Here is a 237,392-nt window from a genome sequence, read left to right on the forward strand (position 1 = left end):
GGGTAATTCTCTACAGTAGATGTTACATAGTTCATACATATTCATAGACGTTTGATGACTAATGGCTGTCATAAAGTGTTGCGGTAGAGACAACTGATGTTGCGGTAGAGACAGATGTGCTATGACATGTTACACAACAGCGAGGTGTTACTAGAACACTATCCTCATAATAGCTCAGGTAAGGGACGCTCTAATGCCCAAACACAGACTGCAGGGCCTAATTGCTCTGAGTGGGTAGATGTTCATAAACAATGTGCCTCCCACGGACATTACTGGAATCGATGGCCATTTTATTGTAAGACCCGTGGTAATTAAGTTAAAACCATATAAATGAAAATGCAACAAATGATGATGCCTCGTCAATGGAAATCTCATTTTCTCTGCCCCGGCTCGCTAGTCAGAAGTATGGATTCCTGGGGGGATTCTCAAAGCTGGTATTTGTTTAAGCTCACATTCAATTTAGATTCTTGTCATCGTCTTTCTCTTTCTCTTAAGTCCCTCTCTATATAACGCTCTTATCTTTATGGAATCACTTTCATTCATCTGTTGATGGCTTGATCTAGTTCAACTCACATCCATAAAGTCAAGTGTTATATACACACATGCACACACACACGCACTCACTCCTAACCTCCCACGAAAGAAAATGGGTGACTTGACAACCTTAATGATATGATGAGTTGTGTTTCATTTTTGTTGGAATTGAGACCACCTGAGACGAGGCAGAGATGAGATCCTCTCGTGTCCCCATCGTCCCTGTCAGGGCAGCGCTGGGAGGCCTTCTGTATGAGGGATACCAGACTGAAGTAATTGAATCCCTGCCCCGGTTTGGCCTGTTTGGTCACTCCATTACCCAGACAGCACATACACACACAAACACACACACAAACGCATATGCACACAGAGACACTCACTCTCAAATGCAACTTTATTAAATATAAACCACACCCCAGGGCTTTTTTCCTCTTCAAATTGAATTCTGTGTGAAATGAATGAAGTGAACGTTAAACAGTGATAACACTGAGAAACAGCTGTTAGTCATTACCTTTCATCTCCTATAGCCCTGACATAAACAATATGGAGGAAATGACAGAGAGGAGCGAGAGAGAAAGACCTGAGTTCATCTCCATTCCTCCAATAATATTCCATGTGAGTGTTGTTTGAAATGTGATCCAGGTGAACGTACTGTAAGTGAGTGGGTAGTGGTGTTTGGGACAGAGAGCAGAGGGAGGCAGAGCAGAGAAGACTTGGTCATGACCTACTCACAGATGAGAACAAGGCGTGTGGGTGCACCACATCTACAAGCTGCTCACAGACTGGTTATGTTGATGAACAATTTAACCTATAGAAGGTCATTATGAAGTTAGAGAGGGGTACATATTAGCTCTGTGACAGTAGGCCACTGTTGATATAGAGATCATCGTCTGTTTTATACCTAGTGTTATACTATGATTAAACATGAGGCTTTTTCAGTATACAAATGTGGCCACACATATAATTGAAAGAGTATTTGAATTAAGTTATGCCTATCTGATGTTTATGTTGCAGTACATTTCACAGTAGTTGGATGATGGCCTGTAGGTTTGACAAAGGAGCCAAGGAATAAACCACTAAGTTACGAGCTCCTGTCCAGACTGAAGAGAGGTAATAACTATTGCGGCTGGGGTCAGCACCAGTGTATTGTATGCCATTAACAACATTACCCCCTCTCCACCCTGTCGTCCCCCAGTGTGTCTGCCTCTGGGGTCACCATGTGTGTATTCTCACCCCTCTGGGCAGATATAACATGACATCATCGCATAGCACCCCAAACTCCCTCGCACCCCTGCCCTCTGGCCTGTGAATCTGTATAGAACGTCTCTGTCAGTAATAATATTTGGGTTGGCCCTGGGCGCCTCGGCAGCAACACATGATAAGTGGATAAGATGTTATTCATTTAGTAAAAGGACAGATTGATACCACTCATCTCAAAAGAAAGAGGGAGAGTCAGGGGGTGGGGGGTGTAAGAAATAGTGGGAATGGGAGAATAAGACAGGGAGAGGCGACTGGGGGTAAAAAAAAGAAATGGGTGAGTGGGAGAGAAATAAATTGAGGAGGAAAAGGCAACAGTTTATCTGTTCTGCACATTAATCGGAAATAACAATTTTACTAAGAGCATTGCTTCCCACTCTCCATCTCCCCTGCCTCCCCCCCCTCCACTTCTCTCTTCCTCCTCGTCTCCCTCCTCTTACTTTTTATTACTGCCAAGGGGATGGGTAGGGGGAGGGCAGACAGCTGGTGACTAGTTGCAAGGTGAGTGTGTGCTTTTGTGTGTGTGTGTGTGTATTGTGGGGAGGTATCAAAAGCAAAGACTATTTTTTGTTTTCCTCAGAACATCCCTTGGCGTTACTCTCTCTCTACTTTGCTGTGTCGCTTCATATTCCACACCTATTCCCTTCCTGTTACCATCCCTTGTCTCTGTTTTCTGCCCTCATGCAATAAGTGCTTGGGCCTGACTGGAGTTTTTTCTGATTTGAAATTCCCAATAGCGGTGACATTTCTCTTCTTTATTCATGGTCGCCAGTTCTGTTGTAGTTTTATTATGATGCGGTTTGCGGAGAGAGCAGAGAGATAAGTCGGGAACACAAAATGCATCTCTGATGGATGGTGTCATGTTTTTAATAGCTTGCCTCTACTCTAAATTCTCACACTGCCTGGGTGCCCAAGGCACACAACACTGGCCTGTGTCAGAGGCAAAGCCAGGGAAGAGTGTGAGTTTGTGTGTGTCTGGATGTGTGTATGCTATGTACAGACCTTTGTCTGTATAGGTGGGAGAGAAAATGAGTCTGAGAGTGTTTGAGGAAGATTGAAAGAGAACATTAATACTGTACTGTATATTGTCTATGTCTTAGACTGTGTCTTTATATATGTGTGTTTGTTTGTGTGTGGGCGTGGGCGTATGTATCTGCGTGTGTGTATCAATATATAACTTATTATGTATTTTATATGAGTGTGTATGTTCCCTGTTCTGCAACATGAGGGAGATTTGCTGAGTGAGAGAGTGGAGGGGGTTGGAGGAGAAGTGTACTGTATGTGTATGATAGGATACTTTCTCAGGTGTGGAGGAGAGCGGAGAAACAGTTTTAGATGGAAAATCTCAAACTGGAGAGGAGGGGGGTGGAGAGAGGGGACTGGCAGAGACAGGTGTGTGTGTGTGTGTGTGTGTGTGTGTGTGTGTGTGTGTGTGTGTGTGTGTGTGTGTGTGTGTGTGTGTGTGTGTGTGTGTGTGTGTGTGTGTGTGTGTGTGTGTGTGTGATAGACAGATACATGATAGAGGAAGTGGGGAGAGATAGAGGGGAGGAGGAGGGCGAGTGCATTGAGCGGTCAAGATATCTCCTGTTTACTGATTGGACTGACACGCTCACAATTAAATTGCGATAGAGGAGGGGGAGATATAGGAAGCTGGAGAGCGAGAAGAGGGTGTGCACAGATTAAGAGTGGTATTAATTCTGGCCCCTAATCTGCCTGCCTCTGTAATTGAGGTCGCACTCCAGGGGAGGCTGGGTTTGGAGTGAGACGAGCACTCTGATTCGCTGAGCACAGAAGAGAGCAAACAGCCACACATATGAATTAAGGAGATGAAGATGGAGTCCTCCCCAGACATACAGTGCAGAATGTGTTTACAGGAAAACTGGAGGGAAACTGAGTACTGCAATCCATACTTAGACTTTTGCTTCTTGGTCATATCAGATAACTCACCCTCACAGCCCACCCAAGCCCCACACACTGACTAATCCCCTTTGTACCTTACCCTCCTTCGATTGTGTGTTTTACTCCAATACCATCTATCCCACTCCCCCTCAGTAGCCCTGGCTCCTCCTCCCCCTCCAGAACTTCTTCCCTCTCCAGTCACACTCCTCTTCACCATCTGCCTGAGATCAATATTTGAATAACTGGAGAGATGAAGGCCTCATCATAATCAATAAGAGCTGCGTGAGGCATGGTGGGGGCAGACAGAGAGAAATCATTCTGGACGATGGCGAAGCTGAACAACTCTGACACCTCATTCATTTCACTAATGAATAACCCATCGGCCCTGTCCCGGACCCAGACAAGCAGAGAGCACGGCTCACATACACCTATCCTCACACTGGACCACTGCTGCGGGGACTGAGGCCAGGCAGCCACTCTCACTGTACTGGTGCCCTGGCATAGAGGGCACTGAGGTCAGGGGCACTGGTCGACTGGGTATGGAGTCTATACAGCCAGGGAGACCCATACAAGAAAGGGATACTTAAGTACCAGGCAGGTCAGATGGAGAGCTACTCTGTGTTATGAGTCAGTCATCCCCACAGAGCCATATATAGGCCTGACTGACAGTCAACAAGACACATTAATGATGCATGGCTCTTGGAAGTCTGGTGCCTGTCAGCTGACTTTGATGCACTTTCACCGCAGAGCCAATTAGGATGTGATGTTTTGTATGTGTCTGCATGTCAGCTAATCAGGGTGGGAGGAGGCGTTGATTAGCACCAGGATCAATGCAAAGGGAATCAGAGCACAGAGAGTGCAGTCACACACCAATATGACACACACACACACACACACACACACACACACACAAACACACACGTTTGTTTTACTATCCTTTACTATCTAAACAATTGATTCCTTTACCCTAAACCTAACCCTAACACTAACCCTTAACCTAACCCTAACCTTAACCCCAAACCCCTAACCCTAATTGTATCCCTAACCCTAATTGTAACACTAAACCTAACCCCTAAGCCTAAAATACAATTTTTCCTCGTGGGAACTGGGAAAATGTCCTCACTTCTCTGAATTTTAGTTGGACTTCTGGTTACTCACAAGTATAGTAAAACACGTCCACACACACACACACACACACACACACACACACACACACACACACACACACACACACACACACACACACACACACACACACACACACACACACAACCAAAGTACTTAATGACAATCACTGAGCCAGTACAAACACATTAATGAGCACACTCATGTAAGCACAAACACACACACACATAAACACACTAAAGTGCACACAAATTATTTTAATAATGACAGGCAATAACTTTACTTCCCTCATGTATATGGTGTTATTGACCTCCCCTTCGTCAGAGGTACAGTATATTGCCATGACCAGTTTATCTTTTGCCTAAATAATTGTCACACATTTACCAATTCTGCTGTTCAAGTGAATGAGTGAATGAATATAAACAACAACCCATGACAATAACACTCATGCATGACATTTTCATCACCTTCTACCTGCCCACATCAAGGTCTTTCTACTATGATGAATTGAAATACCACCTCTCTCTCTCTCTCTCTCTCTCTCTCTCTCTCTCTCTCTCTCTCTCTCTCTCTCTCTCTCTCTCTCTCTCTCTCTCTCTCTCTCTCTCTCTCTCTCTCTCTCTCTCTCTCTCTCTCTCTCTCTCTCTCTCTCAACCTCCATACCTCCTATCAATATAGAAATAAGGAGAACTGCACTAAACTTTTACATGCAATTTTACTAGAAAAGTTAAAAATGAATAAAGTGGACATTGTATGCATGCACGCCAGCATCATTCAGGAGATATAGGAAAGAGAGAACAAGTGACAAGATGACTAAGGAGGAGAGGGAGTATAGAGGGAGAGAGATTTCCCTTGGCAGTTCATTATTACTCATTGTGCTTGTAATGCATAAGGATTGTGCTGTTGTTTACACTCTCCATAGTTTCAACAGCAGCTGGCCAATGCAGGCAGACATGCAGCCAGTCACAATAAAGCATTTAGGGTTTTCCATTTTGGAGGAGGCTTTGGGACAGGTGGTTTTGGAGAGTAGTCTGGGGTGAGTTGGTTATCAGACCTCTAAGTGAGTGTTTTGTGTTGCAACAAGAGGAGAGAGAGAGAGAGAGAGAGAGAGAGAGAGAGAGAGAGAGAGAGAGAGAGAGAGAGAGAGAGAGAGAGAGAGAGAGAGAGAGAGAGAGAGAGAGAGAGAGAGAGAGAGAGAGAGAGAGAGAGAGAGAGAGAGAGAGAAAGAGAAATAGAGAGAGAAAATTGCAGACAAATAGGGAGGGTGTCAGGCCAGGAGGAGAGATGGGAAGAAAATGTACAACTAATAGAAAGGGGACAGAGCAGACTGATGGGACCATCTCAGGGCAGAGCCAAATGAGAATAAGAAAAATGAGGGCAAGTAGGTGAGTGAGAGATGATGAAATAAGGGAGGGATGGAGAGAGGAAAAAAGATGGGATGAACAGAAAAGAGGGAAAGTGGAAAAAGATAGTTAAGAAAAGAGCGCCCGGCCACTCCAAGAGATGGAGGGGCAAGATGAGAGGGCAGGGAATAATGGAGAGAGAGCGAGACTGAGAGGTTGAGGCAGAGAGAGACAGAGGGAGAGAGAAAAGAAGAGAGGAATGAGAGAGTGAGCAGGCCCTCAGCAATGAGAACATTACAGTGGGATAATGAAGAGGTTCCGCTCTGTCACACTCGACACTAGCCCAGCGTCAGCCTGACCCCAAAGTGTCAACAAGTTAATAGGCTGGATATCACCGGCACTGCTTGTCACCGTGCGTCGCCACGGACACCCTGATCACTTACACGGCCGCTGTGAATAAATAAACACTGATACTGGGAATAAGTAACACAGAGAGGTCAAGGTGGACAGCATCAGTACGCATGACGAGGGGGTGAGCAAGATTACAATGGCTTCATGTTATGGAATGAGAGTATTTGTGTTTGTCGGGAGATGTTTCTAAGGGATTGTGCATGTGTGCATCTGTGTCTGTGTGTTTCAGTGTGTTGTAAGGAGACATGTCAGACAATGTGTGTGTATGTGTGTTTGTGAGTGAGTGTCGGTGAGATCCAGAGGCACGAGAGTGGGGATTGGATGATGTCATGTGGGTTGGTACCTCAGTGAGTCAGTGTTGTGTTGCCAGGGCTCAGACAGACACAACGCTCCCCTGCTCTGCTCTGTTCAACCTCAACACACTGCAGGCACACTGTACTGTACACTGACCTGTGTATAAGGCCAGAGAGGTTAGCTGGACTTTTCAGTTCACTATGGAATAGCTAGGGGTCAGGGTAGAGGAAGGATTGAAAAGGTGCTTGGAGTTCTTCTCGTTCAATTATCAAAAGCCTATCTTTCTGACCATTGCTCCACTTCACATTTCTAGATTTCAAATTGTACAGATCTCTGCAACATTTCAGAGCAGGGATGAATCAACACTGGATTTCTCTCCCACTCCAGCCCACTGCCCCGATCTCCCTTCTATACACACACGTGCACACAACCTGCCAACCTTATACTACTCATGCAAAAGCTGTTGCCTCCACCTACAAGACTTGCCATCTCAAGTCACGATTTGTCATCTCAACACTTGAATTGAACTTGATAGCCTAGATTAATAAAATATATATGTGTGCAGAGCATGCATTCTGGTTAAATTCAGTGCACTCATGTTGTTAAAGGTGTAGGGGAGCAGAGAGGCTGTTGCTGGGCTCTGCTTTGAACCTTTTAGCCCCTATATCGTGGTGCTAAAATAAATGGAGGGGCCTGCAAGTTTATTTTCTACCAGCAGCAGCAAGCTCCTATCTATAGCAATTAGGAGGAGATGAGGCTGACGGTAATGGATCATATCAGCTGCTACTGGGGGAGGGGGGCAGATTTAGAGATGGGACAGGGAGGCAGGTAGCAGCAGCACACACTCCAGTGCAATACGATTAATGTTCCTAATGCACTGGCCGAGCGATAGCGTTCCAGATTAGCCAGGGGACGGTCCTATTTACACTAATTCAATCAGCCAGCTCTGCCTGGCCCCTCTTTTATTAGTGCACTCTTTACTAATTCACTCCACTGAGGCAGAAGGGACCCACTGGGCAAAAACTGGTCGAGTCAATGTTGTTTACACGTCATTTCAACCAAACAATTCAATGTGATGACGTTGAATCAATGTGGAAAACTGAATATGCAAAAAGTCATCAACGTAAGGGAATTTTGTCTTTTTTTCAGCCACATTTCACCTAAATCCAATGACAGGGTGACATTTTTGGGTGATTTCACGTTGAATTCACGTTAGTTGACAACTCAACCTAATGTACATCAAAACTAGATGTTGAACTGACATCTGTGCCCAGTGGGGAGGGATTCCAGGAAAAGACAAGAGAGGGAGGAGAGTGGCACAGATGGAAAAGGCATTTTGTAAAATATTTTTAAGGATGAAAAATGGATCGTCATATTCATTTGATCAAGGACCGACTCTTTCCTGTCGCTTAGGCTGCAGACAAGAGCCACATAAAAAATGGGCCACTGAATTTTACTGGAGCATTTTGACATATTGCACCCTATTAATTTGTCACGTCAGGAGTCTCATAGCTTCATTTGTCACACCAGAAGGTCTCCCAGGATTCTATCACTTCCCCATCTCTTCCTTTCCTTTACGTTTCATCAGCTCGGTTTAAATAGAGGCTTCAGCGGCCTCGTGCATTGACCAGACACAAACACATCCTCTTCACTATCAAACCCACAACTAAAGAGCTTTTGATTTGTATTAATTGTTGATGTCACGATCGCCAATAAAGTAGGACCAAAGCGCAGCGTTGGGAGTGAACATGATGACTTTAATGTTGAAAATAACGACAAAACAAAACACGATCCGTAACGTCCTCAGTACACCGACTGAACATAGAACAAAAACCCACCACTAACACAAGAAAACCTACATCTTAAATATGGCTCCCAATCAGAGATAACGAGCCGACAGCTGACACTCGTTACCTCCGATTGGGAGTCATTGAATACAAACAAGGAAACACAACCACAACCTAGAAATAGACACAACAGAACTCCCCACCTAGAAATAAACGTGACAGACATGCAACCATAAAACATCACCCAAAACCCAACAAAACAACATACACCCTGGCTCAAATACACAAGTCCTGGAGCCAGAGTGTGACAGTACCCCCCCCTAAAGGTGCGAACTCCGGGCGCACCAGCATACAGTCTAGGGGAGGGTCTGGGTGGGCGTCTGTCCACGGTGGCGGTTCTGCCCCTGGTCGTGGTCCCCATCCCACCTTAGTCACCACCCGCTTCCCTAGCCTCCTCCACATTACCACCCCCCAACTACACCCCACTGGGTTAAGGGGCGGCACCGGACTAAGGGGCAGCACCGGACTACGGGGAAGTACCGGACTAAGGGGCAGTACCGGACTAAGGGGCAGTACCAGGCTGAATGGCGGATACTGGCTGGACGGCTCTGGTGGCTCCTGGCTGGTCGGCTCTGGCGGATCCTGGCTGGACGGCTCTGGCGGATCCCGGCTGGACGGCTCTGGCGGATCCCGGCTGGACGGCTCTGGCGGATCCCGGCTGGACAGCTCTGGCGGATCCCGGCTGGACAGCTCTGGCGGATCCTGGCTGGACGGCTCTGGCGGATCCTGGCTGGACGGCTCTGGCGGATCCTGGCTGGACGGCTCATGGCTGGCTGATGGATCTGGCTGCTCATGGCTGGCTGACGGATCTGGCTGCTCATGGCTGGCTGACGGATCTGGCTGCTCATGGCTGGCTGACGGATCTGGCTGCTCATGGCTGGCTGACGGATCTGGCTGCTCATGGCTGGCTGACGGATCTGGCTGCTCATGGCCGGCTGACGGATCTGGCTGCTCATGGCTGGACGGCTCTGGCGGATCCTGGCTGGCGGAAGGCTCTGGCTGATCCTGTCTGGCAGAAGGCTCTGGCTGATCCTGTCTGGCGGAAGGCTCTGGCTGATCCCGTCTGGCGGAAGGCTCTGGCTGATCCCGTCTGGCGGAAGGCTCTGGCTGATCCTGTCTGGCGGACGGCTCTGGCTGGACAGGGCTGACGACGCACCCCGTAGGCTCGGGGCGTTGAGCAGGGACAGGCAGAACCGCACTGGGGACACACACCCCTGGCCCTACACGGGGATCAGGAACGGGCCGGACCGGACTGGAAACACCCCCCAGTACCTCTCGCCGTGCCTCCACACTTTCCATCCCCTTCGTAACCAGTGGCCCCCTTAAACTGGCGGCCATATCTGCCAACCTCTTGCACTCCTCCGGGCCGTACACCTTCTGCCCCGACGTCGTGAGCCCCCCCCTAAAAATTTTCTGGGGGTCTCTCCTTTCGGTGGACCAGGCCTCCATAGTCCTCTCCCAACCTTCGCTCTTCTGGCTCCACCACCCGTTATCCAACTGCTGCTTGGTCTCGTTGTGGTGGGTTTTTCTGTCACGATCGCCAATAAAGTAGGACCAAAGCGCAGCGTTGGGAGTGAACATGATGACTTTAATGTTGAAAATAACGACAAAACAAAACACGATCCGTAACGTCCTCAGTACACCGACTGAACATAGAACAAAAACCCACCACTAACACAAGAAAACCTACATCTTAAATATGGCTCCCAATCAGAGATAACGAGCCGACAGCTGACACTCGTTACCTCCGATTGGGAGTCATTGAATACAAACAAGGAAACACAACCACAACCTAGAAATAGACACAACAGAACTCCCCACCTAGAAATAAACGTGACAGACATGCAACCATAAAACATCACCCAAAACCCAACAAAACAACATACACCCTGGCTCAAATACACAAGTCCTGGAGCCAGAGTGTGACAGTTGAGCTATATTAGACTGTTAAATTGAAATTGTTTTCACCTTGATTCCATTTCTCTTGACTTTTAATCTCTGATTTCATCTCAACTGAGCTCAATTCTTCTTGCCTCTCTGTCTCCAATGTGTCTGCTGTTATATGACCAGTTTTCATCACTCAGGAACATTCACTTGCTTCTTTATGGTTTTGCAATCAGCTCCCATTGTGCTCTGTCATATAAATGTCTCTGTGGCAATTATGTTGTATGAGGCCACAGTAAATGTGTTGTTATTTATGTTTCTCTTTTATAGAAAAACAGCCAGACTTTCAAAGAGATAATGATGTTTACTTGCAAAACAAAACCTCAAAGCTGTCAGAAGATTGCATATACGCAGTCATCTTTTGAAAGCTTTTCACATGCCTTTGTTTTCCACATCGATCTTAGGACTTTTGTAAATTAGTTTTCCAACGTTACAAACAGCTTGGAAATGTCAGCATTAGTTCATGCTCTTATAAGATGTGAAAAATAACAGTTAATTCACTTGATTGAAGCATAACATTGAAGGGTAATCATATTCCTAAAGGAGAAGCAGTTGAATATGGAAATCATGTTTTGTAGTATTTTACTCAAAGTAAAATGTATTTCAAATACATGTAGAACAGTTGCGTCTTTGCTAAAATGCATGTAATGCCTTAAAATGTATTCCAGAAATGCATGTACATAAATTTGCATATTTGCGCAAATGCATGTAATACCTGACAATATTCCAGAAATGCATGGCTATGACATCTAGTCTACAGGGTGGCCAAAGTTCCTTATTCGGCTTCTTAAATTACTCTTTACGTATTGATCAATGGAGCCTGGGTCCTACCAGGACACACAGGATGCCCAGCAAGCCCTGCCACAGCAAGCCAGGCATCCTGTGTGACCCGGCATATGTTCCACTTCATAGAAAAATCATTTTCCTATCTCAACAGGGTAAAACAAAAATGACTATAGTAAGCACCTCTCTTCAGCTTGATAAATAATGAAACAAATCGGGCACTATATCGAGCACTAAGCTGTTAAAAAATATATATGTTTTTAGTTTTTATCGATTTATTGAATACATTGGACAATGCTCCACAATATGTCAAAGGGTAGGTCAAGGTCTTGTGCTTCCAATGACTGGTATTATACGGATCTACAGTGGATGGTTAGCGGTGTAATTAATGGTGCGTTCGTAACCAAGTGGGATGTGGGAATTTACCACATCTAGGAAAACTCCACTTGAACGGCCCACCAACTGGTAATACGGTGGGGAGAACAAGTATTTGATACACTGCCGATTTTGCAGGTTTTCCTACTTACGAAGCATGTAGAGGTCTGTAATTTCTATCATAGGTACACTTCAACTGTGAGAGACGGAATCTTAAAATCCTGAAAATCACATTGTATGATTTTTAAGTAATTAATTTGCATTTTATTGCATGACAGAAGTATTTGATACATCAGAAAAGCAGAACTTAATATTTGGTACAGAAACCTTTGTTTGCAATTACAGAGATCATACATTTCCTGTAGGTCTTGACCAGGTTTGCACACACTGCAGCAGGGATTTTGGCCCACTCCTCCATACAGACCTTTTCCAGATCCTTCAGGTTTCGGGGCTGTCGCTGGGCAATACGGATTTTCAGCTCCCTCCAAAGATCTCTATTGGGTTCAGGTCTGGAGACTGGCTAGGCCACTCCAGGACCTTGAGATGCTTCTTACGGAGCCACTCCTTAGTTGCCCTGGCTGTGTGTTTCGGGTCATTGTCATGCTGGAAGACCCAGCCACGACCCATCTTCAATGCTCTTACTGAGGGAAGGAGGTTGTTGGCCAAGATCTCGGGATACATGGCCCCATCCATCCTCCCCTCAATACGGTGCAGTCGTCCTGTCCCCTTTGCAGAAAAGCATCCCCAAAGAATGATGTTTCCACCTCCATGCTTCACGGTTGGGATGGTGTTCTTGGGGTTGTACTCATCCTTCTTCTTCCTCCAAACACAGCGAGTGGAGTTTAGACCAAAAAGCTATATTTTTGTCTCATCAGACCACATGACCTTCTCCCATTCCTCCTCTGGATCATCCAGATGGTCATTGGCAAACTTCAGACGGGCCTGGACATGCGCTGGCTTGAGCAGGGGGACCTTGCGTGCGCTGCAGGATTTTAATCCATGACAGTTTCTGTAAGTCTTCACAAGGTTTTCACACACTGTTGCTGGTATTCTGGCCCATTCCTCCATGCAGATCTCCTCTAGAGCAGTGATGTTTTGGGGCTGTCGCTGGGCAACACGGACTTTCAACTCCCTCCAAAGATTTTCTATGGGGTTGAGATCTGGAGACTGGCTAGGCCACTCCAGGACCTTGAAATGCTTCTTACGAAGCCACTCCTTCGTTGCCCGGGCGGTGTGTTTGGGATCATTGTCATGCTGAAAGACCCAGCCACGTTTCATCTTCAATGCCCTTGCTGATGGAAGGAGGTTTTCACTCAAAATCTCACGATACATGGCCCCATTCATTCTTTCCTTTACACGGATCAGTCGTCCTGGTCCCTTTGCAGAAAAACAGCCCCAAAGCAAGATGTTTCCACCCCCATGCTTCACAGTAGGTATGGTGTTCTTTGGATGCAACTCAGCATTCTTTGTCCTTCAAACACGACGAGTTGAGTTTTTACCAAAAAGTTATATTTTGGTTTCATCTGACCATATGACATTCTCCCAATCCTCTTCTGGATCATCCAAATGCACTCTAGCAAACTTCAGACGGGCCTGGACATGTACTGGCTTAAGCAGGGGGACACGTCTGGCACTGCAGGATTTGAGTCCCTGGCGGCGTAGTGTGTTACTGATGGTAGGCTTTGTTATTTTGGTCCCAGCTCTCTGCAGGTCATTCACTAGGTCCCCCCGTGTGGTTCTGGGATTTTTGCTCACCGTTCTTGTGATCATTTTGACCTCACGGGGTGAGATCTTGCGTGGAGCCCCAGATCGAGGGAGATTATCAGTGTTCTTGTATGTCTTCCATTTCCTAATAATAGCTCCCACAGTTGATTTCTTCAAACCAAGCTGCTTACCTATTGCAGATTCAGTCTTCCCAGCCTGGTGCAGGTCTACAATTTTGTTTCTGGTGTCCTTTGACAGCTCTTTGGTCTTGGCCATAGTGGAGTTTGGAGTGTGACTGTTTGAGGTTGTGGACAGGTGTCTTTTATACTGATAACAAGTTCAAATAGGTGCCATTAATCAGGTAACGAGTGGAGGACAGAGGAGCCTCTTAAAGAAGAAGTTACAGGTCTGTGAGAGCCAGAAATCTTGCTTGTTTGTAGGTGACCAAATACTTATTTTCCACCATAATTTGCAAATAAATTCATTAAAAATCCTACAATGTGATTTTCTGGATTTATTTTTCTAAATTTGTCTGTCATAGTTGACGTGTACCTATGATGAAAATTACAGGCCTCTCTCAACTTTTTAAGTGGGAGAACTTGCACAATTGGTGGCTGACTAAATACTTTTTTTCCCTACTGTAAATGAATTGTTTATCACATGAAATAAATAATAATTTTTAGAAATAACTTTGTCAAAGCAACAAAATAACTAGGGCTTTACAATGATGGTGAAAACTTTGAGTAGTTTGGGTGGTTAGTGGGGTTGGTGCGTTAGAAGTCACAAAGGGTGACAAATGTTGAATATTGGCACTTTATTCATATTGAAAACATGATTTATTAAATTCTCCATGTGGTCTATATTGAAGGGCACTTCAATTCATATAACTGTCTTTTAAAATTCAATATTGGTGCATCATTTTTACTTAACATATCAATTGGACGCAAAAGGATCTCATTTTGTGGAACAACCCAGTACACGTTAAGTTCTGCCCGTTGGACATTGGTTGCAATGCTCTCGTCAAGTTTGTTTGTCATATGCACAGGAGAGACATGGAGTCACTACATGACCAAAAATGTTTCTAGTAATCTTTGTAGTAATTTAAATGCATTTGAATGCCTGTTAGTGCTTTTGGTATGCTTTTGGTATGTGTCAAGTACAATGAAAATGCATTTTGACAAAACATATTATAGCGGCAGCAGCATATTAGAAGACTTGGAGGCGTGGGTTCTTGGGAGCATGGCTTTGTCTTGTTTTTTTTTATATTTGCCATCCATTTTTATTAAAAAATATATTTCTTACAAACACATTTAAATGCATGTTGGAATATATTTTATAAAAAATATCCCAATACATTTTCTAAAATATGTACCACATATATTGATAAATACATGTGAAAATATACTCTAAAATATTTCTGAATGTATTTTGAAATACATTAAATACATTTTGCGATGCATTTAACATATACATTTTAAATACATTCTGTAATATATGTTGGAATTTATTTAAAATGTATTAAATACATTGTTCTAATTACATTATTTGGCAAATGTTTTATATTTCACATGTATCCTAAAAAAACAATATCTAAAAATATACAGTGCATTCGAAAAGTATTCAGACCCCTTGACTTTATCCACATTTTGTTACGTTACAGCCTTATTTTAAAATTGATAAAATTAACTGTTTCCCTCATTAATCTACACACAATACCCCATAATGACATAGCAAAAACAGGTTTTTAGACATTTTTTTTTATTAAACATAAAAAACAGAAATACCTTATTTACATAATTATTCAGACCCTTTGCTATGAGACGCGAAATTGAGCTCAGGTGCATCCTGTTTCCATTCATCATCCTTGAGATGTTTCTGCAACTTGATTGGAGTCCACCTGTGGTAAATTCAATTGATTAGACATGATTTGGAAAGGTACACACCTGTCTATATAAGGCCCCACAGTTGACAGTGCATGTCAGAGCAAAAATCAAGCCATGAGGTCAAAGGAATTGTCCGTAGAGCTCTGAGACAGGATTGTGTCGACGCACAGATCTGGGGAAGGGTATACATTTGTTTTGCAGCATTGAAGGTCCCCAAGAACACACTGGCCTCCATCATTCCTAAATGGAAGAAGTTTGGAATCACCAAGACTCTTCGTAGAGCTGGCCGCCCGGCCAAACTGAGCAATCGGAGGAGAAGGGCCTTGTTCAGGGAGGTGACCAAGAACCCGATGGTCACTCTGACAGAGCTCCAGAATTCCTCTTTGGAGATGGGAGAACCTTCCAGAAGGACAACCATCTCTGCAGCACTCCACCAATCAGGCCTTTATGGTAGAGTGGCCAGACGGAAGCCACTCCTCAGTAAAAGGCACATGAAAGATCACTTATAGTTTGCCAAAAGGCACCTAAAGGACTCTCAGACCATGAGAAACAAGTTTCTCGGTTCTGATGAAACCAAGATTGAACTCTTTGGCCTGAATGCCAATCGTCACGTCTGGAGGAAATCTGACACCATCCCTACGGGGAATCATGGTGGTGGCAGCATCATGCTGTGGGGATGTTTTTCATCGGCAGGGACTGAGGGACTAGTCAGGAATGAGGGAAAGATGTGTTGTGGAAATTTGAATCAATAATGAGGAGAGACAGGGTCAATCACCAATCAGGATATTGCTTTATTCAAAACGTATTAATAAAGCAATAACCGTGGCTGGTCGGCTCAATTTAAAATAACAAATCCATAATAACTCCATAAAGAATTTTTTTTACCCATACGGTCATAGGAAAATAGACTTAAGACAGCCTACCCTCATTCAAGGGCAGCCCTCTCTGACCTCCGTGGACCGAATCACAAATAGGGCTATGAACTATAAACTTCATCATGAGTATCAGTATTACAAATAACCTTCAAATCAGTATCACATATGACCTTTAAATCATCACCCAATGTCTCTCTGCTTTCCAGTGAGGGTGATCAAACCACACTAGAAAGTCAGGATAGAGGTCAGAGGTCATTCAAACCCTTCAAAGAAGTGTTTCATTCTATATAGTAGACTAATTATTTAAAAACAGTCAAACATTTCATACATTTCGTATCCCAGGTTTACAGTAAGTCTTCAGTACAGTTCTTATCAAAAGAAATCACGTGTTTAATTAAAACTCAGAAAATAAAAACTTCTGAAAATTCCGTGTGTGCGTGCCCCTTTAAGATACCTCGGCACTAACCCATAGACATAACCCGTAAATTGTGTGTGCGTACTGGTGTGTGTGTATGGTAAACTGTAGGTTGAAAACACACACATGAACCTGGCCTTACTTATCTGGGAGCCCCTTCTACGGACTAATCCGGATACTTGTATATTTATAATACTGCCGAATTTAACTAACAGCTCTCCCCAAGACCACAGACACGGGAACATTCCAAAGAGAGATAATGAAAAAAAGTGTACATGTCGTTAACATTCCCTATAGCACATCTTAATCAGCAACCCAAAAATTGTAATTACAAACAAAACATGATTAAAATAATTCCACTGTACTCCCTCAAATCATTAATAGTTTGTTTCAATCTAATTCCTCGTGACTACTCCAGAATAAGACGACATAAAATCTCTCACGAGATGAAAAACACCCAAGGTTCTCTGAGTTTGCAAGGAGTATTATTAATTGATTACCCTTTAGACTCCATTGTCTTTAATTCTCGCAAGGATTATCCAACCCCAAAATCGGCTCCATTTGCTTCCATGTCAAATGATCCTGGTATCGTTACTGGATCAATGTCCAACACCATAAGTAATAGCTGTTTCACCTTAGATTGTTCCTCTTTCTGGTAATGTTATAATTTTAACCCATTGCATTGATTTAGTAAAAATATAAACCTGTTGTTTAACAAATCTAGAACCTTCAAAAAGTTGGTGCTGTCCCATCAGCCTAATAGTCAAAACTAACTGCAATCTACTTCAATTACTTCACACTGTTCCACGTAATGGAAACAGATTATCGGTTTAGAATACATTAACTTTCTGCTCAAATTCACTGGTGTTACCCAAACTATAGAATTGAGTAATAATAATTAGAAATTGTCAAAGAACAATTCAACTTAGTCATACCTCTACACCAAATCCCACTGGAGTTCAGCGAGCCCAAGTCGCTTACACCCGCAGACTAAAACATGGAAACTCTTCTATTCTTACTAGTAGAAGAAAAGAAAAAACATTCTCAAACAATGTTCTGCGTTTACCTCTATCGTAAGGTAAAAAAAAACTAACTTGACAACTTTCACAATACTAGATTGCTGTTGTAGCCTTGTATTATCATGTAATAATTAACACCCATCTCCAGCTCTATCACAGCTCTATCTCAATTGCCTATGCGCTATTATTAGAATGCATTAGATATAGGTAACAGTCCCTTCTGAGTAGACTACAGGTAATAAAACAAACACTTGCTGTAGTTGACAAGCATATTTCAATTAATATCCATATTCCAGCAAACCGTTAGGCCACACAAAAAATGATTACCTCCAAATCGTTCCGCTATTCATGTTGAATAAATGAGTCTTTAAATTTGAACTAAGCAAACTGCTAAATCGTTCAGTTTACATGTTAAAACAAACACTGGTTGCTGTATGTACAATCAGAAACCCATATTTTAGCCAGTAACACAGACCCTATGCCTATTTAAATGACAAGTAAAACACCAGTCTCAACGTCAACAGTGAAGAGGCGACTCCGGGATGCTGACCTTCTAGGCAGAGTTGCAAAGAAAAAGCCATATCTCAGACTGGCCAATAAAAAGAAAATATGAAGGGCAGTCTGAGATATGGCTTTTTCTTTGCAACTCTGCCTAGAAGGTCAGCATCCCGGAGTCGCCTCTTCACTGTTGACGTTGAGACTGGTGTTTTGCGGGTACTATTTAATGAAGCTGCCAGTTGAGGACCTGTGAGGCGCCTGTTTCTCAAACTAGACACTCTAATGTATTTGTCCTCTTGCTCTGTTGTGCACTGGGGCCTCCCACTCCTCTTTCTATTCTGGTTAGAGCCAGTTTGCGCTATTCTGTGAAGGGAGTAGTACACAACGTTGTACAAGATCTTCAGTTTCTTGGCAATTTCTCGCATGGAATAGCCTTCATTTCTCAGAACAAGAATAGACTGACGAGTTTCAGAAGCAAGTTCTTTGTTTCTGGACATTTTGAGCCTGTAATCGAACCCACAATTGCTGATGCTCCAGATACTCAACTAGTCTCAAGAAGGCCCATTTTATTGCTTCTTTAATCAGCACAACAGTTTTCAGCTGTGCTAACATAATTGCAAAAGGGTTTTCTAATGATCAATTAGCCTTTTAAAATGATAAACTTGGATTAGCAAACACAACGTGCCATTGGAACACAGGACTGATGGTTGCTGATAATGGGCCTCTGTACGCCTACAGTGGGGAAAAAATGTATTTAGTCAGCCACCAATTGTGCAAGTTCTCCCACTTAAAAAGATGAGAGAGGCCTGTCATTTTCATCATAGGTACACGTCAACTATGACAGACAAATTGAGAAAAGAAAATCCAGAAAATCACATTGTAGGATTTTTAATGAATTTATTTGCAAATTATGGTGGAAAATAAGTATTTGGTCACCTACAAACAAGCAAGATTTCTGGCTCTCACAGACCTGTAACTTCTTATTGAAGAAGCTCCTCTGTCCTCCACTCGTTACCTGTATTAATGGCACCTGTTTGAACTTGTTATCAGTATAAAAGACACCTGTCCACAACCTCAAACAGTCACACTCCAAACTCCACTATGGCCAAGACCAAAGAGCTGTCAAAGGACACCAGAAACAAAATTGTAGACCTGCACCAGGCTGGGAAGACTGAATCTGCAATAGGTAAGCAGCTTGGTTTGAAGAAATCAACTGTGAGAGCAATTATTAGGAAATGGAAGACAAACAAGACCACTGATAATCTCCCTCGATCTGGGGCTCCACGCAAGATCTCACCCCGTGGGGTCAAAATGATCACAAGAACGGTGAGCAAAAATCCCAGAACCACACAGGGGGACCTAGTGAATGACCTGCAGAGAGCTGGGACCAAAGTAACAAAGCCTACCATCAGTAACACACTACGCCGCCAGGGACTCAAATCCTGCAGTGCCAGACGTGTCCCCCTGCTTAAGCCAGTACATGTCCAGGCCCGTCTGAAGTTTGCTAGAGTGCATTTGGATGATCCAGAAGAGGATTGGGAGAATGTCATATGGTCAGATGAAACCAAAATATAACTTTTTGGTAAAAACTCAACTCGTCATGTTTGGAGGACAAAGAATGCTGAGTTGCATCCAAAGAACACCATACCTACTGTGAAGCATGGGGGTGGAAACATTATGCTTTGGGGCTGTTTTTCTGCAAAGGGACCAGGACGACTGATCCGTGTAAAGGAAAGAATGAATGGGGCCATGTATCGTGAGATTTTGAGTGAAAACCTCCTTCCATCAGCAAGGGCATTGAAGATGAAACGTGGCTGGGTCTTTCAGCATGACAATGATCCCAAACACACCGCCCGGGCAACGAAGGAGTGGCTTCGTAAGAAGCATTTCAAGGTCCTGGAGTGGCCTAGCCAGTCTCCAGATCTCAACCCCATAGAAAATCTTTGGAGGGAGTTGAAAGTCCGTGTTGCCCAGCGACATCCCCAAAACATCACTGCTCTAGAGGAGATCTGCATGGAGGAATGGGCCAAAATACCAGCAACAGTGTGAGAAAACCTTGTGAAGACTTACAGAAATCGTTTGACCTGTGTCATTGCCAACAAAGGGTATATAACAAAGTATTGAGAAACTTTTGTTATTGACCAATTACTTATTTTCCACCATAATTTGCAAATAAATTCATTAAAAATCCTACAATGTGATTTTCTGTATTTTTTTTTCTCACTTTGTCTGTCATAGTTGACGTGTACCTATGATGAAAATTACAGGCCTCTCTCATCTTTTTAAGTGGGAGAACTTGCACAATTGGTGACTGACTAAATACTTTTTTTCCCCACTGTATGTAGATATTCCATTAAAAATCAGCAGTTTCGAGCTACAATAGCCATTTACAACATTAACAATGTCTACACTGTATTTCTGATCAATTTGATGTTATTTTAATGGACAAAAAAATTGCTTTTCTTTCGAAAACAAGGACATTTCTAAGTGACCCCAAACCTTTGAACGGTAGTGTAAATAACGTCAATAATTTCCAGGCCTTATGGGCAGTTTTTTTCTTACATGTTGTACCCGGACGGAGAAAATCCCATAAGCCTTTTATAGTTACATCGTTAGGGTAAGTCAATTCCCCATATTTTCCAAAAGTGGACATACGCCAATCAGTTTCTGAGACTTTTGCCCAGACTTAGTAGACAGTCATATAACGCTTATCCTTATCTCTATCAAATGTCCATAAACGGCACCAACTCAGAAAACGTTTATTTATTGTTTCCCACCCCTGACGTACGTCTACGTTTGGGTGCGCAAGTTAGTATATGAATATTATTCCAATTATTACTTTATCAAATCTCTAGTAATCGATTCCACACACATAGAATTCATCATATTTTCATATATTCACAGAATCCATATAGAACGTTAGAAATTCTTAGGTACTCACATCCACCACTCCATGTGCTCTCCATCAGAACCCAAAAACGTCGGTTTACCGGATGCTGCCCAGCGGCACATGGGAATAATGCTCCACACGTATCCTCAACGGTTCTCTAGCCTCCCAGAAGTCCAGCCTCCCAATGCTATAGACCTGCCGCTACTTTCTAAAACAACATCCTTGCGCTCAATACCACCCCGTGATATTCTATGATGGGCAGTGATGGACGGAATCCCTAAACAACGCTATATATCGAAACATATTATCCCAATTTAAATAATCATTTTATGCAAATTGCTATATCTTATTATCCAAATGTAAGATTAGCACTTATTTTTACACTCACAATAACATCTAACCATAGTAACCCAGGGCATACCTGGCTAGCACATTTACAATAATTGGATTTCACCACTTCTGGGGCTCATACCCTTCAGACAGAGGTATTTCATCCAATGGGACTTCACCAGGTACCGTGTTCCAAAAATAACCCACAGTCACCCTGGCCCCTCGCCCGCAACCGACCAGTGCCAGAGTATCTTTGAGTCTGCAAACTCTCAGATTATTTTCCTCTGACTTGGCCCTGCAAGGTGCCCCCTCACAGGAATACACACTCAGAGCCCACGTAACAGAGGCTTTTCTTAAAAACTCGACTTTGTGTGGTTCACTCACCTTTTTTTATTAAAATGTTTTATTACTATGTTCGGGATGTGGTATCCACTCGGCTCGCTTCCTCTCAGATTTTAGGCGGATCCAGCTGCTCCGTTCATGGAGTGTGGTCTCCCTGAGATCCCAAGTTTGAGGGATCCCTCGTGCACGATTTATCCTGGTCGTCAGGAGCGCTCACCAAGTGAAGATTCACATCCCATCCTCCTCGCCAAATATAGGGGACATTTTTATCAGAAATGAGGAGAGACAGGGTCAATCACCAATCAGGATATCACTTTATTCAAAACGTATTAATAAAGCAATAACCGAGGCTGGTCGGCTCAACAGTCTTGACTGTTGGCTGAGAGCCCCGACACAAAGAATACAAATATATTTTATAGCAAAGATACACCCTCTTAGTCTACATGACAAATAACAGATGAATGGAATGGGTCACAAGGTGAGACTTGATATATGAGAAAGGAGTATCCCCCAGCCAGATAGCATTTGCTATGAAGACTGTTCTTATTGTACAGAAACCAGATTTTGGCCCCCAAACCAAGGTTCCTCTCATCATTATCCATACCCGAGCCATCTCTCCCTGGTACCTCATTATACAACACCAATTCATTCTATGGAATGAATGCTGTAGGTTTTATTTTTATTTTTACATTTTAGTCATTTAGCAGACGCTCTTATCCAGAGCGACTTACAGTTAGTGAATATATATATATTTTTTATATTGGCCCCCCGTGGGAATCGAACCCACAACCCTGGCGTTGCAAACGCCATGCTCTATCAACTGAGCTACATCCCTGCCGGCCATTCCCTCCCCTACCCTGGACGACGCTGGGCCAATTGTGCGCCGCCCATGAGTCTCCCGGTCGCGGCCGGCTGCGACAGAGCCTGGATTCAAACCAGGATCTCTAGTGGCACAGTTAGCACTGCGATGCAGTGCTTTAGACCACTGCGCCACTCAGGAGTCAAAGGCATCGTAAATCTACTGTCAGTGTTAACACAGAAACATGAGAGTTTCTAAGAACCCTATTATATTGCAGAAAACAACCATCTGATGCAATAACAGCATTATAACATCATCTTGTCATTTTTGCTCTCACAGATGAACGGAGCAAAATACAGAGAGATCCTTGATGAAAACCTGCTCTAGAGCGCTCAGGACCTCAGGCTGGGGTGATTGTTCACCTTCCAACAGGACAACGACCCTATGCACACAGCCAAGACAACGCAGGAGTGGCTTCGGGACAAGTCCCTGAATGTCCTTGAGTGGCCCAGCCAGAGCCCGGACTTGAACCCGATCGAGAGACCTGAAAATAGCTGTGCAGCGACGCTCCCCATCCAACCCGACAGAGCTTGAGAGGGTCTGCAGAGAAGAATGGGAGAAACTCCCCAAATATAGGTTTGCCAAGCTTGTAGCGTCATACCAAAGAAGACTCAAGGCTGTAATCGCTGCCAAAGGTGCTTCAACAATGTACTGAGTAAAGGGTCTGAACACTTATGTAAATGTGATATTTTGGTTGTTTGGTTGTAAACATTTCTATAAACCTGTTTTTGCTTTGTCATTATGGGGTATTGTGTGTGGATTGATGAGGGGGAAAAAACATTTAAATCCTTTTTAGAATAAGGCTGTAACGTAACAAAATGTGGAAAAAGTCAAGGGATCTGAATACTTTCCGAATGCACTGCATTTAAATGTATTTTTTTTCCGTATGGGCTGTAATTCTCTCTGCTGAGCAGTGAATAAGTGGCTCTGCTGGATTTGAGTAATGCTAGGTTAGGGTTCTTTAAATGAGGAGAAATCCCAAGACTAGATTTGCTCCGGAAAACTATTAGTATACATTATGAACGTTTACACAACCTTTAATGTCCTAGATTATTCAACAATCGTTGTGATTCGGTAATGTGAGAATGTTGTGCCAAACCTCCATCTGTTTCAGTGGAACATTCAGACAGCCTTCCAAGAATCTCTCTCTTTTTCTCTCTCTCCCCTCAATCTTTTCCCCCTCTTTCCTTCCCCCTCTCTCTAGATCTATGTTCATGCTGTCATTATGGAGGATGGGATACATCGAAAGAGCGGCAGGGCAGGGACAGAAGTTCAAGGATGATGACTCCTCTCTCACCCTGTTCTGCTGTCTCTCTCTCTCTGCTCTCTCTCTCTCGCTGTGCAGCTTGCCTCCTGGCTTTGGACTCCTCGGTAAGTTAAAGTGGGCTGTCGCGCTGCTAGTCTTACACACAAGACCCAGTGAGTTACGTACAATATGAAATTACCAAAGACTGGGTTTAATCAAATCTGAGGGGAAAGGTTCGCCTTCTTTCACTTAAATTGTGACGAGCTGACTGATTTAATGTCATGTATAGCCAGGAATGTATTCCATGATTCCTTATTTTCACCACCAGACAACCTCTAAGCTGCACGGCCATCTGGGAGCAGCCTTTCATAACTCCATACCCAAACCCCACAGTGCTCAACAAGGGACCAAAACAAGGGAGTGTAAATAATAACCTTGGGGTAAAACAGGGTGTTGACTGAGGTTTGCATATGAATGTGATGCATTTCTTGGCAATTTTCTGCTACTTCATATTTACAGGAAAATCAGTGATATACTTAATTGATACCCAACCCCCATCAGATGTTCAGGTTAGGCTTGCAATTATGTTTTCCCCCTGTTAACTCAGGTTAATACTCAAACACACTTCTCCTCTAACTCCACCCCCATCCACCCCCACCACCAACTGTCCCATGGGGCATATTAATCACATGCCCTAAATACGGCCCCCTTCCCTCCCTGGCTGCCTCAATGGCCAGACATTAGACATCTGTCTCAGTCATTATCCACAGCCTGTCACCTCTCTGGAAGACATCATACAGCACCTTGTTATAAAGGATGTGTCCACTGCCTCTCGCCAAGTGTGTGTGTGTGTGTGTGTGTGTGTGTGTGGGGGGGTAATTAGGGTTAGGAGTTAAGGTTAGGGTAAGGGTTAGGGTTGTGTTAGGGGTTAGGGAAAATAGGTTTCTGAATGGAAATCAATTGTTGGTCCCCAAAAAGTCCCCACAAGTATAGTAAGACATTTTTCAGTTGATATCTTAAATGTATGTCGTTCACATCTTTGTATGCTAAATATAAAATACAACCATAACTACAGTAGAACCCATCTCTGGGCTGCAGTCAGTCAGGCAGTCAGTCAGTATGCCGGCCAGGCTCTGGCTGTGTCTGTGGTTCAGCCAGGGGCTCAGGTGGTGGCTGCCCTAATGAGGCCAGGCTGCTGGCTGCTGTCCTCAATCCAATGTGACTACATCATCACAACCTCATCACAGAGTCCTGCACCTGGCCTCCGAGTACTGAGGTCTGGCTGAGACGGACTGTGCCAATTCAGTAGGAGCTCACTCATACATACGCAAACACATTCACAACGCTCAGCGATGAGGTGGCATAGAACATACTGCATTCTTTGTGCCCTCTGCCCACACAAACAACCGGAAGAGAAGAAGAGGTGAGGATACAGAGCTGCATTAGATGAAGACGGGAAGACAAATTTGATCTGAAGTGAAAGAGTATAGGTAGGTGTAATGAAAGAGAGTGTGACTGAGAGAGGTGGAGGTGACAGGGGAGACTATCTCTGTGTACACAGCTTTGGAGCACACAAATAGAGCCAGGCACACCAGTGGGATATTGTCCCTTTTAATTACGCAGCAGTCGCAAAAGTCTTTGAGCAACTTCCTCACACAGTTCACTGCTCTACCTGCAGGGCACGAGTGTGTGTGTGTGTTTGTGTGTGTGTGTGTGTGTGTGTGTGTGTGAGATAGAAGCAGAGATAGAGAGAGATAGAAATAGAGAGAGAAAGAGAGAGAGTGAGAGGAGGAGGGGGGGGGGGGGAGGAGGAGGAGGAGGAGGAGGAAGAGGAAGAGGAGGATGATGAGGAGGAGGAGAGGGGATGGGGTATATAACCTGTCTTATTGTGCATCTTTCAACCTGCTCAGTGAGCCATGTGGTTGCACTTGTAAACTCTCTGACAATACTTGACTACCTTGTCAGTCTATTAAAGCGGATTTTACACTGGAGGAAAGATAGGGAAAGGGAGAGAGAGAGAGGAGCAACTGAGGGGAGGTGGACTTAGGGGATGCAGGAAAAATTAATTGCCCACGCTGAAGGTCTATATCGGTCCACTAATACAAGACTAGTAAAGGCCCAGTGCACTACTTTTGTGAAAAATATTTAACTAAATGTATTTCAAATCAAATCAAATCAAATTGTATTGGCCACATGCGCCGAATACAACAGGTGCAGACATTACAGTGAAATGCTTACTTACAGCCCTTAACCAAAAGTGCATTTATTTTTAACAAAAAAGTAAAAATAAAACAACAACAAAAAAAGTGTTGAGAAAAAAAGAGCAGAAGTAAAATAAAATAACAGTAGGGAGGCTATATATACAGGGGGGTACCGGTGCAGAGTCAATGTGCGGGGGCACCGGCTAGTTGAGGTAGTTGAAGTAATATGTACATGTGGGTAGAGTTAAAGTGACTATGCATAAATAATTAACAGAGTAGCAGCAGCATAAAAGGATGGGGTAGGGGGGCAGTGCAAATAGTCCGGGTAGCCATGATTAGCTGTTCAGGAGTCTTATGGCTTGGGGGTAGAAGCTGTTGAGAAGTCTTTTGGACCTAGACTTGGCACTCCGGTACCGCTTGCCGTGCGGTAGCAGAGAGAACAGTCTATGACTAGGGTGGCTGGAGTCTTTGACAATTTTGAGGGCCTTCCTCTGACACCGCCTGGTATAGAGGTCCTGGATGGCAGGAAGCTTGGCCCCAGTGATGTACTGGGCCGTACGCACTACCCTCTGTAGTGCCTTGCGGTCGGAGGCCAAGCAGTTGCCATACCAGGCGGTGATGCAACCAGTTAGGATGCTCTCGATGGTGCAGCTGTAGAATTTTTTGAGGATCTGAGGACCCATGCCAAACCTTTTCAGTCTCCTGAGGGGGAATAGGCTTTGTCGTGCCCTCTTCACGACTGTCTTGGTGTGTTTGGACCATGATAGTTTGTTGGTGATGTGGACACCAAGGAACTTGAAGCTCTCAACCTGTTCCACTACAGCCCCGTCGATGAGAATGGGGGCGTGCTCAGTTCTCTTTTTTTTCCTGTAGTCCACAATCATCTCCTTTGTCACGTTTAGGGAGAGGTTGTTATCCTGGCACCACACGGCCAGGTCTCTGACCTCCTCCCTATAGGCTGTCTCATCGTTGTCGGTGATCAGGCCTACCACTGTTGTGTCGTCGGCAAACTTAATGATGGTGTTGGAGTCGTGCCTGGCCATGCAGTCATGGGTGAACAGGGAGTACAGGAGGGGACTGAGCACGCACCCCTGAGGGGCCCCCGTGTTGAGGATCAGTGTGGCAGATGTGTTGTTACCTACCCTTACCACCTGGGGGCGGCCCGTCAAGAAGTCCAGGATCCAGTTGCAGAGGGAGGTGTTTAGTCCCAGGATCCTTAGCTTAGTGATGAGCTTTGAGGGCACTATGGTGTTGAATGCTGAGCTGTAGTCAATGAATAGCATTCTCACGTAGGTGTTCCTCTTGTCCAGGTGGGAAAGGGCAGTGTGGAGTGCAATAGAGATTGCATCATCTGTGGATCTGTTGGGGCGGTATGCAAATTGGAGTGGGTCTAGGATTTCTGGGATAATGCTGTTGATGTGAGCCATGACCAGCCTTTCAAAGCACTTCATGTTTGAGTGTTTACCAGCATTTGTAACTTGAGTCTGATAATTATCTGTACAAAACAGTTAATCTGATAATAATTGTGGAATATAAAAACACTTGCTTGATATGTTTTCCAGTTTCTTGAAATACTTTGCAAATGCAACTTATTTCTATGAGAAAACTAAAATGCTCTATTCATTCCTTTTCCATTTTAGTAGACGCTCTTATCCAGAACAACTTACGCTTTGAACACACCGACTGTGTCATTGCGTTTTGGTACACCAGAAGTACATTCATTTCCAATGGAACGCTACGTTTGCCTTGCAGCATTGCGTTGCAGAGCAGTTGCAGTGCGTTCTGTGTGGTGCATATGTTGGATTTATCGAAAGTAGGTGTCAAACTGTATGCGTAAACGGGTTGACAGAAATGGTAGCAGAAGGTGAATGTTGAACTTTTGATGCACACATATCTAGATTATGCTGCATACTATTTTGCGCAATGACGCAGTCAGTGTGTTCAAAGCATTACAGCAGTGAGTGCATACATTTTCATACTTTTTTATACTGGTCCCCCGTGGAAATCAAACCCACAACCCTAGCATTGCAAGCTCCATGCTCTACCAACTGAGCCACATCTTCACATCACATCAGCACAAACCACTTGATGTCTCAATGTATTCAGTTACTGTATTGTGCGTTGTTTTTCTTCATGGTGTTGGAAAGTCTACAGGTACAAACCTAGATGACCAGCCTATGTACAATACAGTAATGTACATTTACATTAAGTGGTTTGTAAGGATGGTAAATGAATACTGCACAACAAAATGTGGTTGTTTTCCATGTTATTTGATCAAGAAAAATATTTAATTTGATGTGGATGCTTTGTGTCTTTGCCCATAAATTTGCACCTTTTGATGTAATTGTTTGAGGACAGGATTTTGTTCTTTCTGGATTCCATTCTAATGATAATCGCAGAGAAAGGGACAGGGCAACAACTCTTGCAATTCCAACTATTGAATCCTGCAAGATACTGTTCTTAATGATACTTAACTGCCTTTTTTGCTAAAGCTGAGATGCTGACATTTTTTCTTACCAGTGCTACAGAGGTTTATATTGGTCCACTAATACTAGTAAAGGCCCAGTGCACTACTTTTGTGAAAACATACAGCACAAGTCAAAAGTTTGGACACGCCTACTCATTCCAAGGTTTTCCTTTATTTTTACTATTTTCTACATTGTCGAATAATAGTGAAGACATCAAAACTATGAAATAACACATATGGAATCATGTAGTAACCAAAAAAGTGTTAAACAAATCAAAAATATATGTTATATTTGAGATTCTTCAAATAGCCACCCTTTGCCTTAATGACAGCTTTGCACACTCATGGCATTCTCTCAACCAGCTTTACCTGGAATGCTTTTCCAACTGTCTTGAAGGAGTTCCCACATATGCTGAGCACTTGTTGGCTGCTTTTCCTTCACTCTGTGGTCCGACTCATCCCAAACCATCTCAATTGGGTTGAGGTCGGGGGATTGTAGAGGCCAGGTCATCTGATGCAGCACTCCATCACTCTCTTTCTTGGTAAAATAGCCCTTACACAGCCTGGAGGTGTGTTGGCTCATTGTCCTGTTGAAAAACAAATGATAGTCCCACTAAGCCCAAACCAGATGGGATGGTGTATCACTGCAGAATGCTGTGGTAGCCATGCTGGTTAAGTGTGCCTTGAATTCTAAATAAATCACAGACAGTGTTACCCGTTCACCCACACTGCGTCTCACAAAGCCACGCCGGTTGGAACCAAAAATCTCCAATTTGGACTCCAGACCAAAGGACACATTTCCATCGGTCTAATGTCCATTGCTCGTGTTTCTTGGCCCAAGCAAGTCCCTTCTTCTTATTGGTGTCCTTTAGTAGTGGTTTCTTTGCAGCAATTTGACCATGAAGGCCTGACAGTTGATGTTGAGATGTGTCTGTTACTTGAAATCTGTGAGGTGCAATCTGAGGTGCAGTTAGTTGCCGATTTCTGAGGCTGGTAACTCTAATGAACTTATTCTCTGCAGAAGAGGTAACTCTGGGTCTTCCATTCCTGTGGTGGTCCTCATGAGAGCCAGTTTCATCATAGCACTTGATGGTTTTTGCGACTGCACTTGAAGAAATGTTCCGTATTGACTGACCTTCATGTCTTAAAGTAATGATGGACTTGGTCTTTTACCAAATAGGGCTCCCGAGTGGCGCAGCAGTCTAAGGCACTGCATCTCAGTGCTTGAGGTGTCACTACAGACCCCCTGGTTCGATTCCAGGCTGTATCACAACCAGCCGTGATTGGGAGTCCCAGCGTCGTCCGGGTTTGGCCGGTGTAGGCCGTCATTGTAAATAAGCATTTGTTCTAAACTGACTTGCCTAGTTAAATAAAGGTTTAAAATATATATATACACTTCTCAAAAAAATAAAGGGAACACTTAAACAACACATCCTAGATCTGAATGAATGAAATAATCTTATTAAATACTTTTTTCTTTACATACAGTGAGGGAAAAAAGTATTTGATCCCCTGCTGATTTTGTACGTTTGCCCACTGACAAAGACATGATCAGTCTATAATTTTAATGGTAGGTTTATTTGAACAGTGAGAGACAGAATCACAACAAAAACATCCAGAAAAACGCATGTCAAAAATGTTATAAATTGATTTGCATTTTAATGAGGGAAATAAGTATTTGACCCCTCTGCAAAACATGACTTAGTACTTGGTGGCAAAACCCTTGTTGGCAATCACAGAGGTCAGACATTTCTTGTAGTTGGCCACCAGGTTTGCTCACATCTCAGGAGGGATTTTGTCCCACTCCTCTTTGCAGATCTTCTCCAAGTCATTAAGGTTTCGAGGCTGACATTTGGCAACTCGAACCTTCAGCTCCCTCCACAGATTTTCTATGGGATTAAGGTCTGGAGACTGGCTAGGCCACTCCAGGACCTTAATGTGCTTCTTCTTGAGCCACTCCTTTGTTGCCTTGGCCGTGTTTTTTGGGTCATTGTCATGCTGGAATACCCATCCACGACCCATTTTCAATGCCCTGGCTGAGGGAAGGAGGTTCTCACCCAAGATTTGACGGTACATGGCCCGTCCATCGTCCCTTTGATGCAGTGAAGTTGTCCTGTCCCCTTAGCAGAAAAACACCCCCAAAGCATAATGTTTCCACCTCCATGTTTGACGGTGGGGATGGTGTTCTTGGGGTCATAAGCTGCATTCCTCCTCCTCCAAACGTGGTGAGTTGAGTTGATGCCAAAGAGCTCGATTTTGGTCTTATCTGACCACAACACTTTCACCCAGTTCTCCTCTGAATCATTCAGATGTTCATTGGCAAACTTCAGACGGACCTGTATATGTGCTTTCTTGAGCAGGGGGACCTTACGGGCACTGCAGGATTTCAGTCCTTCACGGCGTAGTGTGTTAGCAATTGTTTTCTTGGTGACTATGGTCCCAGCTGCCTTGAGATCATTGACAAGATCCTCCCGTGTAGTTCTGGGCTGATTCCTCACCGTTCTCATGATCATTGCAACTCCACGAGGTGAGATCTTGCATGGAGCCCCAGGCCAAGGGAGATTGACAGTTCTTTTGTGTTTCTTCCATTTGTGAATAATCGCACCAACTGTTGTCACCTTCTCACCAAGCTGCTTGGCGATGGTCTTGTAGCCCATTCCAGCCTTGTGTAGGTCTACAATCTTGTCCCTGACATCCTTGGAGAGCTCTTTGGTCTTGGCCATGGTGGAGAGTTTGGAATCTGATTGTTTGATTGCTTCTGTGGACAGGTGTCTTTTATACAGGTAACAACCTGAGATTAGGAGCACTCCCTATAAGAGTTTGCTCCTAATCTCAGCTCGTTACCTGTATAAAAGACACCTGGGAGCCAGAAATCTTTCTGATTGAGAGGGGGTCAAATACTTATTTCCCTCATTAAAATGAAAATCGATTTATAACATTTTTGACATGTGTTTTTCAGAATGTTTTTGTTGTTATTCTGTCTCTTACTGTTCAAATAAACCTACCATTAAAATTATAGACTGATCATTTCTTTGTCAGTGGGCAAACGTACAAAATCAGCAGGGGATCAAATACTTTTTTCCCTCACTGTAGTTGAATGTGCTGGCAACAAAATCACACAAAAAGTATCAATGGAAATAATAATAAAAATAATAATAATCAAATGTATCAACCCATGGAGGTCTGGATTTGGAGTCACCCTCAAAATTAAAGTGGAAAACCACACTACAGGCTGATCCAACTTTGATGTAATGTCCTTAAAACAAGTCAAAATGAGGCTCAGTAGTGTGTGTGGCCTCCACGTGCCTGTATGACCTCCCTACAACGCCTGGGCATGCTCCTGATGAGGTGGCGGATGGTCTCCTGAGGGATCTCCTCCCAGACCTGGACTAAAGCATCCGCCAACTCCTGGACAGTCTGTGGTGCAACGTAGCATTGGTGGATGGAGCGAGACATGATGTCCCAGATGTGCTCAATTGGACTCAGGTCTGGGGAACGGGCGGGCCAGTCCATAGCATCAATGCCTTCCTCTTGCAGGAACTGCTGACACACTCCAGCCACATGAGGTCTAGCATTGTCTTGCATTAGGAGGAACCCAGGGCCAACCGCACCAGCATATGGTCTCACAAGGGGTCTGAGGATCTCATCTCGGTACCTGATGGCAGTCAGGCTACCTCTGGCGAGCACATGGAGGGCTGTGCGGCCCCCCAAAGAAATGCCACCCCACACCATGACTGACCCACCGCCAAACCGGTCATGCTGGAGGATGTTGCAGGCAGCAGAACGTTCTCCACGGCGTCTCCAGACTCTGTCACGTCTGTCACATGTGCTCAGTGTGAACCTGCTTTCATCTGTGAAGAGCACAGGGCGCCAGTGGCGAATTTGCCAATCTTGGTGTTCTCTGGCAAATGCCAAACGTCCTGCACGTGTTGGGCTGTTAGCACAACCCCCACCTGTGGACGTCGGGCCCTCATACCACCCTCATGGAGTCTGTTTCTGACCGTTTGAGTAGACACATGCACATTTGTGGCCTGCTGGAGGTCATTTTGCAGGGCTCTGGCAGTGCTCCTCCTGCTCCTCCTTGCACAAAGGAGGAGGTAGCGGTCCTGCTGCTGGGTTGTTGCCCTCCTACGGCCTCCTCCACGTCTCCTGATGTACTGGCCTGTCTCCTGGTAGCGCCTCCATGCTCTGGACCCTACGCTGACAGACACAGCAAACCTTCTTGCCACAGCTCGCATTGATGTGCCATCCTGGATGAGCTGCACTACCTGAGCCACTTGTGTGGGTTGTAGACTCCGTCTCATGCTACCACTAGAGTGAAAGCACCGCCAGCATTCAAAAGTGACCAAAACATCAGCCAGGAAGCAAAGGAACTGAGAAGTGGTCTGTGGTCACCACCTGCAGAACCATTCCTTTATTGGGGGTGTCTTGCTAATTGCCTATAATTTCCACCTGTTGTCTATTCCATTTGCACAACAGCATGTGAAATGTATTGTCAATCAGTGTGTCACGATCGTTAACGGAAGATACGGACCATGGCGCAGCGTGATAAGCGTACATTTTATTAAGTACTTAACACGACACAAAACAACAAACAAACAATACGTGAAGTCCTAGGTTACACAAAACAAACCTTTACGGAACAAGATCCCACACCGACTAGTGCCAAACAGGCTGCCTAAGTATGGTCCCCAATCAGAGACAACGAGATACAGCTGCCTCTGATTGGGAACCACCCTGGCCAACATCTAAACGATCTAGCACATCAACATAGAAAATATAACACAGAAACTACACACCCTGGCCAACATAGATCTAAACGATCTAGCACATCAACATAGAAAATATAACACAGAAACTACACACCCTGGCTCAACATTTCAGAGTCCCCAGAGCCAGGGCGTGACAGTACCCCCCCCCCCCCCCCCCCCCCCCCCCCTAAAGGCGCAGACTGCGACCACGCCACACAAACACAACACAGGGTAGGGGCCGGGTGGGCATTCCGCTTTGGAGGCGGATCCGGCTCTGGGCGTGACCACCACTTTCTCTCCACCTCCCCGTTGCGCCCCTGATCTGGTCTGGCACCGCTGACTGGAGCTGGACCCGACGACGGTGGATCAAACCGTACAGGCTCCGGACTGGAGCCGCTGGCCGGAGCTGGACTGGACACCGGTGGAGCGGATTGCTCTGGCTCCGGAGTGGATCCGCTGACTGGAGTTGGACCGGACCCCGGTGGAGCGGATTGCTCTGGCTCCGGAGTGGAGCAGCTGACCGGTGCCGGACCAGGCACCGGTGGAACATGCACGGGCCGTGCCGGACTGGACACACGCACCACTGGCTTGGTGCGGGGAGCAGGAACGGACCGGACCGGGCTGACGACGCGCACCACTGGCTTGGTGCGGGGAGCAGAAACGGGCCGGACCGGGCTGACGACGCGCACCACTGGCTTGGTGCGGGGAGCAGGAACGGGCCGGACCGGGCTGACGACGCGCACCACTGGCTTGGTGCGGGGAGCAGGAACAGGCCGGACCGGGCTGGCGACGCGCACCACTGGCTTGGTGCGAGGGGCAGGAACAGGCCGGACCGGGCTGGCGACGCGCACCACTGGCTTGGTGCGAGGGGCAGGAACAGGCCGGACCGGGCTGGCGACGCGCACCACTGGCTTGGTGCGAGGGGCAGGAACAGGCCGGACCGGGCTGGCGACGCGCACCACTGGCTTGGTGCGAGGGGCAGGAACAGGCCGGACCGGGCTGGCGACGCGCACCACTGGCTTGGTGCGAGGGGCAGGAACAGGCCGGACCGGGCTGGCGACGCGCACCACTGGCTTGGTGCGAGGGGCAGGAACAGGCCGGACCGGGCTGGCGACACGCAACCCTGGCTTGGCGCGAGGGACAGGAACAGGCCGGACCGGGCTGGCGACACGCACCACTGGCTTGGCGCGAGGGACAGGAACAGGCCGGATCGGACTGGGAACACGCACCACTGGCTTGGTGCGGGGAGCAGGAACAGGCCGGGCTGGACTGGGAACACGCACCACTGGCTTGGTGCGGGGAGCCGGAACGGGCCGGGCCGGACTGTGGAGGCGGACTGGAGGTCTGGAGTGGAGAGCTGACACAACCCATCCTGGCTGAATGCCTACTTCCACACAATACGTGTGAGGCATCAGCACAGGATGTACGGGGCTGTGCACTCGTACTGGTGCTACAGCACGTGGCACTGGTGCAGGATATACGGGACCGAGGAGGCGTACTGGAGACCACGAGCGTTGAGCCGGCACACCCCGTCCTGGCTGATTGTCCATCTTTGCACGACACGTGCGTGGTGCTAGCACAGGACGTACAGGACTGTGTCGGAACACTCGCGGCACAGTACGTGGCTCCGCATAACACGGAGCCTGCCCAGTCACACGCTTCCTAGCCTGAGTACGGGGAGTTGGCTCTGCTCTAACCCTAGGTTCCGCCAACCACCCTTTTAGCCCCCCCCAAAAAAAATATTGGGGCTGTCTCTCGGGCTTCCTCCTCGGCCGGTACCCTCTGCGTTGCCGCTGCTCCTCTCTATAGCGCGCCTCCACAGTCTCCTCCCAAGCACGGCGATCCATTCCGGCCTGAATCTCCTCCCAAGTCCAGGATCCCTTCCCGTCCAGGATCTCCTCCCAGGTCAAGGCCGTCTGTTCCTGGACACGCTGCTTGGTCCTCTTTAGGTGGGATCTTCTGTCACGATCGTTAACGGAAGATACGGACCAAGGCGCAGCGTGATAAGCATACATTTTATTAAGTACTTAACATGACACAAAACAACAAACAAACGATACGTGAAGTCCTAGGTTACACAAAACAAACCTTTACGGAACAAGATCCCACACCGACTAGTGCCAAACAGGCTGCCTAAGTATGGTCCCCAATCAGAGACAACGAGATACAGCTGCCTCTGATTGGGAACCACCCTGGCCAACGTAGATCTAAACGATCTAGCACATCAACATAGAAAATATAACACAGAAACTACACACCCTGGCTCAACATTTCAGAGTCCCCAGAGCCAGGGCGTGACACAGTGTTGCTTCCTAAGTGGACAGTTTGATTTCACAGAAGTGTGATTGACTTGGAGTTACATTGTGTTGTTTAAGTGTTCCCTTTATTTTTTTGAGCAGTGTATAATAATAATATTCTGTATACCACCCCTACATTGTCACAACACAACTGATTGGCTCAAACGCATTAAGTTCCACAAATTAACTTTTAACAAGGCACACCTGTTAAATGTAATGCATTCCAGGTGACTCCCTCATGAAGCTGGTTGAGAGAAGGCCAAGAGTGTGCAAAGCTGTCATCAAGGCAAAAGGTGGCTACTTTGAAGAATCTCAAATATAAAGTATATTTTGATTTGTTTAACACTTTTTTGGTTACTACATGATTCCATATATGTTATTTCATAGTTTTGATGTCTTCACTATTATTCTACAATGTAGAAAATAGCAAAAATAAAGAAAAACCCTTGAATGAGTAGGTGTGTCCAAACGTTTGACTGGTACTGTATATATAATGAATGTGTACATTACCCATTATGACAACTTAAACCTCCTTGCCATCCAAGTTGGAGGATAAACACACTAGTACACCACAGAGTATATTTAATATCTGCCTAAGTACAATGTAATTACTAGGTGTTACACAGGATTTAGCTAGTTAGAATGAAGTGTATCTTGAGGGGTACTTGTAATTATTGTGTACCTACATAGTAAGTTACTTACATATACAGTGGGGGAAAAAAGTATTTAGTCAGCCACCAATTGTGCAAGTTCTCCCACTTAAAAAGATGAGAGAGGCCTGTAATTTTCATCATAGGTACACGTCAACTATGACAGACAAAATGAGAAAAAAAATCCAGAAAATCACATTGTAGGATTTTTAATGATTTTATTTGCAAATTATGGTGGAAAATAAGTATTTGGTCAATAACAAAAGTTTCTCAATACTTTGTTATATACCCTTTGTTGGCAATGACACAGGTCAAACGTTTTCTGTAAGTCTTCACAAGGTTTTCACACACTGTTGCTGGTATTTTGTCCCATTCCTCCATGCAGATCTCCTCTAGAGCAGTGATGTTTTGGGGCTGTCGCTGGGCAACACGGACTTTCAACTCCCTCCAAAGATTTTCTATGGGGTTGAGATCTGGAGACTGGCTAGGCCACTCCAGGACCTTGAAATGCTTCTTACGAAGCCACTCCTTCGTTGCCGGGCGGTGTGTTTGGGATCATTGTCATGCTGAAAGACCCAGCCACGTTTCATCTTCAATGCCCTTGCTGATGGAAGGAGGTTTTCACTCAAAATCTCACGATACATGGCCCCATTCATTCTTTCCTTTACACAGATCAGTCGTCCTGGTCTCTTTGCAGAAAAACAGCCCCAAAGCATGATGTTTCCACCCCCATGCTTCACAGTAGGTATGGTGTTCTTTGGATGCAACTCAGCATTCTTTGTCCTCCAAACACGACGAGTTGAGTTTTTACCAAAAAGTTATATTTTGGTTTCATCTGACCATATGACATTCTCCCAATCCTCTTCTGGATCATCCAAATGCACTCTAGCAAACTTCAGACGGGCCTGGACGTGTACTGGCTTAAGCAGGGGGACACGTCTGGCACTGCAGGTTTTGAGTCCCTGGCGGCGTAGTGTGTTACTGATGGTAGGCTTTGTTACTTTGGTCCCAGCTCTCTGCAGGTCATTCACTAGGTCCCCCCGTGTGGTTCTGGGATTTTTGCTCACCGTTCTTGTGATCATTTTGACCCCACGGGGTGAGATCTTGCGTGGAGCCCCAGATCGAGGGAGATTATCAGTGGTCTTGTATGTCTTCCATTTCCTAACAATTGCTCCCACAGTTGATTTCTTCAAACCAAGCTGCTTACCTATTGCAGATTCAGTATTCCCAGCCTGGTGCAGGTCTACAATTTTGTTTCTGGTGTCCTTTGACAGCTCTTTGGTCTTGGCCATAGTGGAGTTTGGAGTGTGACTGTTTGAGGTTGTGGACAGGTGTCTTTTATACTGATAACAAGTTCAAAGAGGTGCCATTAATACAGGTAACGAGTGGAGGACAGAGGAGCCTCTTAAAGAAGAAGTTACAGGTCTGTGAGAGCCAGAAATCTTGCTTGTTTGTAGGTGACCAAATACTTATTTTCCACCATAATTTGCAAATAATTCATTAAAAATCCTACAATGTGATTTTCTGGAATTTTTTTTCTCAATTTGTCTGTCATAGTTGACGTGTACCTATGATGAAAATTACAGGCCTCTCTCATCTTTTTAAGTGGGAGAACTTGCACAATTGGTGGCTGACTAAATACTTTTTTCCCCCACTGTATAGCAATTAACATATACTTACTTACTACTCATTACCAAGTGAAAATACTAGCTAGCTAATTCAGAGAAAACAGGAAATCCACATTACAAGTAACAATGGAAATCGACAACATCTGTGACTTCATCTGTTTCTTTCTTGTAAGCATTTTCCCATCCTGGAGTCTGAGACCTTGTGGGACTCTGTGGTAGAGAAGAAGAATGTATGGGAATTTAGCAAAGACACTGCACAATTAGCCTACTAGCTAGCTATCAACAGAGACAATATAGAAACCTTCCTCCAATATCTCTTCTATCATCATTAGCTATCATGATTTCTATCATTTAGGGTTCAGGCCTATAGCTAGGCCTAGCTATCTAGTTGTTGTGTTATCCAGCTAGCATTATACTAATAATGGTGCTTGCTAACACTAAGAAGATAGCTAGTGTTTCATTGGCGAACGTGCATAAAGATTCAGATATAACGTCATTGTTTTAGCACTATCCACTGAGTTTTTAAACTACGGCGCGTGACATTGTTCAACATGCCAAAAAAACAATCACAATCAAAGCATTCCTCATGTAGCTGATTGAGAGAATGCCAAGAGTGTGCAAAGCTGTCATCAAGGCAAAGGGTGGCTATTTGAAGAATATCAAATATAACATATATTTTGATTTGTTTAACACTTTTTTGTTTACTACATGATTCCATATGTGTTATTTAATAGTTTTGATGTCTTCACTATTATTCTACAATGTAAAAAATGTGTACAAATAAAGAAAAATGCTTGAATGAGTAGGTGTGTCCAAACTTTTGACTGGTAGTGTATATATTTTTTTAGAATATATATATTTTTTTTCTCCAGATTTTTCAGGGGATGCTACAGCACCCTCAGCGCCCCTACTTCCATCGGCTATGGTTGCAGATGTAAATATTACAAATAGAGCTTACATTCCTTATTCTACATGTCAGAGATGCATGTTTGTTCTACCTAGCATATTTATATCTGAACATTCCAAAACCTTGCGTCCTGCTAAACGCGCTTAAGGTCTTCCAGAGGAGGCTTCCAGGGAGAACAATGCCGCTGTAGCATGCCACAAACCCAAGATCTATGCTCCACATAGCAAACTACAGATTTGCAGCATCAGACACAGTGGGTAGAACATACTCCCACAAGATGTTATCAAAGCAACATTCTGTTCAGAAAGCAACAACGGCAAATATGTTTTGCGTCATGTTTAAACCTAAAATGCATTATAATCTTGCTCTCAACCAGTCAGCCATGTTTGTGAAGGGCCAATTCATATGTAAAGTTCAGAGTGCACAGCATGAGCAGACACAACAGGGGTGCATTCAGTAAGACAAAACGGTGTGTTCAATGTTTAATTCAACGGAAAAGGTACTGTACTGAACGACCAGTCGATGAATGCTGTGATTATGGTGGCCCAGAGGAAGTTGTGTGCTGCACGAGTTTTGCCATTTCAAATGGACACACCCATATTGATGAGGCCACATTTTACCACACCCATCAAACGGGAGTAAACGGACCTCAAAGGCTGTTGAAGAACTGTGCGCACCGTTTTGGGGAAACATTTCGTTCAAATCGTCACGCAACGTAGCAAACGTTGAATCGAACTGAACGCACCCCAAGTGTACCTTGATTGGCTTTGAAGCTCACTGTACTCAATGCAAGAGCCAATCAATGTGCCAGGTTCTGGCACAGGTACTGGCACATTTATTGAACCTTGAATTGAGGACAGTAAGTATTAGAGGGTGAATTGGGATTTTGTGATTGCTTACTTTCTCTCATTTTATCCTACCGGTACACAGTCTAGCTGTCTTTGAAAGTAGTCTACGGTAAAGTTAATCGTGTTTTGTGGTATATGCTGCCACCCTCTGGATAAAGGATTAACTGCATTGTAGTTGAATTCCATCTCATTATTTAGGTAGCCTATTATTGAAATACTTCCACAAATTTCTAAAACTGTTTGACATTGTTAAAAGTAAAAACTATGTACTGAATCAATTCAGCTAAAAAGCAGAAAAGCTGGTGCTAATATTTGATTGGTCAAAATGCTGTCCAATCGCAACTTGTGTTTTCATGACGTACCAATTATGGTATGAAAAATGGCGGCCTTGTGTAGTGAGTTTGGTGATTTAGTTCAATTAAAAAAAGAACTGATAGCTGTAATATCGCTTTGTAAAGAAAGAGGACTTGTACATAGCGTGAAGTGGTAAGTAGCGTTCTTCTTGATGTTATTATGATCACTGTATTCCTTTCAGTGTATAATAGCTAGATTTGGTGATCTCACCGTTGTTAGCCAGCTAGCCAAAAGGATCAACATTGTCGTTAATTTCTCTCTTGTCTTGTCTCTTGACTTGAGTCGGAACGGTGCTATTTCATGTCTGATGTGGACAGCCAGAGCCCGGAGCTGTATAGGGCTAGGAAAACGTACCTCAATCCAGGGATGGAATATGTTAGTGTACTCCTAATCATTTTGAAATTATGAAAGGTGAATTGAGAATATTGAAATACTGCTCGTTTTTAATTAAACTGCCGTTTTCGTAAGCATACTAGGCTAGTTAATGCTAAGAAACCCAGTGGATTTAACAACACTTCCACTCCAACACTAAGCGTCGCATTTTTTAAAACATTTTTAGTCATTTAGCAGACGCTCTTATCCAGAGCGACTTACAGTTAGTGAGTGCATACATTATTTTTATATTTTTCATACTGGCCCCCCGTGGGAAACGAACCCACAACCCTGGCGTTGCAAACGCCATGCTCTACCAACGTCCCTGCCGGCCATTCCCTCCCCTACCGTGGACGACGATGGGCCAATTGTGCGCCGCCCCATGGGTCTCCCGGTCACGGCCGGCTACGACAGAGCCTGGATTCGAACCAGGATCTCTAGTGGTATATGGCTGGGAAAACGTACATCAATCCAGGGATGGAATATGTCCTTATACTCATAATCATCCCTAAATGATTAAAGGTTAATTGAGAAGACTGAAATACTGTTCGTTTTTTTTATTAAACTGCCGTTTTCACCAGCATGCTAGCGTAGCTAATGCTATAGCAGCCCATTAGATTCCATGAAAATGGAATCTCCCGAGTGGTGCAGAGGTCTAAGGCACGTGCATTTTTATGGAATCTAATGGGCTGCTATAGCATTAGCTACGCTAGCATGCTGGTGAAAACGGCAGTTTAATAAAAAAAACGAACAGTATTTCAGTCTTCTCAATTAACCTTTAATCATTTAGGGATGATTATGAGTATAAGGACATATTCCATCCCTGGATTGATGTACGTTTTCCCAGCCATATACCACTCCGGGCTTTGGCTGTCCACATTCCGGCATAGTACCATTCTGACTCCATAAAGAGAAGGGAACGAGAGGCGGATCCTTTTGGCTGACTAGCTAGCTAATGATAATTTGCAAGTCTGGCCAAATCTATTTTGTTCAGACATGAAGCCTTTTTATTTTCTTAATACAGGTTCATATTGAATTAGATAACACATAACATTAACCACGTTAGTGATATCACCGATGTTTGTGTGACATTATTTCAGGGCATCAGAGTTGGCATTTGCCCTGGACCCCCTTCCCAAGAATGGCCTACCCCCACTGGCATTTCTTACTGAGGTTTGTGTCCGGTAATAGATAGTTCACAATAATATTGTCCGTACAAATGCATGAACAAGCTGCTGATCTTTTTGAATTGATCACCGTTGAATTGGAGGCCATTTGAATGTTTGTTTTGCTTTACTCTGTCTGACCTCCTGGTTGTAGGAGGATGCTCAGGACCTGGATGCTCTTGGCCTGGCCAAGTCCTACTTTGACCTGAAAGAGTATGACCGCGCTGCCTACTTCCTTCGGGGCTGCCGCAGCCAGAAAGCATACTTCCTGTACATGTACTCCCGCTATCTGGTGAGATGGGGTTTCAACATTCACAGTAACATCGCCTTTTTAAAATGAGAATAGAGAATTTTGCCTGAATCCTTGTAGCTCCTCCATGATGGCCATCCAATTCTGACAAGCTCTCTTATTTTCCTTTGTTTCCAGTCTGGGGAAAAGAAAAAAGATGATGAGACAGTGGACAGCCTGGGTGAGGAGCTAAGCTTTCTATGCCACCTCAGTCAAAACGTTTGTCTCTAGACAGAGTTCAATGTCTTGATTGGTTATAGTTGTTTTGGTCTGTGATTGACTGCAGGGCCTCTGGAGAAAGGTCAGGTACGGAACGAGGCTCTGCGGGAGCTGAGGGTGGAGCTGAGTAAGAAGCACAGTGCTGGAGAGTTAGACGGATTCGCTCTGTACCTGTAAGCCCCTCCCACAGTATCACACACACCCACCCAGTGGACTTGGACATGCCTCACATACATGTCTAGTGAGTCTTTAACCTCTTAAACCTGTAATATGAGTGTGTGTGTGTGTGTGTGTGTGTGTGTGTGTGTGTGTGTGTGTGTGTGTGTGTGTGTGTGTGTTTACAGGTATGGGGTGGTGCTGCGGAAGCTGGATCTGCTGAAGGAGGCAGTGGATGTGTTTGTGGAGGCGACCCATGCCTTACCTCTACACTGGGGAGCATGGTTGGAGCTCTGTAATCTCATCACTAACATTGAAATGGTACTACACACGTACTCAACTTAAGCAGATGAATGATCTTTTGAACCCACTACAGTAGTTCCCAGATCTACTAGACTACATAACATGGAATATTCCACTGATACTTGCGCCTCCTCTTCATTTCGTCAGCTGAAGTCCCTGTCTCTGCCAGACTGCTGGATCAGAGACTTCTTCATGGCCCACATGTACACAGAGCTGCAGATGATCAAAGAGGCCCTGCAGAAATACCAGAGCTTGATAGAGGCAGGCTTCTCCAAGAGCACTTATATCATGTCACAGATTGCTGTGGCCTACCACAACATCAGAGGTGGGTTTATTTCATACTTTGCTTTGTCAATTAAATGAGCAATATGAAGAAACACTTATTATTAACCTTCTCAAGCAGTTCGCACGTATTCTATTCATTTTCAGGTCTGTGCTTCTCTTTGTCATAGATATTGACCAGGCTCTGGCTCTGTTCAATGAGTTACGGGAGCAGGATCCCTTTCGCATTGAGAACATGGACACATTCTCCAACCTGCTCTATGTTAGGGTGAGACCCCACTGCTGCACCACAGTAATGACTGTCTCCATCTGGAGGTCTCTCTGTCTTTATGAACCTGTGTCTGTTGTTTCCACAGAGCATGAAGCCAGAGCTCAGCTACCTGGCCCACAACCTGGTGGAGATAGACAAGTACAGGGTAGAGACCTGCTGTGTTATCGGTAAGGGTCCCGCCACCACACAGCGGACTGAAAGCCACACCTCTCGCAAGTCAACTCCAGACATAAACCCATATCAAAACTCTTACTACGTTCAGTGCAAGACTCAGACCAAACAATGAGACTGAAACCAGACCTTCTAAGAGTCTCTAACCAGCTCTCTAGCAAGTGCTGTGTCTATCCTGTGTGTAGGTAACTACTACAGTTTGCGGTCGCAGCATGAAAAGGCAGCGCTGTACTTCCAGAGAGCTCTGAAGCTGAACCCTCGCTGCCTGGGGGCCTGGACTCTGATGGGCCACGAGTACATGGAGATGAAGAACACCTCCGCTGCCATCCAGGCCTACAGGTCAGACTGGCACTCCACTATGGCATGGCTCATCCTATGGGTATCGGGGGAGTTCAGCCCCATGTTTTTATAGTTCTGTGTTTATTTCATTTGTTCAGGCACGCTATAGAAGTGAACAAGCGAGACTACCGTGCCTGGTATGGCCTGGGTCAGACTTATGAGATCCTCAAGATGCCCTTCTACTGCCTGTACTACTATCGAAAGGCCCACCAGCTCAGGTGTGTGTTTGAGTAAAAACCAAGGGAGAGGGTTCTCATGTGGGTGCTTCTTATCGTGTAGTTAAGTGTATTACCAAATTGTCACACACTGTATTGTGAATGATGCGTCACTGTGACTCCTCAGGCCCAATGACTCTCGTATGCTGGTTGCTCTGGGAGAGAGCTACGAGAAACTCTCACAGCAAGTAGAGGCCAAGAAGGTTAGCAAGAGCACCATTGTATCTCTGTCACTAGTTTTCCTTTTTCCTGTATATTTCAATGTAATATTTTGTCACTCCCTGTAAATTGTCAATAACTTCTATTCTTCCTTTTTGGCCAGTGTTACTGGAGGGCTTACTCTGTGGGGGACGTGGAGAGGATGGCCCTACTGAAACTGGCAAAGTAAGGAGATCTTAGCGCGTACTTGTGTGTACCCACTTAATTATGTGTTTTTGAGACTTGGGCCGGGATTCAATCCAGTTGCGCTTTTATTTTTTAAAGGTAATGATTCTGTGTTTGTACAGACCACATTCACTGTAAACGCTGCATATGTTGGCTCACTTAGAAATTACTTTTAAATGTAAAGCGCACTATAACGTGGATCTACCGCTGATCGGGTTGAATCCCGACCACACATTCCCTAACATGTTTTTTGTTGACAGACTTTACGAGCAGCTTAATGAATCTGATGACGCGGCCCAGTGTTACATCATATACATCCAAGACATCTTCTCCTGTGGGGTGAGCAACCTAACTGTCCTCTGTGTGTATATACAGTCAGGTCCACAATTATTGGCACCCTTGATAAAGATGAGCAAAAAATACTAAAATAAATAATACAAATACTGAGCTATATTGTATGTTCCAAAAAATTGGGAAATGTATATAATTTTATAGTAATACAATTGCTCTGAGAAATAGAGTAATAAAACAAATCTTAAACATAGGGGTCAAAATTATTGGCACCCCTGTTTTCAATACAGGGATGGACAACTTTGATGGGGGTGGGGGCCATAGAAAATCAGAACTCGTCATGAGGGGCTGTTGCAGTTTTAAAGCAAGTATATTCTATTGTTCCAACTCGCAACAGACCCCCCCCCCCCCCCCCCCTCAGTCTCTTGAGGATTGACCACGAGTTCTCAATGGGATTAAGGTCTGGGGAGTTTCCTGGCCATGGACCCAAAATTTCGATGTTTTGTTCCCCGAGCCACTTAGTTATCACTTTTGCCTTATGGCAAGGTGCTCCATCATGCTGGAAAAGGCATTGTTCGTCATCAAACTTTTCTTGGATGGTTGGGAGAAGTTGCTCTCGGAGGATGTGTTGGTACCATTCTTTATTGTTAGGCAAAATTGTGAGTGAGCCCACTCCCTTGGCTGAGAAGCAACCCCACACATGAATGGTCTCAGGATGTTTTACTGTTGGCATGACACAGGACTGATGGTAGCGCTCACCTTGTCTTCTCCAGACAAGCTTTTTCCGGATGCCCCAAACAATCGGATAGGGGATTCATCAGAGAAAATGACTTTACCCCAGTCCTCAGCAGTCCAATCCCTGTACCTTTTGCAGAATATCAGTCTGCCCCTGATGTTTTTCCTGGAGAGAAGTGGCTTCCTCGCTGCCCTTCTTGACACCAGGCCATCCTCCAAAAGTCTTTGCCTCACTGTGTGTGCAGATGCACTCACACCTGCCTGCTGCCATTCCTGAGCAAGCTCTGCACTGGTAGTGCCCCGATCCTGCAGCTGAATCAACTTTAGGAGACGGTCCTGGCACTTGCTGGACTTTCTTGGGCGCCCTGAAGCCTTCTTCACAACAATTGAACCTCTCTCCTTGAAGTTCTTGATGATCCGATAAATGGTTGATTTAGGTGCAATCTTACTAGCAGCAATATCCTTGCCTGTGAAGCCCTTTTTGTGCAAAGCAATGATGACGGCACGTGTTTCCTTGCAGGTAACCATGGTTAACAGAGGAAGAACAATGATTTCAAGCACCACCCTCCTTTTAAAGCTTCCAGTCTGTTATTCTAACTCAATCAGCATGACAGAGTGATCTCCAGCCTTTGTCCTCGTCAACACTCTCACCTGTGTTAACGAGAGAATCACTGACATGTCAGCTGGTCCTTTTGTGGCAGGGCTGAAATGCAGTGGAAATGTTTTTGGGGGATTAAGTTCATTTTCATGGCAAAGAGGGACTTTGCAATTGATTGCAATTCATCTGATCACTCTTCATAACATTCTGGAGTATATGCAAATTGCCTTCATAAAAACTGAGGCAGCAGACTTGGTGAAAATTAATATTTGTGTCATTCTCAAAACTTTTAACCATGACTGTAATACACACGTTGTTTACATGCTCAAATGCCCATGTGGGCTTGTTTACGTTGAAATTCTGGGGAATTGAAAGTTGTTAGAGGCACTTTGGATCGACTGCTTAGATTGTGTCGAGCCCAAGGGTCTGAATGAACAGCTCTCTTTATCATATTCTTTGTAAATGTTTTTCTTTGTTTATTTCTGTCTTTTGCTATTCAAGTGGAATGTTTGTGTAGGAATCTCGAATGATGGTCATACTCTTGCTTGAATAACCTGTGTAGTTGCTACTACTACTACTACTGACCGTATTGACATGATCCTCCATTTTTCCTATTCAAGGCTCTGATGAAGGCGATTCATGCCGAAACGTAAGCCTATTGTTTGTTTGTCCCGTCAATAAATCTATCAGATTTACCCGGCAACAGTGCTCCTTTTTCTTTATTCTCCCGGATAGTCACCAGTTGAAGTATCCTAGGGTAAGGAATGTTTTGGGGATTTCCTTTTTCTAAAATGTTTTGAGGTTGGGAGGGATCTTAGACCATTCCTCCATACAGAATCTTTCCAGATCCTTGATACTCTTCTGTCTGCGCTTATGGACTGCCCTTTTCAATTCAAACCACAGGTTTTCAATGGGCTTCAAGTCCGGAGACTGAGATGGCCATTGCAAAATGTTTATTTTTGTGGTCAATTAACCATTTATTTGTGGATTTTGATTAGTGCTTGGGGTTATTGTCTTGCTGGAAGATTCACTTGCGGCCAAATGTCAGCCTCGATCAAGTTGTCTAAAATGTCCTGGTAGTTGTAAGAGTTCATGATGCCCTTGACAAGGGCCCCAGGGACAGTGGACCCCTATCTTTTTAGATTTTTAAAAAAATAACTTGTTTAATAAAAATAATCTCTTCCTCTGAGCAATTGTATAAAATACTTTTTTGATCATCTTAATCAAGGGTGGCAATCATTATGGACCTGACTGATAGGGATGTTTTTGAGGGTTGTTTTTTAGTCCCCTGTAGCTCAGTTGGTAGAGCATGGCGCTTGCAACGCCAGGGTTGTGGGTTCGTTTCCCACGGGGGGCCAGTATGAAAAATGTATGCACTCACTAACTGTAAGTCGCTCTGGATAAGAGCGTCTGCTAAATGACTAAAATGTAAATGGTTGTACTATTGAATCGGTCTCTATGGCAAAGCCCCCGCTGTGGTTGGAGTTTGTGTGCATATCTTCCTACAGGAGCAGCTGGAGCATGCAGAGGTGAGCACAGCCCTGCGTTACCTGGGCCAGTACTACTTCAAAAACCAGCTCTATGACGAGGCGTCACTCTGTGCGCAACGCTGCTGTGACTACAACGACGTAAGTACTGCCTGTACAACCTCGCACTCTTCAAGTTGAACAGTTGTTCTTTACCTGTAAAGTATGTATGTTGATAAGATAGATACACGCACACTGCCTGTCCTGTATAGCTAAAGTGTCAGTCCTGTCTGAGGTACGGTGCTGAGTGAGTGATTGGTGTCCTTCCACCAGGCTCGTGAGGAAGGCAAGGCTCTGCTCAGACAGATCTCCCAGGTCAGAGACCAGACGGAGTCCTCAACCACAGACCTGTTTGGACCGCTCTCCTCCAACAACACTCCCATCAGGAGGGTGTCCCCCCTCGACCTGTCCTTCAACCCCTGACACGCTACCTTCACTGTCTAGCAAAAAGCCCTGCCTCACTTTGACTCCATAATGGGACCACCTCAACCTTATGTCATCTAAGAGATTGTTTGCAAATGTCGACCCTTTCTCGCATATATATGCAAATAGCTGTATGTTTACGTAGTGAGGTGCAGGAGTTGCTACCTTACTTTTGAATACGAAAGAATTCTCTGAACCATTAACAGTCTGGAGTGTCATTAGATCAATGGAAACTGCATGGAGAATAAATTGATTTCTTTACAAGATTGAGGAACAATACTGTTGCACCAGTCAACAAAAGCTTTTGGGGGGGGATATAAAGATATAAAAGCTGTATTAAGACATTTAAATTGACAAACAATATGTAAGCAAGACATTGACATGCGAGAATGTGATTTAAAATGGATATAAATTTGTAATATGCAATGGCGCAAGAGTTAATGTGCAAAAAACAAGACACCAGTAGTGTGCATCAGTCCTCATTCAACCTCATCTACAACTAGAATCTCAAACGTTACCCTGCAATTTGACAAACATTACTCAATTATTTATTCTCAATCATAATTGTAAGTTATACTCAAACAAGATATGAGAAGTCCTCTCAAACCTCTCATCAGGGACCCCCAGCTGTTCCACGTATATGAACTATTCCAGAGTTAGCACACCTCATTCCACTTGTCAACTAATTAAGACACTTGAATCAGGTGTGCTAGTTCAGGGTTACAACTAAAATTTGAAATGTCTGGGGGTCCACGAGGAGAGTTGAGAAGCACTGCTCTACAAAAACACATTTTTGCATTGTATAGGAAGACAGCTTAGTAGTGCATATACTGTAACAACATTTGGAATAAAATAAGTGACAAATATTTGAAACATGCCATTACAAGTAAGCAAAATAGTACACATTTACAGTTGTTTGATTTGCATAATGTTATAGAATATAAATACAGCATCCTGATTTTTCAGCTCTCAAGTCAGCACTTTGTGACCCTGTACCTTCCAGAGGGGCAGGGACCTGGGGGAGGAGTCAGACGGGAGCGCAGGATCCGTGAGTAGTGTATGGTTTGATCCTCACGGGGGCGTCCCGGTTGGTTGTTTCGTGACGGGGTGCGTTGTGGGAAAAATGAGTGGAAGAAGGGTCGTTTCTCTGGGGGCTGGTTCTCAGTGTTGCCTGCTGCTGCCCCTGCCCCACATCCCCTCTTCTTACAGGAGCCGGGCGTAGCAGAGGGGGGCATCTGCTGCATCTGGGCCAGGCACTCCGCCTTCCTCCTCAGGTCAGCCTTGACCAGCAGCAGGGCATTCTGCAGCTCCACCAGGGTCTGGTCCTGAGGGGAGGGCCAGGAGGAGACGGACAGGAGTGGACAGGGTTAGAGAGGATGGGGTGAGGGTGAGTGAAAGGAGGGATAGTGGAAGAAAGAAATGATACCTGGTGCAGTTGTTAGTCCCCTTTAGTTTAGTCTTAAACCTGACAGTGGTTTGAGTAACAGGTAGGAAGAAGGGAGAGGGAGAAACAATGAAAAGGTTTTGGTCTAGAGAAGTGTCTACAGATTTAAACATATCTTCACACTGTGGGGAATCATAAATGGTAGGGGAAACTAATGCTATCTCCCACCTGGATTTCCAGTTGAATAAGTGCCCTTTCAGAGTAACAAAAACTTCCGATGCAAAGACACAAACTAGCAGCAGCCCAACCCTAGCTCTCTACCTCGCTGCCTAGCAACAAAGTCCCACCCTGGCTTGAGGGAGAATTATATACTTGAATAGACATGTACCTGTTTGGCCAGTGTGCCGTCTGCAGCTGCGAGCGCATGGCGCAGCCTCTCCCCGCCCGTGTTGCGGCAGCATGCCCTCTCTCCAGACTGCAAGTTCAAACCCAGCTTCTGCAGGTCCAGACGCAACTGACGCATGTTCTGCAGGAGAGGCACAAACATGTTCAAACCCCAGCAACCAAACCTGGTTATAGTGTTTAATACAGAGTGTCTGGGGCAATGTGTGAGGGGAGACTAGGCCCCTGGCTGGAGTACTGACCCTCTGGCCCTCCACCAGCTTGCGGTTGGCAGTGTTGGTCAGGGCGTCTGAGGGCTCTGGTGGAGTGAGCTGCCCCTGGATACACCTTAGCTCTGGGAGAGAAAAGAGAGTTCTAGTTAGAAAGACCCAGGTCATGCTCCAATCAACCCTCTTGTTCCCACACTCCCAATCGTCCTGTCCCTCCCTCCTAACCTTGTTTTTTCTGCAGCAGCTCGGCGCGACACTGGTCCAGCTCAGCCCTCACTCTGCTCAGCTCTCCTGTGGTTGTGGAGGCCAGGCGCTGGGAGCGACGGGGGTTGGGCCCCTCCGACTCTCCCAGGGCCAGGGGTGTGAAGAGGGGAAGGGGGGCTGGCTCTGCTAGGGCTACCCCTCCCTTCTCCAAGGCAGCAGTCAGAGCCACTACCTGTTCATCCCGCACCTAGGATGGGTGGGAAGATGGAAAATAATCAACCTTCTGTAGCATGAGAACTCCACTATTTTAAACCAACTGAAATAGCTGATAACTCATCATCTAAAGACTGTCCTATCCCGCTCACCTCTATTTCCTGGTTGTAGTATCTCTTGAGGCTTTTCTGCAGGTTGTTGATCTTGTCCTCAAACCTCTCCTCCAACAGAGCCCTCTCTGTCTCCAGGGTCTGGCTGAAGTCATTCTCCATACCAGAGATCACCTCCATCATCTCAGAGAACACCTGCTCCCTGATGGTGGCCTCCAGCACCTCCTTCTCCTCCCGCTGCCGCTGCACCTCCCTCTTCAGCACCTCGATGGCCCGCAGCAGAGCCTGAACACAGCACAGACATGACTCAGGCATGCACACTGGTTTAAAGACAGTTTATTTACAGGTCTTCACATGCAAACCAGTTCACTGTATCTTCACGGGGGGGACATACATCTGAATCGAACATGGTGATGTCCCCCTCTTCACCATCACTGTCATCGTCTTCCTCCATCAGAGTGCTGTCATTGGAGTGAGGCTGGGGCTCCCGCAGCAGGGCCAGAATGTAGGCCACCCGGGTCTTAGTGGACGGCCCATGGACCAGCTGAGAGAGGAGACAGACAACACCCACGCAGGGGGCACAATAGCTTTCAGAAATCTGCATTTTCAAAATGCAGACCATCAAAACAATCGGTGTTTTAAACCATTTCACTTGCGTTTTATCGAAATACGTTTTTTTTTTTCTTTGAGAGAGATGAGGGATGTGCAACTATAGTTTCTCTTCACACAAAATACATTAGTGCAACACATTTGGCAGAAAATAGTTTATCAGATGAAAGAAGTGCAATGCTATTTGACTAGCAGCCACACAAGTAAATTAGATTAGACTGAAAAAGCAAGGTATTTTTTGCAAAAATGATGCATGGCCATCATATTTCTAATGCTTATCATAGTAAGAATGTAGCCAGTTACATTTCTAAATGTTTGCTTGAAATTAATCTAGCATTTTAACTTGCTACTGGAGAAAAACTACACCGGAGGGAGGTACCGGAGAAAAGTAGCCTACACATCAGTCAGAGCCCTGTCTGGTAATTCAATGACAAGAACAAATATATGTTATCAGAGTGGAGAGGTGCAACTGAAGCATGAAATTAGTCCTTCTACATTCATGATTTGGAGCGACCCCTGACTGAAGCCGAGCAGATAGTACAATAAGAAGCATATTAGATCTGCGTTTAACAAAACGTAGCAAGATATTTTTTTCCTGCATTTTCTTTCCTTTTCTGCGCACAAAACCCTACATTAACACGACCCCTGCAAACGTCACAACTACACCCACTGACCAGCTCTCTCTGAAGCTAGGGCTGTGTAACTGCAAAGGTAAGGTGAGATGGGTTTGTACCTGTGTGGCGATGGCAGAGAACTTGAGGGCCTGGAGGGTCTCGTCGTAGGTCGAAGCACAGGGGTTGATGTTGACCACCATACTGGAGCGCCCGCGGCCGCAGAAGAAGCCCTGCAGCACTCGGGTCAGTTTACAGTCTCTGAACGGCACCACCTGAGGGGCTCGTGACCTGTAGGGACAGGAGAATGGGTTCATCAGAACAGCACATTTCATTTCATGTATTTGATGAATTCCTGTTGTTTTGGCATAGTGTGAGTGTAGCCTACTTCTTGCTCTGGTTGTGCCTCATAGCAGCGATACAGCGGCCCAGGGTGTGGAGGGAGGTGTTGATATTGTTAGCCTCCTTCATCCGCTCCCCGTTGCGCTGGTCCTTACAACGCTCTGAGCCAGCCAGATCACAGACAGACAACCTAGTGGGAGAGAATCACTATTACTAATGCCAGGTCACGGACACTCAGGATAAGACAGTGGGCCAGAGAATGAGAGCCCTGGATGGGACGTACTCGCTGATGTGTGTGGCCTGGCCCTGGTCTGCCTCTGGGTGGACGTGCAGGATCCGGATGGAGAAGATGCTGTGGCTGCGGCTGGAGTTGTGGTTGAGATGAGTGCTGGCAAAGCTCTGGTTCCTCCGGCCAGCCCTGAGCACTCTCCAAGCCTCCTCGGCACTGCAGACCTGTACCCAGGTGAGGTCTGCACAACACAAACAGCAGCAAAACTGTCAGTAATGTGAACAAACTACAACAAAAAGCTCTCCAATATGATCTGCATAATATAATCACGATTAGAGACCGTTCTCTTTGTGAATATGAATGTGTGTGTGTGTGTGTGTTACCTTTCACGTAGGGGTTCCCCTGCTTGTCATCACTCAGCCGCAGAGTGGCCCTCTTCTTGGGCTGCAGGGAGGGCGGAGCATCCAGCAGGTCGTACAGGAATTCGTTGTAGATCTCGTAGAAGGCCACCCACACAGAGAACTGCACCCCCTCCTCCAGCTCCTCCCCTCCACTGTGGGACAGGCTGTCGGGCTCCAGACACACACTGTCAGAGTCTGCTGGGAGCGAGAGACAAGGGCATGTAGAGCAATGGCCACGCAACCTCCAGGATTATACAAAAGGAAAACACTACATATTCCCAATGCCTATATAATAAGCAGCTTTGTAATGCTGTGTACATGTTTTATAGGCCTAACTCTAGACTTCGCTTCAGGGCCCACCAGGCGCCAGAAAGCCAAGTTATGTTACATTCAGAACATTACCCTCTAGCTGGGTGGCGATGTGGCTGGTTATAGAGAGTCCACCGATGCCGCTGTCCCAGGTACTGGTGCCGTCACGCATCCGAGAAGTCATGCCATCCTCCTGTGATAGAGACACAGGGAGTAGTGCACGTGTCATCACGTGACTTACAGCAACCTGACCGTAAAAGAACGCTCATCTAATGCTTTCACACTTCAATTTCTGACCTGTGCTCCCAGTCTCCCTCCCTCACCTCTTTGAGCAGAGAGTCTCTGCGGATCTCCTCAGCCCGGACCTCACCGACGTTCAGCTGGCGTACCTCTTGGTAGAGGACAGGCTTGAGGTCCATGGCCCTGTAGAGGCGGCCCTGCAGTTTCCTGAACACAAACACCAGGGCTCTGGGCAGGAGACCCGCCTCTCGACCCACTCCTACAGGGGAAAGGTCACGTCAGTGCTCTGTGATATCTCCACTGTTAATATGGTCATATACTTACCAAACAGATAAACACACTGCAGTAAAAACCATTTGCCTTTCTGTAGTACATCAACAATCCAATCTCACCCTGAACAGTGTAGGTCTTGCCAGAGTTGGTGACGCCGTATGTGTAGAGGAGACGGCTCTCTCCACGAAGAACGTCTCGCACCATCTCCTTCATGGTGCTCTCAAAGAAGTCCTGTTGGGTGGTCTCCGGACCAAAGATCTGCAGAGGTGCATATGAAAAGACGTCAGTGAGCATTGTGAACGTGTATATTACAACGCATTATGTGTGTCATAGTAAAAGTCTTTCATCGCTCAAGGCGTTTATGAACGTGAATCTGTTACCTGTGAGAAGCTGAACTTGTGCATGCTCTGGGCGACTCCCCTCTCTGCACTCTTCATGTTCTGGGAGTCTTTGGGGGCTTTGAGCATCAGGCTCTCTTCGTTTAGCACACACACACAGCCCTGAAATGAGAGGAAGGAAAATGACACGTCTTGACTTGGAGAATGTCATAATGACAATAGAACAATATGTAATGATGAAGGGCAGATCTTACCTCTTCCTCTCCCCTTTCCTTTTCTCCCTCAGTCAGAGGGCGGATACGCAGAAACACCCTCACTTTGTCAGTGCTCCCCTCATCACCGTTGCCTTGTCTGGCCACTCCAGGCTTCACCGACGCTTTCTAAATATTGGACAGATATTTGTGACAGTACTGAACTTCTGTGATGAACAATTGGGTCGTATGTATTGTTGAACATTTTCATACTATAGACCTATCACTGATCCCCTTTGTGTAAATGAGCGACACACTTTGAAAGTATCAATGGAAATTGTGTTTGAGGTGCAAAAATGTTTATGAATGAACAAATGACAAGCAAAAATTACATATAGGATTGATAGGTCAGGCAGAGGGTCAGTATGGCTCTGAGCATTTCAGAGAGAATGGTCACTAAGCAAATAGTTTGTGTAACTTCTGACCAGAGGATAAAGGATTAGTGTTTGTGTGTTATAAAGCTCTTATTGTGAAAAGATGGCCTCTCTCATTGCTATGTGACAAATCACTGGAGGGCATCACACCCAATAAATAACTGTCTAGCATCTACCCTAAAGCCTTTTGCAAAGAAAGGGTCACAGTCTGGGAAAACTCAAACACTCACAAATACTGTCCAACTTCACAAACTTATTAACAGCTGTATCAACTGTAGCAGAAGATTCAGTGACAAAAGCAGTCACCAGAAACAAGCAGTCACCACAATGTAGTGTTACTTTCACTGATGTACAGGTAGGCCTGTAATAAAGGAACCTTAGATATCTTTTGAGTGCAGTGTTATTACTTCAGAGTTAAGGCCTCTCACCTCTCTGATGGATGGCCGATGTTCTAGCCCCGGGGAGATGATGGAGATCTCAGGCAGAGTGACTCCATTCAGTCGGCCTCCGATGTCAGCTGCCGTGGATTCAAACACAGCAATGCCATCTTCCTCATTAGACAGGACTCCACACGGAGATGCCATAGACAACGCCATAACAACCTGTTGGGTGACTGAATTAAGATTACGGGATCACAGAGCTGTCAAGGGTGAATGAAATCTACATCAACACGTTTTCCAGGTTTACTTAACTAGTTGGTGCAAAGGATCCACTTTCATATATACAAGGCAATCTGATTAGAAGGGGACCTTGCATAAATTGAGGGCCAAAAGTCAAGACTGGTGTTTATTTTAGAGGGTTGTTATCCCAGTTTGTTCTCAAAAGTGGTTTAAATGTCCAACTAAGTCCCACCTCATATGTTGTGTAGTTATTTCCATGCCTCAATCCCAAATGAAAGGATGGCATTATTACTTTTAGACATCTGAATAATGTAGCTACAGGCCTGTTGCTGCAGAGCTGAAAACGTAGCCAAGATTTTTGAACCCACATAAAGCAATCCATTGGCTGGCTTTGTTATTGGCAGGTACACGCAAGCAGACTTACTGGTTTGTTTAGCTAGCTAACGTTGTAAGTCCCCCGGTAGCTAACATTAATAGTTAACGTTAGGTAGTTAATCGTTTCTTAATAAAAATTACACTAATTAGCTATGTGTTGCATCTAATTTACAAATTTAATGTAACTAGCTAGCTAGGTTACATTCCATTTTTTTCAATTTGTCTCGCTAGCTAGCGGATTAGCAAAAACAAGCTATCCTAGTAGTTGCGACCGTAGAACGTTTTGTTAGCTAGTTAGCAAAGCCAAGGACCTTCGCTTCAGGCAGCTTTATCAAGTCAATGCTGAATTATTTACCTCGTCAGTCGCGGGGATGTAACTGTTTGAGCGGCGTCTGTGAGTTATCCTCGTAAATGCAAAAATCTAACTTTTTAAACAGAAACAACTTACTCTATCTAGCCATGAAACTCCACCTGGCAATGCCCATTGCTAGCCTTTGTGCACAGCCACTTCCCTCAAGGCGTCCACTGATTAAACCAATTCAAACATCGCGCTTCACGTGCACAACCAATCACAGGAGAAAGGTTACACAGATGCTGACCAATACGAAGTTCGTGGCTACAGACATAGTATTCTATTGGTCAACTAAAATTACTCAAGAATGCGAATTTAGAAAGTGTTTATTTTATCATTTGAATGTTTTAGTTATTTGTGGGTTATGCTATATCTACAAATGTTCTAGTACTGTTATCTAGGAAAATGCCATTGCATGGACACTTGTCCGGACCGGTTGTAGTCCAGGACTATGACTAGGTTTAGTCTGGTCTGGGTCCGAAACTAGCCCTATCAAATCTAAGGGGGAACTGCTGAAAGGGGGAAAACAGTGATTGTGTGGTTAGCGAGCAAGAACACTATGTGCTGTGAGTACAGGGATGGGATTTCTGCCACAAATGTAGCAATTAGGGTTTGAACAGAAAACTTGAACCAGGCAGCATCCCTGTAGGCAAATAATAAGCACACGGCCCCTGTAGGCAAATAATAAGCACACGGCCACACACCACCTGTGCCATATGTCCCGACTCCCGACCTCTTCCATACAGAGAGGAATAAAAAAAAAACAATATTCATTGTACACAGGCCAGGGTATCTATCTAATTAAAATGGAAATAATTTCAAGAAGATGGAATATCAATACAAGGTGAGCATTTATTTAATTCACAAAAGATTGGAGGATGCGGGCATCGATCCCGCTACCTCTCGCATGCTAAGCGAGCGCTCTACCATTTGAGCTAATCCCCCGATGTGTCGGTAGGGGACCACACGAGGTTATAAACGTATAATTCTCAGATACATCACTATGGCGCTGTATATAGTTCAGTTAATGTACATATTAGTTCTACACAGCGGCATCCGCAGTGAGTCTACGCAAAATCAATATTTCCCTTTTTCATCTGAATGATCTAATTTGGTTTATACTGTACTGAGTCAGATTGGGTGGGTGGAGTAATTGTATGACAAGAAGATGGCGAGCGGGGTTGGAAGTGAGTAAATGAGCCTGCTGTCAAATTAGATACTGTAAATGCTTTTTAATGCATGGCAACCAAGTGTTCATGAACCGTTTGCACACGATAGTCATGTGATTGATCTAAAGTTAGACGGCTTTGCAAATCGGTGAATTCTTACTAGCCTACCCCTGCTAGCACGAGCTTTGAATGAATGGCTCACTCTTCTCTTCGTTAGCTGACCAGTTAGCAGAAGCTCGCTAGTTAGCTATAGTAAGTCACCAGCAAAACATTGCTAGTAGGTGCTTGTGCGTATTTGTGCGGAAGTTCATTGTTTCATATGTCCGCTTAGAAAGGTGTTGATATGGGTGCTTCATGACTTTTGAAACATTCGTAGGGCATTTCGTAACACTGCTCTCAAGGTGGTAGCTAGGTCTAGCTAGCGCAACATTTATTTTCAACCCCCCGTACATGGGGTAGAGTCTTGGTATTCAGTGTGGCCTAACCTGCTTAGTTATTTATCTGAGAGCTTCTTTCATAATTGTTAGTTGACACAATGGGATTTGTTTTGCAGGCTCTTGGGACATGCTGACCTGTAAAATATTATGTGATTACCATAAATTGTATTTTTTTTTTATATTACCTGTCCTGACTAATAAGTGCCCCCCCCATCCACTCCTTATCTGCAGAACACAAGTTGCTTGCGATGGGGCCAACGGAGCCATGGTCGGTGAGGGAGAAGCTGTGCTTGGCCACCTCTGTCATGAAGAGTGGGGACCAGAACTGGTAATGCAGCAGGCTTGTCTACCTACATCATGTTACTGTACCAATTTTTTTGGACAGACCAGTCGAATCTTAGCCAGCCACCAACTTTCACTGAGTAAGACTTCCATGAATGGAAACAAGCAATAGGCTAATTGTCCCCAATTGATTATGTGAGGAAAGATTTTGGAATAGCACTGGTCAGTCGAATAGGAATTGTGATGATGCAATAATAGGATATCTACACCCACAGGGTGTCTGTCAGTCGAGCCATCAAACCATTTGCAGAGCCAGGAAGACCCCCTGACTGGTTCTCACAGAAGGTAGGATATGCTTCTAGATGAACACCATGGACAAACAAGAACCTGATGATAGCATCTGAAAGATATTTGTCTTTGGTGCCCACAATGCAGTAACCTTATGGACTCTTGCCGAAAGGGTTGATTGAGTGAGATAGGTGGCATGGGTCCTTCAACGTTTCCCCTGCATTTAACAGCAGCACACCACTATATATAATTTTGTATTTTTTGATAATAATTTTTGGGATGGTTAAATGTTTTCAGTGTAAAGTTAAACAACTAAAACCAGATAAAAGTATGTAGAAAATGTAATTGAGCAATATATTTTTTTAAACAAGATCATCTTTGAGAACTAACAATCAGCAAAAGAAATACTAGACAGTCAGGGAGATTCTAAAATATAAAAAAAAATGTGCAACTCAATATTAGAAAGGTGTTCTTAATATTTTGTACACTCAGTGTAAATGCAGCCTGTTGAATTAAAGGAAATAACTGCCTTATTCTTCTCTCTCCCTATCTCTCTTTTCATATAGCACTGTGCCTCCCAGTACTCAGAACTCCTGGAGACGACAGAGACTCCAAAGTGAGCACAGCAGTAACTGTTATGTTGATGTATTTTCCTGTGTGTGGCTGGATCTGTGATGATTCTTCTGGTGCATTTCCTATGTTCAGAGGGGGTTGGAGAACATGGATAGTGTGTTAGTCTGAAGGGGGCAGGCATTGGTTTATGGATGACACGATCTTGTCTGGATGGTTTATGTTTATGACACGGTATCTCTCACCAGACGGAAGCGTGGTGAGAAAGGTGAGGTGGTGGAGACAGTGGAGGATGTGATAGTCCGCAGGCTCACGGCAGAGAGGATTGATGAGCTGAAGAGACTGATCAAAGACACACAGGAGAAGCACAGGTACACAGACTTTGTGCAATCTCTGATAGAAGTGGGACTATCTACTCAAGAGACTCATGGCCTTTAGTAGATCTTTGCTGCTACTTTATTGACCCAACTCTGACTGTCAGTTGTTGATCTGCTGCATTCACAGGAAGCTGAAGAAAGAGGCAGAGCTGATCCAAGCTGGGCACCTGGACTCCAAACTAGAGGAGCTATGGGGAGAGATTGTGCAGTATGAGACTTTCTGTTACTATTTCTGTATCTAATTACCTGTCTATTTGTATTTTTCTGAAAAATACTTTCTGTGCCTGTCAGGAAGAAGAAACAGGAAGAGGAGGAGGCAGACATGAAAAGAAAGGCCACAGATACAGCCTATCTAGGTAAAAGATAACCCACTTCATGCACACCACAAGCTGCTTTTGCCTGTAGCTTTTCTTTATCTACTCAGTAAATATAACAGTATTTCCTGCTATTGCTCCTTGGGCACCCCTTTGGATCAGTCTTATTGCAAACCTTGTAGAACTCAATATACCAGGTAGTATACAGGTTGATTCAGATTTATTTTGTGTTTCTTCAATGATTCAATATACCCACAGGGGATGTTGAAATACAAATCATACCAAGGGGTTTGGATGAGGAGCTCTATCAGAAAGTATATCTAAGGCTGAGATAGATTTGTACACAGCCACAAAAGGTGGTCAAAGTAATTAGTGGATCAACTGTAGTGTGATTGGTCAAACTAAGAACAGTCTCACCCCGCCGCCCCACCCCCCTTCCAGCCAGACAGGCGGTGAAGAACACCCCTAAACGAGTGCCCAGTGTGACCGTGCGCTCTCCCCCGGGGTGCGGCTCGCCAAGCCTCGAGTTCTGCCAAGGGGACACACCCCAGAACACACCCGAGGACCCCAGCACCTCAGTGACTGTGAGTCCCTGTCAGCTACAGGGGAACGGGGCAGGGGCAGGGGCAGGTAGAGAGATGATTGGAGTTCAGTAAAAACATTCTGTTTTTGTCCATGTCAATTTGATGTGCTGCCACATGCTACACAAAATGCCTTTTCCTCGGTCTGCCTGCCTCTCTCCCATGTTATATCCCTCCTTTTCCCTTTTCCCAACTTTCATTTTCTCCCCTCCTCTCCGTAGGCCCCAGAAGCAGCAGGGTTCATGCCCCTGACTGAGGCCTGTGGGCTGGGTGGTGCAGAGTCAGGCCTGGGCACTCTTCTGGATGACTCCCCACAAAAGAAGATCTTGGGTCAGAAAGCCACGCCACCACCATCCCCTCTCCTCTCTGAGCTACTGAAGAAAGGCAGTCTCATACCCACAAGCCCCAGACTGGTATGTCTGAGAGGAAACACTGTATTATGCCATAGGGATTGTTCACTTCCATAATATTTAAAAACGTCCAAACCCATAGCCATTTCAACATCTTAGACTCATCGTCAGATGATTCCTGTTGCAGTTACAGAGTGCTGTGTTTGTCTCATAGGTTGGAGATGGTGACCTGCCTGGTAATATGACAATAGCACATGACCTACAGCTCACAGCCTCCATTCTCCCTGGCTGTCTAGCAACAGGTACACATACCCACTCACACTTATGCTTTTGCATAAACACCCAGCAGAAAGCTTGCTTCTAGAATGTTTGCAGATGTGTACCGGTTTGTGTTTGCTAGGTAGTCAAATAGTTAAAATGTAGTATTGCTTAGCGTGGCATTTGTGACTAGATCAAGGCTCTGTACGCTGTGTGTGTGTGTCCGTGTGCGCTAGGTGCCCCTACACTTTCTCGTCTGCTGGAGGCTGGGCCTCAGTTCTCAGCTCCGCTGGGCTCCTTGGCCAGCAGCACAGACTCCTCCAGTGCCCTTCTCACAGCTGCTGCACCCCCCACTATGGACTCCCCCGCCTCACTACACACAGGTCTCTCCCGTTCCCTCCCTCCCTCTCTCTGCTTCTACACTGTACAATCACAGATCCTCTTCATTCTTTCTTCGCTACTTCCTCCCCAGCATCTTTTCTGTGTCTGTCAGCTGACCGTCACACTACTGTACGTGACGTCTCAGTCCATCTCATCTCCGACATGAACGTGAAGCACATCACCATGATCATGTCCTCCATCTGTTGTCTTTACGCAGAGATTGAATATGGATCATGTTATAAGGCTGTTAATACTACCTGTGTGTGTGTGTGCGTGTGTGTGTGTATAGGAGGGGATGAGGTAGAGGCCTCCCAGCCTGGCCCAGGGGAGGGTACAGAAGAGGGTCTAGTGACGGTGCCCTACATGGGAGATGAACTGGACCTGGAGACAGTGGGGGACATCATCGCCATCATCGAGGATAAGGTGCTCGTCCTCCGCCTCACACACCTAAAAACATTGATTGATACCTGTTTTGCAGGTAGCCTAGCGTTTAAGAGTGTTGGGCCAGTAACCAAAAGGTCACTGGTTTGAATCCTCGAGCTGACTAGGTGAAAAATCTGTCTGTGCCCTTGAGGAAGGCACTTAACCCTAATTGCTCCTGTAAGTCACTCTGGATAAGAGCGTCTGCTAAATGACTAAAAATATAAAAATCAAGTGACAGGCTCTGACCTCTTTTGTCCTATAGGGTGATGAGAATGCAGAGGCTCTGGATGCGGCTGCAGTGGAGGCCGCTCTGTCCCTGTGTGAGGAGACGGGCCACGCCCTGTCTGGCCCCTGGGAGCCAGGCCCCTTCAAGCCCCCTGAGTCTAACCCTGCCACCCCTACCAGGGCCCCACAAGCCTCCTCATACCCCTCCCTCCACGGCAGTCTGGAGGTGAAGAGGGAGGTCCTGGAGATACGGGGTGGGGCCTTTGCATGTGACAGCCAGGACAACTGTACCTCAGGGTACCCACACCCCCTGGGCATCAGTGGCCTTCCTCCCTCCTCCTGCTCTTCTATGATGCTGGAGCACAGCCAGGCTATTGGCGCACGTCTGCAGCATGGGGTCATGGGCGGGGCCGATGGGGAGGGAAGCCCCGTCTCTCCCCATGCTACCATCAAGTGTGAGAGTGAAGAGTGGACGCAGCAAGGAGCTGATACACCACATGCAGGTATACACCCACTCATAGCCCTGGCACATCAAACTGACAGTCATACAGGTGCCAACACCAACCTGTTATGTTCTTAGCATGACTTCCTGTTTCTCTCTTTTCACTTTCACTTTCTCCCTCAGACTCTGAGGGTGACCCCATGACAAGAGGACACTCCAAGGTACACGTCCCACTGAGGAGAGAACAGGGGTCTTGTGCTGAGACCTGTTATTCTTGTGTTAGAACAGGGGTCTTCAACCTTTTCTTGCCAAGGGACCCCCGCCAAGGCAAACCGGCGACCCAGGGACCCCCATCATAAGTTAGCAAAAAAAACGTTTTTCCACATGTCCTGTCTTATCATCAATCAATCAATCAAATGTATTTATAAAGCCCTTTTTACATCAGCAGATGTCACAAAGTGCTTATACGGAAACCCAGCCTAAAACCCCAAACATAAGCAATGCAGATGTAGAAGCACGGTGGCTAGGAAAAACTCCCTAGAAAGGCACTAACCTAGGAAGAAACCTAGAGAGAAGCCAGGCTCTGAGGGGTGGCCAGTCCTGTTCTGGCTGTGCCGGGTGGAGATTATAAGAGTACAAGGCCATTACGGCCAAATTGTTCTTCAAGATGTTCAAACGTTCATAGATGACCAGCATGGTCAAAGAATAATCACAGTGGTTGTAGAGGGTGCAACAGGTCAGTACATCAGGTATAAATGGTGAATCATCAGATAATGATAATGGCAAGGAGAAGTAATCAGATAGTTTTTTCATTAATTTGACATCCCACACATGATAATTGGAAGAGGAAGTGTAATCTCATAACACTTGCAGGTGCTTTTTCAAATCCAGTGTGAGATACTCCAATGAGTGTAATTTGCTAAATAGTAGGAAGACAAAGGATTCTCCTCTTTTCTACTGTAGGTATCTAACTCAGTCTCTCTCCCCATCTCTCTGTACCTGTGTTGCATGTGAAGGAGGAAGAGGAGGGGGTGAGCGACGGAGAGGAGAGGAGTGCCTCAGAGACTAAAGAGGGCCTGGATGGGGGGGATGAGGAGGGGGACGGAGACGAGCCGGAGGCCTTCCTGTCGGAGGCAGAAGGGGAGACGGAGCTGGAGCCCCCAGCCAGTGAGAGTGAGGACAGCTATAGTCTGCACACAGCCTCTTCCTCTCTGCAGCTCCACACCACCGCAGACTCTATCCCCAGCAGCCCTGCCTCCTCCCAGTTGTGAGTCTCACACACACACACACACACACACACACACACACACACACACACACACACACACACACACACACACACACACACACACAAACCACCAAGCATGTGTATATCATGTCAAAACTCCTCTCTTTCTCTCTCCCCTTCTTCCTTTGCTATGCAGTTCAATGTGCAGTGAGGACCAGGAGGCCATACAGGCACAGAAGATCTGGAAGAAAGCTATCATGCTGGTATGGCGAGCAGCCGCCAATCATAGGTAACAATCTCACTCATGAAACCCAGGTCTACAACAGGACCCTGCCTGCACCATGCACCCTGCCTCTCATTTCAGCTTCTGAAAGTGATGTCCATGCTGTTTTCCTGGTGCAGGTATGCTAATGTCTTCCTGCAGCCTGTGACTGATGACATTGCCCCGGGGTACCACAGTATTGTGCACAGGTAAGCACTGACCACTGACACAGGGGACAGGTGCTTTCTCTGCTGGCTTGGTCTCCCCATTTAGTGTATCTGTTGGACAATCTGACCCCTCCTTTCTCCTCCACCCCAGGCCCATGGACCTGTCCACCATTAAGAAAAACATTGAGACAGGTCTGATCCGCACCACGGCAGAGTTCCAGCGGGACATCATGCTGATGTTCCAGAACGCGGTGATGTACAACAGCTGTGACCACGACGTGTTCCACATGGCCCTGGAGATGCAGAGGGACGTCCTGGAACAGGTCCAGCAGTACCTGGCCACACAGCTCATCATGCAGACCTCCGAGTCGGGCATCAGCGCCAAGAGCCTGAGGGGCCGGGAGAGCACCCGCAAACAGGACCCCTCGGACAAGGTGCTCCTCTCAGTGGGACCGCACGGGATAGAGGGTCTTTAGATAGGAATGAGAGGAGAGAGTAGGGGGAATGGAGAGTCTAGGAGAGGAAAGGAAAGTGAGGATTTGGGGATGAAAGAAGAGACGGATTAGGGATCCGTTTAACTGTAAAAGGAAATGACATAAGTCTCTTACCTTTGGAAGGCAGCTAGACCCTCTCCTAGATTTTATAGGAGGGTACATGTATGTCAGCCATGGTGTCTTCCTAACGCATGATCATGTGCTTTGGTGTTCATTTGATCCATTTCACCACTGACATCCTTCACTATTCTCCATTCTGAGTTGCCATGGATGGAGACCATACTGTTGGTGGGCTTCATGGGCTTAGATGGTGATAAACTCATGATAGTAGATAGGAACCTGACTCCCTCAGATAATACTGCTAATACTGTTGAATTGCATTACAGACAAGAACACAAAATAGTCAAACACATGCACTGCACCCATACCTGTGCAGATATAGCGACAACGCGAGACAAAGATCATTGCGAGTCCACGCAGTTGAAATCAAATCAAAGTTGATTTCTCACGGGCACAGGATACAGCAGGTGTAAACAGTGCAGTGAAATGCTTGCTTGCAAGCTCTTCCTCAACAATGCAGTAATACTAAGTCATATGAAAGAAATACACACCAGAAACTACACTATATACAAGATCAGTACCAGTACAGTGCGAATCAATGTCAGAGATACTAGTGACAGTTGAGGGAAGGCAATGCATATGTAATCCGGTTCAATTTCTCTCAACTCTCTCAACTGGCAATCTGATACACACACACACACTGATATTTTCTTTCTTTCTTTCTCATCCTTCATCCTTTCACGGCCTCTGTGTCTACACTTGTGTGTGTTGGCTTCATTGATCTGTGTGTGTATCTGTGTTGTTTGTGTGGGTGTATGTGTGTGCGGTGTGTGTGTGTGTGTACCCCACTTCATTGCATCAATGTGTGTAAAGACATAGCCATGGCAGCACTCCAACCTTGTGTTCCTCTCCAGTGTCTCTGGCTGGTAGATAGTCTCTAAGCAGGAGAGAGGGTCAAGGTTTAGGGGGGTTTAGAATGAGTTATTTTGGATTTAGTGCAACAGATCCAATTTGTATTATAGTATTTTTAAAATATTTATTTTAGGGGGTGGATCATCTTTAATATTGCATATAGATTGTGGCTTCTATCAGAGTAGTTGTCTGCATCATTTCCAATCCCCCTTATGTTTAAAAATAATAATATATATATTATTTTAAATATGTATTTTTTAAATATATTTTCCTTCCTTATTATTTGCCCGTAACCCTACCACCCCTCCCTTAATTGGAGTAAACTAATGGACAACAACACTTAGGCTTCTACTTCCAGTTTATACATACTATATGCATTTTACAGACACAGTATATTTTACATTAGTTATCTTTTGTTTGTTTTTAGTCCCATCCTTCAGCTACCCTCAACCCCTCCCATCCAGGTTTGATTTCTAGCTGCCATATATTTTCTCACTGTGCTGTGATGTTTCACAAAAGTTCTGAACCTTTCTATTCGCATAGTTTCTACAGATTGTAAATTAAAGAGAAACATTTTTGGTAAGAGTATTATATTATAGTATTTCAAACTCAAGTATTTTTGCAATGCTACAGAATTTCACATATGGCCAAAAGTCACATGATACATGTTGTTGCATATTGCAGTTCAAGTTTTAAGATGGGATGCTTATATTTAGTTCATCACAAAGGCTCCAACGATATCTTCACAATCCAAGTGAGGAATTGGTTCCCCACCTGTATTTAAGTAAAGGAGTTGGGTCAGTTCTTGGACCACTCCTGTGAGAAGATGGGTCCTGCTTCATTATGTGTTCCAACAGGTTTATATTTTATACGGTATTTAGTGTCCATGAGTAGTGGTGTTCACTTATTTTATACCCTCATGTTTTTTCTGTATACGATAGACCCATCAGAGAAATTAGGTGCATCTTTCTTTAATGCAGTTCTCTTTTGGAGTGTGTTGTCAGTGTGTCGTCAGTGTGTCGTCAGTGTGTGTGCTCCACTGCTCCTCTTCTTTCCTTGTTCTGTGTCTTTGTTCCCTCTCTCTGACTATCCTCTGTCCTCTCACAGGACAGTGTCCCCATGGCCTCTCCTGCCTTCCTTCTCTCTCTCTTTGTAAGTACCCAGTCTGCAGGTTATGACCTGTCAAGACTACAGCTAGGGTATTTGCATTCTGGCCCCAGGTCAGATTGAATACTTGCCTGACGACTCATCCTGAATTTGATTTCGCTGCTCTATCGATCGCTCCATGCGTCATTCTGAACCTGCTACCCTGGAAGTCATTTGTGCTGATGTCAAAATGACGTGATTCGTGTAGGCCGGCTCTGGCCCAGCCCAGCCCATCGGTTTCTGGGACCAATCAGAGTGGTCAGAATGTGTTTGCATTCGAGAAGCAAATCCAGACTCATCGTGGAGGAGAAACGTTAGTGGGCGTGGCGTTTGGCCGGAGCGATATGGATGGGTAGGCAGGCAAATTGAATACCCCTGCTCTATAGTATTCTCTTTTTTACATTTCCTCTCTTTCTCTCCCTCTTTCTCTCTCTCACACACACACACTCCTACAAACACATGCAGACATAGATACAAATTGGCTTGCTTACTTTCATGCACACAAGCTAATTGACACGTGTTTGCAAGTTGCATTGAATCTAAATGTTGAACCATGTTTCCTATCATGTTCAAACAAACACTAAATATGAGGGCCAGTCTGTCCGGTGTTGTCTAGGGTGATGGCTAGTTTTTCTAGCTTCTGATGGCTTTGGACCAGAGTTAACCCGTCTCCTCTCTTTGCCTTTACAGGATGGGGGCACCAGGGGGCGCCGTTGTGCCATAGAAGCTGACCTGAAGATGAAGAAATGAGCTGCAGGGAGCACCTGCAGATGACTCTGGATGGAGGATCCTCTATCCATGGTCATGTCCCAGTTGATTAAGGTACTGAAGGACACCACAGTCGGGGTCAATGTCGTTTCATGTCCTCTCACTTCAACTGGACATGGTATGTCTCGCTGAGAGCAATACAATTCCTGAATTGCAGTTTAGAGTAAACGCAACCCCAGCACTGAGAAACACAAACTCCAACTCCTGAATCGAGTCCCCTCTTAAAATGAGCAGGGCATTGTGACGTAGATAAACTGAGCGAGGAACCGTTGACTGGATGAGATGATTAGGGTCGTACTGTACGTGTCTGTCAACACAACTTATATACCTTGCATTGTGTATGTGTTTCATGTTTTTAAGTTCTTTGTATAGTATTGTACAGGCATGTCCCTTTGTGTACATATGGTGCCTTTTTAAAGGCAATGAATGTTTCAAAACAATAAATATTTGTTGCAAGATTGTGGTCCCCCAACTTAGCAAACCAGGTAGTGTGTGGTTTTTGTTTTAAAGAAATCCAACAAAAAGGACTAAGGCCGGAGATTCTAAGGCAATCTGTTCGAGCACTGTCGACAATAAGCTATTTAAAGGCAATATTCCCAAGTTCGTGGAGACCGCATTTATGGTAAACGCTGCATGTCAGCTCAAGCGAAAATTACCTTTTAAAATGGCACATTGTCGACAAGGTATGAACTAACTGAATCCCGGCATAAGCTCGGGTGTAACACCAGTGTATATACAGTGCATTCGGAAAGTATTCAGACCCCAGCGTCGCTGCACAGCTATTTTCAGGTCTCTCCAGAGATGTTAGATCGAGTTCAAGTCCGGGCTCTGGCTGGGCCACTCAAGGACATTCAGAGACTTGTCCCAAAGCCACTCCTGCGTTGTCTTGGCTGTGTGCTTAGGGTCGTTGTCCTGTTGGAAGGTGAACCTTCGCCTCAGTCTGAGGTCCTGAGCGCTCTGGAGCAGGTTTTCATCAAGGATGTCTGTACTTTGCTCCTTTCATCTTTACCTCGATCCTGACTAGTCTCCCAGTCCCTGCCACTGAAAAACATCCCCACAGCATGATACTGCCACCACCATGCTTCACCGTAGGGATGGTGCCAGGTTTCCTCCAGACGTAACGCTTGGCATTCAGGCCAAAGAGTCCATCATGGTTTCATCAGACCAGAGAATCTTGTTTCTCATGGTCAGAGTCCTTTAGGTGCCTTTTGGCAAACTCCAACCGGGCTGTCCTGTGCCTTTTACTGAGGAGTGGCTTCTGTCTTGCCACTATCATAAAGGCCTGATTGGTGGAGTGCTGCAGAGATGGTTGTCCTTCTGGAAGGTTCTCCCTTTCTCCACAGAGGAACTCTAGAGCTCTGTCAGAGTGACCATTGGGTTCTTGGTCACCTCTCTGACCAAGGTCCTTCTCCCCCGATTGCTCAGTTTGGCCGGGCGGCCAGCTCTAGGAAGAGGCTTGGTGGTTCCAAACTTCTTCCATTTAAGAATGATGGAGGCCACTGTGTTCTTGGGGACCTTCAATGCTGCAGACATCTTTTGGTACCCTTCCCCAGATCTGTGCCTCAACACAATCCTGTCTCGGAGCTCTACGGACAATTCCTTCGACCTCATGGCTTGGTTTTTGCTCTGACATGCACTGTCAACTGTGGGACCTAATATAGACAGGTGTGTGCCTTTCCAAATTATGTCTAATCAATTGAATTTACCACAGGTGGACTCCAATCAAGTTGTAGAAACATCAAGGATGATCAATGGAAACAGGATGCACCTGAGCGCAATTGAGTCTCATAGCAAAGGGTCTGAATACTTATGTAATAAGGTATCTGTTTTATTTGTAATAAATTTGCAAACATTTCTAAAAACCTGTTTTCGCTTTGTCATTATGCGGTATTGTGTATAGATTGAGGACATTTTTATTTATTTAATCAATTTTAGAATAAGGCTGTAACATAGCATTTGGAAAAAGGGAAGGGGGTCTGAATACTTTCCAAATGCACTGTGTGTGTATATACAGTGGGGAGAACAAGTATTTGATACACTGCCGATTTTGCAGGTTTTCCTACTTACAAAGCATGTAGAGGTCTGCAATTTTTATCATAGGTACACTTCAACTGTGAGAGACGGAATCTAAAACAAAAATCCAGAAAATCACATTGTATGATTTTTAAGTAATTAATTTGCATTTTATTGCATGACATAAGTATTTGATCACCTACCAACCAGTAAGAATTCCGGCTCTCACAGACCTGTTAGTTTTTCTTTAAGAAGCCCTCCTGTTCTCCACTCATTACCTCTATTAACTGTACCTGTTTGAACTCGTTACCTGTATAAAAGACACCTGTCCACACACTCAATCAAACAGACTCCAACCTCTCCACAATGGCCAAGACCAGAGAGCTATGTAAGGACATCAGGGATAAAATTGTAGACCTGCACAAGGCTGGGATGGGCTACAGGACAATAGGCAAGCAGCTTGGTGAGAAGGCAACAACTGTTGGCGCAATTATTAGAAAATGGAAGAAGTTCAAGATGACGGTCGATCACCCTCTGTCTGGGGCTCCATGCAAGATCTCACCTTGTGGGGCATCAATGATCATGAGGAAGGTGAGGGATCAGCCCAGAACTACACGGCAGGACCTGGTCAATGACCTGAAGAGAGCTGGGACCACAGTCTCAAAGAAAACCATTAGTAACACACTACGCCATCATGGATTAAAATCCTGCAGCGCACGCAAGGTCCCCCTGCTCAAGCCAGCGCATGTCCAGGCCCATCTGAAGTTTGCCAATGACCATCTGGATGATCCAGAGGAGGAATGGGAGAAGGTCATGTGGTCTGATGAGACAAAAATAGAGCTTTTTGGTCTAAACTCCACTCGCCGTGTTTGGAGGAAGAAGAAGGATGAGTACAACCTCAAGAACACCATCCCAACTGTGAAGCATGGAGGTGGAAACATCATTCTTTGGGGATGCATTTCTGCAAAGGGGACAGGACGACTGCACCGTATTGAGGGGAGGATGGATGGGGCCATGTATCGCGAGATCTTGGCCAACAACCTCCTTCCCTCAGTAAGAGCATTGAAGATGGGTCATGGCTGGTTCTTCCAGAATGACAACGACCCGAAACACACAGCCAGGGCAACTAAGGAGTGGCTCCGTAAGAAGCATCTCAAGGTCCTGGAGTGGCCTAGCCAGTCTCCAGACCTGAACCCAATAGAAAATCTTTGGAGGGAGCTGAAAGTCCGTATTGCCCAGCGACAGCCCCGAAACCTGAAGGATCTGGAGAAGGTCTGTATGGAGGAGTGGGCCAAAATCCCTGCTGCAGTGTGTGCAAACCTGGTCAAGACCTACAGGAAATGTATGATCTCTGTAATTGCAAACAAAGGTTTCTGTACCAAATATTAAGTTCTGCTTTTCTGATGTATCAAATACTTATGTCATGCAATAAAATGCAAATTAATTACTTAAAAATCATACAATGTGATTTTCAGGATTTTTGTTTTAGATTCCGTCTCGCACAGTTGAAGTGTACCTATGATAAAAATGACAGACTTCTACATGCTTTGTAAGTAGGAAAACCTGCAAAATCGGCAGTGTATCAAATACTTGTTCTCCCCACTGTATATGTATATATATATATAATAGAGTTCTATTACCATTTTCATTGTTTTATTTTACTAGTCCTGCATGTTGGAGCTCAAAGCCTAAGATTTTCACTGTACCCTGCAATCACACCTGTAACCCTGTACATGTGACTCTTAAACACTGAATCAGTATGAAAAAATGTATGCACTCACTAAGTGTAAGTCGCTCTGGATAAGAGCGTCTGCTAAATAACTAAAATGTAAATGAATCTGAATTAGTAGGAAATGGGTGAGAGTAATAGCATCAGGAACCAAAACAAAAGCTCCCCAGAGACACCAAGGGATTTTTTAACATTTTATTAAACCAGCTTGAAAACCTGCTCTGGCAGCACAAATCAACTGGACACCAGAGTTTAGCCAAGAGGCCACTGGGTCTCCAGTTAGCATCAGGTCTATTCTGTAATCCATTACTGCCCCATCCCCATCCTGCTGGTCTGCCACTAGTCATTAGTGTCGCTGTTAACCCTCCGTCTGCTGGATTTATGATCTGACTAAAGGAAGGTCAAGCGTTAGAAGATTTAAATTATTACTGAACAAACCCTAAACATGTTTAAAGGATCTTAGTAAAGTAAGTCGATTACATGAATAGGGAGGATGTGTGGATTGCTCAATAGTCCTTTACAGTGTAGCTGTTGACTGAGCACCTGATGTTTAACACAAGGACATGGATAAAATATGCATGCATCAGGGACGTAGGGTGGCAGGTTCAAAATAAAACAGCATCAAAATGTGCTCGAATGAACCAAAATGACCAATGGACAATAAATACAACTACAGCAACGCTGTTTGGCAAAGTCTTAATGCACAGCAAAATCAAATAAAAACAGATCAATGCATCAGTCTTCACATAAAACAGACATCCGCAGTTAAATTGTAAGTGGATCTAATATGCTAGATATATAGCTCTTGCCATGCTTTGTTTCTCTAAACAGCACAGCAAATCTACACATTTTCCTTCACGGTTTAAGACAATATAGATCTGTCTTTTCAAATAGAATCTCACGTCGTTTGCCTCTCTATCTGAACCTTTTCTAGAAGTTAGTGGCTTTCAGGTCCTTGCCTTCTTTCTTCACAATTAAAACGTTATTTCCAATTAAAAATTAACTCACTGCTCTAGCTATGTTCTTTCCCAAGACCTACTCAATATACTCCAATTTAACTCACGCCACAGAAACCAAGATCAAAATAAATGAGTAACCACCAATGCTAAACATGCTTCAAATAGGTGACTAACAGAAAGTGTACATGTGAACAGAACCATATTCTCAAACCTTGTAAGCAAGCCCATATTCCTTAATGTAAGGAAGTAGAAACAAGGCTCCCGTACATCAATACAACAATCCCAGAGCCAGCCAGGCTGGGCTTCATGTTATCTACACAGAGCCAGGGTTGGCAGCTTACAGTATATGCGCCTCCACTTTCTTCAATCCGAGAGGAGGCGGCACAATGTTTCAATTCAAAACGGCTTTGGCTGCTACTGTGCTCTAACCAGAGAGAAGAGACAATTCTTCAAAAAAGTGACCCGATTAAATAAATAAAATAAATAAACAATATTAAATGAGTAAAGTGTAGAATTCCCAGCTGGAAAGAGATGCCTCCCTCTCCTCCTGTCTAAGCCCCTCATTCTCCTCTCTGCCGGCCCACAAAGCGGTACAGCTTGTCACAGTTGTCCAGCTTCAGAGACTCAGCCTTCGCCTTCAGTCTGTCATCACGGTACAGTTGTGCAAGGTTCGCCAAGTCTGACTCTGAACGAGGATGGAGAAAAACATATCAGCTAATATATGGATAAAATTCATACTCTGCAACATGAATAAACCATGCGTGGCTGTCTCAGTCAACATGTCTCCAGTTGGGCCAGCACCAAGCTGCCAGGATCTGACTGCAGCTGGACTTACTCTGCTGTTTCTCCTTCCAGCAGGTGCTCTGCAGGTGTTCAATGTAGTCACTCTCTATGGTCTTCTCCAGCTCCTCCAGGGACTCCCCATGGTACTCCTTCTGGAAGCCCTTGTCCACATAGTAGGGCACACCCATATTCTGGGTCTCCCGGGAGACCACCAGGCCCATGGCCCTGAAAGACAAACATACAATCAGTCCCACTACAGGCAGACTTATAGAGGGTAATCCCCATCACACCTCACCCTCTTAAGGGTCCTCATGCACTCTGCACCCAGCAGATACCATGGAACTAGTCTGAATGAGGTTCATATGCAGTCTACTTTAGAGACAAACATGTCATCAAGAAGCTTGGTTGATGTGGTGGACTCACGGTTTGTAGAAGAGACTGTAGGGAGGGTTGGTGGCCATCAGTTGGGTCACAACAGATATGAGGATCAGCACCAGAACAGGAAGAAGCTGCAGGAAGGCTGTGAAGGTGTTCTGCTGAGGAAAGGTAAAACCAGAAGAAAATGTTCAAGCAAAAGTTCATAACACACCATATACCAGTACCTGTAAATACATTTAAATCAATCTGCAGTAATGTTTCTAGGACCCTCTTGGAGCAGCATACGGTTCTCATTTCTATTGCAGCACTGCATAGAGGGAAATAATATCTAATGGCACAAACGATCAAAAACCCAACCTTAAGGAATGGTGGCTTTAAATTTAAAGCCCAGCATTCATTGTGAGCACATAGGAAATACATACGCTGTAGCCATGTGGGTTAAACTGTACGCCCATAGAAAATCAGCTGTAGCCCTGTTGGTTAATCACACAGCTACAGAACATCTATGATGTGAACTGGTGGGAGTTTCTAGGAGATTCCTCATGTGGGCACTGACTGACCGGACTGCGGTTCTCCTCCACCTCCTCCTCGCGCCTCTCATATGCACGTCGCCGACGAGGCTGGTAGAAGTTAGAGTAGGTGGCTCCTCGGTTTGTGTACACATGGATGTTGCCTGAGGGAGCAGAACATACTCTTAACTACTATGAAACAACTGCCAATCCAAAATTAAAGCAACAAGAGAGAAACGTACACAAACACCAGCTCTCTCTTTCAGACACATACATGCACACACTTCCACCAAGGTTATTATAGTTGTGTTTTTAATTTTTATTGATATTCGTTTTTACATTTTAGTCATTTAGCAGACGCTCTTATCCAGAGCGACTTACAGTTAGTGAGTGCATACATTTTTGTTTTGTTCATACTGGTCCCCCGTGGGAATCGAACCCACAACCCTGGCATTGCAAACGCCATACTCTACCAACTGAGCTACACTGGACTTTTCAATGTTTATTAGAAATTTGAGTTCAGTTTTAGTTTGTTTTCAGACTCGATTTACTAGTTTTAGTTTTAAGGACAGAAAGTAGACTAGTCGTAGGAGGCTAAGAGACGTTTCTGTTTTGTATGCCTATCATTTGTGGGGATGTCTCTTCTTGCCACTTGGGGGCAGTAATACAAATTGATATGTTAGGTTTAAATTATAAAGTCAATCTCATTGTGATTTTAAATAATTAGTGCCTAGACTGGTGCAAGAAATATGGAAGAAAACTTGCCCATGTTTACAATAATCCAATGCTTTTTCAACTTTAGTAGTATATGTAAGAAGAATCAAGTACCTTTATCTGAAAGAGAGGAAAAACTAAACAAATGAAGTCATGGCACATTTGTTAGCTATAGTGATGCACTAGTCTCGGAAATCCCAGACCTAGGCAACAGCAGCGCTAGGTCTGGGGAGGATGTCGGATTCTCTTGGACATTTTGAAAGGGGGAGAAGAAAAAAAAATTCAGGGGAGGGTCCTCTTCAGACAGACAACTCTCCCAACAAATCACGAGTTTGGGTAGACAGGCCAGAATGTCACAATTAGAAACCAAAGTTTGCAGGCAAAGCCTTTGCACTGGTTTTAGTGAAGGTAGATGACGCAAACTAGCCATTTGCTAAATGCACTCATTAAAAATAACCTTTGCATTCTCCAGCTTGCTAGCTAGATACTATGTTGTGTCTGGCGGGGATGTTTTACACTTGGGCAACAAGCGGATACGGCGGTGATGTCACTGGTGACACTTCGTCCCATTTCCGACTCCTCCTCTCTGTCCCAACTGATGCAGGCACTTCTACAGAGGTGTATGCAGGAACATTGGTACACTGTGGGTGGCTACCTGTCCGTCTAGAGAGACTAGTGATGCACAAGCTAGGTCTATTTGAAACATCGCCATCTCCTGGCAGCATTTACCCGCCAGATTCAGAAGCTTGAAAACCCCACTGAAGAAAAAAAGCTTAAACCCTATTCGATTTGTGCCCAAAGTTTAGAAGAAAATAAACTAAAACTGAACATAATTTGATGTTTCTTTAATTTTACTTAGTTTCAGTAGTTAAAAAAATGAGTTTCTTAATTTTATTTAAGTTACAAACGTTTTTATGATTAGTTTTAGGGCTCTATTTAATCTGTATCGTTGAAGCGTTACAGATTACGCAATATAAATGTAAAGGTAATTTCCGATTGAGCTGACATATGCAGCATTTCCCGTGAATGCAGTCTCTGCTAACGTGGGAACATTGCCTTTAAATTTCAATCACGCTGTAAAGCTGAACTGCAGCGATACGGAATTAATCAATCCCTTAGTTTCAGTTTACTATAATAACATTGACTTCCACACAAACACACATATCTTACCTGTGGGAAATCTTCCTCCAAAGAAGATGTTGAAAAGTTCTTCAGGGGAGATGTCAGCCTCAAAGTCCCTGTTGAAGTTGCGGTAGTGTCCGTGGCGAGCGTGAGCGCTGCCCTCAGAGGGAGCCTGCTCTCCGTACTGGTCATACTTATGACGCTGCTCAGCATTGCTCAGCACCGCATACGCATTGCCTATGGCTGCAGAGAACCAAAATACTTATCAGGCCTATGATTGATGCTCTTGGTGTGGTGTTGTCTGACTCGATGCACAATAGCATGATAATTAAGGAGCTAGTTATCTGCACCAGCAGTTCCACAATGTACAGTGGCCCTATTTATTCATCTATTTTTTTATAATATTTTTTTTAGCTCACAAGATCATCTAATTTGACCAGAGGAGGAGGAAGATGTGAATCAGATGAGTCCTGGATCAGGTCAGGGGAAACACAGCAGTAACAGAGGCATCCCTTTACCTTTAAATGCATCTGTGGCTCCCGGGGCACAGTTCTTGTCAGGGTGGAACTTCAGTGCCAGCTTCCTGTATGCCTTCTTCAGATCTTCATCACTAGAGTCTTTGGGAACGCCAAGGATCTCATAGAAGTCCTTGCATTTCTTTATCCTGCATGGATCAAACACCACAAAGATGAGCATGACATCTGATACCACAAAGGTACAATGTGCAGTTGCACTTTCACTTGGTGGACATCTTGACAAATGTAGCGAAGATCTATAAGTGCTCAAAATGAATGTAGGCCTTATCACGCAGGTACCTGAGAACACCCTGACGCTGATCCTCTGTGTAGGTCTTCTTCTCCTCGTTGCATGCTTCCTCTCGATCCCCGCCCTCGTCATTGGATCGAAAGCCACGCGGCGGGGGTATGTGGGGCTCCTCTGGAGCAGCAGAGCTCCCGTTCCTCACTATGGCATCAATCAGCACTGAGGGAAGACGGAGAGGTCAGGCATGGGGGTAAATATCAATAGAAGAAACAGCCAGTCTGGTTAGGCCTAACTGTTGGTGTGTAAGTAACATTATGTACCTGAAACATGTATTTCCCTAACCTAATACCTTCTTGTCTTCAGAAGATGAGTTACTTACACTGTGTGTACAAAACATTAGGAACAACTTCCTAATATTGAGTTGCACCCCCTTTTGCCCTTAGAACAGCCTCAATTTGTCAGGGCATGGCAAGGTGTCAAAAGCGTTCCACTGGGATGCTGGCCCATGTTGACTCCCGCAGTTGTGTCAAGTTGGCTGAATGTCCTTTGGGTGGTGGACCATTCTTGATACATGCAGGAAACTGTTGAGCGTGAAAAACCTAGCAGCGTTATAGTTCTTGACACACACACCGGTGCACCTACTACCATACCCCATTCAAAGGCAATTAAATATGTTGTCTTGCCCATTCACCCTCTGAATGTCACACATACACAATCCATGTCTCAAGTCGCTCTGGATAAGAGCGTCTGCTAAAATGACTAAAATTTAAAAAAATTGTCTCAAGGCTTAAAAATCCTTCTTTAACCAGTCTCCTTCCCTTCATCTAAACCAGTGGTCACCAACTGGTCCATCACCAAACATTTCTGTAAAAAAAAAAACACGATAAAGCCTTACGCTCCTATTTTTTTTATTCGTTTCGCGCTGTCGCCGGGAAGGCAGTGTTCCCATTTTGAACCATTTCATGTTTCTGAAGGTAGAACTCCCTCTACCCGGCAGGCCCAGAGAGCAAATCAAGTGCACCTATAGGGCTACCGCTGGCCAATCAAATAGCTCAGATCCCCGTGTCTGCACAGTTTTCAAGCCTTAGACTGTAAAAAAATAAAAATAAAGGGAAAAAAAAGCCTTGAACGCGCAGCAAAGTTGATACTGTGCGATTTCAAAACCATCACTAGAGAATACAGCAAAGAGCTGCTGTTTTTATGAGTAAGTTCATGTTTAAGTTGTTATTCAGCACTGTCAACACTTTGTTCAACACTTTTATAAGACATAAAATGCTACAACCAGCACTGCAGCTGCGATTAATGAGTATAGCAAACAGCCAATTTATGCTTGATCCGAAAATATCGGAGGCGCCATATTGATGGTGTGACGCAATTGCGAAGCCTCCGGATGCACGCAGAGGCCTAATTGAGCTCCTGTACTGCATGCCGTGCGCCTCTCAAATGTTGGAACAAAGTGGAGGGCTCTGTATAGCTCCGCATTGACATGATTGGTTGATTGTAGGTGAGAGCGGGAGGTCCTGTATAAACACAACAGCTCTGCTGCCGCTTGGCAAAGCACAAGAAGTAGGAATGCCCTGAGTTCTGCAGAGGCCATACCACCATGAATGCTGCACGGCCAATGCAGATGTCAGAATGACCATGCATAGCCTTAATTGTTCTGATAAGCTTATGTTGTTATTATTAGCAGCTTGTGTCTTTTTTAATATCCAGGAATATTTCACTTTCTCTGGTCATAGGAGTAACATGAATTGGTACATGAGGCTATACAGAGCTCTCAGCATTGTTACAACATTTGGGAGGTGCACGGCAATGCGCACTCTATTTGGCCTCTGCGTCACACCATCCCATACAGCGCCTCTGACCACATTTTCGGATCAGGCATAAATTGGCTCTTATGTTTCGCCATCAGCTGGAAGACTGTCTCCTTTTCTCAGCAGAGGGAGGGAGAGACGGTGAGAGGCAGCCTCACTACTGCTCCCTCCCCTCAGATGCAGGCCATCAGTCCAGTAAACTAAAAAAGCATTATGCTCAGTTAGCTGTGCCTTACACGTAACATACAACAAATTATCTATTACCCGTGTGATCAAATTTTTTTTGAAATATAATTTCAAAATGGTTTTTAAATGATTAATGTTGCATAGGCTTACGTTTAAGTCATGTTAAAATGCGTTTGACTCTGTGATCTTCACTCAAAAGGTTGGTGACCAATGATCTACACTGATTTAAGTCGATTTAACAAGTGACATCAATAAAGGACCATACCATTCACCTGGTCAGTCTGTCATGGAAAGAGCAGGTGCTCCAAATGTTTTGTACACTCAGTGTATGTTAATAATAACTAACCAGTTTGGCTGGCTGACAGCTGCACCTCCAGGTTGAGTAATAACACGGCAAGTTAATGAAAGAAACATGACTAGTTACAATAGCTATACATTGTAGTGTGGCCTACAGGTTAGTAAAAGTACATCCACTTACAGGCACAAACACGCTATCAAAAAATATTATTTATATTATAAGCCTTACCATGTTGTAAATATTCAGATGACATGCATAACAAATTTGCTGATTCGAGTATACATTATGCAATTCACATTCACAAGATACAGACGTTGCACTTTCTATTTTAACATTCAAGTTGGCAAGCAAGGCTAACAAGACGGCCATTACGGGACATTTACCTCTGGCCCGAGTGCTGGGAAATATTTTCTGGGCTTCATACAACAGTTGAAGGGCTTTTTCTCTCCGCCCTGACCGCAAGCACAGCTTTGCTTTCTCTATCAAACGATCTGATTCCGCTTTATCCATTTTGACAGCTGTTCGATGGCTAGCTACTGTAGCTAGCTTGTTACCGTTAGTTTATTCTCAGAGGCCTGCAACCCCAATTAGCTACAGTCGCTCGCTACACAAATGCAGTTGACTGCCTGCAATTTTAAGAATTTAGCTAAGCTAGCTATCTTATGTTCGGAAGTACCTCTACGTTGTAACTTATGTCAACTCAATTAACGGTAACTAGCTAGCTTTGTTTACATCCAGATAACAAGCTAACGTTAGCTAAGCTAGCTAGCAATCGGTTAGCTACGAGATTTCGCCGTAACTATCAGGTATCATAGCGATGATGACGACTGCAACAAGTCGACAGACAAAACGGAACTAGTAAAAATCCATGCATGACTGAGAGAAATGAAATAACGACATTATTCAACTGGCTTGGTCTGTTTCAGGTTCTTTACCACGACACTAACCAATCACTTCCGGGTCACGGAATTTTGGAAACGTTCTAAATAAAAGTCCCCAGGTAAAAGTAGAAAAGTGCCAATAACCTGTATTTAATAATTGTCTGAACAGTCATTCATATTTGTTCATATGTAAGTGAAATGTACTGGGGGGGGGGGGGGACTGGTCCAACTCAACGTGTCATTAAAAAAAATGCGGCCGCCTCCCCAACGTAAAACCTACTGTATATCTGGCTTTCGGGGTCACCTTATTTTTCAAAATAGCTACATCTATGGGCTTTTATGTTTTTCTGTCGCGCGTAATGTGCGGCAGCCTATATCATAGGCTATGTATTGGATAAGTGAACAATCATTTGTGTTTTTTTGGACTTGGGCTCATAAAATGTATTTAATGTAGGGCTCATAAAATGTATTTAATGTATGGCTCATCAGGCTCAGGTAGCATTAGACTTAAATTTCATGCCGATCAAAGCTCTAATCAAATCCAGACATGTGCTTTATATGCTTTAGAATTACACTTCCGGTTTGGGCGGGAAAAACAGGGTTACCCTGGAGAAAAGTGATTATTTTCCGGATGGAACATTTGCAAAATACTGGGAAAATATTCAACCCTAGTCTGTAGTTTATTCTTTACATGTTTGGGGCTGCTGATGAACCATGATGTGCAGGCATAATCAAAGTGTCACTGGACTAGCGCACTTGCCATAGTCTTTAGGGTGTCAATAGATTTCCATCCAATTGGCGACAGATTTTCATGCGAATATTCTAAAATCTGCATAAAAACAATATGCACATTTAAGGGTTTCCTTTAAGAATATTTGACGCTGGACAACGTGACCGGAAATATTTTATTTTACCAGACATTTGGTAAACGAGGAATATTGGCCAAATGAACCACATTTACGTGTCCTTAAGAACGGACTATAACAAAGAAAATAAAACACTATTCCTTGTGTTTCGATGTGTAGCATATGCAAAACTTTATAGCCTATTTTTTAAAATAGTTTTTTTGGCTACTTTCCTAAACAATAATTGTCATTTCGTGGTTCAGCTGTCGGAGATTTGAGCACTACGTGCATCAGGGCATTGCATGCATAGGCCTATAGGCTTAGATGTCCACTGTATGATAACGCCAAGGTAGTGGGTTCGATCCCCGGGACCACCCATACACAAAAACATGTATGCACGCATGACTGTAAGTCGCTTTGGATAAAAGCGTCTGCTAAATGGCATTATTATTATTATTATTATTATTATTAGATAGACAGAGAGATATAGATATGCAGGCGGCATGCTAAGACACCGACATGCATTTCTTTATGTCAGATGGCTAACGTTACTGTGTCTGCTATACAGATATAGACTTACAGAAGGAGGTTCATTCGTTAGTTTTCGATCAGAATATTTTGTATAAAGATAAGCATTATACTGTTAGATTATAGGAGTAACTCTGGTAGGCCTGAAACGTTTTTCCTCACCTCAAATTCAGCGCCAGTGCATACTGCCTTCATATCATAGGCTTGCAGTAGCCAAATCTTAACAATAGCCACACCACACCAAACGTTCACAAACGTTTTTATACTTTATTAGGGTAATATCAAAAGTAAGTCAAGCCATTGTTTATATGGAATATATCAGCAGGCTATTATATTGCGGAAAACACAGCATTAAACATAATTTGGCCAAAGAAAATGGCTCAACAGAATGAAATAAAACAATTGCGAACACGTTTAAACCTTCACAAAAGTTTTGAACAGGCTATATTGCAGCAATTACCAACAACGGCAAGGGCCTACCATACCCAACAAATGACAGAAATAGGCTAATTTTATTTATTTTACAACAGACCTACTTATAACCTATCTTAAACTAAATATGGATCACACTATTAAAAAGACAGATCGAATTTAATTTAGCCAATGAAAATGTCTCAACAGAATTAAACCTTTTACTGCAGTTGGCTAAATCAGAGTCACACAGAGTCTTTAAAAAAAAACTACTTTGAAACCAAAGTATACACCACACACACATGGTTATGGGCTTTTAAAAAAGAAGACACCTGTAACATGTCAAATATAGAGTAGAATTTTGTATTATTTTTTTTTATTTAGTTTGCAACCCAATATTACACTTTATATACATCACATAAGACTGAAATATAACAAAACAGTTTGACATAGAAACACCAGATTTCCGTCTGGTAAAAAAAAAAAATATGTTTATTAATTATGAAATTATGAAAAATATGAATAACATTCCACCCATGAGGCCACTAGTCATTTGACCGCAGGAAAGGGTTACACAAAACAGGTGTTGCATATATATATATATTTATTTATTTATTATTAATAAATCGGCTGACAATAATAACAATGATATACAATAATAATAATAATAATAATGATAAAACAACTGATTATAAATAAGTTCCAAAATTGCATCCTACCTGAATAGGGAGTTGCACAGTAGCCTGTATTTGGCCATGCCAATGTTCTTCTCATCTTCCACTACAATATTACAACTAAGATTAATTTCCCCTTGTAGGCTTTTCACTATAGGCATGCTCTTTTTCCTCTAACTTTTGTTTTACTTCAATGAAAAAGGCCTCCATCTTCACAATCAACAGTAGTCTAGGACGAGGCTCCTATCTTGCTCTCTCTCTCCTCAGCAGCAGGCTCACTTGCCCGCAAGGCATGAGATAATGGTGCTGAAGCACACATTCGGGGTGTAGGCTATGATAGAGAGCCTCTCCTGGACAATTTGGCCAACTACAATTGTATTTATTGGCTTTTAATTTTTTAATTGGCTAAATTCCGCAATTACCCGCAAAGGGAAACCCTGGCGATTTTTTTTTTTTTTTTTTTAGTCATTTAGCAGACGCTCTTATCCAGAGCGACCTACAGTTAGTGAGTTATTATTATTTTTATTTCTATTTTCACCATCAGAGTTGTGTTTCCATCAAATGTACATGTTGCAGATAAAAGTCTGTGCATAAATATGACATCATGGGAAAGCATGCAGTTTGTTTGGCTACAGATTAAATAAATGATGATGAACTTCACAGGGTGGTGAAAGTGCAAGGTGATGAGCTTGATGACCCTTTCCAATAAATATCGAGGGTCTTATTCTGGTGACATGATAATCGATGCTTGGCTGCCTTTTGACAAATAAAAATCATCTCGTTCTTTTGTCCATAATAATAATCTAATCAGGAAGGCCAGTGGTTCCCAAACAAGGGGTCGTGACCCCATGTGGGGTCGCCTGATATGAAAATGGGGTCACAGGAGAATTTCCAAAATCTTGAAAAAATATACATATATTGCCTAAAAATACATATGTACAGTACGAGTCAAAAGTTTGGACACACCTACTCATTCAAGGTTTTTCTCTATTTTTACTATTTTCTATATTGTAGAATAATAGTGAGGACATCAAAACTATGAAATTACATTTTACATACAGTGGGGGAAAAAAGTATTTAGTCAGCCACCAATTTTGCAAGTTCTCCCACTTAAAAAGATGAGAGAGGCCTGTAATTTTCATCATAGGTACACGTCAACTATGACAGACAAATTGAGAAAAAAAAATCCATAAAATTACATTGTAGGATTTTTAATGAATTTATTTGCAAATTAAGGTGGAAAATAAGTATTTGGTCACCTACAAACAAGCAAGATTTCTGGCTCTCACAGACCTGTAACTTATTCTTTAAGAGGCTCCTCTGTCCTCCACTCGTTACCTGTATTAATGGCACCTGTTTGAACTTGTTATCAGTATAAAAGACACCTGTCCACAACCTCAAACAGTCACACTCCAAACTCCACTATGGCCAAGACCAAAGAGCTGTCAAAGGACACCAGAAACAAAAGTGTAGACCTGCACCAGGCTGGGAAGACTGAATCTGCAATAGGTAAGCAGCTTGGTTTAAAGAAATCAAATGTGGGAGCAATTATTAGGAAATGGAAGACATACAAGACCACTGATAATCTCCCTCGATCTGGGGCTCCACGCAAGATCTCACCCCGTGGGGTCAAAATGATCACAAGAACGGTGAGCAAAAATCCCAGAACCACACGGGGGGACCTAGTGAATGACCTGCAGAGAGCTGGGACCAAAGTAACAAAGCCTACCATCAGTAACACACTACGCCTCCAGACACTCAAATCCTGCAGTGTCAGACGTGTCCCCCTGCTTAAGCCAGTACATGTCCAGGCCCGTCTGAAGATTGCTAGAGTGCATTTGGATTATCCAGAAGAGGATTGGGAGAATGTCATATGGTCAGATGAAACCAAAATATAACTTTTTGGTAAAAACTCAACTCGTCGTGTTTGGAGGACAAAGAATGCTGAGTTGCATCCAAAGAACACCATACCTACTGTGAAGCATGGGGGTGGAAACATCATGCTTTGGGGCTGTTTTTCTGCAAAGGGACCAGGACGACTGATCCGTGTAAAGGAAAGAATGAATGGGGCCATGTATCGTGAGATTTTGAGTGAAAACCTCCTTCCATCAGCAAGGGCATTGAAGATGGAACGTGGCTGGGTCTTTCAGCATGACAATGATCCCAAACACACCGCCCGGGCAATGAAGGAGTGGCTTCGTAAGAAGCATTTCAAGGTCCTGGAGTGGCCTAGCCAGTCTCCAGATCTCAATCCCATAGAACATCTTTGGAGGGAGTTGAAAGTCCGTGTTGCCCAGCGACAGCCCCAAAACATCACTGCCCTAGAGGAGATCTGCATGGAGGAATGGGCCAAAATACCAGCAACAGTGTGTGAAAACTTTGTGAAGACTTACAAAAAACGTTTGACCTTTGTCATTGCAAACAAAGGGTATATAACAAAGTATTGAGAAACTTTTGTTATTGACCAAATACTTATTTTCCACCATCATTTCAAAATAAATTCATAAAAAATCCTACAATGTGATTTTCTGGATATTTTTTTCTCATTTTGTCTGTCATAGTTGACGTGTACCTATGATGAAAATTACAGGCCTCTCTCATCTTTTTAAGTGGGAGAACTTGCACAATTGGTGGCTGACTAAATACTTTTTTTCCCCACTGTATTTAGCAGACACTCTTATCCAGAGCGACTTACAGTTAGTGAGTGCATACATTATTTTTTTCATACCAGCCCCCCATGGGAATCGAACCCACAACCCTGGCATTGCAAACGCCATCCCTGCCGGCCAAACCCTCCCCTACCTTGGACAACGTTGGGCCAATTGTGCGCCGCCACATGTCTCCCGGTCGCGGCCGGCTACGACAGAGCCTGGATTCGAACCAGGATCTCTAGTGGCACAGTTAGCACTGCGATGCAGTGCCTTAGACCACTGCGCCACTCGGGAGGTTATAACACATATGGAATCATGTAGTAACCAAAAAACTGTTAAACAAATCAAAATATATTTTATATTTGAGATTCTTCAAAGTAGTCACTCTTTCCCTTGATGACAGCTTTGCACACTCTTGGCATTCTCTCAACCAGCTTCACCTGGAATGCTTTTTCAACAGTCTTGAAGGAGTTCCCACATATGCTGAGCACTTGTTGGTTGCTTTTCCTTCACTCTGCGGTCCAACTCATCCCAAACCATCTCAATTGGGTTGAGGTCGGTTGATTGTGGAGGCCAGGTCATCTGATGCAGCACTCCATCACTCTCCTTCTTGGTAAAAAAGACCTTACACAGCCTGGAGGTGTGTTGGGTCATTGTCCTATTGAAAACAAATGACAGTCCCACTAAGCGCAAACCAGATAGGATGGCGTATCGCTGCAGAATGCTGTGGTAGCTATGCTGGTTAAGTGTGCCTTGAATTCTAAATAAATCACAGACAGTGTCGCCAGCAAAGCACCATCACACCTCCTCCATGCTTCACGGTGGGACCCACACATGCGGAGATCATCTGTTCTCCTACGCTGCGTCTCACAAAGACACGGCGGTTGGAACCAAAAATCTCAAATTTGGACTCATCAGACCAAAGGACAGATTTCCACTGGTCTAATGTCCATTGCTCGTGTTTCTTGGCCCAAGCTAGTCTCTTCTTATTATTGGTGTCCTTTAGTAGTGGTTTCTTTGCAGCAATTCGACCACGAAGGCCTGATTCTCCTCTGAACAGTTGATGTTGAGATGTGTCTGTTACTTGAACTCTGTGAAGCATTTATTTGGGCTACAATTTCTGAGGCTGGTAACTCTAACGAACTTATCCTCTGCTGCAGAAGTAACTCTGGGTCTTCATTTCCTGTGGCGGTCGTCATGACAGCCAGTTACATCATAGCGCTTGATGGTTTTTGAGACTGCATTTTACAAAGTTCTTGAAATTTTCCGGATTGACTGACCTTCATGTCTTAAAGTAATGATGGACTGTCGTTTCTCTTTGCTTATTTGAGCTGTTCTTACTATAATATGGACTTGGTCTTTTACCAGATAGGGCTATCTTCTGTATACCACCCCTACCTTTTCACAACACAATTGATTGGCTCAAACGCATTTAGAAGGAAATTCACTTTTAAGAAGGCACACCTGTTAATTGAAATGCATTCCAGGTGACTACCTCATGAAGCTGGTTGAGAGAATGCCAAGAGTGTGCAAAGCTGTCATCAAGGCAAATGGTGGCTACTTTGAAGAATCTCAAATATAAAATATTTTGATTTGTTTAATACTTTCTTGGTTACTACATGATTCCCTATGTGTTATTTCATATTTCTGATGTCTTCACTATTATTCTACAATGTAGAAAATAGTAAAAATAAAGAAAAACCCTTCAATGAGTAGGTGTGTCAAAACTTTAACAGGTACGGTATATACACTGAACAAAAATATGAACGCAACATGCAACAATTTCTAAGATTTTACTGAGTTACAGTTCATATAAGGAAATAAGTACATTAAAATAAATTCATTAGGCCCTAATCTATGGATTTCACATGACTGAGAATACAGATATGCATCTGTTGGTCACAGATACCTTAAAAAAAGGTTGGGGCGTGGATCAGAAAACCAGTCAGTATCTGATGTGACTACCATTTGCCTCATGCAGAGCGACACAACTCCTTCGCATAGAGTTGATCAGGCTGTTGATTGTGGCCTGTGGAATGTTGTCCCACTCATCTTCAATGGCTGTGTGAAGTTGCTGGATATTGGCGGGAACTGGAACACGCTGTCCTACACGTTGATCCAAACATCCAAAACATGCTCAATGGGTGGTGAGTATGCAGGCCATGGAAGAACTTGGAAATTTTCAGCTTCCAGGAATTGTGCACAGATCCTTGCAACATGGGGCTGTGCATTATCATGCTGAAACATGAGGTGATGGTGGCGGATGAATGGCACGACATTGGTCGTCAGGATCTCTTCACAGTACCTCTGTGCATTCAAATTGCCATCGATAAAATGCAATTGTGTTAATTGGGCTCCCGAGTGGCGCAGCAGTCTAAGGCACTGCATCTCAGTGCTTGAGGCGTCACTACAGACCCCCTGGTTCAATTTCAGGCTGTATCACAACCGGCCGTGATTGGGAGTCCCATAGGGCGGCGCACAATTGGCCCAGCGTTGTCTGGGTTTGGCCGGTGTAGGCCGTCATTGTAAATAAGAATTTGTTCTTAACTGACTTGCCTAGTTAAATAAAGGTAAAATAAATTTTAAAAAATTGTCCGTAGATTAAACCTGCCCATACCATAACCCCAACGCCATCTGTGGCATTGTGTGACAAAACTGCACAGTTTAGAGTGGCCTTTCATTGTTCCCAGCAGAAGGTGCACCTGTGTAACGATCATGCTGTTTAATCAGATTTTTCATATGCCAAATCTGTCAGGTGAATGGATTATCTTGGCAAATGAGAAATGCTCACTAGCAGGGATGTAAACAAATTTGTGCACAGAATTTGAGAGAAATAAGCTTTTTTGTGCTGACGAAATATGTCAAGAATCTTTTATTTCAGCTCATGAAACATGGGACCAACACTTTACTTGTTGCATATATATTTTTGTTCAGCATATATATTTTATGTGTCTGGGGGGTTTATGTGTGTGTGTGTGTGTGTCTACACATATACAGTGGCTTGCGAAAGTATTCACCCCCTTGGCATTTTTCCTATTTTGTTGCCTTACAACCTGGAATAAAAAATGTTGGGGGGTTTGTATCATTTGATTTACACAACATGCCTACCACTTTGAAGATGCAACATATTTTTTATTGTGAAACAAACAAGAAATAAGACAAAAAAAAACAGAAAACTTGAGCGTGCATAACTATTCACCCCCCCTAAAGTCAATACTTTGTAGAGCCACCTTTTGCAGCAATTACAGCTGCAAGTCTCTTGGGGTATGTCTCTATAAGCTTGGCACATCTAGCCACTGGGATTTTTGCCCATTCTTCAAGGCAAAACTGCTCCAGCTCCTTCAAGTTGGATAGTTTCCACTGCTGTACAGCAATCTTTAAGTCATACCACAGATTCTCAATTGGATTGAGGTCTGGGCTTTGACTATGCCATTCCAAGACATTTCAATGTTTCCCCTTAAACCTCTCAAGTGTTGCTTTAGCAGTATGCTTAGGGTCATTGTCCTGCTGGAAGGGGAACCTCCGTCCCAGTCTCAAATCTCTGGAAGACTGAAACAGGTTTCCCTCAAGAATTTCCCTGTATTTAGCGCCATCCATCATTCCTTCAATTCGGACCAGTTTCCCAGTCCCTGCCGATGAAAAACATCCCCACAGCATGATGCTGCCACCACCATGCTTCACTGTGGGGATGGTGTTCTCGGGGTGATAAGAGGTGTTGGGTTTGCGCCAGACATAGCGTTTTCCTTGATGGCCAAATAGCTCAATTTTAGTCTCATCTGACCAGAGTACCTTCTTCCATATGTTTGGGGAGTCTCCCACATGCATTTTGACGAACACCAAAGATGTTTGCTTATTTTTTTCTATAAGCAATGGCTTTTTTTTGCCACTCTTCCGTAAAGCCCAGCTCTGTGGAGTGTATGGCTTAAAGTGGTCCTATGGACAGATACTCCAATCTCTGCTCTGGAGCTTCATAGCAAAGGGGGTGAATAAATATGCACGCACCACTTTTCCGTTATTTATTTTTTAGAATTCTTTGAAACAAGTAATTTTTTTCATTTCACTTCACCAATTTGGACTATTTTGTGAATGTCCATTACATGAAATCCAAATAAAAATCAATTTAAATTACAGGTTGTAATGCAACAAAATAGGAAAAACGCCAAGGGGGCTGAATACTTTTGCAAGGCACTGTATACATTTTTGGGTTTTGGGGGGGGGCACCCAAATTTCTGCAGTCCCACCCACCAACGAATTTCTGGCTACACTACTGGGCTAAATTACTGCTATTTGACAACACCATGAGAGTCATCAACGTTGACCTTTACGATGTCTGAATACAAAGTTATATGTTATATAATCCTCCAACTTTTTTCAGTGCAACTATATGGATATGTGTTAAATGGAAGAGCAAAAACTTTTAATTTGGTCATATATGTGAAAACCTTTTTGATTTTTGTATGACGTCAGGTGCCTAGTTAAGGAAGCATCATGCAAAAATATATTGGCACACTCCACTTAGACCATGGGTAACAAATTAAACCAAGCAGTTGGATGGTTTAACAATCTCCCTCTGGTGGCCAAATTGACCTGTTGAACAAATGCAATTGGATGATGGCCGTTTAAGGTCTCTGATAGGCTCATTCATTATTTCGTTACCGGATATAATTATCTGCTCAGCTGGTCATCAACATCATGGCTAATTTGGCCAGGTTGGCATATGAGAAAAGCTAGCAGCTAGCCATTTTAGACCAATGGTTTAAACCATGGTCCAAGCATAAGTTCACAAGTATGGCCCCTCTATATTAAAACAGCTTTTGTCTCTTAGTAGGTAATTAAATAAGACCACTAAATGTAGCACTTTATGATATGATATCAATGTCATTTCTTTCTAGCATGAGACAGCTTGACGTACAAGTACACTTTCTATCAGAGAGGAAATTAATCAATGTAATTGAAGCTTCATTTAACTGTGTTCAACTCTGACAAGATATCAACGTATATGTTAAACAAATTGGATGGCAAACAGAGAGTTAAAAGACTGTTCAAGCAATATCTGTAAGTACCTGTAATCTGGCTGCGCTGCCTTTATTTGAACCTACCTGCTGGAATGAGGAGACGCTCTTATCCAGAGCGATTTATAGGAGCAATTAGGGTTAAGTGCCTTGCTCAAGGGCACATCGGCAGATTTTTCACCTAGTCGGCTCGGGATTAGAACCAGCGACCTTTCGGTTACTGGCACTACGCTCTTAACCACTAAGCTACCTGTCATGAGTGTAAGAGAGAGTATGGAGACTCTCTGAGTAGTATGTGTGTCTGTGTATGGTAGCTGGCTCAACTTATGGCCTGAGTCCCAGTGACGTACGGCCCAGTACATCACTGGGGCAAAGCTTCCTGCCATCCAGGACCTCTATACCAGGCGGTGTCAGAGGAAGGCCCTCAAAATTGTCAAAGACTCCAGCCACCCTAGTCATAGACTGTTCTCTCTGCTACCGCACGGCAAGCGGTACCGGAGTGCCAAGTCTAGGTCCAAAAGACTTCTCAACAGCTTCTACCCCCAAGCCATAAGACTCCTGAACAGCTAATCATGGCTACCCGGACTATTTGCACTGCCCCCCCACCCCATCCTTTTTACGCTGCTGCTACTCTGTTAAGTATTTATGCATAGTCACTTTAACTCTACCCACATGTACATATTACCTCAACTACCTCAACTAGCCGGTGCCCCCGCACATTGACTCTGCAACGGTACCCCCCTGTATATATAGCCTCCCTACTGTCACTTTATTTTACTTCTGCTCTTTTTTTTCTCAACACTTTTTTTGTTGTTGTTTTATTCTTACTTTTTTTGTTTAAAATAAATGCACTGTTGGTTAAGGGCTGTAAGTAAGCATTTCACTGTAATGTCTGCACCTGTTGTATTCGGCGCATGTGACCAATAAAATTTGATTTGATTTGATTTGAGTCTGTGTCTGTGCGTGTTAATGAGAGAGTATGGTTAAGGTCCTGGTAGCGAGATGTTACCGTCTTGTTCCATAGAGTAGTGGTTAGTAGTTACTTGCCCCCTACAGTGGGTTCAGTGTGAGGTGAGAGTGGTTGCCATGGACTGTGTGACGCTGTTCCCAGAGTTTCCTTTGGAAGAATGACAGGAAGCAGACGTAATGCCCTCATGGAAACTGGAGAGGGAAGCACATTCGCCCACTGTATGGGATCCAGGTTGGCTGTGAAAAGCAGTTCCCTTGAAAAGCATACTGTTTAGGCATGACTTAAATTGTGAAAAGGCATCTTATTTACATCATGTTGCACAATGTGAGAATATATTTCCTATCTATCGATGAGAAACTGGAAGCCACACTATTAGTTCATGCATATTTTATTCAAGAGTAAAAAATGTGATTTGTCCCATAGGGCATGCTTACAATGTGTGCATCGTTTAGGAAGTCAAATGCCAAAACTTAGTTCCAGAGAAAATTACAAGAAAAATTGTCACAAGTTAAAATCCATGAAATTCCTTCTTCGAAATAAACCATGTCTAGACCAAACAAGGATCAGAAAACTGTGGGGGAAAAACTTTAAGCTTAATCGTTAGAATCATAAGAATAAGAATTTCATCAAGAATTATAATGAGAATATATATTTTTCCTTTTAAAAGAAAGTGAGAAACAGGATTTTCCTTATGTCCAATTTGTTTACATTTGAACAAACCATGCGATCATGCTTTGGTAGCCTGAATGTTGCTTATCACTGAGTAATACGTTCATTCACACTATTGAACAACTTCTGTACACCAACAGAACAGAAAAAAAGAAGGCTTCACACCTTAAAATGAGCATCTGTGCCTGTGGAGCAAAACAATATAAAAATACAAATCAACAGTAATAACATTTAAAATAATATTGATGAAAAACAAATCAAAGGAAGCAAGAATGAAAAATGATATATAAAAAACAAAAGACAACTTTGAAGAGGGAAATAATTCAAGTCTACTATATTGAAACACATCACAATAAAAATTTCACATATCAATAAGGAACTTAATTGCATGCATTGATGCGTTCCATAACGTAGATGCTGTTAAAAATCATTGTCTTTGTTATCGTCCATCTTTATAATTCATTATATATATTAGATTTTTTTTTTACTGCGACAGCAGATTTGACGTACCATGTGCATTCTCTCTCTTTAGTTACAGGCAAGTGAAAACCAATCAGGTACGGGGTGACAGAAGGTAGACCCGAGCTGGGACTGCAGCACCTAAACAAGACAGACTGTGGCTTTGGTTGGTGGAGAGGCCACAGCCCACGTTCCACCCCTACCCCCTTCCCCTGCAGGCTCATGGCGTCTTACCACAAAATAAATCAGGAAAGAAAAGTTATCAGGTAAGATTGCATTGCAAGTAGTAAAATGTACATCTTTTTTCTTTTCAAATGCCCTTTCTTACAAACAACATTTTGTCTTTTTGTATTTGTATACATTACTACTAGTAGCAAAACATGTTGAGTAGCGAGATTATTTCTGTATGAGATGAGTTCATGAGTGAAACTCTCAATCAAAATAGTAAAATGTGTGTGTGGCATGGGTACTGTACTGGAGTGTCTCGTATCAGACCCTTTGAGGATGTAGCAGACATGGGAGAGAGTTCGGGACTCTAAACCTCGCCCACTCGGTCTGTGATTGGACTGAGAGAGGGAACAGCAGACACACCCACAGGACCACAACCCTGGTTCTCATCCCTACAAGGTCCCCTGCATCCTGCCCCACTCGCCTCTCCTCTCCTCCTCCATGTCCCTTCCCTAAACTCTGACCCCACTAGCCCCTCCCAATCCACAGACCAAAGAGCGGGAAAACCTCCCCTTCTGAGCTCAGTTCCCCCATGTGGTGACCTGGCGTCAAAAAATATACCACCTTACCCATTTGTACAAGAGATTTAACATTTGATTAGTTTCTCTAATTGGATGTAGGAGCAGCAGCGGCTGATGCAGATGTTGTGTTGTGTCTGTGGGTGTGTTTTGTTGTATCTTTATTCTGAGGCCTGATATCACGATTTGGCGATGTCTTGCCGCACAGCGCAGCAGTGGCATGGGCTCTGGGGCAGGCCTCAGCATCACTGGATGTTGCTGGTGTCATTGTCATTGTCGTCCGTGCCGTTGGCCTCGGACATGTTCATCTTGCCCATGGACTGTCCCACATGGTTGACCCCGACTCTGCGGGGGGGCATGCGCTCGTTGATACGGTCTAGCCCCTTGGCTTCTTCGAAGCTAGCGATCTTATGCTGGGGAGAGAATCCACGGATGGCTGAGGGAGGGACAGGTGGGAGGAGAGAGGGGACACACAGGGGATGTCAATAATAAACCTTGATTTTAAATCCTTTGAAATACCTCTTTGTGCACGCTCAAATGATAAAATATTATTGGTAAGTACCATACTTGGCCCAAACGTAATAGAACATTACACAATATTTCAGTCACTTAAACATAGCGTTCTCATGTCACACAGCAGTAAAAGTTAGCATTGTGAATTCAAAGATCATTTGACACAAGTCTAGAAAGACAACATCCGAACACAGCTTAGAGTAAGATAAAGAATAGATAATGAATAGATTTAATTGTGGACAGAGTGATACCAGAACCCTTTGGATATTCACAGGCTCATCTAAGAGAAACATCTGAGAGAATGAATCAACGACTCTCACACAGCCACTCAGAGAAACCATGGCTATAATAGCACCCTCCTGTCCTGTATTAGAATGACACCCTTGTTTACTACAATAGCACCCAGCACCCTCCTTTACTAAAATGGCACCCTTGTTTACTAGAATAGCACATTCGTTTATTAGAATAGCACCCTCGTTTACTAGAATATCACATTTGTTTATTAGAATTGCACCCTCGTTTACTAGAATAGCACATTCGTTTATTAGAATGGCACCCTCCTTTACTAAAATGGGACCCTTGTTTACCATAATAGCGCCCTCCTTTACCCGAAGGGCACCCTTCTTTTACTGTTGTTATTATTATGCATCATGAAGCCAACATGACATTACACTAGCAGCTACATGGCATAAGCATGACATACTACATACCAGAGGAGGCTGGTGAGGGGAGGACGGCTCATAATAATAGCTGGAATGGAGTCAATGGAATGGTATCAAACACATCAAAGACTTGGTTTCCATGTGATTGATACCACTCCATTGACTCCATTCCAGCCATTATTATGAGCCGTCCTCCCCTCAGCCGCCTCCACTGCTACATACGTAGTCCTGATAGTTTGTTAGTTCATGCCCGTTCACTTAACCCTGTCGTGATGCAGGCAGTTGTTTAACTGCAGCTGTCAAATGGGCATTAAGTCTCCAGGGACTCTATGGTTCACACAGATAGCATCACGCTCATGATACCATTCAGTTGACATCATGATGCATACTGTATTTCAGCCATTGCGCTCGCCTGTGTCCTGTTCTCCCTGCATGCGATGCATCTTCGAACCAGATGGGGGCGGAAGATAAGCCAAATCCCAGAAATTAAAGAAGGAATCATGCCTGAGCATAAAAAGGTACCCAAAACCATCATGCAGCTCTTGGTAGCACCTCACGTTGCATGGCTTAAATTACATGCATACAAATCCATGTGTTTATATGTACCGGTATATTTGTTCATATATGTGTGTTTGTATTTTTATGTAAGGTATCAAACAATCAAACTTGTGAAAAAGCTTTGTTTTTCATGAGCACACCATGTAATTATTGTAAGTTATATATCTTGACCCTTACATCATAATTTATATAGTTGAGATATTTACATTGATATCTCTTGTAATCAAGGTACTGCAAAGTTCCGTGCTACCCATTCTAAATCCAACTGTCCCCCTGAGATGTTTGATGCAGGCTGAATATGAACTGCTATTGTCACTGATGGGTAGTTGACCCAATGCATGTCCTGCAGGCAAGCCTGCTGAGAGGGGTGGGGTGGGGGACGCAGCTTTACCTTCTCCATCCTCAGTTTCTGTGTCGATGGCTTCGATGGCCTCGGTGGTGGCTGGGGGGGGAAAGGAGGGGAGCAGGTTACTTCTGACAAAGCCATGCAGATGCAGAATGCAGCCCCTGGCGGTAGGTAGGCAGCTAGCGAGAGACCAGCGAGAGACACATTTAACCCAGCAACACAGCCAGGCAGGCTGGATCAGAGGAGTGCCATGGACCAGCAGCCCACTCCAGTCTCTGTAGCACACAACAGACTGAGTGACCAAAGGACTGGGGAACAGCCCAGGGCTGGGCTAGAGTGACTCTGGAGGGCCACAGACACCTCACCCAGCTTTTCAAAGGGCAACTCGATGGGAGTAAATACAGGTGAGATTACTGTCTGTCTCTCTCTAGTGTCGAGCTATAGCTAAAGGGGGCAGAATCCGCAGTCCTGCAGAGTCACGGGTGGCTGCCCAAACCTGGGTCAGAAACAAAGGGACCAGAGGACGGATACGAAGACAAAGACCCAGGGAGAGACGGAGAGCGACGGAGACTGTGACAGAAAGAGAGTAAGAGTCACAGTGAAAGAAAGAGGAACGGATAGACTGGGGAGGAGGGGAGGAGAGAAGGATAGAAAAGCCCTGGCCTGGCTTGGGCCTCTTCCTCACCACTCTGTAGAGTCTGTTTGCCCCCGGAGAGCACCCCGCTGGGCAGCATGCCAGTAGGCGTCAGACCCTTCAGTGTCAACACGTTCTCGCTCTCCTCCCTGCAGGGCACACATCACCACACACAGGTCAGAGGGCATCCACAAAGTTCACTCATTTAGGCTTCTACTGTATAGCCACTCGATTGTAATAACTCTATATTCCATATTAGAGATATGTTCATGTATAACAGCTCATGTGACGTGAGGTGAAGAACGTTCTCACCGAAGCACTTTGAACATCGTGGCCATTTTCCCAATGGCGCGGATCTTGTTCCTGATCACCTCCTTCCGAGCTGCAGCTGCGTTGGCTAGAAAGAGGGAACACTCATTTTCAGATATCAGGAGTGAAGTCTGTGGGCCACATTGAAGTGATACATTTATATTCTTTACAGGTAATTCAAAGAGCCCCTCATAACAAACAAATACCCAGAGGACATTTAATATACGAATAACATGTTTTTAATTGTTTATCAGGATCTATGCCAGGGAGGGGAATGTGAGACACTATAGCGCTAATGGATTCTTAAAGGCCCAGTGCAGTCAAAAACTAGATTTTCCTGGTTTTATATATATTTCCACACTATGAGGTTGGAATAATACTGTGAAATTGTGAAAATTATGATGCCCTTTTAGTGTAAGAGCTATATGAAAAGACTGCCTGAATTCAATTCAATTAGTTAATAGACCAATAAGAAAGAGAGTTCCAAACCTTTCAGTTTTCCCCTCCCAGACAGTCCTAGCAAAATTCTTGCTTGAGAAATTGCTCTTTGCTAAGAAGCTATTTTTGTTTCTTTTTGACCAGTAAGGTACTTAATTGTTACCCAGAAATGATTTGATATCGAGATAAAAACGGCTGCATTGGACTCTTAACAGTACAGTATATGAGTGACTCACCGTCGAGGATCTCTTGGTCGTCTCCGTCATTCATGAGCTCGTCGTCAGAGCAGATGCTCAACACGTTCACCAGCATCTCTGTGACTGGAGAAGGGTCAAAGGTTCTCAGATGAGGGTGCTGCCATACATATTTGTTTATGATAAAATGTAGTAAGAGGGTAAATATTGAAGGACAAAGTCATCGCTTAGCGTATCAGTCTGAGAGCCCTGCCAGTGTCATGCTTAATGTTGGTATAGACTATGTTTGTATAGACTATCAAATTAAGATGATTCTCAACACAAACTTGGGGTCAGGAAATACATTTAAAAAATCAAAATGGGGTCCTCTGCATTTTCTAGTGTCAATTTGGGGTTGTGTGCAGAAAAGGTTGGGGAACCCCTAACTTAGGTCAATGTGATTAACCAGTATTAATCAGCACAGCACAGCACAGCAATTAGTCATTACACAAATACATGTGCTACTAATGAATGAGAAAAGGTGGTAGTGGTACCCTTCTCCCCCACAAAGGGCAGTGACCAGGTGAACACGTCCATGAAGTTGGGCAGCCAGTAGGGATGAGGGGAGCAGTTGAACTGCCGGATGTTCATCACATTGTTCTCATACTTCAGTACTGCAGCTGTGGAGGGAGAACAACAGAGAGGGTCACGTTAACATAAACATGTCTGCATCTACATGGATACACACATACTACACAAAATAATAATAAAATAAAATGGTATTTGTCACATGCGCCGAATACAACATGTGTAGACCTTACAGTGAAATGCTTACTTACAAGCCCTTAACCAACAATGCAGTTTTAAGAAAGAATACCAAAAAAAAATCACACAAGAAACTACAATATAATATAATACAAAATAAAAGTAACAAATAATTAAAGAGCAGCAGTAAAATAACAATAGTGAGGCTATATACAGGGGGTACCGGTACCAAGTCAATGTGCGGGGGCACCGGTTAGTCGAGGTAATTGAGGTAATAAATGATGTACATGTAGGTAGAGTTATTAAAGTGACTATGCATGGATAATAAACAGAGAGTAGCAGCAGTGTAAAAGGGGGGGGGGGGGGGTAGTAGTCCCTTGCGGTCGGAGGCCGAGCAGTTGCCATACCAGGCAGTGATGCAACCAGTCAGGATGCTCTCGATGGTGCAGCTGTAGAACCTTTTGAGGATCTGAAGACCCATGCCAAATCTTTTCAGTCTCCTTAGGGGGAATAGGTTTTGTCGTGCCCACTTCACGACTGTCTTGGTGTGCTTGGACCATGTTAGTTTGTTGGCGATGTGGACACCAAGGAACATGAAGCTCTCAACCTGCTCCACTACAGCCCCGTCGATGAGAATGGGGGTGTGCTCGGTCCTCTTCTTTTTCCTGTAGTCCACAATCATCTCCTTTGTCTTGATCACGTTGAGGGAGAGGTTGTTGTCCTGGCACCACATGGCCAGGTCTCTGACCTCCTCCCTATAGGCTGTCTCGTCGTTGTCGGTGATCAGGCCTACCACTGTTGTGTCATCGACAAACTTAATGATGGTCTTGGAGTCGTGCCTGGCCATGCAGTAATGAGTGAACAGGGAATACAGGAGGGGAATGAGTACGCACCCCTGAGGGGCCCCCGTGTTGAGGATCAGCGTGGCGGATGTGTTGTTACCTACCCTTACCACCTGGGGCGGCCCGTCAGGAAGTCCAGGATCCAGTTACAGAGGGAGGTGTTTAGTCCCAGGGTCCTTAGCTTAGTGATGAGCTTTGAGGGCACTATGGTGTTGAACGCTGAGCTGTAGTCAATGAATAGCATTCTCACATAGGTGTTCCTTTTGTCCAGGTGTGAAATGGCAGTGTGGAGCGCAATAGAGATTGCATCAGCTGTGGATCTGTTGGGGCGGTATGCAAATTGGAGTGGGTCTAGGGTTTCTGGGATAATGGTGTTGATGTGAGCCATGACCAGCCTTTCAAAGCACTTCATGGCTACAGACGTGAGTGCTACGGGTCAGTAGTCATTTAGGCAGGTTACCTTAGTGTTCTTGAGCACAGGGACTATGGTGGTCTGCTTGAAACATGTAGATATACAGAAACAATACAGTAAAAATGACCATCAGTGTGTTGAGTGATACATTATTAAAGCCCTGTATGTCTTCCAGCTCACTGTTCAATATCAACATTCTCCATTTTGAGCCCACTTCTATATGAATGACGCAGCATGCGTTATTTTGCTGCAAGCATATGCATGAAAATAAGTTTGAAATCCTGTCAATTCCCAAGACGGCATAGTTTTTTCCCTCTCACACCAACGTTTCATGTCTTCAGTTGCAGACAGAACACGGAGCATCTGATGTGCTTCTTCCCCAGGCATATTCACAGAGATTTTTGTAAATTTTTTTAAAGCATGTATTTGAAACAGCAGTGGCTGATGCTAGCTAGCTCTAGGATAAGTATGACAATGCTTCCCTATGCTACTTCCACTATCTACAGTATAAGCATGATATTTTAGTTTATTCTCTTGACAAACAGATGCTATAGGCTATAGGAAGAAACCTTTTTACTAAAAGATGTAACACAATCCATGACATCTAAAAACACACCATTTCTTTTAATAACTTTATAAAACACCACCACAATGAAAAATATGTAATAATCATAAAATCATACCAAGAGCAGAGCTCTTATAACACACTGGCTCGTCAGTGGCAAGGAGATACTAGGCTGGAGCAACATGGGGGTGCAGATCTTGATATATTTGTGTGGGTGTGTGTGAGAAAGAGACAGACACAGAAACACAGAAACAGACAGAGGCAGAGACAGAAACACACACAGACAGAGGCAGAGACCGACAGAGGCAGAGACCGACAGAGGCAGAGACCGACAGAGGCAGAGACCGACAGAGGCAGAGACCGACAGAGACCGACAGAGGCAGAGACCGACAGAGACCGACAGAGACCGACAGAGACCGACAGAGACCGACAGAGGCAGAGACCGACAGAGGCAGAGACCGACAGAGGCAGAGACCGACAGAGGCAGAGACCGACAGAGGCAGAGACCGACAGAGGCAGAGACCGACAGAGGCAGAGACAGACAGAGGCAGAGACAGACACAGAAACACAGAGACAGACAGAGGCAGAGACAGACCGAGACAGACACAGAAACAGACAGAGGCAGAGACAGACAGAGGCAGAGACAGACACAGAAACACAGAGACAGACAGAGGCAGAGGAAGAGACAGAGTGAGAGGGAAACAGAGGCACAAGAAGAAACAGAGACAGGCAGAGACACATAGAGAGAAAGGAGATGAGAGGATCAACCACTAGGTGCCCCTCTTGAGCCCCAGAAGTGCTATTACAGTTCCATCAGGAGAGATAAAGCCACATGGAGATAGTCAGTCATACCGACAGTCCCTCCCACGCTCTCCCCATGTCCCACTATCCATCTCCACAAGCCACACATTGAACACCACCCACCAACAAACACTTGTTCCAGCATACATTCACTACAAGTATTTACTGGTTCACATAGACTCATACAGTAGCACTACAAATACATGGAGCAGATAGACTGACCTTTGTTGTTGTAAACATCAAGGTAATTTGGCGCTGAGAAGATGGTGATGAGGGAGGGGAAGCCGGTGGTCTGGCTCTTCCGGTACATCCGGTAGCTATAGGACACCAACAGATAGAGAGTGAGAGGTGTTTTCAAGTTAATAATCTGGATAAATCATGAATTGTATCAAAGCTACTGAAAAGTGTGAGAGAGAGCGAGAGAGCGAGAGAGCGAGAGAGCGAGAGAGCGAGAGATGTAGGGGTACATACCCAGCATCTTGTGCTTCATGTGCTCGGATGACTGATAATAAGTTATTGTTCTGTAGGAAATCACATACAGCTGGATAACTACAAGGCAGAAAAGAGAGCGATAGAGGGTTTAGGGATGTCATATATACATTCACACTTTTTTACACATATCACAGAGCAACACAGCCTGACCTATGGAACCGAACAACATGCCGAACGCAGAAGTATTGTGTAACAGAGCATACACATTCAATTCAACTGAATACACAGTGCCAAAACATTATTTTCTGCATATTACATTCACGAAACAGAGCATGACTGAGCATGACACCCCTGGTCCAGACACAGAGTAGAACATTGACATTGTCCTACAACAAAACAGTGCAGAGCATCACTGCTCAGCATGATGTAAGACGTACCAGCCCATCCCAGCCCATCCCAGCCCAGCACATGGCTCACAGATCGCCCAAAGCAACTTAATGCCACTCACTGGGCCTTAAAAAACACAACAAACCATCATGTCAGCTCTCATTTGACGGCTAACTGGCTGTCAGTTCTACCCGATAGGAAATGTGTTAGGATTGGTACATTTTCCCCTCCTGTAGGCATACTGTTAACGAGATGGCCTGCTTGACGGCATTGGTCCTCCACCTCTCTCTCTTCCCTCTACACAGATCACTCCTTCCCTTGTAGCTCCCCCTCTTCCTATCACTCGCTCCAGTTTGGGCTGGAGGAGTGAGTTGTCATAGCAACAGCTCATTGCAGCGCCCCAGGGGGATTGTGGGATAGATGGCAGTGTTGAGTTGATACTGGCCCTTCTTTTATTCCACGCTCGACTCGGCTCACCCACGGTGCATTTCAACCGCCTGGTTTGGAGTAGGAGATCCCTGTGTACTTGTCTACTCCCCCTCTCATCTCCTCTACATTACTCTCCTTTAACCTCACAACCCCCACTAGCACTGATACAGATTCAGCTTGATTCCATTCCAATTCCTGAAGCTCCAATTGTACCTCTCAATCTATGAGCTTAACAGATGTTAAGAAGCCAGGATGTGTATATGGTTAATAATCATAGTATGTGTAGGCTTATAGTAAAATCTATTTAAATCAATTTCCCAAGACTTCATTGTTTTTTCCCTCTCACACCAACGTTTCATGCCTCCAGTTGCAGACACAAAACGGAGCATCCAATGTGTTTCTTCTGCAGGCATATTCACAGGGATTGAAAGAACCAAACAAGGTGCCAATTTTGAAAAAAGCATGTCTTTGAAACAGCAGTGGTTGATGTTAGAAGGGCACGATTAATGTAGGAGCTTCCTGGGGCTGACGCCCTTGGGCCCAGGTCCGTGGGGAGCCCAAGAGGCAGAAAAAAAGAAGAAATTATTAAGGAAAGATATACTGTATATATTATATGTACAGTATATATTATATACAGTGCCTTCGGAAAGTATTCAGACCCCTTGACTTTTTCCACATTTTGTTACGTTATTATTTTGTTACGTTATTATACATTTTGTTACGTTATATTATTATTCTAAAATGGATTACATTTATTTTTCAATCTACACACAAAACCCCATAATGACAAAGCGAAAACGTTTATTTTTTAATGTTTGCAAATTTATTAAAAATAAAAAACTTAAATACCTTATTTACATAAGTATTCAGACCCTTTGCTATGAGACTCGAAATTGAGATCAGGTGCATCCTCCAACTTGATTGGAGTCCACCTGTGGTAAATTCAATTGATTGGACATGATTTGGAAAGGCACACACCTGTCTATTGAAGATCCCACAGTTGACAGTGCATGTCAGAGCAAAAACCAAGCCATGAGGTCGAAGGAATTGTCTGTAGAGCTTCGAGATAGGATTGTGTCGAGGCACAGATCTGGGGATGGTATGAAAACAATTCTGCAGCAATGAAGGTCCCCAAGAACACAGTGGCCTCCATCATTCTTAAATGGAAGAAGACTCTTCCTAGTGCTGGCCTCCCGGCCAAACTGAGCAATCGGGGAAGAAGGGCCTTGGTCAGGGAGGTGACCAAGAACCCGACGGTCTCTCTGATAGAGCTCCAGAGTTCCTCTGTGGAGATGGGAGAACCTTTCAGAAGGACAACCATCTCTGCAGCACTCCACCAGTCAGGCCATTATGGTAAAGTGGCCAGATGGAAGCCACTCCTCAGTAAAAGGCACATGACAGCCCACTTGGAGTTTGCCAAAAGGCACCTAAAGACTCACAGACCATGAGAAACAAGATTCTCTGGTCCGCTGAAACCAAGATTGAACTCTTTGGCCTGAATACCAAGCGTTACGTCTGGAGGAAACCTGGTTCCATCCCTACTGTGAAACATGGTAGTGGCAACATCATGCTGTGGGGGTGTTTTTCAGCAGCAGGGACTGGGAGACTAGTCAGGATCAAGGGAAAGATGAACGGAGCAAAGTACAGAGAGATCCTTGATGAAAACCTTCTCCAGAGCGCTCAGGACCTCAGACTGGGGCGAAGGTTCACCTTCCAACAGGACAACAACCCTAAGCACACAGCCAAGACAACGCAGGAGTGGCTTTGGGACAAGTCTCTGAATGTCCTTGAGTGGCCCAGCCAGAGCCTGGACTTGAACCCGATCGAACATCTCTGGAGAGACCTGAAAATAGCTTTGCAGCGATGCTCCCCATCAAACCTGACAGAGCTTGAGAGGATCTGCAGAGAATGGGAGAAACTCCCCAAATACAGGTGTGCCAAGCTTGTAGCGTCATACCCAAGAAGACTTGAGGCTGTAATCGCTGTCAAAGGTGCTTCAACAAAGTACTGAGTAAAGGGTCTGAATACTTATGTAAATGTGATATTTCCGTTTTTATTATTTTTATACATTTGCAAAAAAATCTAAAAACCTGCTTTTGCTTTGTCATTATGGGGTATTGTGTGTAGATTGATGAACGATTTAATCAATTTTAGAATAAGGCTGTAACGTAACAAAATGTGGAAAAAGTCTAGGGGTCTGAATAATTTCCGAATGCACTGTATGTAGTATATCTTTTTAATTTTTTCACTGCAACTGCCAACCACAGGAAGACTCAGGAGCCCGATCTCAATGAGTGTAGACAGCCTGGGGCCTATGATTTCTTAATCCGGCCTTGGATGCTAGCTAGCTCTCTGATCATTATGACAGTGCTTCCCTATGCTACTTCCACTATATACAATAATATGCCATTTAATAATAATATGCCATTTAGCAGACACTTTTATCCAAAGCGACTTACAGTCATGCGTGCATACATATTTGTGTATGGGTGGTCCCGGGGATCGAACCCACTACCTTGGCGTTACAAGCACCGTGCTCTACCAGCTGAGCTACAGAGGACCACAATGAGATCATCAACAGAAAAAAGAGAGACTACAATCAGCATGAATAAAACATGCAAATTGCTGTTGTAAATGAGCAAAATCTGAAAATAAAATATTACTTTCACAATGGTTATAAACTATTGTTATGCACACACTGATGACTCAAGCCTATTGATTGACCCAAATGTGCTGCAGTTTTTTAATCCATGGCTCAGTTGGTCAGAGAAGGGGGTCTCTCATTCCTGTGTCAGATTTGGCTACTGAGGTGTTTCTCTGGACCACTGTAGTGATAAAACCTTCAGGTGCTGAAACCTTAGCGTTACAGAGGGACTGATGAGACGCATTACTGAACTGTTCCCCGAAGACACTATTGTCCTCACTGACAAACCAGACCATAGGGCTTTCACCTCATCATATCAAAACAAGCTCAGTCCACCACCTAACAACAAGGATGCTGGGTGGGACTACATTCAGTGTTATGTGGCTGTCTGATAGTTCCCTTAATGTATTGCTGTGGTCAGTCAGAATGATACAGTCCACAAAAGGACACAAAGCCTTTAAAACATGGACATAAGTTAGCTGAGATCCACAAATACCACCTACCATCACCAAGGATACTATATGCCCCCTCTCAAACTGACAGACCAATGACCTGAGGTGTGCACTTGTTTCTGTGTGTAAAAAAAGCCTCTAATGAGTATTCACCTTCCACAGCCATGTATTATACCAAAATCTCCATCCATTCCATCCTACCACCACCATCCCCTCTACCCCTCCCCACAGCCACGCCCCATCTAAGTTGTCATCAGCGTGTGAAATATTTAAGTGTTCAAAGATTTGCGCAGGAAAGAAAAAAACCAGAATAATGGCCGTGCCCTGAGCTCCTGGAGAGCCTACGGTATGCAGCCCCTATACATCCAAGGCTTTCCGCCCAAATTCCCTCGGCACCCAGAAAGTAGGTCAGTGCAGCGGCTGCATCTCACACAGACATGACATATGATGCCACACACTATGGCTGACAGGATACAGAACCACGGCAACACAGATGCACATTGGGGGTGTGTATTGTGTGTACGTGCTGTATGTCCCTGTGTGTGTACAATTTGAGATAGGATTCATGCTGTTTGGTTTGGAGGTAATTGTTTGGTCGACAGATCCAGAGAGTGATAATTGATGGCTTAAAAACATGAGGAATAGTTATGAAAGAAATAAAGTGTTGAGGTGGAGAGAGAGAGAGCTGACCTGTAGAAGTAGGAGCAGCCTCGGACTGTGTTGTGGCTGAAGTACTCCTGGGTTTTCTCATTGCCAAAGTCCTCCAGAGGGTCAGACCACAGTAGGTCACACATGGGCCCAAACGCTGGAGGCTCCTTGAACCGGTCTATCTACAGCAGAGAGAAACATACTGAATTCAAACACAAGCAAACACGCAAATATTCGAACACAAAAACAACAATCACTCACGCACACAGGTAAGCACGCTCGCAGGTACGCACGCATGCACACACACAAAGTGCTGTACTCAAGTATACAAAGACATGAAACACAGTTCATGTAATTTTCCTATGCATGGCTTGTCAGTGCCATGGTGCTGGTTCAGTACCTTCTTTATGTCATCTAAGGTGTGTATTTCTGGTGAGAGTCCTCCGTGGACACACAGAAACTGCTGGTTCATGAGGGCAGCCAGGGGAAGGCAGTCAAAAGCGTCCATGCATGAGTCATACACCTGCTCCGAGTACTTGATTTTACCTGTCCACCACAGAGAGCGACAGACAGAAACAACTGGATCAGTACAATGATACAGACAGGGACCTCAGGGACCACATTCATCATCCATCAAGGTGGAATCCTGATGTGAGATACGGGCTAATAACTTCAATTGTTACATAAGCTGTCCATTGACAGTAATGCATGATTCACACGTAAGAGAGATTTCAGCCTGGAATAGATACTCCAAGTAAGAACAAACACAAGATCTCACACTCAATAACTTTTACATTTTAGTCATTTAGCAGGCACTTTGATCCAGAGCGACTTACAGTAGTGAGTGCATACATTTTTGTACTTTTTTCATAATAACATCCAACCATCCTCTCTCAAGAAGATATACTGTATTGTGTGATCCAACTGAGCAGAGAAGAACAAGATGACTCCCATCATGCACTTCTCCGTGGATGTATCGAGACCCAGAGAACACCTCTACCTTCTGTCCTATTCCTTCCCATCTCAGGGATCTCTGATATTCATCACAACACCTTCTTACCCTTCTCCCAAGGCTCGCTCTGTTTCATCTTTGTTTGTGTGTGTGTGTGCATGTATGCCATGCAGTGTTTTTTCATTAACTCCTAATCCCCAACCTTTCACAGCATTGGTAACCATGGTGATGTGCCACCGGAGAAGATACAGAAATAGGTTCCAGTCAACTCTGCTGCAACTCTCTCAGGTATACATGTCCTTGAAGCCTCCTGCCTGCTCCTCCTCATGGGAGACCTCCACTCTAACCACCCATCCACTACTTATCTCTAATGTGGCATGCTTTCGTTTTTCAAGAATCATTTCATAGCCTCTCAAGGAACAATGCATGAGATGACACAGAAAGAAATAGAACATCTCTGGAGAGTACTCACATTCTTGTTTGAAGGTGAAGTATTCTGTCAAATGTCTACATTCGTGGTTTCCTCGCAGTAAAAATAGCGTCTTTGGGTAGAGGATTTTCAGCGACCAAAGGTACAAAACACACTGTCAAGAGAGTAGATAAAGGGTTATTAGCTAGGGTTATTAGCTCAGTTTACATACACACAAATACGCACAATGATCAAATACACAGTTCGGGACCTAAGAAAAAAGGCCTGCACCAGGCTGCAGCTTGACGATAACAAAATTAACATTATATAACATGACATGGGATATAAAATCAGACTGTATCACGATCAATGACTGCCTTGAGCTCAAACCAGAAAAGGCCTAAAATTGACCTTTATTTGAAAAATATAAACGCAACACGCAACCATTTCAACGATTTTACTGAGTTACAGTTCATATAAGTAAATCAGTCAATTGAAATAAATTATTTAGGCCCTAATCTATTGATTTCACATGACTGGGCAGGGGCGCAGCCATGGGTGGGCATAGGCCCACCCACTTGGAGCCAGGCCAACCCACTGGGGAGCCAGGCCTAGCCAATCAGAATGAGTTTTTCCCCACAAAAGGGCTTTATTACAGACAGAAATACTCGGCTGTCTGGGTGGCTGGTTTCAGACGATTCCGTAATTGAAGAAGCTGGATGTGGAGGTCCTGGGCTGGCGTGGTTACACGTGGTCTGCAGTTGTGAGGCCGGTTGGAGATACTGCCAAATTCTCTAAAACGACGTTGGAGGCAGCTTATGGTAGAGAAATGAACATTAAATTCTCTGCCAACAGCTCTGGTGGACATTCCTGCAGTCAGCATGCCAATTGCACGCTCCCTCAAAACTTGAGACATCTGTGGCATTGTGTGACAAACTGCACATTTTAGAGTGGCCTTTTATTGTCCCCAGCACAAGGTGAACCTATGTAATGATCATGCTGTTTAATCAGCTTCTTGATTTGCCACACCTGTCAGGTGGATGGATTATCTTGGCAAAGGAGAAATGCTCACTAACAGCGATGTAAACAAATTTGTGCACAAAATCTGAGAGAAATAAGCTTTCTGTGCGTACGGAACATTTCTGGTATCTGTTATTTCAGCTCATGAAACATCGGACCAACACTTTACATGTTGCGTTTATATTGTTGTTCAGTATATATCAGATGAGGACCCCCAGCCATTGATTTGCTGACAGCTGATAAAGATAGTGTGCTAATCATGAGAATTAGTGTGGAGCCAGTCTATTTGGGGATAATCAACCCTTCAGACCAGCGGGAGAGCCTTCCTTTATGCAAAGACAACGTGTCAGCATTGATTGCATGTGATTGGATGATTCCTCCTTCCTCCTCACGGCAGATTCCGGGGGAAGCGCTGGTGTTTTTGCGGCGTTTCAGTGCACTATAGCTCCTCCTCACGCAGCGCAGGGAAGCAGCACAGCACACGGAGAGGCACAGGTAGGGAGGCAGCAGGACAGAGATGCCATTCGTCTCATTCCATGTGGAAACGGCAGGAATACCTCCAGTCTAAAGGCAGCCTATGCCTCAGCAGAGAGAATGAGTTCCTAATGGCTCCTATTAGGAAAGCCCTCCAGTCACAACCAACCAGGTAGAGAGATAATATAGGGGATTTATAACCTGGGGCAGAAGTCATCATAACCAGCTCCAGAGCGTGTGTCTTGTGTATCTCTGCAGTGTGTATTTGGTATATCTGTCTCTGTGCATTGGTTTAAATTGAGGTGTTGGATTAAACACTGATATAAGTACAGACAAAGATAGTTTGTGAGCACTAAGGGAAGAGGGTGTTTGGTGGGTGTCTCTTACCTCGATACTGAAGTATCCCCGGTCCACATAGTCTCCCAGGAATAGGTACCGCGTCGTGGCCGGCGAGCCACCCACCTCAAACAGCTTCATAAGGTCAAAGAACTGCCCATGGATATCCCCGCACACTGCAAAACATCACATCCCACACCATGAGAACACATGAACACATTATCACTGGGTCTGTTAGCAGTACATATAGTACACAGCAGGCATTTTATATATGATAAAGTGTGTGTGTGGTACTGAGAAAAAGAGAGTGCCTGTGTGATGCATGCTTTTCCTGTGTAAGTCAGACAGTAGAAGATTCATGCTGTTTCTCGGCTCAGTGATTTTCTCTGAGTGAGAGAGAGCGAGAGAGACAGAAAGAAAGAGAGAGAGAGAGAGAGAGAGCGATGAGAAAAGTTGCAAACTCCTGTTGCCACGGTGATATGATTTTTATGAGAATAAATAATGAAATAAATGGGAGTTTTTGTTTATCTCGCCCTCATGCGGTGTTGGCATGGAGATGCTGCCTGGGTGTTTGCCCCCAGAGGCCCCTCTCTCTACCCCAGTAGGAGGTGGGTGTGGCTCAGGGACCCTGGGCCTGGGGGAGGGAGCCTGGGAGGCTGGGACTCTGGCTGGCTGGCTCCAATCCCCTGGAGACAATAACAACTGGACTTTACAGCACCAACCTGCATCTAATTTCCCAATCTTTCCCCATCTCCTCTCTTTCATCATCACTCTATTTCCCTCACTCTCCTCCATCTGTCTGCCTCTGTCTCCCTCTATCAGCTCCACTGTGGCCTTCGCCCACTCAAAGCTCAGAGCAACGCGAGTGGGAGCCTCTGCTTGTGTGAGTAAAGCAATCAACACACACACACACGCTTGCACGCACGAATAGTATTTGCGCACCGCACATACAGTAGTACATGAATGCATAAATACACACACACATGCATTCATGCACACGTAAGACTAAGCACAGACATTCAAACACAGTGCTAGCAATAGCAAGGATACAGTAGTCTTACATAGAGATCCACACTTGCAACTCTATTCTTAAGAATGTCTATGCACTGATACACACATCATCCATATTTCATGCTAAATAAATAAAGCATATGACCCTCATTTTTGTGGCACTTGTTCACCAGAGGGTCAAAGGACTACTCCTGTACTCTAACTAAGGTATCCTGTCTCCATTTACCATCTCCCACCAATCAATCAACCATTTCATCAGTCTGTCCACCAATCACTCAGTCCCAGTTGGAGGAGCCATCTGTACAGTGGGCTATGTCTATTCATCATGTTTACAACTCCTAGTATACCTTGAAAACTAACACATGCTGCACAATGGCAACCAATGCCTTTCTCAGAGCAGGAATTAAATTAAAATGGGTACTGATACCAAATGAAACAAAAATATTTATAAGAACCTATGGCCCCTAATGTCGGTGATACACAGTGTTCCTATTTTAAACTCAATTATAGCACACAAACAAGGACAGGCAGGTACCCCCCATGTACAAATAGATTTCTAATCTCAATGGCATCACCTGTATAAACACAGGATAAATATACAATTGGCAGTTATCTGACAAAGCAAATTGGTCAGGTCTCACATTACAGCCCAGTCTAAGTGAACACTAGCTACTGATGTAATATGGTAAACTGTGAGTTCCTGTGTCCTCTACTGCCTTACTCCAGCCCTCCTCTTCCTCCATGGCCTTAGTATGGCAGGGGATTCAGACATGGGGGAGGGTAGAAAAGGCTGATGTGCACAGAACAGAACCTCTACTTCCACCCCCTCCTCTGTCTCTCTCTCTCTCACTCGCTCTCTTCCATTATCTCTCCATCTTTTTCTCTCTACTCCCATTATTTTCTTTCACTCGTTTCCCAGCCCATGATTACTATTTCTATCCCTTTCTCTTTCCCTCTATTTCTTTCCCTTTTCTGTAACTCTCTCACACCATTCTTCAATACCTTCCTTTCTGGAGGCAGTATTATGTAAGTTAGTCTGCATCTAGCATCCCATGAATACTGGTCTAATGACAGAGGCAAGATTAAATCCGATCACAATAAGGATGTGTATCTGAATGAACCAGCAATGTCCAATGAGTGAGTGTGCCTATGCTGTGCTGTTGTGTTTTCAGGTTTGTCTATGCGTGCGTGCGTGAGACTCGTGCCTTTGTGTGCGAGTTGTTTGTGTGCACGTGTTGTGAGTTAGTCTAACCCTCTGTTCATAATGACTTGGTAAGATAAGCCAAAATGAAGACGAAAAATGTATGCCTGAAAATTGTCTATTATTAATTTCAAGACCGTATCATAAAAGCAAGAAGCTTTGTGCATGCTTTAGTAACTGTCATGGTAAATAGGTCTACTTGCTATGTGATTAGACGTAATGGTAAATAGGTCTACTTGCTATGTGATTAGACGTAATGGTAAATAGGTCTACTTGCTATGTGATTAGACGTAATGGTAAATAGTTCTACTTGCTATGTGATTAGACGTAATGGTAAATAGGTCTACCTGCTATGTGATTAGACATCATGGTAAATAGGTCTACCTGCTATGTGATTAGACGCAATGGTAAATACTATTACTTGAATCATTGTTCCCCAGTACCATCAGAAAGCTATTTCACATGTCTATCTACAGCAAACACACACATAAACGCTCTCCGTCCTTCCGTCTCTCCGTCCCTCGCAATTGCTTCTAAACGGCTTCCCACGTTTACAATATCCAAAAGGTGCCTAGCATTTTGAAAGGTTATCTTAGTCCATTTGAGCCACCTGGGTGCTCCAGCAGGCAGGCAGCTGTGGCTGGGATGTGCTCATGCTCAGTGGTGTGGATGAGTCCGGACTGTCGGGGTGTTCAGCTCTACCATCACTGTGGGCTGGGTGGAGTCACTGTACAGTTCTGAATATAACTGTTCTTCCCAGAAGGAGGGAACGAGGTTTAACATACTATGGGGAATCAACAACCAATCATATTCACCTGAAGAAAACTGAAATCACTCCCAACGGGCCAATGGATGCTGAGCCCGCCTTCGGAAGCCCCGCCTTCCTGGCTATAATACCGGGGCTCGCATTCATTTCCTCAATTCAGTGAGCCCAAATATGTGGGGACAAAATATGTTATACCTCGTTCCCTCCTTCAGGAAACAGTAATTATATTCATAACTTCACGTTCCCTTTCAGTCGGTCACTCGGAATAACATACTAGGGGACATACAGCTCAGAGGGTACCAAACTAGGAGGCCCACGGCAGCTCAAGCATACACAGGTTTCACCGACTCCAAAAAGGGGTTACAGAAGCCACCTTTTTCCCTAATACTTAACCAAGAAGCCTGAACTGTCAGAGCCTGATGAGGCCTGAACTGTCAGAGCCCCATATAGGGAACCAGAACCTGCTGCAACTTGGCTATGTGCACTGACACGCTGCCACTGCAGCCCAAGTCCATACACCCCATGGTTCCAAGAACAATACTTACCTTGTAAGCCTGAAATGTCAGAACTCGTACAAGGAATCGCAAGTCCAAAACAACAGAACACTGCATAGCATCAAACAGAGTCGATGAACCACGGCAGCCCGAGGCTCAAACCCAGAGGAAAACTGTGGTAACCCTGATAAATGTACAACCTCCACACTGCCTAACACCCACTCCCGGACACAGCCATAAGAACACCATGAGCCACACTGGGAGCAGTTACAGCCAAGCGATAAAACCTCACAAAGGTATGTGGGGAACCTAACTCGCTGCAGCACAGATATCACCAATCATCATGCACCTGAACAATGCGCAAGAAGCTGCCACACCCCTAGTGGAGTGAGCATGCATATCGCTAGGCAACCATTGTGGGGTGTAGCTCAGTTGATAGAGCATGGCGTTTGCAACGCCAGGGTTGTGGGTTCGATTTCCACGGGAGGGCCAGTATGAATAATAATATGTATTCACTAACTGTAAGTCGCTCTGGATAAGAGCGTCTGCTAAATGACTAAAATGTAAATGTAATAGCCTCCACAATGCAATGAGAAAGACGCTGCTTAGAAAGCGCCCTACCCTGAGCTGGATTAGCAAAAGCTGCTCACAATGCGGATATCCTTGGTCCTATCCATTTACACTATATATACAAAAGTTTGTGGACACCCCTTCAAATGAGTGGATTCGGCTATTTCAGCCACACCCGTTGCTAACAGGTGTATAAAATTGAGCACACAGCCATGCAATCTCCATGGACAAACATTGGCAGTAGAATGGCCTTACTGAAGAGCTCAGTGACTTTCAACGTGGCACCATCATAAGATGCCACCTTTCCAAGTCAGTTCGTCAAATTTCTGCCCTGCTAGAGCTGCCCCGGTCAACTGTAAGTGCTGTTATTGTGAAGTGGAAACGTCTAGGAGCAACAACGGCTCAGCCGTGAAGTGGTAGGCCACACATGCTCACAGAACGGCACCGCTGAGTGCTGAAGCGTGTAGCGCCTAAATAATCGTCTGTCCTCAGTTGCAACACTCACTACCGAGTTCCAAACTGCCTCTGGAAGCAATGTCAGCACAAGAACTGTTCGTCAGGAGCTTCATGAAATGGGTTTCCATGGCCGAGCAGCTGCACACAAGCCTAAGATCACCATGTGCAATGCCAAGCGTCGGCTGGTGGTGTAAATCTCGCCGCCATTGGAGAAACGCGTCTGGAGTGATGAATCACGCTTCACCATCTGGCAGTCCGACGGATGAATCTGGGTTTGGATGATGCCAGGAGAACACTACCTGCCCGAATGCATAGTGCCAACTGTAAAATTTGGTGGAGGAAGAATAATGGTCTGGGGCTGTTTTTCATGGTTCAGGCTAGGCCCCTTAGTTCCAGTGAAGGGAAATCTTAACGCTACAGCATATAATGACATTCTAGACGATTCTGTGCTTCCAACATTGTGGCAAAAGTTTGGGGAAGGCCCTTTCCTCTTTTAGCATGACAATGCCCCGTGCACAAACCGAGGTCCATACAGAAATGGTTTGTCGAGAACGGTGTGGAAGAACTTGACTGGCCTGCACAGAGCCCTGACCTCAACCCCATCGAACACCTTAGGGATGAATTGGAACGCCGACTGCGAGCCAAGCCTAATCGCCCAACATCAATGCCCGACCTCACTAATGCTCTTGTGGCTGAATGGAAGCAAGTCCCCGCAGCAATGTTCCAACATCTAGTGGAAAGCCTTCCCAAAAGAGTGGAGGCTGTTATAGCAGCAAAGGGGGAACCAACTCCATATTAATGCTCATGATTTTGGAATGAGATGTTCGACGAGCAGGTGTCTAATGTAGTGTACATTTGGAAAGCGCACACCGGACACAGGCCATGCAACCTCTGTTGTTCACTGGAAGAAAGCGGAGGAGGTGAGAAAGGCAACTGCTCGGAAGCCAGGGACCTGTAAGAAATACAATAACCTTGGGAGCAAAAGCGGCATTAGGATGTAACATCACTTTGGAGTCGCCAGGCGCAAACTCCAAACAGGAAGGGAGTACTGCGATGCCAAGGAAGGGAGTACTGCGATGCCAAGGCCATGAGCAGGGCAGTCTTGTAGGAAAGGACATTCAGGTCCACACTCCAGTGGTTCACACAGAGGCTCACACAGAGCATCCAGGACCAAAGCCAGGTCCCAGGTCGGTGCCATAGGCTTAGACACTGGTCTGAGCCGACGTACGCCTTTCAGGATCCGCACCACCAGTGGTGAGACCCCGGGGTAGAGCCGTCAATCCATACATGACATGCCGAGATGGCTGCCATATAAACCTTCAAAGTGGAAAAAGAAAGACCCTGCTCAAAAATCTCTTTCAAAAACATCAACATGTCCACCAAAGATCTCTGAAAAGGAGAAACTGCTTTCACCTGACACCAACCCTCAAACACGTGCCACTTATATGTATACATCCCTCTCGTAGAGGGCGCACGTGCCAACTGTATAGTCGTAATCACGTTCGAGGGTAAACCCCTAGCCGTCAAATTCAACCTTTCAGGGGCCAAACCCACAGATCCCATATCTGCGGTTGTGGGTGCCAAACTCTCCCGTGCACCAACAACAGATCCTCCTGACGGACCCTCTCCACGTTGGCCTGGATCAGGTCCACCGGAGGAAACGTATAGAGCAGGGTCAGAGGTCACTAATACGCCAAAGCATCCATTCCCAACAGATCCTTCATTGAGAAGAACAGACGACAATGCACGTTTTCTCGCGATGCGTAAAGATCTACGTCGGACCTGCCGAACTGGTCCCATATCTGGGCAACCACCGAGGGGTGCAGTCTCCACTCTGTAGAGATAGGACCCCCCTGGAAAGTAGATCCGCACTCACGTTGAGAGACCCGGGAAGATACGTCAACCTGAGCGATAGGAAATGCGCACTGCTCCATGCGAGCGGATAATGGGCCAGGTGTAGGAGAGAGAGAGACCGAGTTAGAGGTCTTCACAGGTCCAAAAAGTTGGAAATGGATCCGTGGCTCTCCCACCCGACCCAATATGCAGAAATACATTTTCAAAAAACGGAGACCCGTTCCAAATGGACCCGAGGACAGTCAGACCCGTTCCGAAAAGGACAGTGGAAAACAGACCCAAACAGACCCGTGCTGTTTCAGAACCTCCAACTGGGCCCTGCCAACGCCATCAATAAAGAAGCGATATTGGCCAAATGATCCACAGTTACGTGTCCTTAAAAACAAACAAAACAAATTGTAAAAATAATATTTGTGTGCCGGTGCGCACTGCCTTTAGAACTTAATTTAGCTAACAAAAATGTCTCAACAAAATCAAACTATTTAAAGAACTGGTTTAGATTATTAAATAGGCCTACAATTATAATTATAATAATAATAACAATGATTTACAATAATAATAATGACTAAACAATTGATAATAAATACAAAAATAAATAAAAGGTAGAAAATTGCATCCAACCTCAATAGCGAGTGGCACATAGTCCATTTGGCCACCCAGTGTTCTTCACATCTTTGTCCACTGCTATATCAAAACTTGTCCCCGAGGACATTCCCCTTGTCGTCCCCGAGGACCTTCCCCTTGTCAGCTTCGTTTCACTATGCTCTTTCTCCTCTAACTTTTGTTTTACTTCAACAAAAAAGGACTCCATCTTCGCAATCAACAGTAGCCTAGGCCAAGGCTCCTTTTACTCACTCTCTCTCTCTCTCTCTCTCTCCCTCTCTCTCTCTCCTCAGCAGCAGGCGTAAGTGAGGTGAGCAGCCGGAACCAGTTTCAGCTGGACATAAGCTGTATGTTTTATTGAGTTTCAATTGGCTGACACAGATAACAAGCTCGCGCAGTTCTCGTCACACAAATACTACATTAACAGAGGACGTCCAATCGGGTCCAGTCGGTAAATCAATTTTAATTGCACATGCCCGAGACCTGTGGCAATTATATCAGACCCGACCCAGATCCGAGACAAAAGTCTGAATTTAGGACCCGGATCCGCCCGGGTCCCAGGTCAGATCTCTGAATTTCGGGTCTGTTGAAACCGTGAAGACCTTTAGACCGCCTCCCTCCCTACCTGTTGATGCACGCCACCGCCAACACGGGTCCTTCCAAGGAGTCAACGCCCTTTGACACGATGGGGATACCTTGAGCAACTGATGGCAGTAGCGAGATGCATCCAGATGCGTAGCAATCAACCAGCGCTGACACAGACGCATCAACAGAAGTCCAAGAGGCACCACAGCTATCATAGAGGTCATCAGACCCAATAATCACTGGCACAAATGAAAATGCACAGAGTGCCCCAGCTGAAACTGTGCCAGACAGAGCCAGAATGCGACTCTCCACTGTTCAGACAAAACACATGATTCAGAACCAAGTCCAGAATGAGACCCAGAAACTGAATGTGTTGAGCCGGAGTCAAACAACTTTTCTCGTGATTCACTATGAACCCCTGAGTCTGAATATGGGAAATCAGTGTAGCAGTGTGGAGCTCTACCTGTTCCCTCGACTCCGCTATGACCAGCCAATCATTCAGATAGGTCAATACGCAGATCCCCTGGTACCACACCGGTGTCAAAGCCACGTCCACTACCATAGAAAAGGTGCGGGGTGATAGGGAGAGCCCGAAAGGCAGGACCAGAAACTCGGTGGCCACACACTTGAAATTAAACCTCAGAAACATTCTGTGGGGAGGATGTATAGCCACATAGAAATACGCATCCTTCAGATCTATGAACGTGAACCAATCGCTGGGATGCAACGACTGCAATAGCGGCGAAGTGTGAGCAAAGCGAAGAGCTCAAAGCTAACGTAACGCTAGGTAGCCAGCTGGCTAACAGCTGAGAGTGACAGCTGTCTATCACCACATCTGGATGACTAAGTTCCTAAGTGTGGAAAATATATTTAGAGAAAACTAACTTACGACTGAACAGACAAATATAATGGAAATGATTCGCTAAATGACTGACTTTTGCGCCAGCGACAAAAACCATATGGAATGTTCCATGCATCTGGACAGTGGATATAGCCAGAGCCATATACATTATTTAGAGAGTTTGGCCAACTTTTTGAATTTGTAATATTGTTGTAATATTGTTTTTTAATAAATGCCATGTGTAATGTTAATGGGGTGCTAACACGGCTGAAGTGTTTGAAGTGTCATGTAGGCTAAATGCATCATAATGCTCATTCTGTTAACGGGAGCTATCATGGCTGCCATAGAATGTGGTAGTGTCATGTAAATGCATCATAATGCAGAAACCTCAATGTCCCAACTGTCTAAACACATGGCTCAGGACATAGCGCAGTGTCGGAAATCACGTTTTGCAACAAAACACATTCTAAAGCACATCTGAAGTAAATGTCCATAGAAAGAGACCCATGAGCATTAATTTCAGATGAAAAAATGCAAATGTGAAAAATGTGCGTTTATCGCGTTTTGGAATCAAACCCTTCATATGCAGGTGAGGTGACAAACAGCTGCATTTCTATGATTGGTTGAACAAGCCTCAATATACTGTGGTCCTCATCATGTATAAGCGCCTGCCCATCCCTGTCTGAGAGGTATCTTCAAACAACACTCAACATTGATGCTCTGATACTTGAAAAGAAAGATAAAGAGAGATACAGAGCGCTTGACGTGCTTGAAAAATATATTATTCGTCCATGACTATAATACAGATAATACTTGAAAGTGACAGCTACCTGCTATGGGACTCTGCATATAGAGAGTCTCTTCATCTTAATTTCAACTCGTCAGGTGCTTTGGAGTTTATTTTTGTATTTCAGGTCATTCATTTGCACACTCACTCCCAGTCTCTTGTCTTTCTGTTTCACTTTCAGGCACTCTACTTGCCTACTAGTTTTTGCTCATAGACATAGTACAGTCATACACCTTCATACATACACACAGACATACATGTATACATCAATCTAAAGTACATTCTCCCAGATAGCCAAAATACCAACTATTCTACAGTGCAGGTTTACTCTAGAGCTCAGACTCACTCTTACGCTAACCTGCTTATAAAAGAGTCCCTCAGTATGAAGCACTTTAAGCCCACAGACCCACTCTCACAGCAACCTAGTCATTCATAATACTCTTTCTCACTCGCCACTGGACCAAATAACCAGAATAAATCATATCTATTCTGACAGTTCTGTCTTCAACATTTTGACTCTCTTCCTTCCTTCACGCTGTTGGACCATGATATGAACGCTGTGAATGTTAGTCAACATTTGTCTCACCAAAGTCTAATGTAAAGGTGATCTCTATTCCTCACCTGTGACTGGTGCTTCTATGTCCAGCATGGTTTTCTCCTGGCGCAAGATGGCGGCGCCCTCGTTGACGATGCGTAGTGCCACGGCCTCCTCCACGCGGCCCTCCTTGGTGAGGTGGGCTTTGAGCAGGTCCACCCTGGGCTTCCCCTCACTGTCAAACACCTCCTTCAATGTGAGGCGATGACTCAGGGGGAAGGGCACGGCTGAGGAGAAAACAGAGACAACACAGTGAGACAGCACAGTGAGACAACACACCCCAATGGGACGAGAAGACAGATCGTAATCACCTGCTCTGAGACTAGGACACAAATACTTCACACCTAAAGTTAAGCACTGGGAACAGATCCCAAAGAATTCTAATCGCATAATGTCTTGTTAAAAAAATTATAATAGCTGGCCAATTACTTTATGTGATAATGTTTGCAAGCTACTTTAAACTCTGGTCCAGATTGATGATGCAGAGGTTTATTCTACATTGGCTAGCTTGTCCTTCCTATGACGTTAGTTCCCTCTGCGGGATGTATTGTACAGGGAACATGACTTCATGTAGTACAGTACAATCCTATCCAAATGCTGAGGGACCTGGATATAGGAGGTGGGGTAGATGAGAGCCAATGAGAAGAAGAAACAGACTCATCAAATCAAACCATCATGAGACAGGAAACAAAGACCACTCCCCTTAGAGACCCTCACACTGTATATCAGCACACTGTATATCAGTTGAACACCGAGCATCAATTGTACAGCTCACAGGGGGAAACCGGATACCAAATAGCCTGAGAGCAGTATTGCAATAAAAGCATTGCAGAGTGTCTATCAGCAGACCTGCACAGAGCCCAACACAGCAACACAGGTGCGTTGAAACATTTCATTAGGAGCTGCCTGGTGTGGCGCTGTTCAACGGCCGTGGTGCTGAATCGGGCGACCAGTCCCTTGTTTTAGTTCGTGCTGGTGCTGAATGTTTGTGTGCCACTATGAGGACACAACAAGGGATCGCCACAGGTTAGTTAGATGTCTTCATTGTACCGGCTTCTACAATTCAAGTTACAACAAATGCCTAATACAGATACTCTATCCTCCAATACTTTGGTTACAACTGCTCAGCCCGTTCAGTTTTGGTGCTTATATGCATAAAGCTTACACCGCCCTTCAAGACACCTTAAAGAAAGTCAAACTCTTTTTTCTTTATGCATAAATTGCAGAGCGGAAAGTTCTGTCTCAGAATGCATGACAGAATGCTGTCAAGCTGAAACAAATCCTCCCAAATTGTGACCTACTTTAATTATGGATGCGTCCACAGTTTATTATAATTTATTAATCGCTGTAAATTTACAATCTATAAAAATCAAAAATCCATATTCTGAAGTATGTATAAACAGTTTAACAAAAGTCTGCTCAACATAGAGTAAAATGGGCATTATTTACCACTACTATCTGAGTAGTTACTGTATGTATTTCCAATCCCTAAAAAGAGGGAACTGATGGTATTGTATTCCAACAGGGGGTGCAGTAATTTTTGATGTGAAAGCCAATATTACTGTAATACGACAGGAAACAAAACTTTAATTTGAAGGAATAACTTCACTGGGTCGTTAATACAAATCTAACACCATGAATAAGACAGTACCTATCTAGCAGACATCCTCTGAAAACATCACATCCATTGCTTTGGGAGCAACAAAGGGACTTTTCTGCATAGAAGCTGATCTGTGTATGTCAGTGGGCGAAGACTTTGGTGTTGGCTTTGCATGCTGCATAATATAAAAGGTTTAAACCAAAATAATTTAGCCCTGCTTACTGATGCAGCAGCCTTTCTCATTGCTGGACCTGCAGCCTTACTATGAAAGAAGGTTTGCATTCCAATCAATCGGTCATAGACAATTATGTTTGATTCAGATTGGATACTAAATCCAACACCGTTGTGCTCTTATATCACGGACCAGTTAGAATGAAAACCAGCACACACCAGGCAGGTCCTTTGACCCATAGGACAATGCAACTGTGAACTCACAACTATATAGACCTGGGGTTGTCATCACCCAGTAACACTACTGTACAAACCTATACAAGTATTTGATTGGATAGAGATTCCCTCATCAGTGTCTCGGCTCTAAACCTGTTGCTGACTGAAATGTAATAATAAATGCCAGCTGATACCATGACCTAAAGCAGAGTGGTGCTCCACCCCCTTCAATATGGTTGTCTGAGACAAACACACACACACAGAGCAATATAGCAATATGGCCAAGTTTGTCGGCTAGAGATGTGTGTTGCTCAGTGCATGTGGCTATGGGGAGCTGCTGAGCTGAGCGCTGGTGGAATGGAAGAGAGCGAGCAGAGAGATCTCCGAGCTGAGGCTCAATGTAATCAACATGTTGCTAAATAATGGATGCTTGACTAGAGGGGGAAAAGAGAGAACTCTCATGTTCCTGCTGCTGGGATAATGAGCCCTGGCCTGGCATGAGATTTTCACTGGGGTAAATGAATCCCAGTCAACAGTGTGTGTGTGTGTGTGCGTGTGTGTTTGTTTTATCTGTGCACTGTGTCTGTGCATGTGTGTGAAAGTCCATGTTAGTGTATGTCTGTGTGCGTTTGTGTTTTGGGCTAGTGTATTTGCCTGAACGGTGAATGTTAATGTGTTTGTCTCTGTGCTTACATATACTGTAGGTGTGTATACCTGACTGTATTGTGTTTCCAAATATACACTGAGTGTACAAAACACTCGATGCCAGACTAACCAGGTGAATCCAGGTGAAAGCTATGATCCCTTATTGATTTCACTTGTTAAATCCACTTCAAATCAGTATAGATGAAGGGGAGGAGACAGGTTAAAGAAGGATTTCTTAGCCTTGAGACAATTGAGACATGGATTGTGTAAGTGAGCCATTCAGAGGGTGAATGGGCAAGACAAAAGATTTAAGTGCCTTTGAAAGGGGTATGGTAGTAGGTGACAGGCGCAACGGTTTGTGTCAAGAACTGCAACACTGCTGGGTGATTCACGCTCAACAGTTTCCTGTGTGTATCAAGAATGGTCCACCACCCAAAGGACATCCAGCCAACTTGACACAACCGTGTGAAGCATTGGAGTCAATATGGGCCAGCATCCCTGTGGAATGCTTTCCACACCTTGTAGTCCATGCCCTGATGAATTGAGGCTGTTCTGAGTGCAACTCAATATTAGCAAGGTGTTCCTATTGCTTTGTACACTCAGTATATGTACGAGTTTGTGCAATTACTTGGAGCAAATAAATGTGCCTGTTTCTTCATGTTTGTAAAAGGACACACTATATGTGCTAGTGAATTTTGAGGCTCCTAAGTGTTCCCCCTCAACGCTATAAACCAGATAGTGTTCTCACTGCTAGCAGGAGCGAGATGAGGCATATCTGTGTGATCAAGAGAACGTGTCACAATCTCAGTGGCCTGTCTGGTGCGTTTGTGACTCAGTCTAACCGACAGACGTCACTGAACAGCCACTCAAATAGACTCAAAGAGCCCTAATGGTAGAACCGCAGTGGTAGGTGCTGTGCCTAATAAAGAGACTAGAGATCCTGCATGCCCTGTGTGTTTGTAGACATGTCTGTATGTGTTTGTTAGTGTGCATAATTCCCTTAGTGTATGTATTATCACAACAGACAGTACTGTCCTTCTGATACTCTCTAACGCTAAAAGACTGAGAAGTCAGGGAGATACTGGTGGACATTAGAGAGGGGGAGAGAGAGAGGGATGAGAGAGTAGAGGAGAGCAAGAGATAAAGAAACATTTGAAGAAACTGAGAAAAGGAGGGAGGATTTAGAGGGAGAGAAATGGAAGGCAGTAATGAGGGAGAGAATACCAGGCATGGTGAAAACACACTAGAGAGAGAGAGAGAGAGAGAGAGAGAGAGAGGGGGGGGTGAGATGGGAGCTCACTTCGACTGGGTGCCCAAGCTGAGTTGAACTGTGGTGTATGTTGCCGGGCAACAGCAGCTAACTATTGGAGTACAGCCAGTGCCAGCGCGAAATACTGTGATTTGCAAGGTAGGATCACATCGATGCAGATCTATAGGGGCTTCACATACTGTACAGAGACATACTGTACAGAGACACATACTGTACAGAGTCATACTGTACAGAGACATACTGTACAGAGACATACTGTACAGAGACACATACTGTACAGAGACACATACTGTACAGAGACATACTGTACAGAGACATACTGTACAGAGACACATACTGTACAGAGACACACTGTACAGAGACACATACTGTATTCACTTGTTCTCTCCTTTTATGAAGCACAATTTCCCCAGGACAACGCTGAAAGGGCAGGAAGCTTATATTTGCAATTACAATAAATTGAATAAGGATTTCAATAAACAGGAGACTAACAACACAAATATAGCTTTTCACCCATTCTGCTGTTCCATGGACTTATCATTATTGTATAGCCTACACTAATTACCACCAGATAGATTTCTTTGAAAAAGAAACATGTACTGTACCTTCATTAATGAATGGTAATATATGCCTTCCTGCCCTTTTCTTTTATTACAGCCAGTCTACTGTATATCACCCTGTCCAGCTGCCATTAAACATTACCAGGCTGGATGCGGCAGAGGGGGGGGGGGGGGGGGGGGGGGGGGGGGGGGGGGGGGGGTTGGTTGAACACTGCCCATGTTTCTGCCTAACTACTACAACAGCAGCAGTGACAGTGATATACATTAATACTCTCCATCCAGCCCTGGCATCCTGTCAATCTGTCCACACGTCCAGCACACTACCCCTCCTCTAGATGTTTAGCTACTGTCTGTCTGTCTGTCACGTCTCTGGCCCAGGCTTGTGTTAGCTAGCTGCACCTGTCACTTGTCTCAGCCCTGCTTCTACCAAACCTGCTGTCCCCCTTCTGTCTGGGCCTGTGACCGTCTTCATTACCACACAGGAATATGTGGCAGGGAGGGATGTTGCTCCAGGACTAGAGCTCTTGTGGTTTATGTCATCTTAACGTTGTAATGGACCTTGTACATAACTAAGAGTAGAATTTTAAACCTCAATGCACTCTGCAAACAATTGTGGGAACATGTGGGACATTGTGGAAACGTGCAATATGCTTACTATTACAAGTTGCTAAATCATACTCTACTTAGGTACAGATTCCCGCCTAAGCCATATGCAGTGTTGCCAGCAAGCGTTTATTTTACTAAATAGACAAGACTAGAGACACATGGAAATATTATAAATAACATGGCAAACAATGTTGCATAATCATTTGGGTGACAAGAGGTTTTGTTGTGGTTCCATCTCTTGTGTGCACTGTGAATAACTCTGACCTTAAAGAGTCCAGACAATACCAATTTTGATGTTCCATCTATTTTGTTCGGTCTGTTATTATTGTTGTGATTATCACCGTACTCCATTTAATTGGGATTGTGTAGCTGTTGGGATGACTGAAGGGTTTGTTATCATAGCACTCAACAGCCTGAGATGCAAATGTTTGAAATGTCTAAATGAGTGTGTTCACTGATTGGACCTACGTTGACCCTGTTTCTTTCCTGTGCAAAACCCCAAATGTGCAGAGCCCTAAAGTGCATTCTGCCTGCTTGCACGGAGTCTGCCTGGCCGTATGGCAGCTTGCGGCCCTCAGATCAGCCCATGCATGAAAACCCAATATGCGAAAGACTGGGAAGAGAAGGAGCCAAGGAGGAAGCCATGTTAGCGGGGATCTGAACAGAGCAGCCAGGGCAGGCACTGGGCAGTGTGTGTTTGACCAGTCTACATGATGTCCCACAACCACAACAGGTAAACTCAGTTGAATTAGAGCAGCACATGGCTCTTCAATTATGCATAGAGCATACATTTGGACATTTACAAAATGACAGAACTCAGTCATCGGTTCATGTCTCTTTTTGTCACCACCCCATGATGGTTCTAGGAGATGGTTCTATGACCTATCTTCTAGGTGCTATGTTCTATGTGTTCCTTTAGTGTTCTGTCCCCTACTAAACCATGTAGTGTAGGCTATGTCCACTGGCCATAATCCATGTCTCCCCCTCCAACTGTATACTTTAAGTAGCAACGCACATTTCAGCTATCTATTTCCTGTGTTTGAGGGGTGCAAAATCCACTTGTCACTTAAATCTCGCTGGATTGATTGCTTTCATTTTACTCCTGCGACTCTTTCATACTCTTGCTTGTGCCTGTCATTTTCCCCCGTTAACGTTACGGCCGCGTAAATGTTTATAATGACCTGTCAAACACACCCCGGTAATGGCTGAAATGGGCCCAATTAAATACATTGTCTTTCCGTTACATCTATAAGAATGCTAAAACTTTGTCGGGTATTTAACGCATCATCTCGACACTTACATCACAAGAAAGAGAAGAAAGATAACTTTATTTTGGGTGTTCATTTTTTGTAAAAAAAATAACATAAATGTAATACAGTTCAAATGTTTCCAAATTAGATGCGTTGAAATGAAAGCAACTTCCCAAAATGAACACACAGATATAGTGATATTATCTCAGATTTTACAAACAATGTAAAGTATGTATAGATAGGTGTAATATGGAGCCAAGCTTGTTGATTTTTAATCCGAGGGTATCCTGCTATTGACACACTTGTTGAATTATGCAACAGAACGTGACAACAACAGTAATTAATGAGGCAGTCTAGAAAGCACAGGTGTGTGCCGGTTGTCATGCGAAAATCTTCCCAGCGTGAAATAGTTCCCAATCGTTCTGATTGTGTTGTGATTGTGACGTCATGTTGTAAACATTCTCACAGCGTTCCCAGTCAATAATTGCATGTATAGATAGGTGTGGATGGCTGAGCTCTTGCAGATGTTTCTCTCACACCTCCTCGCCCTTGATTTATCTAGCTAACTAGCATAATTAGCTGTAAACTGGTCGAGATGGCTTGTTCTAAGAGGTGTGCAGTTTTAACTTGTTTGTATAGCTAACTAACTAACTAACAAACATACATACAAATACAGTATATATATATGCTGTCAATCGATATATACTGTCAATCGAAGACGTAGCGCCCAAGTCTTTGCAATCACAAAAAAACTCTCCTCACATCAACCCTCAGCACTTCGACGTGCGAGTCCGGGAATTTATATGCTGACCTCACGCCTCAACAAGCATCTGATTGGTCAGAGTCAATAGTCCTGGCCACCATTGATTGGCAGATGTGTGAAGCAAATGCGCGTGCGCACAGTTTTTCGAGGTGGAGGGAGGGCGTGAGGGAAACATTCGCATGAGCTCAGCCATCCACATAAAGAGATGCGCGTGCAATTATTCAACTGGGAACACTTTCACGCTGGGAGAAATTTTACAGCATGGCGTCACAATCAGAACACAGTCAGAACAATCATAATGACTGGGAACTATTTCACCCTGGGAAGACTTTTACATGACACAGGTAGGCCTAGACCAGTGGACAACAACCTTTTCTGAGTCAAGTCAAGATCACTTTCAAAATGCAAGCCGATATCTACTGTTCAGATTTATTTTTAACATGACTTAAAACATTTAAGCATATGCAACATTAATCGACTTAAAACAGTACTGTAGTAATGAGGTTTGTGCAGTAGGCTATAGGCCCAAAACATTATCACCGCATATTGGCTTTGCTTGAATTGCCCTGCTAATGCATTGTTGTTCATCTCAGACCATTAACAAATATACAGTACCAGTCAAAGGTTTGGACACACCTACTCATTCAAGGGTTTTTCTTTATTTTTACTATTTTCTACATTGTAGAATAATAGTGAAGACATCAAAGCTATGAAATAACACATATGAAATCATGTTGTAACCAAAAAAGTGTTAAACAAATCAAAATATATTTTATATTTTAGATTCTTCAAAGTAGCCACCCTTTGCCTTGATGACAGCTTTGTACACTCTTGGCATTCTCTCAACCAGCTTCATGAGGTAGTCACCTGGAATCCATTTCAATTAACAGGTGTGCCTTGTTAAAAGTTGGAACCAAAAATCTAAAATTTGGACTCATCAGACCAAAGGACAGATTTCCACTGGTCTAATGTCCATTGCTAGTGTTTCTTGGCCCAAGCAGGTCACTTCTTCTTATTGGTGTCCTTTATTTATTTGGGCTGCAATCTGAGGTGCAGTTAACTCTAATTAACTTATCCTCTGCAGCAGAGGTAACTCTGGGTCTTCCTTTCCTGTGGCGGTCCTCATGAGAGCCAGTTTCATCATAGCGCTTGATGGTTTTTGCGACTGCACTCGAAGAAACTTTCAAAGTTCTTGACATTTTCCGGATTGACTGACTTTCATGTCTTAAAGTAATGATGGACTGTCGTTTCTCTTTGCTTATTTGAGCTGTTCTTGCCATAATATAGACTTGGTCTTTTACCAAATAGGGCTATCTTCTGTATACCACCCCTACCTTGTCACAACACAACTGATTGGCTCAAACGCATTAAGAAGGAAAGAAATTCCACAAATTAACTTTTAACAAGGCACACCTGTTAATTGAAATGGATTCCAGGTGACTACCTCATGAAGCTGGTTGAGAGAATGCCAAGAGTGTGCAAAGCTGTCATCAAGGCAAAGAGTGGCTACTTTGAAGAATCTAAAATCTAAAATATAGTTTGATTTGTTTAACACTTTTTTGGTTACTACATGATTCCATATGTGTTATTTCATAGTTTTGATGTCTTCACTATTATTCTACAATGTAGAAAGAAAAACCCTTGAATGAGTAGGTGTGTCCAAACTTTTGACTGGTATTGTATACATTTCAATATTTGAGGTAGGCTACATGATCACACCAGTTGTTGTATTACTTGTGAGGCACAGCTGAGTGAGAAGAAATTGTAATAATTAGCTCTTTTTAAAAATCTTACTGGGCTGATGGAGCCTGCATCTGATGGTCAGTCTCAGCAGAGGGAGAGGGCAGCAATAGTGTGCAACTGCAGCCACCCCCCCACGAGCATCCCATTGGTTCCTGCATGAACGCACCCCCTTGAGCACCTCATTGGTTCCTGCATGAATACTCCCCCTCCATCGAGCACGACATCTTCATGCTTGTGACACTTTTGAATGTGGGTCAAAAGGGAAATAAAAGTATTATCTGAGTTATTTTGCAGTGTCCAGTAGACAGTGTCCTTCGCGCCCGCCTGCCGAACACCCGCCCTCACCGTCATTAACAGAACTGCAGGAAAACAGTGCCTGACAGCTAGCTAAAGAAACAGTACCGGTGTACGGCTAGCTAGCTGCCGTTGTCGCCTCCGCTCCTTCTTCTGCTTCTGTGGGTTTATCGGCGGCTGGCATCCAACATTATTGTGCATTAACGCCACCTACTGTACTGGAGCGCCACTGCCTCCTGCCTGTCCTAGCTTAAAAAGTTACCAATAGAAGTATAAAGAGGGGTTACCGGAGATGCAGGAATACCCACATGCAGGAACGGCCACATGCAGGAACGGCCACATGCAGGAACGCCCACACGCAGGAACGCCCACACGCAGGAACGCCCACACGCAGGAACGCCCACACGCAGGAACGCACCGAATTGCAGGCCTCAATTGCATTCTTCTCGAGGGTAGCAGACTGAGCCTCTCGTCCCTCTGCTCTCCCTTTCCTCCACTGGCACTGACCAAAAAGGGACACCGTCTTCCAGCTAATGGCGAAGCTCGAGTCGCACCTCATTATGTCTGCCTCATGCACAAATTAATGTTGTTACTCCTATGACCAGAGAAAGTGAAATATTCCTTTATTTAAAAAAAGACCCAACCCGCTAATAATAACAACGCAAGCCAATGCATACACTTTGCTACTCATTCAGTGCAACTGCACTGCTGGTTGTAGCACGAGTGGAAGTAGGTAGAACGCACATTTTATGGTTTATAAAAGTGTTGAATAGAAAGTATTGACAGTGCTGAGTAAGAACTTAAACATGAACTCATACAGCAGCTCTTTGCTGTATTCGTTAACAGTCTCTTCTTAGTCATGGTTTTAAAAGTTTTGAAATCTCACAGTCTCAATTTTGCTGTAGCTTTCTTTTACGCCTGCTACGTTACTGAAGACACGGTAATCTGAGCCATCCAATTGGCCATTGGTAGGCCTATAGTGCATTTGATTTGCTCCCCCCGAGAAGGCAGAGTTTGTACCTTCAGACATATTAAATGGTTCAAAATGGGAGCACGTCGCCTACCCAGCGTGCAAGGCAGCTGAATCGGGTGCACCTACCATCAACGGCGCGAGACTAATTAAAAAAATAGGAAAGTTTTTTTTTTACATACATGTTTGGTGATCGACTAGGAATGCGATCAACCGGTTGGTGACCACTGGCCTAGACAGAGCAAGTTTTTGGTGGTTGCAGCCATGTTCTACCCCTTTACGTTAATGTATTCATACAGTATATGCAAATACACCCAGTGTATTTATAATAATAATAATAATAATAATAATATGCCATTTAGCAGACGCTTTTATCCAAAGCGACTTACAGTCATGCGTGCATACATTTTTGTGTATGGGTGGTCCCGGGGATTGAACCCACTACCTTGGCGTTACAAGCGCCGTGCTCTACCAGCTGAGCTACAGAGGACCATTTATACAAATGAGGAACATATTATTTTCTTTATTTTAACAGAAAATATTTACAAAATACATGATACCATTACACAATGTATACAGTGCATTCGGAAAGTATTCAGACCCCTTGACTTTTTCCACATTTTGTTACGTTACAGCCGTATTCTAAAATTGATTAAATTGTTTTTTCCCTCATCAATCTACACACAATACCCAATAATGACAAAGCTAAAACAGGTTATTATAATTTTTTTTGCAAAATAATACAAAAACAAAAAATGTAATATCACATTTACATAAGTATACAGACCCTTTACGCAGTACTTTGTTGAAGCACCTTCAACAGCGATTACAGCCTCGAGTCTCCTTGGGTATGACGCTACAAACTTGGCACACCTGTATTTGGGGCGTTTCTCTAATTCTTCTCTGCAGATCCTCTCAAGCTCTGTCAGGTTGGATGGGGAGTGTTGCAGCACAGCTATTTTCAGGTCTTTCCAGAGATGTTAGATCGTGTTCAAGTCCGGCCTCTGGCTGGGCCACTCAAGGACATTCAGAGACTTGTCCCGAAGCCACTCCTGTGTTGTCTTGGCTGTGTGCTTAGGGTCGTTGTTCTGTTGGAAGGTGAACCTTCGGCCCTGTCTGAGGTCCTGAGCACTCTGGAGCAGGTTTTCATCAAGGTTCTCTCTGTACTTTCCTCCGTTCATCTTTCCCTCTATCCTGACTCGTCTCCCAGTCCCTGCCACTGAAAAACATCCCCACAGCATGATGCTGCCACCACCATGCTTCACCGTAGGGATGGTGCCAGGTGTCCTCCAGACGTGACGCTTGGCATTCAGGCCAAAGAGTTCAATCTTGGTTTCATCAGACTAGAGAATCTTGTTTCTCATGGCCTGAATCCTTTAGGTGCCTTTTGGCAAACTCCAAGCGGGCTGTCATGTGCCTTTTACTGAGGAATGGCTTCCGTCTGGCCACTCTACCATAAAGGCTTGATTGGTGGAGTGCTGCAGAGATGGTTGTCCTTCTGGAAGGTTCTCCCATCTCCACAGAGGAACTCTGGAGCTCTGTCAGAGTGACCATCGGGTTCTTGGTCACCTCCCTGACCAAGGCCCTTCTCCCCCGATTGCTCGGTTTGGCCGGGCGGCCAGCTCTACGAAGAGTCTTGGTGGTTCCAAACTTCTTCCATTTAAGAATGATGGAGGCCACTGTGTTCTTGGGGACCTTCAATGCTGCAGAAATGTTTTGGTACCCTTCCCCAGATCTGTGCCTCGACACAATCCTGTCTCTGAGTTCTACGGACAATTCTTCGACCTCATGGCTTGGTTTTTGCTCTGACATGCACTGTCAACTCTGGGACCTTATATAGACAGGTGTGTGACTTTCCAAATCATGTCCAATCAATTGCATTTACCACAGGTGGACTCCAATCCAGTTGTAAAAACATCTCAAGGATGATTAATGGAAACAGGATGCACCGGAGCTCAATTTCAAGTCTCATAGCTAAGGGTCTGAATACTTATGTAAATAAGGTATTTCCGTTTTTTATTTTTTATAAATTAGCAAACGTTTCTAAAAACCTGTTTTCGCTTTGTCATTATGGGGTATTGTGTGTAGATTGATGAGGACATAAATAAAAAAAAGTAGAATAAGGCTGTAACGTAAAACAATGTTGGAAAAAGTTAAGGGGTCTGAATACTTTCCGAATGCACTGTATATGAGTGAATTCTAAGAACAAAAATGAAATTTGACAGTAAATTTAATACCTAAATTCCCACCAAAATTCCTGAACTCCATTCATTATTTGTACGCGCCGGTAAAATGTTTTAAATAAAATAAAATTATTTGCCACATGCGCCGAATACAACAGGTGTAGTAGACCTTACAGTGAAATGTTTACTTACTAGGCCTTAACCAACAATGCAGTTTTAAGAAAAATAAGTGTTAAGTTAAAAATAGAGAAGTACAAAATATTAAAGAGCAGCAGTAAAATAAAATAACAGTAGGGAGGCTATATACAGGGGGCACAGGTTAGTGGAATATGCTATAATTCAATCAATATCTGATGGATAAAATAAAATACACTTTTTAAAATGTTAGAATGTTGTAAGACCTGTCATGCGTGTGTGCAATCATGTGCGAGTGTGTCTCTCTCTCTTCTCCACCTTTCCCCCTCTCCCTCACTCTATCCTTTAGCGTTCTCCTCTCCAATACATCCCTTCTTTTCCTTTTCTCTGTGTCTCTCCATTTCCTCCTCCTTCTTTCTCCCTCCTTTCCTATATCCATGCTCTTTCAATCGTTTCTCTTTCATTCCCTTCCGTCTCCATCCCTCCCTTCAGTTCCTCTGCCTCTCCCTCTCTCCATCTCCCTCCTCTGCCCCCTCTCTCTCTTCGCTAGACCTCAGGGAAGTTTCATTATGTCAGAGGCCTGTGTGCAGTAAAACACTGCTGCAAACCAATGCTTAAATAATTCACCCACACTGCTAAATAAAGCTTGTGAGTACATATCGTGCAGGCAGATACCCTGCGCCCAGCTCAGCCCCTCTCTCCCTCTGAAGGCTATCACACCATCAAGATCCACCAGGTCCACGCCCACACATCTCAGGGGGTGGGCTCTACGCTGTCTGGCCAATGAGCCACTGTGTCACTGATATTATTCTCAAAAACAAACGCATGATAAAAACAGACCTACACACATCCCAAACATATCCACACACACCCTCTTATATAGCATCCATCATTGTAATAAACACACAAATGCTTATGAGAACAGGACCCGTCAATAAACCCACCAACCTTCCACAGAAAATATTTCAACAAAGAGTGACACATTTCCATGGATACAGACACCTAGCAGAATCATACCAACATTATTGTCACGCCCTGGCTCTGGGGACTCATGTATGTTGAGCCAGGGTGTGAGTTTTCATTGTTTTGTGTTCTAGTTTGGTATTTCTATGTTGGCCAGGGTGGTTCCCAATCAGAGACGGCTGTAGCTCGTTGTCTCTGATTGGGAGCCATACTTAGGTAGCCGTTTGGCATTGTTTTGGTGTGGTATCTTGTTCCGTTTGGTTTGTGTAACCGTAGGACTTCACGTTTCGTATCGTTTGTTGTTTTGTTCGTTGTGTTGTACATTCAATAAATATTATGTACGCATATCACGCTGCGCCTTGGCCCGCTTCTTCTCAGGACGATCGTGACAATTATACTACATCTAAAAGTGAAACTCATTTCTCAAGCATAGGCATAGCAGAATGCTGAAAGACCTCTTCTCCCACAGACCCTTACACGTGAACCCGATCTGACCCATAACACACTATCCCACTACTTTCACAAACAGTGGGAACACAAACACACAACAACTGGCTGTGCATTTCACAGTGAATGTCCGAAATCAAATTGTGGGTGTAGAGAAATTGATCAGAAATGGCTGAATGTTTACTGTAAATATGGATGTCCAAAGGAGGGTCACCATTTTTAGAAAGATCTCTATCCAGCCTGAGCTTTGGGAGAGAAAAACTGAGCTACTGCATATGTCATAATCATATTTCAGAAGAGAGATTCCCCCTGTGTGCTGACTGACTGGCTGTCTAAATCCAGAAGTGCCTTTACTGATTGGTCAGCCCATGATTGTCTCTGTTTTGTTCTGAAAATAAATCTGGTATTGTGCGGGACCCCTCTCTCAGACAAAAGGCATTAGATCCGCAGGATCCACAGTGATTCACCGAGCCCCACCCGAACTAACACAGATAATGTCCTAGAATCACTAAGAGAAAGTAGACCGCTCGGAGCCTAGCTTGTTCGCGTTCTCCAGAGATGCCCTGACATGGGACCAGGCCAAGTGGCAGACACAGTCTCCTGTCCTCCAATAGCCAGTTCCTGTCCTGGTCACAACAACCCTACTCATAGGCATCACTAACATCATCATTCAAATCACCATGATCCCTGGTGGCCACCCACCCTCCAACACAGAGAAGGTACAGTAGTCCAGCTGTGTGACAGAGAAGAACAGCACCTAGGACAGCTTTTTCAATGAATCCTCTTCCCTCTCTGTTACATTTCCTGTGTGGGCCAATCATGTATCACAGTGCTGAAGAGTGAGGTCAATTCACACTTCTGAGACCCTACTTGTAAATAGAGGGCTCTGCTTGAACCAATAAAACAGTACTCATACCACAGTGAATGTAGCACATGTCATCGTGACGCTGTCCCGTTATGTGGAAGGATGTAGCAAGTGGACATATGATAGAATCCATCAGTGAGTACCAGAGGGAAATCATGTGACAACATCTGTGAAGAGGTTAACATCTTACCACCTGATATATAACTGTAAGAGAACATAAGAGTAAGTGTGACGTTGTAAAAATAAGCCCTGAGTAGGCAATTCCACGTTAACAGAATGACGCTTAGACTCTGATTTTTCAATGTAACACTCTGCCAAACAAAAAGTATGAATTGCAAAGTTAAACAAACCACACAACTCCATGCACAAGGACTGCCTTTAACAATTTCCACAGCACATTTTACAAAAACACATTTACTCGAAGAACAGTGCAGATGTAAGGTTTGGTAACAGAATGACGGTCAAATTTCCCTCCGTTTTTTATGTGACCATGTTTTTCAAATACTCTGTTAAATATCTACTCCGAATTAAGATTCAAAGATATCAGCAGAAAGAATGGGTATTATTCTACACACTGGCTATTATTCTAATGAACTCCACCCCCAAAAAAGACAACATTTGGTTGGTCCAGAGCGGATCAAATCTTTACCAATCATAGAGGTCTATGTTTCACAAGTTTGGACATCACAGTACAGCACAGTATACAGTAGAGTACAGTACAGCACAGTAGAGTATAGTTCAGTACAGTAAAGTATAGTAGAGTTCAGTACAGTACAGTATAATTCAGTATACAGTAAAGTACAGTACAGTACAATACAGTAAATTCTACTGTACTCTATTCTAGTGTGAAAACAGCACCCTGCCCTCCAGCTGCCAGGGAATATGTAAAAATGGACACACTTGTGATGGCACCCTTTACATATGTAATCGAAAGGGGTCCATTGCGCTCTCCCAGAAGCTTGACTGGTGCGTAAACCTGCAAATTCAGACAAACAAAAGCTTACTTCATTTTCAACAAAAAAATTTTTTCACTGCATCAGGGATAGTGCACACAGCCGTTTTGGCTTTGCAGCCTTCTTCAGTGTGTAGGTGGAAGAAGGCTGCAAAGCCGAAACGGCTGTGTACGCTATCCCTGATGTAGTGAAGAGTAAAAAAATGAAGGAAGCTTTAAGCGACATCTTTTTGAGTGTGGACCCTTTACATATTTGCCACAGCTGTAGCTGTGTAGGGTATCCGGATCTCTAAGCAAGCACCAAGTAGTACCACAACGCATCAATCTTCAGCCACCTCAAAATATATGTTTTTGTGAGCAGCATGAAGATATTGCTCCAATTAATTGATCGGTTAATCAATTTCTAGTGCTATGAGATTGCTGCATTTACCAGTCCCACCAGGGATGGCACAGGCATTGATCTGGCTGTGGCCATCCTGAAATCCCTTCACATTCAACACACAGTTGCAGTAGTTCATCCATCATATCCCTCCTCCCTTCCGATGCAACGGACCCACGGAAGATGGGATCTTCCTTCGAGAGAATGGTGCTCCGTGTTACCAACAACTACCGTCAACTTTGAGTGAACCCATTCTACTGTCAACCCCTCCTTCTTCTCTCTGCACAAATACTCACTCGTTGAGATGCTGCACAGAAAACACACAGCTGTCTGCTGTCTCTGTACTGTCAGCTGTTCAAAACAGTCTCTTTCCAAAAATATGTAGCTATACCCTCAGAATGGAGTACTAAGGGATCCATCCTTGCAATGCTTGCTAACTTACTATCCTCCTGCACATTATTTTGCTAACTCATTATGACTTAAATATGCTCTGCTTCTAAAGCGCTTATTAAACTCCCCTATTGGCAAAAGCCCTAAAAAGATTAAACATAAGACCAATAAATTATGATGATGTCTTCAATGGTTACTTACTGTACTAACAATAAGTGAGATAGTATGCAGGAATCCATTACAAGACAGCCTATGCATATTCACCCCAGAAGTAGATTTATCCTATACCAGTCATTTATTTCCAGGTACCTGTAGGCAATATTAATGTGTGGGAGCGATCTAAAAACTGTATAGACCTGAGCCTGTCTGTGAAAAATGATTATAGGCTACATCTGTTGTGTTTTTGTAGCTTTGACCTATTGGATGTGTGGGTGGGGATGGTCCCATCATACCATCATCATCAGATCATTTTGCCCTGCTCATTGTAGTTCTGTGGGTGACTGGGACGGTTTGAAGAACCCGCTCATTCTGAAACAAATCCAAACACTACACCTACCATTCCTGCATGAGGGGAGCGAACTGAGGCAAGATCCAAGGCTGGCAATTATTCCCATGTTGTATAGGCCTATCAGTTTATATCAGAGGAGGCTGGTGGGAGGAGCTATAGGAGGACAGGCTCATTGTAATGGCTGGAATGGAATATATGAAACGGAGTCAAATGTGGTTTCAATATGTTTGATAATGTTATATTTATTCCATTACAGCCATTACAATGAACCTGTCCTCCTATAGCTCCTCCCACCAGCCTCCTATGGTGTATATGTAATCTCGGTTAACCCAGGACTAAAGTCTTATGTAATTGGTCAGCTGCTCGATTAAGTTCTGGGTCCATACATATTAAGAGAAGAGATCAAGAAATGCTAGAACGAGGAGCTCCACCCTCTCTCTTTGCAAGTTATGCGCCCCCTTCCCTTCCCAAACTCGAATTTTGACACTCAACCATTGGTTGATGCATGCAACTTCTGAGCATGGGCACACGCCCTGTATGTGACAGCTGTCAGGGACTTGGTGGGTCTACCAGGCAGTGATTGTCTTGATTTTATACTTTTCACATGTTCTGCACTAATTAGAGTCCCCTATGAAACACAGACCACAAATATGGTTCCCACCCTCACATTATGATAAACCAAAGAGTAGATGTATAGCCTATAGCCCTATTTTCAATCTGATGCTACAGTATTTTATTTTAAACAATGCATCTTCAATATATCACAATGCTGCTGTCCGGGCCTGGATAGCTACAGCCCCAAACTCAGGTTTACATTAGATTCAACCTCGTCTGCGATTGCAGACAAGTGCAATAGGATTGCAGACAAGTGCAATAGGGTTGGGTGTGCAATTGAGACTCGAATAGTAAATAAAATGCGTCAGAAATAAACTATTCCGATATTGGAAAACGGCAACCCGAAGGAGGAGCCCTGACGCACACCGTAAAATGACCAAAACTGTCATAAATCCCATGGGATGACACATTTATAATGAAACGCCATTTAACATGAATGAGACAGTGACTTATTATTGAAGCTCAGTCGACACTCTTTTACTTGTGGCATAGCCCCTATACTTACTTAATTGCAGACGACCGTACTTTTGACGTTAGAAAATGATATTGTACAGACAATAGGGCTAGTGAAAGAAAAGACTACAGGCCTACATTATGTGATATTTTCTATGAAATGTAGCCTACATCATAGCGACATAGACGTTATTGGCACACGTGCCAAAGAAACGTGAATATAGGCCTAATCGAAATGAGTGCGTAGTTTCAAACTCAAGATCCAAGAAAAGATAGCCTATATGGTTTACTCATTGACAGTGAAAACTGCCACACACAATTCCAATATAGATTGCAACCCACCCCCTCCGCCCAGTGAGTAGATCCACGTATTCACCAAGCGCCCTCTTATCACAGTGCCAGCGAAATCCTGCTGCATCACTGCCTCAACCGCAAAGACCTCCACGGCAACTCTTCCTCAATTAGTCTCTTCTTCTACATGTCCATGACTAAATTCAATCACATTGGGACAGTGAAAAACATATTGCCGGAACACGATTATGAAGAGTATCCCCACCCCCCACAGTCTGTTGGCTATAGCTATAAACACAGTCACTGCCTTTCACTGTTTATCAACATCACAGGTCCAGAGCAAAATACAATTATTTATATAGCACATCAGACATCCACATGACGCAATACCCAACCCTAAACGAGATCTTAAACTGCACACAATGATGAGCATATAGCTCTTAATAGCCTATAAAATAAATAAAAAACGGTAAGAAAATGCACTCACTTTTTACTACCCGATCCGTGGCGTTTAAGACCATGTCAACGTTAGACATCTTCATGGGCAGTTGCGGTCTCGAGGCAAACTCGTCTGTAGTCCTCCTTGCGGAAGTGACTGTTTATTCTCGGTGTGTTTTCGCGGTTGCGAGATTTGGTTGGTGCAGTGGCATCACTTGGATGCGTCCCTCAGTGTATCACTGCCTGCGCTTGGGATGACAACTGCTACCCAGTTAGGGTGGATGCTGCTGAGGAGGGTGCTGCGCTGTGCTAAGCTGTCGTGTGGGGAAGGATGGAGGGAACGAATTGGGAGGGGGTGGCAGAGAGAGAGAGAGAGAGCTCTGCTCAGGAGATCCTCACTGCGCGCTGCACCACCCCGACATGGCGTTGAGGGGAACTCCTACGCAAATGTTTCACGGGGCTGCCTGATGCTGCCATCAGGTGGAGGCAAAGCCGGGGTTTCCCAAAAACACGCACGCGCCATGTTTTTGTATTCTATGCACTTGCTGAAGGGGTGGGGAAGTGGCCTGAGACGCATAGGTCTGTACTGTATTTAGTATGGCTGTATCAGTGAAGGTTCCTGGGGTAAAACATTGTGTCATTGATTTTTGTGTGAGATGTTATTTCTCCAACATTTTCAAATATTCAGAGAGACCTATGGGAGAACAAGTGACATCAATAGATGAGATGACAAACCAAAAATGTGTGTGTGTGTGTGTGTGTGTGTGTGTGTTTGTGACAAGAACACAATGAATACCTAACCAATCAACACAGCAAATTTCCTGGAAATGTTCAAAGAACCATGGCATGTGGTTGCACAAACTGTTCTGTCTCAGACCAAATGTGTCTGGATGCCAAATAATCTGGGATCAGTAGGCCTATCAGCGGAAAGGGGAAGTCTAACAGAAGAAGGCTTTCCTGCAGCCACAGCCCAACAACAGGTGCATTGAATGAATCTTCTCATTATATGAGCTGCCAGAGCGCGGCGCTGTTCAGTGGCGGTGGTTCTGAAACCAGCGACCATTTCGCGCTCATCGCAGCGCTGTGCATAAGCTGAATGTTTGCGCGCAGGTAGGGCACCTTCCCGCAGGCTAGATTTACTGCGGATTCTAAAATGTAAGTTACAAAAGACAGACAACTTGTTTTGCCACCTCAACAACACACTGGGCTGTGGTGTCACAAGCACTGGAAGACTATTTTTTATTTATCCCAACTATCTTTTAAGCAGGCCAGAGACAGGTAGCCTATGATTCGATCATGAACATTGAAGGTCTACCCTAATTTAGCCTATAGACCTACCTGTATATTGAGGACACGCTTTACAATAGCATTTACAATTTACATTATAGGCAGGTGGTAGACATACAGTGCAGCCTATAATGTGGCCATATTGGCCATTACATTTTATTTTTGTTCCAGTCATTTCTACAATTTGTAACTCATAAGAATCCATCTAATGAAACGAATTTTGATGACTTAGCTCAAACAACTTGGCTGGGATGCCTTACTCATTCCCAGTGTTGTAAAGTACTTAAGTAGAAAGTACTTAAAAGTACTACCTAAGTAGTTTTTTTGGGTGTATCTGTACTTAACTATTTATATATTTTTTTACAACTTTTACTTTTACTTCACTACATTCCTAAAGAGAATAATTTACTTTTTACTCCATACATTTTCCTTGACACCCAAAAGTACCCGTTACATTTTGAATGCTTAGCAGGACAGGAAAATGGTCAAATTCATGCACTTATCAATAGAACGAACCTGGTCATCCCCCCTAATGCGTCTGATCTTGTGGACTCACTAAACACAAATGCTTCGTTTGTAAATGATGTCTGAGTGTTGGAGTCTGCCCGTCGCTATCAGTACATAAAAATAAAATAAAATTGTGTCGTCTGATTTGCTTAATATAAGGAATTTGAAATGACTTATCCTTTTATTTTTACTTTCGATACTTAGGTATATTTAAAACCAAATACTTTTAGACTTTTACTGAAGTAGTATTTTACTGGGTGACTTTCACTTTTACTTGAGTCATTTTCTATTAAGGTATCTTTACTTTTACTCAAGTATGATTATTGGGTATTTTTTCCACTACTGCTCATTCCCATGTAGGCCTATGTCTACAACAGAAGTCGCTCATTGGTGGGTCTTCTCTTCACCTGTGATTTTTCAGGCATGATGGGCTAGGACTTTGTGATAGTTATAGAAATGTGTGTGCTTGGCAAAATGTTCTATGATGTAACCTTATGCATACTACATGAACAATAGAAAGCGCTGAAACCAATGAAACAATCTCTATAGGCCTATTTCTTTTAGACAGCTATGAGGTTGCAGGTCCATGCCTTGCACATATGGTTCCACAGTTATTATATCTGAATATAAAGTTGACAATGACATGGGTAGGCCTACGTATGGATTTATTTTATTTTTATTTTATTTCACCTTTATTTAACCAGGTAAGCCAGTTGAGAACAAGTTCTCATTTACAACTGCGACCTGGCCAAGATAAAGCAAAGCAGTGCGATAAAAAACAACAACACAGAGTTACATATGGGGTAAAACAAAACATAATGTCCAAAATACAACAGAAAATATATATACAGTGTGTGCAAATGTAGTAAGTTATGGAGGTAAGGCAATAAATAGGCCATAGTGCAAAATAATTACAATGTAGTATTAACACTGGAATGATATATGTGCAAGAGATGATGTGCAAATAGAGATACTGGGGTGCAAATTAGCAAAATAAATAACAATATGGGGATGAGGTAGTTGGGTGGGCTACAGGATGCAAATTTCTGTTTTAAAAAGCTAGCCTTTGCTTTCCTAACTGCTTGTGTATATTGGTTCCTAACTTCCCTGAAAAGTTGCATATCGCGGGGGCTATTCGATGCTAATGCAGTACGCCACAGGATGTTTTTGTGCTGGTCAAGGGCAGTCAAGTCTGAGGAGAACCAGGTGCTATATCTGTTTTTAGTTCTGAATTTTTTGAATGGGGCATGCTTATTTAAGATTGAGAGGAAAGCACTTTTAAAGAACAACCAGGCATCCTCTACTGACGGAATGAGATTGATATCCACCCAGGATACCTGGGCCAGGTCAATTAGGAAGGTCTGCTCGCTAAAGTGTTTTAGGGAGCGTTTGACAGTGATGAGGGGTGGTCGTTTGACCGCGGACCCGTTAAGGACGCAGGCAATAAGGCAGTGATCGCTGAGATCCTGGTTGAAGACAGCGGAGGATAAAAGTAGGCTATCCTATTTAGACATATAGCTAATCATTAGAAAATATAGCACAAATTAATCAAATGATGGAGTCATATTCCACATAAATGGGAGGAACTAGTGGAGTTATGTAGCCTAAATACTCCGAAATTATGTCAGTTGCATAGCTCTAACCTGTCTCATGGTTTCCAGCGGATGTGGCGTGTCGCAAGCAGACGATTGCATCACAGCCTACCGAGAAGTGATGCGGTGCCCACTGCCCACAGCTGCTAGGAGGAACCGGGTGAAGCGCACTGTATTTCAGTTTCGCTAGACTACTCCGCTACTCAGTCGCCGCATTGTACTGTAAGACAACAATTAAAAAACTTAGCTAGCTCATTTTAACTCAGGGGGTAAAATCTGTGTGGAGGGGCAATAATAGTTATTTCGCAGAAGGAAACCGACCATACATTGACAGCGGCACGAACAAAACAATGGCCCTGAAAAGAATTCATAAGGTAAGGAAGTACGGTTATTGCTTCTCTAGCTAGCTAGCTTCCGTGCTAACTAATAGTTAGCCGCTTTTGGCCTCCGCTTTTTAGGCACATTTACGAGCTAGGCTACTACAGCAAGACAGCATGTTAGCCCAAATTTAGACCACTTTCCTAATCGACCGCCTGCTCAGTGGCTAACTTCTAATCAGATTAATTTGCTTTTGAAAACTAGCGTTAGTTAGCTGACTACTAGCCAGTTAGCTAGCACAGTTAAGCGGCAGATGACATCGATAACAGTGCGCTATGCTAGCTGGCTAACAAGCTAACTAACGACGTTAACTAGGAGTTATTGGCTACTAGCTAGCTAGGGAACGACGTTAGCTAGTTTGATTAGCAAGCTACCTTTAGCTTACTAACGTTAGCTAATGATGTAGCTAGCTAGTTAGGTAGCATACTGGCGGTGGTAGCTAGTTAAATATATATAGGTAGTTTGGCTAAATAGTAAGCTAGCTTTAATCATAGCTTGCCAAGTGTAACTAGCTAGCTAACGTTTTTCGGGAATGTCCATAGCTAGACCTGTTATTTCCTTGCTAGCTAGTACTACCTACTACTTCCTTGTAGTAAACAAATGAACATCAGCTGCCGGTATCGTTCACTTTATGCAAATAAAATCATGTTTGGCATACCTACCATGGTCCTGACCTGTCTCATGCCAGTAGCTACTTCAGCAACTTAACTTGGAACAAACCAGTTAGCTACTGTAACTAGCTATAAAACTGTTTTACCATTGTCTTCAGGTTCAAAATGAAGTTACTGTATGCTCTTTTGCCTTCATCTGACACTGGCTGATCAATGATCCATGAAAACGATTGATGTTGACAGATTGTTAGACTTCTTTGAAAGGAAAATATTTATCCGTCAATGCTATTCTAAATCTAGTACTATTTCTGTTTCAATAAGGACATTACACTGATTTTCAGTTATGTTTGTGGCGGAAACGATGCTCAGTAGTAAACAGGAATCCCACTATCCCAGACTAGACAGATCTGACCACAATGTTGTTTGTAGTCCTTGAAATTAGTTACATCTTGATAGATTTGTTGCCAGAAGATATATATGAGCCTAGCCTACTACTTACCAGCCCACATTCAGCATTGGAAACATGGTATGCAGTTTGTCTGAATTACTGATACAATACAGGAACTGTTCATGGAAGTATTATACTTTTTGGGAAGAAATTACAACTCTCTTATTTTTCCCTAGGAGTTAAATGATTTGGCTCGTGACCCTCCAGCACAGTGCTCCGCAGGCCCAGTGGGAGATGACAGTAAGTAACCTCAACCTCTCACTCAACACCACCACCCACAAATGACTTTCACCATCCAAAGTAGATCTTTAACGCCACCTATTTCAATCAATATTCTTGATGGTTCATATCCTTTTTAATAATAGAAAACAGGATTTGACTCCAAGAATACCGTTGACAATGAAATGTAGCCTATAGATGGGAGCCAATAAAGATTGATGCTGGTATTCATCAATGACACCAGTTGTCATTTGCATCTTGGCACGGAAATTGAATTGAAAAACGATTTACTTGTAATGGTGCTCATAGTGTAGTAAAACAGTTTTCTCCTCTCATACCTAGTGTTTCACTGGCAGGCTACAATAATGGGACCTGTAAGTATACCCTCCTGTTCTGCTCTTTAAAGTTTAGGGGTTCACCGCCTTTACTCTGGGTCATATGGTAACCATCTATTTTCCTTTCTACAGAATGACAGTCCGTATCAGGGCGGCGTGTTCTTCTTGACCATTCACTTCCCCACTGACTATCCCTTCAAACCACCAAAGGTAAGGACGTCTCCTGGAACTCAGAATTGCGTTAAACTTGTGGGCAGACTTTTAATGTAGCTGTGAGCTAGACCTACATTGATCATAAAATTCCATAATTCATGACTGTTTGTTTTGTTTTCAGTACATGAGATGTCTCGTCAGTGTGGTAAAGGAGATGGTGTAAATGTAATACATTTGCAAGATACAGTAAAAACATGTGTCCTCTCTAAAGGTTGCATTCACCACAAGAATCTACCACCCAAACATCAACAGCAATGGCAGCATCTGCTTGGACATCCTGAGGTCGCAGTGGTCGCCAGCACTCACCATCTCCAAAGGTAAGTCCAAAATGGTACTCTTGGTTTATGTTTGTATGTGGGTCAATATCATTTGTTTTGGTTGGTTTAAACCAGTATGGTTTGAGTTTTCACAACAGATTCTGGTAAGTATGTCCCAAACTATGCTCAGTAAGAGGTCAGAGATTTACATTGATTGTCAGAATAGATTGTAAGAACTGTGGTGACTCTTGTTGTTGGTTGTCCTACAGTCCTCCTGTCCATCTGCTCACTTCTCTGTGACCCAAACCCAGACGACCCACTAGTGCCTGAGATCGCCCGCATCTACAAGACAGACAGGGAAAAGTAGGTCTTACACACTTTCAACATTCAACAAATGTTTGTACAACCTATCTGCTACAAGGAAAGTGACTTTTATCCTCCTGTCATTCCAGATACAACAGAATAGCCCGGGAATGGACACAGAAATATGCAATGTAGTCTCAAGGCATAACAGCAGAGAATCTGCCTTTATATTCAAAGGCTTGGGGAGCTTTGAACGAAAAGAGGAAAAAAGTCTTGTTGGTTCCCATTGGAGTGATTTCTTTGAGCCACACCCTCCCTCTCCCTACGCACTTCACCTCCTTCCCCCTGCCTCACCCCCTTCAAAACCTGTTCAACTGCGGTGTTGTACATATTTCAGACTGCATATTATATACCCCATTGTCTGTTTCTGCCAGTATGTCCACCAGCACCCATGTAGGACCACTCTTATTTGATTCCAAGAAGCATTCCTTATTTTTTATGAACCCGAGGTTTGCTTTCCCAAGATTGAGGGATTTTATGTCTTCTTTTTTTTTCTACCTCTGTGCTTCCAGCTATCCCGTGAGATGATGGTAAGGGTGGGTAGAGATGGGGCTTGGAGAGTGTTTTTGGCTATGATAAGAAATAGCTTTCAATCTGTCACTATGGTTCTGGAAGCCTCTAGGGTACTTTCTCTGTTTGGCAACCGGATGCCCAGGATCCTGCCTCACAGCCCCACCACAATATTAATCACTATCATTAAGATGGTAGTTAAGTACCCGTGGACCCATCCACACTGTATGAAGTGGGACAATAGAATAATGAGACATATCTATTGATAGTATCTGAATATAACATCCAAATTACTGTTTTCCCTCAACTTAGTCAAATGAAATACACCTTGTTTTTGCTAAAGAAAGAAAATAGTCCCCTTTTAGATCGCCCTTTGAGCCTTCATCAAATTATTTTTCTCTCAATGGTGGCAAATCTTTATTTTTGGTGTAGGTCTGATTTGGAAACAGCCAAAGTTAGTTTTCATCCAAGTTAGGCAGATAAGGTACAAGTAGTTGAAATGGTATTAATCCAGCATGATGATCCATTTTATCTACTTTCTCTTTGGTTTCAAGTCCAGCCTGAAAGGACAAAGATTTGACATTAGTAATAAAGAATGTTTGAAGGCAACTCTGAAAAACGAGCTCTACATATTTTAAGCATCAGTAGCATTAGACTAGACAAATATGATAGTTGAACTGTCTACCCTCAAGTGGGCTAAGTTGAAGGAAACGATCTGATTGGGGTGTATTTTCAGTTATTTTCATTAATAAAAAATGTGACCTCATTATTCTATATTCACACTTTGTATATTTGAGCTGCCATTGTTGACTTAGCTCAAATGACTCATTGGCTGGATCTCAGAACCCTAGACTCAAGGACTTGAGTTCCAGACCGACAAACTTCTGTATATTTAATTACCCGAGAGCTCATGGAGCTTGTGTTAATTAAACTGTGTAATAAACATGATTATTAAAGTTGTGGGTTTCACTGTTTTATTTCATTTTGATGCTCGAATATGTGCTTTTACAATTCATCTGAAGGCTTTGAAATGTTAACAATAAGAATATCTTATACAGTTTTAGTCTTGCATGTATCCTATTCATGTCAGAGATTTTTGCTGATGTTTTGATAGCAACAATGAAACCTACTAAATGCACCTTTTAATACAACTGTGGAACATTTTTAATTCCTATTATTCCACCTGATTCGTACCATCATGTTGGCTCACCCAGGTCCCTTTTTACAGCAAACTGTACATTAAAGCTGTTGTTCTTATTGCTGCCAACCAATTCAAATATTTATTACATTATTTGAAGCAGTTACAGAACCTGCAACTACACTAGCCTAGAATTCCAGTCTTATATATTTGTGCTACGCTGCTCTAAAAGTTGTATGGGATATTTCAGAAACAACTGTCTGACTTGTGAGACAACGCTGTCCTGATTTTAAGGACAGAGCTGGGCCAAGATCAGCATAATATACTTGCACCAATTCAGTGGTCTCACCATGATGCTCAATTATGGTTTGTTTGTCTTTGGGAGGGGTTGGACCTTGTGTACAATATACAAATAAAGGTATCTTAATCTTATTTCCCGGCAACAAATTAGATTTGTATTCTCCCACTAGATGGAGCTCTATCATTGGGTTTGGCTATAATGTTAGCGTTAGATATTTCATAATGTAGGTTTAACGGCTTGTGCCATTCATTTGAGGGCCACAATCAGCTAGTCACTGTGGCATGTACAGTGGATGTAGTCAATTAAGAGGTGGATGAGCTTTGTTAGTTAAATGCCATTAGATACCGTAAACATACACTACTGTTCAAAAGTTTGGGGTCACTTAGAAATGTCCTTGATCAGAAATACAGTGTAGACATTGTAAATGTTGTTAATGGCAATTGTAGCTGGAAACGGCTGATTTTTTATGGAATATCTACGTAGGCATACAGAGGCCCATTATCAGCAACCATCAGTCCTGTGTTCCAATGGCACGTTGTGTTTGCTAATCCAAGTTTATCATTTTAAAAGGCTAATTGATCATTAGAAAACCCTTTTGCAATTATGTTAGCACAGCTGAAAACTGTTGTGCTGATTAAAGAAGCAGTCAAACTGGCCTTCTTGAGACTAGTTGAGTATTTGGAGCATCAGCAATTGTGGGTTCGATTACAGGCTCAAAATTGCCAGAAACAAATAACTTTCTTCTGAAACTCGTCAGTCTGTTCTTGTTCTGAGAAATGAAGGCTATTCCATGCGAGAAATTGCCAAGAAACTGAAGATCTCGTACAATGCTGTGTACTACTCCCTTCACAGAACAGCGCAAACTGGCTCTAACCAGAATAGAAAGAGGAGTGGGAGGCCCTGGTGCACATCTGAGCAAGAGGACAAATACATTAGTGAGTGTCTAGTTTGAGAAACAGACGCCTCACAGGTCCTCAACTGGCAGCTTCATTAAATAGTACCAGCAAAACACCAGTCTCAACGTCAACAGTGAAGAGGCGACTCCGGGATGCTGACCTTCTAGGCAGAGTTGCAAAGAACAAGCCATATCTCAGACTGGCCAATAAAAATAAAAGATTAAGATGGGCAAAAGAACACAGACACTGGACAGAGGAAGATTGGAAAAAGTGTTATGGACAGACAAATCGAAGTTTGAGGTGTTCGGATCACAAAGAGGAACATTTGTGAGACGCAGACTAAATGAAAAGATGCTGGAGGAGTACTTGATGCCATCTGTCAAGCATGGTGGAGGCAATGTGATGTTCTGGGGGTGCTTTGGTGATGGTAAAGGGGGAGATTTGTACAGGGTAAAGGGGATCTTGAATAAGGAAGGCTATCACTCCATTTTGCAACACCATGCCATACCCTGTGGATGCCGCTTGATTGGAGCCAATTTCCTCCTACAACAGGACAATGACCCAAAGCACAGCTCCAAACTATGCAATAACTATTTAGGGAAGAAGCAGTCAGCTGGTATTCTGTCTTTAATGGAGTGGCCAGCACAGTCACCGGATCTCAACCCTATTGAGCTGTTGTGGGAGCAGCTTGACGTATGGTACGTAAGAAGTGCCCATCAAGCCAATCCAATTTGTGGGAGGTGCTTCAGGAAGCATGGGGTGAAATCTCTTCAGATTACCTCAACAAATTGACAACTGGAATGCCAAAGGTCTGCAAGGCTGTAATTGCTGCAAATGGAGGATTATTTGACGAAAGCTAAGTTTGAAGGACACAATTATTATTTCAATTAAAAATCATTATTTCTAACCTTGTCAATGACTACATTTCCTATTCATTTTGCTATATTTCCTATTCAAACTCATTTCATGTATGGTTTCATGGAAAACAAGGAAATGTCTAAGTGACCCCAAACTTTTGAATGGGAGTGTATGTTATATCTAGATAATGACTATGTCCATTTGCCTTGTATCCCAAGGGTAGTTTGCGGCCTATCACATTCTGAGTGCAGAGAATGAACATGTGATTGGTTGCTGCCTGAACAGCAAATCATTGAAATCCTGCCAGTGTTGACCGCCAGCAGCCCACTGCAGCTTGGAGCAATGAGGCATAGGTATAGTCTACTATAGTCTACTCTACTGCACGTTTAACTCATATACCTTGTGATGAGGAAATGTACCCACACCGAGAACCCATATCACCTACAAAACTCTGGTTCTTTCATTCACTACATGAGCTTGAGGCAGGGCCCAATACCCTTCCACATTTTGTGCCCTTGAATTTGTCAATACTGAGGGGACTGAAGAGTGGAGGGAGGCGTGAATCACAAGCAGCCAGAGAGAGGGGGGAGGCCAGCCAGATGAAAGGGATGAGCCTCTGGACTAAGAAGGAGGTGTAAGGTGGGGAAGACAACCGCACAGGGAGGTGAGGTAGTGTGGTGCTGTCTTCTCATAAGGGTGTGTGGGAGTGAGAAAGAGGAGCTGCACTGTGATGTTTGGAGAACTTGCGTGGCTTGCAACATTCCTCACTGTGTGAGAAACCGGACGTTCATCTCTCTCTCTCCCTTCCTCTCACCCCTCACTCCTCTTTTAGGCTGTCTTTAGAGGCTCTCATGTGGCGCTGGTCATGTGTGCAGCTGGAGAAAGAGGCCGTGTAACACTAATCCCCCGGCCGGCTCAGGAAAGTACTCTGCCTCGCTTCGCACAGAGAGAAAACAACAAAGAGCTGAGTGTGGCTGCAGCCCCAGGGCTCAGCGCGCCCACAAGAACGTCTCCTGTGTCACAGCTTGCTGCTGCCTCCTACCCATGGCCACTCTCTCACTCATTACTCTCTCGATGTAACACTCTCTCTGAATCACCCCCACCCGTGAAAAAATATCCTTTTGGAAACCATGATGCCTAACCTATGTGTGTGTGTGTGTGTGTGCACGTGCGTGCGTGTGTATATGAGTGTGTGTGAGAGAGAGATTGACTTCTGAGGATCCAGATCAGGAATGTAGACAAGCCTAGAGCAGACAGGAAATCGGTGGTCAGTCTGGGCATTGTAAAATAACAAGGATGCACGGGAGCGCCTCTGCACTATATATCAAATCAAAGTGAGGGACTCATGTCTGCGTGCTTTTAATCAATTTGAAATGAGTAGGCCCATGTGACAAATTACAAGAGTTCATTGATAATAGTGTTATAACACATATTTTGGTAACGTGGTAAATATTGACCCCTTGCAGTGCACACGCCAACGCGCCGTTTCTATAATTTCGTGCACACCCTACTCCACTATGCACATGCCTCAGAGCTTGGAGTTGGTATGGCCGATGGTCGGCATGAAAGTGATTTCCAAAGGCGCAAGGGATGACGAGGGGATTGACGCCTGCTTAATATAAGATAGGGTGAGACCAGGCATGTTGCCAGAGCCATGCTAGACACTCCAGGGATTACGGAGCAATGCGTGTCCAATTTATGCACGGCAGTGCGTCTTGGGGGAATGGATGCGACCATTGTGCACTTACCTAGAACGGAACCCTTGGTTTTTATCCCACGGCCACTCTCAGTAAACACAGGATCCTAGAGGTAAAAATGATAATAATAATTTTCGAATGATAATAAACCGAATGGTGGAACTGCGCTATTAATTGAATAGATGAATGGTCCGTTTTGGCCCTACAGGTAGTCTAGCAGAACCAACATATAGCCTATATTCTACGGACATGGAGAGAAGATAAACGTTTGGCTTGGCTAAATTACAACAAATGGCATGTTGAGTTAACCAAACAGGGAGATAAGTAATCACAAGAAACCAAACCAAGCGATTCACAGGGCCACATGAGGTGGTCATCCATGTGCTTACCTGTCACATTAGTGATTCATCCATAGAACATGAGGTGTGAATTGGGCATAATAACAATTCAACTTTGGTTTCAAACCCAGTAATTAAGTCAATGTTTGGCGCTTCAATGGATAGCTCTTAGGTGCCCAAATGTACCTTTTTTTTTGCAGATTATGCAATGCTTCATCATTGATGATAAGTTGGTCATTTTAATAGGTAATGTCCTGGACATGTCAATTACAATTAGTGTTTACCAACGTGATCAATGTGATCAAGACAAAGGGGATGATTGTGGACTACAGGAAAAAGAAGAGGACTGAGCACGCCCCCATTCTCATCTACGGGGCTGTAGTGGAGCAGGTTGAGAGCTTCAAGTTCCTTGGTGTCCACATCACCAACAAACTATCATGGTCCAAACACACCATGACAGTCGTAAAGAGGGCACGACAAAACCTATTCCCCCTAAGGAGACTGAAAAGATTTGGCATGGGTCCTCAGATCCTCAAAAGGTTCTACAGCTGCACCATCGAGAGCATCCTGACTGGTTGCATCACTGCCTGGTATGGCAACTGCTCGGCCTCCAACCGCAAGGGACTACAGAGGGTAGTGCGTACGGCCCAGTACATCACTGGGGCCAAGCTTCCTGCCATCCAGGACCTCTATACCAGGCGGTGTCAGAGGAAGGCCCTACAAATGGTCAAAGACTCCAGCCACCCTAGTCATAGACTGTTCTCTCTGCTACCGTACGGCAAGCAGTACCGGAGCGCCAAGTCTAGGTCCAAGAGGCTTCTAAACAGCTTCTACCCCCAAGCCATAAGACTCCTGAACATCTAATCACATGGCTACCCAGACTATTTGCGTTGCCACCCCCCACCCCCCTCCCCTCTTTTACACTGCTGCTACTCTCTGTTTATTATCTATGCATTGTCACTTTAATAACTCTACCTACATGTACATATTACCTCAATTACGTCGACTAACCGGTTCCCCAGCACATTGACTCGGTACCAGTACCCCCTGTATATAGCCTCACTATTGTTATTTTACTGCTGCTCTTTAATGATTCGTTACTTTTATTTCGTATTATTTTATATTCTATTTTTGTGTGTGATTTTTAAAAATTATTTCTTAAAACTGCATTGTTGGTTAAGGGCTTGTAAGTAAGCATTCCACTGTAAGGTCTACACCTGTTGTATTCGGCCATGTGACAAATACAATTTTATTTTATTTTATTTGAATTACATTATTTATTTTTGAGGATGTGAACACAATTACCCATTAATGCATCACTCATTACGCATGAAATTGCTCTGCGTAATAGTGAGCGCAAGGCTGCGTTTGGTGACAGATAAAGGTTTACAATTCACTGTGTGTGTGTATATTTGTGTGTCCAAGTGAGAGGGTGTTTTTGTGTGCGGGAGATGGGTTGGCTGGCTGGCTGGCTACTGCCAGTGTTGAACACCCCTCCCTCTCTCTCCCTCTCTCGAGCTGCCGCGTTATTTTCCGGCTCGGAGCCTCAACCGCACGGCTCGATCGATTCGCATTGATTGTCCCTGACGAGCTGCTCCACTTTCTAGCCAATGTCAGCCCGTCTGCAATTGGGAAGGAGAGAAATGAAGGAAAATCTCTGCCGCCCTGGCAGTGTCATTTCCACACACTTCGGTTGGCCGCCTGCCAGCAGACAGGACATACGAAAGAGGTGGAGTGGACTCTTGGTTTGAGTGAGAAGAGGAGCCGAGCGCACCGGTCATGGGCGGTAACATAGCGAGTAGCGACTGAGGACCGTGTGGCCACTCCTGCGCGCACACACCGCAACGAGTGTGAAAAACAACCCATCGCCTAATTACCTAATTATGCACCGTCGGCCGCTGCATAAAATAAACATGGTTACTATCAGAAACCACCAGTGACATGCCACATGAACGTGTTATCATCCTAAATTAGAACATTAAAATGTTAATGAAAGACAACATGATGTCAATTTATAATAATTAAGTAAATATATTGTTTTGCAAATCAGTCTCCTTGCTACTGGAAAGGGGAATTGCAATAGCGCATCTTGCCATACTTTGATGCCATTAATCGAATTTTTGAATAAGGTAATAGCCTAGGCCTTGATACTTCATATAAACAGTCTAGGTAGATTAATCACACAAATGTGGATGTCCATCACTGAAAATCAAATAAGAGAAAAATATTCGTTTTTGTCCGTGCAATATTAACCGTTGGATATCTTTCCATATTGTTGGATTGCACTGTAAAAGTTATTTGTAAGCATGAATGTGTTAAAGGAAAGTTTAGTCTTAAAGAGGTATGACGAAATATCAACTTGCGCTCATACAGAGAGAAACAAATCATATTGTGCATACAGCCAGCACTGAAGGGAGCCACAACAAACAGTAAAATGCATCTCAACGGCATAAACATGTAAAGCTTTAATAACAAACATGTTCTTCATTACACGCCCCTTGAATATTCAAAGTCGAGCACATAAAAGCCTCGAGAAGGGCAATACATCTCTACATTTTAAAAGGTTTTGGCGATATATTATTTTCTGTCTCCACGCTGCCGAAAGTCCAGTTCGGTTTTTCCGAGAAGCTCCAAAAATCGATGAAATGTGTTTGCATGTTCTTCTCCGCGAGCAGGGATGTAGGTGGGATTGCGAGAATCGAAAATGTTGGAGAGCCCACACGCTCAGCTTCCGAGAAAGTACGTTTTACAATCATTTATTATTATATTTCCCTCTTGTTCTATACAGGCGAGGACTATATTAATTCAATTGGTTTAGTGTAAGGTTTTTTTCATTTCTTTTTTACATCAATCTCTACGGTAGGCTTGGAGACGGACCGCTTGGACAGTGGGAGCCCTCCCCTCCACTCGGAACCGCTTTGGTAGGTGCGAACAAAAAAGAGCCCGTGTTTGCAAATATGCAGATACATAGGAGGGAGGGGGGATCATACTTTGTTGAAGTCTGCTGAAAGTTGGGATGTCATCTTCCTAACGATCAAGTTAACTGGGAGAATGGGAGAATGGTTCTTCTCAAACGTGCTGGTGCAGACCATACGCTGGCACCGCAGAGACCGGGGTTTCAGATCATTGAGTCCAGACAAAAGGTATTTTTTTGTGCTGCTTTAATGTTAGATCAAATTAGGATTCGCGGCTCTCAGATGCATGTGATGCATGCACGGTTATTGGCTTGTTATTTTTGAATGGCCATAATGCTCATTCTGCTGTCACATTCTATCCTCATTTGTTAATTTTTCTCGGATAATTTTGTCAATGCTCTAGAGGTTTGTAGAATTGTGGAGAGCTGTTCTTTAATTCAAAGGTTTTTGGGGTGAATATTGAAAGTGTGAACAATTTGCTAATGACATGCGCTCCAAGAAACTTGACGCTCTCCATAAATATTTTCCATTGAAATTATGGCAGTTTGCATTGGATCTTGATGACGTTTATGATTGTAATCCTTTTAATGACAGGTGGTGATGAGGCATCTCTTTACCAAGAGATACAGTTAAACGGAACTTTTATTTTATGCAGTGTTTCCTTGAATCATCAACAAATGCTTTTGTGAAAATGCATAGCTGAATGGATGAAAAACGAGCAAGATTGTATTTATTTGTTTTCGATTTAACTTGTGCATAGCCTATAGCCGACTCATCCGAAGAACAGTATGCCAGTTGTTCTCAGAGTGATTTTATTGTAGAGCGAACGTGTTTGTTCTTCATTGTTCCGCATGCGACGATCAGCCAGTCTCTTGCGCGCGATGTCTCTGTGCTGTATCGCCGCTGTAAACCTGGATTTACTGCGACCCCCCTGGTACTGCCGCAATCCGCCACGGGTAGTGGCGCTCGTATAGGCTGCATGTTTATGCAAATAATTAGTCACGATTTAACATACCATCGCATGGATATACTTTTGTCTATTTTAACTCAGGAATGGGAAAAAAACAGAGAGGCGCAGCAGGTTGTGGGATATTTAATTCTGGTACTTGTAAACTTCCTTGGGTCTCGTGCACAAATGTGACTGATCGCGTGTGTGCGTGCGTGTGCGTGTGTGTGTGCTCGTGTGTGTGCCAGAGAGCAGGGAGGGGGTGGTTGAGACTGAGAGAGGGGGTTAGAAAGATAGGTGTGAGTGTCTGCGTGATCGTGCGTCTGGAGGGAAGTGTTGCATTTGGTTCTGCATTACCTGAACTAATAAGTAGCCTCTAGCTGAGCTACCTTGCAGCGTCCCACAACAAAGACTTGGCATGGCTTGTTGTCAGATGTTATGGTGTGTTATTGATGACGAAAATGAATATGTATTTATTAATAGGCCTACATATTATTTTTACACTGACCGAAAATATTGACCGAAAACTATTGCAATAAAGGTCCTACTATGCCATATTGACAGTATTATCTAGCACAATTTTAAAACCAAAAATAGTTTAGCCCTATCTGTTTATTTGCTAGCCTACTAGGCCCGCTCTTTTTACAAGCTGTGTTTATTTTTCATAGGCCTAATGAAGATTTAATGAAAACATAAAATACTTTGAAGAATATTATGCTATGTTCTAAAAATCGAAATGAGTCATTAGGCATATATCATACAAACTTCAGTTTGACTTTTTCCACTTGCAGATTTCAAATATGGTTCGAATCTGATAGTGGGTTAGTGCATATTTTTTTAATATTCCATACAGCTCCCTTTCTCGTTGGCCTTGCCGAGTCTGTATGGTCAGTCTGTTCGGGATGGTTTATTCAGCAGAGAGGGGCCAATTACCGCCGCGCGCTGACCTCCAGGGATGAAGCACGAGCCATGTCTCTAGCAGCTCCCCCCTGACGTAATCAGTGTAGACCTATATGAGCCGGAAGAGTGGGTGCTTCAGTCAAAGCATAGTGGGAAAGTATTATTATGTTTTATAGTGGCAGTCCTATTTGCGATGCTATTAGGAGAAGTTGAGCGAGTGGAAGAAGCTGTGGTAAAAGTCATAACTGTAGAAAGTATAGCCATTACAGATCCTAAGGCTACCATTGGCATGATGGGTAATGACGTCATTGATGAAGATAACCTTTTCCCAGTAATATACGTTTTTTTTGCACCAACCTGTTCCTCATTATGCATTCATCCTTGCTTTTCTAATCACCATAATCATCATCATCATCATCATCATCAGCATCTCAACAGTAGCAGCATTTGGGATAATTCTATTCAGAGAGAATACTTTGGTTACAGAAACTGGGGGACTGTTGAGTGACAGTAGAGCGACAGAGAAGAGACTATAAAGTTCACTCTAGGGTCTGGAAGAGATATCATTTGAATGCACAGGGGGAGTGTGTGAATGACATGGTGGAGGAGCAGAATGAGAGTGATATTAGTGAAAACAAGAAGGAATGTGGTCAAGGGGCTGGGAGAGACTGTGACTGATATGGAGGAGGGACATAGACTATTATAAAGCCATGGCCTTGACATTGGTAGAGGAATGGTAGAGTGAAAAAGAGGGACTGAGATGGTTGGGAAAGATAGATTGTGAATGACATGTTCATGTTTGATGGAGATGGAGGGAGTGTGAATGATATGGGTCAGACAGAGAGACACTCTTAGCATAGACGGAGTGAGACTAGGACACCAGGAAGAGAGAGAGAGAGACACACACAGACATAGATGTTAGTGGAGCAGGCGGGAGGCCCTGCAGCAGCAGTGAGAGAGAGCAGAGCCCTGGTCAGACTCAGAGCAGGAGAGCGAGGAGAGGAGCTGAGGGGCTGAGTGGCTGGCTCCGGTCCGCTGGCGCCACGGACCCCTGAGCTGGTGAGAATGCGGGGGCTGCGCTCCTGCCTTTGAAGCTTTACCTCCCACTAATTTTGGCCTTCCAATTTCCACACACTGCGCAGACCCCATCCTGTCTCCTCCCCTTCCTTTTGTTTCCCTTATAAGGACTGGCCCGGCCATTTCCTCAGCTTTTCTCAGGGAAGTGCTTGTTTGTGAGTGGTGACAGGTCAGTGGGATAGTGTGTCTCTTCATATGAGGTTGGCCATTGGGATCTGTCAGCTGTACACACTCTGGATAAAGTATTGGAGTCAAATCCATTTCAGCCCATTTTAATTTATGAATGAATTGGAAAAAATACCCATCCAGCAAATTGATTGTTTTTCAATTCTTGGATTGTGCAAATTAAATTGACTCATAGTGAATAATAACATGTTCCCCAAGAGAGACTGTCAAGCAGCATTTAAAAGAGCCAACCAACTTGATCAATGACATGCCATAGTAAGTGGTGATAACTAGTTTAATTGATAGACATGATCAATTATGTTTTGGTCACCCTACACATAGGAACATTTATAATAGAGAGTCTAGAACAGTGAACTTCTGGCAAAAATTATTCAAGTGAGATGAAATATCAACCAATCAGGCTCATACCTGCCATGACACTTTCCTCCACTATCTGTGCACATTCTCCATTCTTTTTGAACACAACATTATTGATTATCATAGGCTATACCACCATTATATGTGAATACAGGTAATTGGACAGAAAGTAGGGCATCCACAAGGCATAATGATGAGTTCAGATTACAACATTAGCACCTTATCTTCTGTACATGTTATTTGGTTGGAGGGTTGATGAAGTCATGAAGTATGGCAACCAACACACTTACAGTGTTGTAAGTGGTCAACCTGTGTTTGTTTATTTTTCTAAACGGCTGTTTGTGTGTTATTTATCTCCAAATATTTGATGAATGCCTATATACATAAGATATGCAAACTATGTCAACATCTTTGCTATAGTCAATTGAAGAGTTTTGTTCCAAAACGCTATATCCACACATTTTTCACATTTGTGTTATTTCATTAGAAATGATTGCTTATGGGTACCTTCATGTGTGTGTAAAATATTACTGTTCTCATATTTTTCATTCATGGATTTTAGTATTTAAAATGGGTTTTGTTGCAAAACGCTATATATCCATTGTTTAGCTGGAATGGAATGTTCGTATCCTGTGTATTTGACTGTGATATGTGGTTGTCTCTTAAGATGAATGGACTAATTGTATGTCAATCTGGATAAGAGCATCTGCTAAATGACTAATGGTCCTCTGTAGCTCAATTGGTAGAGCATGGCGCTTGTAACGCCAGGGAAGTGGGTTCGTTCCCCGGGACCACCCATACGTAAAAATGTATGCGCACATGACTGTAAGTCGCTTTGGATAAAAGCGTCTGCTAAATGGCAAATTATTTAATTATTACTAAAATGTCAAATGTAAATATTTTACATACAGATTCCATATTACTTTATTGATACATAAAACAAAAAATTGTTCACGCAAATGTATCATTTGTACAGTTCTTTATTAAAAATGTAGTTATTTGTCACATTTTACTGTGTAAAACCTAGCAAAATTTCTCTGAGAGTGAGGTGGATATATAGCGTTTTGCAACAGAACATGATTATTTGTCTCTCTGAAATGAATCCATCAAGTGATAGATTTCAAACAAGCACATTTGAACAATCCCTTGCCATGATTAGATAAAAACACACCACTCTCTTTCATAAGTTCTTTAAACAATATAAGCTTATTTACCCGTATTTCTAAAACTGGATATATTGAATTTTGGAATCAAACTCTTCAATTAAATAAATAAATAAACAAATTTTTAACATTGTCACATGTCAGGATATCCTTCAAAAACACGAAGTGTGACCCTGACCAGCAGTGGCACCACCACTAAAACTAAGTCAACATTTCTGTGAGTAGGAGAGAGTGATGGCAAAATGGGGATTGTTCATGGTCTGAAGTCTTGATTCATGTGAAATGGATTAAAATTTTGTCTGCATGTAGCATGTGGTAATTATTGTTACAAATCCCTTTGATGGAAAGAGTGAGTCTCCACAGGCCAGCTCCTCTTGGTTTTCTTGTGGGAAATACTATGGCTGCATTCAACCTAGCCCTAAAGGGTGGGAATTAGCTCATACATTGGTCAAATTGGGAGGAGAATACATAGCTAGCAGCTAGTCTGTACTCTTCTGTCACTGTCATTTAGTACTTTCATGTTTTGCTGTGTTCTGAATGTTCCTGTGTGTGTTATTGTGTATTGTAGCTGGGGGGGGGGGGGGGGGGGGGTCTTCATTACACTGTGGTCATGAGATGTTTGGATACATACTCTCTGATTGAGATGTCTCATTTGCTTTTTGTTTTTTGTAGCTTTTTTTTCAGTAGCTGTGTTCAATCTAATAAACAGGTAACATTAAGGAATGGCAGAGTTGCTGTCCTATTTATGTCAATGGAGTCTGTTGTTTACTAAGATGGTGTCTAGGTCCAACACTGAGCCTGTTATTGAAGGACCCTTCTCTCTCTTTCCTCTCTCCCTGTGTCAGTTTGTAGGTTGCCAGTGAAAGGATGTGGATGAGGGCTGAGGTTTAGAGCGAGAACAAGGGCTCTAGGGCCTGCCTGTGGTTGGCTGGCCGATTCGTCCACAGCGAGGAGGCGCCACCTCACCTGGGCTCAGAGCAGACTGTGAGAACCTCTCGGCTCCCCCTCCCCTGCTCGCCCCTGTCCCCCTCTCGCCCCGACCCCCCAGCCCTGCACGTACTGGACCATGTCTAGCGGACGGTCGGAGGGAAGCCGAGACCGGACAGCCGAGGCCCTGGAGCGGAACAGCTGCACGGATGATGTCCCTGTCATCGAGCGCAGGAACCGCAGTGGCATCATCAGTGAGCCCCTGAGTAAGAGCCTTAAGAGGTCCCGCACCCTCTCCCAGTACACAGCAGCCTGCCCCACCAACGCTAATGGACACGCACACCACAATAGAGAGGCCAAGAGCCACCCGGCCAAGCCCCAGCCGCCCCCACAGCCCCAGCCCACCGTCTCAGCGCTTGCGGCAGCCAAGCTGGACCGGACCCTGGAGCAGGTCCTGGAGGGACAGAACGGCCTGCTGCACTTTGCCCAGGCGGCGGAGCTGTTAAAGAGGGCTGGGATGGAGCACATGCTGCTGCCGGGGGGCATGGGGATGGGGATGGGGATGGGGGGTAGCGATTCAGGCTCGGGGGCAAGCGACTTGGAGGGTGCGTCTGCTGTGGACTCTGTTGGTGGTGTTGCGGACTTCCCGTACGGTGTTGGAGGCGGCTTCCCGTTCAACCCGGGGCTGTTCATCATGACACCGGCAGGAGTGTTCCTGGCCGACAGCGCGCTGCACATGGCCGGCCTGGCCGAGTACCCGGCACAGAGCGAGCTGGCCTCGGCCATCAACTCCGGCAAAAAGAAGCGGAAACGCTGCGGCATGTGCCCGCCCTGCCGCCGGCGGATTAACTGCGAGACGTGCAGCAGCTGCCGGAACCGCAAAACGGGCCACCAGATCTGCAAGTTCCGCAAATGTGAGGAGCTGAAAAAGAAGCCGTCTGCCGCTCTGGAGGTAAGAGCCCAGTGGGGAGTTAGAGCTAGAGATGACATAGAGCGTCATAGAGCGTCATAGAGGGGTCAGGGAGGATGGGACATACACAAAAATATGCTATCTAGAACCTAAAAGGGTTCTTCGGCTGTCCCCATAGGAGCCCTTTGAAGAACAATTTTTTGGTTCCAGGTAGAACCCTTTCCACAGAGGGTTCTATATGGAACCCAAAAGGGTTCTACATGGAACCAAAAAGGGTTCTCCTTGGAACCAAAAAAGTGTTCTCCCATGGGGACAGCCGAAGAAACCTTTTGGAACCCTTTTTTCTAAGAGTGTAGGGACGGAAAGAGTGTTTGGAGCTTACTATAACCACACACACTTACAACTCAACTTTATGTGTGGATGTATAGTGTGACACTGCTCTGATTTCTTTGCACAGTGTGGCTAGAGCTCCAAAGTGAAGGGTTAAGGAGAAGGGTGTGGAGCGACTTTTTGATGGGGCGAGGCTTTGAGCAGGACAGGGGAATAACAGTTGGTGAGGAGGGGGAGGGTGTGTGTGGGGGGGGGGGGGGGGTAGACATGCCCCATGGGGTCTCTTTAATCTGTCCTCCACACGCACTGAACGAACCCCTCTCCACACCCACCATGATGCACAGCTCTCATTTTACGGCCTCACAAAACAGGTAGATTGTGCTTTCTCAATTGGGGGTCATTGCATGTTCCGTTAACACAAATGTGTGTGTGATGTGTTGTGTGATATGTTGCTAAATTAGTGTGGCCTTGTGAGTATGTGTGTAAGGAAGAATGAGGGGATAGAGAGAGAGAGGGTGTGTAACCATTATGCCAGAGTGTGTGATGGGCTTTTTAGGAGTGTAAGAGTTTGTGTAGATGTTTGACAGAGACCATGTGTGCGGCAGTGCGTAATATTGTGTTTGTGTTTGTGTGTATATGTTTTGGATGGGTAGTATGTGTGGCAGAGCATATGCGTGTGTGTGTGTGCGTGCGTGTGTGTGTGACATGGTCCATCTGGCCATGGGGTTGTCATCTGGAGCACCAGGTGTCAGTGTGGCACAGGCGCCCCCCTCTCGACCGATCTCTCGCTCTTCTGTGGCACGCCCATTTTGGCTAAATTGCCTCCAAACTTCTCATCTGGGTCACCTCAGTGGCGCTGGGCCCAAACTCAAATCAGTGTTGTCCTTTTGTGACCTCAGTGAAGTTCATGTGGCATATCAGATCCTGTTTTTAGAGCACCTTATTTGACAACTACATTCATGATGTCAGTACTGTACAAAAGCTCCGATAAACATGCCATGACAAATGACATAACATCCCTGACAATATTTTGGTATATTACCTCAATTGTCATGATGACATTATGCAGTATTTAATTACCGTTAAGAGGGGTAAATCAATTGATCTCCGTTAATTATACAAAAGAGGTGAGCATCACATAAAAAAGTGTAGGATTCATTTGTGGTTCCTTTTTAAGATGTAAATACAATGATGATGTCTTTAGGTTCTGCTGCTTGAGCATCAACATTTCTTCTCTTTCGGCGTCCTGTTTTCCAATAGTGACGCAGACGGTATCTTACACAGATACTGTATATGTGCTATGCTAGTAAACAATAGTGTAATGATCATAACAAGTGGGCTCTCTAACAATTTATGTTACAGTCTGAAGAATACAGTGATCCTGAATATCCCCTATTGTTATGAATATACTACAACACTTACAGTTGAAGTCGGAAGTTTACATACACTTAGGTTGGAGTCATTAAAACTCGTTTTTCAACCACTCCACAAATGTCTTGTTAAAAAACTATAGTTTTGGCAAGTCGGTTAGGACATCTACTTTGTGCATGACACAAGTCATTTTTCCAACAATTGTTTACAGACAGATTATTTCACTTATAATTCACTGTATCACAATTCCAGTGGGTCAGAAGTTTACATACACTAAGTTGACTGTGCCTTTAAACAGCTTGAAAAATTCCAGAAAAGGATGTCATGGCTTTAGAAGCTTCTAATGGGCTAATTGACATCATTTGAGTCAATTCGAGGTGTACCTGTGGATGTATTTCAAGGCCTACCTTCAATCTCTGTGCCTCTTTGCTTGACATCATGGGAAAATCAAAAGAAATCAGCCAAGACCTCAGAAAATCTTTTGTAGACCTCCACATGTCTGGTTCATCCTTGGGAGCAATTTCCAAACGCCTGAAGGTACCACGTTCATCTGTACAAACAATAGTACGCAAGTTTAAACACCATGGGACCCCGCAGCCATCATACCGCTCAGGAAGGAGACGCGTTCTGGCCATAATGACCATTGTTATGTTTGGAGGAAAAAGGGGGCTGCTTGCAAGCCGAAGAACACCATCCCAACCGTGAAGCAGGGGGGTGGCAGCATCATGCTGTGGGGGTGCTTTGCTGCAGGAGGGACTGGTGCACTTCACAAAATAGATGGCATCATGAGGAAGGAAAATTATGTGGATATATTGAAGCACCATCTCAAGACATTAGTCAGGAAGTTAAAGTTTGGTCGCAAATGGGTCTTCCAAATGGACCCCAAGCATACTTCCAAAGTTGTGGCAAAATGGCTTAAGGACAACAAAGTCAAGGTATTGGAGTGGCCATCACAAAGCCCTGACCTCAATCCTATAGAAAATTTGTGGGCAGAACTGAAAAAGCGTGTGTGAGCAAGGAGGCCTACAAACCTGACTCAGTTACACCAGCTCTGTCAGGAGGAATGGGCCAAAATTCACCCAACTTATTGTGGGAAGCTTGTGGAAGGCTACGCTTGTGGAAGGCTAAGTTTGACCCAAGTTAAAACATTTAAAGGCAATGCTACCAAATACTAATTGAGTGTATGTAAACTTCTGACCCACTGGGAATGTGATGAAATAAATAAAAGCTTAAATAAATCATTCTCTCTACTATTATTCTGACATTTCACATTCTTAAAATAAAGTGGTGATCCTAACTGACCTAAGACAGGGAATTCTTACTAGGATTAAATGTCAGGAATTGTGAAAAACTGAGTTTAACTGTATTTGGCTAAGGTGTATGTAAACTTCCGACTTCAACTGTATGTTCATGAGACAGTGGGTGATCATTGTGTGTAATCTGGTTGTGTAGAGTTGTGCTCCAAGCAGACATGCAACAACTCTGATTAATCAGGGCTTGACCTGCATGTTCACTGATCGTCACTTTTGTGATCAACACAGGATTCCATTTCAGATGTCAAATCATATGGTTTCACTGTGAACAATCCTAACCTTACTCTGAAAGCGTTCTCTTAAGTAATCAGATGCTTGTGAATGTGTGTTGGTAATAGGACTTCCTGTATGTTATTGATTTATAGTATACTATCAATGGTCACATGGTAGCAATGACCACCAATTGTTCACAGTATCAGATCAACAACAAGTGATTGAATATTCATGACTGCAGCCTTTACTATGAAGTAAATGTCTGCGTTTGATCTCCTAAACCACAAGAGAGAATCACACAAACTAATCTTAGTTTCCCATTGATTGATGTCACATAGTTTTAGGATTTTATGCTGCTAATAAAATCAGATTGTTTGTCGTTGTGTTTTCCACACGCAGCACATCAGCAGTTTAGCCATAGCAGGGGACTTGATGTGATATGAACGGGACAAATACGTACATCTGTTTAGCATTTCCATTTGGAATACCTTAGCTTGAAATTAACTGTTGACCTCTCCTTCAGATTGGGTTAGTTCTTCTCTCTGTCTAAAATGGTGTGCCTGATCTAAACTGGCCATTAGCAGGCCAATGCTGGCTAGAACTGTTCTGTGTTATGGCCAGCCTTGGTCCACAGGCCAGTAGGTCAGAGTAGACTCGCACAGTCAGTCAGTAGGTCAGACAGAGTGATGTCATCATAGTACTGAAGGTCAAAGGTGAGAATAATGGCACAAAACATATTTTGTACAATAACACGTCTGATATTTGGCCCCAGTATCCTACTCTGATCTTCCAGATTTGTGTGTTTATAATTTATTAGGGCTTGTCTGAGAGGACTGCCATTCATGTTGTCAATGGAGGGTGTTCTTTCAGGCTTTACAGTAGATTACACTGCTTGTACTATCAATCTATATTTCCCTATCAAGTATCATCACACTGTAAACAGTACAGATAGCATTATCTAGGTTACTCTGTTTTATGTTCTGTTAACTGGGGAATTATGGAATGGTTAAAAATATTGCCGAACCCACTCATTACTCTTGGTCACTGAGGTTAGGACATGTTCAGGGACACCTGGGCAGCACCTGGGACAAAATGGAGGGCCATGGTCATCCTGTCCGGCTCGTAAGAAGCATGCCACAGACAGTCATCTGCTGTTATCTTCAGCTGGAGTGTAGTGGAAACAGCCCTAGAGTGTCACATCTCACATGCACACAGCCCTCTGTCTAACGGGGATGCTAATGGAGGGTATCACTTAGCGAGGCTGCATAGACCCGTTAGCCATAGTGCTTATAGTGTGTGTGTGTGTTTCTGTGTGTGTGTGAGTGAGTGCGTGTGTTTGTGTGTGTGTATTTGGTTGTAAAGATGTAAAGATGTGTCGTGGTTCAATAAGTATTTTAATGCTTGGTTTGTTTTGACCTCTTCAGAAGCCCGAAATCTGTGAAAAACAGGTTGTTTTTGTGTTTTGTATACATTTTTTCAGAGACCTCAACTGATATCAATGCTTTTGATAACATATTTATAATTCCTTTATAACAAATTTGCACCAGATTTATTACAGGTTTTAATTGTTGTCTTGTTTTTGATACATGTGAGTGGACATTGGTAGAAGTTTATAGATGTGGTCTGTGTATGTGAGAATAGAAAGAGAGGCCGGTGGCTCTGTGCTTTGAGGGTGTTGAAGGTTTCCGTTGAAACCTCATGGCAGATTAAAGATGGCCGTAAAAACAGAGTTAGGGGGAGGTAGCGTGCCGAAGCCCTTGCCACCTCACACCTCGCTGGCTGGAGTTGTCTGGATGTATTTTGGGAACGCTACATTTGAACAGAAATAAATGGAGCCCAGGAGAAATAGGCTCTTTCTGCTGCATGCTGAGTTCTCACCAGCAGGCTCAGTCTCACTGTTGCTATTTTCTGTCGAGGTGAGAAAAGTATAGGTTTTATGTCAAGATATGTGTTTATATTGTGTAGTCATTTTAATGCTAGTGTGTTTCTGTACTCTAGTCTGTTGTTTGGATTTGTTTGTCAGGGTCACTTGGGGCCTGGGTAATTGTTTTGGTTTTTGTGAATGTTTGATTGAGTGTATATATCACTGCTTGATGAACATTCTGTTATGTCTGCGTGTTTACCAATAACTGTGTGTCTGTGTTGGTGTGTTTCAAGTATCATAGTCAGATGACAGATCAAGCCGACCCACTACAGGCATTAGATGTGTGGTGACATGGCCAGTTTGAGGCATGCAGACACTGAGCCAGAGAGTTTTCACTGAGTGGTGTGACCCCCCTCCGTCCTCTCAGAAACCAAACTGGGAGAGCAGACTGACACAGAGACACACAGGCATGCAGACTGACACAGAGACACACAGGCATGCAGACTGACATAGAGACACACAGGCATGCAGACTGACATAGAGACACACAGGCATGCAGACTGACATAGAGACACACAGGCATGCAGACTGACATTGAGGCACACAGATCAGTAGACACATTGCCAGCCAGACACAGAAACTACTAGGAGTAGGACAGACAGGTACGGACAGACAGACAGACATACTTGCAGACAGACATCTAAACCCACATACAGCAGGGGAGTCATTAACTCCCATAGCCTACCTACGAGAGGGGAGAGATGACATCACGGTCTAAAACTGTCTGAGGTCACTCAGCATCAAGGGTCAGGGTGAAAGGGCTCTTGTGACAAGTGGACCTGGGGCTGTCCAGTGGGAAGTGATTGATGGGAGTGTTTAGCCTAATGCTCTGCTCTAAAGAGAATGTTCCCCTATGGGCAGGTCCTGGATCATCTGTCCCCACCACAGTCAAACTGTGCCAGGACAAATAAGATAACAAATGAGATACTGGAGCCATTTCAGAGTATGACCTGTTCTGCTAGCCAATTCTCTCAGTATGTATGCTAGAGCAAGGCTAGCAGGCACCTTGGTGGGGGAAAGCATAGGCTATATGCAGTGTCCATTGAGGAAAGTAGCAGTAACATATTCATAGTTAAATCAATAAACAGAGATTAAGATGCTGGACAGTGAAATGGACGCCTGGAATGGATTGTGACCTTGGGAGCCCCCTCTCCCTTGGCCAGACATGACAAACAACCGTGTTTATGCAGAGTGGAGGTCACAGGTGTTGGCTCAGAGTTTTTTCCTTTTTAAATGCACTGGTTCCCAGTGAAAAAGGCCTTGAGGTTAGCATCTATGTGCATGTGTGTCATAGGTGAAAGGTCATTAGTGAGGTACTTATGGCCCTTGCACCATCTTGACCTCCTTGCTTCTTTAGTGTCCAACATTTATGGAATTTGGCTCTGGTTGTAAATATTCCAAAGTTAAAATGACATTTTCAGAATTTCTCTGTGTGTGTGTTTATGTGTGAATAGTGTGTATGCTGTCTGTGTGTATGACTGACAGGTGAGCAATTGCAACTGTCTATCTATCTGTAGAATCTGTATGTCATTTAGATTATGTCTGAATCATGTGTTTTTTGTGTGGTTGTGATTTGTGTCTGGGTGACGATTTTGGTTCTGGGTGTGTATATGAGTAAGGGTGAGAGTGTGTTTGAGGGATTGTCAGTTAATGTGCCTGTGGGTGTGGAGATGTGTGACTACATGTTAATGTGTGTGAGTGGAGGTGTGTATGTGTGAGTGTGTGTGAAGGACAGTGCTTGACTTGGGCAGGAGCTCACTGGAGCTGAGTACCAGCACCTCATATTTTCTACTGCTTGAGCTCCTGTTCCTCTTATAGAATATTAGCTCCAAATTATTGTGGAGCTCCTGCACCTAAATATAAACGGTACCGGCACCCAAATTGAGTACTGGCACCTATTTCAGTCCAAGTCAAGCACTGGTGAGGGAATGAGTGCGTGTGGGTGCGTAAGTGTTTGTCGAGCTACTTCTGACTGGCAGTCCTAGCTAACGTGAGATTCTGTGCCGCAGTAGAGTTGTGCTTTTCAGAACGCTAGCCGTGCTGCAGCTCTGGGGACTGAGCCGAGCCTGAGCCCCAGTGGTCCTCTGTCTTATGACTAGCAGGCGACCACTCAACCCCTGCAGCTGCATGCATTGGTGCCTGCCCTGCCTAGTGCAATGCAATCAGAGCTAGAGATCCCACACTGAGAGGGGAGTGAGGGAGGAACAGAGAGAGCAGTGTCACCCGTGAGAGCGGTGTGGTGTGATGGGATATGGACGTGACTGCATGGTGACTAAATAATAAATGTGCCATATCGAGTTTCGCGTGGAGCCAAGGCCATTGCCCATGGCTGATGAGGGTGGAGGGTGGGGTGTGGGCCGGAAGGCCAGAGAGAGGTGAGGGAGGAGGGAAGGGCTGGGGATATGTCTGTGTGGGACGCAGTGATTTCACTGATAGAGTCTGGGCAGGGGGGGGAAAGGTGGAGCAGAAGAGAGGAGTGGGCAGATAGGGAGGGAGGGAGGGAGGGAGGGAGGGAGGGAGGGAGGGTTATGGTGTCCGTAAATGTTTTTGATGTGGAGATTTGATGAGCATGTTGTTGTCTGAATCTATTCAATCATTAGTCTGGGGGAGAAAAATGTCCACAGAGAGAGAGAGAATGAAAGAGAGAGAGAATACAAACTGCAGATGTTGCTGTTTAGAATGGGTCTAGGGATGTATTGTCTTCTTCAAGCTGTATCTACTAACCCTCTCCTTGTCTCTTCTCTCTCTTTGTTTTTTGTTTCTCTAAGAAGGTGATGCTTCCTACAGGAGCAGCATTCCGATGGTTCCAGTAAGACTCTGACCCTCCTCCACCCTTACCCCTACCTACCCAAACCCAAAGCTCTGCGATCAAGTGCAATGCCAACTCTCGCTTGGATTGTCTCAGCACGGACACTGGCTGACAAGCAAACAAACAAACAACAAAAATATACAAAAAAACAAATCAGAAATTATACAAAATAATCAATTGAGTAATGGATGCACCTGCTTATTCCTTGAACCAAAAATTTAACATAAAGAAAAAAATCTATGGCAACTTTCATTCCCTTTTATATGTTTCCATTTTGGTACCTTTTGTCCTTTTCCAGCAGGTTTTTTCTGTCGCTTAGACATGGAACTGTTCATTGCCAAACAGAAATGACGGACTGAGTGTGGACAATCAACTAATTTCTGTGTTTGGTGTTAATGTTGTTCACGTGTGGAAAGATACAGTACTTGTGTAGAGAATGTACATTTACGGCTATATTTTAAAACTAGTGGCTAATGGCAAGCACTATTGTAATTTAGCACCATTGTTCTTACTTAAACTCTTGTCTATTTTATGATTTGTTTTGTTTTAAGAATATAGTTTTGAAACGGAACAATGGTTGTCTTTTAAAAGAAAAAGGAAATGTTTCAAAATGTAAAAATACAGATTTCTGATTGAAATGATAAAGCAACTCTCATCCCATCGGGCAGAAGTCCAGGGGACTCTTTAGCACGATGATGCTATCCTCCAGAGAACTCACTGGAATCTCCCCAATCTCCCCAACCAACCAACCAACCGTGTTTTCCTTGCCTGTATTTCCAAGCTTTTATTTTGTGAAACTGGCAGCCTTACGTTCCTGTGGCCCAAATGAGTGTGTGTGTCATGAGGATCTCAGCACAGAGGGTGACAGCACTAGGAGACAGCACTTGCTCTGGGTCTGCCCATTTGAACGCACTGAAACAAGATTTCTTTATGTTTTTTTCATTTTTTTCTCATTACGTTGCTGGTAGCTACATCTTTTAAAACAACAGCGATGTTTGTATTCATTTAGAAAATTGGACTGGTTTTGTGAATAAAAACGAATGCATGTATTTGTGTCAAAATTTACAGTTCTGATGTTTGTCTACTTGTCTTTGCATGTTTTTTTCTAAAACAACGGCTGAATTGAGAAAATTCTGAAGTATGAAAATGTCTGGTAATCTTTCAAATTTGTTCCCTTTTCATATCATTGGATATAATAATAAAAAATGGATGGGGTGAGAAATACAACTCATTAAATCAAAATCAGGAAATGGTGTGTTTCACCATGAGTCCTTGGTTTCATTCATAGATACTCAATACAGACAACAACGATAGTGTGACAGGGTAGGAACCACCATTTTGGTCAGTGTTTCCCAGGAACAGCTCAGAAAGTATAGAAACACACATTTGTTCTCCTCAGGCAAGAGCTTTGTACCTGAAGGATCTACAGTGCCTTCAGAAAGTATTCCAACCCGTTGACTTTTTCCACATTTTGTTGTGTTACAGCCTGCATTTAAAATGGATTAAATTGAGATTTTGTGTCACTGATCTACACACAATACCCCATACTGTCAAAGTGGAATTGTGTTTTTCGGAATGTTAGCAAATAAATAAAAATTGAAAAGCTGAAATGTCTTGAGTCAATAAGTATTCAACCCCTTTGTTATGGCAAGCCTAAATAAGTTCAGGAGTAAAAATTTGCTTAACAAGTCACATAATACATTTCATGGACTCACTCTGTGTGCAATGCCTCGCAAAGAAGGGCACCTATTGGTAGATGGGTAAAAATAAAAAAGCAGACATTGAATATCAGTTTTAGCATGGTGAAGTTAGTAATTACACTTTGGATGGTGTATCAATACACCCAGTCACTACAAAGATACAGGTGTCCTTCCTAACTCAGTTTCCGGAGAGGAAGGAAACCGCTCAGGGTTTTAACCATGAGGCCAATGGTGACTTTAAAACAGTTAGAGTTTAATGGCTGTGATACACCACATGACCAAAAGTATGTGGACACCTGCTTGTCGAACTTCTCACTCCAAAATCATGGGCATTAATATGGAGTTTGTCCTCCCTTTGCTGCAATAGAAGCCTCCACTCTTCTGGGAAGGCTTTCCACTAGATGTTGGAACATTGCTGTGGGGACTTGCTTCCATTCAGCCACAAGAGCATTAGTGAGGTAGGCACTGATGTTGGGCGATTAGGCCTTGCTCGCAGTCAGCGTTCCAATTCATCCCAAAAGTGTTCGATGGGGTTGAGCTCAGGGCTCTGTGCAGGCCAGTCAAGTTCTTCCACACCGATCTCGGGGGGCATTGTCATGCTGAAACAGGAAAGGGTCTTCCCCAAACTGTTGCCACAAAGTTGGAAGCACAGAATTGTCTAGAATGTCATTGTATGCTGTAGCATTAAGGTTTCCCTTCACTGGAACTAAGGGGCCTAGCCCGAACCATGAAAAACAGCCCCAGACCATTATTCCTCCTCCACCAAACTTTACAGTTGGTACTATGCATTCGGGAAGGTAGCGTTCTCCTGGCATCCGCCAAACCCAGATTCGTCCGTCGGACTGCCAGATGGTAAAGCGTGATTCATCACTCCAGAGAACACGTTTCCAATGCTCCAGAGTCCAATGGTGGCGAGCTTTACACCACTCCAGCCGACGCTTGGCATTGCACATGGGGATCTTAGGCTTGTGTGCGGCTGCTTGGCCATGGAAACCCATTTCATGAAGCTCCCGACGAACAGTTCTTGTGATGACGTTGCTTCCAGAGGCAGTTTGGAACTCGGTAGTGAGTATTGCAACCGAGGACAGGCGATTCTTACGCTCTTCAGCACTCGGCGGTCCCATTTTGTGAGCTTGTGTGGCCTACCACTTCGCAGCTGAGCCTTTGTTGCTCCTAGATGTTTCCACTTCACAATAACAGCACTTGCAGTTGACCGGGGCAGCTCTAGCAGGGCAGAAATTTGACGAACTGACTTGTTGGAAAGGTGGCATCCTATGACGGTGCCACGTTGAAAGTCACTGAGCTCTTCAGTAAGGCCATTCTACTGCCAATGTTTGTCTATGGAGATTGCATGGCTGTGTGCTCAATTTTATACACCTGTCCACAACGGGTGTGGCTGAAATAGCCGAATCCACTAATTTGAAGGGGTGTCCACAGACTTTTGTATATATAGTGTAGGGAAAAACTGAGGATGGATCAACAACATTGTAGGTACTCCACAATACTAACCTTAATGATAGAGTGAAAAGAAGGAAGCCTCTACAGAATAAAAATATTCCAAAACATGCATCCTGTTTGCAACAAGGCACTAAAGTCAAACTGCAAAAAATGTGGGAAAGAAATTAACTTTGTGTCCTGAATACAAAGCGTTATGTTTGGGGCAAATCCAACACAACACATTACTGAGTACCACTCTTTATATTTTCAAGCATGGTGGTGGCTGCATCATGTTATGGGTATGCTTCTCATCGGCAAGGACTGTGGAGTTTTTTAGGATAAAAAGAACTGGAATACAGCTAAGCACATGCAGAATTCTAGAGGAAAAGCTGGTTCAGTCTGCTTTCCAACAGACACTGGGAGACAAATTCACCTTTCAGCAGGACAATAACCTAAAACACAAGGCCAGTTTCTTACCAAGACGACATTGAATGTTCCTGAGTGGCCTGGTTATCAGCTTTAAAATCTATGTCAAGATTTGAAAATGGCTGTCTAGCAATGATCAACAACCAACTTGACAGAGCTTGAAGAATTTTTAAAAGAATAATGCGCAAATATTGTACAATCCAGGTGTGCAAAACTCTTAGAGACTTACCCAGAAAGACTAACAGCTGTAATCGCTGCCAAAGGTGATTCTAACGTACTTACTCAGTGGGTTGAATGCTTATGTAATCAAGATATATTAGCGTTTTATTGAACAATGTTAGAATTCTTCTTCCACTTTCACATTGGAGTATTTTGTGTAAATAGCTGACAAAAATGGGCAATTAAATACATTTGAATTAGACTTTGTAACACAACAAAATGTTGAAAAAGTCAAGGGGTGTGAATACTTTCTGAAGGCACTGTATGTAGACTGTGTGGCCCTTGCAATGGGTAGATTGATGTAGCATTGTAATGTTAAAGTGGAACCAAAATCTAAATGAAGAATAGAGGAGAGGATTCTGTCTGGAATGTTTTCCCTCCAAATCTATGGAGTCGCCAGCTCCTCCACGCCTCTCAGATGTCCTTCTCTCCTGCTCCCCTGCTACCGCATGACATTTACAGGTAAAAAAAGCACAATTAGAAAGCTATGAATAATTAATATTTACTCAATAACGCTGATGGATAGCTTTGTTCTCAAAGCCACGAAGGAGAGGGCTGTTTAAGTGCAAAGGGAGGCTTTTTGGATGGCAGGAGTGACTTCACACATGCTGCCGTGACACAGGTGTGGCGTTACCTCTAGACGGGAAAGAGCAAGGGACACAGGAACATATGAAACATTATTTTGTTCTTCATGGAGCAGCTATATTTAAAGCAAGTCAACAAATTAATTCAACAAATCTCTGGGCATACCAACAATACTCTACTTACATTTGACTTTAAAGAAACACATTGAGCCTCGTTTTGTATCAAACAGGGAGAAGATCTGGAAAACGAGTGATTCCCATGCATTGTAAACAGTGTGTTTTTACTATTTTACCAGGTCAGCTTATTTATCCAATGCAAGCTCTTTATGAGCCCCAATGTAGGCTAAGAGACCACAACTGATATTATGACATTGTAGTGGAGGTAATAAACATAACAGGTAAAATGAGGCTTTGGTTGCAATGATGGGAATTTCATTATCATGGAGCTTTGCAGAGCATATCTTAGTAGGCTACATAGGGCTTTTTACACAACAGTTCTCAGGTCCAGAGGGCATGAAGGTGAATTTCCAATTCCTGAGAAATAAATAAAATATCAGATCATTGCAAACCCTGCCTAAAGTTAGCAGTATGGACGTAGATACAGGTTTCTACAGTGGTTATAATGGTCCGTTTTTCTAATTAGTGAGTATCCACGGTGGAGGCCCAGAGTGGTGGGCTAGCTAGCGTGTGTGTGTGTATGTGTGAGCTGGTGAGCAGCTTGGCGTTGCGAGGGTTGGAGAGTGCATATTCCCAGCTCCCCCCTGGTGACAGCGCTGGGCTGGTGCCATCGCCGTGGCGCTGGGGGGAAAGCTGAGGCTCTGCATTATTAATGTGCGCCGTGCCGTCCTCCTTGCCTCCTCTGCTCCTCGTCGCCCGTACTGCTCCGCACAGCACAGCTCACTGCCCAACCTGTCACCAGAGAGGGGGGCTGAAGGGGAAGGGCGGAGATACAGAAAGACAGCAGAGCGAGAGAGCAAAAATGATTGTGTGCATGTGTGTGGGAGGATCTGAGGTAGAGTGGACTCACTGTTTAATTCTTATACTCCTATTTGATGCCTGCTGCTGAGAAAAAAACACTACTTTCTGGGTTTAAATCATGGTATGAACCAGGGTTGTGGTCAATTCCATTTGAATTCTAGTCCATTAAGGAAGTACACTGAAATTCCAATTCCAATTCTCCAATTATTTTCAAGGAGAAGAATTTGGAATTGGAATTTTCTTTACTTTCTGAATTGACTAGAATTCCAAAATGGAAATGACCCCAACCCTGGTAGGAACATTAACCACCAATGGCCAGATATTAATCCGACCACCCTCCTCCCCCAAACAGAGTGTCCAAAACCACTAGGTGTGGTGAGAGTTGAATGAGGTTGGTGACTACAGTGACATGGTGCAGTTGTAGTTGAGGGTCAGGTGGTGGTAGTGGTGGTGGTGGTGCAGGTGCTGCTCTACAGATGGGTGGTGTTAGGGTGGGTGAACAGGCCTGTCACAGTGTAAGAATCCTGGAATCTTATCACTGCCTCACAGACACTGAGGTGCACTGATCTGCTCACCCTCTTGGCCGGCAGACATGCCCTTCCCCCATTCTCCCATCCAAATGCCCCTGCACAGGCAGACCCCTTCCCTTCTCTCTCCACTCCGCTCGCCTCCTTCCTCGCAGGAAGACAGTAGGAGATGACGCAATTCTATTGCTGTGAGTAAAGGAAATGTCTTAAACGTCCTTCTTAAAAGAAAGAGGAAGATGTATGTTTCCAGAATACACAGATATTTAGGAATTTAAAATGACCATTTGGTGTGATGAAATGACTAACCACTGTGAATATAGCTGACTGGTTAGAGAACTATTATGCATGAATGTAAAACTTGCCTAATACTCCGCCAATGGTCGACAGTGGTGAAGGAAGAGCCTGATTTTGCTGTGACTGCTCAGTATTTGAGATGTTATGCTTTAGCGTGACTGACTTCAAATGGACCTCCATCTGGCTTAGGTTAGGTGATGCAGGCAGTGTGAACTCAGTCACATCTTGATGATTTATACACATCAATTAACATTGATGACCGTTTCCTCATCTCTCTTGTATCTTTGCGTCTGCTGTGGCTTTGCGGTTCATGCTATTGACCAGCAGCACCGTTCTCTCTTATCTTGAGTGCGCTAACAGTATCTGCTATTAGGACAAGAAGCGTCAAATTCCAGCCTCAGAATGTATCTGTTATGATGACTAGCTTCCAGCGGCTGACCGTGTCCAATTATACACACTGTGTGTGGGTCTGAGAGCTGGAGGGTATGCCTCATCTCTGCTGGTGACGTCATACACACCTCCCTCCCCACCACCCAGGGGACCTCCTGTCCTGTGTTTATGTGTGTGAGCTGTGAGGGCCAGCAGTGATGGAGCTGCCGTAGGATGATAGAACAGTACTAAGGCATAATGCCTCAGTGACACACTCAGGCTATTCCTGTATCCTGTCAGTTAGCAAAGATCATATTGACAAGCCTGACTTATGTAACAAGAGGACATTGGCAGGCCAGGAACAAAACAATACTCTGCCATATCAGTCACAGAGCTTAATAATTCACTGTTTGTAAGAAAATACACAACACTATCTTCACTACTTGTTCCGGTTGTATCACTTTTAAATGGGCCAAGGACCAACTTAATGAGGATAAACCAAACCTGGGCATCTATAGACATCCCCCATAGATGAGAATATAGATGAGACAAAAGTCAGCCTACCTGATAAATATATTGGTCATCCAAAAGCCAATCACTGCATTACTTAAGTCTGTTCTGTTATGTCAGCCACCTGAAAGGGAAAAGTCATTTTTTCTTTGCATATCACTATTTGATCAGTGGCGATTTGTCATTGACAAGGAACGAACCAGTTTTCTGACATCAGGGGCTGTATCCACAAAGCGTCTCAGAGTAGAACATTGGTGCTGAGAATAGAGACATTTTACTCATATTTTTATGGGTAAAAATAAAAGCTATGCATGAAGCCTCTTTAGTCATAAGAGTCCCACCTAGTCTACAGATATTTAGGGGACCTCATGAGCTGTCCTAACCAGTGAAGAGTTACCAGCAGGTGTCTTGATAATAGAAAAATGCAGTGATTCAGTGGTTCCTCCGCCATAGACAGGCAATTGCTTCTGAAGTTGTTGCAATAATGTTTTTATATTTCTATATGATCAACCCATAAATAATCTAGACCTACATCCCACTGGGCACAGACGTCAGTTCAACGTCTAGTTTTGATTTACATTCGGTTGAGATGTCAACGAACGTGAATTTCACTTGAAATCAACAACAAATGTCACCATGTCATTGCATTTAGGTTAAAAGTAGGGTGAGAAAAATACGAATTGCCCTTATGTTGATGACCCTTTGCAACTCTAATCAGTTTTCCACATTGATTCAGCATCATCACATTTATTTTTGGGGTTGAAATGACGTGGAAACAATGTTGATTCAACCAGTTTTTGCCCAGTGGGATGCAACAGTATCTATTGCGCTTTTGACAATTATTTCACGAGGCCTTATCCACATGCTATGCCTAAACACTTAAACCACTTGGCAAATAAATAATCACATATTTTTCTTTCGATTGTTTCATTATAGGCCTACATCATGTTATTTCAAGTTATCCCTTTGGAGTGCAATATCATGTTGTTAAAAAATATGTCTAAATTGGGCATGCCTATAAGTTGGGCAATTGAAGGTACTGTATCTAGGGACTATGTTAACTTCAATTGTGTTCAGTGAAAATTATAGACCCTTCAAACGTTTTATGCGACCGGCAAGTGACTTGATGCCTACTGTGCCAAAGCAATTTAGAGTTGTTGAACAGGAGTGACAAGTGTGTTGATATAACGGTAATGTTATAAAAATTCTGCTTTTAACAACAACCATCCCACTGGGCACATTTCAATGAAATGACTTGGAAACAACTTGGAATAGACGTTGAATTGATGTCTGTGCCCAGTGGGATCACACTGTATTCAAAACATCAAAATTGGTTAAAAAAAGGTTATGCATGCCAACATATTAGGCAATAATTAAGAGTAGCCAGTGACCTTGTCAGGTGAAAATGATATCAAACGTTTTACCATTGCAACATTTGACGTACAGTCACATTCACCATGGTTGGGTGCTACAGAGTTCACAGCTGGCGATGCCTCATTGCGATTGGTTATTCCCCATCATTTGCAACAATGTCAATGAGCATCTATCCCCACTATCTTTCATTTGCAGTACCTCAAACTGTCGTGATTACAAACCGAGATAAACATTTATGAGTTGATTTTACTCCTGGCTCAGTTTGTCTGAGCAGTGTGTTAATGTCATCCTAAAACCTACTCTGAGCTGGGAGTTATTTTAGTCTTAAAACAGGTTTTAACAGGATTCCTAGGACCTTTTCTGGACGCTTTGTAGATACGGCCACAGACCACATTGGAAACATTGATTTAATGCTCAAGCTGGCCACTTGGGACTTCTTAGTTCTTCAATAGGTTGGTGTTTATTTACACCCAGACCAACTCATCTTGTAGTTGTTATTTGAGGATCTCTTGGAAAGACAATAATAACACATTAGTTCACCATTAATACTTCATGATGGCAGGAGACTTTTCACTATTGATGTGAAATATATTTTTTAGAAATAGATATAGCCAAAATTGATAAGCAACACCACCCTAAGCAGACAGAAATGCTATATTCCAAATAGTGCATAATGTGTACGTGGATGGTTTATTTCTTCAACATAAATACCAGTGTAGGTTTGCAGGAAAGGAATTAAGTATTAGGTACATGTACATCTATGAAAACATAGAGAGAGAGAGAGAGAGAGAGAGAGAGAGAGAGAGAGAGAGAGAGAGAGAGAGAGAGAGAGAGAGAGAGAGAGAGAGAGAGAGAGAGAGAGAGATGATTTAAGATTTACCACCCACTAAAACACATACAAATCTAAGCTTGTCTTGCGCACAAGCCAAACACACACACACACACACACACACGCACACACACACGCACACACACACACACACACACACACACACACACACACACACACACACACACACACACACACACACACACACACACACACACACACACACACACACACACACACACAGAAACAGATTAAGACCAAATCAATGGCAGTGGCTCGAATGGGAGAGAGATTTCACCCAGGGTTCTCGTTAAGGCCTGATGCAGGCGGCTGAGGCTCGGGGGAGTGTTATTACCAGGGTGATGGTTGATAAGACGCTCGTTCCTCCATGGTGCATCCCGTGGGACAGATGCATGCATCGTGCAGCCATGGTAACCGTAAGGCTAGGTGTTATGCTATAATTGGGCCGGCGCTTTTAACAGCACAGACGCACAGCCAGGTAAGCCAGCATCTTCAAATGAGAAATGATGGTGCACTAGTGGAGAAAGAAAGCCATGGACCTTCACCTCCCTTTCTGTTCCTGTGTCATTTGTTATGTACAGTAACAACCGACAGGTACAGTATACAGTGCCTTGCAAAAGTATTCATCCCCCTTGGCGTTTATCCTATTTTGTTGTATTACAACCTGTAATTTAAATGGATTTTTATTTGGATTTTATATGTAATGGACATACTCAAAATAGTACAAATTGGTGAAGTGAAATGAAAAAAATAACTTGTGTCAAAATATATATATGGAGTATATGAAGGATTCTACTGGAGAATATCAGAAATGTAAAAATACAAAAGGTGAAAGGTAAAGTCTACTCGCTTCAAAATATGATACAGAAAGATACAAGGCATAAATATCAGTATTTTAATAATAACAACTGTAAGCATAAATCAGTAATAGTTATTCAAACATAATTATAATAATTTGTCTGAATAAGAAATTAAAACAGACACACATACAAATACAAGCTGATAAACATGTAACATACTGATACACCCGTTTCCACATCACAAGGTTTCTCCCTCGTTTACATTTCCTTTGAAATCAAGAGAAACATACATATGGAGAGAATGGTTGAAGATGGAGAGGAAGGAGAGTCGACGACCGTGCTCTGCTCACTCTCTGCAGCTTGCTTGATTACGATCAATTTCCCTAGTATCGACGGCTTCCCTGGCCCTGAGCTACAATCTCTCCTGCATTTTGCATGGCACGTGCTTTGTGTACCATGACACATCTTCCCCACCATTGGTTCCCAACCAGGGGTACTAGGACCCTTGGGGGTACTTGGCCTATCCACAGGGGGTACTTGAGAAGACTCATGAGATGATAGGCTTACTGGTAAAAGGGGGTACTTCAGGAGTACTCAGGGCAGAGAAAAATTCAGTTGGTGGTACAGTAACCGAAAAAGGTTGGGAACCACTGTCCGACACCATCCACCACAACCAATCCCTCACCAGCCGCCAGGCAGCCCTCAGCTCTCCCCACCTGCAGTCCAGTCCAGTCCCATGCACATTATGGCCTAGGGGAGAACAACATGGAGGAACATGGATGACTCACCAACAGGGAGCTCTGCTAATATACTGTAGAGTGCATTTGGAAAGTATTCAGACCCCTGCACTTTTTGACAAAGTGAAAACAGGTTTTTAGAAATGTTTGCACATTTATTAAAAATGTAAAACAGAAATACTTTGTTTACATAAGTATTCAGACCCTGTGCTATGAGACTCGAAATTGAGCTCAGTTGCATCCTGTTTCCATTGATCATCCTTGAGATGTTTCTACAACTTGATTGGAGTCCACCTGTGGTAAATTCAATTGATTGGACATGATTTGGAAAGGCACACACCTGTCTATATAAGGTCCCACAGTTGACAGGTGCATGCCTGCTAATATACTGTGCACAGTGAGAGTTTGACTAGCCTTGCTCAGATGCTCTATACAAGCCTATATATGTTTTCTAATATACTTTGATATTTTTGGTAGAACTGTTTTGTCCCCTGATATAGCTTTGGATACATTTCAGTGGTATTGATGTAGTGGTGTTGATGTACGTTTCTGTCTGTCTGTGTGTGTGTGTGTGTGTGTGTGTGTGTTTACTGTGCAGAGAGGCGTCTCTCCCAGGACTGATCTGTGTGTAGATCAGTTGTATTGAGCCTGCTCTGCTTCTCAGACACTGGGAGACTAGGGGAGATACAGGGCCTGGAATGAGAGAGAGGGAGAGGAAGAGAGAGAGGGGGAGGAAGAGAGAGAGGGGGAGGAAGAGAGATAGGCGTTTGTGATGTCGCGGACTCGGAGGAGACGAAGAGTCTGGTTCTGTGTCTGTGGCTGTGAGACCATACTCCCTCCTGCATGTGTGAGGGTGCACCCCGCATCCCTCTATCTCTGCATTCTTGGCAGGCTCTATTCAAATTAATTGCATCTCCGAGAGGGAGAGAGGGAGTGAGGGAGAGGGAAAGAGAGAGGTAGAGAGAAAAAGAGAGGTTTAGTCGTACTGCTGGGCTGGTCTTGCTACGGGGGGAATCATTAAAAATTCTACCTCCCATGTGGTTCCTGGTTTCCAGTTTAATGACCCCCCTCCTCTCCCGACTTTCCTGTGCTTGGAGCTCAGAGCTCAGTTTCCTCGTCCTCACGTCTCCATTGTCTTCAGAGAACACCCCTCCCCCGACACACACGCACCACCACCACCACCAGTGCTACGACTCTCTGCTGCAGTTCCACGTAACGCCCTGCTCGCCAATTATCAGCAGTAGATCCTGCATCACCCCCAGGGAGCATGGTTGCTGCTGCACCTGTTGTCAAGGTTTGCTGAAGGATCTCTGAACTAAAACCTGTTACAGGGCCATACACACAGTGATATTTGTGCACCGAAATGGATCACGAAGTGTTTGGTTTGTAACTTTTTATATGTCTTTGTTTGTTACTCCGTGGAAGGGACTAATAAGGGACTAATAAAGGGACTTGCTGCCTCATGACTCACATTATCCAGGGGGTTTAATGAGAGAGAGAGAGAGAGAGAGAGAGAGAGAGAGAGAGAGAGAGAGAGAGAGAGAGAGAGAGAGAGAGAGAGAGAGAGAGAGAGAGAGAGAGGTCCCCTACCCTGGTCTTGAGCTGGCCCACCTTGACAGTGTGAGGGGTCTGGGACCATCTGGTCTGTGTGTGTTTGCCAGGTCTCCTGTCACCTGCACCAGTGGACCTGGGTTCAGGCTGAGTGGACAGACAGGAAGTGTAGTGTTCCCCTCGACATGCTCCCTAACTTCCACGCCAAGCAGAGAGGGGGAAGGAGGAGTATTTGTTGTTGTTGATATGTTGTCTTTGGTAAACTCAGTCTCAGACCTGTATGGCCAGTCATGAGACGTTAGTCATTTGTTTTGTGTCTTAGCCTGAGGGCACAGGAAACGGTTGAGGCAGCACACAGCCCTGTGTTGAGAGCACTGCTGCAGTTCTTGTTATCACCTGTAAAACTGTCTGTAGTCTTGTAGAGAAGACAGGGTTAGTGCTATCTGGTATCCTTGAGACGTCTCAACCCTAAACGCAAACCCTAACCTTAACCCCTACCATTACCATTACCCATACCCTGACCCTAACCCTAATCATAACCATAACCTTTACCTTAACCATTTTAAATGTCAACTTCAATGGGGTGACGTCAGAGTTGGACGTCCCATGGATTCTCGATAGCAAGAGCTGACAGGGCAGGGAGCCTCTCACTAGTGCATGATGGAATATACCCTCGGACACCTGCGAATGAGCCGAGCCCTCCTGCCAGCTCTCTGTAGGACACACAGACACTCGCACATACTGAGAGAATGCTTGCGACTGTCCGCAAGGTCAGACTAGGCAGCAGCGTATACGGTTGTTTTTCTTTCAGTGTTTCTCTCTGTATCTCGGTGGGGTGGTTGGGCGCAGTGTGCTGCCTGCCTGCCTCCCCAGGTCTCTCCCCTATCTGGTCAATACAAGCACGCAGCTTCTGACGATCAATGTGGGGTCAATACCTTTCAGACGTCTGCCTCTTTGTACTCTCACTGATTTAGCTACCTCCAACCCCGGCCCTCTTTTTTTACTATTTTTTCCCCTTCTCTCTTTTGTTTTTTACGACCCGCGCTCTTAAATACGTCGCCCTGCTGAAATTAGAGATGCAGTAGTAAATCTGGGATGCAGAGCGCACACTCTTTCCGCCAAACACCATAAACCTAGCCCCTCATCAGGAAAGCACACAGCCGTAATTCCGCTGTCTCTGCTGAAATGACCCCCCTATACCCCACCAAGCAGGCACACGCACGCACACAGATGATAAGATGGTGGCGCTGAGGAAGGTGCGCGTCTTGACGGTTCCTGCTCGACTTTGCTTATTTATGGCTATTTTTGCGTTAATTATTACTTTGTTTGTTCAGAATGTTCGTGCAATAATTTCCTGCTACCGACAAACACTTCTGGATCATGAATCGGAAGCTACACACTCATCTCTCAGCCTCCCGGATCTGGAACACTACCTTCGCTCCTTTGTTCCCCGCACAGCGGGCTTACCTGTTGCTCCTGGCCGAGATGGCCGAAGGCAACTCTGGCGACGAAGAAGAGGAAGGAAAGGGGGACTCCAAGCTAGGTTGAAAAGACGGGCTACACGGCCTCCTCTTCCTAGTATCCTGATGGCTAATGTCCAATCGCTGGAAAATAAACTTTGTGAACTCACAGCAAGGCTTCAATCGCAGAGGGACATCCGGGAATGCTGTGTCTTTGTTATTACTGAGATGTGTCTTATAGACAATACACTCGACTCTGCTATTCAACCAGACGGCTTGTCCATATTCCGAATGGATCGAATGGTGGCTTCTGGTAAGAGTCGGGGGGGGTTTGTCTCCTCATAAAAAATTATTGGTGTACCAAATTTGGTGTTCCTGTGTCTAGGGAATTCACATGTTATTATCACAGCTTTGTACATACCGCCACAAACAAACACCAAGATGGTACTCAGCGAACTGTACAAGATCATTAGCACAAGATGATCCAGTGTGCTTAACCATGTACACACAAACATCCATGACACGTACAAAGCCATCCCCCGCCCCCACTTCGGATAATCAGATCACGTCTCTCTGTTCCTACTCCTCGCCTACAAGCAGCAATTCAAGAGGGAGCCACCAACACAGAGAATAGTGAGGCGCTGGGCGGAGGAGGCAGACTCAGGCTTCATTAGGAAAGGTGATGATGATGTTGTACACACAATAACAATCCAGACATACCCCAACCAAAAACCCTGGATGAATGGAGATATCCGTACCATGCTGAGAGCCCATACTGCAGCATTCAATGCCAGCAAAACGAACCCTGATGACTTGGTGGCACGCAACACGTACAAGGCAAGCAGGTACGAGCTCTGCATATCTATTAGGCACGCAAAAAGACAATATAGACTCAAACTTGAATTGATATTCAACAACTCAGACTTGCGTCGCATGTGGCAAGGACTACAGACTATCACAGACTACAAAGGCAAATCCAGCTATGCAGTACCCACCGAAGCCTCCCCCCAGACGAGCTTGACACATTCTATGCTCGCTTCGAAGCAGACAATACCAGGAAGACTGCTCCAGATGACCAGGTTCTTTCACTCTCCGAGGCTGACGTGAGGAAAACTCTCAAAAGAGCGAATACTCACAAAGCCGCCGACCCAGATGGCATCCCTGGCCGTGTCCTCAGAGTGTGTGCTGGAGGGCGTCTTCTCGGACGTCTTCAACCTGTCCCTGTACCAGGCTGTAGTCCCCACCTGCTTTAAGGAGACCACCATCGTCCCAGTTCCCAAGAAAACCAAGGTGACATGCCCAAATGACTATCGCCTCTTTGCGCTCACCTCGCTCATCATGAAGTGCTCCTAGAGGCTGGTCATGGTCCTCATCAAGTCCAGCATACCAGCCACACTGGATCCACTCCAATTTGTCTACCGCTCCAACAGATCCATGGAAGATGCCATTTCCATCACGATTCACACGGCTGTAAAACATCTGGACAAGAGGAACACCTATGTGAGAATGTTGTTTATTGACTACAGTTCAGCATTCAACACTATTGTTCCCTCCAAGCTCGACACCAAGCTCAGAGCCCTGAGTCTGGACACCACCTTCTGCAACTGGATCCTCACAGACCACAGGCTGTGAGGATTGGCAACAACACCTCCTCCACACTGACTCTTAACACAGGGCCCCCCCAGGGTTGTGTCCTCAGTCCTCTGCTGTACTCCCTGTTAACCCACGACTGGTCGGCTTTGCACGACACCAACTCCATCATCAAGTTTGCTGTTGACACCACGGTTGTATGCCTGATAACCAACAATGACCAGTCAGCCTATAGAGAGGAGGTAAGTGAACTGGCATTGTAATGTCATGACAACAACCTCTCCCTCAACGGCAGCAAAACAAAGGAGTTGATCGTTGACTTCAGGAAGCAGAGGAGGGAACATGCACCGTTAAGTTCCTCGGCATCTATATCCCAGAGGACTTGACATGGACCAACAACACCACCACTCTTGTCAAGAGGGCACAACAGCATCTCTACTTCCTAAGTCGGCTGAAGAAATTTGGCATGGCGCCCCGGCTTCCTCTCCAAATATTACCGCTGCACCATGGAAAGCATCCTAGTCGGTTGCATCACAGCCTGGTACGGGAATTGCTCCATCCACGACCGCAAGGCCCTCCAGTGGGGGGTGAAGACGGCCCAGTACATCACTGGGACCGTGTTCCCACCCATCCAGGACATCTACTTGAAACGGTGCCTGAGGAAGGCCCGCAGCATCATCAAGGATCCCACACATTCCAGCCACGAGCTGTTCTCTCCCTTACCATCGGGCAGATGGTATCGAAACATGAGGTCTGATACCAACAGGCTCAGAGACTGTTTCTATCTACAAGCCATCAGACTGCTGAACACTTGAACTGGACTGACCACCTGTTCTGATTCTCCACACCTTAGCACACATGCACTCACTCATACAAACATCCACATGGACATACACGCACACATATACATTCATGCTACACACACATCAGAACTGCTGCTACCAGACTCTTATTATACTGCTCAATTTATCCCCCTCTTCCCCAATACACGTGTAAATGTTGGACTATAAATTGTGCCTTCCTGTATTATACTTATGCTAAAATGTTTCTTCTATTCTACTGAGCCATTTACTTTATGTTTGTATTGTTATCTTTGATTATGTCTTAATGTTGTTGCATTGTGGAGAAGGAACCTGCAAGTAAGCATTTCATTGGAAGATGTATACCATGCATATCCTGTACATATGAAGAAAAAAAACGTGAAACTTGAAAACAAAGGTAGTTGTGTTAACATGATCCAGTTGTGAATGACGGTGATGGTTATTGTCATCCCTTGGTGCTTCCGCATACACCATGGAAAGCAAAAAACAGAAATACACAAGCAGGAAGAAACCATTAATCACACTTCTACAACATGACAGGTAAACAGATCTAGTCATTTTGTGGTCATTGCCTGCTGTGATGATATAGATTTGGATGTTTTAGCTCTCACCACCTTCACCTGTAGGTGGGGCTAGATTAGGGTTTGCCAAACTCGGTCCTCGGCACCAAGGGGTGCACGTTTTGTTTTTTTCCCTAGCACTACACAGCTGATTCAAATAATCAACTAATCATCAAGCTTCGATAATTTGAATCAGCTGTGTAATGTTAGGGCAAAAACCAATACGTGCACCCCTTGGGGTCCCGAGGACCGAGTTTGGGAAACGCTGGGCTAGATTAAGGGCCCAAGTCCAGATCATAGAAATATGAATTGCTGCTTAGCTGTATGCAAGATATTATCTTGGTTGTTTGTCAGGGTTCATTGACAAATTGCAGGCAACTGTTGCGTCACACATCAAACGACAATGAATTACAAATAGAGACAGATACATTTATCCACTCCCAGACAGCCAGAGGGAGGATATGTAGGATGACAGAGGATGTGTTGCAAACACATAAAGAGACTTGTCACTCATGTCATCATATAATTACTGGTCATATTATCTCTTTCAAGTTTCTGAGCATGTGTTGAAAGGTTGATTTATATTATATTTTGTAAGAGAAAGTGGCCAGAGGTGTTACATAGGGTGTCGGATTGTTCAAATTTCTAGATATGTTTGGACATGCCAGATCCGAGTTAGAAGATCTGGGTTAGATGACTGAGGGCATGGTAGCGTGTTAGCAGGTTAGGTAACGGAGCGTTAGGGAGTGGCGGGGTTGTCAGGACTTGTTAGGGTGTATGGCCATACTTGTGAACATTAGAAAACGTTAAACTGTTTCTCCGTCTCAAAATGCGCATCAGCCAATTAAAATCATTAATTTACTTGCATGTGATAGAACGCTACATTATAGCTGGTCCCTTCACATAGCCTGGGACACCTTAGCCCTATGCTAACCTGACCAAGTGGTAGTGATTATATATGTTAACAAGTTCTGCATCAGATAATGGCAGATGTTTATGTAGGTGGACACGACCAAACACTTTTTCACGAACACGTCCTTAACAGAAGTCAAAAGGCACGATCTACTATTGAAATTCACTAAAACATGTGTAAACATTGAATTGGACGATTAACACATGGACTAGCGAACCTGTCTCAAGGTACTTTTCGGGGTGTAGTGTGACGCTCCGCCATTTCTCAGAATGGTGCTTGTTTAATAAAGTTTGGATCAAAGCTGAATCAATGACTTGCAAGATCACTTATTGATTAATTAGTATTTTACATAGGCCTAACATTAATGTTAGACCAAAAACACCACATCATTTATTATGTAGGCTACATGTACAATGTTTTATATGCTTTATTATAAACTGGGTGGTTCAAGCCCTGAATGCTGATTGGCTGACAGCCGTGCTATATCAGACCGTATACCACAGGTATGACAAAACATTTATTTTTACTGCTTTAATTACGTTGGTAACCAGTTTATAATATAAATAAGGCACCTCTGGGGTTTGTGGTATATGGCCAATATACCACGGCTAAGGGCTGTATCCAGGCACTCCGTGTTGCGTCGTGCATAAGAACAGCCCTTAGCCGTGGTATTCTGGCCATATACCACCCCCCCTCGGGCCTTATTGCCGGCAGTGAACAGTATTTTCCTTAACAAAAAAACTTGATAGGAGGGGGCTCAAAACCATAGTTAAAGCGATGGTGATAACGGTACATGACAGCTATTTGATCCATAAATCCATAAGGCTCTTCATGTTTTTTTTTTACGATGTACAATAAACTTACGTACCTCATTTAAGGGCCTCATTTATATTTTTTCATAAAAGCACATGGATGTGTGAAACGGATAAGCAAAAACTTGGGATTTTGTCATATATGCGGAAACTTGCCTTTTTTTGTCAAACATTAGTTCTAGTAACTAGTAGCCTAGTCAAGGATGCATGATCAAGCAATATTGGCACACAACATTTTGTTACAGACCATGCGGAACAAAAGTAAAGCTTGAATTTGGAGGTTTAAAATACCCGTCTGGTGGCCAAGTTGTCCTATTTTAAGAAATGCCATTGGTTGGTGGATATAAAGTCTAAGATCTTTGATAGGCTGATGCGGAATTTGTTACAGGAAATAATGATTGTCAGCTGGCGAGGTTAACATAGGACTAACCTGTGCCAGGTTATCTGATGGGACCATCTACAATGTAATGTTCTATAACGTGCAAGTAACTCAACAATTGTAATTGGCTGATGGGCATTTTGAAATGGAGAAACAGTTTAAAGTTAAAGTTTAAACTTTTTCTAATGTTCGGAAGTATGGCCCCCCGGGTTCAAAATATATTGATTGCAGAGGGATGGGCTTCAATTATGGAGAGCCTCTTAGTGAGATGAGCAGGCATGGGTTTATTTTACAGTGCATTCGGAAAGTATTCAGACCCCTTCCTTTTTTCCACATTTTGTTAGGTTACAGCCTTATTCTAAAATTGATTCAATTGTTTCCCCCCCCTCATCAATATACACACAACACCATAAAGACAAAGTAAAAACAGGTTTTTAGAAATGTTTGCACATTTATAAAAATAAAAAAAATACTGAAATATTTCATTTACATAAGAATTCAGACCCATTACTGAGTACTTTGTTGAAGCACCTTTGGCAGGGATTACAGCCTTGAGTATTCTTGGGTATGACGCTACAAGCTTGGCACATGTGTATTTAGGGAGTTTCTCTCATTCTTCTCTGCAGATCCTCTCAAGCTCTTTCAGGTTGGATGGGGAGCGTCGCTGCACAGCTATTTTCAGGTTTCTCCAGAGATGTTTGATCGGGTTCAAGTCTGGGCTCTGGCTGGGCCACTCAAGGACATTCAGAGACTTGTCCCGAAGCCACTCCTGCGTTGTCTTGGCTGTGTGCTTAGGGTTGTTGTCGTGTTGGAAGGTGAACCTTCGCCCCAGTCTGAGGTCCTGAGCTCTCTGGAGCAGGTTTTCATCAAGGATCTCTCTGTACTTTGTCCGTTCATCTTTCCCTCAATCCTGACTAGTCTCCCAGTCCCTGCTGCTGAAAAACATCCTCACAGCATGATACTGCCCCCACCATGCTTCACCGTAGGGATGGTGCCAGGTGTCCTCCAGACGTGATGCTTGGCATTCAGGCCAAAGAGTTAAATCTTGGTTTCATCAGACCAGAGAATCTTGTTTCCCATGGTCTGAGAGTCCTTTAGGTGCCTTTTGGCAAACTCCAAGCGGGCTGTCATGTGCTGCTTACCAGAGATGTTCACAAGTCTTTGAGGTAGAGTCTATGTCAAGTCTCAAGTCTTTTAGGGCCAAGTCTAAGTCAAGTCTCAAGTCGCTTTTGGCAATGGCTTTCTGCCTGCTGTGGGTTAGGTCTTTAAACCTTGTAAATTATTTGAAGAGACTCCCTTGTTCATTAGTCCATACTTGTATGAAAGAAAGCACATCAGGCACTATTTAAATCAAAATACATTTCCTTTTAAAATGTAGACAGTTTACATTAATAAAAGTAACTGTACCGGATATGAAAAAAAGCAAGCATAACATTTTAAAGTGCATGGTATTTTGTGGCAGACATTGTCTATATTTCACTTCATTCTGTCACACAAACAGAAAATCTGTAGTTGAGGGAAGATAAATTACAAGTATAAATGTAAACTAAAATGACTGACAACTGTTCAATAACTACACTACTAAAGTGTCCTATATATCAAACGTAATGACCTTTATCCCTAAAATATACTTACTGACCTGGACACTTAACAACAGAAACACAATTTCCTGTAACAAGTAGCAAATTACGTCCTGCGCCCTAAAACAGAGAACATTTCTACAGTTACAAGTGTGTCAGCGTTCTTGCACTGAGCCTGGCATGATGAGGGCACATGATGAGGCCTCCATGACTAAACACTCTCTCCACTTGGGCACTGGTGGCAGGCACAGCCAACCTGCTTGAGCCTTGGAAAGTATTTTGCATGGATTCTCCAAAAATCCAAGCAATCAACTTCATTTTCATCAGAAGATACTTGAATGTAGCGAATAATCTCTGCTCTGACAGATTACTTTATCTTGCTGATCTTGTTGCGGTAGCCAGAGAACAATCTGGAGGGTTTGGCAGGTGGTTGTTCTTCTTCTTCTCCACTACTGCTCTCCGTAACGTTGACTTTCCGTGCCTCAGCCAAAACAAGGTCTGAAAAAAAATCATAAAAGTATGTGTATATAATCAAGAATATACAGTATACATTATACATGAAAACAAATCATTATTATTTGAATGCAAGTGACATAGAAAACGTTGCGTGCTGCAATGCATTGTACCTGCCAATCAGACTCTCCTTCAATTCAGCTTTATCTTCATGCGGTATGAGGACATCATGATCAAGCCAGAACAGGCAGAAAGATGGGTCCAACAGTGTAGCCATTATGTATACATTGTCACCAAATGGAGGTTTTGTTGCCTGTTCATCCGAGTGCTCCATTATGACATTCACAAACATCCCCTGGAATCGGCGTTTGAGTGACTGCTGCAGTGCTTTTACTAGACTGACTAGGTGACGACTTGTGCTCAGTATACTTTGCAGATGATAGTTGAGTGACAGTACACAAGGAAGGGCAGCACTGAGAGTCACCACTTTCTCCCCCTGAGTATGGTCGGTGGCCTGCACAAAAGGGTCCAAAATGTCCACTAGCTCCAATAGCTGGCTCCATTCCCTTGGTGATAAGCAGAGCTCCTTGTGTCCTTGGGCCTCAAGTAGAGTACTGAGGCTTTGTTGATTCAGATTGGTGACTGCTTTAACAAGCCAGAGGATGGAATTCCATCTGGTAGACACAGCAGCAGGGATGCTACGATGGGCTCCGAACTCAGCTTCAAATGCTTCTTTCAGACCACAGGTAGTATGTAGTAAGCTGCAACGTTTAGTTACCTTAGCCATCACACTGTTTATGATTTTTGTTTCCTTTAGTCCATCTCTAATCACCAGTTGTAATGAATGGGCAAAGCACTGTAAGCGCTGTTGCCTGCAATTGGTTTGGATAGTTTGAACATCAGCGTTGTACTCTTCACAAAATTCTTCCCATAGGCTGGGGTTATCCACATCATCATCATCATGATCATTGCTTGCTTTGGGGAAACAAACTGTGAAGGCCTTTTTCATATTTGCAGCGTTATCACATATGATATCATCTAATTTATGTTTTATGCCAAAATTATCACATAATACTTATTAATCACATAATATTTATCACTGATTCTTTCCCCAGTGTGTGACCCTGTGAATCTAGCACAGCTCAACAGAACTGACTCCAGTCTGGGAGTTTTTTTCTCTTCCATGGCCATGTAATGAGCTGTTACTCCCATGAAGCCCCTCATGGTCCTGCCAGTCCATTAATCTACAGTGACAGACACTGATTCTGTCTTCTCTAGGGCACTTTTGATTGTAGCCTCTTTGTTCAGTGTTAAGTCATGCAGGCGCCTGGTCAACGTGGGCCTACTTACTGGTCTATATTTGTCATTACCACTGATATGAAATGCCTAAAGTCAGGGTTGTCCACTAAGGACATAGGCAGGTTGCAGGAAATGATCAGGTCTTGCAGTATAGCCTCTGTTATGGCCTTCTGCCTGGGGTGGCCCTGGCTGTACACATGGACACCTGTGGTGGTCAAGAATGAGTCAATGCTGCTCTGTCCTTCTGTCCCTGCGCTGGCCACCTTTGCTTTGCAGAGTTCAGTGAACCTGCAGATGAACAACATGATGGATAGTTGTTGTTGACTTGAGATGGAAGTACAAGGACACAAACAAATATATATGGTCTATGGGATTTTTCAGCAGAAATGTCCAAGATGTTGCATGCTTTGAACTCTCGTTTTATACTAAATTACTTCCTAGGACCAGGCTACAACAGAAAGTATATTAAATCCCATAGTGATATGCATATCACCGAGATGTAACTTAATAATCTCTGCTAACAAGTAGGCCTAGCTATCTGACATCCCACCTCTTAACCTTTCAAGAAATATTAGACAGTAATACATTTCCTGTTGATTAAAAGATGACACACAAGAAAGCTAGCTATATCAAGCTGGCATCTGCTAAACAGGCTATTATTAGTCTAACCACATTGTAACGTTGTTAGCTAGCTAGCCTAACTGACCTTACACGGTGAGTTTTCAAATGTCGGATGAAGTTAAATGTAGTTGCGCCAGCATCTTTAATGTTAATTCCACACGTTTTGCAAACATATTATTGTTTTTTGCCACTGGCATTATACTGCAGGTTCTTGTAACCAAATTGAATAACGAAAGCCTCACCACCTGATGACATTGTTGCTGATTACGATTGTTTAGCTGTAGTACTACAGTGACGGACAACTGACACAGACGTTCTAGAACGTTTTTCAGCCCTCTGTATTAAACTACTTTCTCTCTGTTCCATGTTATCTGACAGAATGCACAACAAAAACGTATCCCAGTACTGACTTGCATTGTTCACGAGTCTCTCATCTAGAGTCCAAGTCAAGTCTCAAGTCAATTGATCACGAGTCTAAGTCAAGTCGAAGTCATTTTCTTTGCGACTTCAGTGCGACTCGAGTCTCAGACTCGAGTTTCCATCTCTGCTGCTTACTAAGGAGTGGGTTCCATCTGGCCACTCTACCATAAAGGCCTGATTGGTGGGGTGCTGCAGAGATGGTTGTCCTTCTGGAAGGTTCTCCCATCTCCACAGAGGAACTCTGGAGCTCTGTCAGAGTGACCATCGGGTTCTTGGTCAACTCCCTGACCAAGGCCCTTCTCCCCTGATTGCTCAGTTTGGCCAGGCGGCCAGCTCTAGGAAGAGTCTTGGTGGTTCCAAACTTCTTCCATTTAAGAATGATGGAGGCCACTGTGTTCTTGGGGACCTTCAATGCTGCTGACATTTTTTGGTACCCTTCCCCAGATCTGTGCCTCGACACAATCCTAGTCTCGGAGCTCTACGGACAATTCCTTTGACCTCATGGCTTGGTTTTTGCTCTGACGTGCACTGTCAGGTGGGTGCCTTTCCAAATCACGTCCAATCAATTGAATTCACCAAAGGTGGACTCCAATCAAGTTGTAAAAACATCTCAAGGATGATCAATGGAAACAGGATGCACATGAGCTAAATTTTGAGTCTCAAGCAAAGGATCTGAATAGTTATGTAAATAAGGTATTTCTGTTTTTTATTTGTAATAATTTAAAAATAAATAATAAAGACCTGTTTTCCCTTTGTCATTATGGGGTATTGTGTGTAGATTGATGAGGATTTAAAAAATGTAATCCATTTTAGAATAAGGCTGTAACATAACAAAATGTGGAAAAAGTCAAGGGGTCTGAATACTTTCCGAATGCACTGTATATAACTATACCTGTCCGGTCCTGTACCGTCGGCTAGCCAGCGACAGCTCCTGTCCCAGTCCCAGACTCATAAACAGACCAAAATGGCACGGCAGCGTTCCTCATCACCCGCGCGGCATCTGACAAACGTCCCCTCTCCTAAAGTGACGTGTGATTGAGAGGCCCCCATGGAGCCCAGTGACATTATGGTAATTGTCATTACCGGGGCTGGAGTGCGTGCGTGACTGACGCCATTAGAGCGAGTGCAATTACAGTAGGCTTTGGCGACCTTGCTGACTGGAGGAGGTCAGGGCTTCTCATTAGAGTGTTGTGGAAGGCAGCCTAGTGTCTCCACTGTGCCAATCAATAAGAGCGCAGCTCAGCCCGCACTAATCACGGCCGCCGCCACGACTTAGCCCAGCCTCACACCCCATCACCCCATTACCCCGCCCCCCACCACCCCCACTCTACACCACACCCTCCCATCATTACCGCATTCCCTCTCTCTTCCTCACACACACACCTCCTCTGACTCACCATTCCCCCAGTACCTGAGTAAGACCACCAGACCTGGGTTCAAATACAGTGCCTTGCAAAAGTATTCATCCCCCTTGGCGTTTTTCCTATTTTGTTGCATTACAACCTGTAATTTAAATGGATTTTTATTTGGATTTCATGTAATGGACATACACAAAATAGTCCAAATTGGTGAAGTGAAATGAAAAAAATAACTTGTTTCAAAAAATTCAAACAATAAATAACGGAAAAGTGTTGCGTTCATATGTATTCACCCCCGTTGTTATGAAGCCCCTAAATGATCTGGTGCAACCAATTACCGTCAGAAGTCACATAATTAGTTAAATAAAGTCCTCCTGTGTGCAATCTAAGTGTCACATGATCTGTCACATGATCTCAGTATATATACACCTGTTCTGAAAGGTCCCAGTCTGCAACACCACTAAGCAAGGGGCACCACCAAGCAAGCAGCACCATGAAGACCAAGGAGCTCTCCAAATAGGTCAGGGACAAAGGTTGGGTTATAAAGAAATATCCGAAACTTTGAACATCCCACGGAGCACCATTAAATCCATTATTAAAAAATTGAAAGAATATGGCACCACAACAAACCTGCCAAGAGAGGGCCGCCCACCAAAACTCACGGACCAGGCAAGGAGGGCATTAATCAGAGGGGCAATAAAGAGACCAAAGATAACCCTGAAGGAGCTGCGAAGCTCCACAGCGGAGATTGGAGTATCTGTCCATAGGACCACTTTAAGCCGTACACTCCACAGAGCTGGGCTTTACGGAAGAGTGTCCAGAAAAAAGCCATTGCTTAAAGAAAAAAATAAGCAAACATGTGAGAGACTCCCCAAACATATGGAAGAAAGTACTCTGGTCAGATAAGCCTAAAATTGAGCTTTTTGGCCATCAAGGAAAACACCATGTCTGGCGCAAACCTAACACCTCTCATCACCCCGAGAACACCATCCCCACAGTGAAGCATTGTGGTGGCAGCATCATGCTGTGGGGATGTTTTTCATCGGCAGGGACTGGGTCAGAATTGAAGGAATGATGGATGCCGATAAATACAGGGAAATTCTTGAGGGAAACCTGTTTCAGTCTTCCAGAAATTTGAGACTGGGACGGAGGTTCACCTTCCAGCAGGAAAATGACCCTAAGCGTATTGCTAAAGCAACACTCGAGTGGTTTAAGGGGAAACATTTAAATGTATTGGAATGGCCTAGTCAAAGCCCAGACCTCAATCCAATTGAGAATATGTGGTATGACTTAAAGATTGCTGTACATCAGCGGAACCCATCCAACTTGAAGGAGCTAGAGCAGTTTTGCCTTGAAGAATGGGCAAAAATTCCAGTGGCTAGATGTGCCAAGCTTATAGAGACATACCCCAAGAGACTTACAGCTGTAATTGCTGCAAAAGGTGGCTCTACAAAGTATTGACTTTGAGGGGTGAATAGTTATGCATGCTCAAGTTCTGTTTTTTTGTCTTATTTCTTGTTTGTTTCACGCTAAAAAATATTTTGCATTTTCAAGGTGGTAGGCATGTTGTGTAAATCAAATGATACAACTCCCCCAAAAATCCATTTTAATTCCAGGTTGTAAGGCAACAAAATAGGAAAAAAGGGGGGTGAATACTTTCGCAAGCCACTGTACATGTGTATATGATTATTTGTTATTTAAAGACTTATTTTCTGTGTATTTTCCAATAATGTGGCCCGAATTAAATACTTCTATTGAAAGTATGTCAGGTGCGAGCGTGGATGTGGTGTGGGAATCAAGCGCAGGACAACAGAGGCTTCGTCCAAAAGTCTTTAGTAAGACACGAAGAAACAAACAAACGGCTACAAACGAGCCGGAGGCAAGTGAACTTTACGCACACTGCGTAAACCACAAAGTACAAGCAAATGCGCACAACAGTGCGGACACTCTCTCAAAAAACAACAAATGGAGAGAAATAGAACTCACAGCTCCTGCTGACCGGTGAAACAATTACACACAACACAAGACACAAACGACGAGAACTTATAGGACACATAATAAGCACAAAACAGAAACAGGTGTAACCAATCAGACAAAACCAAACAAACATCGAAACATACAACGGTGGCAGCTAGTACTCCGGGGACGACGACCGCCGAAGCCTGCCCGAACAAGGAGGAGGAGCAGCCTTGGCCGAAACCATGACAGTACCCCCCCCCTTGACGCGCGGCTCCAGCCGTGCGCCAACCCCGGCCTCGGGGACGACCAGGAGGACGTGGAGCAGGGCGCGTGGGGTGACCACGGTGGAACTCAGTCAGAAGAGACAGGTCTAAAACGTCCCTCCTCGGCACCCAGCACCGTTCCTCCGGGCCGTACCCCTCCCACTCCACGAGATATTGGAGACCCCCCATCCGACGTCTCGAATCCATGATGGACCGAACTGTGTACACCGGAGCCCCCTCGATGTCCAGTGGGGGCGGAGGAGTCTCTCCTATCTCACAGTCCTGGAGTGGACCAGCTACCACCGGCCTGAGAAGAGACACATTGAATGAGGGGTTAATATTCTTATAATCAATAGGCAGTTGTAACCTGTAACACACCTCGTTCAATCTTCTCAGGACTTTAAAAGGCCCCACAAACCGCCGACCCAGCTTCTGGCAGGGCAGGCGGAGGGGTAGGTTTCTGGTCGAGAGCCAGACTCGATCTCCAGGTGCGTACACCGGCCCCTCACTGCGGTGGAGATCGGCGCTCGCCTTGTGTCGACGGATGGCCCGCTGCAGATGGACGTGTGCAGCGTCCCACGTCTCCTCCGAGCACCTCACCCACTCATCCACCGCAGGGGCCTCGATCTGTCTCTGATGCCATGGTGCCAGAGCCGGCTGGTAACCTAACACACATTGGAAAGGGGTTAGGTTGGTGGAGGAGTGGCGGAGAGAGTTCTGTGCCATCTCTGCCCAGGGGACATACCTCGCCCACTCCTCCGGCCGGCCCTGGCAATACGACCTCAGAAACCTACCCACATCCTGGTTGACATGTTCGACCTGCCCATTGCTCTCCGGGTGGTACCCCGAGGTAAGGCTCACCGAGACCCCCAAACGCTCCATGAACGCTCTCCAGACTCGGGAGGTAAACTGGGGACCTCGATCAGACACTATATCCTCGGGTACCCCGTAATGCCAGAAGACGTGGGTGAATAGTGCCTCAGCGGTCTGTAGGGCAGTAGGGAGACCCGGCATGGGAAGGAGACGACAGGCCTTCGAGAACCGATCCACAACGACCAGGATGGTGGTATTCCCCTGTGAGGGGTGAAGGTCTGTAACAAAGTCCACCGAGAGGTGAGACCAGGGTCATTGTGGAACGGGCAGGGGTTGTAACTTTCCCCTGGGCAAGTGTCTGGGCGCCTTACACTGGGCACACACCGAGCAGGAGGAGATATAAACCCTCACATCCCTGGCTAACGTTGGCCACCAGTACTTCGTGCTAAGGCAGTGCACTGTCCGGCCAATACCTGGATGCCCAGAGGAGGGTGACGTGTGAGCCCAATAAATAAGTCGATCCCGAACCTCGAGCGGAACGTACGTCCGACCCACAGGACACTGTGGAGGGCTAGGGTCGGTACGTAATGCCCGCTCGATTTCAGCATCGACCTCCCACACCACCGGTGCCACCAGACAAGACCTCGGTAGTATGGGAGTGGGCTCAACGGACCTCTCCTCTGTGTCATACCGCCGAGACAGGGCGTCTGCCTTTCCGTTCTGGGACCCAGGGATGTACGTGATCTTAAATACGAACCGGGCTAGAAACATGGTCCACCGAGCCTGGCGAGGATTCAGTCTCCTAGCTGCCCGAATGTATTCCAGGTTACGGTGGTCAGTCAAAATGAGGAAAGGGTGTTGAGCCCCCTCAAGCCAATGCCTCCACACCTTTAGGGCCTGTACCACGGCTAACAGCTCCCTGTCCCCCACGTCATAATTTCGCTCCGCCGGGCTGAGCTTCTTAGAGTAAAAAGCACAGGGGCGGAGTTTAGGTGGCGTGCCGGACCGTTGCGAGAGAACGGCCCCTATACCGGCTTCTGACGCGTCCACCTCCACCTGGAATGGTAAAGCGGGATCCGGATGCGCCAGCACCGGAGCCGAAGTAAACAGGTCCTTCAGTTTCCCAAAAGCCCTGTCCGCCTCAGCTGACCACTGCAAGCGCAACGGACCCCCCTTCAGAAGGGACGTTATTGGAGCTGCCACCTGTCCAAAACCCCGGATAAACCTCCGGTAGTAATTCGCAAAGCCCAAGAACTGCTGCACCTCTTTAACCGTGGTTGGGGTTTGCCAATTACGCACGGCTGACACACGGTCAACCTCCATCTTCACCCCTGACGCGGACAACTGATAACCCAAAAAGGAGACAGACTCCTGGAAGAACAGACATTTCTCTGCCTTGACATACAGGTCGTGCTCCAACAGCCTCCTCAACACTCGGCGCACCAGGGCTACATGCTCGGCTCGGGTAGAAGTGTACACCAGAATATCGTCTATGTACACGACCACTCCTTGCCCCTGCATGTCCCGGAAAATCTCATCCACAAAGGATTGGAAGACTGAAGGAGCATTCATTAACCCGTATGGCATGACGAGATACTCGTAATGACCCGAGGTGGTACTAAATGCTGTCTTCCATTCATCGCCCTCCCTAATGCGCACCAAGTTGTAGGCGCTCCTGAGGTCCAATTTTGTGAAGAACCGTGCTCCGTGTAACGACTCCGTCACAGTCGCAATCAGAGGGAGTGGATAACTGTATTTCACAGTAATCTGATTGAGACCGCGGTAATCAATACACGGGCGCAAACCTCCATCCTTTTTCTTCACAAAAAAGAAGCTTGAGGACGCAGGGGAAGTGGAGGGCCGTATGTATCCCTGTCTCAGAGACTCGGCTATGTATGTCTCCATAGCCCTCTTCTCCTCTTGAGACAAAGGATACACATGGCTCCGCGGAAGCGCAGCTCCTGCCTGGAGGTCTATCGCACAATCCCCCTGTCTATGAGGTGGCAATCGCGCCGCCCTCGCCTTGCTAAACACGAGTGCTAAATCCTCATACTCGGGGGGAACGTGCATTGCGGGCACTTGGTTTGGACTCTCCACCGAGGTCGCCCCCACGGAAACACCCAGACATCGCCCCACACACTGGGCAGACCACTCCATAAGAGCCCTCTGTTGCCACGAAATAGTGGGATTATGGGTAATCAACCAGGGAAGCCCCAGCACCACCGGATACGCAGGAGAGTCGATCAGATATAGCTGAATAGTCTCCTCATGACCCCCCTGCGTCCCCATCCTAAGTGGCGCTGTGACCTCCCTAATCAACCCCGATCCCAACGGACGGCTATCTAGGGCATGTACAGGGAAGGGATTTTTAACAGGAAGGAGAGGAATCCCTAACTCTATACAAAATGTCCGATCTACAAAATTCCCAGCTGCGCCTGAATCTACTAGCGCCTTATGCTGGGAACGAGGTGCAACCTGTGGAAAACAAACAGGTATGGTTAGGTGCAGAACAGAGAGCTCTGGGTAAGTGGGGCGCCTACTCACCTGGAAGGACTCCCCAGTGCGTGGCCTGCCGTCTCGTCCCCCTGGAGACCCTCCCCAGCATCTAGCCGCAGTGTGTCCTCCACGGCCACAGCTGGTGCAGGGGACGGCCCCCCTCGGACTCCTTCTCCTCCGTTCTCTAGCGCCAGCACCCCCGAGCTCCATAGGACTCGGCTCGGAGGTGCTGGAGGGTGGAATGGACGACCCCCACTCAAAACGTCCGCGGGTGGCCAGCAGGGTGTCGAGACGAATGGCCATGTCAACCAACTGGTCGAACGTGAGGGTGGTGTCCCTGCAAGCCAACTCACGACGGACGTCCTCCCGTAGGCTGCATCGGAAGTGGTCTATGAGGGCCCGCTCATTCCACCCTGCATCTGCTGCTAGAGTCCGGAACTCCAGTGCAAACTCCTGGGCGCTCCTCCTCCCCTGCCGGAGGTAGAATAGACGCTCCCCCGCCGCTTTCCCCTCAGGTGGATGGTCGAACACAGCCCTGAAGCGGTGGGAGAACTCCGCATAGGTGATCGTTGCGGCGTCTATCCTCCTCCATTCGGCGTTGGCCCACTCCAACGCCTTGCCGGTGAGACAGGAGATGAGGGCGGAAACGCTCTCGTGTCCCGAGGGCGCCGGGTGTACGGTGGCTAGGTAGAGTTCTACTTGTAAGAGGAAACCCTGACACCCGGCAGCGGTGAAATCATACGCCCTCGGGAGCGAGAGCCGAATCCCACTGGGTTCCGGAGCTTGGACGGGCGGACTGACCGATGGTGAGGTAGGTGGAGGCGTGGGTACCCCGCTGGTCTCCCATCTATGCAGGGTATTTATTACTCCATCTAGAGCGGTCCCGATTCGGTTGATCCTGTCCTCCTGTCTGCGGACGCGCTCCTCGATTAACTCGGCGGCTGCTGCTGCTCCTGCTGATTCCATGTAGGCGGTGTGTAATTCTGTCAGGTGCGAGCGTGGATGTGGTGTGGGAATCAAGCGCAGGACAACAGAGGCTTCGTCCAAAAGTCTTTAGTAAGACACGAAGAAACAAACAAACGGCTACAAACGAGCCGGAGGCAAGTGAACTTTACGCACACTGCGTAAACCACAAAGTACAAGCAAATGCGCACAACAGTGCGGACACTCTCTCAAAAAACAACAAATGGAGAGAAATAGAACTCACAGCTCCTGCTGACCGGTGAAACAATTACACACAACACAAGACACAAACAACGAGAACTTATAGGACACATAATAAGCACAAAACAGAAACAGGTGTAACCAATCAGACAAAACCAAACAAACATCGAAACATACAACGGTGGCAGCTAGTACTCCGGGGACGACGACCGCCGAAGCCTGCCCGAACAAGGAGGAGGAGCAGCCTCGGCCGAAACCGTGACAAAGTATTAGAAAGTATTTTCAAATACTTTCCTATAGCCTACTATTTGAAAGTATTTTAAATTCCTTTTTTCAAAAACCAAACAGACCTGGGCCCATATCCACAAAGCGTCTCAGAGTGGAAAATTGGTCGTAGCTTAGAGTAGACATTTTACTCCTACTCTGATGAGTAAAAATAAAAGCTATGTATGAAGCCTCTTTAGTCATAATAGTCCCACCTAGTTGACAGATATTTAGGAGACCTCATGAGCTGTCCTAACCAGTGAAGAGTTACCAGCAGGTGTCTTAATAATAGAAAAATGCAGCGATTCAGTGGTTCCTCCTGCGCCACATGCAATTGCTTTGGAGTTGTTAAAAGAACGTTTTAATATTTCTGTTTTGATTTGATCAATGCTGAAATAATCTAGACCTACATGCAACAGTAGGCTCCCACTGGGCAAAATCTGGTTGAATCAACATTGTTTCCACATCATTTCAAGAAAATAAATCAATGTGATTATGTTGAATAAACTTAGAAAACCGATTGGATTTGCTAAAAGTAATCAATGTAAGGGAATTTCGTCTTTTTTCACCCAACTTTTAACCTAAATCCAAAGGCATGGTGAATGTTTTGTTGGTTTCACGTTGAATTCATGTTAGTTGACAACCCAACCAAATGTAAATCAAAACTAGACGTTGAACTAACATCTGTGCCCAGTCGGCTATCTCTTGCGCTTTTGACAATGATTTCGAGGCCTATTTCACATGACATGCCTAAATACTTATAACCTCTAGGCTAATAAATAAACACATTTTTCTTTCGATTATTTAATTACCTACTGTATGTTATTTGAAGTTATTCTTTGGAGCACAACATCACATTGTTAAAAAAGATGCCTATGTTGGGCATGCCTATAAATTGGGCAATTGAAGGCATGGATTATGTTAACTTTGATTGTGTTCAAGGAAAATGGTAGACCTTTCGAACCTTGTATGCAAAGTTATGCAACATTATCGGCAAGTGACTTGATCCCTATTGTGCCAAAGCGATTTAGTTGTTAAATGAGAGTGACCGAGTGTTTTGATATAGGTAATATTGTCAAAATTCAGTTAACAACCTTCAGAATTGATTTTTTTTTTAAAGGTTGTGCATGCCAACATATTAGCCAATAATTAAGAGTAGGCAAAGTGATCGTGTCAGGCGAAAGTGATATAAAACGTTTTATCATTGCAACATCTGATGTACAGATACATTCACCGTGTTTTTCTGAAGTGTGCTATAGAGTTCACAGCTGGCGATGCCTCATTGCGATGGATTATTCCCCATCATTTGCAACAATGTCAATGAGCGTCATCACTATCTTTGCTTTGCGTTACCTTAAACATCGTGATTACCAGCTGAGATAAACTTGTATGAGTTGATTATACTCCTAGCTCAGAATTTGTATGGGCAGTGTCTTAAAGGCCCAGTGCACTGAAAAACGTGATTTTCCTGTGTTTTAAATATATTTCCACACTATGAGGTTGGAATAATACTGTGAAATTGTGAAAATGATAATGCTCTTTTAGTGTTAGAGCAGTTTGAAAAGACCCCCTGAAATGTTTGCCTGTTTTGGTGGGATGGAGTTTTGCCTGCCTGGTAAATTATTTAATAGACCAATAGGAAAGAGTTCCAAACCTCTCTGCCAATAACAGCTAGTTTTCCCCTCCCCGCTCAGACCACTCCCAGACAGTCCTAGCAGAATTCTTGCTTGTGAAATTGCTATTTTCTAAGAAGCTATTTTTGTTTATTTTTGACCATTTTAATTGAAAACAATCACAGTAAGGTACTAAATTGTTATCCAGAAATGATTTGATATTGAGATTAAAACGTCTGCATTCGACCTTTAACATTATTCAAAACCCTTAAAAAAATTGTAATTGAACAAAGGTCTGAGGACCACAACAGCCCTCATCACTAGGCCACTATATTGAAGCACTCCTATGGAAACACACCAGATATAGCAATGTGTGAAACACACTGGACACTGGACATACCATACACAGACATATAGGGCTGTAGTGCTATTTGTATTACAGTGTTGATGGGGATACAAGTGTGTTGTCTGTCTGTATGTTAAGATTTCTTGGAGGTTTTTGTGTGCAGCATAGTAGTGTACTTTGTGGGGCAGTGTGAGGTATGGGGTGAGACTGTGCGTGAGGGTAAGTGTGCTCTCTGTGTAAGTCTAGTATAGTGTACTGTGTTGTGTGTCCCGGGCGGCAGAGTGCGAATTACAGGAGGGCTACGGGGGGCTCAGCCCCCCTGAATGAGACATGGGCTCTCCTAAAGGCAACAAAAATCAAACTTTGGGGGGGGGGGGGGGTCTCTAAATATTGATAATTTGACCTAGACGCACGCTGAAAGCAAAACACATCAATCTCGCTGGAGAAAGCATCCGAGCGAGCGAAACTGTGCCCCTCTGTCTCAGTGTGCGTAGCCAATGTGTAGCTCGCTCGAACGCTTTCTCGGAGAGACAAGAAAGACACATTATTTCGTTTTATTTGTATTTTTTTGTTAAAAGTTTTGGGGACGCATGAATACACGCCACTGTGTAAGCCTAATGTCATTACACTTAAGGTGTTTGTAACAGATGTCTTTTTCCATTCATCAAATGGCGGGTGCACAGTGCACTGTATGGATACTGGAATTATTTTGGAGTGGACGAACGTGCGCAGGTAGCCACGTTTGAAGTGATTTGTTTGACAATCAGATGAAAACATAATGACTGGCTGTGTTCATGCCACATAAAAATGTAATACATTTTTACGCCTTTACTTTTAGGCCCATAAAAATGTTTCACCCAATAGAGGCATAATTCACACTCTGCAGGGCAATGTGAGGTATGCAGTGTGTGTGATGTGTAGTGTAGTTTGCTATGTGAGAGTGTGTGTGGGTATACGTGTGCGCTCTCTGTGTGAGAGAGTGTGCAGTATAGTGTGCTGGGTGGTGCGGTGTGAGGTATGTGGTGTGGCTCGGGGGCAGGCAGTCAGGCAGTCAGGCTGTGAGTCAGTTGTCCTCAGAGACTGAGGGGGGAGGGGCGGCCGGCCGGAGGGCTCCAGGCTCCGGCACATTTCCGCGCTGTTCGCACTCCAGTGGTTCAGTCACCAGCCGGGCCTATTAAATCCAGGGCCCCTTTTGACAAAGACTGCCAATTATGCCCGGCCGAGACGCCATTCTCCCCCCTCGCTCTCTCTCTCTCTCTCTCTCTCTCTCTCTCTCTCTCTCTCTCTCTCTCTCTCTCTCTCTCTCTCTCTCCCTCCCTCCCTCACAGTTTCTATCCCTCCCCTGCTTTCTCACTCGGTCTGCCTCACTCTCCCGGGCTACTGTCCAACGGGAAAACCTGATCTCATCTCTGCCAATCCCCTGGTTTCTGTGTGACTCACACAGCCGTGATGGAGAAAGGGAAAAAAGCCCCTTACGTGGGCTGATCTTTGCGGTGGTGGCTGCAACTTCGGCCTAACGCTGGTGCCCCATGGCTGTTCTGGCTGGCTTCCGATGTGCCCCCCCCCTCTCTCTCTGCAGCATGTCTCCCTCTCCCTCTCTCTGTCCTCTCCCTCACTGGCCCTCTCTCCTCTCTCTGCCTCACTTGTCCCCTTGCTAGGATGGCCTTTAGTCACTTTGGGGACAGTGTTCTAGCATCAGGAGGGACATTAACGGGAGTGGGCATGACTTCTAGTTCTCCTCTGTAGCGTGCGGTGTATCCTGTGCTGGGAATTAGTCCTCAGTGTTTAGAAGATGTGATCAGTCTCTGCCTGTCTCTGCTCAGTACTGGGACAAAATACATATTCTGACAGGTTTTTTAACAGATCTGAGGTTTAGCCTTTTTTTCTCACCCAAATAACATGGAAATGACTGTACTGATCTGTAAGAATCAATCAGCCTCTTTGCAAATTAGGTTTTTAGTCCCTGGGTCTCCCTTATACTCTCTGGGTATCCAGGTCCACTGCACCAAGCCAAGTGGAATGGCAGTGAAATGGGGAATCTGGAATTAGGTAGCCCCTGTCTGTCTGTCTGTGTGGTGTGTGTGTGTGTGTGTGTGTGTGTAAAGACAGTGGGGGGGGGGTTGGCTCTGACAGAGATGCCACAGGGAGGTGACCTCAAGCTGGGTGCTGCTGTGTTTCGTCAACACGCCTTCCTTCTGCAGAAGACACGAGTCCCTTGAGACTGCCCCGAGCTTTTCTCCCCCAGCTTTCACTCTCTCGCTCTCCCCCTCTCCCTCTCCCTCTCTGTCCCCTCCTCTAACCCCTCTCTGGTTTTCTATTCCTCCACAATAATTTTTGACAGAGAGGGAAAGGACAGAGAAGACATTTTGAGCTTTGCTTCGTAGATTTCTTTTGAAAACGATTGAAAGAGTTCTATGTGACATGCCACTCACTCAATTCAGTCCTGTGTCAGATGCTGTCATTGTCTTGGATACAGGCATTTTCCAGAGGATGTGTCTCCAACAATATCTTCCAGTTTGACCAGTTGCTGGTGTGTTAATTTGATATCAGTGGCCTGTGGACCAATGGCTCAGTGACAGAGAGAGGGATAAAGAAAGAGGGCAATTAAGACTGAGAGAGAGGGGGAAGGAGAGGAAGAAGACAAGAGAGGTATTGGGTGCAGTGTCTGGGTGAGTGTGCTCTTCCTCTCCTCTCCTTCGAGGTGCGGATGACAGGTGCTTGTTTACCGGCCTCATTATGTCAGCGGAGGGCTGGCTGTCCTCAGAGGCTTTGGCAGGTCACGCCATGCTCCTCCGTCCGCTCCCTCCGTCCACCCACTGAGACACTGCTACCCTGACCACTCTGCCCAGACACACTGCCCTTAGGACAGAGTGAAGGGGAATGCCAGTCTGTACCATAACATAAACTAACAGAAGATACCTGCACACTGTTAATACTCCCATAGATGCAGATTCTATTGTGAACTTTGCAAACATACATTTCCAGTCAAAAGTTTGGACACACCTACTCATTCAAGGGTTTTTCTTTGTTTTTACTATTTTCTACATTGAGAATAATAGTGAAGACATCAAAACTATGAAATAACACATGTGGAATCATGTAGTAACCAAATAAATGTTAAACAAATCCAAATATATTTTATATTTGAGATTCTTAAAAGTAGCCACCCTTTGCCTTGATGACAGTTTTGCACACTCTTGGCATTCTCTCTAACAGCTTCCAAACGTTTGACTGGTACTGTGAGGTATACTACCGGCTTCATGATCAGAGGTCCAAGAGCGGAACATGGTGAGGAGGATTCTTAGTTGACGTTTGTTTTAATGGCAATGGGATGCAGTAGCTGATATTTTGATGCAGTGGAGGCTGCTGAGGGGAGAACGGCTCATAATAATGCCTGGAAAGGAGTGAATGGAGTGGTATCAAACACCTGGAAACCATGTTTGATGTATTTGATACCATTCCACCTATTCCGCTCCAGCCATTACCACGAGCCCATCCTCCCCAATTAAGGTGCCACCAACCTCCTGTGATTTGATGAAGTGTCATTATGGGCTCAATACCTAATTGTCTGTAAGGATTCTTCAGAATGTCTCTCCCTAGAACGCCATCGTTTGTGTAGTCTGTGAATGCACAGTATGTATAAATGACAATTTGTGTGATCATTCACACGAGCATGTATCTACAGTTTATGCATGCATCCGTGTGTGACCAAATATGCCTGTGTGTGTGTTTCCTCCTCTCTGCAGTCCCCACATCTATAATCCCTTTTATTGAAATCCGAGTCACCTGCCGCCCATGCAGTCCAGTGCCCTGAAGTGCCAGTCGGCTGGCACAGTGACGGGCACTGCGGCGAGAGAGACAGAAAGAGAGAGATGGAGAGAGAGAGAGAAGGGTATAACACAATTATACTGCAAACTTGTTAGTTACCACACATATAGGGACACTTAGATGCAAAATGTGATTCAATATTCCGTGACTACCGTCTGTGTGTGTATGTGTGTGTGTGTGTGTGTGTGTTTGTGTGTGCGTGCGTGTGCATAAACATTTGTATTTCAGTGATGTTAATATGCACCAGAGAGATGAGGTCACAGACAGGAGCAGGGTTGGAGTTGGTCAAGTGTGGGGCACATGACTATAACATTCAACCAACTGTTAAATTAATTCCTCACTCTAATCAGGTGAGGCATTTTTTGACAAAATAGGCATTTTTTAACAAAAGAGTCCATCCAGCGTGTATGGATAGTAGTCCCTTTTCCTTTGTCATATGTAATGAAATCTCTGTGTGTTCACATTCCAATTTAATTGTTTTGGTAGAGTCCTATAGGCCATGTACTATTGAGGCTGTCTATAACACTGCCCACTCTCTGGTCGTCCTGGTCTAGTAGGGCTGTAGAGTCAGGGCGGCCATTTTGGATGTGATAAAAGGTAACGCTTGCTGTCCCTCTGGTCTCCCCCCAGTGTGTAGAGCTTGTTGTCCCTCTGGTCTCTCCCCAGTGTGTAGAGCTTGTTGTCCCTCTGGTCTCTCCCCAGTGTGTAGAGCTTGTTGTCCCTCTGGTCTCTCCCCAGTGTGTAGAGCTTGTTGTCCCTCTGGTCTCTCCACAGTGTGTAGAGCTTGTTGTCCCTCTGGTCTCTCCCCAGTGTGTAGAGCTTGTTGTCCCTCTGGTCTCTCCCCAGTGTGTAGAGCTTGTTGTCCCTCTGGTCTCCCCCCAGTGTGTAGAGCTTGTTGTCCCTCTGGTCTCTCCCCAGTGTGTAGAGCTTGTTGTCCCTCTGGTCTCTCCCCAGTGTGTAGAGCTTGTTGTCCCTCTGGTCTCTCCCCAGTGTGTAGAGCTTGTTGTCCCTCTGGTCTCTCCACAGTGTGTAGAGCTTGTTGTCCCTCTGGTCTCTCCACAGTGTGTAGAGCTTGTTGTCCCTCTGGTCTCTCCTCAGTGTGTAGAGCTTGTTGTCCCTCTGGTCTCTCCCCAGTGTGTAGAGCTTGTTGTCCCTCTGGTCTCTCCACAGTGTGTAGAACTTGTTGTCCCTCTGGTCTCTCCACAGTGTGTAAAGCTTGTTGTCCCTCTGGTCTCTCCCCAGTGTGTAGAGCTTGTTGTCCCTCTGGTCTCTCCACAGTGTGTAAAGCTTGTTGTCCCTCTGGTCTCTCCCCAGTGTGTAGAGCTTGTTGTCCCTCTGGTCTCTCCACAGTGTGTAGAACTTGTTGTCCCTCTGGTCTCTCCTCAGTGTGTAGAGCTTGTTGTCCCTCTGGTCTCTCCCCAGTGTGTAGAGCTTGTTGTCCCTCTGGTCTCTCCACAGTGTGTAGAACTTGTTGTCCCTCTGGTCTCTCCACAGTGTGTAAAGCTTGTTGTCCCTCTGGTCTCTCCCCAGTGTGTAGAGCTTGTTGTCCCTCTGGTCTCTCCACAGTGTGTAAAGCTTGTTGTCCCTCTGGTCTCTCCCCAGTGTGTAGAGCTTGTTGTCCCTCTGGTCTCTCCACAGTGTGTAAAGCTTATTGTCCCTCTTGTCTCCCCCCAGTGTGTAGAGCTTGTTGTCCCTCTGGTCTCTCCCCAGTGTGTAGAGCTTGTTGTCCCTCTGGTCTCTCCCCAGTGTGTAGAGCTTGTTGTCCCTCTGGTCTCTCCCCAGTGTGTAGAGCTTGTTGTCCCTCTGGTCTCTCCCCAGTGTGTAGAGCTTGTTGTCCCTCTGGTCTCTCCCCAGTGTGTAGAGCTTGTTGTCCCTCTGGTCTCTCCACAGTGTGTAGAGCTTGTTGTCCCTCTGGTCTCTCCCCAGTGTGTAGAGCTTGTTGTCCCTCTGGTCTCTCCCCAGTGTGTAGAGCTTGTTGTCCCTCTGGTCTCTCCCCAGTGTGTAGAGCTTGTTGTCCCTCTGGTCTCTCCCCAGTGTGTAGAGCTTGTTGTCCCTCTGGTCTCTCCCCAGTGTGTAGAGCTTGTTGTCCCTCTGGTCTCTCCACATTTTGTAGAGCTTGTTGTCCCTCTGGTCTCTCCATAGTGTGTTTACAACCGTGTTTCTGCTCTCCTCTCCTATACACCTGGGAGTTAGGCTGACTATATATTCTGTAGAGGGAAGGAGAGAAAGATGGAGGGAGGGAGGAAGGGGGGAGGGGGGAAGAATGACAGAGGGAGGGAGAGAGGGAGGGAGGGAAGGGAAGAAAGACAGAGGGAGGGAGGGAGGGAGGGAGGGAGGGAGGGAGGGAGGGAGGGAGGGAGGGAGGGAGGGAGGGAGGGAGGGAGGGAAGAAAGACAGAGGGAGGGAGGGAGGGAGGGGAAGAAAGACAGAGGGAGGGAGGGAGGGAGGGAGGGAGGGAGGGAGGGAGGGAGGGAGGGAGGGAGGGAGGGAGGGAGGGAGGGAGGGAGGGAGGGAGGGAGGGGAAGAAAGACAGAGGGAGGGAGGGAGGGAGGGGAAGAAAGACAGAGGGAGGGAGGGAGAGAGGGAGGGAGGGAGGGAGGGAGGGAGGGAGGGAGGGAGGGAGGGAGGGAGGGGAAGAAAGACAGAGGGAGGGAGGGAGGGAGGGAGGGGAAGAAAGACAGAGGGAGGGAGGGAGGGAGGGAGGGAGGGAGGGAGGGGAAGAAAGACAGAGGGAGTGAGGGAGGGAGGGAGGGAGGGAGGGGAAGAAAGACAGAGGGAGGGAGGGAGGGAGGGAGGGAGGGAGGGAGGGAGGGAGGGAGGGAGGGGAAGAAAGACAGAGGGAGGGAGGGAGGGAGGGAGGGAGGGAGGGAGGGAGGGAGGGAGGGGAAGAAAGACAGAGGGAGTGAGGGAGGGAGTGAGGGAGGGAGGAAGAAAGCGCCAGGCAATCTTGCAAACCTGTGACACATGAATTATTAACAAACTCAGACTAAATGCATAAACTCTCCCTCTCGTTCATTCTCTCCCCTCTCTTCTCTCTTCCTCACACTCTCCCTCTTCCTCTAACTTACCCCTCTCTCTCTCTCCCCTACACACACACACACGCACACGCACACAAACACACACACTTACAAACCCCCCCTCCTAGCCCGCCTCTCTTTTTTTGTGTTTTTCTTATTTTCTTCACGGTGAGGTGCCGTGTGCTGCTCGTAAAATGAAGTGGAGCACGTCGGGGGGGTTGGGAGGGTGACAACAGTGTCAGGCACAAGGCCCATAGAGAGAGACTGGAGGGAGAGCGAGGGAGGGAGGACAGAGTGAGGGACAGAGTGGGAGGTAGAGGTGGAGAGAGTGGGGACTGGGGAAAGTGAGATAGAGATAGGAGGTAGAGCGAGAGAAGGGAGTGAGAGAAAGTAGGGCAGGAAAAAGACAGGATGGAGGGAGAGCGAGAGTCCAGAGGCAATGAGCGAAAAGAGAGGGAGTGAAAAAGAGATGGAGAGAAAAAGAGAGAGAGAGAGAGAGGGGGGGGGGGGGGGGGGGGGCAGTGCCAGTCAGAGTGAGTTTCAGGTGTTGCTTCTCAATGGGCCTCTCTGCAGCTCAACACAGACCTCACCCAGTCCTAAATGCACAACCCAAGAGATTCATGCACAAACACACCAACACAATATAAACAAATAGGATATCTGTTTTGAGGAGGGAGGAGGAGGAGGAGGAGGGAGGAGGAGGGAGGAGGAGGAGGAGATGTATGTATCCCTCCAACACCGTGAATAGAGACAGTCCTCTACTAACATACCAGACCTGCATTCTCAACCACCACGGTCACAGTGATCTGTTTAGGTAACAGTAATCATCAGCTGCTGAATTAGGCACTATGATTGGTTATTTGCCTAATGGAAAGAAAGTATACTCCATATCTTGAGGGTTTCTGCAACAAAGTGTGAAACAATGAATTAATCAAAGCCATGGCTTTCTGAAGGGAGGTTGTGTTGCAGTTGATGTTAGGTAGCAGTGGACTGAACAGGTGAAGGTTGTTGTCACTGGAATGTTGAATTATCCTCACTTACAAATATGATGTGCTCCCTGAAGATGTCATATCCTATGTAATGTCTATGGTGTACCCCCCCCCATTTTTATATAAAGTGTGGACATTCTGGGAAATGGACAAGAAGCTAGGGTTAGGGTTAGGGTTAGGTATAAGGATAACAATGATGCAACTTAACCATGATACAACCTCATTAGCAATGGCTGCATACTTCAAGCACAGCTATAGTCATATTTTATTACTAATTTATAATGATAGGTTAAGTAATGACTAACATATATAAACTAATAATAAACACCTTACCCTTTATAAAGGGTATCTCCATGTTAAAGAACAGTTAGTATGGTAATCTAAGAGCCAGAAGCGTGGATGCACATAACATCAGGTAGAGAGAGAGTATTGAATGTATTATGTTTCAAAACACACAGATGCAGGGTGCACTTAGTGACAATCACACTCACACATTGATGACACACGTTGCAGAGACAGCTGCAGTGACCATACAGTGGACCAGGGAGGACAGTCTCTCTGGCCCTGAGAGCCTGCCTCACCATGGCAACACTTCCCACTGCGCAGGCCCTGCAGCTGTATCAGCCGCTTGCGCACTGCATGTAAACCAGGGCTGAAGCCTTACTCACACACACACACACTCACTCACTCTCTCTCTCACACACACACACACACACACACACACACACACACACACACACACACACTGCCTACACTCTAAGAAATAAAGATTTGTTCTTAAAGGTGTACAACCGCTTGTCACTGGAGTGGTACCCTGTAAGGTCATTGTTTGTACCTTTAGTTATAGGTACATAATTGTACCCCAGTTCATTCCTCAAATAGTACCTTTCTTACATATAGTCCACAGGTACAAAGCGTGCTTTTAGAAAAGGTACAATTTGCCTTTATAGGGAACCACAACACTGACAAAGTCATATGTAAGTGACAAAAATGTACCTCTACCATAGACCACAAACTGGTACAACACTTCCACTCACAGTTGGCCAAAAATAACTAAATGGAAGCCATACCCCCACTGGATATCAGAGCGGCGGTAACTCACCAGCATTACGACCAGGAATACGACTTTCCCGAAGCAGATCCTTTGAATTGAACTGATTCCAGCGGCTGACCCAAAACATCGCCGGCGGAGGAGAGGCACTCGGAGCGGCCTGCTGGTTCGACTTAGGAGGTGCGCACACCACCCACCGCTTCCAAGTATTCTACTCGTTAATGTTCAGTCTCTAGTTAACAAGCTCAACGAACTACGGGCAAGGATTTCTTTCCAGAGAGACATCAAGGCCTGTAACATACTCTGTTTCACGGAAACATGGCTCTCTCGGGATATTCTGTCGAAATCGGTCCAGCCAGATGGGTTCTCAGTTCATCGCGCAGTCAGGAATAAATATCTCTCCAGGAAGGAGAAGGGCGGAGGTGTGTGTTTCATGATTAACGACTCATGGTGTAATTGTAGTAACATAGAGGAACTCGAGTCCTTCTGTTCACCCGACCTAGAATATCTCACAATCAAATGCAGACCGTATTATCTCCAAAGAGAATTCTCTTCGGTTATAGTCACGGCCGTGTATATCCCCCCTCAAGCCGATACCACGACGGCCCTCAAAGAACTTCACTGGACCTTATGCAAACTGGAAACCACATATCCTGAGGCTGCATTTATTGTAGCCGGGGATTTTACCAAAGCAAATTTGAGGACTAGGCTGCCGAAGTTCTATCAACATATCGATTGTTGTACTTGCGCTACTAAAATCCTCGACATTGCTATTCGAACTTCCGGGATGGTTATAAGGCCCTCCCCCGCCCTCCTTTCGGCAAATCTGACCACGACTCCATTTTGCTTCTCCCTTCCTATAGGCAGAAACTCAAACAGGAAGTACCCATGCTAAGGACTATTCAATGCTGGTCTGACCAATCGGAATCCACGCTTCAAGATTGTTTTGATCACGCGGACTGGGACATGTTCCGGGTAGCTTCCGAAAATAATTTAGACATATACACTGAAACGGTGACTGAGTATATCAAGAAGTGTATAGGTGATGTTGTGCCCACTGCGACTATTAAAACCTACCCTAACCAGAAACCGTGGATAGATGGCAGCATTCGCGCAAATCTGAAAGCGCGAACCACCGCATTCAACCATGGCAAGGTGACTGGGAATATGGCAGAATACAAACAGTGTAGCTACTCACTCCACAAGGCAATTAAACTGGCAAAACATCAGTATAGAGACAAAGTGGAGTCGCAATTCAACGGCTCAGACATGAGACGTATGTGGCAGGGTCTACGGACAATCACGGACTACAAAAGGAAAACCAGCCACGTCGTCGACACCGACGTCTCGCTTCCAGACAAGCTAAACACCTTCTTCGCCCGCTTTGAGGATAACACAGTGCCACTGACGAGGCCCACTACCAAGGACTGTGGCCTCTCCTTCTCCATGGCCGATGTGATTAAGACATTTAAGCATGTTAACCCCTGCAAGGCTGCCGGCCCAGACGGCATCCCTAGCTGCTTCCTCAGAGCATGCGCAGACCAGCTGGCTGGTGTGTTTATGGACATATTCAATCTCTCCCTTTCCCAGTCTGCTGTTCGCACATGCTTCAAGATGGCCACCATTGTTCCTGTACCCAAGAAAGCAAAGGTAACTGAACTAAATGACTATCGCCCTGTAGCACTCACCTCTGTCATCATGAAGGGCTTTGAGAGACTAGTCAAGGATCATATCACCTCTACCTTACCTGTCACCCTAGACCCACTTCAATTTGCTGACCGCCTCAATATATCCATAGACGATGCAATCGCCATCACACTGCACACTGCCCTATCCCATCTGGACAAGAGGAATACCTATGTAAGAATGCTGTTCATTGACTATAGCTCAGCATTCAACACCATAGTACCCTCAAAGCTCATCATTAAGCTCGAGGCCCTGGGTCTGAACCCCGCCCTGTGCAACTGGGTCCTGGACTTCCTGACAGGCCGCCCCCAGGTGGTGAAGGTAGGAAACAACATCTCCACTTCGCTGATCCTCAACACTGGGGCCCCACAAGGGTGCGTGCTCAGCCCCCTCCTGTACTCCCTGTTCACCCATGACTGCGTGGCCAAGCACGCCTCCAACTCAATCATCAAGTTTGCAGACAACACAACAGTAGTAGGCTTGATTACCAACAATGACGAGATCTCCTACAGGGAGGAGGTGAGGGCTCTGGGAGTGTGGTGCCAGGAAAATAACCTCTCACTCAACATCAACAAAACAAAGGAGATGATCGTGGACTTCAGGAAACAGCAGAGGGTGTACCCCCTATCCACATCAACGGGACCGCAGTGTAGAAGGTGGAAAGCTTCAAGTTCCTTGGCGTAAACATCACCGACAAACTGAAATAGTCCCCACACGCAGACAGTGTGGTGGAGAAGGCGCAACAGAGCCTCTTCAATTCGGCTTAGCACCTAAAACCCTCACAAACTTTTACAGATGCACAATTGAGAGCATCCTGTCGGGCTGTGTCACCGCCTGGTACGGCAACTGCACCGCCCACAACCGCAGGGCTCTCCAGAGGGTGGTGCGGTCTGCCGAACGCATTACCTGGGACAAACTACCCGCCCTCCAAGACACATACAGCACCCGATGTCACAGAAAGGCCAAAAAGATCATCAAGGACATCAACCACCCGAGCCACTGCCTGTTCACCCCGCTATCATCCAGAAGGCGAGGTCAGTACAGGTGCATCAAAGCTGGGACAGAGAGAATGAAAAACAGCTTCTATCTCAAGGCCATCAGACTGTTAAATAGCCATCACTAGCACATTAGAGGCTGCTGCTGCCTATTGAAATCACTGGCCACTTTAAGAAATGGAACACTAGTCACTTTAATAATGTTTACATATCTTGCATTACTCATCTCATAAGTATATACTGCATTCTATTCTATAATATTCTACTGTATCTTAGTCCATGCCGTTCTGTCATTGCTATTATTGCTTGTCCATATATGTATATATTCTTAAATCCCATTCCTTACTAGTTTTGTGTGTATTCTGTATATGTTGTGAAATTGTTAGATACTACTTGTTAGATATTACTGCACTGTCGGAGCTAGAAGCACAAGCATTTCGCTACACCTGCCATAACATCTGCTAAACACGTGTATGTGACAAATAAAATGTGATTTGATTTGATTTAAGCCACGCCGCCAATATAATTTCCCAGTGTGCCTTGCCTTTTCGAGTGAATTGTTGAGTTACCACCCATGACTGTATTTGTTAGTGAAAGAGACATGGTTGTTGAATACATTCATTTTCAGTCCTGTGGCCTTCACCAAGTGCGTTCCTAGGCGTATGCTATCATTCAAATGAAACACTTTCTGACAATACATTACATACAGTAGCTACCCGTCATTCAGGGCAGGTGGAGCCCCACCTGTTTTGAGCCCCACCTGTATAGCTAAAACGTGATTATATATATTTTTTCCTGTTTTGCATGTTATTTTGGCATTAATATGTGTTACATATTAGTTTGCAAACAATGTAAAAACAAATTTGAGTGAATAAACATGGTCTCTTTCTTGCTTTCTTAAGTAAGGCAGCTCCAAAATGCAGGTGTTTCAGCCTAGCTCAGTGCTTTCTGTGGTGAAGGGGCAGCCAGTGGAAAATACAGTGTAGGCGTTGGTAATCTTCTCTAGTTGCTCCATGATTGGCTCAGTGTTCTGTCACTCATGGGAACACTACATCACTGCAGAATCTACACGGAGAGCTAGGCAGTTCAAGCCCCCTTGGGTGCTACCATAGATTTACATTAGAAGTGCCCATCCAAGAAGGCTTAAGGTCATTGGCCACAGATAAAATGATGTCAAATCACATTATATCTACCATAGCTTTGATTGGACTGATCATGTCAACATCATACTTTCAAAATCTTAGCTAGCAAGCTAGACAAGCAGTCATCATCATGAATCACGTCGACAATCTACTGGCAAATCCTTTTCATCCTTGTCATATGAAGAGAAATTATAGATAAAACGTATCAGTGCTCATCGGCCATTGGACATAAACATTACACAAGTCGGAAATCGCAAATTCAACAATGAGTGGTTTGGAAGGAATCAGTGGCTAACTGCAAGCGTTGCAAAGCAATCACTATTTTGCTTCCCCTACCTGCTATTCGGTGGAGAGGGTGTGTGGTCCAAGCCTGGGTTTAAGGATTCAAAACATCTGTCTGAAAGGGTCTCTTTTCCAAGCTTAAAAGGATAAACATTCACACACAACACCATGGGCCAGAAAAGGTTGAATACATTGGCCATGCTGTCAATCCAGCATGACTTCTGCCGTGTTGAAAACACCTGGAAACTCGGAACTGGGAAGTCTCAGACTTCATTGAGTTCAATACAACTGGGAACTCAGAAAAGAACGAGCTCCGACTGGGAAAATATGTTTTGAACGGTCATCCAATTCGGAATTCCAAGTCGGGAACTCAGGCCTCTTTCTAGAGCTCCGACCTGAAGATCACTGACGTCATCATTCGACCTTGTTTTTTCCCAGTTGTCTTGAAAGCAACATAAATCCAGAGAATACCAGACTTTGATGACAAATGGAAGGCTAACCGAGTCTCTCTCTCTCTCTCTCTCTCTCTCTGTGTGTGTGGTGACTTGAAGAGTTAAGGCCTCAACATCGAATAGGCCTACCTTGTCGCAGCTCGTTTGCTTGCACTTGCTTATACTTAGAGCTAAGTGTTAATGACATAAGAATAAACATTATGAATTTATTGAACATAAATGTAACAATGTTTGTGTACGGTTCAAAAGTACTTAAGACTTAAATATTTTAAAGACCCTCGACTAGCCGGTGCCCCCGCACATTGACTCTGCACCGGTACCCCCCTGTATATAGCCTCCCTACTGTTATTTTATTTTACTGCTGCTCTTTAGTTATTTTTTATTTAATTGTTTTACTTAACACTTAAAAAAAAAAAAAAAAAAATTACAAATGCATTGTTGGTTAAGGGCTTGTAAGTAAGCATTTCACTGTAATGTCTACACCTGTTGTATTCGGCGCATGTGGCAAATACAATTTGATTTGATTTGAAAAGTCACAACTCATTTTGGCGTTCGTTATTACAGTTTTTCTCGATTGCTAAGACACATTTCTTGAAAGCTGCTCTCCTTTTCTCTTAACTGTGAACACAAAACCCAATTTTCAAGCTACATTCACAAAACCTCAGACTCTTCTTGCAAAACCAAACTTTCACCTCAAAACAGTTCAATCTGTGCTCAAAACTGAACTATGTTGTCAAATCGTGCCCCGAGTCAATCAAAATAAAAAACACTACTGAACAGTCACTAAACACTACGTAGAAAAATAGAAAACACAATGCTCAGGACATGAAGCTGGAGAAATAAATGTTTATTGTTCACTGTAGGCTAAATGCATGTTGCAAAACAAAAAAAAACTGTGCATTTAGCACTTACTCAAGCATTTACCATTACTCAGCCACAGCATCATGTCTCCGTACTGGGTCAGGCCACAGGACTTCATCCACATCACAGGCCACATTTTGTCTGGCCAGGCAACGGGGGAAAAAACCCCTGGCATGCCGTATCCAGGCTTGGCATGCTTCCACACCTATGTCACCACAGGCAAGTCCCATGGCTTGCAGGAGATTTACCCTGGTGTAAGGTTGGCGTTCATATACCTTCCACCGCCATGAGGAGAATAATTCCTCAATGGGGTTTAGGAAAGGGGAGTACGGTGGAAGGCAAAGATTGATAAAACCTTGGTTCATATTGTACCACTCTCTAACCTGGAGGGCTCTGTGAAAACTCACATTGTCCCAAACAACAACATAGATGGGATGCTCATCCTGCTGCCCTAACAAAGCATCTCGCATGTGATTGAGGAAAATGAGGAGCTGGTGAGTGTTGTAGGGCCCCAGGTTGGCATGATGGTGGACAACCCCATGATTGCTGATGGCAGCACATAATGTGACATTGCCACCACGCTGCCCAGGAACACCAACAATGGCCCGATGGCCAATCACATTACGGCCTCTCCTTCTCCTTTTGGTGAGATTAAACCCAGCTTCATCCATGTAGATGTATTGATGGGGTCTTTCCATTGCATCCAGTTGAAAAACCCTCTGTAGAAATAGATATAGTTTTGTAAGTGATACGGAAAAAGTGATTTAGGCCACTACAGTAAATCACTACTTAGAGTAATCAACATTGAATGTGTCTGGATATATGCCAACCTGTACATACTGGAATCTTTGCTCTTTGACTCTGTCTGAGTTGCGATCAAAGGGCACTCTGTATAGCTGTTTCATGCGCAGTCTGTTGCGCTTGAGGACACGATCAACAGTAGAGAGGCTGACACTGTTGATACCCTCAAAATGTAAATGGTCCTCAATGATCTTCTGCTGAATTTCGCTCAGTTTAATGGCATTGTTCTCACGGACCATATCAACAATTAGGGTCTCTTGGTGTGGGGAGAACATACCTGTCCTCCCACCCCCATGTGGCAGTCTTTCAATTCTACAAAAAGAGAACATGGAGTTACAAAAAATATACATGGAATACTAGGCCTACAAACAGTTAGACCAACCCTCCATTACAATACTACAGTACATTGGTACAGTGATGTACTGAAACATATATTTACTTACAGTATACTGTGGTACAGTATATAGTATGTCATACAGTAATTGCTGTCAACATTTACATACTGTACTATAATGTCAAAAAAAGGTAATTACCTGTTCTCTTCTCTAAATCTTCGGATTATGGTGGACACAGTGAATCTACTGATGTTTGGTTGTACCCTTTGTCCAGCCTCCCTCATGCTCATACCATGGACAAGAACATGGTCAATCACAGTAGCTCTGATTTCATCAGATATTACTGTTCTTTGTCTTCGCTGACCACCTCGACCTCCTCTCACACAAACTCTTCCTCTCAGATTTCTATCCATTGTAGGGCCTCACAAACCAGTGCTCTCTGAACTGGCTTACTGTATATGTTCCCTCACATCATTAGCCACAAGTGTGATCAATTTTGAGTTGTTGTGTTCAAGTGGTGACACCTGTGCTCTAATTGTGTTTGACTTTTGTCACCTGTGCTCACCATTATGCAGCACGGGTGCATCACAATGAAAATGTGTTGGCAAGTTATGTCTAAACAGGTGAAAAGTGCTTATGGTTTTGCCAAAAGAGTGATTGATTCAATCAGTGGGTTCAGGCAACTGAGCATTTGGTTCAGACAATAGGGTTTAGTGTTTTAGCAATTGAGAAAAACTGTATTGAAGGAGAATGTGGTTCTTATCGACTTACACAAATCCACAAGGAGTCAGTAGTAACCACATTTGTTTTAGCAAGTCAGCCATACAGCTATGGTTTTTAAAAAGGCAGTAAATGAGGCTGAATGAACTGTTTCGCTGCCAGACAAGGCTCCACTGATAGCCAGGTGTAGCAGTGGTAAGGATTCAATCCATGGCACTGAAAGGAAAGCTCTGCTGTTGGGACAGCTTTATGTAGGCCCTAACAGTTTGTAGGCACCGTTTGTCACCGTTATAGTGCAATTAATATATTGTTTAGTGTTGTGTTGTGTAGTGGCTTTGCTGGCATGTATCTAAAAAAAATGGTTTGAGTTTGCCCCACCAAGATTTATATGCTAAAATCGCCACTGATTACATATCTCATAAGGCCTAGTTTTACCCTAAGACAGTGGCCTGAGACTCATGGTTCACAGGCCACATCAGGCCTGCAAGTAGGGTTGCAAAATTCTGGTATATACACTGAGTGTACAAAGCATTAGGAATACCCCCTCTGACCAGGTGAATCCAGGTGAAATCCCTTATTGATTTCACCTGTTAAATCCACTTCAATCAGTGTAGATATCTTAAGCCTTAAGACAATTGAGACATGGATTGTGCATGTGTGCCATTCAGAGGGTTTACAGGTCACATCAGGCCTGCAAGTAGGCCCTCCTGTAGCTCAGTTAGTAGAGCATGGCGCTTGCAATGCCAGGGTTGTGGGTTCGATTCCCACGGGGGGCCAGTATGAAAAATGTATGCACTCACTAACTGTAAGTCGCTCTGGATAAGAGCGTCTGCTAAATGACTAAAATGTCAATGTAAAGTAGGCTTACAACATTCTGGTAACTTTGCCCAGATCTTCCAGAAATCCTGGTTGAAGGATTTCCTGCTTATTCCCTCTTGTTTCCAGGAATCATCCAACCGGGATTTCTGGAAAACCTGGGAAATTTGGGATAGTTACCAGAATTTTGCAACCCTACCTGCAAGTCACATTATGCTGGTTTGAAAAGTGATGTGTAATTGGAATCCAGCCAGTTAGGATATCCAACAGTTGGAATTTGTGTCCACCCTGCATTCATAATGACTGCCAGGGTTAGAAAACATTGTGAGGAGACTACCTAAGATATTGAAACTGATTGATTTCGTTTTTATATTATTAATCTTTGTGAAGCATAAGATTAATCAATCAATCACGGTACATGCAAAAATGTAAAACAATAAAAGAAAATCTACCTGCACTAGAGCATGCTTAGAAATATAATAATGATAATGATTATGGTAAAATGTTGCCTTTTTAGGGTACCACCCCAGTGACAAAGCCATTAGTTCCTTTTAGGTGGCAAAAATGAATCATTATACATTATAGTAGGTATTGAGGGTACGCAAAATACGTTTTTTACCCTGGGAAACAGAAATGTACCTTCACTCCCATTTTTTTTTAGAGTGAAAGTGTGATTATTATACCTTTTAAAATGTTAAATATTGGGTACAAAAATGTACCATTATACTCTTTATCCGCACATGTACCCGAAAAGGTACTGAACAGTACCATGTGAGATTATTGTGTGTACCTCTGAAGGTACATTATGTGTATTTTAATATTTTTGTACCCCAGGGAACAATATTGTACCCTAACCGTATATCCAAAAACAGACACTCAATTCACATACTCCAGGAATTAACTGTACATTTGGTTTACAGAGCATGCGGCAGAGCTCACACACAATCAACAGGTAATACACCTTGTACCTTTCAACAGGTTCCACACTCATACACACAGACATTAGCTAGATGTTATCATGATGTTGTACTCTCATTGTGTGTGTTGGTGAACATGTTCTGTGGAAAGAGAAAAGGAAACACTGAGTCATAAAGATTCTTGGCATGTGGTTTTCTAATCTTTACCCATCAGTCGTGCCTTTCCTTAACCTTTCTGGTCACCATCATCACATTTCAACCTGGCTCTTTCAATAAAGATCAATGTGCTTTACTAATAAAACATTAGTCATGTTATTTTTTCCTGAGGTGTACATTACATCTACAGATATTCATATAAACAATGTAAACAAAGTAGCATAATGTACACACGTATAAACTATTCACGTATACAAATAAAATAATTTTTGACATCTCCATACCTTTAAAGTGGGAAGTCAGCTCAGTCCACATTCCCCAGCAGCTGTTCCGTTGATCCCACTCTAGACAGGTTTTCTTCAGGTCTCGATCCCAAATGAATAGGAAAGATACGCTAAATCTAACTTCAGGAGGACATTTAATTTAAATTCACCGTGATATGTGTGGGGGAAAAAATAACTTATACTTCCATGAGCATGATGATGTGTGGTTCACCTTATCAGTAGTTTCGCTTCTAATGCAGAGATCAAATTATACAGTTACATCAATGAAAGGATGAACCAGTCATGTGTAACTTTGAGATGGATGTAGACTAGAAGATTTGGGCTGCAATTAGATGGTGCCAATCTTTACCAATCATTTGGGATTGAAACCTACAGAGTTCTCCTATTGCATGTAACAGGATCTATCTTCTATTGCATGTAACTGGATCTACACAACAGATGGTGTGGAATTTGGCATGACTATGCCACTTTTGAGGTATACACACTGAGTGTACAAAACATGCTCTTTCCATGACATAGATTGACCAGGTGAATCCAGGTGAAAGCTATGATCCCTTATTGATTTCACCTGTTAAATCCACTTCAATCAGTGTAGATGAAGGGGAGGAGACAAGTTAAAGAAGGATTTTTAAGCCTTGAGACAACTGAGACATGGATTGTGTATGTGTGGCATTCAGAGTGTGAATGGGCAAGACAAAAGATTTAAGTGCCTTTGAATGGGGTATGGTAGTAGGTGCCAGGTGCACCGGTTTTAGTGTGTCACGAACTGCAACGTTGCTGGGTTTTTCACGCTCAACAGTTTCCTGTGTGTATCAACAATGGTCCACCACCCAAAGGACATCCAGCCAACTTGACACAACTGTGGGAAGCATTGGAGTCAACATGGGCCAGTATCCCTGTGGAACGCTTTCGATACCTAGTAGAGTCCATGCCCCAACGTATTGAGGCTGTTCTGAGGGTAAAAGGGGGTGCAACTCAAGATTAGGAAGGTGGCCTAATGTTTTGTACACTCAGTGTATATACGGCTGACAAACTTATATTTGGGGATGGACTTTTAAGACCATCATCACCACCTCTACCACTACCTCTACCACTACCTCTACCTCTACCTCTACCACTACCTCTACCACTACCTCTACCTCTACCACTACCTCTACCACTACCTCTACCACTACCTCTACCTCTACCACTACCTCTACCACTACCTCTACCACTACCACTACCTCTACCACTACCTCTACCTCTACCACTACCTCTACCTCTACCACTACCACTACCACTACCTCTACCACTACCTCTATCTCTACCACTACCACTACCTCTACCTCTACCACTACCTCTACCACTACCACTACCTCTACCTCTACCTCTACCCCTACCACTACCTCTACCTCTACCACTACCACTACCTCTACCACTACCTCTATACCTCTACCACTACCTCTACCACTACCTCTACCACTACCTCTACCACTACCTCTACCTCTACCTCTACCACTACCTCTACCACTACCCCTACCACTACCTCTATCTCTACCACTACCTCTACCTCTACCACTACCTCTACCACTACCACTACCTCTACCACTACCTCTACAACTATGAATACTGTATTAGAACTACTACTATCCTTTCTACCTGATGTCACATTCTAGCCCCACCATTAATACTACCAATCATAATAGAGTTCATAATTAATATACCAGTGATTCTCTCTCTCTCTCTCTCTCTCTCTCTCTCTCTCTCTCTGGGTCCCCTGGTTTGTCCCCCTGCCCACTTCCTCTGCAGCCTGTGGTGTTTCCGTTGGGGTGAGAGAGTGCCAGCTCCCTCCCCCTGCTCCCCGGTGGGGTTCTGCCTCTCGGCATCTGTCAGGGCAGCTGTCTCCCCTCTTCGCTCTACACTGCACCACACCGTGCCTCCACTGGCCTCCTTGCAGCGCCGTGTGCCACACACACTGCTCACACACACACGCATGCCAGAAACACACACCTGCAACACACAAACTTGAATGTATTGCCCCCTGCCCCAACCACCAACTCAAATACACTCACAGGTAACACATTATTGGTCAGGAAAATTTAAATGAAGAATGACAACTAGGTGAAAGAGGAGGACCAACATCCAGCCACTCAGGGGACCACAGAGTAGGGGGGAAGAAAAAGCAGAGAGGAGAGATCAAAGGGGGTGGGGTAGCCTGAGTCCAGGTGTGCTAGGAGCTACGGGGAGTAAACATAGAGGAGCTCAGCTACGCAGGTGCTGCTGAAAACTGATCCTGTGCCTGGAGAGAGAGGCCCAGCAGAGAGAGAAAGAGAGGCAGGTTGATCAATCCTGGAACACAGAGAGCACTCTGGAAGAGGACGAGAGCAGTGGGCCAGAGAAGGGCGCCGATGATTGTAGTTCTGACTGTGAGTCTGGAATCAACCCAGCACTGACAACCCTCATCCCAGCCACAGACTCTCTTCCTCCCTCCCCAGCTCTCTCGCTTCTTTGTTACCCTCTCCCTCTCTCTGTCTCTCCCTCTCTCTCCTCTCTCTCTCTCTCTCTCTCTCTCTCTCTCTCTCTCTCTCTCTCTCTCTCTCTCTCTCTCTCTCTCTCACTCACACACACATGCACACACACACACACCTATACGTACTCTCACCTCCGCAGTCTCTTTCTCTTACACCCCTTCAGCCCCGGCTCCCGCCCCACCCCCCTCCTGGATGTAGGGGTCCATCCAGCATGGACGCAGCTCTGATTAATTGGGCGCGACGCGGGGAAGTGGGTCTGGAAACTACCTGCCAATTTCCTGCAGCCTGTCCCTCACCCCATCCTCCCCCCTCCTCTTGGAGCGCGCAAGTCGGCAGGTGGGCTGCTGGGAGGAGGAGTGGCTGCCATGCGGGCAGCGTTGATATTCTGCCTGCGTCCAGCTTGCCGGGCGCCCTACATTGCAGGCGCTCCCTCTGCCAGTGCCTGGCTTCAGATTGGCTTTGAGCTGAGTGCTGGAAACACTGAGGCTCTGACAGGATCCATGGACACACACAACAGAACAGAACAGAACGGACTGCCGTTCACCACCGCAGCGCAGCCACAGCGAAACACACACACACACACACACAAACACAGATATTTAATTGTGCAGTAATGATGTGGAGGAAGAGGCATGTACAGCTGGCTACTCCCACCTCTCTCTGCTCTGGCCCCTGCACTGAGAGAGAGAAGGAGAAAGAGAGGAATTTGGGGGAGTGGACTGGAGGAGGACGATACACAGAAAGAGAGAGCAGGAGGAAAGAAACATTGAAACAGAGTTAGGGAGGAGAGCCAGAGATAGACCCAGGTACAAAGTGAGAGATATAGAGGGAGAGAAGGATGAGGAAATAGATGGGGGACGCAGAGAGAGAGAGAGAGAGAGAGAGAGAGAGAGAGAGAGAGAGAGAGAGAGAGAGAGAGAGAGAGAGAGAGAGAGAGAGAGAGAGAGAGAGAGAGAGAGAGAGAGAGAGAGAGAGAGAGAGAGAGAGAGAGAGAGAGAGAGAGAGAGAGAGAGAGAGAGAGAGAGAGAGAGAGAGAGAGAGAGAGAGAGAGAGAGATATTTACCTCATCCACATTCTGTAAACCCGCTGGATTACGCAGCGGAGCGGGAGGGAGGCTGCTTTAATGAAAGCACAGGAAGGGGGCAGCAGCTGGTGGCGTGTGTTTGAGCCGGGAGGATAAGACCACCCCCCCCCCCCCACCCACCCACCCTCCCAACACCCCCTGTAGAGACTGAGCTCCTTTGTCCGCTCTGCTGCCGCCCGTCCTGGAGCGGGGCCCGAGCCGCGGGGGCCTGCCGGTGAGCCAGCACCAGAACCGGAGGAGAACCAAGTTCAGCCCCTCTCTCACAGTGCAGGCTGGAGCCTGTCTCCCTGGACCCACGGAGCAGAGCTGCCTGCCTGGCGCCCACTCACCCTGCGCTTCTTTTGGACTCTGGTTCATTGTGTTGGATGGGGAAAAGAGGAACGTTAAAAAAAAGCAACGTCAACAGAATCGTTGGACAATATGAACAAGAGAGAGAGAGATGTAGAGAGAGAAAAACTGAGAGGAACAGGACCCAAGCTACGGCAGAGAAATGGGACACTGTGTTTTCACTGAAAATGTCAGCCATTTTGAGAGGACTAATCTCTCTGCCTCGAGTTTACAAGTGAAGCAGCTGGTTGTGTGGCCATACAACATCACACAATAAAATTAAGACCAATACCAAATAATTTGACTTTCATTTGTAATAATTTGTAGCCGCACACAAGATAGCCGCACATAGAATTATGACACTTGTCCAAACCAAATTAGAGAAACATCCAAGCAAAATGTATGATCCCCATAGAGTGCATGCTGAACAGCAATATGAATACAGGTAGAGGGAACAGGTAGGAAAATAATGTATCAGAACAGGACAATAGTAGGAGTTTACTGTAATAAGATGAGAGACCAGATGATGAGCTGTCTCCTTTATTACGTAACAACAGACACCATTCTTCTGTGACTTACCCAAATTAGGCCCAAATGGCTCTGGTGCTGCATTGGGGAGCACTAGACAGACATGCTGTATCCCGGCGGCAGCGTTGGTCTAGGATGTATTAGTCCTTTTTTACTGTAACACTATGGGAGATGACAAGGATTTTGGTTGAAGGTTGTGGTTAGTGTTTCCCAAATGTTTGGTCGATGACCTCCGGGTTGTGGCTTAACACTCAACTCTGGCTAGAAGTTTTATTTTTGTTTAAAGAAAAAGAAAACTACAAAAGAAAACATTGGGGAGTGACTGGGTTGGCAATTGAGCCAGTTTGTTGTAATCTGGGTTAAAGATTAGTAGGATAATGAGGACCTAACTATAAATACTTTCTCAACTAAAGAGACTCTGGTAACGTGTAACCTAATAAAGGACTCCTAAAGCCAAGCATACACAAATAAGTCAAACTTGTGATGATGCGGATGAAAATAATTAAGGACAACACTGATGCATTGCATTAGCTAGAGGGTGGGCATACTGAACTCATGATGCAAAACCCCTCAGATCTAATGTGTGTGTGATTGGCGTGGTGTGGCAGGGTGAAGGTGCTGTGTGTAGGGAGGAGGAGGAGGAGGAGGAGCAGGAGGAGGAGGAGGAGGAGGAGGAGGGTTAGGGTCTTGGGGGCACCAGGATGGTGCAGATCCAATTACTGAAGAACACACTGAGGCCTTTGTGTCTGTCCTTCCTGATAACCGAAGCCCCAAACCTCCTATCTGCTCCGACTTCTTAGACTGGACACAGCTTAACACTATACCAGTGGAGGCTCCTTAGAGGAGGAAGGGGAGGACCATCCTCCTCAGTGAATTTCATAAAAATAAAAATGGCAAAACGTTAAAAAAGTTATCCTTTTTAGATAAAACTATACTAAATATATTCACGTCACCAAATAATTTATTAAAACACACTGTTTTGCAATGAAGGTCTACAGTAGCCTCAACAGAAGTCTGTAGTGTAGCACCATGGTGTAGCCGGAGGACAGCTAGCTTCCGTCCTCCTCTGGGTACATTGACTTCAATACAAAAACCTAGGAGACTCATGGTTCTCACCCCCTTTCATAGACTTGCACAGTAATTATGACAACTTCCGGAGGACGTCCTCCAACCTATCAGAGCTCTTGCAGCATGAACTGACATGTTGTCCACCCAATTAAAGGATCAGAGAATGAATTTAGTACTGAAAGCATAAACTACAGCTAGCTAGCACTGCAGTGAATAAGATGTTTTGAACAAATTAATTTATTCAGAAATGAAGGAGAAGCAAGATCATCAGATGACCTGGCCTCCACAATCCCCTGACCTCAACACAATTGAGATGGTTTGGGATTGTAATGAATACTCGGACAGAGTGGTAAGATCCAATCGCAGAATTGCGATGCTTTATTAGAGTACAGACAAGGGAATAGCTTAATCGTGGTCTGGCGAGCTGTGGTCAAAACCGGGCAAGGCAGAGACAGGCAGAGGTACCAAGGGAGCGGGCGTAGTCGTAGTCGAGGGCACGGGCATAGGTTCAGAATACGGTAATCACTGGGATAGACAAGCAGAAGATTAAGCAATTCGGGGAGTCAAACAACGAAGCACAGGTCTGGTACACTGGTAATCAAAAACAAACTCTCTCTCTCTCTCTCTGAACAAAACGCTTAGCAAGTCACAAAGGAACAATACCTCGCACCGACTGAACTTCTGAGCACACCTTATATCCTACTCTAATTACTGACAGGTGTGCTCAGAACTCAGGTGAAACAGATCGAGTCTGATGACTCCCCCTCTCAGTAGATCGGGGAAGTGTCAGACTCTGTCTAGATCCAGCCAAACCCCGATCCCTTATAGTATCCCCCTCCCCAGGGCCGGCTCCTGACGGCCTTCTACCTCTACCGGGTGGTCTTCCTCTGGGTCGGGGTCCTGGATGATCTGGGTGTTCAGCGTGGAAAGTGGCCTTGAGAGCGGGATCCAGTATGTCCTTCGCAGGGATCCAGGACCGTTCCTCAGGTCCATATCCCTCCCAGTCCACGAGATATTCGATGCCCCCTCGTCTCCGTCTTGACTCCAGTATCTCGTGGACTGTATAGGTGGTGTCCTGTTCATCCTCCAGAGGTGGTGTAGTAGGTTGTTGAGCGATTGGGGGGTACATCGGGCTATAGTGGACAGGTTTCAACAGCGAGACGTGGAACGTAGGGGTTATCCTGTAGTGTCGAGGAAGTAACAGACGGTAGGTGACAGGGTTAATACGTCTCAGTATCTTGAAAGGCCTGATGTACCTGGGTTGGAGCTTCTTACAGCTCCGTCGGAACCGCAGGTCCCGGGTAGACAGCCACACTCGTTGCCCGGGTTGATAAGTGGGAGTAGGTCTCCGGCGTCGGTCGGCGTAGGTCTTTTGCTGTTGTGAGGCCTGACTGAGATGTTGATGGGCCGTCTCCCAGACCTGCGCACTCCGACGGAACCACTCGTCGACAGCCGGTACCATCCCTGGTGCAGTATCCCACGGGAACAGAGGTGGTTGATACCCTAGAACACACTGGAAGGGCGTTAGACGTAGGGAGGTGTGAATGAGGGAGTTCTGAGCATACTCTACCCAAGGAAGAAATCGGCTCCACTCCTGCGGCTGCCGCGAACATTGTTGCCGTAGATATTTCCCAATTTCTTGATTGAGCCGTTCTGTCTGCCCATTGGCCTGGGGATGATATCCGGAGGTTAGGCTCACCGAGATGCCCAAGCGTTCGCAGAAGGCCTTCCATACCCGGGAAACAAACTGGGGTCCCCGGTCGGACACAATATCCTCCGGAACACCAAACTGCCGGAACACCTGGTTAAACATAGTCTCAGCCATCTGAGTGGCGTTAGGCAAACGGGTCATGGGTACTAACCGGCACATCTTGGAGAATCGATCGATGACCACGAGAATTACAGTATGGCCCTCTGATTCTGGGAGATCTGTAACAAAGTCCATAGCAATGTGCGACCAGGGTCGTTGAGGAGTTGGCAATGGCATCAGCTTACCCTCCGGTAGTGCACGAGGCGCCTTGGATTGCGCGCATACTGGGCAGGATAAGACATAGTCTCGGACGTCATCTGTAAGGGAATCCCACCAGTATTTTCGGCTGATGAGTCGTGTAGTTCGAGTAATTCCGGGATGACCAGATCCCAGCGACGTGTGGCACCATTCCAACAGTTGCGGTCGAAGCGGAGCTGGTACAAACACCTTAGACACCGGGGTTTCTGGAGGGGCTGGTTCCGCTTGTAGGCTCTCCTGAATGGTGTCATCAATAGCCCACCTCACAGGACCAGCACGGCAACTCATGGGGAGGATAGGTTCTGGTTCCACGGGTCTTTCCGCGCGCTCGAACCGTCGGGAAAGCGCGTCCGCCTTTCCATTCTTGGACCCGGGGATATAAGAGACAGTGAATCGGAAACGGTTGAAGAATAAAGACCACCTAGCCTGTCGGGAGTTCAGTCGTTTAGCACTGTGAAGATACTCCAGGTTGCGGTGGTCCGTGAGCACTTGGAACGGATGCTCTGCTCCCTCCAGCCAATGTCTCCACTCCTCCAGTGCTAACTTCACCGCCAGTAATTCACGATTACCCACGTCGTAGTTCTGCTCGGCCAAATTCAGTTTCCTTGAAAAGAAAGCACAGGGTCGTGATTTAGGCGGCTCACCTTGGCGCTGGGATAACACGGCTCCAACTCCAACCTCCGAGGCGTCCACCTCCACGATAAACGGCAAGGTAGGGTCCGGCTGACATAAAATAGGAGCGGTGGTAAAGCGTTGTTTCAACGTCTCAAAGGCACGCACTGCCTCCTCCGTCCAGTTCAGACCGCGACCCTTGTAGCTGGTCATCGCCGACAGGGGAGCTGCGGTTGTGCTGAAATTACGCACGAACCGTCTATAGTAATTGGCAAACCCTAAGAATCTCTGGAGCTCTTTCACCGTCTGGGGTTGAGGCCAGTCTCGTACCGCTTGCACCTTGGATTCATCCAGTTTAACCCCGTCGGGAGTGAGTATGGCCCCAAGGAAGGAAATCGTAGTGACATGGAATTCACTCTTTTCTGCCTTCACGAACAGGGAATGTTGTAGGAGTCGGTCCAGAACCTGTCGTACATGGGACACATGTTCACTCAGAGAGTTTGAATAGATTAGGATGTCATCAATGTACACTATAACAAAGCGATCAATCAAGTCCCTGAAAATGTCATTCATGAACGCCTGGAATACTGAGGGCGCGTTGGTAAGTCCATAGGGCATGACACAATATTCATAGTGTCCTCGATGTGTGATGAAGGCGGTCTTCCATTCATCCCCTTCTCTAATGCGCACCAGATTGTACGCACTCCTGAGGTCCAGTTTACTGTAGATTGAGGCCTGCCCCACCTGCTCGAGGGCTGCTGGAATCAAAGGCAGGGGGTAACGATTTTTGATGGTAATATCGTTCAAACCTCGATAGTCTATACAAGGACGCAGTCCGCCATCCTTTTTCTTAACGAAGAAAAAACTGGATGCGGCGGGAGACGTAGATGGGCGAATGGCCCCTTGCTGTAGCGCCTCATCAATATACTTGCTCATCGATTCTCGTTCCGGCTGTGACAAAGGGTAGATTCTTCCACGAGGAGGTGTAGCCCCGGATAGCAGATCAATCGCGCAGTCCCAGGCCCGATGAGGTGGTAACACGGTAGCCCTCTCCTTGGAGAACACCTGCGCGTAATCCTGGTATTCTGTAGGGACCACAGTAGACACCGCACCCTGCGCATCCTCCACAGTAGACGTTTTGCACGGTAAATTGAGGCACTCTGCCCTACATACCTCACTCCAAGCAGTGATATCGCCAGATTTCCAGGAGATGACCGGATCATGGGTGACGAGCCAGGGGTGGCCGAGAACTAGCGGCTCCCGTGGAGCGGAGATGACGAACAGAATGATGTTCTCATGGTGTATGGAGCCCACTTGTAACTTTATTACCTCTGTACGGTGCGTAATGAACCCAGTGCCCATGGGCTCACCGTCTAGCGCGTTGACTCGTAGGGGAGGTTGAATTGGGATAAGTTGAACTCCCAATTCCTCAGCGAGACCCATATCCATAAAACTGGCAGCCGCTCCGGAATCAATAAGACCTTCCAACCTGCGCACTTTCTCTCCGACAGATAAGGTAACTGGCACATACATTTGTTTAGATGTAATGTTGAAAACTTGAGTCTCACTCACCGGTTTGGCAGTTCCGAGGCGATATTCTGGGGTACGGTTTGGTCGTACCGGACATTGATGAATGAAATGACCCGACTGACCACAATACAGGCATAGTCCGTCTTGCCGACGTTGTTGTCTCACCGAACTTTGTAAGGGCGACCGTCCCAGTTGCATGGGTTCCTCCTCAGATTCTCTCCTCCGCTCTGTCGATTGCTTAGGACCTGTGACCGAGGGCTCCCGGACTGTGGATACCCTGTGTTGCACTATCAAATTATCAATAGAGATGGCTATGTTGATAAATTCATGTAGCGCAGTGATATCTCCCCGACAGGCCAACTCAGTCTGTACTTCTTTGCGCAGCCCTCTTCGGAAAACGGTGAGCAAAGCAGTCTCGCTCCAGCCGCTACCAGCTGCTATAGTCCGAAACTCTAAGGCGTAATCGGCTACTGTGCGACGGCCCTGCTGAAGTTCGCATAGTTGGTCTCCCACGCTACGCCCAGATACTGGGTGGTCGAACACCTCTCGGAACAGTCTCTTAAACTGAACTTCCACATTCAACTCGGGGACCTCAGCTGCCCATAGCGCAGTAGCCCAATCCAGTGCTCTTCCCGTTAGCAGAGAAATCATGAAATCCACCCTGCTACGGTCATCGGAAAACATAGTACGATTGTAGGACATATACAGTGACATCTGAAGTAGAAACCCCTGACATTTGCCAGGTTCCCCATCGTACTTAGTCGGTAGAGAAATCGGAGGTGTATGACGAGGACTGACCGTGCTCGGGGTGGTGCCTTCAGCCGCACCAGCGTTGAGTAGGTGCAGGAGTTCATCCATCCGTTTCTCCTGTATCTCCCATCGCCTCTGTAATTCCGCTGGATCCATGGTTGAGGCGAGGTATTCTGTAAAGAATACTCGGACAGAGTGGTAAGATCCAATCGCAGAATTGCGATGCTTTATTAGAGTACAGACAAGGGAATAGCTTAATCGTGGTCTGGCGAGCTGTGGTCAAAACCGGGCAAGGCAGAGACAGGCAGAGGTACCAAGGGAGCGGGCGTAGTCGTAGTCGAGGGCACGGGCATAGGTTCAGAATACGGTAATCACTGGGATAGACAAGCAGAAGATTAAGCAATTCGGGGAGTCAAACAACGAAGCACAGGTCTGGTACACTGGTAATCAAAAACAAACTCTCTCTCTCTCTGAACAAAACGCTTAGCAAGTCACAAAGGAACAATACCTCGCACCGACTGAACTTCTGAGCACACCTTATATCCTACTCTAATTACTGACAGGTGTGCTCAGAACTCAGGTGAAACAGATCGAGTCTGATGACTCCCCCTCTCAGTAGATCGGGGAAGTGTCAGACTCTGTCTAGATCCAGCCAAACCCCGATCCCTTATAGGGATGAGTTGGACCGCAGACTGAAGGAAAAGCAGCCAACAAGTGCTCAGCATATGTGGGAACTCCTTCAAGACTGTTGGAAAAGCCTTCCAGGTGAAGCTGGTTGAGAGAATGCCAAGAGTGTGCAAAGCTGTCATCAAGGCAAAGGGTGGCTATTTGAAGAATCTCAAATATAAAATATATTTTGATTTGTTTAACACTTTTTTGGTTACTACATGATTCCATATGCGTTATTTCATAGTTTTGATGTGTTCACTATTATTCTACAATGTAAAAATTTGTACAAATAAAGAAAAACCCTTGAATGAGTAGGTGTGTCCAACCTTTTGACTGGTAGTGTGTGTGTGTGTGTATATATATATATATATATATATATATATATATATATATATATATATATATATATATAGAAAGAGAGATTTATTCATTTCTTTTCACTTTCAGTTTCACTTACTTAGCTAGCAAATGCAGCTAGCTAGTTTAGCCTACTCAAACAGAGGGATGCTATGTTAGCTAGCTGGCTAGGACCATCCAACACAACACTGGAACTCTTCCAAGTCAAGGTAAGCTATTGGTTTTACTAATTTATTGCTAAACTGCTTACTGACTATACACTGTAACGTTACTGCGTGATTGTAGCGGGTTTACTAACGCGTTGGTTCTATTAGCTATGTTGACTATGACGTTAATTTAGCTAATAATGTGACAACGATGTAGGCTGCGTGTAGCGGTTATGATATGGTTTGGAAAGGTTTTTTCGCCTGTTCACATACAGCTGATGTGTTGTGCATTGAACTCAGAAAACGAAGGGAAAAGGTGAGAGGAGGAGAGCGCATAGATGTGAGAAGGAATACATCATGGCTGCTTTGAAAGTGAACTGTGTTTACGCGTGATCAGGGGGTGTATTCGTTCCGCCTATTCTGTTGAAAAACGTTTCTTAAACGGAATGAAACAGGGATAAACATACCTGAATTTGTCTAATAGAAACTATCGGACTAATGATTACACCCTAGATCAGCTAGATTAAGGCAAGAGTGTGCAAGGCGGTATTGAATGTGTCACTGTCTGTCACCTCAACATTTTCTCTCGACCTGTGTGCACCTACGTTGTAAATTTTCATTCATAGGGTAGGTTGTAGCAACCACATGATGGGCATAGAGAAAATTTGAGTATCATGTAGTAGCCTAAACCTATCAATGTTACATTGAACTGGGTGAATGGAATATGAATGACAGTCATCCAATATGCTGTAACAGAAATAAAGCCACGCTCATGAAAAAAAAAGAGTCCTCACTCATCTTAAACGGCACTGACCGCCACTGCACTATACCAGATATACAACTCAACACTATACCAGACATACAACTCAACACTACACCACACACAACTCAACACTATACCAGACACACAACTCAACACTGTACCAGACACACAACTCAACACTATACCAGACAAACAACTCAACACTATACCAGACACACAACTCAACACTATAACAGACACACAACTCAACACTATACCAGACACACAACTCAACACTATAACAGACACACAACTCAACACTATACCAGACACACAACTCAACACTATAACAGACACACAACTCAACAATATACCAGACACACAACTCAACACTATAACAGACACACAACTCAACACTATACCAGACACACAACTCAACACTATACCAGACACACAACTCAATACTATACCAGACACACAACTCAACACTATACCAGACACACAACTCAACACTATACCAGACACACAACTCAACACTATACCAGACACACAACTCAACACTATACCAGACACACAACTCAACACTATACCAGACACACAACTCAACAATATACCAGATACACAACTCAACACTATACCAGACACACAACTCAACACTATACCAGACAAACAACTCAACACTATACCAGACACACAACTCAACACTATACCAGACACACAACTCAATACTATACCAGACACACAACTCAACACTATACCAGACACACAACTCAACATTATACCAGACACACAACTCAACACTATACCAGACATACAACTCAACACTATACCAGACACACAACTCAACACTATACCATACATACAACTCAACACTATACCAGACACACAACTCAACACTATACCAGACAAACAACTCAACAATATACCAGACAGACAACTCAACACTATACCAGACACACAACTCAACACTATACCAGACACACAACTCAACACTATACCAGACACACAACTCAACAATATACCAGACAGACAACTCAACAATATACCAGACACACAACTCAACACTATACCAGACACACAACTCAACACTATACCAGACACACAACTCAACAATATACCAGACACTCAACTCAACACTATACCAGACCGACACCCCAACACTCCCAGACAGACACCACAACACTCCCAGACAGACACCCCAACACACACCAGACTGACACCCCAACACACACCAGACAGACACCCCAACACACACCAGACAGACACCCCAACACACACCAGACAGACACCCCAACACACACCAGACAGACACCCCAACACACACCAGACAGACACCCCAACACACACCAGACAGACACCCCAACACACACCAGACAGACACCCCAACACACACCAGACAGACACCCCAACACACACCAGACACCCCAACACACACCAGACAGACACCCCAACACACACCAGACAGACACCCCAACACACACCAGACAGACACTCAACACACACCAGACAGACACCCCAACACTCCCAGACAGATAACTCAGCATTATCAAACAGACTCAATACCTTCAGGCACCTAACATTTCCCAAGTAGTTGATAATTGCCTAACTTTCCATCGTACAGCTAACACCACAAACAACTCAATGCTGCTGGGTATGGGTAATAACCGTATTACAACATTTCTACCTGTAATTATCACAACATTCCTATTCTAAACTGGTTAACTGAAATTTGACAGTGACTTCTCATTATCATATGTCTAAACTGAAAGACTAATTTTGGAGAATCTCTGTGTGTTTGTGTGTATTGTGCATGTGTGTTTGCATGTATCAGTGTTACTCAGTGTGTATTCTGAATGGCTAATGGACTGTGTGTGTGTGTGCGTGTGCGTGTGCGTGTGTGGTGTGTGAGTGGCCTGGCTATGTGTGGTCTTTGTTCCCAGGACACAGTTTAATGTGTTCCTGCTGTGTCCCCTTCCATAAAGAGTCTGGAATGGTCTGCACTGGCGCGACCTGCTCTCTCCATCGCCTGGGGATGGGCCAGAGCTACACAGACCCTGGTCTTACTGAGTTCCTCACATATTTCACTTCCCTCCGTCTTTCCCTCAATCTCACTGTAATCTGAGCTAGTGTTGGTGAGGACTGAAATGAGCACAACCCTGACCTGAGCTCTGTGCTCTGGACCAACATGCTTAATTAACTTGATTGGCTAGCTTCACTTGCCTCTCACTCACTCTAACAACCTAACACACAGCCATCACCGGCGGAGCTCATTTCCTAGCAACATGGACACCCCCCCTCCTTCCCCCGTGAACTGTGGCCATCTCCCTGAACGCCATACCGACCACCCCCCAGGCAACAACAGCCATCATGTGCTCGCAACATCTACGGTATCCTGGCAACCACAGCTCACAGAGGCCATGTTGGCTGAACCAGCCATGTGACGCAGGTGTTGATGGTGCTGATGGTGCCCCCTAGAGATAGGGCGAGTCATTACGCACTCCAACATTGGGACACCACCCATATCTTGTGCTGCTTGTTTTCCTGTCACATTGACTCCTAGATAGGGTGTAGTGGTAGAGTGAGTCCCATCCCAGTTCCACATTAGACCATCAACCTCCACACACGGCATCACTAGCCCCTATGCCTGTCTCCTAGCAACGCTGACTGTGTCCCATGCCCCAGGAGGAATCTGGTGGTCTGTAAACTACCACTCACATGGTGCAGTTCTTGGAGGGCAAATCAACCCCCCCCCCCCCCCCCCCGTGTCTCTCTCTCTGTCTCTCTCTCTCCCCCTCTCCCTCACGCTGGTCTACTCCAACTGGCTCCCACGCCAGGATTTGGAAGGACTCTCTCACGCAGTCCTCGGGATGAAAATAACAAGGCCACAAAAATGTCCCTCCCTGCCTCACAGAGCTCTCCTTCTTCTGGTTGGACGTGCAGTGACGATAGTGCACCGTCTCTCCAACACAGTTGGTCTCTCAGGATCACTGGATAATGACTCTGCTGAGGATCACAATTTCACTATATCATATTGGATCACAATGAGTTTGAATACTATTTCACCCTGATTCAGGACTGTTTTATCTTCCCTTTAATTTATAGCTGTACGTGTAGCTATGTTTTGTATAGAGAGCCAAGATTGATATCTTTCCAGGGGTAAATGAGGGTCTGTGTAAATAATTCATAAGGTGAGTTTGAGGGAGACAAAGTTTTCCCTGACCTTGCGTGACCTTTTGTTGTCCTTATATTTGGGTGAAAATGAGAGTGAAAACAAAGCCAAATAGATAACAAACTCCAGCGAGCCCCGTGGAACAGGGCCTAGCTCATTAAAGCTGGCTCCACACCTCTCTCCCTGCAAGTGAATCTACCCCCCCCCCCCCCCCCTCCCCCCACACCACCACCACCACCAAATCGCTATTCCCGGAGAATTCCCTGGGCTCTTGGCTGTTCCCCCTCTCTTCCCTCGGAGGGCCCAGCTTTCCCACTAGGCAGTGGGGCTGCCTGCGTCGGTGAGCAGCGAGCCGCTCTAGCCCACCTTCCGCACATCTGAGAACCTCTGTGAAATCCTAATCCCCAGAGCAGGGTGAAGCACAGGCCCAGCTTGCCTGACCTCTCCGGTTGCCATGGATACAGCGCACTATAAATAAAACAGAGGGCTTTTTTTTAAAAAGCAGTTTGGCAGGGCTGTGTGGCCTACTCGCTGGTGGGGCTTATTTTCTCTCTCTCTCCCTCTCTCCCTCCCTCCCTCTCCACCTCTCTCTGTCTACTCTCTCCCCCCTGCTCTCTTCTCCTCTCAATCACGGGGTGTCCATCCTCTCTCTGTCTTGGTTTCCCTTTCTCACTCTCGTACTCTCATTCGCCCTTTTGCGTTTTACACTCCTCTGGCACTTTTTCGACCGAGACACTAACCGTGTCATCACCGACCTTTTGACACAACATTCTAAAATCATGGTATTCTAAGACACCAATAAAAACATGTAGTAAGAGAGCGAGAGAGAAGGGAGAGAGAGACTGGACCTTGTGAGAGAGGAGGCAGAGTTGTTTTGTGGGCGCTGTTTTTGGGATCATTTAAATCTGTCGAGTGTAAACAGACAGAGCCGTCCTAGTGGAGGCCTTGATAAAAAAAAAAGAGGCCTCTTTTTTTCTTCAAAGTGGCGGCAGAGAGGCGTTGAAAGACGAGGGAGGTTGCGTGTTTGTGCACTGAATCAGGGCTGTGCTGCAGATTTTTGTCTGGCGAGGCGAATCTCGGGAGGCTTGAAAATAATTTGGTCACGGCTGTGGGAGGTTGCTGGGGGCAGGCGGGCGGGGGGTGAGGAGGAAGAAGAGGAGGAGTGTGGAGGGACGGCTGGAGGGGGGAGGCAGGGTTTCGACCGTCTCGCTGCGGTGAGAACACGCTTGACACTTCATTCCTTTCCAGTCAATGCAGAGTGGACTGCAGGATGTTAACCCTATGCCTGCCTGCCTGCATGGCTGCCTGGTCACTGGCCTCGTGCCTCATGCTGTGCCAGGCACCTACACCAACCTGAAAACACCTTAACACCATAATACTAGGCCTGGACAGTGCCAGAATGGACCAGTGGCCAAATATAGGACACTGTCTGTAAGGATATGTTTCTATTTGGATTATGTCTGAGTCACATCAAGTCGTTGTGAATATCTGAGTAACTTTTTAAAACAATGTGGCGTTGCCGCGGTGCTACGTGTCTGTCATGGTGATTTGACCATGACATAACTGGTGCCCCTTGTCTGAGAGACAAGGAGCAGTATGACACATCTCTCTGTCTGCCTCGGGTGAATTAGACAGAAAACCACCGTGCACAAAGTTGCCTTGGAAACGATGATGACATGACTAATGGTGGTCACATGAGATGATGGTCACAGACCTGGGGGCCAATCACATGGTCCTTCATCATGTCATAGAACTAGCACATGTCCAGTGGACATTCCCATAGATGGGATTTCTTTAGCTTCTTTATTCATGTCTAGGCCATACCTGGGAGCCCTGTCCATAGGTAGAAAGAACAGTATCAGTGTCAGTGGATATATGGTATATTGCTCTGTGAGTGACTTTGAGGGACTTGTGCCTCTAGGCTGGCTAAAGAAAAGTATAGCTACAGTATTGTAGGACCTCAGAGAAGCTGAATCTGAGCTCTCTATGCAGGTGAATCCACTTTGTCTCCCACCTACAGTGTTTTACAGCCTTACACAGAGGTGTGTGGAAGCCTGTGTGTGTTTAGGTGTACATTTCGGAGTCTGTGCTAGTGTGTGCTAGAGTGAGTGAGGACGTGGTGAGCAGGGAGTTAACCACGCAGGCAGGGCTGTGGCAGTCCTCCTGCCCCTCAGCCAGATTAATCATGCAGGAGAGACACAGCAGGCCCCCGCTCGCTCTGCCTGGGGGTGAAGCCGTGCCCGCATGCTCTCCGTATCACATGGCCTCAGCCCCCCTCTCTCTCGTCTCTCTCTCTGCTCCACTCCTCCAGGCTGGGGTGCTGGGGATGGGGCTGGTGGAGGGAGAGAGGGGGTGAGGGGTGGTGGGGGGCAGTGGAACGCCTCAGAACGCAGAGCTTTTCTTCCACGGCTCTACTTGGCTTTTTTCCTTACTTCCCCTTCTGTGGGCGTCAGGAGATAGAGGCAGAGAGAAAGAGAAAAACAGAGGCGTCCATCTCCCCTGCGCCGCAACAACAACGGCCCCTTTTTATCTCTCATCAGAGGGCCCCAATGGTGCCGGTGGCCAGGCTCATTGGAGGAGGAGGAGTAGTGTGTGTGGGGGGGGTTGTGGTGTGAGAGGAGGAGCGGTTGGGGGGTACCAGGGGCCTCCTGCACTCGCCTGGAAACTGCTCAGCGACGTCTCTGTGCGTCAGAGAACAGCCGTAGCCATTGTTGGGCTCACAGGGAGAGATCTAGCTAGGCGCTGTCTCACAGTTTTGTATCACTGTGTGTCTCTCTGTGTGTGAATGTCTGCACGCATGGCTTTGTGTCAGTATGAGTGCTTGTGTGTGTTGTGTGTGTGTTTCAGTGTGTGTCCATGTGTGTTTTGGTGTGTGTGTGTGTGAAAATCCTCCACAATGCTGATGTGTGGACTTCCAAAGCGTCTCATCCCCCCCTGACTGCGTTGAGATAGAACCCTGCATGACATCACAGGGCCCTCCTGCTACCACCTCGTCAAAATCAACATCACTCCTCCTCGTCCTCCCAGACAATAGAACTACCTCCACTCTGTCTGTATGAGTCTAATCAAACACATGTGGATCAGAAGAGGACATGTTTACTACCCCGAGGTCACAATCTATTGTTTGTTTATGTTGGTGCATAACTGCGGTCAATTATAAAACGCTCATGCACAAATGTGACCCTTTGTTGAATACAACGTTAAATAAATATGATTGTTTGTGGTTTGGGAAACTAACTTTAAAGTTATGATCAACAGGGTGCTAAATGCCTTCTGTCGTGTCATCTGAAATGTATCCATAGCATGTCATACTGTGTATTAGGGCTAACCAGAGCTGCTTCACTCACTCTCTCTCTTCGTTGTTCTCTTTCCCTCTCATACACACACACACACACACACACACACACACACACACACACACACACACACACACACACTCCCTGTCATAAAGCTCCTCTTTTCCACTCTGGCTGGCACTGCATCTCCTCAGAGGTATAATGCTTTGCTTTGACTGGCAAGCAGGGGGCAGCCAAGAGAGGTTAAATGAGGGAATTGATGTTTCATATTAACTACTCAAATAGGGATCTGGGAGGGAAAGCCTATAGGGAGTTTTTCCTCAACTTTCACTCTGAATTTCACTCATGGAATCTAAAAGGAACCAAAGTTTACTGGGTGTAAATGTCTGTGCCGCAAAACATATATAGAGAGAGAATCATACAGAAGGCACACACACACACCGCCTTGCCTCTTGGAAAACTCACATCACTAGCGCTTGGAGGGGTCAAATGATTTTATTGTTCCACTGCGGTTGCGCCACACAGGCCTGACATCACACACATAGTGCAACACACACCCTGTGTGGGACAACACACTCATTACACACAGGCACAACAGACATCATCCTCACTCGCTCTCCCAATTAGCATAGTAAAAAAAAAAAAACAGAGTGCAACCAATTATAAAAGTGAGATAGAATACTGAGGAAACAGAGAAAATAACAGACCGATAACCCAGAGCTAACAAGTATTATTTGGCATGGACTGTGTGGCTTGCCAGTGTTTGGTCCACTGGGACACAGAGCAGAGGCGTTTGGCACTGTCACTGGTCAATCTCAGGTAGATGGCACAAGGTGCTTGTTCGGCCAGGTGGCAGACAGGGGATAAGTGACAGTAAACAAGCTAAGGGTGCTACTCCCAGGGAGGAGCGCTGTGGAGGAAGGATAACTCATCCTGTTCTACCAGTCTATCCATCCATACTGTACTCTACCCATCTCCTTGGTCATGACAGCTATGTATGATCAATTTGGCTCTGCCAATGTTAGCACACTGAACAGGTTTCTTTATGTTCAGTAGCCAACAGTTAAGCTCTTAACTATGAAACAAATGTACTGTGTCATTCAAGTTGACATTTGTCATGATTTGTTGCAATTTCAAGAACATGTTTATGACCTTGATAGCATTGCACAAGCTTTGTGAACATATTGTACGCTAAATGTAACAATAAAGTGGTATTTGTACATAAGATAAAAAAATTATATCAACAGGTGAATACATGGTATGATATGGTCAATAATACCTTGAATATAATGGCAAAAGCAGGAAACAAAGGAAGATGCTGTTTACAATCAACGCTTTTGGTTCACCTTTTCCGACAGAGAGAAATTACAGTACTGTACAATTTAAAATACAAAATAAAACAGAGTATTAAAACATGGCACAAGTAAAAATGTCAAAAGCTCTATTCTCATTGCTTTGCTTTTGGAGTAACAGCAATGGAGTCAAAGGTTTGGTTGTGTCCTGAGAGCCTTGCGGCCTGCCTCCTTGCTTCCCTGTCCACAGCGGCTGAGACCCCAGGCTGGGTGCCCAGCAGTGTCCAGTGGGGCAGCGGGTGGCCCTGTTGGTCAGGTGCTGTGGATTACCTGAGTGAGGGGTTGGCAACCAGGCGCAGGTAGTTGGGTTTGGTGGGGATGGGGGGCTTGTTGCCGCGGGGAGGAGGGGTCTGTGCGGGGGGCGTGAGGCTCTTCACACTGAAGTTCTTCATGAGCTGAGCCACACGACCACTCCCTGTACAGGTGTCTCCGCCCCCCTCAGACACCTCATCCTCAGACATGACCCTGCGATAGGCTGCCATCACACGGATATCTGGGAGAGAGACAGAGGCAGACATTAGATGAATGGTTAGAGGTGCCTTGCATCAACGAATAGAGCTGAAGCTGACTATGGTTACTATGTCTCGGTCTGTTGTCGAGCAT

At 44.8% G+C, this 237,392-nt stretch overlaps 8 protein-coding genes across 23 annotated transcripts in view; 4 read left to right on the forward strand and 4 right to left on the reverse strand.

Annotated features, from left to right (window-relative positions):
- Positions 1 to 39,980: 39,980 nt before the first annotated feature.
- On the forward strand, positions 39,981 to 47,982 carry LOC311142243 (cell division cycle protein 23 homolog). 2 transcript variants are annotated; one of them, XM_084177857.1, is made up of 16 exons: positions 39,981 to 40,108; positions 41,449 to 41,521; positions 41,669 to 41,806; positions 41,942 to 41,984; positions 42,090 to 42,195; positions 42,367 to 42,499; positions 42,629 to 42,806; positions 42,934 to 43,031; positions 43,120 to 43,201; positions 43,391 to 43,544; positions 43,643 to 43,762; positions 43,887 to 43,962; positions 44,082 to 44,143; positions 44,404 to 44,482; positions 47,276 to 47,395; positions 47,567 to 47,982. In XM_084177857.1, exons 1-16 carry the CDS (start codon positions 40,002 to 40,004, stop codon positions 47,714 to 47,716), a joined length of 1,719 nt encoding a protein of 572 aa, XP_084033983.1. In that variant the 5' UTR covers positions 39,981 to 40,001; the 3' UTR covers positions 47,717 to 47,982. The 2 variants fall into 2 exon arrangements, with proteins under 2 accessions (XP_084033983.1, XP_084033984.1); XM_084177858.1 differs by having other exon boundaries at positions 47,282 to 47,395.
- A 40-nt stretch (positions 47,983 to 48,022) lies between these two features.
- Positions 48,023 to 55,773, reverse strand: LOC311142241 (kinesin-like protein KIF20A). 6 transcript variants are annotated; one of them, XM_084177854.1, is made up of 18 exons: positions 55,659 to 55,773; positions 54,644 to 54,817; positions 53,845 to 53,970; positions 53,633 to 53,752; positions 53,372 to 53,510; positions 53,063 to 53,238; positions 52,833 to 52,932; positions 52,413 to 52,625; positions 52,084 to 52,270; positions 51,847 to 51,990; positions 51,581 to 51,749; positions 50,633 to 50,782; positions 50,281 to 50,523; positions 49,937 to 50,162; positions 49,745 to 49,836; positions 49,489 to 49,626; positions 49,143 to 49,181; positions 48,024 to 49,041 (listed from the first exon to the last, which is right to left on the reverse strand). In XM_084177854.1, the coding sequence occupies exons 2-17, from the start codon at positions 54,809 to 54,811 to the stop codon at positions 49,176 to 49,178; spliced, it is 2,397 nt and encodes a 798-aa protein (XP_084033980.1). In that variant the 5' UTR covers positions 54,812 to 54,817; positions 55,659 to 55,773; the 3' UTR covers positions 48,024 to 49,041; positions 49,143 to 49,175. The 6 variants fall into 6 exon arrangements, with proteins under 6 accessions (XP_084033976.1, XP_084033978.1, XP_084033977.1 ...); XM_084177853.1 differs by having other exon boundaries at positions 54,644 to 54,828; positions 55,566 to 55,725; XM_084177855.1 differs by having other exon boundaries at positions 55,566 to 55,712.
- Positions 55,774 to 56,717: 944 nt separating this feature from the next.
- On the forward strand, positions 56,718 to 67,174 carry brd8a (bromodomain containing 8a). 4 transcript variants are annotated; one of them, XM_084177585.1, is made up of 19 exons: positions 56,726 to 56,749; positions 57,400 to 57,496; positions 57,726 to 57,795; positions 58,305 to 58,354; positions 58,557 to 58,679; positions 58,813 to 58,893; positions 58,977 to 59,041; positions 59,441 to 59,583; positions 59,802 to 59,993; positions 60,145 to 60,232; positions 60,425 to 60,571; positions 60,859 to 60,992; positions 61,255 to 61,720; positions 61,843 to 61,880; positions 62,676 to 62,926; positions 63,084 to 63,176; positions 63,290 to 63,358; positions 63,468 to 63,750; positions 66,619 to 67,174. In XM_084177585.1, the coding sequence occupies exons 1-19, from the start codon at positions 56,731 to 56,733 to the stop codon at positions 66,676 to 66,678; spliced, it is 2,469 nt and encodes an 822-aa protein (XP_084033711.1). In that variant the 5' UTR covers positions 56,726 to 56,730; the 3' UTR covers positions 66,679 to 67,174. The 4 variants fall into 4 exon arrangements, with proteins under 4 accessions (XP_084033714.1, XP_084033711.1, XP_084033713.1 ...); XM_084177587.1 differs by lacking the exon at positions 60,425 to 60,571; XM_084177586.1 differs by lacking the exon at positions 63,290 to 63,358 and having other exon boundaries at positions 66,619 to 67,164.
- A 3,445-nt stretch (positions 67,175 to 70,619) lies between these two features.
- Positions 70,620 to 78,921, reverse strand: LOC311142301 (dnaJ homolog subfamily C member 18-like). Of its 2 annotated transcripts, none has more exons than XM_084177922.1 (8): positions 78,347 to 78,921; positions 75,719 to 75,884; positions 75,422 to 75,567; positions 74,952 to 75,146; positions 73,119 to 73,231; positions 72,604 to 72,713; positions 72,233 to 72,405; positions 70,620 to 72,082 (listed from the first exon to the last, which is right to left on the reverse strand). In XM_084177922.1, exons 1-8 carry the CDS (start codon positions 78,471 to 78,473, stop codon positions 71,958 to 71,960), a joined length of 1,155 nt encoding a protein of 384 aa, XP_084034048.1. In that variant the 5' UTR covers positions 78,474 to 78,921; the 3' UTR covers positions 70,620 to 71,957. The 2 variants fall into 2 exon arrangements, with proteins under 2 accessions (XP_084034048.1, XP_084034047.1); XM_084177921.1 differs by having other exon boundaries at positions 72,604 to 72,716.
- A 13,133-nt stretch (positions 78,922 to 92,054) lies between these two features.
- Positions 92,055 to 135,584, reverse strand: LOC311142156 (protein phosphatase 3 catalytic subunit alpha-like; the record flags this gene model as incomplete). The annotated part of the gene is made up of 14 exons (XM_084177747.1): positions 92,055 to 92,245; positions 93,934 to 93,984; positions 94,574 to 94,671; positions 94,835 to 94,919; positions 95,506 to 95,589; positions 95,997 to 96,122; positions 99,050 to 99,144; positions 99,299 to 99,376; positions 103,862 to 104,001; positions 104,220 to 104,365; positions 105,244 to 105,355; positions 107,062 to 107,186; positions 116,800 to 117,000; positions 135,530 to 135,584. 14 exons carry the CDS (start codon positions 135,582 to 135,584, stop codon positions 92,055 to 92,057), a joined length of 1,587 nt encoding a protein of 528 aa, XP_084033873.1.
- Positions 135,585 to 138,906: 3,322 nt separating this feature from the next.
- On the forward strand, positions 138,907 to 143,159 carry LOC311142789 (ubiquitin-conjugating enzyme E2 D2). Its single transcript, XM_084178464.1, has 7 exons — positions 138,907 to 139,240; positions 140,480 to 140,543; positions 140,865 to 140,896; positions 140,990 to 141,067; positions 141,282 to 141,387; positions 141,597 to 141,690; positions 141,780 to 143,159. The coding sequence occupies exons 1-7, from the start codon at positions 139,217 to 139,219 to the stop codon at positions 141,823 to 141,825; spliced, it is 444 nt and encodes a 147-aa protein (XP_084034590.1). The 5' UTR covers positions 138,907 to 139,216; the 3' UTR covers positions 141,826 to 143,159.
- A 6,928-nt stretch (positions 143,160 to 150,087) lies between these two features.
- LOC311142302 (CXXC-type zinc finger protein 5-like) lies at positions 150,088 to 166,376 on the forward strand. Of its 6 annotated transcripts, none has more exons than XM_084177926.1 (4): positions 150,098 to 150,167; positions 150,292 to 150,349; positions 155,818 to 156,851; positions 164,732 to 166,376. In XM_084177926.1, exons 3-4 carry the CDS (start codon positions 156,039 to 156,041, stop codon positions 164,771 to 164,773), a joined length of 855 nt encoding a protein of 284 aa, XP_084034052.1. In that variant the 5' UTR covers positions 150,098 to 150,167; positions 150,292 to 150,349; positions 155,818 to 156,038; the 3' UTR covers positions 164,774 to 166,376. The 6 variants fall into 6 exon arrangements, with proteins under 6 accessions (XP_084034050.1, XP_084034052.1, XP_084034054.1 ...); XM_084177925.1 differs by having other exon boundaries at positions 150,114 to 150,167; positions 164,729 to 166,352; XM_084177924.1 differs by lacking the exon at positions 150,292 to 150,349 and having other exon boundaries at positions 150,088 to 150,167; positions 164,729 to 166,376.
- Positions 166,377 to 235,915: 69,539 nt separating this feature from the next.
- Positions 235,916 to 237,392, reverse strand: part of LOC311142840 (uncharacterized protein) — a 15,458-nt gene continuing 13,981 nt past the window's right edge. Inside the window, exon 8 of the mRNA XM_084178535.1 lies at positions 235,916 to 237,282. Coding sequence (XP_084034661.1) covers positions 237,056 to 237,282 — 227 coding nt within the window. The 3' untranslated portion in view covers positions 235,916 to 237,055. The remainder of the gene's footprint in view (positions 237,283 to 237,392) is intronic.

The sequence above is a fragment of the Coregonus lavaretus genome (assembly GCF_964263955.1).
Source record: "Coregonus lavaretus genome assembly, chromosome: 15".
In the NCBI taxonomy this organism is placed as follows: domain Eukaryota; kingdom Metazoa; phylum Chordata; class Actinopteri; order Salmoniformes; family Salmonidae; genus Coregonus; species Coregonus lavaretus.

Coding starts and splice junctions, on each gene's coding strand:
- LOC311142241 (XM_084177850.1), bottom strand. CDS start 54,811: ATGGCGTTGTCTATGGCATCTCCGTGTGGAGTCCTGTCTAATGAGGAA. Junction 53,971..54,643: donor ATCGGCCATCCATCAGAGAG/GTGAGAGGCCTT, acceptor TCCAATATTTAG/AAAGCGTCGGTGAAGCCTGG. Junction 52,933..53,062: donor GAGACTCTCTGCTCAAAGAG/GTGAGGGAGGGA, acceptor TCTCTATCACAG/GAGGATGGCATGACTTCTCG.
- LOC311142789 (XM_084178464.1), top strand. CDS start 139,217: ATGGCCCTGAAAAGAATTCATAAG. Junction 140,544..140,864: donor AGGCCCAGTGGGAGATGACA/GTAAGTAACCTC, acceptor TCTCATACCTAG/TGTTTCACTGGCAGGCTACA. Junction 141,691..141,779: donor TACAAGACAGACAGGGAAAA/GTAGGTCTTACA, acceptor CTGTCATTCCAG/ATACAACAGAATAGCCCGGG.
- brd8a (XM_084177585.1), top strand. Junction 60,572..60,858: donor CCCCGCCTCACTACACACAG/GTCTCTCCCGTT, acceptor GTGTGTGTATAG/GAGGGGATGAGGTAGAGGCC. Junction 63,359..63,467: donor TACCACAGTATTGTGCACAG/GTAAGCACTGAC, acceptor CCTCCACCCCAG/GCCCATGGACCTGTCCACCA.
- LOC311142243 (XM_084177857.1), top strand. CDS start 40,002: ATGGCGGCCTTGTGTAGTGAGTTTGGTGATTTAGTTCAATTAAAAAAA. Junction 40,109..41,448: donor CTTGTACATAGCGTGAAGTG/GTAAGTAGCGTT, acceptor ACATTATTTCAG/GGCATCAGAGTTGGCATTTG. Junction 43,032..43,119: donor CCAACCTGCTCTATGTTAGG/GTGAGACCCCAC, acceptor TTGTTTCCACAG/AGCATGAAGCCAGAGCTCAG.
- LOC311142302 (XM_084177924.1), top strand. CDS start 156,039: ATGTCTAGCGGACGGTCGGAGGGAAGCCGAGACCGGACAGCCGAGGCC. Junction 156,852..164,728: donor AGCCGTCTGCCGCTCTGGAG/GTAAGAGCCCAG, acceptor TGTTTCTCTAAG/AAGGTGATGCTTCCTACAGG.
- LOC311142301 (XM_084177921.1), bottom strand. CDS start 78,473: ATGGATAAAGCGGAATCAGATCGTTTGATAGAGAAAGCAAAGCTGTGC. Junction 75,885..78,346: donor TCCCAGCACTCGGGCCAGAG/GTAAATGTCCCG, acceptor GTCTTCCCTCAG/TGCTGATTGATGCCATAGTG. Junction 73,232..74,951: donor TGGAGGAAGATTTCCCACAG/GTAAGATATGTG, acceptor CTGCTCCCTCAG/GCAACATCCATGTGTACACA.